Genomic DNA, 256,434 nt, shown 5'->3' with positions numbered 1-256,434 from the left:
TAAGCACTGACATAGTTGTTCGCATATTATTTATAACTATCATAAAAAGCAATAAAGAATGTGGGTTATAGTGAAGATGAGCAAAACTTGAAGATTCCTGACCTTGAGAAGAGTAAGATATTCAAGATTTGCATGTGTTTTTTATCTTACACAGGGAAATAGAAACTGCCACACCACACAAAAGCAGGGGTCTGGCTAGTGCCCTTATGGACACTGACTTCATTTACCTTCTAGTAATTCCTACAAGATAGACAACTACCACTACATTCTTTTTGGAAAGGGGGAAAAAGAATGCAGAGAGGGGAAGAGGCTTTAACAATGATATGCAGGAATTCTGCATGTAGGACTGAACTCTGGTATATCTTGTTTCGTGACTAAATTCTTTGTTATGAGGTCAACCTTTTTTATTTCCATGCTAGTGATCTACACCAAAAGTTCCAAAATAGACAAGCACAGTGTTCTCTATATGAGACTGATTCCTTAATCAGTCTGTAGTTGGCATATGACTTGTGAAATTGCATTTGTTTCTATTTTTTGAAATGTGAATCATTGTCCAGATAAAGGTAAAAACACCTATGTTTTGATATTCTGCATTTCCTTTGACTTCCTTAAAATATTTTGGCAATGGACTTTAAAAGTTAATTAGATTTAATAGAAATAAAATCTTTAACTAGTGTCATATCTTGTGAAACTAAGGATATGGAAATTCTGGTTTTTTTAACATTTCACTTCAATTACATTATAATTTATTCTTTTGTACTTCTCTATCATTATTGTGGCTAGATTCTTTACAGAACAAGACAAATCTTAAAGAGATTTTTAACAATCTTGCTGTGCAAAAGATCAGATACATAAAATATAAATCTGTTTTGTAATTCTAGCTTCTTTCTAGATGATAGATTTGGTTTCCCTGACCTGCTATTATGGTCTGTTTGCACATGGCATAATTCAAGAGATTGACAGTCATGGGTTAAACTGTGATTTACAAACTTCTATGAAAAAAATGGGCACAGTAATACATACATACAGAAAGAACATTTTGGTTTTTTAGCATTTTCTGTTTTATATAAAGAAATTTTAGCACTTAATATGTTTTTTAAACTGAAGTCTTTATTGGAATGCAGTAAATAGTATTGTAAATGCTTACAGTATTATTTATTTTAAAAATACGTTCTTGATTTTTTTTTAATTACTCAGAGTTCATGTACTAAACTTAGTAGAACACATTTTTGTATATTTGAAAAAAAGTAGTTATTTGCAGTCCTATTTGCATCAATTTCATCCTCAGTTCTATTCTTGGTCTTTTAAGGGAAGTGAGAAGCTTTGTTTCTGTTTCTGTTGGATCAAGGAGGTAGACTTCATATTTTGTTGGGGTGTTTAACAGAATTAAATTTCTCCTGAGAGAGAAACAGCAAAAGACACAGAAGAGCTTATAGGCAAAGTGGAGTGGAAGAAGAGATTGACTTTATTTTAACTAAGTTTGCTTTTATGTTCTCTTTTGGCTAATGGCACAGAAATAAAATGGTCTGTAAATGAGGACGTCTTGAATATTCACTAGTCTAACAAGCATATATTTAAAAATTAAACATGTTATTTTAAACACGTGGTTTGTGAAAAAGGGCTTGCTGGGTTACTTAGCTGTAATGTACTTGTCTTCTCTGTGCCACCCCGATACAAATAAATTATATTTGCCCATTTTTCTTTTCAGACAGGTTGAATATGGAGCATTTTGTAATAACAAGTACTGAACAAAGTCAGGGTTTTGTTTGTAAAATACTGTAGAATTTAATCAAATACAGAATTCATTCATATTGCTCTATTCTTGCTGTAGCGAGCTTACACTGGTTAACACTTAGGGCTTTATTTAGTTGCCCATACATACATATCTAGTGCTATTTGAGATGCCCAAGAGTATTTGTCCCTGGTGTCAGCTGCTGCTGCAGAACAGGATCAGTTTACACAAGTGCTCTGTTGTGCCTGGACAGAGCTGACAGATATCTTGAGAGTCTGAAGGCTTCTTAGGCTAACACTTATCCATAAATGTTATTTGAATTTATGTGCCCAGTCACATAAGGAGTTCCTCAAATTTTGTCTGGTCCTGAATCCCATAAAACCTCTTGTCTTTGGAGGAGGTTGTCACAGAGTCGCTGTCCACATCCTACGTTATACCTGAATCTACTGCTGGGTCTGTGGGTCATTGTAGTAGCTGCTTGTGTTTCATTTTGTTTTCCTGTCTTTGAGGGTGATTCTCCAAAAGGACAAACTTATTCAGATGTTATTAATCTTCCTTTTTTCATTTTTTTCCCCCAAACCTCTCAGTGAACTGTGATGAAAATATGACATTTCTTTAGATGCCATGATTTTTTTTTTAGCAATGGTGGGAACTGTCCATCATTTTTCTAGTGTAAATAGGGAGTAGTTCAAAGATTAGAATTACTTCCTATTTTTGGTTAAATTAAACCACAGCTGAGCGGTGCACCACTTGAAGTATTTTGTTCTTATCTAGATTTTTGGCTGTCTTCACCTTTCTTGAGCAAAGACCAAGTGTTCTATTTAAATCACTCCTAAAACAAAATTGGAAATAAACACCTTTTTTTTTTTTTTCAGATGGAAATTATTGGGTAAAACAGCTGAAACATTTTGTAAAAATTAATTTCATAAACTTAGAAACATTGGTGCTCAAGTGCTAAAACTGAGTGTGTATAGTATGTGAGGCCTCTGGAGGTACAAAAATCAGAAAATTAATAGCAGCAGTAGCTGCGAACATGGAAAAAAAAGTCATGAGTGGAAAAACAGTAAACTGAAAGTCCTTTATCCTCCTTTCCAGTCCTCAGTTCTCAGAGTTTTGTCTGGCAAGAAAAGCAGGGAATCTGTCTGACTTTCAAATAATTACTGATGTATTACTCTGTTGTAGGCTAGTAGCAAAGAGCAGCTGTGCCCTGTAGACAGAGCCAACTTCTCCCTTTCCCATCCCCCATTTCTAACTGCCTTCCCTGGAGAAAGCAATCTCACTGTTAAATAAACTAGGGTTGGGTTGCAAGACAAACCAAGAGTTCATTGGGAAAATATTTACTCATGCGTAAAGAAGCCCTTTTAAAAAACTTTGCTGCTTAGGAAACGATGCGATTTCGTCGGTAATAAATAAAACCAGATTTGTTGCACTACAGTTGTAAAGCTGCCATCTTTTATGAGCCTGGGAAGAGTGACCTTTTTCATCATAAGGCTTTGTCAATTCTGCCTCCGTGCAACTCTTCTCCATACATATGAATCTGGGCCATGCTCAGCTGAGAGGTCTAGTCCTTAAAAGATAAGGGAGTTTATTATAGTTGTTGGCTTTTGACAAACTACCTTTTTTTCCCCCACATTCCTTATCAGTTTTAACTGAAAATTAACATTTCTTGAGTGGCAAAATACCAGTATTGTGATTAAAAACAGTACTGTAAGAAATCAATACCAGCCCATTTTCATTTTCCATTTATGTTGAGTCTGAACCACTGTAATGAGAAGGTTCTTCAATGTCCTCATGTTCAAATTGTGTCCTGATTGTAAAAATAAAAATAAAGGAAAAAAACAAAGTTGACATTTAGGGTGAATATAAATCTGACTTGCTGAATACTTTCAGTAAGTAACTCCTATCTCAAACAGGATGGATCAATCATGTAATAATCTAGAAACCTTCACATGGGAAAGTATTTAATAAAGGTGAACATGCCATTTCCACTTACAAAGAGAGGGAACAAAAATCCAGAGGAAGGTGAAGAACGTGAAACATCTGTGTCTGAGCCTAGCAAGTGTTCTTGAAACCTGCACCCTGTTCAGTGAGATCAGATGCTTGTATTTGAGGGTTTTAGTTCTTACTGCTTAAAAAGAGCACGCTCCTCCCCAAACTGTGATTTAATAAAGCAATTGTGGCACCACATTTTCATTGGAAGTTGGACCCTGGTGTTTCAGTTGTTCAGGAAAGGGATTGAAAAAGACTAAACAGCCTGTGTCATCAGTAAAAGGTTTCTATTTCAGCTTGCATCATATGAAAGGAGCCATCTTGTGGTTGTCTCCTTTGCAAATAAAATGTTGCTGTAAGATTGCCTTGAAAAGCTGAAGTGAAGCATGTGTCTACACGTCTACACCTCTGTGATGATTTTTCTTCTGTTGTTAGAAATGTTACCTTCCAAGTAACACTTGACCTTACAAATGTTTTTACTCAGATAATTTTTTTCTATCAGGTTCTAGTTCTACCAAATCTTCAGAATTAAAATAGCATGTCTGTCTGTTCATTCAGGAATAAACTAGATGTGCTCAATCTGCATTTCAGTGCTAGTCAATATTTGCTAGTCCTCTGACCTCTGTTCAGACTTTAATCTGCACTCTAAATTTTGCTTTAAACTACAATCAACCGCATATCCTCTGAAATATGACCCTTAGTAGAAATATTTGTGATGCTAAATTATATATGTACATATATATATATATATATATATATTTATATGTATGTATATTTATATGTATGTATATGTAATCTTCATTGAAATGTGCTCCCTGGGAACTCTCTGCATTCCAGGCATGAGGCATCCTCATCCTTTGCTCCTGGACTTCAAACTTGTCTTAGGGAGCCAACATTTAGATGATACATCAGTCAGATTTCTTTACCTCTTTGCTGATGCACAATGTCACTTACCAGTTTTAGAGTTTGATAAATCCACGCAATCCTGAGTAGATGAGCAAATTTATTTTATGTAGATTAGCTCACTGATGCTTGTATCAATTTATTTAAATATATTTTTAAAAATCCCCACCAATTAACCTTAGTTAAACCATATAAACACAAGCTTCAGTCATAATGTTTAAAGTTAAATTTCCCTAATAACTTTGAATAAGGGTATGTATGATTCAGCTTGGGTAGCCGTCTGCCTACTGCAGTTGTTAGTTCCAGGCCAAGGATCACCATAACTTGCTGAAAGTATAGAAAAATGTTACAGATTTGTATTTGATTGCTTTTTTATATTGATTGGAAGACAAAAATACATGGAATCCATAGTTTTTGGCACATACTGCAAGTAACAGATAAGCAAAGTCTTGCTTTAGAATGTGCCATTTGAGGTTTATTATATTCCTTAGAGTTGAAGAAAAGATTACTCTAGGAAAATGCAAATCCTGAATTGGGGTTTGAAGTGAGTCTAATACTTACTCCTGCTGAAATGGAAGGTAGACTTTGAGAAAAGGAGAGACAGGATTAGTGATAGTTTTTACTGCATATGGATTGGAAAGACATTGTAAAACCGTATTTTGGGAAAGTATTTGAGACATTGGATTAAAATTAGACCTGATAAAATTTTCAATCAGAGAATACCATTTACTTTTTTACTAAAAATATATGTGGGGTCCTTCAGAATATGTTTTCTTTGTTAAGTATAATATTTTTTGATGAAAATCTGATTTTAAAAAAATTAAAATAGTTTAAAACTTTGTACTAAAATTGTTTTTAAATTTTTAAATAAGATACTTAAGTTTCTCTTCATATTTTAAATCTCTTACTGATATCTTTACTTTTTCTCCTCAATTGAAGGGAAGACTTAAAAGATTATATTTTGCTTGAGATGGAAAAATTATTTCCAGTGTCACTCTAAATAAGATCAAACTGTAAAATGACATCTCACTGTTTGAGAAAATGATTTAATTGAATGAAGCACCACAGTTGTAGAGAACATAAGTAGAGAAATCAAAGGTATCATGCCATGTAGGATTTGGACATTATCTATCTGTAAGATTGTGTTTGCTCTGCTGTAAGCAACAATAATTTTCATGTGTAATCATAGATATTTACTTTCTATTTTAATTACTGCTCTCTGTCTTGCATCCAGTAAAGGAGACATAATCTCTGGAATGAAAGAAGTAGGAGGGGATTCTTGCCTAGGAAATAGGTTAAAAGCAAGTGAGTTAAAATATCTTCCCTCCGAAAGTGTTGCTGGTATGACAGTGATGATTATTCTGAGTGCTGGAATAAGAGAGACAACATATATATGAGATTATTTTTCACACAAGTAATCTGCAGCTATATAGGAAAGTAAGTATTTCAATGTACAGGATCCTGGAAGATAACGCATTAGAATAACAAAATATTAATGGTTAACCTGCTTCATTTCAGTAGCTGTTAGGATGCAGAAAGACTCCTTTCAAAAATTGAGTCTGTGCGTCTCTGAAGACAACCATCACAGTTACCCAGAACCACAGCTTCACCTCTGTCTCTACATATTTGAGTGGTACTGGAAGCAAAAACTTATTTTTTATATGTTTCCACAAAAATATGTATTTGGTGAAACTGAAATCACACATTCATAGATCCCAGACAGATGTAGTTGTGGAGCTTTTTTGTGAAAAGACACAAAAAAGTCCAGAAACTTGGCAATTGTAGCATATTCAGAAGAGAATAAACACACATTCTAAGAAATGTGGAATGTAAAGAAGTTAAAAGGGATCAAATGTGAGAATGGACTGCTTGAAAGAGAGTACCTTTTTAAAGTATTGCGTTCCCTCTAATTGCTAAACTCTATGAAAGCTGTTGAAAAGTATCAGCATATACTAATTTAACAGGACTGATCAGAGTTGATTAGAATTACCTAGATTCAGCTTCCAGAAATTTCTTGTTGCTAAGTGAATTTGTAGTCATAGACATGTTTCTGACCTAGGTCAGCACTTCCATATTAATAAACAAGAAGTCAAGTAAGATTTTCCCTAGGAATAAGTCACTGCCATCCACTGTCTATGGAAGCTTTTAGCAGATAAGCCTTAAGGTTACCTTTGTCCAGATTTTTTCATTTCTATTAACTAGGATTACGCTGAGTTGGCAGTCAGAAATTGTGTTATTCAAAACAGTAAGGAAAGCATTTTTAAACTGTTTTGTGCAATAATTAGATGGCAGAATCTGGAAGAAAATGTTGTAATGCCACAATCTGGAAACTCAACCAAAAAAGAAACTAATTGTCTCCCTACATTTCTTTCCACCTTGACATATTGAATGAATGTCTAATTTACTTGGTTGAAATCTTTTGCTTCAATAGTAAACTGATTTGCCAAAAAGAAAATACTTCTGGCACAGAGAGATATTTCAAACATCTGTGGAGGAACACGAGCTTTATTTGTGCTCTGAAAAGTTTACAGATATCATATACATATACAGTGTGAGAGTCTGGTGGAAGTTAATCAGTGATATTTCCAGTGAATTCACCTCCAGATGAGTGTTGTCTCTTTTTGTTGTTTACTTTGGTATTATAACAAGTAAATATTTGTTCCTTTTTATAAGACTTCAGATTTAATCTTGAGAAGTATAGTGTATTTTTACCACATCCAGTAGATGCTAGACATCATTTAAACCAGCTAAATGCTGCTAAAACCCTATTGCACACCCTTGGTTCTTGCAGACACCAGCCTGTCTTTCACCAGTGTCATCTCTTCTACAATATCTAAGTACAGGTTCTGATCTGATTGGAATCACATTAATTTTCACTGAACTCACCAAAATAACAGAACAGCTTTAAACTGTTAGCTTCATTAATTAGATTGGTGATTTTACTGTATAAATCTGTGCCCGTGATAACTATTTGGCTGGACTGAAGAAATGGTTATAGACCAAGTGCAGCTATGTGGAAAGTGACTGCGAAGACCTTGCCTTATGTGCAACTTCAGTACATTTTCCTCAGTCTGCTGGGCGTATCAGGATGTTTTCTGAAATAACACAGTACTCAGCAGGAAGTACCAAGAGTAAATGCTGGCCTGAAAGCAAAAGCTTTAGGCAGAGCAAACCAGCACAGCAGCCTGGAAGCCTCTCCATGTAATATTTTTTATTCTATCAGATGCTGTCTAGCTGGCTGTAGTGGCGACATTCTTGTATCATAATATCCTAAAATGCAGATATTCCTCTTATTGACCAATCTTTCTGACAGATACAGACATTTCAGGGAGAAAAGATCTGTCTCGTTTAGTCATGGTGTTGCCTTTCTGAAGAAGTTGTTTCTGAAATTAGACCTAGCAAGTTTTATGGTGCATCTTACAAGAAAGCTTAAACCACAGCTATTATTTATATCACCATAAAGCAGTGGTGTAACCCCAAAGGAATGGCAATGTGTTATTTTAAGCAATCAGACAGGACATGAGAGACTGTCTGATATCACACGATGGCATAAAAGTTAATGCTGAAGATCTTTAGCCATGCCAGGTTTTGAAATGATGGATAGTACCGTATCTAAAATGTGTTATCTTTTTTAAACACACTTAATTTTCTCCCTGCTTGGGGAATAATTGTCTGCTAATCGCAGTAATGAAATGGATGACTAAACTTGCAAATCTGCCTTGACTTTCAAGCATTTGAGAAGCTGAGGAACATCCAAGCACTTTGGATACCAGCCTCCATTATGGTAAAATGGGTTTGGTTCATCCACTACTTGACGTTTCTTATGTTGTCCCAGGTGAGACATACTGGTCCAGACCTACAAAGACTTCTTGCTCCCATTGGTAACAGCTGAAACCCACTTTAAATAGCAGTTACTTTCTTAAAACCTTCTATGGATCTGCACCTGGGTCCATATTCATTGGGAAAATAGCCTGAGAGAACTGCTGGGACTCCATTTTTCCACGAGGTTTGTGAGGCTAAGTATAATTTATGTAAAGTTCTGAGCTACTACAAAGGACAGGGAAATAGATATACATAAACAAAAGCTTACAATTTTCTCTAATACATCAATGTTGTGGTTTGATGCTGGTTAATTGCCAGCCACCCATGAAAAACTATTCACTTACTTTCCTTTGCTATAGCTGAGAAGAGGAGGGGAAATTAACATGAAAACTTCATGAGTTGAGATAAGGCTTAGGGGAAAAACATTTCAAGGCAAAACAGGTTTAAAACTTAAACAGTATAAAGATTTATTATTAACAGAATTAAAAGTAAAAAGGGTAAATGAGAACCAAAGCAAACTTTCAGAACACCTTTCTTTCCCAGTCCCTCCCTCTTTCCACCGGCTGTGCAAGGAAACAAAACATGGGGTTTTGGTCAGTATTTCACTTCTTAAAAGTCTTTCTTCAGTATGCTTAAGGAAAAGAACTTCTGCTGTGCTGTGGGATCTTTCCTACAGGAGATAATTCTCTGTGAACTTTTCTAGCGTGGTTTTAGCTTCCACAAGCAACAGTCCCGCCTGAACCTGCTGCAATGTGAATCCCTCCCACGGGTCAAGCAGTCTTCCCACAAGTGAGGGTCATTTTAGTTCATGGGGTTTAGTCTTTTAACAATGAGCTATTTTAGATTGGAAGCGACAGCTTTCTTCCTCTATCTCTAAAAACAAAGGTCATCTCTCTCTCTGTCCAAGTTCCTCACTAGATTGCAGCTTTTCAGTGTCCCCACACTTCAACGTGAATACTCTTCTTCATGGGCTGTGCGTGGATCTCTGCACCCCTCCCATGCACCTCATGAATTATAGGGAAACAGTTTCTTGTATTATAGTCCTCACCACGGCTTGCAGCAGAATCTCAGCTCTGGCGTTTGGAGGCCTTCCTTCCTCTCCTTTTTTTCACTGGCCTTCGTGTTGCCATGTTGGTTTTCCTCATGTGTCCTCACTTTTCCTTTTTCTCTGACTTAGAAGAAATTTGGTGGCTGTAAGTTGCAGTTGAGAGGTTGATCTCATCCCGGCTCTGCATTGGGGAATTGCTTGCCATGTCTCTTGCTGCTGGCCGCACGGTCCTCGCCAGCACCACACAGGCAGCTCCAGCCTCAGGAGGGCCCTGGCCATGCGGTCCTGGCCTCTGGAAGGCCCTCACAGGGATGGGCCCCAGCCACCACCCCACCACCCCCCGGGAGAAGAAAGCAAGCTTCCCTCAGTTTTTCCTGTCTTAAATATGGCATCACAGAGGCGTTACCAACTTGTCTAATTGCAGTAGTAACCTGCCCATTGTCAGAGCCTTCAGCAATTGGCTCTGTGCCGGACATAGACATTTGGAGCAGCTTTTCTCCCTCCTCCACTTAGAACTAGACTGTTTTTAAACTAGCACAGTCACCCATGAAAAAATCTTTGATACTAAAGCTGTAATGTCTTCATATCAAAGGACATATTACCACTGGAAAAAAAACCAAACCAAACCAAAATCCCAAAAGTACAAGCTATAAAACTTTTGGGAAATGCTTTGGGTTTTTTTTTCTCAGAGAAATGGTAGGAAAATAAAGCCCTGTGTGTGGATAAGAGCCATTTGGCTCAAATAACCCCAAAATTTGGTGCTATAAGCAAATTAGTATTGAAAGAATTCCAGGCTGTTGTGATACATAGTGATACAGAACCATAGTTCTTTGCTTTCTATATAGCTATCATTACATGATTTTTTTCACACATTTCACACATTTATTAATGTATTTTCTTAGCTTAATATAATATATGATTTGTATTCAAATTTCATAAATCATAACCTAAAAATTATTTGTTCACCTATACGTCAGAATCAAGAAAGTATTTCTGACTTTTAAAAATCATGTTTCTGATTTTTTTTTTTTTAATTTGTGAACTTGAACTTGTGGATTCCTGCTCTCTCACCAGATGATATCTATTGTCCAAAGGACAGGAAGCACTGGCGTGTTTTTGCCTCTTCTGAAAGTATTTCTGCTGCCTGTTGAAGGGAGCAATGTAGGTGACTAATTACTAGCACTCAGCTCACTGGAGCGCAGGTTAAGACCCATCAATTTGAGAGGTACGTATATCATAAGACATCTGTGATGCCCTTTGCCCCAGCATCACCCCATGCATGTTGAGGCAGTCCAAATTCAGCATACTGGATCCATAACCATTCTCAGGGGAAGGCAAGGAGGAAATCTGCTATTTTAAACTGCTCACTCTGACTTGGATTTACCCTCCATTCAAAGATGCACCTATATAGAAGCCAAGACACCTCTTTGGGTATAAAAACATCCAAGGTTCGATGTTGTAGTGCTCCATCTAAATCAGTTTGTAGAACAAGTGTATAAAGTTTTTGATGGTACTAGACTGAGGAATCAAGTTCACCCCTTGTAGAACAATAGAAATGGTAAAGGCAGCAGCAGGACCACAGTGTTGAAAATCACTGCCCTGCCAGTCTGTTTTTGCCTTGACCAAAGACCAAGATCTTTATGATTCGCTGTCAATGTCTGTTTTACCTTCAGTTTTGACTAAAAGAAAAAAAAAAAAAAAGAGGATGCTTGCCACTGTTGCCACTGTTTATGTTTTTAAATATTCCAGACTGTATGTGTTGAGATGTGTGACCTCAGAAGTTAAAGTTATGCATGTAGCATGTACTATATAACACATGTATTTGGAACCTTTTCTGGGTGTCTGCATACTTTCCAAAATGTATAGTGCTTGGGAGGAAAAGAAAGTATATTTAAACCTTTCAGTTTTGGGAAAACGCCTAACTAAAATAGGAATATGAGTTCATAAATTCACTGGGGAATTGTAAGGATGGTTGCTGATCAGGTCTATAGTGAATTTAGGAGCAGAGCTTCTAAAGGCAGATGTAGCTAGCAGACAGTTTGGGAATGGGCACAATGCTGGGGTCTCAAACAGATAGGATGTCTCCTGACAATGAGAATCAGGAAGAAAAATGCTAATGATTTTGTTCAGCCTGACTTTATATTTCTCACCTTTAGCCAGCCCTTTGGACTATTCTGACCAAATGTTAAAGAGATCTGCCAGGGTAGGTCTTATGTAATAAGTTCCATTATTTGAGTTTTATCCAGCAGTCTAGATTTGGGACATACTTAGCTATTTCTTAGAACGATTAGCTCAATTTTATTCAGGTTTTCCATGGTTTTACTGCCAGGCAGTTTAACTGAAAGTAACTCAGTTTTCCCCTGTGTCTTATATTATGGGAAAGAACCCCTAACTGTCAAGAGTTTGTATGATGCTTTATAATTTTTTTTCTAATACTGATGTAATTCTTGCACAATATATGTGTTCTAGTATTACCTAGACTCTACAGTTACTATTATATGGATGACATACTGCTGGGAATGTAAATGGGAAAGCCCATTGTTCAGAACTACATATTTGTAAGAGCAGTATGTTAAGAATAGGAGCAGTGAGAGTGCTGAATCACAAGTAGTGAGGCTCACGTAGTGATGGTTGTGACACTTCCTGCTCCCAGCTGTCCTTTCCATCCCATGACATGTGGTTTTCCACCCTCAGTGAAAAGATCATTCAGCTGTTCAATGTAGCAGCTGCTGAATTTCTTTAATTTGCAGCCAAACGTATTAAGGTAAGCCCAAATAATTTTTGGCTTACCTTTAAACTAACTTAAACTGTTCTGCCAACAGTAGTACATCAGCAGCAGTTTCTCAACTGAGACATGGTTGCAGCAGAACAGAAACCTTGGGGGAATGGGAGAGACAACTTTTATCAATGTCCTCAATGGACTCAAGCTGTCGGATAGTAAAAAGGTTATATTATTATTCTGTGTTGAGAAGCTCAGGAGCATTTCCAGGCTCTTTGGTGTGAGCACATGCCTTAGCCTTAACCCAGCTACATATTCAGATGAAGCACACATCCAGGACAAGTCATCAGTGATCTTGAATGAGAACTCTCAAAGGAGGAGTCAGCTCCAAACTCAGAGCTCAGTTTAAATGTCTACAGTGTAGATTTCTACATGTGATGTATGTGCTTCATGCACAAAAGATTCAGTGAATGCAGTCAATAGGTCTCTGAGATGAGTTTTGTATCTTGTTGCGTTATATCCTCTCCTTTCATTGACCATTCCAGGAACAGTGTATCATACTCATCTCTATAAGTACTAGTGACTCCTTGATGATCTCTCCGTCTTCATCATTTTTTCTCTGCTCTGTTTGTTGGTAATACTTCTCAAGTCTGTTTGGGATGTAACTGCCAGAGACTTTGTGTTCTCTTGCAGAAATCTCATGAATGTTAATAGATTGAATAGTGTTCGCTCTGCATTATGGACTCAACTTCTAGATGTGCTGATAAGTCTACAAGCAGAAGACAGACAACCTGCATCATTTAGTGTTCCTCCTCTCAAACACAAACTGCTGTGTGTCTCACTGAATCAGTAAGATTTGATTAAGGGTACATAATGGCTTGTTCTTTTTTCTGTCTTTCATACACATGAAAAGGCATTATGTTATTAAACATTCAGTTGTGCCTTTTCCTCCAGTGTTCTCTTTTAAGAGTACAGCTGTTGTCTTGGGGTAAATTACAGTGCATCCTTTGTGGTTACTCTTACCCCTTGGTAACTTCATCTGTCATGAGATTGTCCATATAGCCAGAGCACCTGAAATTTTCTTCCAATATTCCCGTCATCTTAATACTAAGAGAATTCTCCATAGATCTATGAAACGTACTCTTATGCTGACCATCGTTATGTTTCCCTTCCCTTTCAATACTTTCCAGGGTTTTTCAGTGTGTCTTTTTAATGCTGTTCTTAACGAGTGTGCCTGAGATTAAAGAGAAACATTGTTCAGGGAGAAAGGGGCTTTCTGGTGAAACAGATGTCACTTGAAGGACTATATATCCCTTTCTTTTGGCAACTGGCACAGATTTTGGCTAACATCAGTGGGCATCCTGCCCTCCAACAGATGGTCAGAAGCGTGGAGAGCCAAAAGCCCATCTATGAATGTGGAATATGTTGAAGAGTTTATGTCTACACACAAATGTTGAACGAGCTTTTTTAATCTGAACTTCTGTGCCCACAGCCAGTCTAGAGAAAAGCAGAGCTTTTTAACAAAAGAACATTCTGCATCAACATATGGCTGCTCCGGTGTTTAGAGCAGCTGATTGTTACAGGAGGGTTTGGGAGAGGGAGATCATGAAGTAATCAGCATATTAGAAGAGTCGCTCCATTTATGGCTTCTTTCTGTTGGGAATATATAGTAAGAGACCAAAACGCAGTGCTTCTGGTTCAGCTGAGTTTCACAGAATTAGTTAGAAGTTGGAAAAATCTGTAGTATAGTTGCTCAAATAAACTTAAGTAGCCTTAGAACAGAATTTCACATCTGTTTTAATAGAAAGTCTAACTTGTTTTCTTACGGCTTTGTCATGTTTGCCAACAATTTTGAGAATCAGGGCTGTTTTTGATGTCACAAAACCGTCTTGCAAAATACAGAAGTTATCACATGGATCAGTTGTGTGGCTTCTTATAGCCATGCTTAGGAACCTGACTGGTTCTCAGTTTTCTAGGGGAAAGGCAGTGACCTATGCTACTGTAGTTGGGCCAGAAAATGTGTATTGCAACAAATACAAATATTCATAATTAGGTCAAGGCTTTTGCCTTACATTTTCCTGTGACTAGAAATGCTAATATACAGACTATACTTTACACATAATTTGTCTTTATTGTGTGTGTGTTTAATCCTTACTCATCTGATCTTAAATATTGAGCAGGTTTAAATCAGTTGCCTGGCATGCTAGATGAAGGCATAGCAAACTGTGATAAACACAAAAAATTTACTGGATAAAATTGAGAAATCAATGGAGATTTACCCGAGTCAAAGCAACTTAGCTGCAGAATTTGTATGTTTCTTGCATGATTGTACAGGAAGAATTGACTTTAGCTTTGAAGGAAAACAGAGGCAAGTATTAAAGAAGTGTGAGTGACACAGATGAGAAACTGAAGGAGCTGGCTTCTTGTCTGCTGTGCCCTGAGAAGAATATTACAGGTGCTTGCATGCCTTGGAGCATGAACCAGAACAAAAAAGAGGCAACAGGCAGTCTGCACTCCTCACCATCAGTGCATCCAGGCTTCTGAAGATTGCCTTTGTTGTGGCAAAAGTGGAAAGTTTGTCTTTAGGGAGTTCATGCAGAAATGAGACCAAATGCAACAGGAATTTGGTAGAGTGTGCATGTTCCCGTGGAGGCTTGTCTAGAGATTGTTGGGATGGTTCACTTAAAAGTCATAATACACAGCTATCAGGTAATAATGATTTTCACTCACTATCAAGGCTGTTTTGGTGACTGAGGGATAACAAGTAATCTATCTCATTGTCATTCACCCATACCTTTTGTGTTCAATTACATCCTGCTTTCACATTGATTCCCCCTTACACCTTTTTGTTATAATTCATGATATTTTAAATTCTTTCATTTTTGGAGTGGCCAAAATCATATGCTTTGGATTTTTTTTAAACTTGATTCCCTATAGATGTGTTATTTGACTTCATACATGTTTCTATAGCTGGTGATTATAAGGTCAATCCCGGAGCGAGCTCACTAGCAGTGTGCATTCAGTAGCACTCCTCATTAGCTGGTTCATAAAAGCATAGGGGTTTTTTCAGTTCTTTGTGCATCGTACTGGAGTGAAGTGTCCCATGAACTCAGTACCAGCTTTCTTGTATTTACCAGCCTGTTTTCTATTCTTTTAGCTCAGCTAAAAATTACTGTGATTAAATACTAGCTGATGCACAATCTCATGAGCAACATGAGATTTGCTTAGTAATAGCATTTTATTTAAATAATGAAATTCACAATGGTGTTGAATTGCAGTGCTTGCTTCAGAAGTGTTTTCATTCTCCTTGTCATTCTAATATTTAAAGCACACTCGGCAGGTGTAAGAAAGGGGAGGACAGAGCCTAACTCGCTGAGAAACGTGCGTCTTTGTGTTAGCACTGTGAAAAAGGCCCAATCAGGGACCTAATCAAGAAACTGCAGAAGCTAAAGAGTCTCTACGATCCACAGGCCTGGCATGGGGCTATTGTGTACTGGTTTATAGCTGAGGCATTGTGTTTGCTATTCTAATGGAGCCCTGGACAGGGTATGAATGGGAAAATGGAAGCCAGTGCCAGTTCCTGTTAATTTTTTTTCTGTACAAGAGTCTGTTAGCGATTTGCCACGCACCCTGAAGTCCTACTGTCACGTGGGTTTGTTTCCTGACTGTGTCTCTGCCAAGATATTTTCACCATCCTTTGTTCATTATTCTCTTCTGGCCTGTATGCTTCACCTGTGTGCTTTTGAACTGCTTTATGCATCTGGAACTGTTTGTCAGACTCTGGACAGTAGTTTTTCTCCCTCAGGAAATCTGTCTCTCCCTACTGCATGAGGATATCTGGCTGTGTTCCAGTCTGCTTGGAAGCGTGGCTTTGCAGAGTGAAGTGTGTACACATGAATACCAGAGTGAGTGCTTAAGTAAATCTCCAGAATAAATCCATGTGTGTGTTACCTGGGTGAGGGCTGAGTGACAAATCAGATTATTATGGAGCCATATTTCACGGTTCAACAGTTATCTGCTACCAGATCTGACTCTATACAGTTTTTAAGGTGTGTTAAATTTTTATTCTTTCTTGTTATGCCAGAAAGGAAGAACTTTTCATCCTCATTTACCAATCTAACATAAATACTGCCATCATTAATAGAGAAATTCATAGGTTTGAGTGACAGAAAAATGAATCTGATAGCTATTCATACTATTGGCAGGTCAATAGAAGGACTATTGATTTTTAGTAGTTACAGCACACACATCACAAGCTGCAGAGAAGTTCGATGTCCATCTTCTGCTCATAGTAGTGCTTTAGCCACTGGGCTATAGGACAAGTTGAGGGCAAAAGAATTCACTGCTCTTGTTGAAGCTTGGCCAATGTGTGACATGGGAAGCTTCAGGAGAATCTCAAGTGCTATATCTTCAACTTGGGGACAGTAGGAAAAATGACCATATTAGATTCAAATTTACATGACTTCTGCACAGAAAATAAACTGGCCATCTGAGTCTGAATATGGAGGAGCAGGGCCCTGCCTTTTTTCTCCACTGAGAAGCTTCTAGCTTATCAAATTATCATGCAAACATTCAGTGAGCAAATGTGTCATGTCAGTGAACAAATATTAATTGAATGTACTTATGCCTGTTACCATGGTTAATTCTACATCCTTATTGCGGAACTGCTGGGAAAATGAGATTATTGGCACAGTTGAGTTGTATTCCACATCTAATGCATAATACAGAATTTTGCTTTCTTATTAGTGAAGAGAACAGTTGGGACTTAGTGTGGAATTGATAGAGCCCAGAGGCATTGCCATCTCATGTCAGTTTGATCTCAAGTAAATGCTTGAGTCAGAGGATACAGGGTTGCTAGCCTTTGTGGTTCTAGTGCAATTTTTGGCATTTTCCTTAAGACTTCAGCATTTTGTGTGATTTCAGCAAAGCATTCAACATGTTTTCCTTCAGTCTTCTCCTGCACAAAGTGGCAAGAGACTGCATGGGTGGTCCGTGAGATAGATATGAAATTGTCTAAGAGGTGGCACTCAGAGGGTACTGATCAATGGTTTGTACTCAGGCTGAAAGCCTGTCACAAGTAGAATTACCCAGGGATGAATACAGGGCCCCTTACTATTCAACATCTTCATAAACAATTTGGATGATGGGGTCGAAAGCAGCCTCACCAAATTTGCTGATGACACCAAACTGGGTGGTTGAGATGGATATGTCAGAAGGGAGAGCCACCTCACACAGGGACCTGGCCCGGCTGGAAGAGTGGCCAAGCAAGAACGGCATGAAGTTTAATGAAGTGTGGCTGGGGAGCAGCCTTGCTGAGAGACCCCTGGGGCTGCTGGTGGACACAAGCTGAATGGGAGTCAGCAGTGTGCCGCTGCAGCAGCCAAGGCATGTTGGATCCCGGGCTGCATCTGCAGGGCTGTGACTGGCAGAGACAGAGACATGATCATTCCACTCCTCTTAGTGCTTGTCCGGCTGCACCTGGAGTGCTGTGCTCAGTTCTCATCCCCACAATTCCAGAAAGAGGCAGATGGACTGGAGAGGGTCCAAAAGAGGATCATGAAGGTGATCAAAGGGCTGGAAAACCTACACAGCAAGGAAAGACTGAAGGAGTCAGGTCTCTTCTCCCTGGAGAAGAGAAGGCTTGGGGGTCACATCATCACAGTATTCAGTAAAAATTGCACCAGGTGAGGTTTCATCTCTGTATAAGAAAGAAATTTTTTACAGTGATAACAATCATTCATGGGAACAACTTCCCCTGTGTTGGAACCCCCATCACTGGAGATTTTCAAGATGCCATCAGACAGGGTGCTAAATAATCTCATTGGGGCTCCCTTTCATCATGAAAGGTTGGACCAGGCAATATTTTGAGGTCACTTCTAACGTGGGCTGTTTTGTGATTCCATTATTGTTTAAAAATCTGTTTTCTTTTAAATGAAAGTAAACTTTTTAGCCTTAAATATTGGAGTGTCTTGAAATGTTAAAAATAATGTGAGAAGAGCCTTGGAGGGCAAATAAAAAGAGCTGAGAATGAATTGTTGTAAAGCAAATCTAAAACTTTTTGCAAGCCAACCCTCTTTATGTTTGAGGAATCAGTTCAGAATTTGTAAAGGCATAGAGTGTTCAATATTGTGAAAAGTGTCTCTTTGGTGCAGTTTGTATTAATGCTTATTGAGAGGATAACTCAACTGGCACCCCAAGTGGCTTGCTAAGTTACCCCCTAAATTCTAGGGTTTATATTCCTTGACACCAGGAAATTCTTCTTCCTTTCTTCAGAAATGCTTATGTGTTTACAGGCTTTCCGCTGTCAGTTTAATTATTTCCACCTCTATCATGTTTCTTATATTCTGCTATATTACTAATTATGTAATCTTATTTAATTTTAAAAATATTTTTCAAATGTTTAGATTTTTTAAAAAATTACATTTCTCTATTCTGAGTTACTACCTTCATGAATGCATCTCAGCTTTCATTGGAAATAAAGTATCTACACATTTCAGTTTCTGAGGAAATGCTTGAAAATATGACTGGAGCACACTCTAGAGGCTCAAAATTTCAATGGCAGATAAATTACCCCAAATTTATTCGTATATCTGATCTCATGATTTTGAAATCAATCTCATTATTTTTTTAAGCTTTTTTTTTTCATTTCTAATGAAGATTTGAAGCAAGATTTGTGAATACTATGGATTTCTTCATCTCCCATTCCTCCAGAGAAATATCTTTCATTACTCTTAATCTGCTGACAGGGAGCTGGGTTTTCTCTGTTCTGCTAAGTCTTATATCTAGGTCAAAGATGGATGACATTCTGCCAGTTTATAGAGGCACTGATATTATTTCTTTAGTGTTTTGCAAACTAGGAAAATTTGTCTTGGTAGGTTTTATAAAAGAATTGTGTCCTGAAAAGGACAAATGCTGCACTTTATAGATTTGTTTGGAGGACCAAGATACAGGCATACATAAACTAAAAAATTCTGAACAGGTCTGTGGATGTAATAAGGTTGTATAGGATTTATTATGCCACTTGAAAAGGGTCTCTACCCTACAGGGGGAACTTTATGTTCTCTGCTATTTTACATCATGTTACATGACTGAAAAGCTTGCATGAAGATTAGGAAGAGCAAGATTGCTAAAAGTCCTGATTTTTATGTTGCTTCAAATAATTCAAGTTTGACCATGTGCCTATGCATCTTCCCAGATATTTTTTTATCTGTATAATATGAAGCTCTTGAAGTGTAGCAAAAGGATTAGTGCATTTTTTGGACTGCGACACTTTAGGATCGTATTTATTAACAGGTTCATGTTACTCTCTTGAAGGATGGTGCTACATGTCCAGTTGAGTGACCTGGACAGCTGAATGCTGTCGCTATATCTGAGCAGCAATTTGTGAAGTCATTCATGATGCTTCTAAACTGTTAAATAGGCAGCTATCAACACTGTCAAATTTTTGCTATTATTTTCAGCTATTTGTTTAACATACATGCTGCCTGCTTGGATTGTGTTGATCATATACTATTTTATGCTGACACCCTAGAGCCTCAATGATGAATCAAACTCAGACATCCCTGTTGTGGAGCCCACATGCAGTAATCACAAGACCTTTCTTTTTTTAAACTGCAGTTGCTGTCTCTGTTCCCACTTCTCTGGCTGGTCATTGCTTCATTACACAGAAATGTGTCCTCCAGTCCTCTGACCTACATTGGCTATGCTGTTTTTTGAAGAATTTGTGGCAGACTGAAGATTTGTAGCAGCCCTCCTGGGTACAGGTTCCAGGGATGTACAGCCTGTCTGCAGAGGAGCTGGCCTGGAATGGAGCCACTTGGCACACTCTTGCTATGAAGACTCTGCAAGTGCTTGAGACCTGGGGATGTGGTCAGGACAGCTGAGGGGTGCTGATTCAGCAGGTCCATGCTGGAGCACAGATTCCCAGTTTGTAACCTGTGAGCTAACATTTATGTTTGGAACAGGTGGCTGGGGGTTATTTTCTCTAGTTGGTAGAGAGCCTTTACACTTTGGAAATTGTCTGAATGACTGTTCAGGCCTGTGGACTGCCGTGATGGTACTTACCAATCGCTGTCAGAAGTCAGCACAGCTGGAAGGACAGGGGTAAACTGGACAATGCATCTGAACAAATCTTTTTCCTAAAAGGTATTGACCACTACATAAATGTAAAATTTTTGATTCAAAATTGTCCTTGGGTTCTGGCTTATAAGTTGACAAAGCCAAAGTATTTTCATCTGAAAACTCAAGGAAAATTTTAAAAGCTTCTAGTATTTTTTGTTAAACAGGAGATTTCAAGGCAAATTTGTACATGGTCAATGTCACGCTTTTCCATCAGAAGATAGGTCTACCAATCTTACTGGATAGTTTTCAAAAGCAGACCAAATAACAAGTTTTTCTGTGAACCAAAACATCCAATTTCTTTTTAAAAAGAAATTTTAAATATTTTTTAAAAGTGTCCAAGGCATTCATTGGCATTTGAGCCTTTTTAGCATTCTGTATCCCTTAAAATCCTGAGTTTGTCTGAACTTTGGTTACAGAAATGGTTTTGGCAGTACAAACTATTGATTTCTATGTGCGTGTGCAGTGAAATTCCTCTGGTCAAAAAAGCTTATGTTTCAACAGTAACTACCAGTAATGACAAAAGTAAAAGAGGAAAAAACCCACAGAGGATAAGTAAAGTGTATGCAAAGGAGGGAGAGAACACCAAGAAAGAGAGTAAGAAATAATGTACCTTGTGACTGGAGTTAGAGGAGGAATGATTGTTGGGGTTTGATCCTCAGTCATGGAATTTGAACTTGAGCCTTCTTTTCAGTTATTGATTTTGGTGCCTAACACTGATGCTGGGTAAGACATCTAAGATAGTTTATATATACCATAAATACCATGCTACTTTCCAATGAAATAAAAGTAATTCATAGCTCTACATAAGACAGGATATTCTTAAGGAAGACATCATCCATACATGTTCTTTCAGTGAGTTTGCTATGACTCTATGGCTTTCATATTTTCAGAAATTGTTCCTGATTGTGCAAATGCAAATAAAGGCATGGATTACTTTCTTCTTGTACTACTTTGTGTGCTTTTTAGTACTGCTATATATATATATAGCGAAAGGCTAGGGAAAAGTCAATGTGGAACAGACTTGTTTCTTATCTGGAACTTTAAAATAATATTTATTCGTATACCACGGGCAGTAAGTCTTGAGAAAGATTATTCTTTTTACCAATCTTATTTTAACAATTACAAAATTAGCAGCTTTATTTGATTGCTAGTTATGCTTGGATATTTTTTAAGATCTTCATATAAATAGGTTTTCTTTAATTACTATTTATTTACTACATGTTAACCTTCAAATACACTTATTTTTAACTGCTTGCTTGCAAAAATGCCTTTGTCCACTGCTAAAATACAGGAGAATTACGCTACAACAGGATTAAGAGAATCATGCAGTGACTGTATTGTTTTGAGCTACTGTTGCACACATGTACGTGTAAAATCAGCGTGGACAAAAATCATACTGCCTGAAAAAAATTTCTATCTATTGAGCAGTCTGAACCCCACAGCTGGGGAGAGCCTTTCACTGCCAGAACGTGACAGGAAGGAGAAGCCGCTTCTGGCAGAGACACATGATGAAATTAATTCCCATTCATTGAGCTCATCTTACTGGTAAGGGGAGGCACTGTGAGAGTAACTATTAAGAGACTCTGCAAAGAACATCAAGGAGCTCAGCATACTATGCTTTTCAGCTTTTGTGATTTTTTTAGACATCTGGATGAGGTAACCTCTTGAAATAGCTGAGAGGAAGAAAAAGGAAAGAAGATGCTGGTTGCCTAACATCATCCTGCCAGAGAAATCCTATAGTCTCTTGCTAACACCAAGAGGTTCATTTTGAGCTTCTGTTTTCTTTATCATGAAGGATATGTTAAAAATTTGGGATTTGTTTTGTTTTGTTTTGTTTTCTTTCCTTGCATATTCTTGAAGAGTAGATCAGAGACATTCTCGTGAGTGCAGCTTCTTGTCTTGGGAAATCATATGCAACGACCATAAATGTTTCAGTCTTTCTGGTCTTTGGTGACCAAGGAGAAATCCTGTTTTATGCCTGCATTTTAAGACCAGAAGTGAGAATGATGATTATTTAGCCTGACATTCTCCACAACACTGGTCACATCTCAAGTCAGAGTCATGGAGGTTCTGTTTGAGAAGGGATGCTGTCTCATCTGCTTATTCAATACTGAGTAATAAAATGCCTTGAGCTTATTCCTATATGGTTTTTTTTTTAATGTCAAGGTGATTACTATGAATTCCCATAAGTGAATACTATCACAGAGAAAGACTGGCTATTTTTCTCTAAAATTCATTGATTACTGATCTTTAATTTATAGCTGTAATTCTAGTTCAGATTGTATTTTAGATTGTAATTTAGATTTAGGGGATTTTTTGTGGGTTTTTTAATCTTTTGATATATAGAAGTTTCTGTATGAAATCATTGGGCTTGAAAGGACATCAAAGTTCATCTAGTACATCTTTCTGTTGGCAGGCAGGAACATGTGTAGATATATCCCTTCTGACAGATACTGGTCTAGTGTTTTTTTAAAAGGTTGCTAAGAATTATAAGGTTATGGCACCTGTCCAGAAAAGCTGTAAGGACATTTCCCCATGTCCAATCTGAATTTGCCTTGCTGCAGTTCTTCTTCACTGCATGCACCACAGACATGAAAAACACATTATTTCCATATGGTTTGCAATAGCCCTTCTATGTATCTGAAGGTATGTTCCATTTTTTGCATAGGTCATATATTTTGTGTACTGTGCTGTTGTTCCTGCCTTGCATTCTCACTTTCCCCTTGCTATTATCAGTAGCTTCATTAGCACATGTATCTATTGTTATTCTTACTGTTCTTTCATTTTTCCCTCAAGTACTAGGAGTTAGAATCTTCACAGTGACTAACTTTGTAGTGGAACATCAAAACTTGCTTTTATATTTTATCTAAATTATTTTATTCACTGGTAAAGGCACAAGATTTCTAAGGTCAGTACAACAAAAAATTTTTGCTAAGTCATTGGAACTTAAATGTTTTATTTTGGTATTTTTTAAAGACTGATTTCCATTTTCAACTCTCCAGAATGAAAAGCAAGTAAGTACAAGTATCCCTTGCATTTGCCTCTGTTTTCAGGGTGTCAGACTGGATGATTTCATGCAGCTGCCATTCCTTCTGTGGAAACAGCTTTGTGCAGCAGGGCTATGTATCTTGCCCCTCAGAAAACTTGAACTTTGAGTTAGCTAAATGGCTTGTGCTACAAGCTGGTGAAGAGTCTGAGTATTCTGATCCTAGAAGACAGCTCTTGTTGTGCAATAGTACTTGTCTTCCATGCCCAGCTTCCCACCATGAGATGTCTGTGCTCCCTTCAAGACGGGCCTGGATCATTTCACCTCATGTAATCCTGGAGGAGCATCATGGAATAACTTAGGTCAGGAGGAACCCCTGGAGGTCTCTAGTCCAGCCTCTAGTCCAGCCAGGCTTATAAAGGACTTTTTCTGGTTGGGTTTTGAGTAAATACAAGCATCTGGTCTGGTCTCCTCTACATGAGATAACACAGAGCCAGCTGTTTCTCAGGTGGAGCAAGCTCAGTTTTCCCAGCCTCTCCTTTTGGATGGTGTGCTTCAGTCCCTGGACCATCTTTGTGGCCCTGTGCTGGGTTGGGTCCAGACTGTCAACAAGTCTCCAGTACTGGGGTGCCCAGAACAGGAGGTATTCCTCCAGAGTAGGCCCTCAAGTGTGAATAATGACCTTACAAGCAAGAGAGGAAAAATACACTTCTCTTGGCCAACTGGCTACTCTCTGAGTGCTCAAGGCAATAGGGGGTTGATGTAGCTAAGATAAAATTTTTGTAGGGATTTAAAAGTTTTATTTTTTTCCCTTTTGCTTCAGGCTGCTTATATGAGTTTTCTTCAAAACAATATTTTTGCTTAGTCCCCATGTGTGTAGCTTGCATTTAGAGTTCAGCATCAATTTGAATGCCTCTCTCAAATGAAGTCTTTTCCACTTCTTCTTGCTACCAGTGCCCACACTTCCTGTGTCTTTAAAAAGATCATGGTACCTAATGACCAGGTGGGACATAGATCCATTTGTAGGCTTGCACTGTCCAAAGCCTTTAAAGGAAAAGCTGTCTGCACATCTCATTTGCTTCTAGAATAAGTTTCAATATTATTAACTGAACATTCAGATTATTTGCAGGATTCCTGCTGTTAGTGTATTTATACCTCCCTGCCTGAGCAGAAAGCTGAGGCTTAATTGCACTGTGGTCAGCAAACACCCTTATTTTGTGAGCTCAATTGGCTGTTATGGAGGGGCAGTTCCCATTTCATCTGAGCACATCCTGTGCAAGTGAGATAACTCAATCATGAACATATGTTACAGGAAGTACAGTTGTAGCACATTGGGTTTTTTAAATTTATTCTTAGACTTATGACTAAAGGGCAGTGTCAAAGTTCATGGTCTAAGAGTGAGTATTTCATGACAGTCATCTTATTTTTAGGTCTCTTAACTTGAGACAGGATTTCTCTTGGCTTGAATGGTAATCAAAAATATATACAGCTGTAATTTGCAGTAAACAATTAAATACCTTTGTGGAAGCTAAATTTGCTTATGTGAGATTTTTGTGTTTACAAACCTACTAAAAGAACAATATTTGACTACAAAAAGTGGAAGTCTTTCAAAGTTTGTTTGCTTAGTTTTTATTTTCATTTTGGAAGAGGAAACTAAATTATATCCAGCTTTGTAGTCCTGCAGGCATGATGTGCCATTATTTCTCATTTCATTAGGTTATTTGGTGGTAAATTATATATATGTATATTTCAGATAACCTATACTGTTTAATAAACACATCCCTAAAATGTGCTTTGAAATAAAGCAAACTATCTGTCTTGTGCTTTGCAAATTAAAAGGTACAAACCAAGTCTTAAATAAAAGTGTCTTGGGCTCAGATTTTGATCTCTTTATATTATGGAACAGTATCTGCTCCTCAAACAGTCCTACTGTGTCTCTTTGAGAGGCAAAGCCCATCTCCACGTGAATAAGACTATCCCAACCTTGTCGCACAATATTTAATTATGTTTCATTACTAGTACAGAATATCTGCTCTTACAGTTGTTTAGGCAAAGATCTCAGTGTGTTTATCAGGGACTGAATAAAAACTGTGGGATCACTTTGAGGCTGCTATTGTTTAAGTCAAATACATTACGCCTGTTTTTATGTAATGTTTAATTAAGTATATGTGATGTTGAACTACTTGATTCATAATTCTCTCCAGTTGGAGTCTTCAAAGGCTTATACCTTTCCTTTGAATCATTTTGTATACTAGCTGAAAGAGCATAGATAAAGACTTCAAGTAGTTGCAGAACTCATCACTTTATTACTTTCACTTCTTATTTTTTACGTATGCAAAATCTTTAGCTATGGTCCAAACACAATGTTGCATTTATTAATTAAAAATTCGTTGCAACTTCTGCATAAAGACCAACCTTTATTTACATCAATATTCAAAATGCAGAGAAATTCAGAACTATTTTCTCTGGACAGGAATTATTTCTTCATGCATTACAAACAGTAGGAGAGAGTAAGGAAGGAAAATCCCTATAAAGGTCCTGTCACAGTTCTCTCCATTGCCTTTTAATTTTGCAAAAATGAAACTTGGTATTCAACATAATGAGCTATGAGGCTTGGGGAATGTACAGTCTTCCTGTATCAGTGTTTCTCTCATTCTTGTGCAGTTCTTCTGCACTGCAGGATAGTGCAATGGTGTTTGGTGATGTATGATCAGTCTTCTGTAGCAACCAAGAGGCATCCTTCCTGGAAGGATGTTAAGTGCAGATTCAGAGGGGAGTGTCCTCACTGGAGATGGCAAACAGTCCAGTTCCTCTTTTCAGGCAATAGCAGCAGTGAATGGTGTCTCTAACTTCTCATTTGCCGTTTCAGAACATTGTGAATGGCAGGAAACAGCAATGCTTGCCTTTTCCTTGGAAATGTTTCATATACATATGAAACTTTTGTTTGAAAGACTATTTTTATGTTCTTTTGAGCAAAAATAGTACAGTTGTACAGACACGATGGTAGCCAGTGGTGTTTTTCTCCCGGCTGGTTCACAAAACAATCCAAGCTTGAAGTTAGCTTGTGAACGGCTTTCTTGTCAGGAACAAAATGTTGAAACTGGCGCAGTGGGGGGAGCCCATTTGTGCAAGACCTGCTTTCTGGTGCCTCAGCCTCATCTGTGCCATATCAGTTGAGTTGTCTGAGCTTGAAATCAAAGGTGGAATAGAGCTGGTGAAAGTGTATCTCCCATGCCTTCTGCTCATTTCGTACAGGTTCATATGTCCAACTCCTCAGCCTGGAGAACTGCACCCAGGAAAATTACTTTTAAAATATTATTCAGCTAGAAATTTTATAGAATGGTGTATTCTTATCCACAGAAGTTCCCACAGATGAAATTCGTCTGCTGTGGTGAGGTTATTTGAATAAACGATAATACGAGATTTTATACTTCGTGTTGAGAACAGTATTTTTCCTTTGTTTCATACTGAAATTTAGGGTAGAAAAAAAGCCAGAAGTAGGCTTTGAATTTTTTTGTTACTTCTTCCTCATGTAAAACCCCTACTTTGTGCAAATTTGCTTGAGAATGAACTTTGGTGTTTTGACTTCTGTGTTAGTTAATTAAATAATCCTATTTTCAAGAAGGACTTGACCAGTAGACACAAATGTTTATGATGTAATGTAGTGGTGTAAAACTAATCATTACTGGTCCAGGCAGCCTTGTGAGTTTGGGTAGAACAGAATGGTGAGAAAACAATGCAGGTTTGAATTGTGAGAACTACACTCTATTTCAGGCACTTTTTTTTTACCCCGACACCAACATTTTTTTTAGGTTTTATCTCATTTCCTAATATATATTTGGAAGGTTAAATAGGTGGATCAAGTTATTTTGGTGGTGCTATTTCTTCCCAGTGGCATTAAGCTGTGACATTCAAGCCACAGTAGCACAGCAAAGCAGCATTTGAGCATCTCTGTGTACATTACTAATGTCAGACATCAAAGCGGAAGACTCACATTTAGGTCTGATCCCACCCATATTATTAAATTTTAAGATTATGTCGATACTGTTGTGAGTTAAACATCAAATATAAATTGGTTACAAAACATTTCTTAATGTTAAACTACCTCAGATTGCCTCAATTGGTGCAATTAGATAGTGAATGTAATTTACATGTTGAGCAGTAGAAAAATTCTTCCTTGGACTAACAAGGATACATTAAACAATCTCTCCAGCAAATTTCCTTCCCTTAACATCCTTTGCTTCTTAAGTTATTGTTTAATACACTTCCTAATCCTAAATTAGTGCAGGTAGTACTGATTTAGTACTATTTGGCATTGATGCAGTGATTGCACATTTTCTTCTGACTGACGTACATGATAAGGAGATTTTCATTTCTGAACTGAACAATTATAGACTTGTTTTGCTGTTGAACTGAATATGCAAATAATTATGAGGAAAACAGGCAATGCTCCCAGGCAAGCCTCTGGTTTCCAAGTCCAGTCCAATTAGTAAAGAAGGAAGCTTTTTTACAAATCTTTTATCATGGTCTGTTTCACTGATCAGGTAGAGATTCTTAACAGAGATGGGACTGAACACCCTTCAGGTTGAAAGACAACTAGGTATAGAGTCAATCCATTTTATCGATTACTGATTAATCTAATACAGGTTTATAAATGTCATCACATCAAGACATCACATGTAACAAGCTGAAAATACAGAGATCTGCAGTGCTTTGAAGGTGCCCTAGAAAACTCAAGGTAAACACTGAAAAACTTACTTTGTTTAATTAAAAATTTTTTTTTCCTTACCTGCTCAATGTTGTTCCTTTCTGTAGCTGTATCCAATAAGCAGATGGAACATGCCTTCTGAAAATTGGCTGAATGGCTCCAGAGCTGTCCTCAAAACAGGCTTTACATGAATATAGATACTCTCCATTGGGAGCAGAAGAAACATGGACAATGAAAAAGGAGACAAAAATTTCAGGCACTATTCACCCCAGGGTTCTTTCAATGTTTCATAGTCCAGTTTCTGTGTTTAAAAGCAGGAATACCCCATTACTTGGTTGGAAACATAAGATTTAACACAAGGCCATCAAGTAAAGAGAGCCTGACGCTCTCCTTATAAGGGACATTTTTATATGGGGTAGTAACTTCAGTGGGATTACACCTAGAATCCTAGAATCATGAAATCATTAAGGTTGGAAAAGACCTTCAAGATCATCAAGTCCAACCTTGGATTGAATACCACCATGCCCACTAAACCATATTGTGAAGTGCCATGACTAGTTCTTTGAACACTTCAGGGATGGTGACTCTACCACTTCCCTGGGTAGCCTGTTCCAATTCAAATAGGAAAGATTGCAAGGAGAATATGGCATGGGAGAATATGGCCTATGAGGGCAGACCCTACGGAGAGTTTGTTTGCTAAATGGCGGTGTCACCTGATCTTGAGAACTCTGGGAAATTCAGCACATCAGTGACACTTATTTTTCCTTTCTAATCAGCTCTGGTGTAACTGTATGTGCACCTTGGCTTTTATAACATTGTAGATCTGTAGGATTCAAGGTCTCTGGAACACTTTGTTTGGTAAGATGCTTGTCAAGTGACTACTAATTTATCAAAGCATACTTATTAGTTTTATTTAGCCATAATTAAGAGCACTGAGAGTTATAATCATTGCCAACAGGACTGTAAAAGCCAAGGAAAAATATACAAGATTAGTGTCCTTAAATACTGGGAGCCTAAAGAGAAAATGGTAGAGAGTTGAGCCAAATAATCATAATCCATATTTGTTGGGTGGCTGTAGTTTTAATCTGCAAAAAAGAAAGTAGCCAGAGGAACCCAGAGATTCTGGGAAAAAGCACAAGATTTCAGCTGTTTTCATCTCTGTATATTCTGTCTGAGCAGCTTCCACAACTGGCCCTCCACCCTCCTCTTGGTACCTGGTGACAGAACCCCTATGTAGGGAGGTGAGGCTCCCATAAGCTGGGTAAGCTTTCATCAGGGCTTATTATTTGGTTTCTTTCAAAAGGAGCACTAGAAGACCATCTTACTACTGACTGAGAGTGTCACAAATAAATCTGAAGTGAACTGGTGATGATACAAAGGCCTACAACCTAAATTAATATAATATAATATAATATAACATAATATAATATAATATAATATAATATGATATAATATATAAATATGGGCTGGAAGAGTGCAGATGCTAACTGTAAGGCAAATGGTGACATTTATTGACTGTAACATTTATTGATGGATCATTAGAATGCTTCTAGTGCCTTGGCCCTTCAGTACCTACTGCATAGGAAGCAGCCACAGTCAACAAATAGTACTGTAGGACTAAAAATAACAGCTCCATCAGCTCACGTCGTCTCTTGCAAAAGCAGTCCAGAGAGCTCTTGAAAGCCTGATGGAGCCATAGATGTTCTGCTGAGCCCTGCTGCGTGCCAGGCTGGGGCTCTGGCCAGGTGCCAAGGGAGCAGGTTCCCAAATCCCTCCCCTGAGCATGCCCTGCTGTCAGTGACAGCAAGTGCAACCCCCACACCCAAAAAAGCGCGAGGGTGACCCAGCAGATGGTGACACTTGCTGTGCTACAGGGAAACAGCAATTTCCCCTGTGAATGGGGACTAATCCAGTTTTACAGTTTTATCAAATGTATCCAGTATGTTGACCACTTATACAACTGTGAATAAGAATCCTCTTGCAAACCTCATCAGGTAACCAATCCCATCAAAATCAGTTCTCTTTCTCTTTACCTGAGCAAAGTGTGGAAATCTTGTCATAAATACACTGATGGAAAAGCTGTATATTTTGATGCTCCGGCTCAATGCGTTGACCAAGAGCTTCTATCACCTGTGTTCTCTTCCTCTCTCTCATTCCCTGTGCTGCCCTTGCATCCTCCCACATTTCAAAAATGTCTTCAAAACTGTCTGCTTATTGCCAAGGATTTCGGAGTAAAGTGGAGGACAGGCAGTGGAGTAGCAGGATGCTACTTCACTCTGGTAATTGCTGTGTGTTTAAAAACAAAAGAGGCATAGATCTGTAGCAAACTTTTATAGGATTGAAAAATTTTAATACAAAAGAGCTCTACAAAATACATCCAAGGGTCACCATGTGTATCTTCCAACTCTGTGAGCCTATATCTCAGAGAAGAGGATTTTCTTCCATTAACCTAGTTTACTAAGTGTATTTTCCAAGCAGCAATGAACGAGTGTCATTAGCATTCACTCAGAGTGAGAGAATGGCTTTGACTGTGGTTCTGCTTATTTGACTTCTCTCACTAAACCTTATCCATCATGATGAATGCTTGGCCCATTTTGATTCTGGTAGGCGTAATGCAAAGTCTGCTGGGGAACGGAGCCTGGGCCATGTCCAGTCCCTGCTGCTGCAGTCAAACCATAGAATCACTTTAACCCGCACATTATACACCCCTCTGAAAACAGCTATTTGCCCCCCTCTTTCTTATCATCAATGAAAATTTTTGTGGCTAGAAGAATAAAATATATTTTTCTGATTTCCAGCATAAATTTATTCAGGACCTGTTTATATTCATTTGCTCCTGTGCTAGCATTGTCCTGGAGCTTAAATAGCTGCATGCCTATCTGTGATATTTACCCACTGGTGTATTTATAGACAGCCCTCCTGTACCCTTTCTCAGGCTTTGTTTCACCAGAGCAAACAAGCCGAGTTCCCATAAGATCACTGTCAGTCTTCTAACAACTCTGTTGCTGTGTGATTTCGTTTTTCCAGAGAACAAGTGTCCAAGTTTCTGTGCTATGCTCCAAACCAGTTTCTACTGATGACTTGGTAACACTCTTTCTTACCTTCACTCTGCCCAAAATTCTTCATCAGATACAATTTAGAATCTAATTTGCCTCTTTTATGGATGGTCATGTCAGTCCCCTGTGATCAGAGCTGTGCAAATTGTTGAGCTCGCTGTTTAAAAATGTCATAGATTCATCAACTTTAAGGGAACTGTGACAGCTTCCACCAGCTGGGGATCTGCATCTGATATTTCAGCCTGCAGGACACTGCTTTCTCTGCGTCTGGCCTGAAATGGTGGAGTTCACTGCCAACTCCCCTCCCCCAAGTCCTTCCACAGGGGAACCGCTGATTTGCTTCTGTCCAGCCTGCAATGTTAAAAAAGCACTTACTCCAACTCATGCTAACAAAATACGGGGCAAAAGTTGGAAAATACTGTTCATTCATTATGCATTTGTTAAAAACGTTTGAGAATCTCAGCTCCTTTTTTTGTTTGTTTAAATTCAAAACATTTTCATTCATTTTATTAATTTTGATTTCTCGCTGGTAAATTCTTGTCCTTCATTTCTTTCTCAGTCCTCATTAAATGTGAATAAAACTTTTGAAATGGCAATTAAAATTGTTTTCTTCCTGTGGAGAGAGCTTAAGTGTGACTGCGCTGCTGCCTATTGTCCTGCTTAATTTCTTCCTTTCTCAGGTCTATCCTTCATCTTTAGTCTAAATCATCTGTGATTTAGACTAAGCCCTTCGTGGCAAGGACCTTCATTTTATATTCATCTCTGCCGAAAGCAGAGACACTTACTGGTTTCTGAAAGTACAAAGAATGTAGTGGATCAATGCTATTATCCTGAACTGCACTTAGAAAGGCAGCTCTTGAATTGATGCTCTCGGGAGCACAGAAGCAGAGCTACATTTTGGGCTACTGCAGACTTGCCAGAGGACTCTGTATATTTCCACCTAAAGATCATAACCAGGGTAAAAGCTATAAAAGCACGAGTGACTGTGATAAAGCTTGTAACACAGGATTGTCTTAGTTGCCTTGCCAAATCGAGCAAATGCTAACAAAAATTTTGGCTGCTAGGATTAAGATAGTCGAGGACTTGGCATCAGCCGGGACTCTGAGCTCAATCAGAGCATGGTGTCAATAGGCTGCATTGATTTAAAGTAAAGACATGGTGACAGTATTTCTGCTTTTGAGTAGACCCTAAAGGCACTTGCACAGGAGGGAGTAGAGCAAATGCACTAGAGGCTTGAGAGATTTGAGATCTGTGATAAGGGGAAATAAATGAGGGACTTGATTTCTGGGGCATCTCTCTCCCAGCTAAAAGCTCTAATGATGCTAAGCATCCCTGTTTCCCCACAAATTCCACAACGGGTGCATGCAGCCTCCATGAAAGAAAGAGGTTCAAAAGCACCTTCTTGCTTTGCTTTTTTTATCTCTTTGGGGATGGCCTGGACATTGGTGTATTCAACACACTGCATACTGTGATCTCTGTTTGAGAGGCCCAAGTCTGCCTGGGCACCCATCATGCTGCCCTGAAGCTGAGCACTGCAGCCCTGAGCATCATGCTGCTGTCACCCTTGGTTGAACACCTGCTCTCAGAGTCCCGCATTTGTGTTTCTGCATCAGCACTTTAGCTGGTCTCTGTATGGTATTAATTTATTTATGCTTGATTGACAGGCCTCTCAAGACCAAAAACTTTGCATCTGCCCATTAAAATACTTAGCAATTTGCAAGATAATGAAATAATTTGCTCTCTGCTGTGTTTTTTTTTTTTTTTTTGATTCATTGACACTTGTGTCAGCACCATGCAGCTCATTGATCTGCCTTCCTGAATTCACCAACACAATCTTTGGTGTATTGGTTTTAACACCTTCAGCTGACAGGTAGTCAATCAACAGCAGAGAGAGCTGGTCATACTGAACGTGTGATAGCTTCTTTCAGGAACTGCGAAAGACTAGCTCCTCTACAAGCCTCAAGATACTTTTGAAAGGTAGGTTTAACTAGACATGGAAATACATCTCTTAGTTTAACACAGAAGTGTGCTTTGTTGGGGTGAAGCTTTTGCTACAGAGAGATGTAAACCTCCCTAGGCTAACACTACAGAGATAATTATGTATAGCATGGGAACCCCAGCACAGCAATTGATCCATTATGACCCCTATATAGCTAATTGCAGACCGTCAAGGCAATTTCTGTTCGAGCTGGACTGATAATTAATTAGTCACCTCCACATTGAAATCCTGACCTTGGTTTGGCACGGGGAAAACAGAAAGTTGTGTATCTGGCCAAAGGATCTCTTTGCTGCCCGGGAGCAGGTATTAACAGCTCAAAATGGAAAATGGCAAATGAAAGTCCAAAATGAAAGAGCAGCTTTCTTTACCTTTACTCCTTCCTTCCTCTCCTGCTCTCCCTCCTCCAAAACCAACTGCTCAGGATAAAAGACTAAATAAAACCCACAGAAGTATAATTGTCCTTTGGAGACTTACAGTTAATTCATAGTGCAGAATAGAGGAAGTATCTCTACTGGTAACTTTTTGGTCAAATTGAAAACTGGCAATTTATTCCTGCTGTTTTGTTTTTCAACCACTCACTAATCCACGGCAGAAATTTTCCTTCTACTTCATGTCTACCTGGTTTCCTTAGTAACTTCTCATAAGAATATGACAAAAGCTTGGAAAAGACCAAATAAATTGTCAACTGCTTAATCTTTATTTATAGAAAATGATATGCTGTTAAATCTACTAGATCTCTGCCAAAACTGCCTGATGTATTTCATAGAATATTGCTTTCTTTCTTGTTCAAAAGAGGTCCAGATATTATTAAACTGAACCCCTTCCCCCCTGCCCCAAAATATAAGAATCTTTTTGCTTGTGTGAAGATATTTGAGGCCTGGAAGCTACCTGAACCTACATACATTCTTCATATCTATCCTTTGTTTATGAGAGTCAGTACCAAAATTACTTTTTCAGCTTTGCACAAATTCAAAATGTTTTGCAGAAAAACGTGGTTAAAATCATCCCTCTCAGATGCCTTCAGAAAGAATTTAGATTATTTAAATACAATCAAAATGGATGCTTGAATAAAGATGTCATGAATTTATGATTTAGAAGCAGCAGTCAAAGTCAGGACATACGAGAATCAGAACATCTTTAACTGCGAAACAAAGAAGAAGAAGGAGTACAGATTTGCAGTAATTATGTGTTTCATTGTTTGTGTAACCTCAAAACTCCCACCATGGCATGGGTTCCACTCATGGGATGGTGTAGATGCAAAGTATTTGTCTGTCCTACAAGTGTGCAGTATAAATGGACAGTACTGGGGCACACAGGAGGAAAGAACAAAACAAAGAGTGCAAAGAGTTCAGGTGCTTTGCAGTAAATACCTTGTAGGGGAAAGTCTGACAAGAAAGGAAGCTAGAAAGGGAGTGGCATGCTCCTAAATCTTTTGGGCACTTCCATTTATTTCCTTTAAAGATCTGGAAATGGTTTCCTGACCTGTGTCAAGCTTCTTTCAAAAGTCTCCAGGCAATCCATCCACATGATTTTCCAATGGCAAAGTATTGCCATGCTTGTGTTCTTCATAGCTAGCCGATTATTGGATAGGAAGCTGTTGCTCAAAATAAATATGGAAGGGTGTACAGTTAAGTGCAGAAGAAAGGTGAGGAGATAGGTGATGGATGTCAGTCGGTGATAACCCAGATATTGCTTATAATGAAACCATTTATGCTTTGTTAAGATCACTATTCTGCATTGTAATGTGTTGTTACTTCCATTGCCTTTGGATGGTTTTCCCACACCATGTCATGCATCATGGTCCCTACTGTAATCAGCCATGCACTTTTCACCTTGTTCATGTACTCATCACATCTCTCACATAAAAAGCTTCATAAACTCATGCTCATTGTTTTCTACCATGGGACAGTGCCAGGGATGGCCCCTATGGCTGCTTACCTTGCTTGGGGAACTACTGGGGTACCCCTGCTGGGGATGCCGAGGCAACGAATGCCTGCTGACCAGTGCTGTGTGCACTGTGCCCACAGCAATGTTTATCCCATCCTGCTTGAGTCCGGGTGGGCATTAATACTGGCAGAGGCCAGTCTGCTGCTCTCACCTCGACCAAACAAGGAGCAAAAGGAAAGACAAATTTTGGAGGAGGTATTGACCTAAAGTGCCAGAATTTAAGAAAATCTGCACCTATTATGGGTCAGAAGGAGATTGAATGTTGAAATTAGATTATCTTGTCTCAAATCGAAATGCACCTCTGTCTTTCTGTGCTGGCCTGTGGTTTGGAAGGAGATTCTGGGTCAGGAAGACCTAACAGAGGTACTGCTCAGGGACTGTGATGGTGCCAGATGCAGTACACCAGGCTGGAAACAAAACAGGAGAGGTGAGTTTGGGTTGGCATTATCCCCTCTACTTCTGCCTTGAAGGCATTTTGCCCCTCGAGGGGGTCAGGTGGGGCTAGAGGGGAAGAGGCGAGAGCAGGGGCTGTGGTGGTATCGCCTCTCCAGGCGCGTGTGCTGCATCAGGGAGGCTGATGGCATCAGGGAGGGACCCTGGGAACCCGCGCCAGCCAGCTCCTAACAAAAAAATACTGATTGCTCATAGTGTCCTGTCCAAACAAAGCCTTGAGGAATGGGTTTTGTCAGAATAAAAGGCACAGGAAGGCTCTGTTTCAGGTTAGCCTTCACAGTCCTTCCGAGTATTTACGTTGGCTTGCCAGGCGGTGCCGCAGACCGTCGGCGTGGAAGCTGGCGGGAGGCGCTCCGGGGATGGAGCATCCCGGCAGGCGCACGGCGGGGATGGCGCGCAGCGGGGCGAGCCCGCGACCCGGCCTCTGGGCCGAGGCTCCCGAAGGGCTTTCCTTGCGCAAGGGAACGACGGGCAAAGGCAGAGATCGCGTTAATGCCGCCGGTCGGGCCGGACCCCGCTGCTGGTGCTCCGAGAGCTAGATGGTCCGACACCAGCCTCCCCGAGCCTGGAGCCCAAGGCTTGTGGGGGGTCGTTCCCTGCGCCGACGGCGCCGTCCGAGGGAGGAAATGAGGGGCCGGGGCATCCCGCAACTTTTCCTCGCTGCCGGCGGTGCCCGCGGCTGCCGCTCCCGCCCCGCTGCGCGCCCGCGGAGGCTCCGGGCGCCCGCTGGGGGGCGCCCGCCGGCCGGCCCGTCGGTGCGCGCAGCGGGCGCGGAGCGGTGCGCGGGTCTCCGCGGGCGCGCGGCCCCCGCCCGCCGCCGCTGCCAGTGATGTCATGGGGCGGCGCGGCGGCGGCGGCGGCGGCGGCGGGGGGGCGGGGAGGAGGCGGCACTGCAGCTGCATGTGTCTGTAGCGGCGGGGCCGGGGCGTCTCATCTGCATTCACATGGGGGCGGCGCCGCCGGCCTCCGCCTGAAGCCCCCGCCGGGGGAGACACAAAACCCACGCGAGGCGCGGGGCGCCGCGACCCCGCCCCGCCGCCGCCATCGCCATGAATTCGGCGGAGCAGACCGTTAGTGGCTGATCGCCCTGGGCGTGCTGGAGTCGCCCAAAAAGACCATCTCCGACCCAGAGGGCTTCCTTCAGTCCTCCCTGAAGGACGGGCGTGGTGCTCTGCCGCCTGCTCGACCGCCTGCTCCCGGGCACCATAACAAAGTAAGTGCGCGGCGCCCCCCGCCCCGCCGCCCTTTGTGCGGCCGGGCCCGCCGCCCCCAGCCCCGCCCGCGCCGCACCCCGTGCCGGAGGGGGGACCCCCGGCCCCGGGGAGGGCGGAGCGGGGATCGGTCCCCGTCGGGGGGCCGGGGAAGAGCGAGGAGCGGCAGCCGGGCTGGAAGGGCTTCCCCCCTGAGGGGCCACTGTTCCGCAAGTGTTTTGCAAACGCTCCGCTCCCCAAAGCGGAGTCCTGACTGTGCACGGGAGATGCATTAATTTTGGGGGGTGGGCTATGGACCCTTTCTTGCGTGCCACGAGCCGGCTGCAAACTTATCTACGCAACTGCTGGAATAGCCGGTGCCTCACCTCGCTTGGGAGGTGATTCAGCTCATCCCTTCCAGCCTCTGAGGGACATTTTAGCGTTTGATGCTTAGTTTTCTTGAAGGCTGTTTTAGCTTTATTTGGGTCCTTTACTGTTCGGTAGCCTGTGGAAAAAATCTCATCCCTTTTTTTTTGGGCTGAAAAAGCGTTACAGCTCTAGTCTGTGTTGTGTTTGAAGAAAATGTACTCTGTCAGGTAACTTTTATGTGTTCTGTGTGCGTACGTAATTCCCGTCGTAGCTCAGCTAGAGGGAGAGGGGTTTGGTTGTGCCTCAAAACTTGGGACAATACCGTTTTCCCACCTGACGTTCAGTATCGTAGTGCACATAGAGATCCACATACTGACAAAAAACTTTCCTTGCGAGCCAGCCCAAGGTGGTGAAGAGAAGATTGATGAAGGTCATCTGCTATGCTGATGGGATAACTCCTTGCTTGAAAATAACAGCGTATTTTTCACTTTTTGCAGTTGGCAGAGCACTCCGCTCATTGGAGCGTGCTGACAGTGGGCTTTTGTTACCTTTTGTGGCTCTGTTTCAAGTTGTCCGCAGACCTGCAAAGTTGAAACCAGTGCCTTGAGCTCGGCAGGACACTGGGCTGGGCTGTCCCCCTTCGGTTCTTCAGTTTGCCACCCACTGGGGTTGTTACTGTTTCGTGTTGTACTGTAGCGTGGAGGTCGTGGCTCTGGACTGGAGTCCCATTCTGCAGATGTAGCATATCATTCCTGCCTCCCAAATTCGCAGGTACGTTAGGAGGTGGCACCGGGGTACAGAAACCCCACGGGAGCCCACAGTGCTATGGGTGGGCATGGAAGTGATGAGAGCGGGCACATTGTGTGGGTGGCTGTGTGAGCGTGGGTAACTCAGGGACCACCATGGTGGCCAGTGGGGCTAGTGGGGACAGCTGAAACCACTGCCGCTGCTGCTGCCAGCTTTCCCTGCCACCATTTCCCCCAAAGTTGGCTGGTCGAGCAACAGAGCTGAAGAGGGTGTCCCTGCTCCCAAGATGCTGTGGCTTTGTGGAGGTGGTACATGAGGTGCAAACTGTTGTCCAGTGCTCTGGGATGTGAACTGGGGCTCCAGAGCAGGTAAATGTCTTCTGCCATCTGGGGTGACACATGTGATGTGGGGCTGGGGGCAGGTGGGGATCCTCCACCTGACTGTCCACTGGCTCTGACAGGCTCTGCCCATGCCTGCTTGTCCCCAGGCTCTTTTGCCTGGTGGCACCAAGCCCAAGGAGGGTTTTGGCAGCCTGTCCTACAGTGCTACTCCAGGCATACTCCCTGAGCACCTCTTGGACTTTGGGTTCTGAGCTTTAGGGCAGAAAAGGTCTTTCCCCTTTGTGTAGATGTCAAGCCTAGTAAAATGGGGTCCTGCACTCAATCTGGGAAAGAGGCTCTACTGAACAACAAAATAAACAAAAAAGCATAACAGAAACAAGTGTTAAAGGAGTTTCCCAACTACATGTGCTTTTCTGTTACAGTATAATTGTGGACAGCTTGGTTAATGAATGAAAGGCTCTCTTTTCATCTCAGAGGAGCAAACACCTCTCATGTTTGGGCAGGGGTCCCTTCACAGCACCCATATGCAGAGGAGGGCTTGCAGAGGTGCCCAGCTCCCCACAGCCCACCCCGACCCCAGCCCGGCGTGCAAAGAGCTGTAGTGGGACTTATTGTGGACCTCGTGGTGCAGCAGCTCGGGGTTTGCAGCGGGTGGTGTGCAGGCTGGGATGGCAGCCAGGGCGGGAGGAACGCTGGCGCCTCACAGCCTCCCACCTCCCCGAGCTCACCCCGCGCTGAGCAGGCTGCTGGGACAGGCGGCCGCTCTGGACGTCCCTGCTGACCCGCTGTGTCTCCTCTGGCTTTGACTCAGTTTTGAGTCTGGGGAGAAGTAGCCCTTTTAAATATTTTTTAAGGGGATATTTGATTTTGTGAGGGTAACTGTACTTATTTCGATGGGCCATTCACAACGCACTTTCTAATTCATAGATGTGTCTAAGAGACTCACAAACTCATTTTTCCATCTAACTTTGTAAATATTCTTTTTCTGTAGACTCAGAATTTATATCCCATACCTCTTTCATGTTCTCATCTATGTTACATCTGAGCTGTTTCTGTGTTACTTTATTCTTTTTCTTTGTTTGTTAGTAAAAAGATTTAAAATGTACATCCCTTCCTGTGCCGTGGTATTTCTTCCAATTATTTTTTGCTACTTCTGTTTGTTATGTTACTTTTTTTATACTGAGTGCATTTAAAATATGAGCCTTTCTATTCCTTATTTGCCCTGAAAGTCTCCAGTTAAAACTGGACATTTTTGAAGTCTAAAAGAGATGAGGTTTGTCCCACGGATGTAGACTGATTCAGTTCTTAAAATCATTTGAGATCATAACTTTCTATAAATATCTGACATTAGCAGACACTTTGAGGACTCACAGAGCTCATTTTTTTTCTGTAAATACAAAATAGTAACTAAAACTAAAGAGAACATTTAAAAAATACAAATTATAAATATGAAGGCATGTTTATCAGTTTGGGGTGCTTTTAGGGATGTTTTCTAGAAAATGCTATAAATGTATTTCTTTCTTTCAAAAACAGATTAGAAAGAGGATTCAATACGTGCAGGAATGTAGTAATACATTTTTTGGCATTTTGTGCTTTTTAAAGCCTCTGGATACCCTGAGAGTAATTAGCAGAATAAAATAAAATGAAGATTGTGTGACCATAAAAGGAATCAAGCACTTGAAGGTCAAAGAACAGAATTTTTGTAAGTCGATAAAACAAATTAATGGGTTTCAAAGCTGTAGTATAGTCTTCCTTTAGGTTGCTGTGTATTTGTATACCAGCATTGCACAGAACAACCTACAGAGCTTCTTGCCAGGAAGTTTTGGCTGAACTTGTTTGCATGACAATCATCTTCTATCTTGAACAACAGGAAAGGACAGATATTAAATTCACTGGGTTTCCAGAAGTCGGAATGAAAATACCTTGGAAAGTAATATTGTTACAGACTGTTTCTTATTTTTGGGCTCCCATTTAATATAATAATCATTCCTTTGCATTTTGAAAGAGACCATGACAGGGTAAAACAAAATAGTTGGGTTAGGCAGTGTGATGGTACTGATGAATAACCTTGTCCTGAACACAGGAAATGAATAAAAATGAGGGCAATTATTAAAAAAAAAACAACACAAAATCAACAAAACCAACAACAGCTTCCCCCACCCTGTCCAAACCCAGCCACGTCTTAGTTTTTTAAAGCACGGAGATCTGTGCTGAAACACCCTGGTTAGTTGATTTGCTCCAAAAGATAGGGAATTGCTGAATTTAAGTAATTTGAATAAAAACCCATAACTTCAAGTTACAGGATTTCCACCTTGTGTGGTAAAACTGAATTACTTTGATGGCAGGGAAAGGATCCCCGTGGAAGCATTGCAGTGCAGTTGTCTGCCACTTAGATGTTTTTCCTCGCAGAGATCATTTTCCAAACAGATTCCTCCATCACAGACCAGTTTGACCCACTTTCAACGCTGTAAACACAGATCAGAATTGGAGCGGGAATTTTTCTTGTCATATGAGGCTTCCCGCTCCATTAAGTTTCGTTTGTACTTTTATTTTTGGTCAGCAGTGCGACAGAAAGCGTCGTTTTGAGGACAGCTTTGTTCTGTTTGGGGAAAATAGGGAAGATGCATCGGGGAATGTGATGCAGCAGCCATTTGACACCCTGTGGTGCCCCCCCTCCCGTCAGGGGCTCCTGGAAGGCATGAGGGCAGCTGGTTCAGTGCTTTGAAGCCAGGGGATGTGGAGAGTGCTGGGTGTGCGGCTGGGTCTCGCACACCCTGGCCCCCCTCCGTCGAATGGACCATCCCCAGCCGTTGCACTGAGTACAGGATTGAACAACCCAGGAGCTGCTCTGCTGCGTGTGGGAGGCTGATCCAAAACACTGCCGCTTCCTCTTGCTGCTCCCGCATCGCTGAGGTGGGAGACGGACAGCATGGGGCTGGCCCCGGGAAAACAGATGCAGCTCTCTCTCTTGCTGGATTAGACTTGGTGCATGGCTGAAAGAAAACGTCATTCCTTTTCCCTGTGGAGGATTGGGTACTGGCATTGACATTAATTTGGTTATTAATTGGGGTAGTACCAGGACTGATGGCAGCAAAGATTAGGATCTTTGTACAAATACCTCATAGATCTGTATGATTCTCTTTTTAATGATTGAGGTCTTTGGCTAAATGAGGGGTTCTGAATTGTAATTTAGAAATAAATTAACTCTTTGCGATTCACAAGGCAAATGAATTGTTGTGTATGAGCACAAGCACTGAGAGTCAGAGTATCCAAAAGCAGGGTTTGGGCTGCCACGTGTGGCAGCCATGTCACCAGCCATGAGCGTGTGTGCCTATGGCTCGGGTAAAGGGAGGTTTATGCTCACTTATCTCAGATTTCACGTGTAAATATTGGGACTAAATACACTTCTCTCTTGTTGTGACAAGGTGTGACCTGAAAATGGTATTTCATGTGTTATAAAGGAAGAAGAAGGGAAAGGTGTTTCGGAGCCAGAGTTAATAACAAGTGATGATTTTCATAGCTCAGTATCTTTGCAGAGGGTGCAACACTGGCTGTGAGCTGAATGTGGAGCCCAGACAGAGCTTGAGAACATCCTATCAGCAGTGCAGACATTACTCCTAAGGTAGAAATTTCCAGGTGCTAGTTGGCACCGAGCAACTTACATTTTGGAAGTTCTTCTGGCAGGATGTTCTCACCCTGAAGCCTTGGTGAGGCTGTTGGGGTCTGCCTGGCTGACCCCAAAGGCTGTCCTGCCTTCGCTCACTGAAATCTGTTGGGAAAGTATTGTGGTTGCTCCTATTGCAGCAGCAGCAGCAGGTCATCACAGGACTAGACCTGGGAGGCAGGAAGCAAAATCTGCATTTTAATGTGCATATACTCTCTTCCCTCAGCAATAGTCTTCCCAAGAAGATTATTGTGCTTCTGGCAGGAATAATCTGTGCTGGACAGCTGTGCCTGCGGTGGCTGCACACTTGGGGAACGCTGGTGTGCGTATGAATGCTGTTGCTCCAGGGTAGAAGCACTGCAAGGACAAGCTGAGAACCTGGGGAAAAGTTATCCCAAAGTCATTAGAGTGCCTTTTTCCTGGATTCATGCTGTTCTCATCAGTGTTACTGTGAGCTTCGTAGGACTGTTTGGTCCTGTTACAGACTTGTCATTTACCATGTGACCCCTACTGCCTTGTGAGAGCAGGGATGCACGAATGCTTTGAAGGAAAACAGCCTTGCTTTTTCTATGTACTGGCTCTGTATTTCTGGTGACTGGGATATTATCCAGAGAAATATACTCTGCTGTGCTCATTGAGGAAGCAGGGGACTTGTATCTGTGTGTGCTGCCTTTTTCCTTGAAAACTGGATCCTGCATAAAGGTCTAGACTGAGTTAAATAAGGGCATGCCAGATCCTAAGAAGAGGGGGAAATTAAGGAAACTGTTGGTAGTTAAATTGTTTTTTTTGAGAAAACACAGAAAAATAATGTAGTTCTGCTGGTCTTACTCTCATTAATGTCTTTTCCACAGTTTTTATATACATTCTTGCTATGCCTTTACATAATATGGACAACAGAAAAAGTGATTCTTTAGCCCTCAGGTACCCTACTGCTACCCTCCAAATGCTGTGTCTGTGTGGAGAAAAGGAAGAACTGTGGGGATGCGACCAGCACGCTCCCCTCTGGTTACGCTGCATGCTAGTGGCTGACAGCACCACATTGTTCAGCTGGAAAAGTTTAAGACTGTAATTCCAGCCTTAGAAAACTGGAAGTCTGGCTTTAAATTTGAAGTTTGCAAACTAGCTATGTATGTAAGTGTATTTATATATACACACACACATATATATTTTTATATATTATATATAATATGCATATATATTATTACAATCTGGCTATGAATCACTGAGGGAAATTCAATATACATCTTCCTTAAATAAGAATTTTAATTAGTTGTTACCCAGTGGCTGTAATTTGAAGAGATGGAACCTTAAGAGATTTCAAGCGTGACAGGGCTTGCAAAAGTACTGTGAGCTGGCAGCATGGAAGCAGTGTCTTGCACCTTGGCTGGCTGAGCTTTACTCCCTGATCCTCAACCAGTGTGACAGTCCTGCTCTCTCCCTAACTTTGCTGCCTAGAACAATGCCATTTTCTCTCCATATCTCTCAGTATGATGTGGTTACTGCCATTACCTGTCACCAGAGTCATAGAATCATAGAATGGTTTGGGTTGGAAGGGACCTTAAAGATCATCTAGTTCCAACACCCATGCCATGGGAGGGGACACCTTTCACTAGACCAGGTTGCTCAAAACCCCATCCAGCCTGGCCTTGAACACTTCCAGGGATGAGGCATCCATGACTTATCTGGGCAACCTGTTCCAGTGCCTCATCACTCCCATCGTGGTGGGGAGTTGAGCAGGGGTGGCCAGCTTCATCTGCAAGAAGTTTCAGTCGTGCCGCTCCTCATCATGGGTCACTGAGACCCTGTGGGCAGAGGCCCCTGTCCCTTCTTGGCCGATGAAACACTGCTTGTGTCTAAGTGCATTTAATACAGGTCTCCATTTTCCTGCTCTGCAGTGAGTGCTATTGGATGATGTTGGCAGCTTGCCCAGAAGAGAATCCATCCCTTCTGTAGGGCTTTGGTAGTCCTATGGAATATTTTCATGGGGTGGGGGGAGGGGGAAAACAGTAAAAATCATGTACCCCCCACTGGTGCAGCTGTGCTGTTGGAGAAGTGCTTTTGTTGGCTTCGTTAATGTTGCTGGGGGAAGTGGTACATTAGACTGGCAGAGGAATTCCCTCTCTGGCATATGTTACATCCACACTGAGGAGTGATGCCAGCATATCTAGCAGCAGAGCTCTCCCAGTGTAAACAAACCCTGAGTGATTGGACTCCTGAAGCCTGAGCTTGCGCTGCATCAAAACAGCAATATTACACAGGAAACACTGCAGGGTTTACGTGAGAAGGGGTGCAAAATCCCTCCCCATCAGCCTTCCTTCACAGGGGAATCTCTTTGGTTCAGCTCCTGCCAAGCCCACACCTGGAGCTGCACTTCGTCAGGCTTTTTTCACGCACTGACTTCAGGGAAATACACATCTTCCTGTGGATGCCTGATGATGGCACCCCTGGAGCTCTGCAGCCTGAGGCCGATGCTGCTGCTTGGGGTTGGGGTCAGTTGCATGCTAGCTGATTTCCTCTTTTTCTTTAAAATTGCAAGAAAATAAGCAAAACCACAGGAATTAGGAGTATTAGTTCTTAGCTTTTAGGAGGGAAAGGAAAGCAGATTGCTGCTGCAGCTGCAACCAGACTCTCTTATGTGTATGTATCACATCCTTCAGGCACACTCCTGTGCGTGTGTTCTGGTAGGACTCCTGCCTAGTTCAGGTCACAGGGTGGGCCTGCATGGATCCTAACAGCAGTTGCAAAGACAGCTGTCAGTCTTGTAAGTTTTATGTGCATGGCATTCTCAGCTTCTTAATGCTGCATCAACCTATGTTTTCTGTATGAAATATAAACATTTGATGGAAACTTGAGAAAACAAAAGTACCATACATTCTGCCCTGGTGCCCTTAGCTTACGGTGTTTATATCTTAGGGCTGGATTAAACACCTGCCCCCTGGGAGTCAGCTGACAGACTTCCACAAAATCACAAAATCAATTAGGTTGGAAAAGACCTCTGAGATGATTGAGTCTTTGAACACCACCTTGTCAACTAGACCTTGGCACTAAGTGCCACATCCAGCCTTTTCTTAAACACCTCCAGGGAGGGTGACTCCACCACCTCCCTGGGCAGCCTATTCCAATGTTTAATCACTCTGTAAAATTCTCCTAATGTCCAACGTGAACCTTCCCTGATGCAACTTGGCTCTATGTACTTTGATGGGAATTTAATCAGGGTCCAAGGGAAGTGGAAAAAGTACCGTACTTCTACTGCAAAGAATGTACTGTTTCCCTGAATATTGTTTAATTCAGGTACATATCTGAAAAGATGAACTCAAACCAGCTGAATCAGTTTTACAGTGTCATTTTTGGAGGGCAGTTTAATGGAAAGAAGTGGCTCTAATTGTTTCATAAGGTCCAGTTTATAAAGGCTGCCACAAGACCCGGCTGGTATTTTAACTAAACTGTACATTTCCTTTGCAAACTTAGCTGAACTTAGGTTTGGAGGGCTATTCCACTAAAGAACTGAAGCAGCAAAAACAGAACATTAGTGTGTTTGAATGTAGGTCACTGTTAATAATGGCTAGTCAGGCAGAGGAGCATTTCTGAACGTGTGCAGGGAAAGAAATCAGAAGAGCTGGAGGAGTCTTCAGCCAACCAAAAGTGCTTCTGGTTTCAGATAGTGTAGCAAGGTGGAGGTTGAGGGAGCACAGAGCGGTGGCTGGTGAGTTGGTGTGGCCAATTGGACAGTAAAGAAAAGGTGGTGGGTCAAGATTGTGTGGCTAAATGTGGGATTGGAGTCGCTGGTTTGGAAGGTGGTGGTGTGTGGTCTGAGGTGGGAGAGATGGAAAGACGGAATACAGGGACTGGTGTGGGGATGTCAGGTGTAAAGCAGAGGAGTGTCATATGTGGGGTTAGTCATGCTGATGGCTTTGGAGTGAGGCAGTGGGATCTAAGAGCTGCTACTGTGGCTGTCGCCAATAGTGGTATCCAAGAGCAAGAGGTTTGGGAACCTTTATGCTCTATTGTTAATAAAAAATGGGCATTTATCACTTTTCAGAGAGTTCTTCCAAAGGACACTCAAAGGACTCTTGTAAGTCCAGGAGATAACTGGAGTTTGGGACACTAAGCAGATACCTGCTTTTACCTTCCGCTGTGTCTTGATTAACTTCATGGCCAGGTATCCTTCTCAGCATATAAGAATTTTAGGGCATGTTGTAAGGAACCTTCCTTCCTCTTTGTATTGTATGCAGAGCCTAGGTGAGTCCTGGAAATGTAAAATTTTGGAACCTTAGTGCATGACCTGTAGGAGCTTCAGTCTTTTACTGATCAAGCTCTTACTATGTGACTACCTATCTGACTGCCTGCTGTGGTGCTTTCAGAGCATGGGTTCCCTCAAGCCAAAATACAGGTGTCTAGCCCATGCTGACTGTTGTGCAGATTATGTGGGTAACAGGTTTTATAGGGTGGGAAAAGTCAGTGCTAAAGAGCTACAGTACTGCAGAAACTGTATTATGGTAAGGTCTGGTGCTCTATCAAGACACCTGATTTAAAAAAAGCCTGCACATTGTTGAGAATCCTGATCTGTGTTTTTAGTTTAGTTACAGCATCCTGCTAATGTGCCATCAGTAGGATGTGCAGTCCTTTGAGTGATTTGGCTCAACTGCAGAGTGCTCCTTACTTAGGGAGTGGAAGATGTGATCCTTTGAAGTGCAGCTGTGCCTCCTGCTGTCCTGGGAGGAGCATGGGCTGCATCTGCAGTCCTCTCAGCCCAGCTGCTCACTGACTGGAGGAAGTGCTGCACCTGCCATTGGTCCCTAGCAGTGGATGCTTCCTCGAGAAGCAGAGGATGTCCTCCTGTGTAGCTATGTAGCCACCCCTTCTTTTCCACCCCTGCTGGCTGCAATTTGTGAGGGCCAATGGTCTGGGACAGAGCAGGAAATCCGAATGCTGAAAGGGATGGGCCCTCCTGGGCATGGGTGCAGGTGCAGGCAGGAGGCAACAGCTGGGAATGATGGGGAGGGAAGGAACCTGCAGGAGTTGTTGGGCAGTTAATCACCTGCAGCTTCACCACCCAGGCTGCTGTGAGAATGGCCAGGCTTCCTCCTCATGATGTTTTTAATCTCATTTTTATCCCTGAACACAAACCCTGGCAACAAATCCCAGCCTGTAATGCTTGTGCAGGAGGTGTTTGCTCCATGGAAAGATCAGTTGCCCTTGACCAGTCAAAGGGTTTGGAAGCAAAACACAGCTGCTGTGGGACTGAATATGATCAATAGAACCTTTTTGATAGCTTTGCTACATTGTGCAATTACGGTATTTTTACTGAATAGATTGCAGTAATGCTCTATGTGTACAAGGTGTTCTGAAACATGGAGAGAAAACTGTTTTGTGCTGCAAGGGGAGTCTGATGTAAAAGGCTCCAGGCAGGACGAATGGGATTTCCCCCTACTTGAGGGCTGCATGTTTCAACTTCAGACTTGAGCAGCCGTACTCGTGAACAGGACGTTTTTAAGTGTCTGCTGCACTTGGCTACTAGTTTGCAGCTAGTATTACATTCTCTATTAGTTTCCGCTTTCTAGTAACTGAGATAGTCTTCCTACATAGTAAACCATGTTGTACTTATTATATGTTGTGCTAGATAAATGATTGATTTAACTTACGTGTAGGAACTGTGTTGTTAGTATCTTCCTATTCTCCATCTAGTAGATTCCAGTTTCTGTATAAAGACCTTGTACACTTCTCGCTCTGTGACCCAGTTTGTCAACTTGTTCAGCAGATGAATGCAAGTAAACAGCTAATTTACCATACATATAGGCGAAGATGTCTCCTACTTTTTATTAATGTCTTGTGTTTCCTTGAGATTGCAACCAAAGAACTGTTGGTTGTTTTGTTTTTGTTTTTGTTTTTGGTTTTGGTTTTTTTTGTGTTTTTTTTTGTCTGGTTGGTTTTTAAAATTAATTATTGTATACATTCCTTGCTTATTTTTCTTCATATAATTTCCCTGTCCAAATGAACTAGTGGTAGCCTTTTTCTTTTTTTCTGAGACCACCCCATCATACCTTTTCCTGATGCAGCCTGTCTCTGCATTGCCCTTTTTTATTCACTTCTTACTGTTGTTTAAAACCATATATTTAAACTGATCAAAAGGGATGTAACATTTAGCTAGGTACCATGTATTTGTATCACAAATTGTTCCCTACCTTTTGTGGATGGTGGGAAATGTACTCTGCTCCTTGAGAGCTGCAGTGCATCGCGTAAGTGTCCTCATTGAACTAGCTGTCATTTCCAGAACTGCTCCCTGAGAGATTAAGCCTTAATCAGAACCTGTCCCTGAACCACAAAGAAGTGGTTTAAATAGTGGCTGCTCTGCATATTACCTTCTACTTGTCTCTTTGGACTCCACCATGGCACCCCGGTCTGTAATTAAGCATCTATCATACCCCTCTGGAATCCTTGTCTTTTCTAATTACCTTTTTTATTTGTATTACTAGAGAACACAGAGGTTCCAGTTGGACACTGAGGCCTCTTTGTACTAAGGGCTGTGTATACATATAAGAGGAAGACAACCCCCATTGATGAACTAATGATGTTGGTCTATGATAGGAAAAGGACGAAGCAAATACTGGAGAGGAAAATACGTAACATCTTTATTTCACTGGCTTTATGTACATGCAACCTACTTCTTATTAAGCTAAGTAATTTTGGAATATGACCCTACTTTTAATTTGTTTATCCTTTGTCTCTGAATGTATTTGCTGTCTTTCAGGTGGACTAGCACTTACCTGCCTGTGGTATGCTTGCATGATGTTCTGTTACATTTTGAATAGCCTGTGAGACTATAAATGTGGTCTGTGTGAGAGAGGTCATGCTCCTGAGCTTCCTGTAACTGTAAAGGATATAATGTGCCATATGTGTGATTTTAACATGGGCTTGGCCCACATAACTGCACTTCAACATTCTGTCGCAGGGCTGAGTTTGTTCTTCAGGTCCCTTACTGTGTTTCTCAGCTGTCTGTAGGAGAAGGTTGCCAGAATCCCATTAAGATTTTCCAGGTAAATAATGGGTTTGCTTCATTTTGCAGGACCATTAATGCTTTACATTTCTAGCAGGATGCAAATGGTAAGATATTTTTAAATTCTTTACCCATATGCTTCTGTTGTATAAAAATGCTGCTGCAGCCACAGAGCTGAGAAAATGTACCCTGCTTCTTTTATCACTCCAAAGTCTTTTCTCTTGTTTTGAGGGAAGAAATGGCATTTCTAAAGATTTACTGTAACTTATTTTATTGTTTTGGGGAAGATGATTTTTAACTGGAAATATGCATTCGAGTGCTGATAGGGCTAAGGTCTCAGTGGTGTATTTGGCATGTATTTTAAGCTTGCAGACCTGACAGGAAGCAATTTTCAAGGTTTGGGTTTTCTCTGCTTGTTGTTTCTTTAATCTTGAATTGAAAGTTTTTGCCTTGCTCTAATCATGTCTCTCCTTAGCCTTCCCCCTTCCCCCCCCAAACCCATTTTTTTCCTCTTTCCAGTTATTGTTCAGTCTTTTATGAGTTATGTGCAGCCTCTTATGAGGTGGTAGTACACGTGTCTGGGTTTCTTAGAATTACTGAGTTTAATGCACTGGAGACTTTGAGACATTTTTTGTTAATGTGGATTACATTATGAAACATTTGTTTCTTTTAAGAGAAACCTGGATTTACTGTGATTTCTTGGGAAAGGTTATTCGTGTTTGAACAGCAGAAGTAATGTTAAGGTTTCTCAGAATGAAAAGAGGCCTTGATGAAAAAAGTAGAAGAAAAAGAAAATGGTGGCTGCAAGAAGAGACAAGGAAGTAACACATATAAAAGGAGATAAACCCCAGTTATTATGCAAATAGTTTAAGATAAAACAGTTATAAATTGCAACTATATCATTATTGTATGAATATAAAGAACATATAGGAGAGAGCATACTAGAAGCATCAACAATGGAAAAATTCCCAGCATCCTATTCTAACAAGGGATGTTGGCATGATAGTTTTAGATTTCTTATTAGAATTAAGGAATAAATTAATAGAGTAATCAAAAAATATAGCAAGCAAGAGACATGAAGGCCGTAGTGTTTTCAAGAGGGCTCTCTCATCTCTTGTGTCTTTCAATCTTTTGGGCTGTTGTACTTCCATAGGGCTTCTTTAGCATTGCCTTTACATTTTAGTATAGTAAAAGGGTTATTCTTAACTCACAGTGGTTTATCATAGCACCAAACAATTTGAGGAGTTTGGAGGGGGTGTGTGTATGTATGCTTTCCTTGAGGAAAGGAAAATTCTTCAACTCATATCGTTACCAAATTCCTTGTATTATGGACTAGTGGCTTTCATTTAAAACTCATCTGAAATCTGTGTTTAGAAAATGGTAGTGACTTGTGTTTTAAATTTCTTTGTGCCAGGTTCACCCTGTCATGCTGCCGCATTTGTTAATTTTTGTGATATCGTGGGGCAGAGGGATCTTTCATATCTTATAATCATACAGGAAGGCACTACCTTGGTTTCAGCTTGATGGAATGTTTGGAGTCAACCTTATGTGAAGTTCCCAGGGCTATGCAGGTGCATTATGCTGTGAGTTTATGTAACCTTGACATACACGTGCATTTAACAAAAGCACCTCTGAGTGGAATGCATGATCAAAGGCCATGACACTGTGTTGCAACACCTCGGTTTCCAGCGACTTGCCAGTGCACTTCTGTGCTAGGCTTTCCCCTTCTGACAGAACGGGGTGTCCAGTTTGGGCAATGATTTGTTTGCTAAACTACTTCATAGAAGTAAATGAATTTATTGTGAAACGATGCTTATGTGCACAGAGAATTCGAGTTAAGCTGTGGTAAGTTAAGCCATGTCCCTGAAGCCCTTGGGGCTGGCTGCTTTTCCATGGAAGGGCTACACTCCGCTTTCAGGGTAGACAGAGGTTGAGCTCAAGGCACCGTGAGTGCAGCTGCAGAGAACAGATGGCTGCGTTGCCAAAAACTGTCTTAGATTCAGTCAAAGCTTTCCTCTTTGTGAAGTTGTTTTTCTTCTGGGGTAGGAAGGGGCTGTTTAATAAACTACAGATAAAGGTCATTAACATCAGACCCTGGAATTGGTAGATGATTAACTCCGGGTGCTGGTATTTTCCGCGGAGGTCTTCAAGCATTTCTGATATATCTCCTTGTAAGAAAACCTATACCTAAGGGTGGACCGGAGTCAGGAGGGCACCGGCAGCCCCGCTGGCGGTACCGGCCACCCGCAGCGTGCGCGTTGTACCCTGTGCGCGGTCACCGCTCGTCCCGAGGACGGGCTGTCCCCGGGCCGCTTCGCCCTGCATTCGAACCCGTCACGGCATTGGGGTCTGTGTGTCAGCGTTTAGACAATCTCAGAAGCACTGCGCGGCGAGTCCCGGGGCCGCTCCCTCGGGCGCTCCCGCCCGCAGCCGGGGCGGGGCTGGGGAGGGCCGAGCGGGGCCGCGCCTCCCTCCCTCCCTGCCTCCCTGCCTGCCTCCCTGCCTGCCTCCCTGCCTGCCTCCCTGTGCCCGCCCCGCCGGGGCAGAGCCGCCCGCGACCGCGCCTAGCCGGGGCACCGCTGCCCGCGCTCCTGCCCGCCGCCCCCCGCCCTCGCACGCCATTTCCTGTGCTCCGTGTTTACTTCCCGGTTCAAACCCTCCAGTGGGAGCGATCGGCGCCGCTGCCTGCGGAGGGAGCGGGAGGTGAGGGGAGCGGCGGGGTGGGGGACGCCGCTCCGGTGCGGTGCGGTCCTATCTCATCCCCGCGCTGAGCCGCCCGCCTCTTCTCTTGCAGGTGTACCCGGAGCCGCGGACGGAGGGCGAGTGCCTGAGCAACATCCGCGAGTTCCTGCGGGGCTGCGGTGCCTCCCTGCGCCTGGAGGTGAGTCGGGGCTGGGGGCGCCCGGCTCGGTCCTGGGGGCGGGGGGTTTCTCGCCCTCCCTTTGTGCCCGGGGACGCCGCTTACAAGATGGTGGCGGCCGCCCCTCCCCTGGCTGCGGGCCCGGGGGGCTGCGGGGAAGCCGCCGCCGTCCTCCCGGGGCTGCCTCGGTGGCCTCGCCGCGGCGCCCGATGCGGCGCGGTGGCAGCCGCGCCCCGGCGGAGCCGCGCTCGCTGGGCACGGGGCGGCTCGGCTCGGCTCGGCTCGGCTCCGGGGCCGGGGTGCGCCGGTACCGCGTGGAAGGGCCGCGCCGCTCCTCGGCTGGCGCTGGGCGGGCAGGGCGCGCCCCGTCCCTCTGTCACTGCAGACACCGAGTGCCGGGCAAGGGGCTTGCCTGGCCCCGGGGCGCCTAAAACCACTGCTGTTCTGCCCGAGTGAATGCTTGGTACGTATAAATTGTGTCTGATTTATTCCGATTTATTGCTTTGGAAGCACAGTGGTCGGCTTGGAGAAATTAAGTTGCCTACAGCCGAGTGAAATGCTAATTGAAGAAAATGGCAGGTGCTGCTTCTATTTAAATTTGTGTTACATAAAAGCCCAGCAAACTGCCATCTTTTCCGAATGTGTGTTCGCAGGGTTGCAGATTAGGTTCTCGAATATTGCTGGTATATTTAGCTATAGCAAGTACATACTGCTGTCGAGTTTACTTGATGTTGGTGTGTGGGAAGGAACTGATGAGATTAAAAACAGGTTTCAGCTTCTCTGCATTGGAAAGTGAGAGGTATTGTAATTTCAGTTCTTGGAGACATTTTTTTGGGTGGAAAAATTGGTTTCTAGGGCTTCTGAACTTAAATTAATGTAGTGTTGCCTTAATTAATTCACAGGGTCTTATGGTACTTCTGGTCTTGCCTGTGATTTTGCCAGCCAGTAACTGAATGTCATTAAAAAAGACTTTGATTGCTTCCTGGAGGCCTCTAAACAGTGAAGTATCATTAGTGAAATAAATGATACTTACAGGACTTGCCCTTAATCTTAGGTTCCCTCATGGATAAAGATGGAAATTAAGACCACTTTTAGCACGTGTCTTGTGAATAAGTCCTTACATTTTTACCTGCCTTCCCTTCTCCCCTCCAAATACATAGAAAATTGCCTAGGATTTCTTGGGAGAAAAACCAGATTAGGTTCTAAAATACTCAGAAACCAGGTTCTGGGGTGAACAGTGCATTATGTCAAGCATTCCTTTTTGCTTTGGAGCAGCTGTCACTCCCATTTGTCTTTTCTAGAGCTGCATTGAGTTTTTCATGTTTTGAACATTTATGTGTGAGTAGACCCAAACTTCAAGTGGTAGGCATTCATGAATTGGAGAGCACTGGGGAAGGAGGTACTTCAATGCAGAAATAAATTGAGTGTTGTAAATGTCAAAGAGGGGGAAAATAGCATTAATATTTCCCCTCCCCTTTACTAATTACCTTCATTAGATCTCTCACAAAGCTTGAAGCTATTGCAATTGTGACAGGCTGGGCATAGTTACAGCATTGCAGTTTGGTCTCTTTTCTAGTTGCAGAAAGCTTTTGTCAGCTCTTTTCCTTGGGGTGACAAGAAAATGAAAATGATTAAAAGAAAAAATAATTTTGGCCTTGTTCTGAGAGCCTGAATATTTTTGGGAATAGTCAAATTGTTAACCTGGCCTCAGGGGCTTCTCAGCAAGACTGCCGGAAACACCTTTCTTACGTGGAGGTAACTGGCAGCAGTAGCTTCCAGCTCAGCATGTTGGAACAGGAATTACTCCCAAGCTACCAGAGAGTTCAGAAGCTGGCAAGAAGGGGCACAAATGCTTGGGCTTATGGAGTTCTTGTGTGTGTATTTATGGTTTGTACATTGTCTGTTCCCTGTTGTTTTCTCATTAATTTTTCCAACCCCCTAACTGTGGCTAAAGATGGCAACCCGGATTCAACCAGGGAGTAGCTGGCAGGGGCCTCTTGGCCATCCGCTGGTCCTGGGCTCTTTCCCCTCCCTTAACAAGGTGTGAGTCAGCCCTGGTGAATCTGTGCCTTCCTCACTGTGGGAAATGGGGAGATGCCACAGCTCCCCTGTGCAGGGTCTGTGTAATGCTTCCTGAGTCACCATGAGGTTTAGAGATTGCATTGAGTGAAGAGCATCTCTGGAACCACTTTAGGGGATATTTTCAGAGAGGGCAAATTAGCTAACAAGGAGTTGGTGGTGAGTACAAATATTTGACAAAGGGGTGGATATGTATGTGGTACCTTAAATAATAGAAACATTTGGACAATGTGGGTATCAGAGAAAGCTCTAGGGTGATGTGGGGAGATGTGACATTATTCTGTGCACTAATGTGGTGCTTTTCCTAATAAATATTCCACAATGTGGAGTTTTCCGTGACTGGTAAGGGTTGCTCTTGAGCCTTACATTGAATCTGAGTTATATATAGTGGGATCAGATGATTTCTCTGTAATTCTGTGAGCCCAGTAAAAGCATGGTAGTGGTTTGATTAGCCTAAGATCAGCATTGCACAAGCACTTTCTGCTCCCAGATCTGAACTGGTCTTTGGAAACAGTGGTATTGTATTTTTATGAAGTCATGTCAGAGCTCCTTGTCTTGCTGGAGCTCTGTGTCTCCAGTTTTGGAGACTTTGTTATGGCATGTTTGAGAATTTGATAATCTGCTGTGGTTAATGGAAAGTTGCACAGCAGTAGATGGCTTCTTAGAGATGCTTTCATCTGTGGATCTTTTTATTAGAGGACATGATAACTTAGGTTGTTTTCCTATGCAGAAAATAACGGGCAGAGATGAGAAAATCTGTTGGTTTGGAAATGTGCTGGTGTCTGAAAGCTGTTCTTATTTTCTTCTTCTTGCTTCCCAGTAAGTTTGGGCTGTTAGAAAGATAATAAAACATTCAGAAAGGGTATTTCAAATTCTAATGAGAAGGATTGCTGTTCCTCAGAGGAAACCAATGGCTCTCTTCCCACACTCCCCAGTATTTTTTTGATACTTAAAGGTTCCAGAGAAAAGAGAATACTTGATTTGGAGCTTGCAGCAATCTTTGTAAAGCAAAGCGTGATTCCAGAAATAACCAGAAGAATGTTCTGCAAGTATTGGGTTTTTAAAATTATTTTTACAGTTTTCTTGTATGCAGATACAAGGAACTGTGACCTATTAATGAAAAAGTCGTCCTAAGACCTCCACCAGGGACTGAATTTCTGAATTTTTTTTTTCCCTTCTGAAAACTGTCAGTGTTTCCTTAGAATAATTGTAGTGTTGAGTAGTTTATTCTACTTTGAGCCTTCAGTGCTGTTGCTGAATGTGTGTATAGATGGAAGAGGCTGTAGAATAGTCACCTTTGTTGTCAGTTCACAACTTACTGTGCACCTTTTCCTTAAGCAAACAGAATATTTGCTATATACTGTTCTTGCCATTTTTGCTTTAAAGGCTGTTTTCCCACCCAGTTTTCTCTTTGGGTGGGAAGACATTTAACTGTACTTCCTTCCGAGGAGCGTGACCTGCTTTTCAAAACAGGGTCATAGGTACTTGTTGTACAAGAGGGACTCTGTTCTGGAAGAATATGGGTGGATATGCATAGGTAAGAAGGAACTCACTGCAGGTATATCTTCCACAGAAGTCTGGCAAAGGAGAGAAAAATGAAAAAGTGGTGGCTTATTTCTACTTGAGCCGTAGCAAGTTTTGCCATTATGATTATCTTGTACCTGTGTCATGTTACTCTAGTTTTGTTCTCTTTCAAAGGAGCTTGAAGGAGCTTCCTGAATATAATGCTGTCTTTTCTTATTCTTTGACCAGAGCTGTTTGACAGCTTGCAGGACCAAAAACAGGCCCTGGAGAAATCACTCTATAGTTCAACAGCAGTGAAGTTTGTTTGAGGAGCAGTTGAATGTAGAATAATAAACAAAAATAGGTTAATGGAAAACCATGTTAGTGTCTGGTGTTTAAAGGGCAGAATGCTTGATATATATCCCGTGAACAACACCATGGTCTGTGTGATCAAATTCCGTAAGTAGCACCTTGCAGGATTTTTTTGCTGGCTTTAATCAAATAAAAGATTAGTGCTTGCTTATCTGCAAATATCTAATGTTAACAGGTTTCTTGAGCTCAAAAATATTTTGTGTTTCTGACTTTTTTACTGATGAGTGAGATAGCAAATGCCTAATGTAAAAAGAAGCCATGGATCTGAGACCCTTTTCTCTACCTGCCAAGAGACCTGTTTGCCTCTAGGATTCAAGGATGGTCAGAGGCAGCAATGCCAAACCCAGGACTTTATAATAAACTAACCAAAGAAGAAATAAAGCAAACCTGTCAGTCATACACAGTCTAAGGAGATCCTGTGTTTGTATATTATAAAACCTCTTGTACAAGAGGGATTTGCCCTTAAGGTTCAGAACACTGTATGCAAATTTGTGAAATATCATTCATAGCTCTCAAGATTTAATCAAGATATACAAATGCTTCTGAATGTCTCTAATGGAGCTCTGGCCATGGGGAAAAGTTTGTAAGGGGTGCCAGTGTCACTCTGTTAGACCAGGTAATCTTTTGGGAGCAAGGGTGCCTGCCTGTCTTCTTCCCTTACACGCACACCTACCGTAGCAGTTCCTCTGTTAGGTGATGCTTCTTTCCTCTGAGCCTTGCCCAGTTCTTTAGATCATTATGGCTACAATCCTTCTAGCAGTGTGGACTTGGAAAGGTATTCTGCCAGTTGGCTTTCAGAGACCTGTTTGTGTAAGGAAGGTGTAGAGCTATGCTGCTAGTGTGGATGGACTTGGCTGACATTCACTTGTCAGTGATTTAGGAATAAATAGGTTTGTAGTACTGAAGACCTTTATGCCGGTCTTATGACGATGATACAGAAATTAAATTATCTATTCCTTTCAGCCCTTGTTCAGACTATCATCTTTATTTTGTCAGGAACAATATTCTTTAGATTTGCTCCTGGGTTTATTCCAACGCAATGTCTTTCTAACACAGAAGGTGTGCTGCCAAATGCCTTCATGATTCTTAAATGTTGTAAACATTTTCCAGAATTTCAATGTTTTAAAGATACCATTCTTTGCTTACAGACTGCGCATTGGGAAGTTTTATTTGGAGGCTGAAATCTTACTGGTATATTTTTTCAAAAGGGATAAGTTGCATCTTTTAATTAAGATATGTCTATTGTATTCCTCCCCCCAACTCTCACCCTAATTTCTACTTGTTCACAAAACTATTCTGAATATATTTCAGATATTGCTTACAGTGAAGTGCAGTGTGTCACTGCAACTTGTCTTGTACATACAGACCTCCAAGATGTGACTACTTCTCTCTCCTTCACACCCTCAATTTATATCGTTTCTCTCATGTGTAAATATGTGTTTTTAGAGACAGGGAGATACTGTTGCTTGACTATTTACATTGTTTTCATAAGAATGGCTTATTGTGATACAAAGTATTTTTATGATGCACAGAGTAGCAGGCCTAGGACTGAGTTAGTGTTTCATGTGTTTTACCAACCCTTTGTATTCCTGTTGAAGAGAAGCCTTTGAATACTACTTTAAGGGTATCTTACAGATAGAATGGTGGAAAAATAGTAATTCTTTTCTGAGATTAAGCCAGTTCCTCATCTTGTATACCATTCATGCATGGTGTCATGGTAGCTGAGAAGGTGACACAGAGAGGCAGGAGCAAGCATTGGACAGGGAGGAATGGTAGTATCAGAAACTGTTGGAGTTTTATTTAGTAAAACACAGTCTAAAACACAAATGTGCATGGCAGCTTTACAGATCCTTACATGGCTCCCTTTTCACTTAAACCTTCCTTCTCTTTCCATGAGAATTTATTGCTTGTGATTCTGCCCAGCTTGTTGCATCAGCAGTACCATGGTATTGTGCTATCACCTCTTGACTAAAGTCACTCCAGTGGCCTTCATTAGAGGCAAAGAATGAATCTCCTGATTGGGTACATGTTCGAAAGCCCCTGATACATGATAATTTTAAAAAGACTAAGTTATCAAGTAACAAAGGTGGATTGCAAGTGTGTCTTTGTAACAAATAGCTGGGGAATGTGGTAGGGTTTTTTTTGGTGTTTTTGGTTGTTGTTTTTTTTTTTTCCACTTGAGGTGTCTGTTCAGTACTTTCCAAGTAAAAAATAATTTTGAAATTTTGAATTGGGCCGTGAATATTTTAATTCCTGCCAGTTCTTTTGTATTGCACAATTTGTGGTACTTTGAACACAAACACATAAGACAGTGTGCATGTAGAGAGTCTGGCACAATGGATTTATCATGGGTGCGCATTCCTTTCTTTGCTGCATGAAGCATATGTGAGGGTGAGGCTAGTGAAACATCCAAAATGTTTCAGTCACGTCTTGGTGGTCAACATGTACAAGGCAAATTGAAGTGACACAGTAAATATTAACTAGTCCTCCTGGTTTTGGCTGGTATTGAGTTAATTTTATTCCTAGAAGCTGGTATAGTGCTGCATTTTGGATTTAGAGTGAGAATAATGTTAGTAACTCACTGTTGCAGTTGTTTCTGAGCAGTGCTTACACTAAGGCAAAGACTATTTAGATTTTTGTGCTGTCCTGCCAGGGAGAAGATTGGGGGACAGGAAGTTGGGAGGGGATCCAGCCAGGTCAGCTGACCCCAGCTGCCCAAAGGGATACCCCACACCATGTGGTGTTAAGCTCAGCACTAAAACTGGGGGGAGGTGGCTGGGGGGTGTCCACCTGCTGTTTGGGGACTGGCTGGGCCCTGGTCAACAGGTGCCTGTGCATCACTTCTTTTCTATAGTCTTTTATCATTGTGGTTATTTCCTCTTCCTTTTCTGTCATATTAAACCGCCTTTATCTCAACCCATGAGTTTAACCTTTCTTTCAAATTCTCTCCCCTATCCCACTTGTGGGAGGAGCAGAGGTTGGGGGATGGGTGAGTGAATGGCTCTGGTGTTTAGCTGCCTGCCAGGTTAAACCACAGCACTGGTACAGATCCGTTCAGAGCAGTTTTGCAAATGAGTTGCTCTGTGGTTTGGGAGAGGCTTCTGTGTAACTGCTTCATTTGTGGTGTTTGTTTGGATCTTGAGAATAAAATGAACCTTCATCTAGCAATTAAAATGTATTGCACTATTAATTGAGAATGCACAGAAGACTTCAGTGTTAAGCTCAAATATAGCAAACTGTTTTCACAAGAGAATTTCAGTGCCTCTTTGATAGGAGTTAATCATGTGAGGGAAAGTGTGAAAACTAGGAAAGTTGGAAGAAGAGGATGGGTAGAGAGAGTTGGAGGGTTTTGAGCAGAACTTCAGAGTCCTTAAGGCATAAAAAGGGAGAAGAGTCTGCTTCCTGATTTACACTGTTCTCCTGACTTGTCAGAGGTGTTCTTGCTCTTTGATTTCTTTAGCCTTCTCCTGCCCTCCTTCGTTGTGAAGTACAGTGAGGAAGGGCTCACCTGCTGCTTTTCTGAAGGGTGGGAGCTGTGGGAAGGGGGGCTCTTCTGATTAGCCCTGAGCAGGGAGCAAGCTCTGCAGAGGTGGTGGGAATGCCAGGTGTGAAGGCAGGTCTTGGGAGGAGAACAGGTGAGCTGCTCTGTCCCTGTCAGCAAGAGAGCAACAGCAGGGATGGAGACAGCTTCAGGACAGTGTTGCACCTGCTATGAGGTCAGTGGTCAGCAGGGAAGTGCATTTCAGAAGTCAGATCTTGTTTGTGTCAGGACCTGCATGCCTTTTTACTACCCAGAGGATGGCTATGGTCTTGTTAGTTGCTGTTGTGATTTTTATGAATACCTCATGAAGCTGGACTTAGGAGGTCTCAGACTCCCTCTCTAGACACACACTTCTCTTTAATAGTTTTGAGATTTTTTTTTTTAGCTGGCAAATATACTAAAAATAGAAATGTAGATAAATCTTGCACTATACAACTACACTTGTGTATACTGAACACAGTTACTTTGTTATTAGGAGTCAGATTGTTTCCCAAGCATGTGTGTGACAGAGGAAAAACAAAAAATATACAAAATAGGTTATAGGTGGTGGTATATTGTGTGAAGAAAACTTGAGTGCTCACAGACCTTAATGACATAACACTGTGTTTTTTTAATGTGTGCTTTTGTACTAAGAAGGTCCTCAGAGCTGAAGTGCATCCTGCAGTATGTGAGATGTCAGTGCTTAATCTCTGCAGGAACCTGGAAAGCTTTCTCCTCTTGTGACAATGACTGTGTTGCATCATTTTGGCAAGGGAGGAATTCTGGCAGAGCAGTTGGCTTTGAAGCTTACCTCAAATGAGGACTACGCAGAAGAGAGTCCAGCCTGGCAAAACAGGCTGATGCTTTTGTTTACTGTCATCTCACCAGAATCTTTTGATTTTACTTTGAAGTTAAGAGTCGACATAAATTACTTCAGTTATCTGTAAATGATGGAGTACCAAATATAGGTCTTTTGTGAGTTGCTCTGATTTCTTAAGTGCTTCCAGCTTTGCAACTGTTCCTGACTTCTGCTTGCATGTAAATATCCTGGCACGTGTGGGAAAGGTGATATGCATTCTGCTGTGGAGAGTAGTTTTCACAGGCTTGATTTTTGAAAGATGGTGTTGATGAGAGTGAAAAGTGCCTTGCTCTAATTAAAAGGAAAAGAAATATTATAATATGGTGATTTCTCCATTTCCTTAAGGGGAGTTATCTTACTGTGCTCAGCTGAATACACAAATGGCTCTAGCACTTGCATGTTTCAGCTTGAGCCCTCTGTTTCACTATAGTTAACTGTGTTCAGGTGTTTCGTCTGATGCTGGGTTGGTTCTGTCAGTATTACTGGGAGCTGGAGTTTGCCTGTGTGAGGAGCAGTATGTTTTTTTGACACTGCTAGCTTTTGTCAGGTCTTTCAGTTTTTCAGGAAATACTGAAAAATTCTGAGTAATGGGGAAAATTGTAGTGCTGAAAACCTCGGACTCTTGTTACTGAAAATAACCTGCCTTCAGCTGTGTGCCTCATACTCTTCCTCTCGGATGAAGCCAGCAGGATCCAGCTGGCTGGGTAACTTGGGGGCAGGTTAGGAGGGAAAATGAGCTATGTGGGAAAATGATGTGGTGTTTCAGTAGGTGGCAGTCCTTCTCTGAATCAGTCCAGGGCCAGTGGTGAGCCTGGTGACAGAGAGAGGCAGAGAGAGAAGAAAAAAGAGGGAGCAAAGTTTTTCTGTCAGTGCCATCTTGTGGGCTAAGTGCAAATACATGAGCCTGAGCACTGGTGCCTTGGAAAGAAGAGGGGTATTCCTTCTCGTGCAGGGCTGTCTGCCTGAGTGGTGTCCCGAGGTGGCTCTGCCCTGCTGGCAGCTTTTGCTGGGAGCCTGTGTATAGGCAGCCCAGCAGCTGCCCTCTTTACCTTGGGGCCAGGAGGGAGAGGGTGAAGCATTCTTGGGGTACCCGTTGCTTTCTGAAGGGCTGGGGCTAGAGGCTCATTTTTAGCAGATGAAATCCTGATTTATTCTTTTCCCCCCAAACTTCAGCTGAAGTTACTGACTTCTTCCAGTTCTTTGACTATTGTTAGCCATGCTTCTTTGAATGGAGTGTTTAGGAACTGTTAAGTAGCAGTTGCTTTTGAGTCTCATTTACAAATAAAACATTAAATACTGAGCCAAGCTCCTTTGATACAAATCCTCGATGCTACTTGCTTCACCAGCCCTATGAAAAGTAGTAGTGCAGCTTGTGCAGTGCAGTAGTGCAGGTTGTAGAACAATACAGGAAAAACTAGCAGTGGGGGAACCCAAAAACAAATACGTGCCATTACTAGCTGACATACTTCTTGTTTATGAAGGGCATCTTCACAGATCCTCTCCTGCTAGCGCTGAGTGATTTTTTTAATTTCTAGATTTTTTAAAAATTATTCCCATGCTCTCCACTCTTATTTTCTACCCCTACCCCTGACATGTTTTCCTTGAGGAGGGCAGAAGACTTCTTATCGGAGAGAGGACTAGTGATGGTTAGTGAGAATGTGGTGAGGATATGCTTGATAGTTTTTGCCAGATATATGCTTGTTAAATAACTTGCAAAGTTCCTGCCTGATCAAGTCTTCTCAATGTGATGTCCATTCTTGCTTCACAGCAGTTCCCTAGGCTGATTTGCATGATGTTTTTAGAAGAGTGTTGGCTGGAGGTGCCAGCAAAAGCAATTCTCCTAAGCAAGTACTGCTGAAAACCAAACCACTGCCCTAGCTTTAATTATCTCTCCTGTTTCCCCCTTCCCCTCCTTCTTTCAGTTCCCCTCTGAAAAATTTCAAGAATAGGTACTCCAGGTATCTGTTTTCCTGTTGCCCACCTGCCTGGCAGTGACTGAGCATGGCAGAGAAGGGCACACTGGTTTAGATCAATGTGAGTTGCAATGGAAGCACCCCTAGCAAGGCATCTGGCCGTTCCATGTTTTACTTTCGTAACAGAGTTGTAAACTCTGGCAGCAAGTGTGTACTGCCTGTATATTACTTTTACATCATCTAGATGAATTTACATTATGCTTCCTGTTTATTTCTAAAGAGATACAAGCAGAAACATCTTGTTTTATTTTTAGATGATCTGACGGACTCCCAATGAACTGTTCATTGCTTCCCTGCCAATCTGTGGGTTAGATTTTTCTTCCAGTAACCAACCCTCAGAGCTGGATTGAGTGACTGGCACAGAGGACACAGTGGAGAAAGGAGGAGTCTGGGACATCCTCCATTGACAGCAGCAACCCAATCTAAAATAAATAAACCTTTACATACTTTTTAACTGGAGCAGTCTATTCTTCCAATGTTTTGAGTTCATTCAGTCAGTACAAAGCAAAGAGACTGGTGGAATTTATCACACCCCCTCCCCACTTGTTCACTTAATTAATGAATAAAAATGAGGTAAGAAAAAGACAGTTCCTGATTCTTAAGTCTCTTAGCAGAAAGTGCTGGAAGGACGTGGTTTTAAATCATCAGGCACAAAGATTCCTACTTGTGAAATTAACTGGTTTTCTGTTCAAACATATTGAAGTGCTTTTTTTTTTTCCATGTTCTATATGTTTATTAGCTTCATAGGGTGCCTTCAAAATGTACACTTTAAGCAATGTTTTGTCTATTTAAGCATGTTTTGTCTAAAAGCAAGCCTCTGCAGAAATCATGACAGTTCATCATATTTTGTTGTTCAATCAAAGTCTTTGTTGTTAAAGCATTTAAGTCATATATGTTAAAGTATTTAAGTGTGTGGAGATAGGATAATCGCTCACTTTTTTTTCCCCTAAAGATTGATGCCAAATGTTTAGGAAAGTGTTTGAATTACAAACATGGAACAGGATGTTAACCTGTACTAATCTAATCATTATTTGAATAGGCCATTTAAATCTATCCACCCTGTGGGCTTGTAGCAGCATAAAATAAATTACAAGAAAATGCATTTTCACACCCTTTGCCTTAGGCTAGTTGTTCACCCTGGTGTCACATGAACATTTTGCAAAAGATAAACTTCATGGATAAATGCAGCTAAAGTTATTTTCTGTACTTGGCAATAAAACTGAAACAGTAATTCTTCATTGTTAGAATACAAAGTTGTAGTAATTACCTGACTTTGATATTGTAAACTGCTGATAGTTAAATTGACCACATCTACGTATTATTTATGGCCTAAGTTAATTAGTTGGCTTGGAGGGCTCAGCAGTTTTGAGGATGCCAGTCAGCTAGCTGGTTTCTTTCCTGCCTGTACTTGCTTATTAAGATGGATTATCTCTTAATTTTTTTGCTAATATTTCTTGCTAGAGATATTTAAAATGTCACTATAGCATTCAAAACTAAGTGAATGAGTGTAATTTTATTTGTAGCTGTTGTCAGCAAATGCAGAAGAATGTATATGTGCCTTTAAAGCACTCAAAAAAATCTCAGGTCTTGGGAAAGTACACTTTGAGATAGAAATGAGAGACTCTTCTAACTTAAAATGCTGCAGTCTGTTGTCCTCAATTGACAAACTCAAAATTTGGGGTTGTTTTGCACAGGTGTAAATAAACCAGCTTTTGTATTAGTTTAGTTTAAAATAGGTAGGTGTAATACTGACCTTTGTATTGTAAAAGCATTGCAAGACTAGAACAACCGTAGGCTTAACTTTTGCACACCACACTTTCCTCAGTTCCATTTTTGATGTGGATGTTACTAAGGTTTTGACCAAGAAATTGCTGTACCAAACCCAAAAAGCGTTATTGGCCCCCCTCTGTATGTGCATTGTGCTAAATAAGTAATTGCTCAGTTTTTTCTAGGAACCTTGCCTAGTTCCAGCTGGAAAGCTGTTCATTGCTCTCCCTTTATTCATTGGCTGGTCTCAGACTTTTCTTGGATTTAAGTATTAGTTCAGAGGCAGAGTTAGTAGCTGTTGTGTGGATGTAGTGCTTTCCACAATACTTTTTTTGATTTGGTTTCTGAAGGAGTGGTATTACCCTTGTTTCACGGTGCTTGAGCTGCAGCCTCCAGTGTGCATGGTTTCACACAGCTCCTCTGGGCCTCAGTTGGAGCTGTGAGTGCAAACCTGAGGCAGAGCAGGCTGAAGCCAGGCTGTTGTCCTAGGGCAGATAAACCATTGTGGCAGTAGAGCAGCGGTGACACGTGCTATCATTTGCCTATTTCTTGCCCATCCATCATCTAGCGTGGATGCTTGGCAGACTCCAAGGTGAGATGGTGCAGGAAGGTCAGCTGGTAGAAGTAACCCTACTAATCTGCTTTCTTTCTTACCAAATTGACCTTTTGGAGGTCAAGAAAGAGCTGGGGCTGGCACAAAGTGGGAGGGTAGATTATTGTACAGTGAATATGTAGATCATCTTTAGGCGATCCTAGACTTCAAAAAAAGTACAGAGGCAGAAAATTCTCTGTGGCAGCTTGGTGATGTGTGGGAGATCTGCTGTGTCTCTGGATCAACCTCTGTACCTGAGCTGTCAGCTTATCTTCCAGTGGCGGTAAGCTCAGGTTTCTGCTGTGTGCTGAGCTGGGAAGAGACAGGCATGTTCTCGACTGCTGTGTTTTCTAAGTGTTGATAGCAGAGGGATAATATGACTTGGCTTCTACACCAAGATCTTAGTAACTTTGTTTCTCCTCTCCCATTCTCTCTTTCTTGTTGGCTCCGTTTTTCCACTTGTATTTTGAGTTCTGATGTTCCTTTCTGCAATGTTTTCCTAGGCGGCTTGCCTCTGTTTCCTCACTCCTGTCATTCCTAGCTTAGCATCAGCTGTCTAACCCTGATTTCTGATGTTTCCAAGGTCAGTGCTGTCTCTGGTTGAAGAGACAAGTATTTTTGTATCTGTTCTAACTGCTTACTGTAGACCAGCTCTGGTGCTGGTCAGGTGCTTGAAATGCAGAGAACTACTCCAGGAAAAAAACCGGATTGACTTAGTTTTCAGCTAGTTCAGTTTGTTACAGCGAAGTGGGTGATGGGCTCAAAAACTAATGGGCCAGGGAGAGTGCAACTTTGTAGCTGACAGTGTAATTAAAGCAAGAGGGTTTTGCAAAGGTTGCAGGTCTCTGCAACACCACCCTTGCCTTCTCTTGGCTTCTGCACTGTCTCATGGATCCCAGCTGAAGTTAGTTATGGAGAAGCTTATTTTATGGTCAACAACAGAAGTCTCTCCAGAGGAAGACCTGTGGTGGGTAGGGTCAAGTCTTTAGGGATACAAAAAAAGACAGCATTGACCCAGACATCTGAAAAATAGTTTCCTAAATTTAAGTGAAACATACTCTGGCTGTGTCATTCTTTGTCTGCCTTGCTCTCCGTCCTCATTTCTGGGCGTAGGTTTTGTTTCACATTGTTTGAATTGGGCAGTTGCTTTCTCTTGGAGGTAAAGCTTGTCAGACCTCTCTACTCGTGCCTCTTAAGAGACTTGAACTGTTGGGGTGGATGTACTGCAGTGTTCAGTCCTTCAAATAGGGCCTTAATTGTTTTACTTCACTACTGAAGTAGTGAAGTGCTGAAGCTGGATTGAATTCTACCTAAGTGCTGCCTGTAATTGCTCTCAAGTTCAATCTGTTCTTGGTAGTAGTTAAGGCAGGTCTCATCAAGGAGTGTCCTCACTACCTGTTGAATACTAATAGTTTCATTAGATAAACTACCCAAGGGAAATAATTATATTTCCATGGCAGTGTCTACCCTCAGGTAACTGGTGATGCTTGAAGTGAGATAAACTGAGGTTTGTTTGAAATAATGCTGTTTTTAATATTAAGGCAACTTTTTCATCTTTGTGCATTTCTTCTTCTGGAGAATAGGGAGGCTTTGTAGTCCAAAAGAGGAAGCCTTGGGTACCCTTCTTGTGAGTTAATGAATGACATGAAATCACAGCATGAAACTCTCTCCTCCTTTGCTTTCCTACCTTTTAAAAAGCCTCTCTGAGGGACTTTATGCAAGCAGATGCAGCCTCCTCACAGGCAGTGAGCTGTGGCTTGTTTGACATTCAGAGAACTTGCTCTCAAGCAACTTGGAGAGAGCACAGCTGCTCACCTGCTCTCTTGGCCTGAAGAGATTTTGACAGAATACCTTGGCCATTAGTTAGGGTGGCAAGGTGGCACTGGGCAGGAGATACTCTTATGTTGGAAGGCCCAGTGGCTTCTAGTACTGTGGAAGTTAAATTGTTCAGAAGCACTCAAATCATGGCCTTTAAGGTGGTGAATTGCCATGAAGCAGGACTTGAATTGCTTTGGTACGATACAGACATTGCATTATGGCTTAACTCCATTTTAAAAGGTGGCTTGAAGTTTGGGATTATGGTTTGAAAGTCTGTCTGAAAAGAATTGCATGTAAAAGGTAGTGTGAAGACCATTGCTTCAAGCTTTGAGCACAGTCTTCATGGGTGGATTTATTGTTGGGGTACCCTAAAACTGATTATGTTGCAGGGCACAAATATGAGGAGTGTGTACTGAATGTGTACATTGTACATGTATTGTTTTATCAGGTGTGTTGTTTTGGGCAACAGTCCAATTGGTGTGAAATAGTGCAGGCTCTTCCAGAAGCCTGGCAAAGGGTTGGGCAAAACAAATTTTGCTTAGCAGATTGATAGTACAGAACAAGAATATTCAGTCAGTTCTTAACAAATGAGAACTGCTCTTTAATAGTTACTTTGTGCCAGATTTTTTAAAACTGTATGTTTCTTTCCAGAGCTACTGTTACTAATTAGAGGTTAAACCGAGTTTTCTCTTGGTATTGTTCACTAGGAGTTGTGATCTGTTGGAAAACTTCAATATTGTCCTAACTTGTGCTTTGTTAGCTTCATATTGTTTCTTGCAGTGTATTTGAAAGTGTTTCTCACCCACAGAAGGTGAAATTTTTTTGTTTTGGTTCTTGGAACACAAGTCACTTTCTTGATGATGTTGTCCATAAAGATAAGATGCTGGCAGTACCATTTTGAGTAGCAGTAACACTTTTAGATAATTTTGCTGAAGATTTTTAAGCAATTCCAGTTTGTTGGAGCCATGTCTTTGCCTTTCTAAATGCTTCTGGAGCATCCAATTGGAGAGATTTGCTTAACTTTTTAACCTGTTTCTAGAATGGCATATTTTACTCCATTTTCCATACAAGATGTGACATTTCCTTTCGCCATGCGCAGAGCACCTTTGAGTGTGCTCCTCTGAGGGTGGATCTTTGTGATCACTGCTGTAGCTACTGCTTTTAATAAACAGCCTTTTGCTTTTCTATTTCATTGCACTGGCATATTCTATGTTAATAAATCAGTATGTTTTGCAGTTTGCATGTCTTGTAGAAGTTAGATTTCCAGTGCTGTATGACTCTGGAAATAACTGGATCTCTGCTTTGGTGTCACAGCTAAAAGGTTGAAGTCTTGAGACTGATGTTAGTCACATTAGTGATCTCAGCAGGAATTTTACATGGGATTTTTGGGGAGGGTAATGGAAATAATAAGCTGAAAATGTGCTCTTTGGCTTGTTCTGAGACTTGAGCTAAATACCAGCGTTACAGCCATTTATGGCTTTACAGTGATGAATTATGTTTCTGAGGATGCTGTAGATCCATGTAGTTTGGTTGGTATCCTTTTATCTGAAAGTATTATGTAAATTATAGTTTCAGTTCTAAATGCTTCCCTGTAGGGGTTTCAGTTATACTTGAGGCCTCATCCTTAACTCAGCAAACTTGACTTTGCATATTAGAAAACTGCGAGCCTCCCACAGAAGTCCCATTAGTATCAACTTCAACTCCACAGTATCAGCTGTGAAGATGGGTCAGTATAATAATCCATAACTTGTTCTTCTAGACTAAGGCTGACTTTTTTGTGGTATTTAAATAGCAAAGGTTAAGTGGGGAGATACATTAACACGTGGGAGCTATCACATGAAATTTTTATAACGAAATGTTACTTCTGTGCCATAACTTTAACATATTGGTATAGTGATATTTCTTCTTGCTAATCTCCTTGCTATCATTTAAGCCTAGGCATAATTGCTAGCTAATTTTGAAGTGGTACAAAGTTATGTCAGTGTTTAGGTGGTGCATTTAGTGGTATTAGCATTATAGTGTTTGCCTTTCTTATGGGTGAACAAGGTCTGTTGCCCATCTTTTGCTGTGACTGTGGACAGCTCATGTGAAATCAGGTAATCCCAATAGGCCACAGTCTTAGACACAGCCATGCCCCTTTCTGTGGCTCACCCTGTGATTCTGTGAACTGTTACCAGATCCCACACTGGAGAGGTGTGGGGGTACACCTGTGGGAGGCATGGAGTCAGCACTGACCATTGGAGTAACATGGTGCAGTTAGACTGAACTAGGTAAAATATTCTTTCAGTCTTCTCAGAGGTAACTCCTGTCATAATATTTCTGTATCTTCCAGTATGACAATTTAACTGCTTAGCTCACATTTTAAATCCCATAATAATTGTGAAACAAAACTTGATGCATGGTTTTGAGAATTTGGGGAATAAATGCTAATTAGTGTTACTCAAGCAGTGTTTTACAGAGGTTTTTTTTGTAGTAACTATGCTAGCATAAGAAGCTTCTTTTGCCTAACTTGGTTTTGGGCATTAAAAATGTAGAAATAGTTTTACTGTCTTCAATGACCTCAGGATAACTATGCAAGTTCAGATCAAAGGTTAGCTTACCATGTCTTGTGAGATGTGGGTCTGTAGTAGTTGCGTGGAAGAAAACGTAAAAAACCCAGACGCCCTGATAAAAATAGACCATGATACCTTCTATTAAGTCTTCCCAGCTTCTGACAGCCCATAGCTGAGGAGCTGCTTGTGGAATCAGGGATGTATTCCTATATATTTAACAGCTCAATGGACCTCCTTCTATGGCTTATTTAAATAGCTTTCTAAAGCTTTCTTTTTTGAGCTCTCTTTATCTTCACAGCATCCTATGGCAGTAAGTTCCATGTCTATTTATGCATTTTATAATAATTTCCTTTTGTTTGCTCAGCTGCTGCAGCTGTTGGCAGTGGGTGCCTTTATGTCAGAGATGTTCTCCATGCTATATGTGAGTTCATATGGCATTAGGGTACTGCACTAAATCCCATTTCTTTCCCAGATGAGCACGTTCAGTTTACTTTTTTCCTCATGTGAATACCATTGCATTAATTCAATTGGTTTAAACAGTTTATATCTCTGTACCCTTTCTTGTTTTGTAGTATCACAGTGGACCACAGCTGTATTTAGGCTACAGAAGTACTATGGAAATAGTAAAAAAGTCTGTTTGTTACCTTTGTCTTTTCTAATTTTCCAATATTCTTTTTCTTGGACTTCACGACTTGGCTGATTGTTGCTCTGAAGTTGTTACCTCACTGTTATCTTTTACTTGCCAGTGTGAATAGCTAATTGAGAACTCATTTCTGCACAAGTGTAATGATGGAGCTTGGGTTTTTTTTTCCTATTATTTTGCCTTGGGGTAGGTTTTGCATTTGTTGGCACTGGATTTCACCCCCACTTTAATGTTTGGCTGTTGAAAACATTGTATGGTGGCTCTTGGCTATGAGTTCAAGTTTTGACTAATTCAAATAATTTCATATCCTCAAAGTTCTCTCTTCATATCTTTTGTGAAATTGTGGGTACATTTTGTTGGGTAATGTGGCTCCCAAGTTGGATCTCTATGGGTCACTTTTGATACTCCCTTCATAGTGAAACCCAGTTGTTTGTATGCAGGCTGTTGTTTGTTTCTTCTGTAGCACTTCTGAATCTTCAAGAGGAGTGTCCTAGCTCAAATTACCTTTGTTTAAAATAAAACCAACCCTTGTTGTGCTGTCTTTTCAAAGGATATTCAGATATGATGTATTAACTGAACTACCCTATGTTTGGCTAATTGCTTCAATTGCTTTGTTCTACCAAAGCAATGTTAATTCTCTTCTATTTCCCTATTTATGGAAACCTCACAAATTCTGGGGTGTTTTTTGTTTTTTTGTTTTTTTGGGTTTTTTTTTGGTTTTTTGGTTTTTTGGGTTTTTTTTTTTGGTTTTTTTTTTGGTTTTTTTTTTTTTTGTTTTTTTTTTTTTTTGTTTTTTTTTTGTTTTTTTTTTGTTTTTTTTTAAATTATTATTAAAGTTTTTATCAGTTTACCAGGCTTAGGCATTTGGTTTAGTGGTCTATAGATCTCTGGATCTCTTCCCTTATTTCCTTCCTTGATCTTTAAAGGCTTGGTTTGTGTTTGCTGCCTTCCATTCCTCTGCTGCTGAGGCTGTGCCAAGTATTATGTTCTTCACTGTGGTTAAAATTTCAATGTAGTGTTTGAGTTCTTTTACTGGCAGGTGTCAGGGAGTCCTGGCAAATCACAAAGGTTCTGTGCTTGGTCACTCAGTATTCTGTGAATTGTAGCATCAAGATGAATTATATTTACAGCAGTGCCTGGGAGAGATGCTATATTTAAAGGAAATGGAGTAGTCTGCCATTTCAAGACTTAACAGAACTTGTTACAAGAAAATGAAGGAATTGAGTCTGTGTGAGGTGCAGATAAATTGACTCTTCTGTCAACAGAAGAGATGAGTATGTGAGGTTGGTATGATCTTGGTAACAGGCAGCATGGAGAAAGTGGAAAGGTTGTTTGCTATTTCTCCTTGCTCAGGAGTTAAGGGTTACTCAGAAAAAAACAAGCAATTGGCAAGATCATAACAAATGAAAGTATGTGATTCTTCACCCTGTAAAGCTGTGCAAATGATTTCTGTGCGTTTTTGTAGAAGTTGAAATTCTGAAGTGAATTAAGAAATATAAAAAATCCATTTGAGACCTTTAGATGCAGATAGTACCTGAGTCAAACTGTTGGAAAAAACCACGGCAAAGTATTACAATGTAATATTTGGCTTTCTCTATTCCTCCTTATTGGCAAATCTGAGACACAGGTTTTGGGCCTGAATAGGCTGTCACTGATTTTTAAGTGCTTGTTCTGGTTCCACAGATGGCACCCCTAGATGCTGCTTGGAGGAGTGTATGGGCCTCTGCAGGAAATCCTTGCTGTTGAGGAGCAGCAGTTACATTAGCAAAAGAGCTCGCACCAAAACCATCTTTACCAGTCACTGAACTGCTGTGACTTGTAAAAGGACAAGGTAGCATACCTGAGTCCTCCACCAGAAGTCCCAAGCTCTTGTGCCTGTGGACAGACATTCCTGACTATACAGGACATCAGCGTACGCGGACGTGGACTCCTCAGCGTTGGGTGCCTGCATTCAGGTGATAGGATCAGGGTGTCCCTGTATGGTTGGCATTGATCTGATGGTGGCTGAGGCTTGCTGTGTTCAGTGGGTGGCTGTAGGAAACCCAGGACCTGCTTTCTGGATCGGGATGCTGGATCAGGACCCAGGCAGCACTGGTGAGGCAGTGTGTGTTGCCAGTGAGAGGCTAGACTGAGGACTCTGTTCTGTGAAGGTTGGAGTGGGAGCAGTTGTGTTTTGGAGAGGGCACTGAAGTTAAGGTGTCTGCAGTGGGGGAGGTGGTGAGGCTAGAAGAACCCTGGACTGTGGAGATGAGGCTGTTAAGAAGGAATTAAGATAAACTGTTGGGCCTGACTGCTCATAGTATCACCTCTAGCTGCCCTTGTCAGCTTGGCTACCCAAGCCCATCATATAGTGTATCAGCTGATAAATCAGAACAATCAAATTCTTGCAATAGCTGGTTTCTTGAAGGAAGTTATCTTTATTTCTTTCAGATTGAATCCCCAGGCATTACTATGACTAAGTAGAATTGGTGTGGATTGAATTTTTGTGGTTGCTTGTAACCTGATAGAGGGCATCTTTTATTAGTTAGGAATGTGGAAATTTTTATAGATATTCCCATAAACGTTAAGTTTGAATTTCTTACAGAAGCTTACTACTGAATGATGCTGAATGATTGGCTGTGGCTGGACTGTAGCTAAGTGTTTGGGCTGTTTGTTTGTTTGTTTTTTGTTCCCCTGACAGATATATCCCTCCCATGCATTGGCTCAAGTGCTGGTCTTGTCTGATGCTGGACTGGTTTAGCTCATGAAATTTGCAGCAAGCTTTCCACTTGCTGGATTAGTTTTCTGTGAGTTCACTTTAATGGCCCCCTGAGTGAAAAGAGTATAGGGTGGTGTGAGAGAAATTTTGGAAGATTTTACTCTTGAAATCTTGCACTGATCTGTGGGCTTGCAAATCCTGAGCAGGAATGGTTTACCTAGACCCATGCTGCATGTCTCTCCCTGAGGTGTCTGTCCTTCAAAGAGATGACTTGTCTGCTGGCCTGGCAGCTGCTGGTTGCCCTCAACTTACAGGCTGTTCCATTTAATTGACTTCAGTTTTCTGTCTTCCTTGGCCAAAGGTACGGGGCCCCCCGGCTGCCCAAGCAGCTCCACCAACCCTGCCAGGGCAGGAGTGGTTGGTCACCACAGCAGGTGGTGGTGAGGCTTGTCCCTGCTTCCTGGATGAAGTTCTCTGCCTGCTCTTGCAAAAGGAGTGTTAAATGGTGGAGGATGCTGCATCACATTGTTGCAGGTACCTGCATGAGAGAGGGAGAGATCCAGCCCTAGGCCCCTTTTTAAAGAGTATTTGTACTGGCAGGAATCAAAATGGTAAACTATGAATCAAAAAGGGTGTGCTTGGGAGGAGCTGTAGCTCAGGGATTTGCATACAGCTTTGTATTCTTTAGTCAATTTTTAAAAGGGAAGTATTGAAATGAATTTACTCTAGTTGAAACCTGAAGTGTTGGTTTTGGGGCTTGTTCATATCTGCTACCTACTTGAGAATTACTTTTTTTCTGTTTTGTGATTCTAAATTAAATGAAAGTTTTAACAAGCTATATGAAAATTGAGTAAGCTTTTATTCTTAATTTTTGGCACTTTCCACAGTGTATTAAGGAAGCAGTTGAGATTTCTGATTAAATTCCTTCTTACTAGAAGGGTGTAACATTTATTTTTTTCCTTTTTTTTTCTTTCATTCTTGCATTTCTGTGTTATCTTTATCCCCCTCTCCCACTTTTTTCCCCACATGTTCAATCACAGTCAAGTCCTGACTGTTGTCAGGATATCAATTCCCCCTCAGTCTTTCTTCTTTGGCTACTTGTACATATTTAATGATACAAGGATTGTCCTGTTTCTTCTGTTAATATTTTTATTTTTACAAGTGTGTGTGCACACAGCAAAATGAGACTCCCAAGCTGATAAGCAGTGGGGGAAATAAGTGCACTTGAGGTCAGTGGGTCTGTGCTTCTGGGTCGTGCTCTGTAGTTCATTCTCCATTGATGCTGAATCTGTGCATCATCTGATCACTTGGCTGCACACATTTGTTCCAGATGAAATGTGAGCATGTGATGGCATTTAAGTTGTGGTTAGAGCACGTGGTAGTGTAGTAAAACAGCCAGCATGCTATTTTAGGAGGCAGATGATAACCTCATGTAGTACAAAATCTTTTGCAATAAGATGCCTCCTTTCAGCCACCTCCAGCTCTTGCTCTCTGACATGCTCTGGGCGTGCGTGTGTCTCTGAACGCTGCTGTTCTGAACAAGTCTGTCTCAGCAGTCCTACTGTGTCTGTGGTACTTAGACTTCATGAAAGTCTCAATTTGTTTTGCAAATGGAGATTTGGATTGCAGGTAACACTCCCTATTTTGGAAGCAGGCTTTCCTAGTTGGTTTTGGTTTTTCCCCTCAAAAATTTTCATTATATAAATTAAGCTTTTTGCTTCATTATATAGGCCTCTCTTCATCTCTCCATACAGCATGGCTTTTGAAACTAAGCTGGTACTTCAGAAATTAGTTGAGAAATATTGGCAGAACATGCATCTAGACAGAAGGCATCTGAAATCAGTTGTGGCAAGCCATCCTTCCTGTGTTTTTTAGGTAAGGGTATGGAGATGTTCACAGTTTAGCTGATGTGTACTTTTTTTTTTATTTTAGAAAATAAATCTAAAATTCAGATATGCCAGAAGCAGACTTCTCCATTCCTAATGTTTGAAACCTTGTTGAAAGTTTCCTGAATATATCAACTTCCTCTTTCTTAGGAACTGATTTAATCTGAGCCTTAAAATATTTATTATGTCACTACTCAGTTCAGCCATTGGGAAAGAGATTATTTCATTCTGAATGCTTATGCTCAGTAACTACTTCCAGACCCTGGCCGGGCCCTTTGGGCACCTTGTTTTGGTAGTCTTAACCACTGTCATTGTTGCTGTCCTGTCATTTTTATTTCTGCTGTGACTGACTGATCTATTTCAGGTCAGTTTTCATTTTCAGTGCTTCCAATACTTTTAGTTAGCATGAACTGTTGGTCAGGAGTTTGTGCCAGAGCCATTTTTTAGATTGTTCTTTCATTAAGGCTTTTCCATAACTTGTTTCTTTTTTATGTGTTATTGGGGAAAAAAAGAAAAGTCAGGAAGAAATTGTAGATGTATGAAAATGATGATGCTATAATGTATGTTTCTACTTAAAAATGGGAACAGTTTGCAGATTCCATTGTAGTAACCTTGCTTGAAAGTTTGACGTTCATCTATGGATTATGGAGGAGAAGGTGGGATACCTACCTGTGAACTAGTACTAGTACTTCAGGGCACGATAGACATGCTCTAGACTGAAACTCAGGAAGGCTTATGTTCCCTGTGCTGGTCTATCATGTCAGTGTTGAATGAGGTTGGTGAAAGGATAGGTGCCCAACAGAATCTGAAGCAGCAGAAGCTGTGGAATGAAGGAGTAGCTTCCCAAAATCATGATCTAATACTGTGATTTAAAAAAAAAAGTGCAGCCACTCAAGGGACCAGCTGCTCCCATTACTTGCAGTTGTTCGTGTCTAAGAGGGATTGGAGTCTTGGGAAGGTACCCAGTTGATAGTGTTATAGACAAGACATGAATTTGGATGACCAGAATCTGACAGATCTTTTTTTTTTTCTTTCTAATTGCAAGTTCTTGACAAACTTAGTCAAACTGATTACCAGCATCTGTCTTGTAGACAGACCTAAAAACTGACTTTGCAGGCTTTCTCCTGCCACATTGATCTTTAATGAAGTATTCATACAAGAAGGCACTGGTTTAGTGAAATAGAAGTGTCTACTCTCAGAATCAGCATCACAGTCCTGGAATAGATGTTAGCTTTGTTCTTGTGATGGGTAGGAGTGGGGGGAGAGTAATGAGACCTAGAAGCTGCTTTCCTTCTCTAGTCTATTTCATTTGGTAAAATCCTTTACCTTACTCTTGTGGTTTTCCCCAAGAAAATGACTATTTAACCATATTCTTGTTTATAAGGCAGTGTCTGCCTTGTGCAGTTAGTAGTGAAAATTAAGTTTTACCTTTTTTCACTGACTGCTTACTCTGCTTGATAGCAGAGCTGTCTGTATTTCCAAACCTATACTTGCTTTTTCTTTTTCTTAGTGCTGTGTGTCTTCTTACTTGGACACAGTATTCCCTTTTCATTTTGGCCTGGATTTCCACAGCTGTGTTTCCTGATTTATTTTAGGAGAGTAGCTTACATAGTTCTTGTCTGTGTATATCAGGAAGAGAGGTGGGTTTTGCTGGGCTGAATCTTTCTTGGGATATGTTTCTGGCCAATTTTCCTGTTGAGGTGCCTCTCTTCATTGGCACTAGAAAGTGCTTATGCAGTTGCTGTGTTTCAGCCAAGCATGTAGGTCTAACCTGTTACATTGGCAAGAACTGAGACATCTCAACTTCAGTGTCCTGATCAAATTTTCTTTGGTAATTTAATTCCAACAACTTTTATTTTTGCCTGTAATTCCAGGAGTGTGAGCTTCCTTAAGCCATAGTACTCAGTTGTGTATTATTGTGGGTCACTGAATGTCTCTCTCTGTGGCAGCTGAGATTATCACTTTGTGGTATCATCTATAATCCAAAACCTACAAAGCAATTTGAAAGTGTTTTAGGATGAAGGTGTGATAAAAGTAGCTTTTGTTCTGCTGTGCAGGTAGAAATTTGGAACAGGGTTATGTTCTTAAGTTTTCTTACTTACACAAGTGTAGGCAGTGCTAACCTTTCTATTCCTGCTTTTAAATTACATCTTGCATTGCTACTACTAGGTGTTTATGCTCAAAAATACTAACTGCTACGACTCCTTACAAAAGAATTCATTTGAGGATACTAACTTGTGCTGTCACATTCTAAACAGAGCTTTGGAAAGCTTGAGAAATTGTACAGTTCATCTCCAAAAGGAAAGGTAGTATTTCTTTGTGTTTCTCTTTTTTAAATGCCATTTTTGCTTGTATTAATGAAAAATAGGTTGTGTGTGTTTAGTTTTGGCAGTGTTTAGAAGTTTACTTTGAAGTAGTTTCTTAGGTGAAATGTTGTTTAGTATTTGAAATTAATTCTCTGTAGAATCCTTAGTGCTTTCATGTGCCTGGTTTGGGAAAAAAATTCTTGGAGCTGGAAATCTTTAGGACTCTAAAAGAGGTTTTTTAACTTTTGTCTTCCTTGGATTTGTGTTTTAAATATGTATCTGGATGCATGCACACACAGATGTGCACACAGACACTACAAACTTCCATATACATTTTTACAGCTGGCTTTGCTTGCTTTTGTAGATAACATGTTATGTCTTAAAAGTATTACTAGTTGCAGGAATTAAAGCTGTCTAGGTGATGTGGTGTTTTTAGTACTGTTAGGTTTTTACTTTTGAGGAACAGTTTTATATGAACAGCAAAATTTATTCCAGACCACCAATAAGTTTTATTTTTTCTTTACCACTGGCATTTCTGTTGTGAAATGTTATCAAATGGCACAGAAATCTTGTACTGCAGGTCTGTTCTTCCAGTTATTTTCAAACCTTTCCTTTTATCTTACTCTTAATTTTTGAAACAGAGCTTAATTTTTTTCTTTTAGCTCTCCCTTGTGCTGTACAGTGCTACATTTGGGCAACAGTATGCTTCACAGAGATTTCCAGAACATTTATAATCATCTCTTTTCCCCTCACCCCTTCCTTTCCTCTCAGTTGTCATAGTTCCCTGCTTTTCTTATCTCTCCTTTTACTGCTGCAGCTTTCAGATGATAATGCACAGCTCAGGAGCAGCTGCTGCATAATAGCTGCAGCACCACTTAGAGCTGACCTAATGTGAGAATAAATGAACAAATCTGTGATTTGCATGTGGGCTTACCTACAGGATCTTTCTTTCAGCGTGGGCCCCTTAAGTGTCATCACTGGAAGGTGAACTGTGGATGGCCTCCGTGGCTTCCTCTTGCCAGCTGCTACCACACTGCGGGTGGTAGCACAACAAAGCAAGGTGTTGGGATTCTTAGTGTTTTTTAAGATCACCTGTTTCTAAACATGAGTTGCTTTTTTTTCCCCTACCACTTCATTGTTCATGCTCCCGTGGCCAAAAGCACTGCAGCGTGTGCAGTAAGAGCAGGTGGGGGGACACGTTGCCGTGTCCTGCTGTGCTTTGTCGAGCCACTCTGCTCGTTTCTTTTCATTTCCTCCGGGTGAGTGAGCCAATGGTCTCGTCATCTTCTGCGCCAGGGGCCCGAGGCTGCAAAACTGAGCTGGAAAGTGTCCTGCTGGTTGGTGTAACAGCCCAGGGGTTACAGCTTATTTTGGGGCTGGCTGGTGAGCTTAGCAGCAGCTGCCCTATCTGTGCTGCACAGATGCCTGGGCTGCTCGTAGGTCAGCTCCTCAGCTGCTGCAGTTGGTGATGCAGTACTGGAAAGAGCTGTCACCTATTTTTGTTGGATGCGTAAAGTATTAATACCCACTGGGAATAGTGTACCTGTGTATATTCAAGGCAGTAGTCTAGCAAGGAAAAACCTTTTTATTTTACTCTTAATCAGTATATGAACTTTTCTTGCTGTGACTGTTAGATACAGCCTTACTGATGCTCTGGTGGTTTAAGGATACAAGTAAGTTAAGGTTCATACAAGACACGTTTGAAGAAAGTGTGTGTCTGAAGAAAGCTTGACTGAACTACCTGATTTTTTTTTTTACTTCAGTTGTACACCTTGCTTTATCAGGTGAAGTACCTTTATTTTAAAAATACTTCCTGCACAACTGGATTCTGACTTTAAGGTCTAGAAGGGGGAAATAAAATAGTATAAATGCTACCTGAGACCTTAAAACTGACTGATTTGAAGAAAAGAATCCTGCTGCAGGCTTACTGCATGCTGTAGTCTGTTCTCACCAGGTTTATTTTCAACTTTATTTTCTCATTTCCTTTTTCTTTCATCACGGTTTCGGGTAATGCTTTTTTCCTTTCAGTAGGTACTGATTATTGCAGGGATATGAGGTATAAGCATTGTTACTTTAGTTCTATTTCCTTACGGCTGTTAGATGAGAAACACTGTTGAAACAGAAGTCTCCATCCACTGAGGTTTAGTGGTTTAGGTGACTTTAAATGGCCCTAATAATACATTCAGGTAATTTTGAATGTTATGGAGTTTAAACAGATCCATGCAGAGTTTAGTCTTGTTTAAAATCAGAGAGTGGATGTGGTAGTTGAACAGCCAGTATGTGGATGAAATTAATCTCTAAGGCATTTTGTTTGGTGTTGAAGAAATGTCAGTGACGGAAAAATGCAAATGGCTCTCATGAAGTGAGTTTAAAAACTGGCTTATTACTAAACTTTATTATAATTCCAAATTCAGAATGACCATCCAGTGTATATCTTGCTGTATGGGTTTTGCTGCCATTTGTACTTGACCACATTATGTAGCATTTCATTAATGACCTGGAAGAGGTCATAAAACTGTTATCAATAAAGTCTGTAGCCAGTTGAAATCTGGGGGCAGAAAATGCATATATAGTTGTGGGAAGCCAGGCTTGTGTGTTTGGAATTAGTGCACGTGTGGAAAGGGAAGCCAGGATGTGTGGGTCAGGGTGGGCAATTGCCAGGCATTGGCAGTCAGTGACCAAAAGTGCCAGAGTGCTCTTGAGCGTTACACTTAGTGTTGTTTGTAGGTCACTTAGCCTGACCTGGTCTGCTTTTAGAACACAGTATCCATCTGGGATATTGTCGTGGTTTAACCCCATCCAGCAGCTTGGCCCCAGGCAGCCGTGCTCCCACTCTTCCCTGGTGGGGTGGGGGAGAGATTCGGAAGGGTAAAAGTGAAAGAGAACTCACCTGTTAAGACAGTGTAATGGATACAGCTGAAGCTGTGCACGCCAGCACGGCAGAACAAGGAATGAATCCATTCCTTCCCATGAGCACGTAGATAGATGGACAGCTATCTCCAGCAGAGCCAGGCTGCATCGCTCCTAGTGGTGATTTGGGAAGACAAACACCATCACTCTGAACACCATCGCCCCATTCTCCTTCTCTCCTCTTAATGCTTATGTAAGGTGTATCTGCGTGAGGGCAGTTCTGGGGTATTGAAAAACAAAGGTATGTTAGTTAAATATTTTTTTCAAAAGATTTGGCTTAGCTGGGTCCTCATCTCATCTATCATGGTTTTATTCCTGTATTTTTACTAATGTTTAATCTGACTGTCTTGGTGGAAGATAAGGATTGAATGAACAAGAGAGGGAACTTCATCACAGGTAGAGTCTCTACAGAGTTATAAATGTTGTTTGCCTGGAAATCAAAGGCATATTGGAAATATTTTTTTCCATGAAGCCTTGTTTAATGTCTATATATGCCTGTTGCATACTGTTCAAAAGACAAATTGTAATATTTGCAAAGTAATACCTTTCTAAGTGTTTGTGTTTTGAGGTTTAAAGAGCTTTAAGGATGTGCAAGTTTGAATTCATGTTGTGCTTCTGCTGTGATTAGAAAAGTGGGTTATACCAGTATTATAGAAAGTAATTTAGCATGCAGACCTTATTATTTGGTAATATATTGTGTTATAAAAATAGTTTTGCTTGATATTTGGATCTCAAAATTCAGCTTTGATTTTTGCAATGCAGAATTGGGAGTGCTGTATGGAGGGGGGTTGTTTGTCATCCAGTGTCACTGAATGACAAGTTACTCTTTTTAACATCAAGATAAAATTTAAGAGTCGGTTCCACAGCTGATTTGTCCATAGTTACCAGAATGAAGATTACAGGCTACATGCAAGTCAGACTTCTCGTGAAAACCTGAAGTAGACTGTTTTCTCTGGCTACTTGATGCTCTTACTCTGTCAGTTTTCAAATGTATTGTGAAATGAGCAAACCTCCACTAAGATGGAAGAAGGGTGTAAGTGGTTGGGAGGAGGTTTTTTTTTGTTTGTTTGGGTTTTTTTTTTTGTTTGTGGTTTTTTGTTTGGTTTTTTTGTTTGTTTTGGTGCTTGTTTTTGTGTATTTCTTTGGTTTTTGGTTTGCTTTTTTTTTTTTTTTTTGAGATAAGGGCTTTATAATCAAGAATTAGCCTCAAAACTTTAGAACACTTAGGTTTTTTCCCTCACTTTTTACCTCTCTAGGTTAGTTTTTTCTTAGGCATCTGTTATGTTAGGAGAAGATCCCTGTGGATGGTGGTGTGTTCCCCTCCCCCTTTTTTGTAGGCTGCTGAACATACTGGCCATGAGCTGCTGAGGGTGGCTTCCTGTCAGAATTGCTTCATGTAAAATCACAAGGAAGCAAATGTTTCTCGCATCCTCCCATTGTGCTGTTTCCTGTGGAGCAGCAGACTGGATGCATGTCCTGGATACAGGTTTTTTTATGGCACTATATGCGTTGGGATGATCCAATCAAATTGTTCTTGGTATCCCCTATAGTCTCAGCGTAGCAGGAAACGAAGCTTCCTCTCAACCTTTTGTTCTCAAGTTAGGCTGACTTTGGAGAGCTCTTGGCTCTATCAGAATCCAGAATGAAGGTGAGCTTAAAATTTTGGGTTGGGTTGTTTTTAAGTTTTTGTAAGTTTAAGCTATAATTTTTAACCTTTTTTTTTAATGTTCCTTTACTCAGTCATTCTCTTTCTCCCTTGTTGTCCCCTTCTGATCTAGTTCTGGTTTCTGCATGAGCACCTGTCTTGTGTATTTAATTTTTTTAGGATCAGGGACAGGCTTTTGTGATTCCGTTCACACTTCAAATTTACTTTTTTAAAAACTACCACAATAAGTGTATAGTAACACTGGAAATTTCACACTCTTAATACTTTTGTTTCATAGCAGCTTAATTTTTTTCCTCAATTTGAGCAGTGGTTAAGCTGATTTCCAGCCTGGTTTTGAGTTTATAAATTATGCTGTTAATAAAATCTATCACATCTTTGTTAAATCAAATTATTTCTTATTTCCTTAATGCCTTTTTTGTGTACATAGTCTTTTAATATTCCTTGTGTTTGAGGAAAAGCCTTACAAAATTCACATCTAGGCAATTCCCTGGTGCCTCTCCTTACTCCTTACAATTTCACATAACTAAGAGAAGTCTTTTTAAAAATTATCTGTAGTTCACAGTGAAAGTTGGAGAAACAGTTATTTGACTTAATTTATGTGAGCAATAACTGCTTGGAGTATACTGGTATGTGGCTCTGACTGCTTGATGCTGTGTGTGTTGTGTGGCATTGCTTTTCTGAGCCATGTAAATGCTACTCAAGCTTGAGAGATGCTGGCACCTCTACAGCCCGGGTGGAACTGCTGCTTTCTGGGACCAGAGATGATCCTCAGTCACGGGTGGGGGGGGAATGAGCATGTTAATGTATGCAAGTACCTCAAATATTGTGGATGCATTGGGAGATTTTTTTCTTACTGACTAATACTGTTGTTAAATGTTTCCTAAATCTGTTCTACCTTTCCTGTGATATTACGTAACCAGTCAGAACTGGTCTGGCAGCCCCTTCTGTGGTTACTTTTGGTAGCTGTTGTTAACATTTTCCCTTCTCTTGGGTTAAACTTTGTTTCTTTCTCCCTTCTCCCCTGGGATTATGAGTTTTCTCTCTCCTGTCTACTAAGGCTGTTCTCTGGGGTAAGGACTCTCTGGTAGTGCCTGTGGGATGGGCCTGCTATCAGGAAAGTGAACAGGTTTTTGTTGACTTTTTAGATAAAAACTGCTACATTGCAGGAAACTAAATGTCTTTCTGTTTCTTAAATCAGTTGGAAGAACTGTAGCAGCTGTCTTTTATTGTCAGCTTTCTGGGCTTGCACAAAGGAGTACTGTGACTCCTTTCAACCTATGCAGAATCTATTGCGAGAGCTATTTTATGAGACTTTGAATGAGTGTTTCCATTACCTCAGGCAAATGTGCGTTTGTGGGTTTTCTTCCTTTTTTTAAAAAAAGTCCCCTTTTCCCCAAAAAATCCAGACATTTAATGTCATCACCCAGTGCTTGAAAGTTGCTGGAGTGTTTTCTGCATGATAGTTCAAGGTTTGGACTTCCTTACCACACTTAAAATAAACATCTCCTGTCATCCGTTCCCTTCCCAAACCTCATCCTCGATCTAAGCTATCCAGAAATTTCATTCTTTTAAAAATTCATTAATGTTCAGGAATGCTGCTCTCTGTGTCTTGTGAAGAGATAGCATGTATGTTGTAGTACTTCTTAAAGTATTTGTAGTAATTTTAAGAGTACATTATGAAAAATCAGGTACAATGCCTGTGTGCTGCTACAGAAGAAGAGTATGACAAGAGTAATGGTACCCAGTAACTTTTTTTGGCCAAAATGTCTTAGGAAAACTACTGCTTCTGATACTTGTTTTATTCAATTTTCTTGTAACTTAAATGGTACTTAATATTTTTACTTTCTCTATTCTTCAGTTTTTTCCAAATGCAGCTCTTGCTATATTTTCTTTCCATTTAAAAATGTCTTCGTTTGTTGGGTTGTTTTTAATATTTTTTTTAAGGAGGAACACCCCCGCCCCCCCCTCCCCAGTTTTACTGGTTCATAACAGCCACTAAAAGACTGATACCTTGATCATGCAATAGCTTCTACAGTCATGGTTTGTATATACAAGCTTAAAGGCTTGTTTCTATAACTTAACTACATGGTTTTTTGGGTTTTTTTTCAGACTTTTGATGCAAATGACCTGTATCAGGGACAGAATTTCAGCAAAGTTCTCAGCTCTCTTGTGGCTTTAAATAAGGTGACTGCAGGTAAGTAGACTGCTGTGTCTTGTGCTGGCTTACAACTGCTTTCAGCTTGCATCAGTGTGCCTGTTGCTGTATCCATGATGAAGTGAACATGTGCAGCATTTTAAAAGAGCTTTTGTTGGTGTTCATGTTTTTAAAACTTTGCAGTGGCTCTGGGTTCTCTAGTCGTGTCTTCTGCAGAAGGAAGTTTTGTGGTAGAGCTAAGGCTAAGCCTTTAAGCTGGCAAGCAATTTAGAAAAAGGGCCTGGTTTTTTGGTTGGTTTTTCTTTTTTTCCTCCAAGTTTGGAATACCAAAGTTGACTTTTGCTCCATTCTGTTATTCTCCTATTTGAACAGCTTTGTCAAAATTTTTGCCCCCCCACCCCGTCTCCATTTCCCTGCACTATCCTTTCTTGCCAGTCACAAAAGGATCTCCAACATCTTTGATCTGTTAAGCCACGTATTTCATTCGTTTAGCAGCTAGAAGTCATGAACCACTTGCCTCAGCTCTTTGGTGGGAGGGGAGAGAGCTGTAGAAATAACACACAGGTGAGAGGTGTCCATCCATCATTGTAGGGTGAGGCTGAGCTAAATTATGCCAGGTGGACCCTGGGACAGTCAAGAAATGTTAACGTTGGCCCTTTTGGTTTCTTCTTGTTCCACCATCAGCAGCAGCTTTCAGTACTGGTCATCAGGTCAGAGTCTGAGAGAGAGTCTAAAATTGAACCATATGTGTCAGTTTTTGTGTGAGGAAGAAAAGGAAGGTGATAGAAAAGTCAGTGATAGATAAATGTTACTTCATTTAATACTAGTAAGTGTCTTGTCATGTTTATAAGACTTCTTTGGTCTGTTTCAAGAGAGGTTTTGTGGTTTCGGTGGCTTATTTTTTTCCTCGCATTAGGAAGCACCCCTTAAGATTAAGTTTTGCAACCAAATTCTTAGTTTTAATGAATGGGCATGGAGTAATACCATTGACTTCTTTGAAGCTGTTTAGACCAGTTGGAGATACTGCCTCTCACCTCAAGTGTAAGTGCAAACACAAACCAGAGCAGTACATCTTTAAAACTGCCGTACACTGGCCATCAGTGCCTTTGCTGTCGTTAAAGTGGAGATAAAGTGTGGCTGTTCTGTCCAGGTGTCTATGGATTAATGCCCACATCAAAAAGCCACAACTGCAGCTGGTTAGAAAGGACTTGGGGCTGATCCCTTTCATGGTGTGGGCATGTGGTGGTGGTGGTATGGAAACCAAAAATTGAAACCACATGCAAGCTGTGGTGTTGTCTCATTCCCAGGAGCAAGCATAAACCTTCTTGTTCCTCCAAACAATTTTCATTAACTGGGCAATTGTGTAGCAGGTGTTTTAGACTCCAGCTCCCTCTGTAGACCTGCAAGAATTTCAGGCATACACAGGTTCTTCTGAAATAGGCCTTCCTACAATATGAAGAATGCGAGTAATGGGCATGATTACTGATGAAAGACTTCTGTGGGTTTTCACTCCATCAAAGTATTAATCTCTGGAGTGGTGGGATCAAGGAAGCAGTTTGCTGTTTGTAGACAGATGAGGGGAGAGGAACTGGTATAGGGAAGTTGAGATAGTGGTACAAGGGAGAAAGGATTTTACAAACACTGGAAATCTTAAAATGGATGGAAGAGTGAAGCTTGTGAAGGAATTACCAAATTAATAGTTGTTAAACATGCACATTCTGTTGCCATTCAAGATTCTTGAGCCTTTAGTAGCAGAGTTGATTTTTTTTTTTTTTACAACAATACCATTGAGGAATTCATTGAATGTGTTTATTAGGTATTTTAATAGAAACTTTAATGGATACAGTGTTTTAAAAGTATCAACATTTCTGATTGATTTGAAAGTATTCAGATACTAACAGTAAAAATTCTTCCATTTGCATGTGGTTTGTTTGTAATAATTATGTTTTCACCTCAGATACATGCAGTTTCTAATTCAAGCCTAAAAAGGTGCTCTTGTGTTGCTGTATTAGCTCTGCTGCTGTGAAATTAGAAAATTTTAGGAATCAGTCTACACTTAAATTCTAGCTAGTGGTTTGGAGTTGCCCAGAAGCTGCAACACACTGTCATAAGCCAACCTGATCCTGTTTTTCTAGGCAAGCTGTATCAAGGTGTAGTTCTGGATTTGGTGGCTGTCTGTCCTTGAACTTGACTGCACTTAGGAAACATAGCAAGCTGGACATGGAGATGTTTCAGGTTACTTTTAATCCTTAAGCTCTATTAAGTAATGATGGTTATGGCAACTTAAAGTTTTCTGGGAGCGTTGGAGTTAGCCATATAGTCAGGATGTACAAACTAAGCCCATAATCCAGTTCCATTTCTTTCCTGGTAGCCTGTGAAAACATGTCATGTATGACCTTTTTGTAATGGACTATAATCACCAGTGTTTTTCTGACTACCACAGCCTTTAAATGCTTTTGGGAAAGCAGTTGCACAAAGTGTCTTTTATTATTTCAATGTGCAAGAATACTATGCATATAAAATACTCAATATGTATAGTTCTAGTATTGCACTATTTAAGTAGGGGGTGTAGATTTATAGGGTTTTTTTTTGAAGGATGATGATATTTGAAGGATATCAGTGAGTCATATAAAAAGATGGAGCTGGGAAAGTGTTTTCCACTCAGTTACTGGCAGACTTGGAGCATCCTTTGTCAACATTTCTGTTGTCAATCTCAAACCCTTTCACTCCTCCTGCATCTCTGCTGCTGTTGGATGCTGTGCTGAAGTTTAAAGATTTTCCAGTTCAGATGAATTGAGTTGTCTCTTCAGGTTTGTTGTGGAACAGGAGATGCACCTTATTTGCTGGTGTCCCTGGATCTCAACCTGTATATGTTATTTCTTTTGGACAAAAAATAATTTGGACTTGCATAATGATGGTCTACTTCAGTCTGGAAGTAACTGTTGGGAGACTACAGTTGTGTGCGTACCTCAGTATGGAGTTCAAGCTTTGGAAGAAAAGCAAACTACTAGGAAAGAGAGTAACAGGTGTAAAAACCAGGAGAGCAGTTGGGAGGCTTGTGTAGTCTAGTGAAGACATCTAGGTTTGGGACAGAAAATACTGTATTGCTTTCAGGGCTTCTTAAGATCTGATGTTCACTGAGTAGTCTCCTTGTATATGGAAAACATGAAGGAAAGGAATGACTTGCCACGCTTGTGCAAAGGAGCAAGGTTTGTCTGCTGCCCTCTGCAAGGGTCCTGGGAGCATCCCACTCCTGGGGCTTTGGCTGTGAGAAAGGGGGACACTGGTGCAGCCAGCAGCAACCCACTGTCCCACTGTAATGTGGGGAGAGGCTCCCAGCAGGGCTGTGGGAGGCTGCAGCCAGCACTGAACCTGGCTCTTGGGAGCTTCTTTTGGTGCAGCCCCTGGCTGGCTGTGGCTTGCTAATCCACAGGACACACCCATCCTGGGGAGGTGCCAGCCCAGTGTCCAGGACTGGGGCTGCCCTGGTGCCCCCCGCTGCCCCACCCCTGGCTGGGATGGTGGGATGAGCCCTGTCCTGCTGCTCCCTCAGCACCTCCCAGCACACAAGGGATCCCAGCAGCCCCTGATGGCACATAACCCTTCAGATGAACATATCTCATGGGTGTGCTTCTCAGAGGAGAGACAAATGGAAGAGGGGAGACGTTTTGGGAGGGTGTTTACTTGTGAGAAGCAGCATTTTCCTTTCTTCTACTCCTAGTCCTCCTTCCAAAGAAGAAAAAAATCGCTTAGTTGGCAAAAAAAAGGGGATGAGACAAAGGAATGTAGGAAAAAAGACAGTGGAAGGAATGTTTTAATTGAGAAGGAGATGGGGGGGCTGTGGGAAGAGCAAAGAAACAGATGTGGCTGGCTTCACTTCAAGCAAGTTTAATGTATTCAAAATTCTTGGCTGCTAGCTAAAATGGTGCTGGTTAATTACCTTTAAATAGACTGGTAGTGAGTAGGAATAGAGAAATACAACCCTAACCCTCCTTTCTCTAAACAGGCCAAGTTGTTTTCTTGTCTGTGTGGGGAAGAAATTGTCAATGTCTCAGGGCTTTAGATTATTTACTGCCTATAATTTTTTAAATCTTGAATTACTGAGTAACTGCAGATATATCAAATCTGCTTTAAGCAGAAGTAAGCAGAAGTTACAGATGCAGATTTTTCAAATTCTAATATTTACCTTTTTTTCCCCCACCCTCATATAGACATAGGGCTGGGCAGCGACTCTGTATGTGCACGTCCCTCATCTCATCGGATAAAATCCTTTGATTCTCTGGGATCCCAGTCTTTACACAGTAGAACTTCAAAACTCTTTCAGGGACAGTATCGGAGTTTGGTAAGTTCTGGAAGAATGAAACATGCTGTGGTGTGATTTTTTTTTTTTCTTTTTTCCCCCCTTTTCTTTTTCCTTTTTTTTTTTTTAAATCAGTTTTGTAAGTAAATTATAGTGTAGCAAAGTAACTGTTTCCTCTCTTTCACTTCTGTATTTTTAGACTGTGAGTTTGTTTTTGCAGCTTTTCATATGAGGTTTCAAAATACATGCAACTTTTTGTGAACTTCTAACTATTTTTTCCTCCTTTAGTGCTCCTTGTTGTCTGTAAAGATAGTGTCTTCCTGGATTTGTGTTTTTCTTTTTAGTATGAGGACTTGCTTTTCTAAAGGCAAAAATCTCATTTTCTCTCTGAGTTTAGGGGTGATGATTGAAGGTTATTCAAACCTCTTTGAAGGTGATACTTTTAATGTTGGCAGTAGTGGTAGTTGTTCCTGTTTTCTGTTATATTTCAAGGTTGATCCTTCAACTGGCCTTTGGGTAACTGAGTGTTATGGGCCATTGTTTTATAGTACAGCTGAAGTCAGGGTTGCATACCTCATGGAAATTGTGATAAAACGTGCTTTTAGTCACTGAAGGTTTTCAAGGAGGGTTCAGATCCCTAACAAAAGCTGTTTTTCTGTGGCTTTCTTAGGTGTGGTGTAATGTGTTTTCTCTGGGAGCAGAGCCTGTGCAAGTTCTTGCCCTAGGCCACTAATTCGAGCTCCTGTTCTGCTGTTCACAGCCCACTCAGTTTTGCAGATGCAGCAGTTGGTGGGACTAGCTGGATCCCTGAAGTAATCAGGGTTTTCAGTATTTCTATCACTTTGGTGATCTGAGTTGCTCTCTGCAAAGTTAGAGCAGAGAAGTGCAAGAAGGAAGGAAAGTGAGCTAGCAGCCAAATCCAGGAAATTCCTAGTTTGGTTTTGTTGCTGTAGATGATCAGTTTGGAACTGTTCTCACCAAGTTTGTACTCATTTCCTCTGCTGGAAAGCCATAGTGGCAGAGCATAGGGATTGTAGTTGATGTCACTGTGCAATGTTTCTGCTTATTTTGTGGCTTTTTTACCGTTTACTAAAACAAAACATTTTTTCTTGTTGAGCAGAGTGGATGAAAGCACATAATGTACAAGCAGAGGACTAAGGCAGAGGCACTTGTTGGAAAATGTGCAGATCTAATTGTCAAACACTGGGACTTACACTATTTTGGGGTTTTCTGCATGTTTTCAAAGTTGTGTTTGCCCTCATTTTCCTGTAGTTTCTCAGCCACTAACTCTGATGAAAGTTATATTGAGTTGTGATACAATAACATGATTACTTGGGTTATAAATTAAGCTGATGTGTTGTAAGATCCTAGTGACAACATGCAGTCTTTTGATAATCTCTATATAGGCAACATATAGGTGAAATTCTTCTACCTGGATACTGACTAGGACTGCTTACACAGCTGTTTTCTCACTAAGTTACTTTGTTAGCTGTACAGGTACTGATCCTTAGTTATGATAGAGACAAACATGATTTGTAGTGCTATTCTCTCAGTTCCAGTCCAATGTATTTAAAGTTGTCCGAGTATTGCACTTTTTTAGCATAAAGATTTGCCCAAACTCTCATGAAAATATTTGAATGGTACAGATACCCAAAATTGACATGCAAGGACAAAATGCTGAATTTGAACATCATTAATTCTAAAGACTTATTAGTTACTTCTAAGAACATTCAGATGTTAGGACAGAGTGATAACCTGCCTTCACATCTGTGGTAGGGGATGAGCATGCATACACAGTGTTATATGGACAGCTGCAAGTCTGACATGCTTCAGGCTTCCAGCTTTGCTAACCTTGAGAGAAATTATTTGGGAGTACTTATTCAAGGTAAGTTGCATGACTCTTTTGTGGGTTTTGTGAAAGAACACTGTCTTTCTTCATTGGCAGGCCATGGAGACTTGCACCTTCAGCTGTGGAAGCCTCCAACCTGATCTGTTACAGGAAAAAAGAAAAGAAAAAGGTTTTGAGCTGCAAACTCTATGTATATCCAGAATTAAATTAAACCCAACTCAGTTTCTCCCTCCTTGCAGCACAGAAAGTTTTAGGAAAAAACTCTAATGTAAAGCCTTTGTTTCTTTGTAGTTGTCAAAGGCAGTTCCAAGTTATGCTAGTTATAGAAAATGTATATGTTTTCTTTATTTTCTTTTTGTGAGAGCAATAATTATTCTCATTTTAGCTCTGTTGACCCCTTCTGATTTGAAGGGCTGTAATAAGTAAAATATATACTCCCATGGCTGAAAAAAATCTATAGACTAAAAATGACAGAAATACTAGAAATGCCAAATCACTCCTTATAAAGGCTTTTGAGTAAGAATGTGTGGGGACTGTTGCGTGTGGAGTAAAGACTATTTCCATTTTATGGATATTTCTGTTTTGCTCGTGGAAATATTGCTTAAGTCTCTAATGATTGTTTTATTCTTTGCTTTCTCTTACTAGGACATGACAGATAACGGCAACCATCAGTTGGTGGTGAGAGCCAAATTTAATTTTCAACAGACAAATGAAGATGAACTTTCTTTTTCAAAAGGCGATATTATTCATGTTACAAGAGTGGAAGAAGGAGGCTGGTGGGAAGGAACTTTAAATGGAAAAACAGGGTGGTTTCCAAGTAACTACGTACGAGAAATAAAATCAAATGGTGAGTTTTGAAGGGGAGAGCATATTGACAGAAATTCTTGCATTGGATAGAGGTTGATGGTTGGTTGATTCATTAAAACTTCTAATGCTTTTTGTTTAGGCTTGACTTTTTTTACTGAATGTCGTTGACAGCAATCACTAATGCTCAGGAACTTGCTCTTCCCCACCCCAGTTCACTATACAGAGTGCTCAGAGGCTTCTGAATTAGCAGTAAGCATGCAGAAATCTCCCCATTCTGTTTGCTTGTCCGTCACGTTTGGGCTGCTCTCACTTCCTTGGTCTGACTTCCTAGAATATAGGATTTGGTTTCAGATGCTGATATACTTTGAATTGGTGCTTTAAGTTTAAATAGTGAGAGATTTCCTTCAAAAACAACAACAAAAAAAAACGAACAAGAAAAAAACCCCCAAACCAACCAAAAAATTACTCAACACATCCCATTACGTAGAACTAAACAACTGCAGGAAAGAAACCCAATTCTATCAAAATCAACTTTTGAAAAATAATGTGTTTGTGATTTTTCTTTTTCTTTCTTGTTCATATGCCTTCAGCTTTTCATCATACAGGCTTCATTCTTCCACTGAAGTTTTATTTTGAGCTTTATACAGTGGAAGTGCCTTCTGTAAATGTTATCTGAATATCGGAAATAACATTCCTTTTTAATCCACTAAGATGTTGCTGTGGGTGACATAATTTCTCTGTCTCCTTTATTTCACTTTTTTACTCTGTGTCTTTCCTTGTCTCAGCTTATTTTCAGAGATTAGGGATAAGCCTGGTAGGATAAAATTACCCAGGGTCTCCAGAAGGCTTTACCACTCTTTCCTTTGTCACAGCTCCAGTGAAAACACACATCTTTTGGGACTGTGCTAAAGTCATCGGCATGGCTTTTAAATTTTTTTTTTCTCCATTATGAGGCAGCTATTCAGATGCTTGATTGCAAAGTGAGGTTGTGGGAGCAAAACTCTGTTTTTAAACTTATCTTTTCTCCTTTGGCCGCATCCTCTTATTTTCTTCCTTGATTTACTATCTTGTCTGTTGCTGCAAAATGCTGGTCTTAGATCTGCAGCTTCATTGTCCTTTTCAACCATATTCTCTCAGGCATAGTCACAATGTAAGACTCGGCTTTAATGTTCTTTAGAGATCTCTCAGATGCAGCTTATCCTGAGAAACAATTCTTGAAGCCTGTTTCTGATTTGTACTGTTGTAGCATCAGCCATGATGACTGTCTTGTCCCATTGTTATTCATTTAAATCATTGCTGCAGAGATCTTGTTTGGATTTCATCAGTTTTGATCTCTTCCAACTCCTGGACCGGAACGTGGGTAGGCAGTTAGGCTCCAGAGTAGAAATGCTTGAAGAGTGAACATGCAAGAACCAGAAGTTGCCAGTAACTGGAGTTAAGTGATTCTTGTTTTATTAAGAACCTTGTACTTTGGTGAAGTAACTCTTCTGAGTAGGAAGAGACAACAAGCTGTAGTGCCAAGGTTAGTACCAAGTGCAGTCTGATGCTTGTGACTCCTTGCAACCCCGTCTGTTCCCTGGGGCTGACATGGTTTTTGCTTCTTACCCTCAGAAGAATTTTCTCCCAAGTCCTTTTCCCTCCACTGTATAGGTGTATTCTCTCTTCCAGAACAGTTTACCCCTTCTGGCTTCTCGCATTCTTGGAGTGCTGTCTCATATGTTCAGTTTCTTCTATGGAAGTTTCTTCTGTATGTGCCGATGCTTTTTTCTTCTCAGGAAGCTTAGTTCATTGAGTATTACAAAGTTGAAATGACTGAGCTGTAGCTCAGTAGCTTTCTCTGTTTTCCTCTTGCATTTTAAAATTACTGTGTTTGGCTTTTCCCAGTACTTTATGGAACTTCATTTGTCCTCTCTGGTTTCAGATATGGATATAGCTAGTTCTCTTACTATCAGATCAGCACAACAGGTACTGTGTAATTTATCAAAATAGTAATTTTAAACTGCTTTTATGCATTCATAGGTATATGTTTTAGTTGTCTGAAGTTGACTTTTTTTATGAGGAGGATGGGGGAGGTAGAGGGAAGGATGACATACCGAGAGCTGCTTAGTGTGTTATTAACTGTGGGGTTGCAGATTAGCTTTACTCCTTCATGTATCTATGCATGCTATGGAATGCTTTGTTGCTACTACCCTTATGACCATGTTAGTTGTATTTCAAATGCTGACCTGACTTCTCCTACTTACTTTTCCTTCTTTTTGTGTTTGTGGTTAGTGTATATATTTGTGATACTTGCTCCATGTCAGTTTGCATCTACTTTTTCTATTCTTTCATTGACATGCTGCTAATTTTTAAAGCACTCTTGATTAAGGTCTCTATAAAAAGATGTTCATCCTGGACATCTCATCTGTTTTCAAAATACTCTTTAAAGTGTTCTAGCATTAAGAGTATGATTCTACCCATCTGTCTTCTCTGAAATGTAGCTGAAAATACTGCAAATAGTTAGAAATTCTGTTCAGGATGATGCATTATATGGAGAGCTCCCAGGACATGCCTAAATAAGCTCCTGGGTTTGACTTAATTAAATCCCCTCAGTCTGCTGAAACCTGACTTCTACAAATTGAGTAAAAGAAGAAATGAGTGAAGTTATTTATGCATGTGTGTTTTTGTTTTAATTCTCACAAACTTTGTAGGCATTAGATGTTTAGATAAATGGATTTTTGCTCTAAATGAAAATCCTCTAGTGTAAAAAAATGGTAGATATGTAATCTTAGCTTGTAGGGTGGCTCTGAAGTTAGATATTCCAGGAAGGAAAGAGAAAGATGTGTAGGAATGGAACTGCCTTTACCCACATTGATTTCTTAAAGATTTTAGAGGAAAAGTAAACTGCATTACATAAATTACACAAGCAGAGGATATCACATGATGGAGGTATTTCACAGTAGTTGTGCCCTGGTTGTAACTTGTTTGTTTAGCTGTGCCAGAGTGATTAGAGTTAGCACACAATGCTAATACATGAGGTGAGATGCGAATGGTTGTAGGACACACACTGAGACTATTGAGCAAAGCACAGCATTTAGTTTTCTTAGGCTGCACAATAACTCTTTTGGGGGAAAATGAATTTGGTTGAGATGAAAAACTGGTTTTGTTTTGCTTTTGAGTGTATGTTTATTCTGTCCCCCTCCCTAATCCAAGGGGAAAAAGCGGATTTGTTTAAAGTTGTGATAGTTATGATCAAACATGTAAATATAAAAAGAAAAGTGTTTTCTATTCAAGTATGTGCCTATACTGTGAGCTTCAAAAAAAAATAGTCCATTTCTCTCTCCCTCCCCCCTGTGCCTATGCTTCCACTTCCATTTTCAAACCCTGTAACATCTTACCTTTGATCGCTAGTCAGGAAGTACTTCGAAATGAAAGGATTTTGTTTTCATCCTGTTCTACTGTTACATGTGACAGAGGGTAAAAGATTAATAATGTGTAAACTTGTTAAAATATTTGACAGCATGGCCTTATTGAGGTTTTTTTTGCTTAAATAAAATGGAGCAGGAGGGGGTGAAGATGTAGGTGGTGTCTTGTCCATTACACTGCTGCTTCTGTCTCACATGGTAGTTAGACAGATTTGGAGACCTACTTTTGAGGGTTCCCTTGCAATGAAGAGTGGTTAGCCAGAATGGGATGCACTTACTTAGCTACTGTCAGATGTTAATCAGATTTTTGAAAAAAAAAAAATCACATGATCAGTTGCTGAGTTTTAGCCAAGCATAATCCCTTTAAATGGCATGAGATTATGCAGGAGGGAATATAGCTTTGTAAAAACTACATTTGATACGTCACAAACTTCATTCTAATTCTTTGCAGAAGTTAACATATCGTTACTGCCCTAGCCTCTGTTATGCTTTCTTGACAGTTGTTAGTATCAGGCCCAGTGCAAATTACAGTGATAGTGTTTCTTTTGGTTTGATGTTAAAAAAACAAAATCAGTGTGGGGAAAAGGTCAGAATATAGTGGAGGAGTAGAGTGTCAGCTGTTTCCATCCTGTGGTGTGTGAGGGAAGGAGAGATTACACTTTTAGCTTTGGAAAAAAAAAAAAAAAGGAAAGGAAAAAATAACTAAAACCCTATTAAGAATGTTAGTTTTTCTCTCTCCAACCACATACACTCAGAGGAGTATTTTGTTCTCTTGTCAAGTGTAACTCTACAGGCGTAAATAAAACAGAGGTTGGGACCAGTGAATGCTCTTGGAGCAGAAGCATTGGTAGTGTCCATATTGCAGTGTGGAGCCCTGCAGCAGTGCCTGAGCCATCTTGAGAACTGGGAATGAGTTCAGGTCTGCCCTCCTGATGCTGGACTTGAACTGATTACTCTAGGAAAATGGAGCTTGCTTGTAGCACTTCACTGATAGGGACCACGTAGCTTTTGGTATCCCCGTTGGCACAGCTTTCCTCCGCTAATGTAGGATGAAATAGCCCAAATCAGATATTTTTATCTTTTTATCTAGATTACGCACCACAGCGTAGTAATCGCAGAAACATGCAAGGTGTTCTTGTAGCAGTAGGGTCAAAGTGCTCTATTAAAGTATGTTCTGAAGGGAATTAATACTTTATGGAGTAGCATGAAGTAGAGTGTTGCCTGAAAATGAATATGGCATAAACTGAAGACATGACAGAGAGAGAATGTGGGAATGTCAAGTAATTTGAAGGCGTGTAAGATAAAATAGAAAGAAACAAAATATTGGGAAGGATTGGGTAAATTGTCTTTTTACAGCCAGTTAGTAGACATTTGTAAAGAATAAGATAACTTCATTTTAGGGAGTTTGTGGCATCTTATGTACACTTAGGGAAAGGTTATAGAAGCAGTTGCTTCCACTGAGGATAATTATTTGCTGGAAGAATAATGTTAAAAAGCCTGTGCTACCCTCATTCTCCACCCAAAGATGATCTGTTTAGTGAACTCTACCTGGTTTATCACTAGCCACTGGACACATCAATGCATTATCAAGTGTAGCTGAGGGCAGTTGAATGCAATGCTTCACTCATGAGAGAAATGGACAGTGGTAACTTAGCTCTTGGTTTCAGTCACCAGCGGGATACCATCTCTTCCCGTACTTGAGCAGATGCCTGTTTGCTTTGGATTTGATCATTTGCTGAGCCATGTTTGTTGTGCTTTCAGTGCTAATATAAGGGATACACATTGTGACTGGGGAGATGGGAAAACCTTCTGTGTGGGAAAAGCTGGTGTCTGGCTCAGGTCGCTCTCTTCCAGTGCTTTGAGAAACAGAGCTTCTATGGAGTGCTAGGGTTCTGGTGATGTTTCAGAAACCTATGGACTTTATAGACATAAAGACATAGTGTGCTGAATGGGGGTGGCACCTCCTTGAAATGTTTAATGAAATATGCTCTGTTTGCAAAAGTACTCTAATGTTCTATTACCAAGGATAATAAATGACACTTAATTTAGCATAAACAAAGAAAGTGATTTCTTATGTGCAAGATCAGGATTTTCTTCTGTGTAATGCATTGTGCAATAAGCTAATTGCAACAAGACTGTTTCTTATTCCTCCTTATGCAGCAAGGCACTGCTTGGAGGCAGAATACCAGACATGATAGACAGCTGGACTAATTTGCTGTGTCTCATTCTGTGTTTCTACAGTAGAGATGGCCTTTACATTTTAAAAGCTAAATGTTGATTATCACTGTTCAGGCAAAATGATATGAATGTGTGATTCTTTTTTTCTGTCCTGTCTTTGAATTTGGACATGTACATGTCTTTGATGGATAACTGAATCAGCTGAGCAGCTGGCAATATAAATGACTCTACATTTCAGCAAAAAAATCTCCCACTTTCTTCAGCAGCTTAAGGGAAGAGAGGTATTTTTGCACCCTTTAAGGTAACAAAGATCCAGAATTCTGTGATCAGCCAACTTAGCAATGATCAGATATCTGTATTACGATAAATTCAGTGACAAGTATTTACTTTTATCCTTAAATGACTCTGGTTTCTCCTTTCATGCTTTTTGGCACATGATAATAAACCTTTAGATATTTAGTGAACCTGAAGGTCACTATAAATTGTATGGTAAGTCCAAGAGCTTCCACAGAGAATGAAAGCAAATTACCAAGTTTGTAAGAATGACATAATTTTCATCATTCAGTACAAAGAAAAAAAATTTAATTGTCCCATAAAGAGTAGTATTAGAGATGAATATATAAATGAGTAGCCATACATACGATATGATTTTAGGTTCTTTCACATTGAGTGTTTGATGGCAAATCTGCTGGAGTTTACAGCTTCGTTCTAAGGGGGTGGGAGGAGTCTTGTCATTTGGAATTACTCTGCTGTATAGCAGAGCACGTATGTACTGCAGGGCTGGTGGCTGAGTGCATTAGTGTTCCCAGCTGGATAACTGCTGGGTCTAATAATTTTTGTGCTGTCTGTCAGCTTAGAGCTGATGTGGGGTGGGTAGGCAGGGGATATTAACCAGAAGGTTTTTACTGTCATCCCTGAATGTGTAAGGAAAATATTTTTTTTTTTTTTGCTCATGTTTGGTAGTTTTAAGACTAGATTTTATTTTTAGATTTGCTTCTTTGAGGGGAGTTTCAGTGCAATACAGAGCAAATCCCCTTAAAGATACTTGCATTTGTGTGCTCCTGGGGCCTGAGCTGCTGTTCAGGGGCTGTTAGCTAAAGCCTCTGTCCCACTGGCCTGCCAGGCTGTCCTGGTACTGGAGGTGAAAGGGTGACCTGCACCTGGAGTCAGCTCGCTTGGGATGGCATCATTCATGGGCTGCAGCTGGGCAGCCTGAGGAAGCACTTAATTGCTCAGGAGAGGCTGGTATCACCGGGAGTGTTCTGCTTATGACCGTGCTTCCCTGGTCAGCTCTGTGGTCCATGGGAATTTTCCATAGCTGGCCCTTAGCTTGGCTTACTGGGCTTCTCCTGGAGAGGTGTTTGAGGGTTGCATAATTTATTCTTAGCCTGGGGTATCAGGTAAACTAGAGTTAAATTATTCATATATCTTTATTAAAATGTGTTTGGGACAGGAGCTTGCTTTTAAAATAAATTAAGAACCTTCAGTAGGTATGTTTTGATGATGCTTTTTTGGTTTTGTTTGGTGCAGTTCAGCTGACAATTTGCTGGTTTGTAGTTTGGATGCAAATTACTCAAATGCTTATTTGACATTTGCATATTAGACAAGCCTGATTATTTAAAAAACAAAGAAAAATAAACCAACTAAAACATAATGTCTTGATAAACATAGACTCACATACATTCTCAGTTGGTTGAGTGCACAGTCAAGTGTGAGAGATCAAGAAGAGATGCTGTAAATCTTGCTGTTTCTTCAGGATGCAGCATGTTGCTTTTGATTTTCTCTCGTGTTTGCTCCTCTGTGATTGACTTAGAGGAGTGGTAGTGGTGGGAGGGAAGACTTTAGGAGTGTGTTTTCCCTGCCTCTCTGTTCTGGGCTGGCACTTGGGTAACTCTCGGGACTGGTGTTTTGATCTTGCAGATTAATGTTGTCCTTCTAGGAAGAGCATGCATTACTGAGGGATAGATTCCCTATGGGATTATAGGAAGGATTTATCATTATGAAGAACCCTGTTCTCAAGTGCATAAGCATTTTTATTCTATACTTCATTAATAGCAAAAGAGAGTTTGTTTTAAAAGATTATTTTCTAGGCATAAGGTAAGTCACTGATAAAGTGTTTTGAATCTCTGTTTCAAGACTGAATGTAATGTCTCATCTCTGGAATGTTCAGCTTTTAATTGGTCACTTGCTTTCACAGAGTTAATTAAATTGATATTGATACTACTTTTGTTTGAAAGTGCATATATAGTTTGGAAATGCCTGCTGATTTTTTTTTTTTCTTTTTTTTTCAATTGCAGTCTATGACAATATTTTATTTTTAAAAAATAATTTTGGAAAAGCAGATTTTATTAACTGACTTTCTGGTCCCAGGAAAAAGAATGGGAGTTTTACTACTTGCCTTCACTGGGGCAGAGTTTCATTTGTTGTGAACATATTGAGTCTTTACCATTAATTTCAAGTACAGTTACGTATGTTTCTCAGTGAAGCACCATTTCCGCGGTATCTTATTAGAAATACTTTAAAGCAGTTTGTTTGACCTCTAGTGTAGAGCTGTGAAATTGCACCCCATTGACCCGAAAATATCTTATATTTCAGAAAAACCAGTCTCCCCCAAATCAGGTACGTTGAAGAGTCCACCTAAAGGCTTTGATACATCTGCAATTAACAAAAGTTATTACAATGTGGTGAGTGATCATTTTTTCCTCCATGTGAGCTGTTATATACAGTAGAATGCCATTTTATTAAATGCTCTTATCTGCATTAAAAAAAGGCAGTCTTGCCAGGAAGTCTCAAAACTAGATAGGGGTATTGGTGGATTCTCATATAAACAAGATCATTATTAGTTTAATAGAATATCACACATGTGGATTCTTAAACATGGTGCAAAATTATTGTCTAAAGTAAGTGAATGATTGGCATTTATGTAATATTATGCTCATTTTACTTGTTTTGCTAGTTGTTAATTTCGCTTTTCTCTCCCATCCCTTACATGTGCCATCAATGTTCCCCAGTCTCTATAAATTACTGAAGTTCTGCTGTGTTAAAATGATTAAGAATATCTTAGTCCTTTTTGTTGAATAAGAGATTGTTTCAAAATGTTCAATTTTCTTCCTTTGTATTTATGCTTGTAAATCAACTCTGTTGCTAACTTAAGGAACCTCTCTCCCTTACACGGGTGGATAGATTTCACAGCAAGGCAGTACAGCCAGAGTGTGCCTTTAACACACCCCCAAGAATTCTTAACCAGGAATTCTAGCACTCAGACCTCTTTAGTAGATGCATGTAAGAAACATGTCCAGCTTTAAGTGTGTTGGAACCACGTTGGGAATCGTTTATTTGAGTAGATCATTGGGAAGCAAAAAAGCTTCTTACTGTTTTTGTTAAGCACTGCTCCCTGCTGGTGTAAAACCAAACCACAACCTTTCTTTCCCTTTTCTTTCAAGCAGCTGTCATGGGTTTTCATTTTATATATCAGTTTTTAAAAAGCATCATAAAGTATAATTTTCTGCTTTCATCTTCTGTGGTTGTGGCATGAATAGCACCTGGAAGAACAGAGGTGTTTTGTCTATAATCCCTAATTGAAAGCTATGAAGCAACCTCCTGCTCCTCCATCAGGCTTGGTTCCTGCCTCTGCCAGTAGTTGCAATTCTGTGGTGAAGGGAGGGCTGCAGTTTTTTGGCTACTGCATCCCACAACTGCTAGCCACAATGGAAAGCACCTGTGCAGGCACACCCTTCTTTCAAACTGCAGGAAGTAATGGTCTCACTGTGGGATACCCAGTGACAAAACAGTGGATTGGTTTCATTTATATTTTTTTCACTGTATCTATTTTATAGTCTTTTATTTTTCTGAAGCTGTTTTAGTGTATAGAAGCAAATTGTTGTTTTGATGTTCAGACATGATTTTCAATGCAAGTAAACTGAAGTGAATGCAGGACAGGACAGGATTTAGTTCCTTCACCTGGTAGGAGACTGGTCTTACTTACGCTTAATCTGTATCTATATTGAGTTTTTAATCAAAATAGATTGGCAGCTATCTTGAACATCAGTCCTTTAGATTTGGGGGTTTGGTTTAATTAATTTATTTATTTACTTATATAAAGTAATTGGTAAATACATGCCTCTTTTACAATTTTATATTAATTTTTTCCTCATAGATCTTAGCACGATGAAAAGTAAAAGTTTCAGCTGTTTAGTTTGGACTTAGCTAAAGCTTCAGTTTGACTCTGACCAAAATGAATTGAATCTTGTGGTGGCATGTTTTACTTTGTAAGAGTAACATCGGCAATTTGAGAGGTGATAGTATACTTCAGTGAAAATTATGGAAAGTAAATGTTGAATTTGTTCAGGCACCTAAGCTATAATATACCCTACAATTTTGAAATATCACCTTTAGTTTGTGATTTTTATAATTGTTCCCTGGATAACCTGTTAAAATCGTGGAGGCTCAAGCTACTATACTTTGGGAAATACAGCTTTAGGTAGCTTTTAAAGTAGTTTAATTAAAAAACAAACAGAAAACCACCAAACCCTAGTGACCATCATATACCTACTCCTAGAATTAGTTTATTGTTCATCTTGCTTAGGTGCAGCTTTCTTGGTGCACTTAACCTGTTATAATGAGATGCCAACTGTTTTGACTGCTAGTTACTTACTAACTGTTGATGACATTGCAGGGGGTGAAAATGACCAGTTCATAATAATATGCAGATATGTTGTAAGACCCTAGAGTGCTGTTCTTAAGTCTGTCTGCAATGAATTGGATAATTGCCTTGTTTTCACATTTTTCAACAGTGTGGCAAATACCCCTACTTTTTTTTTAACTCGCCGTTTCATTCTTCTGGTTTAGAAAATGAGAGGCTGTGCTGTAGCGTGCCCATTGTTTCAGAGAAGTAAGACAGTAATGCTGTGTCTGAAAACTAAATTAGACATGTTGACATTTAGATTTTCTTGGAATACATTGTGTGCTTCTGATGGCAATATGTCTATAAAATATTTTCAATTATTATTAAATATGTATGATTTTTAATGTTTTACATGTAGATAGGACAAACAGCAAACCTGTTCACTGAAGTGAAACCTCAGTTTAACCTCTGAGTTGAGTTTTTGTTTTCTGTCTTAATACATAAGCTGCAGACATGAGACTTCCCTGTGCTATATGACATCAGTCTGTACTGATAATAAAATTGAGGAAAAAGCAGAAGAGCTCCAAAAAAACTTTTGGCAACTGGTAGCTGAAAGGATGTAGCTCGAGCGAAGGAGTAAATGTTAAAAATCTGTGTTAAAGGCTCTCTTGACAAACCAAGCTTGAAATTGTGACTGGTACTCTGGCACCACATAATATTTTTGAGTTGTGGCTGTCCCCACATGGGGATGTGTTGAGACCCTATAACCCTCGTGGGTATTTATTGCTGTTTCCCCTAGGGAGCGTTTTGGGCAGGCAGCACCTCAGGGTACATCTGATGAACTGAGGACAAAATCAAAGGCAGTTCAGAAAGTGGTAGGAGAGGTTCCCTTTCTGGGAGGAGGGCTGGCATAGGCCAAGGGAAGGGTGCTTAATGTGAGGAGGAGACTGCTTTCCCTTCTTTCCTCTGCTCTTTGCCCCCTTATAAACATGTTCTTTGTTACTGTGGATTCACAGCTCCTTCTGGAGTTTGTGAGACATATCACATGCCTTCTAGTCTCAGTGTGCTTAATTAATTGCTCCTTGTACTACGTGTTGCTGAGAAGACAGACATTTGTTATATATGTACATTTGGCCTGGTTCAGGAATTCAGGTTAGTAGAGAATGCAGAGGTTTTGTCCTACATAAAATGGCACAAATCTACAGTAGTGTGTAATATGAACCAGACTCGTGATGAAGCTTTTTAATGTAGAAGTAATTTAGTAGCCTATTACTGAAGAAGTGGGTGTATTGTTGCATGTTATTCCCTGAAGACAGAGCAGGCAATACTCTGAGTTTTATTTTTACTTGAGATCCCTTGAGAATTTATAACTTTGTATCCAAAATAAAATTAGGTTCTCTCCATTTACAGTTGCTTTGAGATTAGGTAGCTGTTCTAAAAGCAGGTGAAGAAATAGGCAAATTTCTCCACAGTTACAAGTACTTGGATGACCTTGTTTCCTTTTAAGTATTTGAGAAGTAGTGGAAAATAAACTCTCCTTTTGAGGCCGTGCTTTTAAAGTTGGATCAAGTTGTCTACTGAAGTTCATGTAAGTTTCTGAGGACCCTCAAGATATGGTATACTTGTGCAGTGCTTTACACTGCCCCCTCAAAGGCTTGTTTTAAGGAGTTCATTGTGCAAATTCTCGTGATCCAGGAAAATTACATACTGATCACCATTTTGCTCAACTGTGTGATATTTTGGTTGACTGCCATACTACTATGATAAAATATGAATGTGCTACAGGATCATACCCAAGTGTATCTCTGAACTCTGCCTTTTCTCCCATTGATTTGGAAGGCGATAATCTTCATGTGGGTCATTTTAAATCCATTTTTGGGTAGTAGTTATGGCCTTAAGGAGATGGCTGAGGTTTTGTGTGACAGAATAGTTAACCATGCTTGAATTTTCCACGCCATGTGATTGAGAGAGCTGGTGCTGTATGAGCTCAGTTGTCTGTGCCTGCCATTCATCAGTGTTACGGACTGCAAAAGCTGCCACTTCAATGCTGCTCTTTTGGTCCTCGGTCGTATCTGTGCAAATGTTGTGGTGGAGTTGTGGAAACAAGGTCTTCGAGGTCTCATGGGGTTGTGCAGCAGCCAGAATGTGCAGAGAGCAGGAAAGGGAAGAAAGGTGATTATTGGATCATGCGGATGAGATGTGGATATGAGGAATGTAAGGGATTTCTGGTGCCAAAATACCGAATTGCAGTACTGACTACTTGTCACTTCAAAGCACAGTCCAAGAGTTTAATCATCATAGCTTCTCAGTGAGGTAGGTAAGTCAAGCTGGAATAATGCAAGATATCACAGAAATTATGTTTTAGAGCTATGTAAGCAAGGTTATTCTTTAAAAAATATATTCAAAGTGGAAAAAAAAAAAGTTGTATGCAGTGGAAACTGTACTTGTAAAAAGAAAGGGTGATAGATTTAATGTGTTCTGGGCACTGTTTAAACTCCATATATCTCGAGTACTGTATAGCACTGTGAACTACTGGAATAGTAGTAAGTAGTAGTAAGTGCATCTGGTACTCTGCACAGGTTTCGTAGCATAGTTTTATTTACAGTGACATTAATTTTCCTCTTTCCACTAATTGTCAGGTTGCTAATTCTAGTTTTTTAAGGTTTCTTCTTATTACCTCCCCCTGCCCTTAAGTCTTTTTCTTCCAATCCCATGCTTTCCATATGGCAAAGAAAATCCTCAAAGAAAAATCCAAACCAGCGCAAGGAAAATAATGAAGTGTGTCCAACATGAAACTAGTTTTATTTCAAGCTTTTCAGACAGCTGTTTATAGCACAGAATGGAAGTAGTCTTTGAGAAAATGGGGCAGTGGTGCAGTCTTTCAAGATCTCTAGCAAATTTGTTGATTTTTATCTTTCAGTATCTTTTAATACTGTTTAGTTCTTCATCAGGACACTGTGGTTTTGTCCCTGACTTTCAGTCTCCTTTTCCCTACTAATTTTTCCTGCCACTGTAATGACTTTGGGCTGGGAGATTTTTGTGGAAAAAACCATATTGAAAAAGATTGGTCTTGCACTTAGTTTTGAACCTCATGGATCCCAAGTACTTTTATATTACCATTTGAACGATTTGCTTTCTCTGTTTTATATATACAAAAGAGAATATGGGGGTTAGTTAATACTATGATTGGCAGAGATATTTTATTTCCCTGGTCTAAACAGTCAGAAAAACCCCTTAGCTTTTTTAAAATGTGTGCTCATATTGTACTTTATGCTGTAATTTCCTAGTTAGTAGCCATAACTTTCCCTGTGACATTCTTCTGTCACAGTGTTTAGCAGAGAATGGAGACATTTTAATCTTCAGTTCAGGATTCAGACTTGCAACAAAAGAATGAACTCAAAAATGGTTTCTCTCTCTCTCTCCCCAAATGAATAGAAGCATTCAAGGAATAAGCAGAATCAATGACACCAATGAAAGGAGCAGTGAATTCTTCATTGACATACTGAACTATTTAAAGTTATTTCATCAGGTTTGCATTTAGGAATGAATGGCTTTTTTTCCTTCCTAAGAAAGAGTATTGACTACAACAGTGAATAATGCACTCAATTACAGTTGTTCCTATAAATGCTGAAATGAGATATTGCTGTAGGCTTGACAAATATGGCATGTAACAAAATGAGGTTTGTGGTGTGGCTTATGACCAGTGAATAGCAATAAGTTTTTGAAGTTCAGCTCTGTTCACTGAACTGCATTTAATTCTGATGATTCTCTTGCTAAATAACTTTTTGGAGGCAAAAAATAATTTGCCTTCTAAGAGCGGAGTAGAACCTGATGTGATTATATTGGAGGATATCCTAAAGCAGGTTCCCAAGAGATGGCCCAGTAAAATATTTTCCTGTACGTACCTGGTGTTATTCTAGTTGTTTGATTTATATTCAACCAAAACCCAAGTGTGTGCTGTATTTTATAAATACCAGGTTTTGCATCAATCTATTGTAATTTTCTTATGGTAGTGTACTCCCAGTGTGAAGTTAGGCAGCACTATTTAAAAAGAATGTAATAGTGCTAATTGTGTTGGTAAATGAAATTGGAAATGACTTGATCTTTGTAAATCTGTTAATATTCAAGTGTTCTAGCAGGTTGTTTAGTGCATCTAAACACTCCACTAGCAGCATTAGTTGTAATGTGTTGTAATTGAGCCTGAGAAAATGATGCTGTTCGTTTCCCTCACAACTTCTATTGTGCTTTACCATCCTCTGATCTGTGACTGTTCTGAACTACATAGGAGGAATAATTACCCCTGGCTTTGGAAGAAAGCTCTGTGTAATTCAAATTTTGCAATAAAATGTGTAGTGACTGTTAGCTTACCTTTTTTTTTTTTGTGTATGGCTAAAGGATGGCTCATCATGTGTGTAGTGTTTATTTTCCCTGTGAATTTCATAGATATATAGTATTCAGTGATTTCTTGCTGGTATTTGCATTTTTAATGTAGGGACTCTCATTTAAGTTTTTCTCATGCTAAATAAATTTTAGTATGCTTTAAAACTGGTATTGATATATCTTAAAAAGTACCAATTAGCAATTGTCATTTATTGTAGGTGCTACAAAATATACTAGAAACAGAAAATGAATATGCTAAGGAGCTACAAACAATGCTTTCAAACTACCTGCGACCATTACAAGCCAGTGAAAAGTATGTGAGTTTTAAATTAAGCTTGAGATTTCTCATATATTGGGGAGGGTTAACATGGTCAAAATGTCAATGTCAGTGTGAATTTACCTCTGTGGACTGTGTGATTCTTGAGGCAGGGTTTACTTTTATTCAGTTTTCTTGCTGACTGAAGGAGTCTGGTCCTTGATCTAAGAGCCAGCAAGCATTTTCTTTTCATGCAATAGATAGTATTAATGCACAGTTAGTCAATAGCTGCAAACCTAAACATGTTTTATTTGCTTTGGCTCCAGGTTAACCTTGACAAATACTTCATACTTAATGGGAAACCTGGAAGAAATAAGTTCTTTCCAGCAAATGCTTGTACAGTCTTTAGAAGAATGCACCAAGTAAGTACCATGCATACTGGATAGAGTAAAATTCTAACATGCAAATATCTTCTATTACTTTACTTGTTGCATCTTTTGTTGGGCATAGATTTTTTTTTTTTCTCTCACTTCAAGAGTTGTTGCCAGAGCAGTACAGTAATAGATGTTTGGGGAATATATTGATTGTTTGTACAGATATATATTGGCCCTAGTATGCAATTGCAAAGGTAGAAATTTTGATACAGTTTAAAAGAAATTATGAATTTTCATGATGCAGTTCCATATGATGCAGTTCCATACCAGTAGGGAAGTGGTGGTTTTGGTTTTGGGGGCATGAATTTTAAGTATTTGCTTCAAAGTAAGAGAATGAAAAAAAGAGTAGAGGAACCTTATGTGATGGTGGAACAGTGGAGAAGGAGATAAGTGACTTGGATGAGGGACACTGTAAGAGAATGCTTGTGCTTGGTATTCTTCTGGCCTGAACAAAGGTGGTTATCAAAGTGTGCTGGAAGAGGTCTGCAGGACAGGCAGAAAGAGCAACCTGAATTAAATAGAACCTCTCAATTCTTGTCCTGTACCATATAGGAAGTGTGGAGCACAGAAAGAAGGGGATGAAGACACTTGTCCTCCTTCCATAATTTAGGCTGAAGTGATAATTTGGTATTTTTCAGCTTGTTACCTCAGCACTTGGGTGTGTAAGAAAGAAGGTGACCATATTGCATTTGGGTTGTCCTAACAATTTCCTGAAATTCCCCTGAAAGTGTAATTTATGTTCCTAACCTCAGCTGTGTAATTTTCCTTGCCTATATTTTAGTTTTGTCTGCTCATATGGTGAGCTAAGGCAACTTCCTAATCCAAATTTTCTTGGTTTCTGCCAAGTTATTAATTTGAATTGCTACTGAGGGCTTAGACAAGTTTCAGTTTGCTGTGAGAACAAATTACTGTCTTGGATGGAGGAGAAAATACCTCTTTTGGCAACAGTGAGCTTTAGATCACCTCAAGTATGTCTTGTTTTGACCTCTCCCTCTTCTCCCCTGAGCTGCTCTGTATGAAGAAGCAGCCTGGTCATGAAAAAGTATAAGCTGCATCTCCACTAGGCAGGAACATATGCCTGTTATGGTTGCTGACTTCAGATCCCATGCCCTCCTACCACCTGCCTTCTGTCCCTCTCTCCTGCCTCTAAACAACTTAGACCAGAGAGAGGGGAAGGGAGGATGGGGTGTAGTTCAGATGGCAATTCAGCAGTGTAATGGAAACATTTTTGAAGTGGTCTGTCTCTCATGCTGTGAGAAAGAATGATATTCATTCTGGCAAGTTTGACTTGATCAGTTAAATGTCTAAATCTCTGTCCATTTGTCAACATACTCAAATGTTTCCTTTTTTTTCTTGTCACTGCTCTTTGTTGTCTTATTTGCTTTTTACCATGATTTTGTTTCTTGGTGTCAGAAGTTAGGGAAATTAAGTACTTTGCGTGGAACAGACTGTCGTCTTTTAAAACTTTTTTTTAAGGTGGCCTTAAAAATGAGAGGAGAAGAGTATATACCTTTAAACAAATATTAATGCAAACTTCTTTTTAACCTGGAGTGTCAGTTAATGTGATATCACTGTGGAGCTTCAAGCTCAGAAAGCTCCATTAATAACTCTGCTTGGCTCTCTTAAAGCACCTTTTCATAGTGTCCTTTATTTCTTCTTTTTGCTAAGTGAAATGTTGCTGTGTAATAAACTAGGAACATACTGGATACTGGTAGGTAGGCAGAGAAAGTGATGCCCTAAAATTACTGAAGCATTATTGCAAACATTTTGTCTTATTTTCATTTCATAAATATGCTCATCATGCCGAGTTGTATTTTCAGTTTAATTTTCATCATAGCACATTAACTTGAGCCTACAGCATCCTTCTGTTTGGAATCTAATCCATCATGTAGAAGAATGCTTGCTCTGCTGTGTTGTGTGGGTTTTTTTTTTTTTTTTTTTTTTTTGGTCATTTTGCCATGGTTTTTTGGCTGGTGAACCTGTTCTGTAAACAGACTAGCTCCAGGGCTGAAAATAGATTTATCACTTTATTTTATTTTTGGCAGAGAGTTTATAGTTCCATTATTGAGGCACTTCATATTGCAGCATCCAGTGTGGTGTTTTATTCTAACTTGACATGTCAGAATGACCAAATGCTGTTGTCCTGCCAATTGTAATGCTGCCAGCCTGCCTTGCTTGACAAATTCCTTTTCTTGGGCATGAAAGTTGAATGCTTTTTGAATTCCACACCCACCTTGAGACAGTTTGTCATTTGAGTTTTCTCTTTAACAGATCCTGGTATGTACTTCAGTGGCAGAAGCTTTCCTATGCTTTCCTCCTTTTTGCCTGCACCACTTTGGCTTATTTAATCCTTGTGGTGTTAAACTTTTTGGGGTTTTTTTTTTCAGAACATATGTCATCGTAGTGGGTTCTTTGTGTGTTTCAGGGGAAAAAGTTGTTTGGATATGGTTTGGGTTTAGTTGTGTGCCACCCTCTCACCCTGCCCACAGCCTTGAAGGTCTTCTGGTTCATTGCTAAAGGTTTGTCCTCTTTGAACTTGTCCAGGTTGGGGTTATTTCCACCTTTGTAACTTCTCTTCTTAGTTTACCAAACGGAAGTGGCACATGGAGTAAATCTAACTAGCACTGAGTGAGAATCTTCTGGCTGATAGGCTTCAAAGGTGCTTTTTTTGGCTGATCAGCTTCCAGTGCATTTGGTTCATGGATGGAAAAGAACTGTAGAACACAAGGCAGAGAGATGCCGTTGGAGTCTTCAGTTGTGAAAGAGCAGATTTCTGACAGTGAAGCGGAGTGAGGGTCCTCCGTGCTCTGGTCTCTTGAAGACAAAAAGTGGTCCAGTGCTCTAGGTCTCATTCCAGGTCTGTGGTCCTGTGCCATAGATCAGTTCTGCAGCAGTTCACACAGCAGAAGAGCTCTGCAAACAAAGTCAGTGTCCATCAGGTGATCTCTGGCCTGATCGAAGTGATCTCTGTTGGAAGTGTTGCTCTGTGGGTATTTTTGTAGCAGGAGGTTGAACCTGATTTGATCGCCTGCTCCAGAAAAGGTTCTTCCATTCACCTGGAAGTAGCAGCTGTCAGTCTATGGCTGCACTTCTCAGTAGGGAGTGGGACACATGATGCACAGGCTGGCTGGTGATGCCAGCCTGCATGGACTGCTACATATAATCTCCTCTGTAGCAAATTGAAGTCTTTTACATAGTATCACAGACTTACCTCCTTGCCCTGTAACAGCCATAGCTGGGGTTTATCCTCTCTTACCCTCATGTCCCTGCTCTTGCAGTCACAGTGACTGTGTTGTCTTGTTTTGTGTATAAATGCGAGCAGATTCTTCGTGTTTGGGGATGATCCTGAAATGGAATGGAATTTAAAAAAAACCCACAAAACAGGCAAGAGGCCAGTGTGTGAGGGGGAGACTATTTAAGTATAATACAAAACTCATTAGTATTTCAGGTTTGGTTTTGGAGTGCAGATACAAACTAAGTCTGTTAAGTCCCAGTATCATCCTTTACATTTGGTCATCATGAGTATCAACAGAAATAAGGCTATGAATACTAAGGGAATTTGAATGCAGTATCTTTAGATATCCTGAAACAAATGTGCATAGTAACTGATGTCTGAGAGCTAAGACAATTAGACAATTAGTGAAAGGTGTGGTAGTGAAGAGGGTGAAAATCAGACTGAAGGATTGGGAATAAGTTGAAGAGTGCCTCAATTTGTGCAAACGGTAGCTCAGAAAGTTGCAAAGTGGCCCCTTATATCCGTAACCTTGTTAACTGTGAAGCCTCAGGAGAAAACCTCTAATCTTATGTTTTTTCACAAACAGCACTCTTTGGAGTCATTAATCACAATTGTCCCATCATAATTTTTACAGACCATTACTTCTCATGGGTCTTCTCTGCTGTCAGCTTTTACGTTCAAGACATTCATTGTACTGACCTCCTGCAAACATGGCAAACTTACCATTGATGCTTCATCTCCTTCAAGAGCTGGAATTCTGCTGTTTGTGTGGGATGAGATGGAGAAGCGGAGAAAATGCCACCCTGATAATTTAGTTTCCAGGTTGTGGCAGGTTCTGCAGGCGGCTGCCTGTATAAATATACATATATTTATGCACACACACATATATATGTATAGCAACATAGATTCCTTCATGAGTGACACCCTTACGGTAACTACACAGTCAAATGAAATTTAGGGAGATCTGCTCTTTTCCTTGCAAAAAGAAAGCATAAATGCTGATTACATTTTGTTACCTACTTTTCTTTTTAAATTGCCTCTGTTAGTCTCTGTTTAAATTTATTTGAATTAATCACAGTTTCCACAGCCTTTCCCAGAACATTTTAACGTCCACTGATCCCAAAAGTAAGGCAGGTTTTTCAGAACACACAGGACATGATTAGACATTCTGAATTGTCACCCTTTTTCTGTCAGCTGCAGGTGTAGCTTTAGTCCAGTTCTGATTGCTGGTTTTGATCAGTCTTAAAATTAACCTTGTTGTTCAATTGCACTTAATTTTTATTTCTTTCTTCAAATTGCCATGCACTGGGCACCAATTGTAAGTCTGGAGAAACAAAACTGATAGCTGTTGGATGCAATTCCAACAAGCAGACAATGTTAGGTAGTTTAGATATTGTCATATGGTGACTCCTCTGGCGTGTGTACAACAGCAGAGGCTTTATGTTTCTTTTACATTTGCAAATAGAATTAAAACAAGTATCTGGCCTTTTTTTAACTGAAGTTGGTATAACATGTGTAAATATTGTATAATATGTGTAAATATTTATATGTGATTCCCTTTTAATTAAAATGCTGAATATGAGAAGAATGTTGGGATGAAAACTTCAGAATAAACTGTAAAATAACTATGCTCTTTATGGAACACATCAGTTACTAAAAGGTTTATATGATGTGGTGATAGGCATTAAATTGATGTTTTTCCAGCAGGTAAAGGAGGTATAGATAGTTTATCTGCTGAAAATAGTAGAACACTTGCACTAATGCATGGATTAGAGAAGTGAAAGGGGATGAGTTACCACCCCATTATAAAGTCTATGAAATATCATAATTCAGCAAAGAATGTGCAATATAAAGTGGCAATGCATGTGCAACATGTGAGAGAGAATAATGTCAGTCTTTGATTCTGCTAAAAGAACAGCAGACTGAGAACACACAGATGTCTGCTTGGTGCAAACAGCCATAATTCACCCTCCACCCCCATCACTACAGTATGAAATGGGAATTTAACCATTTTTAGTAACTGTTTATTGGAGCCTCTTGCTATTTAATACTGAGTTATATGCCTCGAGTATGTCTTCAGAGTTTTAGACTTTGGCTGCATCTATTACTCCAAGAATGTATTATTAGCTCATGCTAGATTTATTAAAGGGGACCAGCTGCTAGGCAGGAAATGCTTTTTGGCAAGGCTGTAAGAAAAGCATTCCCTCAGTATGCTGGGGAATGCCCTTGGTTTTCCCCTAAACACCTGCAAAAGCAGTCACTCTATTGATTTCAGATATTGATTTTAGAATTTAAACTAAAAAAAAAAAAAAAAAAAAAGATGCAGACTTATATATGAACCCTAGCCTTTGATATAAAGAGTGTTGATAATGTGATCAGTGTTTATCTGACATGATGTGTTAGCTGGGGATTCAGCTGTCATTTTCTGGGTGTCTGTAATGAATGTTGCTTTCAAATCAGGGAGTGTGTTTCCCCTGACTCGCATTTGGAACACCTTTACAGTCAATTTTTACTTCATTTTGGATAGTCTTCCCGTACTGTGCAGAGGGACTGAACAGCTTAATAGGAGACCGACTTACTATTTTGGAATTCGGGGGAGAATTTCTTGGGATGAACTTTGCATTTTGACTACTATGAGCAAACCTAAGGACTGGGACAAGATGACTGTGTTTGAGCAGAGTGGGAATGTCCCCTGCCTGGAATAGTGACTGTCCTGGAAAGCTGAATGGTTTATTTCCTCCTGAAGTTCATTGGAGTATCTATCACTTTTTTTTTTAGAGGGAGTATGCTAAATATTGATGTTTAGGAACTTTCTGTACATGTCTGGGACAACTACAGAAAATACTCACTTTAAAAAAAAATCTTTTTCAGGAAAAAAAATATTCTTCCAGAAAGAATTGTTGGAACTAATCTTAGAATGAAGCTCTTTGATTGTGCTAACAGTATGTGTGTGCATTGAGTACTTAGTGAGAGGTCATTTAGCTTTACAGCTAATGTGAAGAGTGAAGTACTGGTTTTAAGAGTAGTTAAAAAGATAACAGCAAAATCCACTGTCATATCTTGCAAAGAAGCAAAAATTTAGCATGTTAGGAGATGCAGCCTTTGTGCAAGGAGAGCAAGTGCATGGAGAAATCGAAACATTTCATCTTGCACATATTGTACAGTGATTTAGACAAGGTGTCAGGAACAAGTTTGTAGTCTAGGACTGATGAAAGCTTAGTGGCCCATCGTCTAGTTAACTTCGGTGTGGGTTATACAATTGACCATACGGCCTTCTGCTGAAGAGGCTTAGTCCTTCAGGTGGGAGCTGCTCTGCCACCCTTATGGTGTTGCACAAATCCAAAACATGGTCCCCTACCAGCCACTGTGAAGAAAATTAACTCTACCCCAGCCAAACCCAGCACACAATATAGACTGCTTTTCTGGGAGTTCATTTATTTCTCTGTCTGGTTGATGTTACACATTTCCATCTTTATTGCTCTGTTTTTAGGTTGCCTGAAGCTCAGCAGAGGGTTGGAGGATGTTTTCTAAATTTGATGCCACAAATGAAAAGCTTGTACCTTACATACTGTGCCAACCACCCATCAGCAGTAAATGTCCTCACAGAACACAGGTATGTTAACTTCGTGGTCTTTTGAGTCTGATACAAAAATGTGTGTAACACACACTTGAGTTGTAAAACTGTGGTGGTTGCTTTTTAACATGTTTGGTGTGGTAGAACTTGTTTGAGAAAAAAAAGATTACACTTTTTAAAAAAAAGACAAAATGCCCCATAAAACAAAGCTGTTTCATGTGATCAGGACAGCTTGTCACTGTTGGCAGTCTATTATCAACTATTTGAGAGATTTTTTTTCATTGAAAGAACACATGCTGGACTCTGCATATGTTAAACTTTACTGATTATCATCTTTGTTTTAAAAATGTTGAGATCAAAACTAGTTTGTGAAATTATGGCATAACTGACATGACTTATGCTTCTTAGACAGTTGGTGCATTGTAACTTAGCCCTGTAAAAGCCTGTGTGTACTTAACTTTATAGTGGTATTATACCCTCAGCTTTACTTCTGAGTGATGTGAAAGAAGTGTGAGTTTTGCAAAATTACTATTTTCTGTAGGAAGTAGGATGCTTAGTTAACACGATGTAGGTTGCTCAGCTTTTGGACAGACCTTAAATTTGCATAGAAGATGCACTGTATCACCTTGAGGGAAAAATACTGAGGTGAGAATTTGATGGAAGAAGTCAGCTTTCACAAGCTTTTGCTATATACTTTTATTCTGATGACCCTTGTGGTGAAGCAGCTGTTATTTTGGGTTATTTATGCTTGCTTGTGGTGCAGGATAGAACCATGACTTCTTGGAGGTTAGATATAGGACAAATTCTAGCAGGATATATGTGTTTTTGCTTCACACACCCCTCTCCTTTTTGTCTTGTTGCATTGGACTAAAGTAAAGATATTTGGAGGAAAGATATTATTTACTCATAATATTATGAAGATGAAAAACCTCCTAGTTACCAAATACGCTGAACTTTCATTTATGTTAGTAATACATGTAACTATATTCCAACCCCAGCTGGAAAAATCAAGCTGCAAATTCACATTACAGTACAGGCAGAAAGAAGGTAAGTTTTTGTAATTAAAATTCAGCAAGACAAAAATATGTTTAAACCCCCCTGATGAAATCCCTGCGTGCTTGCTTTCTTTCAAATGACCCTCTTCTAGTACCATTTTCTGTAAATGGTTTTTAATACTCTTGGGCTTAGGTTTTTTTATTTGAGTCTTTATGCTCTTTCCATACAGAGGTCTGGGATTTAACCTATAAATGAAAGATGGCTGTGATAGCAAAGTGATCAACTACATTTCTTTAGATTCAGGGATATCTGTAAAGGATTATCTAACTTTCAGAACTCAGAGAAGTGGTGGTAGAAATGTGAGGGAGAAAAGCTGTTTGTTCTGCAAATGGAGAGGAGAAGCATTTCTTCTCTTTCATGTTTCTTTTTGTGTAGGTTGTCCTAAGAAAAAAATTCAGCTTCAGGTCTCTTAAGTCAGCTTGACACCAAATCCTGGTGGAGACAATATAAGTATCATAGAAGAGTTAAGTAATTTGGATGTGGAAGTTTGTTCATATGGGATAGCTCAAGGGAAGAGAAGTTGAGATAGACAATTTTCTGTTGAATGCTATTGTGCTACCAGGCATGAGTCAACAGAATTGCATCCTGTTCTTTCTAATTACCCCACTTTTGTTATTCTAATACCTTAATTTTTGTTGTTCAACATTACTGTAGGTAGCAAGTGGCTTGACTAAATATTCCTGTTGAGACAGCTGCCATGAAGAAATCAAAAGTGGCTTTAAGCAGTTCAGAATCTCTTCCTCTCAGAATGCCAAAAACTTTTAATTACATTGTTTCAATATAGGGGGAAAGAGAGAAATAGCAAACTGGTTGAAGCATGAAGAAATTAAAAATACTCAGAACTGTCTCTTTTTTTAGCTGAGATGGTTTAATGTGTAAAAAATCTTCTATAAACCTTTATTTAAAAATTGCTGTGAGGTTTGAGGATAGCCATGATTGTAGTAATGGTGAAACAATTACACTGCTGTTCATTCTGGATAAAATACCAAGGTTTAAGGTTTTTAAGAAAAGGCAATAGTATGTTGGCTGTTTTGTCAGTATAATTTAAGAAGAGAGTCCAAACCTGTGTGTTTTAATACTAGCAAAAATAGGACAAAGAAATAGGTGTATGTGGAATACTTGGATTTTAATATCATATTTGTAGCATCTGTGCTATTCAATAGCATTTTAGAGAAAAAGAAAAGGCAACTGTCTGGAGCAGTTTGATTTGGAACATAAATTCTTACTGTCTGCAGAAGATTATTTCTTGCCATGAGCTCTGTGCAATTAATAAACTGAACACATAAGCAGTACCTGTACCTCTGAAAGCCTTTTTTTAAAAAAAACCCTAGCAAATAATTTTAAGTCAAATTCTTATATCACAAAATTAGTATTTTCTACTCAGTTTATTAGACTACTTCTTTTCCTGGGAGCCCATACCAACAACAAAAATCTTCTAGATAATTTCTCTAGATTAAGATTTATAGAAATTCTGTAAAATATACTATTTTTACCTTTTTTTTTTTTTTTTTTTTTTTACTGTCACTGACTAAAAAAAGTTTTAAGGAAATTGACTGAAGCATTAACTGTATTGTTTCCTTAAGTGATTGGCTCACATTAAGATTGTTAGCAGTTGTCTGGTTTGGTGGAGCATTACATATGGGGGTTTTATATGTCATTGTCTGAGCTATCAAGAGTATCAGTGTTGTAAGACCTGTTAAAATGTTGTTGACACCTTGTAAAGGATCTGTGTGTATGTATAGGTAAAACACGGTATTATCGTGCTCAGAATTACTGTGCACTTCTAGACAAAAACTTCCTTTGAATAGCATTTTTGTGAAGTAGATTCTAAATAGCAGTACTTGGGATGGGGTTGGACATCTAAAAGGGGCATTGAATGTTGACTGTCTTTTTTTTTTCTTTTTTTCCTTTTTAAAATTTTTAAATGCCATCCAGTATGAATGCAAGTCTGTTTCCTCTTTATCTTTTGTCATTTGCTTCTTGATCATATTCAGCAGCAACATGGAGGCTTTTATTCAATTAATACAGAATAAGGGGTTGTGTGTGCATAGATGTTCATGTATGTGCATGTTTATGTAAATACACAGTCTGGGCCAAAGGGGATAAATTATGTTATTTAAAGAATAAGACATTTATCATGTTCAAATCTTCAAAGCCACAAACATCTTTAATTTCATTAAGTTATTAATAGACTATTAAAAGACTATTAAAATCATTGGAGACCTGAGGGTGTGTGAACGTGAAGAAATGGGAGTAAAACCTAATGCAACCCATACATGAGTTCAGGTTCCAGAGCTATGTGGTTCTGAAGTCATATTTGCCTCTGAAAATCACAGCAACAACAAGATCTTTCTATTAAGTTTGAGAACAGATTCTCTTCTTGGTTCCAGTTGTAGTTTTGTAAGTTTTATCCAGGTGTTAAAGTTGGTATGCAACATAATTTCTCCAATTTTATGCTGTCTTGAAATTTGGTAGGTACTTTGTCTCAGGAATTGTTTTGGAGCTATTGCATACTTTTTTCCAGCGTTTAAATTCCTTCTGCTTAAGGAACCAAAAAGGATTGAAGGATTAAGTAATTTTTCCTCAGATCTGTCATTTTATCTTGTAGTTGTTTCTTAAGCCACTGGCTAGAGCTGAAGAGCTGGATTTTGCTAGGTATGGTTGGGTGGTGCTCTGGCAGAGTTTGGCATGTTCCCTTCTCATAGTGGCTGTAGTGCCACTGTACACCATCCTGTTTTGTTTACTTTATTCCACAACAGTCCCAGCTTTTTGGCTCCATTTTATCAGGTTTGATTCTACTATCTTACAGTTTTGCTTGAAGATCCCAGTTCAGGTCTAAGGGTAGGTGTTCCAATTTTGCTTGCTGGTGAGACCAATACTGCCTTGAGGGTGTAGAGTTTAGTTAAACTAGCACTGTTCCTGTGCGTGCTTCTGATCATAGACATATGCTTGCCTTCCAGTAAGAGAAGGAACAGAATGAGCAACCGAAGGTGTGAAAGAGTGAATTTCCTGCAGATTAAAAAACCCAGTTGGATACAAAGTACAGAAATGGGTAATTGCAGGAGAAGGAGTGCCAGGAACATGAAATGTTACCTATGTGGGAAAGATCACAAGCAACAAAGTTCAGCGCAACAAGGAAGTCTAGCAAAAAAAAAAAAAAAAAGCAGGCAGAAGCTAGGACTGGGACTTCCTGTGGATGATATCCAAAAATGACAAGAGGAAAGATATTTGAGTATGGGACTTACTGAAGGTTGAATAACATAATTTAAAAAACCAAATGTAACAGTCCCCACTAACAGTGGACAAAAAATTCTTTTGAGGAAATATGGACAGTACAGACCCAATGTAGCCAGCATCAGGTATGTAATTTTGGAGGGGTAGAGTGGGGTGTTAAACAGTTTTACTTTGTTTAAACAGCAGTATGTTTATTTTAAAACAAAGAGAAGAAAAATCTTCCCAGAAGAAAATTTAATTTGATGAAGAGGCAGTTGAAAATTACTAACACACCTGCTTTTTTTATTTTGAAAAGTGGCAAATATCAAGCCAGTTCTCAGCAGTAAGAAAGCTATTCAGAAATCTTTACTTGTTGAAACATTAATTTTCCTAGATTCTTCTGTTCTCTTAGATAACATGTCCAAAACATATTCTACACTTGCATCACAGACCTAGCAGTCTGGATAAAATTTGTGGAGCTGGAACATCACAATTACTCTGAGTAACTGGAGCATGGAATACAGATCAGCCTGAGTCAGAAAACTCTTTGTGCCTCCCCCACTTTGGTGGATCCCTGAGCCTGCAAGTGTGCAGGCTGATGTCATACGCCAAGCAACAGTCCCCGGGAGAGGAGCTTGACTGGGAAGTTTAGCCCTAGGAAATTAAAAGCTGCAGTTGAGGGGTTGCTGAGCTAAGCTGTGTCACGACGCTCTCAAAATGCGGTGCCTGTGTGCAGTCCTCAGACCCCTCAGCAGTGATAGCTCGTGCTCCATCTATTACAAACAGAGACCTCCTTCAGAAGTGTAAGTTGTGATTTTAAATGTATACATTTTTAGTTCCTGAGTCTGCTTTCCTTAAGGTTCAATGGCCTTTTTTTTTTCCTTCTGTTACTTGCAGGCACATCTGAACTTTGTTTACTTCCCTCTTCCATTTTGATTTGCAGCTTTTGAGGCAGCTGTACTGAGAAAGATTTGAATATATTAATAGGGCTTAAAGACACTTTTCATCGTGACCTTTAAAATATCTCAAGCTGTGAACTAACTCTAGTCTGGAGTGGGGAGAGCTCTTCAGCTTGAGATTTCAGAATAAATGAAGCACAGCATTTTGTATGCTTCTCTGCATTTTATTGTGTAAAGTGACGCAAGTAGTGAATTAAAAGTGTCATCTGCCTCTTTCTGAAAAGCTACTTGCTTAGGCAGTTGTGACTGAGATGATGATTTCACTGTTCAAGAGATTTTCCTGTTCAGCTAAATGATAGCTTTTTAATTAAAACATACTCTTAGCTGTGGACTGGTTTCATTTAGCATATACTGCCTAGGAGACTGTGGTACTTGCAGGCATCAATTGAAATTGTGACATGAAAGAGCCATTGTCTTTGGCAAAGCAGCTGACATAGACTGTTTTTTATGCTGCAATTAATTAAAAAATGGTTGTGAACTGTTGTCATGTTCAAACAGTATTTTAACCGACTCATTTATTTTTGAAAGGAAACCCTTCCATTATGTCCTGTACTGTATTTGTCATTTGTGACTAAATGAAAGACACTCACTTTAAGCTTTGGGCTAAAGTAACATCCATATTTTGATGGATATTTAATGTCCACAAAGCTGCAGAGGTGCCACGTTGGTGTAGCATGAGTAGAATGCTAAGGGAGTCTGCATGATGGAACTTCCCAGACAAAATTTGGGGTATTATTGTATTAAAGGGATGTGTGCCTGTATTCAGACTAGGGCTTGAACAAGCTGGCATGTCAAGACTTGTCAGAGAGAAGCGCAGAAGTGTATGAAAGAAAACATTGTCCTCTTGGGAATGTTGGGAGGAAAACGACGTCATTCAGTTTTAATTACACCTATTAACACTGCTCCCTGGAAAAGGCTTCCTGATGATGCCTTTGCTAAGCCTGTTTTTCAGGACTTTGTGTACCTTTCAAGTGAGCTGAGGTTTAAACTTGCTCCATAGGTTCCTGTATTGTGATTAAGTAAAAAGGGTGATGATCAACACCAAGTACCACTTGAGCAGAGGATGGCTTAACCACAGAGTGTATTTAGTTAAAGGGTTTTCAGAGTAGACAATGAAAACAAGATAATACCAGGTTTTTATTTCAGGTTTCCAAGAAGTTGATTTTAATTCAAGCTATAGTGAATTTTTTCCTGGTTTTTTGCACATCTATTTCATAATGCTGAAGTTGAAGAAATGGAACAACAATAATGAAAATAAGAAATGTGAATATGAGTGAAATGGTAACCAAAGCTCTTCCTACTGTAGAAGCATTAAAATTAAAGAAAAGGGGGAGAGGGAAGTGCAAGCATTGTCTTAGCGGATAGCACAGCAAATCCTATTTATATAATGCATTTATATGCACCCAACAGTATGGAGATGGCTGAAGAAATTAGGAATGGGGGTTTTTGCCCCTTAGCAGTCTAAGGGCAAAAATGAGCATTGTTCAGAACAGTGTTAAATTGAGTGGCCTGTGGTATTTGAGATTGGCACATCCTGTGGAAAATGCAGCTATGTTGGGGTGAAGGAGAATCTCTGTAATACACTTACAGATTATGCTGCCTGAAATGGGGAAGAGTAGTAAATAGTTTTAAAGGGCAGAGTTGGTAGAATTAGGCAGCAGGGGCTGCGTCTGACTGAAGCAAACAAAATGCAAAGAATGAGTTTAAACAGCTACTACTTCTTGATTCTTGTAAAAAATGTCTTTAAGAAGATGAAGTATGATGAAGTATCAAGTACTGTGTGTAACCTGACTTTATGGTGCTGAAATGGGTTGGGGTGATTACAGATGGAATTAATGGATAAAACAAAAAAGCAGTCACTTGCATGTGATTGGTGTCATATACATGGAGAATTGAAATTTAAAACCTATGAGTGCCTTCTGGCAGAAGGGCTTTCACAGGTGAACTTTGGTAAAGCTTTCTGTGTAAACTGGGTGTCATACCTTTATTACTTACTGAAAACAGTTTCTTTCCTTCTAACTGAGTCAGGAGGAGGAGAAGTGCCACCACACCATAGCCATGCAGCCTGATGCTTCAGTGAATTACCCTGAATATTTGACCTCGAAGTAGCTGGTAACACCATAAACCCAAGACATAGTTACAAGTCAAAATCTTTATTCTTGTTTAGGGTACCAGTGCAGTCAGCTGTCAAGTTCTGAAGTGGTGTGATTTTTATGCTAAGTAAGGGCTGTGACTAAGAAAGCATTAGGCAGAGTAGATCTTCAGCCTCCAGGTATTCAGAACTGGCCAGCTTTACTTAATTTTAAATTTAAGCTCAAAAAGTACTTGAGTTTATCTGTGTTGCATTATTATAATTCTTTATGCAAGGCATTGTAGGAGGTTTTTCAATGTGTTTTAGTTTTGGCTAAAACCTGTCTATGTCACAAGCTGATTTAGAAGGCCTGAAGTTGCTGATATATCCTGCTTAAGAGGGATGCAAGGTCTTTCCCAAGTGTGCCCAGCCCTTCTCTTTGCATCAGTAAAATGCACAGCAGGTGTTGAGAAATCCCCTCACCCTCTGTCTCCACTCTGTAGTTAAGTGCACCTGAAATAGCTCAAATACATGCACTGAGGAGTGCCTGGTTCTTGTTAGAATGGGGGCAGAAAGCTCTTGAAAGAGGTGGTGTAAAATTATGATGGGCCTGACAATTCAGAAACAATGCTGGATATACATAAGCAAGGTAGTATAAGTAAATTCCAATTAACTAATCTGAAGACAAGTAAACTTGGAATAAACTATGGAAAAGTACCTTCTTTTCTGTGAACTGGAGGAAACTTTGGTGTCTGGGAGGAGGGATGGTGGGTAAAGCACTTATGTTGGGATGGGAAGGCCACAGTTCACAGAACTGACTCATTTAGGTTGAAAAAGACTTTTAAGATAGCAGTGTTGGGTTAACAGTTGGATTCTAAGTCCACCACTAAACTAAGTCCCTCAGCACCATGTTTGTGTTCTTTTTCTGTTGTCTTCATCTATTTGGACAAATGACATTAATAAGTAGTGTCACTTGTTCTGAAATGGGAAGGAGTGCATGTGTGTCTTGAATGCAATAAGAGGTTACATTTTCAATAAACAACATTCTGTATTATTTTTGTTTAGATTTTTGCCTTTAGAATTCTGTGTTCTTTGGCAACTTGTATTTTATGAAACCTGGCAATCAGCCCAGATGCTGCCATATCTTCCGTTCCCAATGGAGAGGGCTCATTTTGTTCTTGGTAATTTAAACTTGAAAAGCTAGTCCTCCTCCACCATAGTCCTCTAAAATCTCTGCTTCATAAGCAGAAGATGTAGCTATTTTGTTTCCTTGATAGCAAAGGGAGCTGAAATTCTCACATCTGGTGCTTTAAGTGAGTTGCTGTAAAAAGTTGAAGGGCTGGACCAGCTCTGAATTATTCAAATACCAAAAAATATCTGGAGAGGGGAAGTAGCAATTCATGATACATGGAGAGAATGGATTTCTTACAGTGGCTTTGCTGTCAAAAGAAGTGTGTTGTATAAGTCTACACGTAGTGAAACCCTAGCTCATTAGGGAATAGACTGCGTGGTGATTATTCCTACCATTTGTATGGATGTTGGTCATTTTTTTGCAGGAACACCTTGGATGTGAGATGAGGTCATTAAGTGTGGGAGAGAAAAAATTTCTGAAATGTTCTGTCTTCTCATTCTGTCTGTCACCATAAAAATACCTATTTTATTATTATATATAAAGCAATTGACTCTTGCTTGTGTATTACTTGTGTAAACCACCTCTAAGGTGGTATGTAATTTTACCAGCATAAAGAGCTGAGTAATAAAATACAGCTTTATTCTGTAATTGTTGCTTGAATGATGGAGCATTTAGGAATTGTCTTTGAGCACTGGTTGTCTAGAACAGTGGATTTGATCCCATGTATGTTTTTCCCTGGATGGACCCCAAATCTGCAAATGGCTTTTGTTCCTGTGTTTTATTTAATGCACAAACTTGGTCACAGCACTTAGGTTGTACTTGAATTAATTTTTATTAGGCCTCCTGTTTTATTGTCATCTTCATTGCAGGTGAAAGACTGAATCATGAATCCAATGTAATTTATTTGTGTTGATAATTTAATCCTAATTTGCTTAAATATCTTGTGTACACAGTGAGGAACTAGGAGAATTCATGGAGATGAAAGGTGCCAACAGCCCTGGGATCCTTGTACTGACCACGGGCCTCAGCAAACCTTTTATGCGTCTGGATAAATACCCCACGTTACTCAAAGAGCTTGAAAGGCACATGGAGGTATATCTTATCAGCATTTATGTTCCAGCTTAATGATGATTTGACAACAATTATTTTAAAGGTACATGTCAAACATGATGGGACCCAAAATTACATTTGTTTGCTCTTCCGTCAGCCTTCTAAACTACAGGCTGCAGTGGTTTATGTAAAAGTCAGTGCAGTGAAACTTCCTGTAAAAGCTAAACATTTAAAATAAAACTATCCAGAGAAGCTAATCATCATTCCTAGAATAGTCTTATCACAGTCTCACAAGTTGACTTGACATTGAATGTGTCTCCCGCACACTACTTCAGGCCACTTTATCTTGTAGAGGGAGTGCTGCTTCTCACCTCAGCATGTCAAACATATTGGCAAAATAGTCCCTCTGACTTTTAGTGATTGCTGTCCAAAAGTGATGTTTACAGGAAGAGAAGGTGTTTGAGGACCTACTGTTTTCACCTGTTGCATTTTATAGGTTAGATGTTTGGAGTGTGAAAAAAGAGAAAAGTAGAAAGCGTGAGGGTCTTGTCACACAGCTTAGTTTGTCATCCAGTGACAGCAGAACATGTTTGTTAGCCTGTAGGGAATCACCTTTGTGACAAAGCTAACCAGCCAAACAAAACTCTGTAAATACTTTCCTCTTAGGATTTCAAAATCTCTTATGCACTAGGTCTTGTAAAACTTCTGTGGCTCTATTTTAAGTATAACTAGGATTGTGCTAAGGAACTGCAGTTTTGCTGGAAGCCAGACCCAGCAGTGTTAGATATAAGAAGGCCATGAAGAGACCAGATCAGTCTACAACTTCAATTTTGCAAAATTGTTTATTTGTTTTTACTTAAGCCTCTAACATTTTTTAAAATTAATTTTGCTTGAACTTTTAATGTATGTTTTCTCCATTGTTTTTAGGATTATCATCCGGACCGTCCAGATATTCAGAAATCCATGACTGCCTTCAAAAATCTTTCTGTAAGAGTGATAAAAGAATAGATGATGTATTTTAAGTAGAATGTTTTCTAATTTCATCTCCCTCTATTGCTTAAAAAAGTGAAGCTTTTTCATAAATGTGTAATAAATTTTCAGAAGCATGAAAATCAATGCTGTATGTGGGCAGAGCTAGGGATGGTAATTTGTTGGGGAGTTATAGCAAATAGACTACTGGTATAAGCATTGTGCAAAGTATTCTGCACCTTTTTGTCTGCCCACTCATCATACTTCATCTCCCTGTCTACTAGTGCTAGCAGGACTAGTGTTCTGAAGAAGAGCTTCTTTACAACAAATGAGTACATGTTCTGATTTTTTTTTTTTTTTTCTAAGTGCATTCCTTCTAGGGGAATGGTGTTGGATTTTAGAGAGAGAGAGGCTGAAGAGGAAAGTGCTAATAAAGTTCAGAAGATGCAAAACTTCTAGTAATAATTGGAACAGGAAGCCTAATTTGAACAGATAAGCTGCTACTGTCTTTACAAAAAATGAAAAACTATGCCTCAACTGCAACAAGCATATAATTAATGCAGTCTCAGTTACAATAAACTTAATGTGTTGTGCTTTGTGTTAGAAATGTGTGCTGCTGATAACCTGGCACTTTTTATTTTTTAAATCAGAAAATTTAGTATTGCTTGTGTTCAGAAGAGGTTTGTGGATTACATCCTATTGGGTACTATACAAACTAGAGCAGGTTGGAGTTACTTAATAAAAGTAGGAACACCAGGTTATACACATTCATGGTTTGCACAGGTGGCATGTCTCTTTTTACTGAAAGAAGATGCTTTGTTGTATAGACGTGTATTTCTGACAGCTGTGTTACTCTTTTCTGCTGAGCATGTCCATTTCTGGTTAGTCATACCAAAATTTGAAATATAAAAGAAGGAGTAATTTGAGTAACAGCACTATGATTGAATTTGGAATAGTAATTGAAGTCAGTGTATTGAAAAGTCATAATAATTAACTTAGTAAAACTAGTTTATAAAAAATATTGGTAATAGTCATCTAAATGAAAATGCTTCATGTAAGGTGCTGTCTTTTGTGTATTACAAGCACAGCAGTAAATACAACTGTAGTAGTATTTTTACCTGTAACTCATTCCAAATTGGTAGAGTTTATAGAGATGATGTTTTTCCCGATGTTTGTTAGGCACAATGTCAAGAAGTACGGAAACGGAAAGAACTTGAACTGCAAATACTGACAGAAGCTATTCGTTGTTGGGAGGGAGAGGATATCAAAACACTTGGCAATGTGATTTACATGTCCCAAGTCATGATTCAGTGTGCTGGAAGTGAGGTAATGTCCTTCTCATCTTTACTGTCAGTCTTTCAACAATTTTGAATAAAATTAATTATAATCATTATGCAACAGAAATGGAGTGTTTCAGAGATGGTAATCTAAGTTAAAATCTTTCTCTGTTGATTTAAGGCATTTTTTACAAAACCTGAAATGAAATTCCTTGAAGATGGATGGTCTCATTTGTAAAATTTACTGAAAAGTGACTGAACACAGCAGTTATAAATATTGTAAGATAATTTTTGCAGGACTTTTTAAAAAATACATAATTAAACAAGATTTTCCATGTGTTCTTAAGTTACAGGATCATTTTGCATAGCAGTTATTACAGTGTGTTTTAAATAGCAAAAGGTTTAAAGTTTTATATTGTAAGGTGTCTGAGACAAATTTTTTTTTTTTTTTGCTGTTTTGGACACCTTGCTCAAGTAGTAAATTTTGAAATACAAGCTTGAGAACCAAATGATCTTTGAGAAAAAGAATAAGAAGATACATTAGAAAGTTGAAAGTGGCAAAGTCAGGTGATTTTTTTTTAAAAACCAAAGAAGCAAATAAAACGAAGAAAAGCTTGTCTTACCAGAAATAATGTTAAAATAATCTTAAAAGCAAGTGCTAACAGAAAGGCAATGTTATACAGGTTACTGACGTTTTTATGGCTTGTTGTTCCCCTGAAAAATCAATGAGGCTTTGAACCTGATGAGGGCTTTTGAATTGCAACCTCATTCAGTCCATTTCCTCCCTTAGAACAAAGAGGTCCATAAATATAAAAAAAAAAGAAAAATGTTTATGGAACTGAATATTTAAAAGTTAGTCACTTAATATTTTTCTCTCAGATATTTTGCTAGGTGTTAAAGTAAATAATAAATAAGATTCAGTAGAGCTGATAGTGCATCTTCTGCAGTCATGTCTCTTTTTGAAGCCTTCAAAACAAAACAAATCACCATCCCCCATGCTCATCATGAGGTAAAATGTCAAATGTAATGGACTTCTAGAAGTTTCTGTGTAGCATTATGGCTTTTTGGTGAGATACAGAACAGCTTCATTTGTGCAACAGCAACTGGCTTTGGTTTTGTCTTTTTAAAAATGATACAGACATTTGCAGATGTTTACTTAAAAACATTAAAACTTGCTAAGGACTTGTAATTTTGCAAAGATGCTTGAAATTAAGACAGTGGCTCTGTCAATTGATATACTTATTTTGTTATTAAAATATTACACTTTAATGCTTCTCCCTTTTATCTATAGCAGTAGATTCAGAGTAAACTTATTCCTCCTTCCATAAAAATACCCCAAAACAAAACCACAATGGGTAACTTCATACATGAAATCAGCAAATTAAAACCAGAACAAAGTAATGAGTGCTTTTGTTGAGACTATAGTAATTATTGCTTTGCTTTTTCTACTTTGGGGCATTATCCAGTATTTAAAAATCTGATATCTCCAATTTGAGAGACCGCAGTCTTGATACGACCGTAAGAGTATCCATCTAAATTATATGAAGAAATAGATCCAGTGTGTAATTTTGGTTTTACTGAAGTTGGCCAAATGGTTGTTATCGTATTAAACAAGGTCAGCATTTCACCCAGACTGTACAATTCCTGCTTTGAAATACTAGGCTGTACTCACCAGGAAGAAGTATAGGCATGTGTTAGTAGCACTTTTCTAATAGAAAATAAATAATTCTGTCATCTTCTTCCCTTTTTTTTCTTTTTTTTTTTTTTTTATTTTTCTACATTCAATGGAGAGATAGTATTGCAATGAGCAAATATTTGTGGAGTAATCATGCAGTTATAATGCTGATAGCTTTTAATAATATAAAATAAAAAAATGGGAGAGGGGACTTTGTGATGGTGTATTTACTTTTTCATTTTCTTCTTTTAACAAGGAAAAGAATGAAAGGTATCTTCTTCTCTTCCCTAACATTTTGCTAATGTTGTCTGCCAGCCCAAGAATGAGTGGGTTTATCTATCAGGTAAAGTAATACATTTACATATGTGTAAAAATGTGCTGGGGTTTTTGTTCTTTCCAAATGATATTTCATAGGAAACTTGAAAGGATTATTAAACTTTTGCATTTATAAAGATCAAAGGTAATATCTGCAATAAGAAGTGGTCATCTGTCTTACAATATTCTGGCCTAGAAGCCCAGGGTTTGATTTTCTCTGTAGTTGTGACTATCACTGAGGAGACTTTTTTTTTGTACCTTGTTAGTAGTAGCTGATGAGAGGAAGTATTGGTAGCTTTTTACATCTGTGTAGGAAACCAGTGCTGCTGCATGGGTTTGTTAGTGCTCTTTGACTGCTGCTTGAGCATAGCCCCCTTAAGCTTTCATTAATGTGGATTAGGCTGTTACCATAGTTTTAGATCCATCCACATTAGTGCTTTTATCTTTGAATCAGTGGCACACTTTTTAAATTAATCTTTTAGTTTTTTCTGTTTAATGAGTCACAGAGTAGAAGTTGCTTTGGGGCTTGCAGACTAGATTCCCTCTGGATGAAGCTGAAGGCATGCTCCAAAAGTATGCTTGATCTGCTCTAAATGTAGGAAAAGATCAAGTACGTGGACTGACATTCAATCCCTGGCCCCAGCCTTGGGCTCCCCAGTGTACCACCACCTGAAATGCATACAATGTGGCGCTAGGGACCTTAGCACCAGGTGCTTTGCTTCACAAATCCCTGCTCATAGCTGGTAGACACAGCCTTTGAGCTCTCTCCCAAGTTTCCTATCTGAATACTTGTGGCTTTTGCCCCACAGGCCTGTTCCAGAGGTGGAACAACTGCTGTAGTGCAGGAGTGCCATTTGTCTTGGCTCCCTTGTAGCTCTAGGCTGTGTTTCACAGAAGCACTTGCATCTTGGGTATGAAATTAAACTGTCAAGCTTTATTTTGCCTCTCCTATTGTGTATCACTTGCATTTCTTCCTACCTCCCACCTTATCCTCTAAGTGCACAGCATTTTTCAATAACTAACTAAATAAATAAGCCATTTTCTGATTAGTCTTCAGCTTCTACTCAGAATGGCCACAGCCCCTTCTTAGTGTTCACTCTCCAACCATCTCTTGAAAGCAAAACTCTTAATTTCCTCGTAACCTCATGTGTGATAGTCCCATCACTGAGTACGTCTCAAATTTTAATTGCTACCTATTCACAGCAAGATGAATATTACACTTACTTCATCAGTGTTTGTGTCTGAGACAGTTGCTCAGAGCCCATGTCTAGAGTTTGTAATGTGGGCATCCTGGACATTTTTTCTGAGGTTCACATCTCAGAACTGGGATGGATAAGGGCAGAAGATGATGCGGTTTCTTCAGTCATTCTCAGGGAAATTAGGCCACTGAAGGCATCATCCAACAGAACACCTTCTTGCATTTCTGAATAGCCCAATTGTCAGGCTTCAGATTTTCTGTTTGATATCTACCATGTGAGCTAACGGGAAGAACTTTTAGCAGTGGTAAACTGAAGTCACAAGGAGCAGGGACCATACATCTTAGGAGGGGTGCACAATTTTTTGTGAAAAGAAGGGGAATATAAATGATTCACAATTTCAGTTCAATTTTCTCTGATTTGCTGACTTTGTACTTTTTCTTGCCACGTGGTTCAGATCTCTGTCACCAGTCTTGCCTAGTGTACCCCCATATTCCCTTCCCACACATGTCAGCAGTTCTTGCACATCTCTGTTGTTGTGGTTGTATGCTGTGTTACTCATGAAGCAGCAAACATGGAAGAAAGGGAAAAGAGCAAATTTTAGCTGCATTGTGTTGTGCACATGGCCACCATGTTTCCTTCAGTGGGGAAGCCGCTACAAGAAAACTCCTCCTTTCTCTTTGGTATCTTGGGCCTGAGCATGCTCTGCGCCTACAGAATACCAAGTGATTTTTCATTTTCAAGCTTCTAAGAAGCCTTTGTCCATTCTGCTGTCATTAGGAAAGAAGAAAACATAAAGTTGGTTTGTATTCTTTTTGCTCTTTTGGAGCCAAAATTCCACAGTACATAGTATTTGTGTGTTCACCAGCATTTGCTGAATAGTGTTTCTGTGCAGGAGAATACAGGATCTCTCTTAAAGAGCTTTTATTGAAGTTTCATTTTCGGTAAAGCCTTTCATCCCAAAAATACTCAATTTTATTTATTCTTCTGTGTTTCTAAAGGGTCAAAAAGTTATCCTAAACTGACTTTTTTTCCCCTGTTTGACTGGCTTTAAAATGGGATCTTTTGCAAAATTAGCATGTTCTTCTGAAGAAACTTTACAAATGTGAAGGTGTTCATGGCTTCCCCCCCTTCCCCCCCCCCCCGCCAAAGTATTTCCATGAGGGAATTTAGCAGTGGCATTATTAGAGAAATAAATAGTCAGGAAATAATAGATGCATTTATTTAGTGAAATACTCCTTTATAAATTTACTTGTTCTACAGACCTTATTCTGGGAGCTAATCAAACAGTTTGCAAACAAATGTGCTTAAAGAAGAGTCACAATTACCTCCAATCATGTAATATGGATGACCCTGAAGGTCTCAGTTTCAAGAACCTGAGACTGAGCAATGATCACTGTTACATTTGTATGGATTTCATAGCCTGAATAGGTATCAGCTAGACTTACTGATGTCACAGATGTCATTTGCAGAAGTTGGACATATGGAAAAACTCCCATTGTGAGATGTCTGTATGAATTTTTAAATGTTTTTAAACCCTTTGGGGGGTGTGTGTCAATTTACTGTGAAGGTCTTTGAGAGCTTCAAGTTAGTATTTTCTTCAGTTGGTAAGGTTTTTATGTGTTTTGTATTTAATGCCAATGTTACTTTTTTTTTTTCAAGGGAAAACTGCCCATGACGGGAATGACTATTACAAAGCTAGAAGACAGTGAAAACCATAAAAATGCATTTGAAATATCAGGTATTGCCCATTAGTATTTTTATTTACTACTTATTCCAGGATATACGGTTTCAAACATCAAATGGTCGCCCTGGACAGAGGAAGAAATTTTTTCGTTGTGAGGGTGACCAAGCACTGGCACAGGGTGCCTGGGGAGATCACTGTCCTTGGAGGTACTGGAAAGCTCTCTGGCCATGACCCCAGGCAACCAGCTCTAGGTGTCTGTGTTGAGCAGTGGGGGGAGTGGGACTTAGAGGTCCCTTACAGACTCAGCCATCCTGTGATTATACAAACTTTGTAACACAGCTGCCCGGAGCCTCGCTTGAAGACTGCTTTTTACTGCTTTCCTTAAGCAGTTCAGGAGCTCTTTGTGTGGGATTCATCCTGGAATTTCTGTATCTTAATGAATGGAGGCAGTAGCCTTGGAGAAGGTCTTTTATAATAAGCAGTTCAAAGTACACTATTTACTGAAAGAATAAGAATTCAAGAGGCTCTGGAAGAGTTTTCTTCTAGAAATTGTCTGCCTCTTTCCTGAGAGACCTTTAGCATCTCTGATGTTAATGATTGTTGCCATTATGCTTATATTGGGTCATTTCTATCTGTTTAGTCATTCATTTCATCATGTATGTCCTCAGGTAATTTAAAGGACAGTACAGGGTCTGTATGGTGGAGCTTCATACCTTCATTAATTTCCTGCATCAGTTCTACCTCCAAGCAGGTTGCATTTAAATAAGGCAATTTTCACTGTCTCAAGTATGATATCAATGCCATGAGGTACAGAGGAAAAAATTGTTAATGTTGAGAAAAAACCCACTTTTTTTTGAGACAATAGCTATGGAGCTGACCTCAAGGGGAATGTGATGGGTTAAATGGTGTTAAGTGCAGAAATGAAAGTTGTCTTGGGTTGAGATTACATTCCCAAGTGATTTTTGCCTTAGCTTTAATTTTATGCCTTCTTCTGAGAGAAGATTGGTGAAGTCTTATTTTATAACTTTTCCTGTGTTGTAGTGTACAGACTCAAGGATGACATTTTAGGCTATCTGGTGGCTTTACTGGGGAAGATGGAGAAGCATAAGGCTGCTAGATGAGCCTGTCTCCTACTCTTGTCATTTAAGGTTGTGCTTAATTACTAGAGCTGGGAAGAAAAAAGTAGAACTCCTGTGCTTGACTATGAATAAATACATTGAGGCGATGTGTGTCACAACCTGGAAAAGTGGGATGTTGTACTGAAAAAAGGTTTTAAATTTTTGCTTAGTACTGAGAGCGTGTAATGTTTTAGGAAACGTGTCTTTTTTAATCATGTCAGATTGACTAAGTTGTTCTTTTTTCATTTCCTATGTCTTTCTGATATCTATCACCTAGGAAATATGATTGAAAGGATACTAGTATCTTGTAACAACCAACAAGATTTGCATGAATGGGTGGATCACCTGCAGAAGCAAACCAAAGTCACAACTGTTGGGAATCCCACCATTAAACCTCACTCTGTGCCATCTCACACAGTAAGAAAGAGCTTCTGGGTTGAAGTGAATGAGCAGAATTAGCTTATCTGGCAAATATAACACCATGGAAAGCCTTATTTTTTTAAATTGTTCATTAGTAACAAGAACTGAATGTTGTCACTATAGTTTAATAGGTAAAAAGATCATTCTGTTTTTAATTGTGTGAACAAAGAATAAAATGCTTTAAAACTCAGTGTAATAGTTTAATGGGGTAAAAGAAAGTTCATTATCATTATTTTTTCTATTTTGGCCATCGCCGTCTTATAAGTATACTTGGAACATTAGGTTGTAATTGGTGATGTACTTGACAGGCTGTGGAGAAACAGTAATTTCTTTTGGGTTCTGCATTTGAATTGCTGGATATGAATGGATATAAATTTAGCTCTGCCCTTAGTGGTGAGAGAAGTGGGAGCAGGGTTTCTCATAGCTGTTCTTTGTTTAGTTTCTGCTCTGTGGTAGACAATAAAAAAATTTTAAGCCTCTTTTTTATATATACATATAAAATAATTTATATGTAATATATAAATTTATTTATATGTAATATATAAATTTATTTATATGTATATATACATATAAAAAAATTTTTACACTAAAATAATTTAGTGTAAAATTTTTCAAAGGCCAGCTATAATAAACAGAAGTGCTATATAGCAAGTGGGATTATTTCACCAGTCCTTGATGACATTGTCTCTGTTATGATAATATGCTTTCTTTGCTTTCCTGTCATGTTTGACAGCTTCCTTCCCACCCAGTGACTCCCTCCAGCAAGCATTCAGACAGCAAGCCAATACCACTGACTCCTGCCTACCACACTCTCCCTCATCCATCACATCATGGGACTCCACACACCACAATAAACTGGGGACCGCTGGAACCTCCGAAAACGCCCAAGCCTTGGAGTCTGAGCTGCCTGCGGCCTGCACCTCCACTACGGCCTTCAGCAGCTCTTTGTTATAAAGAGGTGAGATGCAGCAGCCAAGAAAAAGGACAGCGTGGCAGGCCTTTGATAGGAAGTTTTAAATTTTTTTGTGGTGGCTGTATGTGACTTTCCTTTAATTTTGTAAATCTCCTAAACAACAGGGAAAAAGTGAGAGTTGATCTGCAGTGCAAGATTTGTACTGAGACTTAGTTGCTACAAGAGGTTCTTCTGTTTGGCCGTACCATGTGCTAATTTTGTAATTTAACTTAAAATCCTTTCAGGCTTTCATGTGTAGGCCACTAAATTCACCAATGTATTTAAATTTCAATCATCTTTATAGTGTTTAGCATACAATAACATTAAAAACGCACCTTGATCATCTTTGGTAGGTCCTGCTGAGTCACCTTTTTACTGTCTTGTTCTGTATTTTCACAGATGATGTGTTGTATCCTTAAGGTAAAGGGTAGACCAGCATTTTCCTTTTGTTTCGAAAACTTAGTATTGTTCCTGTAAATTATCATGACCACATTTTGAGCAGAAATGCTGCTGGGTTTGTTGTTTGTTTGTTTGGGGTTTTTGCTTGTTTGTTGGTTTGTTGTTTTTTTTTTTTTTTTCCCTGTAGAGTTCTGTAAAAACAGACCTAAACTTTTACAAATTTTGGCTTTAAAGAGTATACTACCTGCCAAGCTTCCTTGTTAGGTCCTTTTTTTACCTGCTTCCCAGAAGAGAAGTAAAATGGGTTGTCTCTTCAACCGTTCAGGAAAAAGACCTGTGTTAATATATTCCTGCCTCTTCCCTTCTCTCTAGCTCCCATACAGGCTGAATGCCTTTGCACCAGGTTTTATGTGTATTTCTGTTAATAGAACAGATAAAATACTTGACTTTGTATATAGTTGGAGGAAGGGTAGAGAGGAAATCAGCCAATTCAGGCAAATTGAACATGGCAAAAAATACTAGTAAACTGTATTTTGGTTCTGTTAAAAGGTTTGCAGTTAGTAATTTCGGTATGCATCTTAAAAGTTAAATTTTTGAAGTAATGTGGAGAAGCTCTACTCTTTTTATTTTTCCTGTACAGGATCTCAGTAAAAGCCCTAAAACCATGAAAAAACTGCTTCCCAAACGCAAGCCAGAAAGGAAGCCATCGGATGAAGAGTTTGCACTGAGAAAAAGTAAGAGAGACTTGAACAAGTATCTGCACAATAAAAAGGCTGCAATTAACATCACTTTAAATTCTGTGAGAGTTAGGTGTACAGTGTAAGCAAGTCATCTGGTTTCCTCTCTCATGTCAGGGGAGAGTGGTAGGTATCTCCAGACGCTGGTTTGTTCTATTCATCTTAGATGCTTATGCTACAATGGCATTAGTTGCATTGTAGAGCTTTATTGATTGCTACTGTGGATGTCTGCTTGTGAAGTGCTATTTCTGTTTGTTACAGAGGGAAGGGAGGTTAACTAGAGAGCCAAGTAAAGTTCAGTAAGGTAAACCTGTCTTTTAGTACTGTAAACAACAATGTGAAGATGCTGTGCCACTCTTGCAGAATGCTTTGTAGCTATGTTTTTAGATTGGTCTTGGTAGGAGCTTCTGTTGTCCTGGTGCTGGAAAGCTGGTTATTGCTGCTTATTTGAAGACAAGTTGCTTCCACAATCACTGCTTCTAGGATCCAACAGTCTTCTCTTATTTCCTATAAATAAAGTCATTTGCTCCTGTCTGTATCTAAACTGCAGATATTTAGGCTGCTTGAAGTCTGAAGAAAAACACTGATCTGAGAGAGACTGATTAATGTACAGAAAGAGAGAGGTCAAAATCTGGATATTGGGATAATTTGAAGTGGAGGGAACATTAATGTTATCAAGCAAACACAGTATTCACTTAGTTGTCAGCGTCACTGTAATTCTTCCTTAGAAATTTGTGTGAATGAATAATCTGATTACTTGTATCAGTAAAAGACAGGGTGGGTTTTTTGTAAGATTTTTGCTGTAGCTTTTGTTTCTCTGTGTCTGTCCTTTGCTCATGGGCTTTTTAAGATAGTCTGTGCCATGAGTGTTCAGTGCATGAAGTGTGTTTTTGTGGCAGCTGTCTCTCACAGGCTTATACAGAGTTGGAGAGAAAAAGCTTTTCCTCAGGGTGCTCTTGGCTTGTCTAAGGTGTTAATCCTGCCAAATGTTCTGTGAATTTCGTGTGGCAGAGGTCAAGGTAGTGAGTAGAATGATTCTCTGTCTGTGGATGTGTGGGTGGATGTTGTAGTTCAGGATGTTTTACCCTTTCAGGAAGGTATCTGCTTAGGAAAGCAAAAGTACTGTAATACAGTATCATTTCAGATGTTGGAGAATGGAGATTTGGTAGTAATGATAGTGATAAAGCCGTCAACTTGCAGGTTTAGCAATTTTTAAAGAACACAGTGGGGAGGAGTTAAGGGTTCTTACCTGGGGGAAAGAAGGGGTCTGTAGCTTGCAAATACATTGTTCTACTCCTTAGTAAATAACTTCCAATAAAAGCTATTTTTTGTAGCTTTAAGTCAAAGAGGTAATGTTACTTACAGAAATTCTTACAGATTCTTGGTATTCATCTTCCCTAATCAGTAATTAGAGGCTTCTGTTAGTGTTCCTTCAACTTTCTCAATTTTTTTCTGAAGCTATTAAAATTTCCCACTGAGGAACTTTTATTGAACTTAAAGCATATTGATAGATAGGTCTGGCTTTTGTTCCTTCCCTTCTCAGGAATCCAGAGGGGCTGTGTTTTGAGAACTGCTGTGTCAAATTAACATTTTAACAGCCAAAACTGAGGTGTTCCAACTGAGTGCTCTCAAAATGCTGTTTCAGAAGTGTAGCATTTGTCCTGCTGCTGTAATAATATGGTGCTGCGTTCTAACTATGAAATCCAGTTTTTTTCCTGCTTTGAAAGAGGGATAACTCTTACTTTGGAGTTCCTGCATCTCTTAAACTGTAAGGAAATTATATTTGGTAAAGATAATTTCTGCAATAGCTAGCTTGTCCTGACAAATGTTTGGAAAGTTGGCTTTGTTCTGGTGATAATAAACCACAAAAACCACCACGATGCATTGGCTGGGAGAGAATACAACTAGATTTTGATGTTGAAGGCTGCTCAGATTCGTGTAGCAGGAAATTTTCAAACCTAGTTATTTCACAGGGGGAAAGAGGAAAAATGCTTTTAAAACAGCAAATTATCTTGCCTTGCACATGGACTTCTGGTTCCATCTAAATTAATGGTAGAGGTACCTCTAGATTTCTGGCTGGAATTTCACTCTGTTGCAAGTGAACAGTTTGACAGGATTTTTACTGAGTCACCCAAGGAAAAGATTTGCTGTGGAGCTTTACCTTTTGGAAAATGTTGCCATGTTAAGCTTGAAAAGTTAAATTTTTTCAGTAGTGCTGTTTCTACGTTGAAGTCTGAGTAGTTTAAAGTAGTCACTTTTCACAGATATATGTACATGATAGTGGAAGCTTTCCTACTGCACACTGGACTGAAATAGTACTGAAACTATGCTGTTAATTCTGAGTTTTATTTTCAGTTGTGTGCTGTTGAAAGGGGTAAATCTGATCTTTTTTATATGTATATATGTATACACATACACATGTATAACACACACATATATGTACAAATGACAAAATTTTTCAAGATGTTTTCTGTGAATTAATATTCTGTCTCTTGATTTCTTTGATAAAATAATGAAACAGTATTCATATTGAATTGTTTGTTTATATAATAACTTGAGTATATAGGGGTTTTTCAGTAAAATGACTGCTTTAGAATGAGAGTCCTCACACTTCCAAACACATTCTGCACAACATTAGATGCTCAGAAATTTTTTTGAATGTGGGTGGATACTCTGAATTGAGTTTTTTCTAAGCATTTAAAAATAGTATTTGTCTTATTAAACTGCTACTTTTGTTCATTCAAGTTTGATTTTTCAAATGGTATGATTAAAAGAATTTTAAAGGGTTGATTAGGCTCAACTTTGGACTCAACTGAACTGTACTTATTTACAAAGGCTTTTCTATATTAAGAAACATGCCCATGTTTAAAATTCTGTTTTTCCCATTGATTCTAGGTACAGCTGCTTTAGAAGAAGATGCTCAGATTCTTAAAGTCATTGAAGCATATTGCACAAGTGCCAAAACACGTCAAACACTAAATTCAAGTAAGTTAGAAAGTACTGAAATGGGTAGAAATGGCTAACTAAAACACAAATAAGACAGTTTGCAAAAGAGACTGATGTATATTCTCAGGCCTTTGCAAATAGCAAGTTGGACCTGCAAATAATAATAACCTGTTTCTGGTTTAATATCAATGCCAAGTGTTTATGTATTGGATGCCAAGGGCCATGGTTGGACACTATTATTTTTTCAGTATTTTGAAACAATCCAAAACAACAAAAACCCAAAAGTGACTACTTTTCATGGTTTAAAATTGTACTAGAGCTTCACCAATGAATAAGAGGTGTCTGAACTAAATATAACAGCTAATCAGTATGCTTTTGGATAAATTTCAAGAAGCTGGTAAGTAGGAGGAATGAAGAAGTCATCGTAATTTTGGAGGACTGTATTTTTGTTGTGTTCTGTTCAACAAAGACTTTCTCTATGGAAAAGTAACCTAGACCTATAAAAATGTCTTTAATTTTATTGCCACTAGTTGTTTTTAGTATTAATTAAAAATTTTAACCCCGTCTCATAATTTCAGGAGAAAGTGTTCTCAGTTGTGTGTTGCTTAAAGCCATTTTTAGTTTCTCAGATCAATACCTAGCATATTGAAAACCTGTAACGTGCCTCTGGGGTCCTACTTCATTTAATCCAAATCAAGGTTGCCATGTGGAGTTCCTCTGTATTGTAAGTAAAACGTTGCTCAAAGCAGGGGAGTCCACCAGCATGTGTTCCATTTACACAAGGAAGGAGAAAATGCTGTTGCGTTTGTTCCTTTTTGCACTGTTGAATACAGATTTAATTTGGAGATCCTTGGAACACAGTATAATGATCTTGAAGTACGTGGCTGGTTTTGCTGGAACTAGAAGACTGGACATCATAACTTCTCGTCCACTAAAGCTATTTAAATTTTGCAATATTAATCACTGTTACTGCTGTCTACAGTGCTCTGGGCCTGTTTTGCTTCCAAGCAAAAGCACTTTATGCTGACAGTTGAAGTTTTAAAATGCAATTGCAGACTTAGTTCTTGAATTTTCCTAACATATGTTCACTTGCTGTTGTCACCTTGGAAAAAAACACAGCTACTTTGTGTTCCTGTGTAACTTACAATGGGAATGTGGCAGTTGTATTAATTGTAAAAACTTTTCAAGTAACAGCAAAAGCCTTAATTTTGATTTTTCTGTCTTAATGAACTGCAGATCTCCAAGATCATGAAATTAGCTACTACTATTATTTTTGTACCAGTACTAATCTTTTTTATAGCCCTACAGTCATTACAGTAGTGTGTTTAATTGGCTAAAGGGAATGAATGAGTTCAAAGTTCTGAAGATATATACTGTTGTTCCAAATAAAATCAAATGAGATGATTGCCGTTTAAACACCTCAACTGTGATCTGTTATTTCCAAGGATAATGTGACAAGAAATGGTTGGGAAAACATTTGCACTTGCACAGTAGTGTGTGTGTGCAGATATGAAATGGATATGATTTTTTTTTTTTGCTTGCCTATTTTTTCTTTCTATGTATATTTAAGAAATATACATAGTGCTGTGGGTATCATTGCATACATCAGAAGTCAACAGCTTTTATTTGCCCTTAATTGCAGCAAGAAAATTTTTTTATTGATTCGGCACACAGCTGCTTTGTTTGGAAAGCAGTGTTGTCACCTAAGACTAGGTTCCAGAAGGTCCATTTGAAGACTGGAATTGGAAGTGGGGAAAGAACTGATAAAGCTGGAATTGCTTCTGTTGGAGCAGTAGTCAGTGTAGAATAATAGAATGAGAGAGTCGCCTGTCATCTGGGAAGTGCGTTGGTTTTTTTACATACTCCATTCTTACCTCCCTGTTAATATTCTGCCTGTCCCTCACAGCACTCACTGGGCAATTCCCCTACCTTCACCTTAATCTGCTGCTTTTGGCAGTGTTAGTACAGCAGATCTATGGCACCAGTGCAGACTGGTAAGGTGTGGCATTAGAGGTAGCAGAGCAGCAGTTGTTTGGGTGGGAAAGAAGTGGGATTTAATTTGGGTAGATAGATGGAAATGAAAGGGCAGAGTCTGACTTTCTCATGCTTCTTGAACGCTGATCTTATTTTGCATTTCTGCTTCAAATGAAGACTTAATCTTCTGCACTATCACGGGTATGATGGCTCATAACATGGCCACTTACCTGGCTTCAGTCCTTGGATATTGCCAGGCCTTGAAAAATTAAACAATTGTCCTTACTATGTTTAACCAACTACTCTAGAGATCTGAAAGTATTTAACTGGGAGGAAGGACTCAGGTGTGTAGGAAGAGATGTGTGAGGGGTCAGAATGGGCTAGGCTGTGTCACTGTTAGCCTCTTGGCCCTGTTTTTCTGTGAGTTAATTCACCACATGGTTTAACAAATGACAAGGGGTATGGGCACAGAAAAAAAATGTGCTTTGACAGTCTCCTTCAATGGGTGCAAGATGTTGCTGCTGACTTAGAAATCAGCAGCCCTGCTCTGCATGAGAACCTTTGCATTTTTTTCCCCCTGCATTTTCCTCTTCACGGTGGTGACACAAACACTTCTGTTGGCTGTGTTGTGAGCTGGTAGAAAAATTACCTGCTTGAAAAAACTAACCCTACAAAAGATTTTTTCATCTGAAGCTGTTTCCTGACCTGGCTCATGAAGCAGCTGTACAAAAGACTGTGTCATTGCAAGGGAGGGAAAGGATAAGGTACAGACGTGTGATGGGGAAGGGGCTGTTGCTTTTCACATTGGTGCTGGATCATGCTGGCTTACTGTGTTTGTTTACTGCTCTGTGCCCAGTCAAATCCTCCCCAGACCAGAACTGACTCTGTATTTCAAAAGAACCTGACTTCCTTTTCAAAAAATTCTATTTTCAAACTATATTTTGTTACTCAAAATTCTTAACTGAGACTGCCTAGAAACTTGAAAACCACTTCAAAATTGTATTGTAACCATTCAAACATTATTATATGCTGAGTGTAATTTATACCTAAACCCCAAACAAATTTGAAGAAAAAAAAAAAAAAGAAAAAACCCAACTTTGGTGCCTTTTTAACAATATTTTCTCTTTTCCTTCTCTTCCCATCACCTTTTTGCTTTTATTTCATGTGTTTGGTTGTGGCTATTCCTTACGTTCTCCTCCTCATCCCACCTCTGCCTATCCACATCCACCATTTCATTTCACCTATACATCCTTAGCATGGCAAGGCACTGACCTGATGCATAATCACGTCTTGGCTGATGATGACCAATCAAGTCTAGACTCCTTGGGTCGTCGCAGTAGTCTTTCTCGTTTGGAGCCTTCAGACCTCTCAGAAGACTCTGACTATGACAGTATATGGACAGCCCATAGTTACAGAATGGGGTCTACATCTCGTAAGAGCTGTTGCTCATATATCTCTCACCAGAACTAATGCACTTCTGAGCTTTTTCTTAACAAATGCTTGTTGTATCACAGCCTGCTTTTCTTAGATGTTTTCTTGCTGTTCCTTGTCTCTTTAATGTGATATTTTAACAACTTCTGAGGGAGCTCCTGAAACTTCAGTTATACCTGGTGGAAGGCTCTATTGTCAATTCAATACACATACGAATAAGTCATTCTAAAAAGTGTATATCCTGTTAAGGATGATACTTCTTGAGGGTTTTTTTAACTGACAGATGTTAATTTGTAGTTCTGAATGGTCTTTTTTTTTTTTTTTCTTTTGACTTGGTCAGTGTAGTAGCAGGTCCTTTATTTTCTTTTTTTTTTTTTCATTTTGGATAAGCACATTTTTATATTTTGTACTGAAACCATACTGGTTTGAGAGCTGAGTGCCAGCTATACGGAAATACCTTAGCGGTAGTGGTTGGATTTTCTACATATTATTAACAAAGTACAAAGCTGGTAGAGTAAGTAAAATGCAGCTTAAAAATAAGCAGTACAAGAGCTGTAAAATCATTCAGATATTCATGTATCTGGCCTATTTGTTTGGAAGAGCATTTGCTAATCCATAAAAAATTCTGGTTTTATACTGCTGTCTTTTGCTCATTGCTTAAAATGTTTATATGAAGGACCTCACTGCTCTTTCCCCACCCCAGTCTGGCAATTGTCATGAAAACCTGGCAGTCCATGCTCATTACATGCAGTGTTTTGGTACTCTCATGTTACCTGTGGTCATACTGTCACTTTACTGTATGCAGTAGTGTGGCAGAAAGCAGGGTTTAGATGTTTGCTTGCCTGTTAAAATGCACAACTGTCAACTCTCAATTGACCATTCTTCTTGAAAAGACGAGATGAAAATGGTTCCCCTGATGGAGGCTCCAGTGTTCAGCATCTGAAACTCTAGGTACAACTGTGATCAAATTGGCTTGTTTGAAGTTCTGAATAATAGAATGCTTGGCTTTTGGGTTGAACTGTTTGGAGCATGTCTGTGACAGATTTTATTGTGTCTTGTAACTTCTCTCATAAGTAGGTTTGTTTTCAGCAGCAGCTCTTCACTTACAGTCGTGTTGGCTTTTTCAGAGAACTGTGACATGCTGTGCACAGCTGAAGGTCTCAAACCTGTGCCTGGGGCACTGCTGGGGTGAAGTGTGTGTGTGTGTGTTCTGTCTTGTTGCTAAAGTAATTGGCATCAAAACAAAAATGGCATGTTCTCCAAATCTTTGTAAGCATTAGGGAAAAGTGTGATGAAAGGACAGAAACAGTTCTCAGTTTCTCCAGGGTTCCCAAGTGCAACACCCTTATCCCTTTTCACATAAGCATGTTATCCAGTGTTCAGATACTACTCTGTGAACAAGTTCAGAGTAATCATGATGAAATTTAACTGCAGCCTGAGAACTTGATCACACTGTTTAAAAGATAATCAAAACCTTTCTGCAGGTTACATGATCAGAAAGTTGTAATTGCTAGATGTGCATGATTACAGAAGGTGGTCAGTGTGGAGAAGATGTTTTAAGGCAGTTCACATCTTCAACTTACGTTCAGTCTTGTTTGATCCCCTGCTTTATCCTCTCTCATTGTTGTTGGCATTCTATAATATGACTATCAAAAGCAGTACTGCTTACCAAGGAGAGTTTTCAGGCATACATTTTACTGCTGGTCATATATTAATGTAATGACCAGGAACTTGTGTATGTTGAACCTTTTTCAAATGGAGGAGTCTTGCTTTGAGAAATGAGATAAGTATACGTGCTCCATATCATTTCACAGCACATTTGTAACCCACTTCACTCCCTTCTTCCTTTCAGTCAGTTTTCTTGTTTTGTTTTTTTAACATATATGGAAAGTATGGATTGTTTTTTGCCCTGTTTCTTATGCTGTGGTGTTCTAGTTGAATAATGTTTTCTGCACTGGATAAATGATAATTCCTTTATGTCTGTTTCATGTTATATAGTGTAAATATGAGTTTGTAATACAGTTGTTGCACTTGAACTTTCCTTATCACACAGAAAGTTTTGTTATCCAGATCCGAAGATTTTGACTTTCTATGCACCAAAGCTTTGACAGTTTACCACCATTAATTATTGTAGCATTTAAATCATTAAGTACTATCATAATTAGGATCTCTCATATTGTGTATTCTCATATTAACATCACAGCACATTTAAAATCATTCTATGTCTTCAGTGTTACAGGCTGTAAGCTATTGTGAACTGATCAGGAGTATTAATGCAAAATGCTCTAAACAAACAAACAAAAAAAAGGCAATTGTGGAAATGGTGGTATTCAGTCCAAAGGTTCAGTGTTTCTATTTTTGTGGAACTTTAGTCATGGTAATAACAGTACCTTATGTTTATGCAATTCTGTAAATTGTATGTGTACAGTTACAAATACACTGGAAGGATGGAGAACCTGAACTGGAAGGTAGGTTCAAGCCATTGTCAGGCCCTCTTCTCATGGCTTATGCAGAGTTTCCATAAACTAGTGCTTACCATAAACTGAAGCCAACCAATATTAATTTGGTGTTTTGCGTAATCTTGCCAAAACACAGTAATGTGTATATAGTGAAGTAAAACATAGAAAGAATAATATATATTGTGCACTTCATTGTGAATGGGAGAAGCCATCTTCAGTAGGTGACTGCCTTTGGAAAATGCAAAATGGATGTATATCTGAATGTTTCATTGTACTGTACAGTATGCATATTGTTTGTGGTTGCATATATCAATTAAGTGTTTTGTTTTATATAAAAAGGACATCTGTTATGTACAGTTGAAATAAATTTTGCATTTGCTAGACTGTGACTTTAATATTTAATTATTACACAGGGGGAAAGGACAGCAGAACTTGTAACTTAACACATCCTCTTCTCCCTATGCCTCCTTTCTCTTCCTTCCTTATTCCCAGAGGAATCAAATGCTGACGTGAAAGACCTTTTTTGACATGTGTGTAATCTTTGTTTAATGTAGTTGACATCTACAGGAAATTCAATGTAATGTGACATATGTATTCTTCTATATCCTCCTTTTTTAAAAAATAATTTCAGAGACATTGCCATCTATAAATTGTTCTTCTGTTGCCTCCCTCTCCTGTTAAACTGATTTTATTTTCCTCCTTTTAGTGGTTTTGTGTGTGTGTGTTTTGGTTTTTTTTTTTTTTTTTTTGATTGGTATACTGGGCTGAATTATTGGAACAATCTAAAACCTACTTCTGCAGATCCTGTTGCCAGAGAGAAATTTTATGAATATACTAAAGGTGTATATAACCTTATGTGTTTTCATGATTTAATATTACATTTAATATTTTTCTTTTTAAAGCAAGAGTTATCCATAGTGTTTCTACGTAAAAGATGCTCACATGAGTGAATTTAAATAAATCAATAAGCTAATATATGTGCTAAAATGTTTACATCAGAATAAATTTAATAATCACTCCTCTCTATTAAAAGGTCATAACTTTATTTTGCTATGACTGTAGCAGCTCTAGTCCTGCAGCCGTCTGGTTGGAAGTTTTTGTACTGGTTGGTGAAATACAGAAAGTTTAGTGGGGTAGCTCTTTCCAAATGTTGTCTTAGAAATCTCCCATGTCTTCAGATGGTGTATTTGTATTATCAAATTATTCATTCTGTTCTTATATGACTAACACTTACATATGAAGTTATATTTCGGTCCACTTTGTTTCCATTTTACTCATCTAAGCATATTGCTGAAAAATGCCTAAATCAGTCATCTGAGTCATGTGGATTTTTTTTTCCTGTTTGTGTATCTCTATTCGTTTAAAAAAAAAAAAAGACAAAACAACTTCATGCCCAATCCTTTTTTGTTATTCCCAAGAATTTGCAAATAATGGTGTATCTTATACAGTGAACTAAAGTTTAGCTGATATTTGGATTCTGGTTTGTATTTTCTTTACAAAGACATTAAAGGGTACCCTTTTGATTTTAGCAGATCTGTAGCACAGATTTTTCCGATTTCTAAATCTCAACACAGGCAGAGTCTGGGAGCCACCATTTTTTGGATTCTTTGTATTAGGACCTCATGAAAAATTTATTAAGAAAGAGTAGGTTAATTTGGCAGGTGTGCTCATCCACTTTAGCATCTTTAATATAAAAAATACAGTGAAACACTGAATATTTAAAATGACAAGTAACTTTTTTTTGCCTAACATTTACTTCACTAGGAAATGTACATGTCTGTACATGCCAGTGGTTAATGGCTGATCTAAACAGTTGTGTATATTCACACTTGTTTTTCAGTGGCAAGTCATGCTTCTTTCTTTGAAACTCAAGTAAATTTAATTTCTGAGAGCTTCTTAGCTTGTAAAGTTGGTGAAAAACAGAACTGTATATTTACAAGTACTGTTCCAAATTTTTGACCTTTATCCTTGTCTTGTTCCACTCCTTACCTCTCCTAATCACAGTAAAAGTATGAAGAAGTGAAGAAAACAATAATACTTAAAAGCTGTTCAACAGAGTCTTTGCTCATGGCCTCAGATTATGCTGTGCACTTCTGGAAATTAACCACCATCCCCACACATCTGACTTCCATAGCTTAAATTAGGACACTCATAGTCTTCTATGACTATGAGCCTTCTCCTCCCATTCACCAGCTGGAGGAAGCTGTTCTTGGTTGACTGGGGAGAGCTGGCTTTTAACTTGATGCCCTGAAATTAGCTATTTTAAGCAGGTGACGTGGATACCCACCTCCATTTTACTCTTGGCTTAAATGGTTCCTGGACAGACAAGGTCTTTGAACATAGGCAGAAATTTAATATCCAGTTAAAGTGGAAAGGTTTCTGAATTTCATCCTCCTTTTCTTACTTCCCTCCTGCAAAACTTCTGGATTCTCTTCATATTTGTCTGCTAAGTGATTCAAAACAAAGGACCAACCAGACTGTTTACCAGTACAGCTCTTTCTGAAGCCTGGCTTCTGTCAGGAACCAGGATGGTTCCATATTAAAATAGCATGGTGCCCAGAGAAATTGTGGATGCCTCATCCCTGGAAGTGCTCAAGGCCTGTTTGGATGGGGCTTTGAGCAACCTGGTCTCGTGGAAGGTGTCCCTGCCCAAGGCAGGGGGGTTGACTCGGTGTCAACCATTTTGTAAGATGTCAAGCTCCTTTTGGGGCAGAGTGAATAAAAGGCTGAGGTTGTGAGTTAGGATTACAAACAGACATCAATGAGAACCTCTGTGGTATTCAGCCTCTGCTATAGTATCTTCCTGGTTTGGTGTTAGAACGGGCTAAATTTGCTAAACCTATAATTTAGGGTATAGTATTGTCAAAAAGCGTTGTAATTCTTTATTCTCCACTCTAGGACTGAGAGATACTGATATTGAATAGATCTTTATTTTTTTGGATGGAATTTAATTTATGGAAACTTAGTTGAATCTTGATTGTAGTGGTCAGTTGTTTGCCTTAATTATTCAACAGACTTCTAAACAGTGGGGTCATTCTTCCAAGACCCTAGATTTAACAGTTCCGTGTTGAGAAGTTACAGCAACTTACTTGGCCTTAATATTTGTTTGTTGATCTTGAAGTAATGGTTTGGGTTTGTCAAACATCCTTTCTTGTCCCATCCACCTTCCTTCCCTGAATACCCTCCCCCTGCCAAAAAAAACCCCAAACCAAATGAAACCCTGTTTTGTGTAGCTCGGGGTGTGGAGTGTCCATCTTTAAAAAAATGCAAACCCAAACTAAACCAAAAAACAGCAACAACAACAACAAATCCCTCCACAAAAACTCCCCAACAAACTAACTGACTGGTACCTGTGGTTATGGTGTGTCAAGGTGTATTAGGCAGTTGTTTGAGGTCAATTTAAATATAGTCATTTGGCCTTTTTGACTTGGAATAGTGTCTTGTAATAAAATTTAGTGTGAAACCTGGATGCTTAGGATTGAGGAATAGTAGATATGGCAAATGAAAGTAACTTGATTCTTCCACCCTCTTTCATGAAAATGTGGAGTATGTCTCAAAGGTGTTTAGGATTATCTAAGCTGCTGGAACCTCCTTGACTGTCCTTTCAGTATTGATTCAGTGGGAAGTGCCCACTGTACCGTAACACAACCCCTTTCCGTGTGTCCTAAAGCTGTAGCTTTTGCAGAGGGAAATGGTTACACAGAGGATAAGCATATAGAACCTGATGAAGGCACAAGGTGCAATTTAGGGGATATTGCTGAGTGCCAGTGATGAGATGACTCTGCTTGAAGTTCCTTCCAGATGTATAATTGCAAAAAAAAGCACCTTAAAAAAAAAAGGATAGCTGCTGGCATAAGTGGTGCAGAAAAGCAGTATTTTGAAATAGCTTCCTTTTGCCTTTAGAACTTGACACTTCATCTCTGATGTTACCGTGCATGTACTGATTTGATGACCGGATCCTTTGTGGGAGGGTAGATGTGCTGTGTGTTTGTACCTTTGATACTCAGCAAGTGCTTGTGGGGTTTAGGAAAAAAAAATCTACAATAAAGAAAAACCCACCAAAGCTCAAAAAACCCAAACCACGAGAAAGGAGAAAGTGTGGGGGGTTTTGCCTAAGTACGAACCATAAGAGCAGCGAGAGTTCTGACATACAAGCAAGGGTTTGTATTACCAAAGGTGTTGGAGCAATGAAGGCAAGAGTGAGACTTGTGTTCCGCTGTAGCTGCTGTCCCATGGCACAGGAAGGTCAGTGTTCACAGCAGCAGTTTTGCATTGTGTGTGTTTGTGTAGTGTGAGGTCTCCTTGTATGTATAGTGCTGGTGAACTGCTTTGTGTGTCTCAGCAGTGTTGTGTGCTGTGCTCTGCTGTACATTCATCAGGATACGCTGCTGTAGACATCTGCTTCACATGCATGTGTGTGTATAACTGAACAGCTGGGACATTTGTTGTCAAGCTGTCTCCTCCATGCTATTTGTGCTTTGCAAGGACCCATGTTACCCTGCCCAAGCAGACAGCTGGATGCAGCTCTATAGAAGGAGAAAGATAACGTGTGCTCCATTTGGGTGGAGGGAGTCATGGGTGCGAAACACATGGCAGTTCTCTCCCCCTTGGTCAGTTCTCCCTCCCTTGGCCTGTGCTGGGCTGAGGTGTGCTCCACATCAGTACAGAGACCCAAAATGCAGTGATCTGGTAGCAGCTGCTGCCAACTAATTCCCACAATTCAGTTCTGTTACCTGCAAGGCTAATAAAGCAGAGCAGTAAGCAATTGACTGAAATAAACATAAGAGAGCTTTTAACACTTAGAGTTTGACAGCACAAACAGGGAAGTGTCCTTGACCTCCCTACAGAGTTTGGATATGTTTGTTTTATAGGTTGTTCCTTCTGGAAAATAGGTGGCAGTGGAAGTGTATTAACTCTTAAAAGATCTCTTCATTCTGTAAGAAGAACTTACAGCTTTCAAGGACGTGATTGTTTCTCAAATCTGCTGTTATCTTTATTCCATATAATATGGACAACCATATACTGATACATTAGATCTTTACTGTAAGCTTAAGGAAACTGTTTTCTTCATTAAAAACATTTGTTATTGTTTGCTAAAATAGTTTAAATAGCTAAACATGTACAACTAAGGTTGGGTCCAAACATGTACAGATAAGGTAGGGTCCCTACAAGCTCACTGTTCAGAACTCAAGACTGCAGCTGTTTAGGAAGTTAGTATTTTTTAGTGAGTGTGATTTATTCAACTTTTTAATTTGTTTATATTATGTATTTTACTATGAACCATAAAGAAAAGTGCTGTTATCACAAAGCAGCTGTTCAGCAACTAATTTTTCTGGACAGGCATGTGCTCTGTAGTACCAAGTTATCAGTTTGAACTGTATGAGACTTAAGAAATTCCTGATTAATGAAAGTTCACTACAGTGAATTGGTAGGCAGGTATACTTTGTTTGTTAAAACCAATGTCTTAGTTAAAAAATTTAAGAAATGCTTTATCTGCAGTGTTTGAATTCTGTACAAATGCTTAGACACCAACTTATTTACAGACCTTCTTAAAAAAAAAAAAACCTTGTAATTTGTTGCAGCCTAATTAAATAATCTTTGTAGAATACATACTTTATGTACTTATGGGTGGATGCACATTTCTGGGCTGTAGATTTTTCTAGTCAGAGCTATTGTTTTTATAATCTACATTTTATCTTGATGTCATAAATTGTAATGTGTGGAAAAAGTTCTGAAGATATTGGAATGCTTTGAGTTTTTATCATCAAACCATGCAGTGCTTTTTAAAACATCTATTAAATACAAAGAGTGTATTTCATTTGGTAGGAATGAATTATAGGACTAAAAGGCTATGTGTAAGAGGATTTGCATGTATATGTGTGCGCACACACACAGGTGTGGTGCTTACAGTGTTTTGGCAAAAAGGGTTTTCACTTATTTTTCTTTAATTGCTGTGTCATTTGATACCACTGTTCTGCTCCTTACTGACAGAGTGATGGGTTTAGAGCAGAATAGTTTCTTGGTTTTGTATCAATGTGAGATCAGAATCTGTCCTTGAGGCTTAAATCACTGTTACTTAATCAGAGCTATGTCTTTCTTTCTCAGTCTGCCATGGGGAATTTGCACAGCTTTTACTGATGGTTGAGTAGTGCACTATTCCTTGAACAGTGTAACATCCCCGTCAATGACTTGGGCGTTATATCAGCAGTGGGATACGAGTGTCAGACAACCTTTTGTTGTTGTAAGGCTGTGATTTCAAAAGTAACAAATGTGTCAGTAACTCGTGTGTAGAGGGAAGGGGGAATGGAAAGTGGTATAGCTTGGTCATGGGGGTGTATCATGCAGTGAATGAAAGAATAATCTTTGAAATGTCTCAGTGGCATTTGTGAGTTGCTCATTTTTTAATATATTTTTACAACAGGTTCCCGTAAAGAATCAGCTCCTCAAGTCCTGCTTCCAGAAGAAGAAAAAATTATTGTAGAAGAAACTAAAAGTAATGGTCAGACTGTTATAGAAGAGAAGTAAGAAAACGTTTAATGAATGATGAATTAAAGTAGTAAACTCTGCACTCTTCTTCCTCCTCCTGTCTCCCATTATAGTAGGGTCTGTGTGGTATGTTCGTAGTTGGAGCAGAGTTGTTTGGAGTATGCTGCCAGTCCTCTAAGTGCAGTTGGCCTTCATTTAAATGTCTGGTTTCTTTGTATATGCTGTGCAACTTTTTCCACCCATGCCAAGAAGTGATGTGCTTCACTTACAAATAATTTTTCCAAGTGCTGTCAGATTTCAGTATTAAATTGGTGTCATCCTTCTTGTTAGCGTGTGGCGTCGTTCTACTTTTTGGTAAAGTGTATGTTGGAAATGAAACTACTGTTCTGTTGTAGAAAGCTGTAATACAGAAACCAGCAGAGGTCTCTTAAGTGCTTGAGAGGTGTTTCTTTTCACAGAAGCTGGTAACAAGTCCTTGCCTTAGTGGATATAAATCAGGATTAGACAATGTATTTTTTTAACACAGGTTCGAAATTAGCTGTGGGGTATGGGGTGTTTTCTATTTAATTGCATTTCATTTTACAGTTTTGTCTAATAATAGATTTAGATGTGTATTTCTGAAAACTGTTGTTACAGATGATCTTCTTTTTTCATTTTAGAAGCCTTGTTGACACAGTATATGCATTAAAGGATGAAGTACAGGAGTTAAGACAGGTTGGTAACTTGCTACATATATAGCAACATGGAGAAGGAAAAGATGGAAGACTTGTTTTAAAACTAAATATGGCTTGCAAGTTCACTTTGACAGTCATGAACTTGAATTTTGGACTAGATCTACTTTCAGAAGTAAAATACCATTTGCCGAAAAGCACTCCCTGTTCTTATCAGTCTTTTGAGAATAGCATTGAGTATTGTTTCTCTGAGGTGAATTACTAAGCTGGTTTTGGATGTTGCAGCTTCTAAAATGGTGGAAGTGTTAAACAAATTCAGTTGTGCTGTATCACCAGCAAAGTAAGCTTACAGTGACTGAGAAATCGTAGTTGCTTGAGAATGCTAATAAAGGCCTAAATAGAACCAGATATTTATAGTTCTAAAATGATACAATCTTACAGTAACCTGAACACCTCTTATCAATCAGTTCTTAAAACCGCTCATTTCCAGACAGGAGTCCTTTTCAGTGCCTATCACATGGCTTTTTTAAAATGAGGGCTTCACGTTAGCTCTGGGTGCTTCTTTGTCACTTGTTCTAAATATTCACCATGAATAAATAAAAATATCTTCTTATCAGGTCATAGCTTGTTTTAACCATGCTAGTGGTGCTGCATGTAGTCTTTGCTTAATGTGTAGGTGAAAAAAAGCATTGGGTTTTCCTCACTCTGCAAGGTGTGAATTTGCTTACCAGTCTGACTCCAGAAGTTGGATAAAATTTCCTGTGTTAATGTAAAAAGGATTTGTATTCAAATTTCTTAAGGTCTAGGGCTATTAATGTGAATTCTTTGCCATCTGTAAGCATGCCCAGTGTTTCTAAGGATGTAATGCATATTCCTTGAAATAGGACAGTTGATGCGTTGCATACTTAAGTTCTGCTGTGTTCAGCATATAAAGAATGAGTATCCCAGGTTAGATGTAAATGTGACAGTCTTTTTAAAAACACAATTCACATAATAAAAGCAGCAATAATAGCCCACTAATACTCCTGTGGCTTCCTGCTTTTGTACAGAGAGTAAATGTGCAGCCTCACTGAGGCTCTGCTCAGCTCCATGACACTTAAACAGAAAGTCACCTTTTCCTGAGCTTCATGCAACAGCTCTCTTTTCTGGAGCCTTTCCAAATAGATGTTCTTCACAATCTTACATCTTCCAAAGCTAAGACATATTAAAGCCTGATTTCATTCTCTTTTATATCAAGAATTCAGGAATCTCATCTTAAAAGCATTCATTGGTTCACTGCTGTGATGCTACTAACCAGAGAAGTGGCAGAAATAATGTCTGAGCTGGCAAGGGCTTTATGGATAAAGGCTCTCTGGGAGTACATAGCATCCTGGTTGATGTAGACACCAGACTGCAAATAGCAGCTTCCATAGGTTATTCGTAGCTGTTGTTCCACAGGCAATGTACTTGAATAGTATGGTCCTGAATTGGCTGACTTAATAACTTAAATCTACGTGAAATAATGAACTTTGCGAGTTTCTCAACAGGCTTGAGGAGGGAATGGAGTTAATGAGGTGACAGACCTCATTAACTTGGTTGTGTGTATAGACAAGAAAACAAGGAGCTGGAGAGCAGTGCCATGGAAAGGGACCTGGGGATCCTGGTGGATGACAAGCTGAACATGAGTCAGCAGTGCCCTGGCAGCCAGGAGGGCCAACCCTGTCCTGGGGGGCATCAGGCACAGCATTGCCAGCCGGGCAAGGGAGGGGATTGTCCCACTCTGCTCTGCACTGGGACGGCCTCACCTCGAGTGCTGGGGGCAGCTTTGGGTGCCACAATATAAAAAAGGTATTGAACGAGTAGAGAGTGTCCAAAGAGGGGCCATGAGGATGGTGAATGGCCTTGAGGGGAAGCTGGCTGAGGTCACTTGGTCTGTTCAGCCTGGAGAAGAGGAGGCTCAGGGGAGACCTCATTGAGATCTTCAACTTCTTGTGACAGGAAGCAGAGGAGCAGGTACCGATCTCTTCTGGTGACCAATGACAGGACTTGAGGAAACAGCATGAAGCTGAGTCAGGGTAGGTTTAGGTGGGATATCAGGAAAAAGGTTTTCACCCAGAGGGTGGTTGGGCACTGGAACAGACTCCCCAGGGAAGTGGTCACAGCACCAAGCCTGTCTGAATTCAGGAAGCATTTGGACAATGCTCTCAGGCACATGGTGTGATTCTTGGAGTGTCCTGTGCAGGGCCAGGAGTTGGACTTAATGATCTTGATGAGTCCCTTCCAATTCAACTCATATTCTATGATTTTATGATCCTATCCTGTTTCTAGAAATGTCTGTAAATGACAGCTAATGGGAGTTCAGTTGGACCCTTGGATTGCAGGCCTGTGTTTGTTAAACACTGTTAGACTTATCTTGGGGCCTTCTTTAAATGTTTTCTTTATCTTCTGGTTCCTTCCCTGCTGTTCCCAGCATCACCTTGACCTGTACAGGATTAAATAGTGTAAGCATTCCTGTGGATTGGTCTGTCACCCTTACAGTCCTGTTGTTCATTTATTTCAGTACTGCCTGATGGCACTAAACAGTGAGAACTCACTTTTGAATATACATGTGGAGAGATGGTGTTCCTTGAAATTCAGACTTCTCGTAGACTGCTGGTAGTCATCAGTCTAGTTTAAAATTTAGTCACAGAACGCTTTTCAGAGAACGTAATGGTTTTCAGGATATTCCTCTCAACTATTTACATTCCTAATGAAGCAAGTTAATTTGCATTAAGTTTTAAGAAGCTTTTGGGATATTGAAACCAGTTAAAATCACAGGAGGTTCTTACAGGGAATATTTAGTCTGCTTATTGCTCCATTTCCCTTCTCCATTAGCAACAAATATATTCTACTCCTCATTGATCAGATTTGAGCAGAAGAATTCAAGATTAGTGGCCATCTGTTACTAGCACTTTCTGTATAAAGGGCCCCCAAGTACAAATAGGAAGTAGCTCAGTTTCCATTTGGTGGCTTTTGTTGCATTGTGTGAAATAACTGTGTAACTTGTGAAGATTTAATAGAAGCTTTGCCTTTGAACAGCTGCTATCGGTTTTACTGAGAAGAGCCTTCAGAATTTGTAATTGACAGTGTATGTGTGTCAGATCTGTTAAAAGCTCCCAAAACAAACGTAATATCTCTGTCTCTGTTAAACAGGATAACAAAAAGATGAAGAAATCATTAGAAGAGGAACAAAGAGCTCGCAAGGACTTGGAGAAGCTTGTTAGAAAAGTTCTAAAGAATATGAATGATCCGTCTTGGGATGAAACCAACTTATAACCACTTCTTTTTTTTTTTTCCCCTTCTTCTTTCTATTGAAAGACCAGTTGTAAAACTGAGCTGGGAAGCCTTCTGACATTAGTCAGTGTTGCATCAAGAGCACTATAAAACAGGATTTAACTGGATCTAGTGATTTCTTGCTCTGAACATACAGAAAGAGTCAAGCTATTTACTGAAGCAATCTGTACTTTAAACCTGGAGACCGTGGATCCTGAACTCTACTAAACTTAATTTGTTTGCATCCAAATTACCTCATTTTGCAGAAAGTGCAGCACCTGACTAAAAATCCATGTTTTTCAGTGGCTTTTTAATTAAATATATATTTTTCATGTAAATAGCTGTAATTTAGAATGCATATGTGATTGATGTATCAGAGCTGATATGTTGGGGTTTTTTTCTTGTGTTATTATAATGGTCACAAGTGTTAGAAATGATGGCAGTACTGTCTTACCTAAGAAAGGTCAGAGTTCTTTGTGGATAATTATGAATTAGTTCCAAATTACCCACTTACCACACATGCAAATTTAAACCCCTATTTTTCCTATTTACCACTATATTTAAATCCTTTACTGTTACCTGTTACTTTAAACAGTTTACAGTTCCTTAAGAACAGTATTAAAATACAGGAGATTGTTTATTGACAGTATAAACAATTTTTAACAAATCTAATGTCCACAATTTACATTCACATACACTTGTTTGGCAGACTAATCTATTGTGCTTTGGCCACCAAAAGACTGATGTACTTGCCTGCTTTTTATGACTGTGATTTTTAGGTGTTTATGTACTACATTTTCTATTGTTGTGCTTAAACATACAGCTGGCTGATAACAGATCATACAGTTTGTTAAAGGAAAAAATCAATCTAATCCAGAATTTTGTGAATAAATTGTTGCTATTTATATTTTATGGTCACAGCAATTAAATTTTAGCTAACCTTTGTGCATAAGACACATGGGCTAGGCCAAACTTCATTCAGAGCTTTGTTTCTATACCACTATATAAGATTCTCTGTTTGGAGTTCCCATCTGTGGAAGCAGTCATTCCTTTCCCACCCTGTTTTCTTTGCATGTTGCTGATTTCTGTCCTATTGGGATTTAAATGGAAAGAAATGTGGAAGTAAGATTTTTTAAATTGTACTGTAATTCATAATTTGCACTGCTGACAGATTTTAAAATACATAAAGGAACATTAATTCCCTAGTCTGATAGGTGCAATTACTGCAGTTTCTTGTATTTAAAATAGGAGATGATACGTCCCTGCAAACAATGAGCTTCAGATGGAGCACTTAAAATACTAATCCCATTAAAACTCATCGTTTTCATGGATTTCATCAAACTTTGGATTCGACTCCAGACAGTGCAGCTTTCTGAAGGGTTTGTGTTCAACTGAGTCAGAAGTGCAGGTATAGCACAGACTTGAGTCACACCTTTTGTCATTCTGATTTTCTACTGCTCTTTAACTCCAGCTAAATGTAATGCTCAGACTTGAGCAAAGGTTTGTACAAACTAGTGAGTTGGAGTCAGGATGATTTGGGTTGTAAAAATTGTCATGCACATTTTGAATCTAATGACAAATCTATTTTTAAAGCTATCCACTTTTTTCAGTCAAGAACAGCTTTTTTAAAATAGGAAATTCTGTCAATGATTACATACTTGAGAAACAATTCTGTGGGAATGGATGCTTCGTAATCTGAGTAGACAAGTTGTTTTAGAAAGCTGAATTTGTAGGTGTCTTGTGTTTCCGCAATTTAAAAATGTTTTCCTTTAATTCTAAGGGAGGAGAAAATGAAAAAGCCTACATTACCAGAGTTATATATATTCACAAAACTTTGAATTTGTTAATTCTTGATACCAAAATCTTTCCTTGATGTTTGCGGTTGCCCAGAAATGTGGACTGACACTATATTTATCTTCGCATTTAGAAAATATTCTTGCTAAAGGCTAAGTGATACCAACCCCTGCAAATGCATACTATCCTGGCCAAGTTTAGACTTGGGAATGCCAATATAATTAGAATTTTGCTAACATTTTCACTTTCTGACATCCAGGGTATTTTCAGAGTGGTTTTTAATTTTCAATTGAGCATATGCGAAAGGACATTCCAGAGGAAGAAGTATGAAAGGAAAACATTAACCTTTGCAGTATTTAGCAAATTTTAACTCAGGAACAACTTCCATCACAACAACTTGTTTTACATTATATTGTAAAGAGTGGTGTTGCTATGTAAATCTGCTGACTCTTAGTAACTGTGATATTATAATTTCTGACAGTACCCCTATACTGACATCTTATGAACATGCCTTAAACACTGAATGATGAAGCAGTTGTTAAATATGACCAGGACTTAGGGACTGATTTTATTCAAGGTGGATTGGAAGGACTAATTCTTACACAAACACACACACACACACACACACACACACACACACAAAAAAGGAGGCAAAAAAGAAATCTGACCTAATGTTATAGATAGCTTTTGTCTCTAGTGCAGAGAGCAGCTTTCGGCTTTTGGGAACCAAGGAGTACCTAAACTTTTCTTCATTGACAATTTGTTATAGTGTATATAGATTGTAAATGTCACCATGGACCTTCTGAATTGTTGGAAACTTTATATAAGCATGGATAAATGGGGCACTGTTTATTTAACCTATTAAAGGGTTGTTTGTTTGCTCTCATCATTTAGGGATGAGGAGATGAAGCCATTTCTTATCCTATAGATGTGAAGCACTTTCAGTTCTGACCTGTCCAAAATGTAGCATAACATTTCTCTGTACTTACTGATGTATGTGTGTTTGTCTCACCCTGTCATGACATCTTAAAGATTGAGTAACTGACTGCTTTTGTATAAACCTTCTTAATGCAAATCATTTAGGGAATTTAGAGTATCCTGTTCACAGTGTCTGTGGAGAACTCTAGTTTAGATGTCACAATAATATCCTGGTATCCACTACTAAAGCGTTTATGCTACATTGTAATTAAACCATGAATTTTTCCCCCACTCTATGAAGTGTTACATTTCATCTAATATGTGGGCTATGAGATAAAGAAGGGAAATTGCTTTAATTTTTTTGCCTTTCATACAAATAACCACGTCTCCAATATGGTAGCTGCTATACTATCTTGAAAGAGCTTTTTCATGGTCTTTTATAAATAGTAAATTGATGCCTGGAAAACAAAACAATGCAAGGGTTGTTTAGAGGGATGAGAAGGAGGATCTTAACTGTCTTGCATTGAGAAATGCTCACTTTCATTGGCAACCTGACCTGCTCAGGTAATGTAAGAAATGGAGGAGATCAAAGACAGAAAATAGTGAAAGGAAAAAAAGCAAGAAACTATTACAGCTGGTGATGGGGTCGGTGGCTCTGACCCAGGAAGAGGTGATCAGTCCAGGGAGATGGTCAGGGCAGGCGCTGGGCATACCCCACAAGAAACACTAGAAACTGCATCAATTGAGTAAAATATGTCTACATGCATGATTTATCTGAATAGACAGAAATTTGTGATGTGTGTCATAGAGACTTTTTGTGGTTGGTGCTGCCGCCTGAGATAGGGGAGAGGGATGATTCTTATGGTAGCAGAATTGTCTGGCTTTATGCCAGATGGTGGGATGGGTTAAGGAAAAGTGCAGGGAGTCATTTGTTTGAAAAGATGGTTTCAGCCTTTGGACAAGGCATTTGAAGGGATTAGTAACATCTTGGGTGTGTGAAATGATACATTTATTCCAGCTTAGTTTAGCAAGGAGATATACTTAGAACAGAGGACTTTAATTGTAGAGGTTTATAACTATTCTCGGAAGTCTCACTTTCCAACTTTTCTCTGGGTTCATCACTGTAAAGATGGGTATGTTACACAATTTGAAAATGTCATTTGCTCATCACCTGAAGTGGTTTTGGGGATTTTTCTCTTTGAATGTTTTTTATTGTGGGGGGTTGACCATGGCTGGCTGCCAGACCCTCACCCAGCCACTCTCTTACTCCTCCTCCCTCAGCAGGACACAGGAGAAGGAACAAGATGGAAAACTTGTGCATTGAGATAAAAACCACTGATTTCTTATCATTAACAAACAGAAAAACTAAGTCACCTTTCCCTTATCCCACTTCTTAGGCTGAACTTGACTCTTCCATTTCAGTTGCCCCATCTTCCCCTCTCCCCCCACCAAGCAGTGCAGGGGTGTGGAAGTGGGGGTTTTGGTCTGTCTATAACAATTCCTTTCCTGCTCTTACTTCATGCTTTTCCCTGCTCCAGTGTTGGTTTTCTCCATGGCTGGCAGTCCTTCAAGCATAGATATGCTCCAAGGTGGGTTCATACTGGGCTCAGTTCCTGCCAATGAGCCTGTCCCAGTGTGGGCTCACTATGGACTGCAGATTTATTCAGTGCATCTGCTGCAGTGTGGAGCCCTCCATGGGCTGTAGGGGAAAACCTGCTTCACTGTGGTGGTCTCCACAGGCTTCAGGGGAGCTTTCTCCAGCACCTGTGGCACCTTGTTCCCCTTCGTCTCCAACCCAGGTGTTCACACAACTTTTTGTTGTGCTTTTCCCTCACTGCTGTACTCTAAAATGTGTGTTCCTCAAGGCACTACCATTTCGTCTGAGGCTTAGCTGTGGCCTGCTTGTTCAAGGGGTGTCTCAGTTACATCCTGCTGGAGCTGCTACACCTACCAGGCTCAGGAATTCAGGTGCAGAACTTGCTGTTACCCACTTTCAGTGGACACCTTCACTTGCTGTGATAGGTCATGAGAAAAGGAGTATGTAACACTTGATGATGGGAGTGAGAGGCCTGCAATAGTCAGGGGCAGTATGGGTTAATGTGTGTGTGTATCTGTAGATGCTCCGTAAGTCCCACAGTGCTGATGCTGAAGGGTCCCAGAAAAGGGGACTTTGCCCTTTGGAGAAATGCTGAGATGAAATCTGAGATGAATCTGCTCTGCAAGGCATGCTTCATCATCTGGAAAACGGATGTAGACTTGCCATATTTTACCTCGTGTGCTCAGCACTTGAGCTTTCTCTTTAATACACACGAATCAAATACTATCTTGGAAGGGGAGCTGAGCCTGGATTTGGAACTCAATTAACCTCCTGAGCTCTCCATTGGTTTGAGTGGCTGCCTTAAAACCACTGTCCAGGCCTAAATATAATTCTTGTGTCCTTAGGAGGAAATGAGAGCTACAGTTCAGCAAGTTACAATGAATAGTTACAACCATGGTGCCAATTACTTAATGCAGGTCTTCACAGTCCAAAATTTGCTCAGGTGCTCCCATTAGTTCCTGCAGATTCTCACTGATCTCATTCCCTTTCTTTGTTGAACATGCACAGGCTCTCCTCTGTGCATGGCAGAGCTCACTTCTGTGATATTCTTTTCCCCAGGCACTGTCTTGAATGGCCATGAATCCATCCGATCCCCCATTTGTGTGAGTGTGCCATGTACACTTGCAGGCCTACCTGCTGGCTTTGCAATAACATGGCAGTGCTAACCAACCTGGGCAAGGAAGGCCCCATGCACATTTCACTGAATCCAAAACTTAGCACTGTACCAGCTGCTAAGAAGAAAATGAACTCTGTCCCAGTTGAAACCAGGACAAACCTTTCCCTAATGTCCATTCTGCTGTCATATGTAGGCCTGGTAAGATTCCCCAAACAATTTATTTTTTTCTTAGTGTATTGCTCAGGCTTTGCTAGCCATCTCTTGTCAGTCAAGCAGCCTATGATAGCTGTGTGTTTGCAGTAGACATAGATGAACAATACAGAAATAGCATGCTTTTGCAATATTTTTCCAGCAGGGGACTGTGTTAGCTTCTGCTTTGTCAGAAACTACTTGGTTTCCCTGCATTTGTTAATATCTGTAATTTTATATGCTTTTATAACCAAATGGAGTTGGCTTTTTGTATATTTTGGAGCAGCTTTTCAAGCTCCAGGAAGTACAGTCTATTAGATACCTTTTGGCCTGTAGTACAAAGTTGTAGACAGCCACAGTTGAAAGCGTTCATGTAGCATTTGACCTAGCTGTGCCCATGGGATTTGTGTGGGGGTTTTAGCACTTCCCGGTGGCACACGTGACTTATTGTAGCATCTATACATTCAGCATCACAAGGGCTCTTTCAGCATAATGCAGTGTGGAGGTAACACAGGATCAGGTTTATTGTCAGACAGAATTTCAGAGGAACTGAGAAAAATCTATTGCTACGAGACTGATTTTATCAGTTCTAACACATGAAAACTCCATTCTGACACTGAATTGAGAAAACACTGGGATGATGCAATGCATGCTTCATCCACTGCACATGATTTCATCAGTGCTGGGAATTTATGATATAGGGCTATTAACAGTGCTGGGAAGGGGAAAGAGCAGTGCATTGAGGGAGCATGGTGACTACCTTGGGCTTGATTACAAGCATTTGTAAATACAGGATAAAGAAAGTGCCCCTGCCCTGGCGTGGCCACCACATTTTCAGCAGGATTTCTGCTGCAGCATCTAGACCTGGCTCCATGTTCCTCTGTCTCATCTTTACTTGTCAGGCCCCACTGAGCCTTCTTTCTCCAGGCTAAGCAGTTCCAGCTCCCTCAGCCACTCCTCATATGATTCACTCTCCAGACCCTTCACCAGCTCTGTTGCCCTTCTCTGGACACTCTCCAGGCCCTCAATGTCCTTGTTGGAACTGAGCACAGGATTTGAGGTGTGGCCTCACCAGTGCTGAGTACAGGGGGACAATCACTGCCCTGGTCCTGCTGGCCACACTCTTGCTGACCCAGGCCAGGATGGCCTTGGCCTTCTTGGCCACCTGGGCACTGCTGGCTCATGTTCAGCTGCTGTTAAGCAGCCCCTCCTGGATCTTTTCTGCCAGGCAGCTTTCCAGCCTCTCTGCCCCAGCCTGTAGCACTGCCTGGAATTGTTGGGACCCAAGTGCAGGACCTGACACTTGGCCTTGTTGAACCTCATACCCCTGGCCTTGACCCATCAATCCAACCTGTCCAGATCCCTCTGCAGAGCCTTCCTGCCCTGCAGCAGCTCAACATCCTGCCCAATTTGTGTTGTCTGCACATTGACCGAGGGTGCACCTGATCCTCTCATCCAGGTTGTTGAAGATATTAAACGTATTAAACTCCCCTGGGGAGCACCACTTGTGACCATCCAGCAGCTGGATGTAACTCCATTCACCACCCTTCACTGGGCCTGGCCATCCAAGCAGTTTTTTACCCCTTGAGCAGTGTACCTATCCATGCCATGAGCAGCCAGTTTCTCCAGGAAAATGCTGCAGGAGACAGTTTCAAAGGCTTTACTAAAGTCCAGGTAAATAACACCCACAGCAGGGATGTTGGACTAGACGGCCCACTGGTGGTACTTTTAAACCTTGACCAGTCTGTGACTCTGAAACGGTGGAAAGTGTCTCAATGAGGACCTCCACCAGCTCCCCTGTACCCTTGGGTGAATTGCATTCAGCCCCATAGCTTGTGTGACTAAGTGGTGTAGCAGGTCTCCTTGGATTATGGGAGCTTCCTTCTGCTCCCCATCTCCCTCTTCCCATTTAGGGTGCTGGGTTTTTGGAATCTGTTTAGATGTGGCTTTAAAATAATTCAGACGAACTGGGTTCTATTAGGAAGTGAAATAACACTTCAAGGTAAGAAATAATGTAACATTTCAATGCGTTTCAACAGATTTACCACTAGTAGGGAAGAACTTGATTAAAGAAAAAGAGTATAATTCTCTGGCTATTCTGAATGACTTCCTGCTCATTAAGAGCATCAGATTTTATCAATATCCACCACGAAATACTGAACATGAAGAGTTCTGTGTTCTGCAAGTCGGTAGATAAAGAGCTTAGATGCATCTGTGTAAGTTGAGAGGCACTTGTGTATGGCAGGAGGAAAAGTAATTCCTACCTTAATCATTATACATGTCTGTAAGGCTGGATTCATGTGCATGGTCTGATGCAGTGTGTGCCAGGAGGATTCTTCTTGGCAGAGACTTTTAAAGGCTAGTTCAACCACTCTGTGGAAACAACAGTCCTGCTTTGTGCTGCACTCCAAACCAAAAGCATGGCAGCAGTGGGTTTGCACACGTGAAGTACAGGGGGGAGGGACCCCGACAGGTGGCCTTGTGCAAAGGTGCACTGTGGGGGGGACATGACAAAGGAAACAGGGAGCTGTGACATGGGGCTGACCTCTGACATAAGAAAACCACAGTGAAAATGCCCTTGTCTCGTGAACCTGATAGGAGAAGTACTGATGTGGTCCTTCAGCAAGGCAGCATGTCCTGTGTGCTGTGCACACTGTGAAGAACAGGAGTGTGAAAGCTTGAGTGGGAGGTGGCAGACAAATTGTAGCTTGGCATTACTGAAAACCCTGGCTATGGGAAGAGGTTGGAGTGACAAGCTTTCTTTGATGGGGAAGCAGGACTGAAAACACTGTGTTACCCACAGGTATTGTCCCAGATGAGGTGGAAATTTTGGGGTGTTTTTTGTCCACAGAACATGAATTGCTCATTCTGCTCTTTTCTGCTAGTTTTCTCCTCTATATTATGCCTCCCACGTCCATGTGCTGATGACTATGATGCTGTGGGGAACACTGTGACCTCACGGAGCATCAGCCCACATTGTGAGGAAAGAAGGATGGGATGCAGGTCCTGAGCAGCTGGAAAAGCTTCTACCCCTAAACTTCAAGCTACTGATCTTGGCTACATTGAACTCTGGTTTTTCTCAACCACGTTAGAATCCCTTGTCTCTTTTTTCTGCTTCATTTCCAACCAAACCCATGGCTTCGCAGAAGCTCCTCTTCATAGCAAAGTCTGCAGACTTGTACCATGAAGAAGCATTTTTTGTCAGTGCAATTTCTCACAGCTTCCCTTCAGCTTCCAGGCATGGCCTTTCCCTCTAAATACCACATCATTGTTTACTGTACACTCACTGTCTGTGTTCAGGCAAGATCTCCAAACTGTCTACATGGAAGCTTTTCCAGTAAGATTAGAAAGCAGAGATGTAGTTTACACTGTGCATTCGTGCATTGTGCAGGCAGTGCACATTTTAATATGTTAAACTACTCAGTGAGCTATTACTTGGTTCCTAGGCAAACATGTGCTGCTGTGAGGCTGTTCTGCCTCTTGCCTTGAGTGTGTCTTGCAGCATTGGAAGTGCTCTGTGATCAGCCTTAATAAGGTAGAATCTTTTTTTTGTCTTGATTTAAGGAGAATAATTTACAGTGATTTTGGGTCTAATGAGTGCTGGTTTATGGAAAATAAAAGAACCCATTCCCTTTGTCAAATGTGGTTGAAGTCTGAACCTCCATCACGAGGTTCAGAAATGGTTCAGATTTGGAGGGAGTATGGAAAGCAGAGGAGTTGGCCAAGTGATTTTGTGGCTTTTGCAGGTACCTTAGGAAAGTGAAGTAAAAACTGTGTACAGATTTGTAATGAATCAAATAATTACTTGTCAGTCTTGAAACAACTGAAAATAACACTATGGAGCTGGGCTCCATCAGACACCCCTGTGAGACACTGAAGCAGGTTACCCAGAGAAGCTGTGGATACCACATCCCTGGAAGTGCTCAAGGCCAGGTTGGATGGGGCTCTGAGCAACCTGGTCTAGCACAAAGTGTCCCAGTCCATGTTAAGGGCTTGGAACTAGATGATCCCTAGGATCTCTTCTAACCTAAGACTCTCTATGATTTTATGGAGCACTGGGATGTGGGTGCCTGTGTTGCAGTGGCTGCTGCCCAGCACAGCTGAGGTCTGCCAGCTGCTGGAGGTTGTGCCTGTGGACAGCCATAAGGTTATGTGGATGTTTGCAGTTTTGCTAAAATCCTCCTTATAAAGCCATTAATGCTTTGCTTCTTTATTTGTCAAGTTCTGTTTTAAGAACAGCTGCAATAATTTTGGAATGTTTTTAATTCCAAAACAATGATTTTGGAATGTTGTTGCTGGACTTTTGTCCCCCTATTCAGAATGAAGTAATGCCATGGATATTTGAAGGAAAAAAATATATATAAACAGTTGAGGAATATTGATTGAGGGGAATCCACTGACTTAGAGAAACCATCTGCAACTTGAACAAAAGCAACTAGAGCAAAACTAAAGTTTAAACCCCACTGTGTGAACTTGTCACAGACTTGCACCCTCTTACCTCTTTGATGCATTGTCCCTTCTGCACATGGCTCAGGGTCTGTCGCTTTAATCAAGCTCTTTCTCCCTTTGATTGCTGTCTCTTGACTGGACAGAGTCCATGCATTTTGTGCTAGCTGATGTGGTTCTGGACAAACTTTTTTATCCAGCTCAATGCCTCTGCAAGGGCTGTTCTTCAGGCAGCCCTGATCACATCTCTTTTTGAACCTGCCTCTTTTTCACCTCTCCATGAAAGCCCCTGGTCTGAACCAAACCCTCACAACTGGCTGCTTAGATGCTGTCCTGGATCAGAAACTGAAGGGCATTGTTTGGATATGTTCTACAGTTGTTCAAAGAAAAGTATTTTAAATTAATTTGATTAAATGGATATGAAACCAACATGACTGTCTGCATTAAACTGAGAAGTAAATGAAAAGTTGTGTAAAACAAAAAATAAAAACCCTCCTAGGTGACAGATCTCTTCCTCAGCCCCTGTTTTGTGAGGTACTATTTTATGGAAGTGATACATGTACAGGTGAAAACTGCAAAAAGGGAATATTTGAGGGACTGCACACAGCCATTTTCTGTAGCTGATACTGTTGGGCAGGTATTTGCCTCTCCTCTGCCAAATTTGGGGTATTAAAACATGCCTGGAATATAATGACTGACGATCCTGTGACTTTTACTTCCTGCCAGGCTTTGGAAATAACTCAAAGTAAGTTATTTCAGAGCATTTGGCTTTGAAATAGTGATAGATGGGACAAGTCGTTACTTCATAAGTTGTGGTATAGGAAGCAAACTGCTTTGGATGAAAATATTTACTTTGGGTTTACATGCGAAAAGCAAATGCTGTACTTTCATTATGTGGTCCCAGGGGAATACACAACCTGTCTTCAGGGCTAGGAAAAACCGCACTGGATGAGAGGCAATTCTGAAAGTAAACAGTCAATATTACAGCACTTCACCACAAAATGGTACTTATTGTAAATGAGTCATGCCACTACTTTAAACTGTGGTAAAACAGTAAACAGGATCCAGAAGTGCAATGGCGCAGTTCAGCCCTGTACTCATCAGAAAAACAGCTAAGAGGGAGAGTTTTGGCAGAAGCTGAGTGCTTCTGAAATCTGGTGCAATTGACAAGATTTTGAAACATGATGGATAGGTAAGGTTCACAGAACACTTCAGCAAAGTCTAATTTATCTTTGTTCAGTACATGGGATGTTGCCTTGTGAGGAGATTGTGTGTTTTGGTGAATAATCCTATATAATACATTTTCAGTGTGGACAAATTTGTAGAAAAAGAAAACCAGATCCAGAGGAGCTTGTTGTAAATAGTGTATTATGTTTGGAACAAGCACGATCTTAACAAAAGCCATGATGTAGGGATACACGCTGGAGGAGTTGGACGTCTGCTAACCCCTCTTCTCTCATATGTATTTATCCTGATATTGTGCTATTTGTGTCTGAAGTAGACAATGAAATTTGTGTTTTATTCTGATGCTTGGGAGCACTGAGCCTGGATGAACTCCCTAGAACTCCTGAATAATGCTCTTGGCTACCTGCATCCTCTAAAGTGCAATATACCTACGGATCTGTGAATGCCTGCAGTGAAGGCGTTCCAAGTGCGACTGTTCACCAACCAGTGTAGGAGTTACTTTGTTTCACTACACAACTTTTGGGAGCAGTGGCGCATAGGAGCAGTGGTGGAAGAGAAGAAGCCCACGAAGAAGGTGTAAATTAAGGACAGCTTGCAGACTACAAGTAGAACAAAGAAATATTTTGGGAACTCAAAATGAGCCCCCAAGGGATGGAGAACAAGCTGCTGTTAGCAAGGTTTTCTGTGCTCCGAGTGCGGGGAGTAGGACCTGGAGGAATCACATCAGTCAGGAGCAGCAAAGCAGCATCACGTGCTGTAATCTACTAGTGCCTTCAAATTAAATGCAGCACTCCGAATTCCAGGGAGACCCCTTCCCATGCATCGTCTTCCTGCAATCTGGCAAAATCCCACCTGCTGTGCTACAATGGAGTGTCTTTAACACGCTGGGCTGAGGAAACAACGCGCTCAGATTTTGTCACGGGGGTTTCCTATGCGTATATTTTTGCCCCTCCTTGAAAGGAGAGGACAGCCTGCCCTATGCTGAGGGACTTGCCCCGGGCGGGCTTTCCCCGGCCGGGAAGGACGCGCCGGGAGCCGCGGGGCCGCATCCGCGGTGGAGGGGCTCCTCCTGCTGGCAGCGCCGGGCCGGGCGGCGCGGCACCCTCGGGGTCGGGCTCCGGAATGCAGCCGCAGTCAGGGGAAAGGAGGGGTTTGAACAGGGCCGTGCCTAAAATCCTCCCAAATAATCCTTTTTCTCAGGACCTCTTCCTGTTGCTCTGGCATTCTCTTCATTGCTCTCTGTCTGCCTTCCTGCGGCTGAACCCCAGCCGGCAGCTTACCCCAGGCAGCTGCTCACTCACTCTCCCTCATTGGGACTGGGGAGAGAATCAGAAGGGTAAAAGTGAGAAAACCCATGGGTTGAGATGAAGACAGTTTAATAAGTAAAGCAAAAGCTGCACACACCAGCAAAGCAGAACAAAGAATTCATCCACCACTTCTTGTGAGCACGCAGATGTTCAGCCATCTCCAGGAAAGCCGGACTACACAACCCCTAATGGTGACTTCAGAAGACAAACACCATCCCTCCGAATGTCCTCCTGACCCTTCCTCCTTCTTCCCCCACCTTTATATGCTGGTCATGACACCATATGGTGTGGAATATGCCTCTGGTCACTTGGGGTCAGCTGTCTGGGCTATGTGCTCTCCCAACTCCTTGTGCAGTCTCAGCCCCTTTGCTGGGGGGGTGGGATGAGAGGCAGAAAAGGCCCTAACACTGTGCAAGCCCTGCTCAGCAATAACAGTGTATTAACACTGTTTTCATCACAAATCTAAACATAGCACCACCACACGAACTACTCTGAAGAAAATGAACTAGATTCTGGTCAAACCAAGTACAGCTTTCAGATGCTTCACAGGCTTCTAGAGACCACATCTGGCTGGATCCAGCCTTCTGCATGTTCACTGTCCATTTTCAGTGGAAAATTCTTTTGTTGGTCCTCATCACTTGGCAGATCCATGGTATTGTGTGGTAGTTTCTATCACCATAGCTGTCATTTTCCCAAAAAAGACGACCCTAATTACTTCCTGCAGCTGTCATCAAGGATAGCTGCAGCACAACAAGTGGTATTGAAAACTACTGGGAAGTTTTATTCCTAGCTGGAGCTGGGATTTGGAACCACTATCTAATGTTAGTAGTGAGGGGCAGAAAACCTGAACCCCTATTGAAAATGAAAGATATCCTTCCAGACTATGGCTCCTGTTTCTGCTCAAGGATATTTAAGTATCTAAATCCTGTTAGTCCTTCAGAAAATTTTCCAATTGGCCAAGAGAAGGACTGAGCAAGCTGGTCTTTTAATCCTTTTTTTTTTTTTTTTCTCCTTCGATTAACTTTCTTTCTTAATCAGTATTTGACTCTGGGAAGACAAGCATTAAACCCATACCAAATATGCTCCATAGCTAGGCTGGGTTCCCAGGTGCTTGCTTTAAAAAAATAAAAAGATAGGTAGGCCTTGGCTCACATTTGCCATAGTTACTACATTTCAGAGCTCATAGGCCTATATTGGAATTAGAAATTTGACTGTAGCAGAGAGGAACAAGCCTGAACTTGACTACATCATCATCTCCACCTGAGCACTGATGGTAGGATCAGCTAAAGCTGTACAGGCCTTGTTATGGGCTAGGTACATTCCTAAAAACATTCAGGCTGGAAGGGACCTTGGAAGGTCTTTAGTCCAGCCTCCTGCTCAGAGCAGGGACAACTCTGAGGTCAGACCTTATTGCTCAAAGCTTTGTCCAGTTAGGTCTCAAAAACTCTCAAGGACAGAAAACTCAGCAGAGAACCCAGTGGGCTTGAACTGCTCATGCTGCTGAAGGAACTTTACTCAAAACATCTGGATTACAGATAGACTGGGCTCACCTCTAAGGCTGCATTGTAGCTGGCATTGGTCCTAGCTCAAATAACAATGTGGTACTCTCTTCCCTGCTTCATGTTGAGTGTCAGGGTATGCACCCCTCCACCACAGCCACGTTGTGTACTGCAGCATAAAACACCCCGAGCTGGTGCACTACAATGCCTCTACTTCCATAACATATATAGATATAATTTTTAAAATGGGACAGAACTAATTTGGAATGGGTTTTCCCCTTCTTCTTGGTTACGGGGAGGCAGGTTTGCAGGCCATGCCTATGGTTCTGGACCAGACACCTCCAAAGGTGCAGCTCCAAAGGGCTTCTGTTGAAACAAAATCCTTTTAAAATTTCGATTTCTTAATGTTTGTGTTCCATTAATATTAGCTCTGCTTCTGGGAGGTGTCCCCTGATGTGGGTTCAGTGTGTTCTTTCCTGTTGGAGGCAATGCCCTGTGTGAGTCCCTCAATGTGCCAGCATATAGCTTTCCCCCAGTTTTAGCTTTTTTCCTAGTCATTTCCTAGTCATTTTCCAATTCCATTTCAACCTTATTTTATAAAAAGATTTCTTGATTAAAATGTTGACATGCTTGTAAATATATTGAAATTGGTCAGTCACAGAGTTGTACTTTTCTTTAACCTTCTCCTGCAGTACGTATTCATTATCTTCTCCCTTTCCTGTCAGAATGGGACTAAAAACTCTATTCTATTAAACAGACTTGAAATACTAAAACCTCTGATGTGGATAATTTAAACTTATAATACAGTAAAATATGGAATAATTATATATTACAAATTGAATCTCAACATTTCTATTGTATTCAGTCTGTCTTGTGTTCTGCTGGACTATTCAGACTGGCATCAGCAAGAGTCTCCCACTGAAGTGCATTATGACTTGAAGACTGTATTGTTATGAATAGTCAATTCTACCTTTATTTTGTTTGCTTCAAACTTTAATTTATTCTACATATGCATTACAGATTTCACTTTCAGTGTTTATGAAGATAATGCAGCCACTTGCAGTGAAGTTAAATGAAAAGCTAATGTTAAATTCACTGCCTTTTTTTCCTCTCTTTTTTTTTTCTACTTCATACTTTTTGAACTTCATGCTTATGAAATACATCACAAAAAAGTTCCAGGCGAGGTGTGTGTAACCACAGACTGCTCCTTCTGCAGGTGAGATAGTTATCTGTAAACTAGCATTGTTCAGACTTCGCTTCTAATTTTGGGATTAAAATCTTTTCATGGACCAACCTTGTGGTGCTCATGTCTCAAGCAGAAAGAGATGGACCATGAAGCTCGCCACAGTCTTTCTGTTCTCATTTTGAGTTATTGATGCCCTTGTGCCCCTGCATCCTCCTCTGGTGACTGGCATTGCATTGTTCATACTAAATGAACCAAGAGGACTTCATCAACCATGTGGCTAATGTGGGAGGAGAATTTGCAGGAATAATACCCAGATTTCAATTAAAATTTATTTAAAGGTTCATTATAAAAATGTCCAGGGCAGGCTACATATGTTAATCATTGAGAAACCAGCCTGTTTGGAGACATCTAAGGACAGATTAGTGTTTCAGTTCTTTCCAAAATGTAAGCTGGTTTTCCTAAGTTGACTTTTACTTGCATTTCAGAGGGCTGGTTTCAGCTTCCTCTCACAGAGCCACAGGACAAGAAGGAGACATGCTAGAGAAGACAATAAAACCTTTATGAGTAAAGGGGCAGAAATAAATTTACTCAGAAAAATTACTGAAGATGCCTGGAAACATGTAGAGCAGGCACGTTTTCTCCATAAGGAAGAGAGAAACCTGCAAAAAAACACCTTCAGAGAGAAGTGGGATAGAAAATTTTCCTCTACCTTTTCCTATATGGGTTATGCACATATAAGTTAGGTCTGCATTTCTGCAATTCTGTTATTCTTTAAATACTGTGTTGTTAAAAATCTTGTTGCTGCAAATGTCTGGTTTTCATGCAAAAATTCTACCTGGAGTGACTGAACAGGAGAAAGTTAACTAGAGCAGTGCAAGAATTGGACAGAGGACTTCCAGGGATACTAAGCAAGTTCACAGATGATAAAAACCAGAGAGGAACTGTTGACTCCCTTGAAGGCAGGGAGGCCTTGCAGAGAGACCTTGACAAATTAGAGGTCTAGGCAATCACCAACTGTAGGAAGTTCATCCTGCACCTGGGATGAGGCAACCCTGGATGTACGGACGGACTGGGGAGTGAGAGGCTGGAGAGCAGTGCCACAGAAAGGGACCTGGGGGTCCTGGTCAATGGCAAGTTGAACCTGAGTCAGCAGTGCCCTGGCAGCCAGGAGGGCCAACTCTGTCCTGGGGGCATCAGGCACAGCATCGCCAGCTGGGCAAGAGTGTGACTCTTGGGGATGGTTCTGTGCAGGGCTGGGAGTTGGGCTTAATGATCCTGATGTGTCCCTTCCAACTCAGCATATTCTGTGAGAAGTTTGGACAAATAATAATGAAGAATAAAAATACAAAAGGTGTAAAGCCATAGATAGGAAAGGAATTTTTTTTTTTTTTAAATTACATTAAAATGAAGACAGTATCTGTGTGAAAGTGGGTAATGGGATAAAATGAGACTCAAAAAGGGGAAAATTACTGACCTATAACACTTCAGCCTGGAGAGTCTTGCAAGTGAGGAACTCATCTTTGCTCAACAGATTTTAATTTCCGAGTGAAGAGAAAGGTTTCTGACACAAAATTTAGGGTATTCAAGGAACACCAAAATGAGCTGCACAGCTATGTTTTCATCTTCAGAAAGATGTTCCTGCCCACAGCAGAGGGACTGGGACTAAATGATCTTTATGTTGCCTTCTAACAGAGGCAGTTCTAAGATTACAGTATTACGAGCTTACCAGACCCAATGTGCCCCTCATTTTATTTTTTCTTCTCCTCCTAATTCCTTTCTCTTTGTGAAACAAGTGTGAAATACACACATAAGAGTATGCATGTCCCGCGTCACTCTTTTCTGAGATCTGGGTTATTTCACGTGTTATAACATTTACTTCTCTGCATTTGCCCGTTTATTTTAATTTACTGTCAAAGTAGCAGGTTCATGCTGAGTGCAGGGAAGATGGTGTGTGGTATTGTTTCTTCTGGCATGGGGCACCTTTAACTCAGACTCAGTATGAGGCTTTGCTGAAAGAACTGTTGTGCGGAGAAAAGGGTATTGTTTTTCATACAAAACGCTTTGCCAAAAAGTGCTGCTTCATTGAGGCTGCTCAGAGTTTCACATCCTGATTGAATTGGATGAATAGTTTCAGCCAAAAGAGGGGAAAATACATGACATTTTGGAATGCTTAATTCAAATGACCCATTAAAAAATCACAGAGCTTCAGGGTGGGTTTGTAGAGAAGCGCAGGTCTGTGCAGGGAGGATGCAGTGCTGCTTTTCTCTCTTACTGAGTGGGAACCCCAGTAGGGGTCTGCTGGCTCGTGGGGACGCAGGGTTCAAGCCTTCCGTGTCCTGATGCCAGCGACTCTGTAAAGCAGGGATAGAAAGCCCTTGACCCTTTGCCTTGGCTGGGTAAATAGAACACTGAAATGCTTCCTATTTTATGTAATTTTATTTATGTGCCAGTACAAAGATAGTCAGGGACTTGATTTCTTCATGGTAAAGGAAATGTGTCTTAAGGCGCCTTTGTGACCTTGCCAGTGTTTCAGCAGTCAAACTCCAGCCTTTTAAAAACTGGGTTTTTTGAAATGTTGTGGCAGTGAAGACAACAATATTAACAGTACTTCTAATGATACATTTGGGGGCTCTTTTATTAGGCATAAACGTGTTATTTTTTTCCTCAATGAGCAAGGCTAAAAATTATGATTTTGTGGAGGGTTCCAAAGGTAGAATTACCTTTCAGATTGCAGGAAAAAAGTGAAAATATCTTGTAAGATCCTAAATCATTATTTTTCTGCACATATTTTTCTGTGTCTATCTCAAAGGAATCAGCCACTTAATTTTCTAATTAAGATAATTCCCTTGTTGTAAGTCAAAGGTGGAGACCAGACTCTTCCTTTAAGGAAAATTGAAAGGAAGTCTCAGTTAAGGGTCTAAACCACCTATATCTGTTCCAATAGTACCCTACGATTGTCTCAAACTTGTGAACAAGTGTCACAAGTTGGAAGAGAAAAACTGTTCCAGTGATACCTTATATTAATCATACCACAAAGTGTGTGCTGTCCATGCCACTCCTGTATGTAATCTGCAGGCTGCTGCCATCATTATTTAAAGGAGGAGGAAGAAATAATTTTGAGGAGTTGTAGATGACAAAGTGTAATTGTTTTTCAGCCTAAGTGAAAGTGCTCGCCAGCTTGATAATACTTGTCCTGGGCATCTTCATCGTATTTATGTATACAGCAGGTGAGTGTTTTTACTCCATAAAGAAAATGTAATTCTATTGACTTTGCCAAAATTGAATTAGTACCATATATAACCTGATTTCAAGCTTATAGGGGCTTTCACAGATATTGAATTTTTTTTTCTGTTTTTTTTTTCTCCAGAAATATCTGTGCTGCTGGCCCAGGGAATACAGTATGAAGAAAGTGTATGTGCATAAGCTGTGTGGTGAGGCACAACCAGGCTGTTTTGAGTATCCTGTCCTATAAGTGATGCAACTTACTCCCTTCAGCCATGGAAAAATGACGATGGATTCATTATGACTTTATCCCTCTGTAGGGAGAGTTTGAGAAAAATGATTTGTGCCCTTTTGGACAGGCCTGAGCTGCTTAAGCAGCTGGATCCTGCCCTGACCATGCAGTTCAGCTGTAATTAAGACATCTAAATGTGGGCACCTTTCTGTGTGCTAGGTGTCTAAACTCTCCTGACAGCAAGTCCCTATAGTCTGTGGAGCCTAGAGAACTGTGATGTTTGCTTTAGCATGTGAGTTGAACCTCTGGGATCCCATTACTCTGCTGATTAGTGGAACTCATTCCAGTTACCTAAATATAAGCATATTTATAACAAATAAACATAACAAATAAACATAAAACAAATCTGGTGTGCCAGGGTAGTAAGGTATCTTCAGCCTCGTGCAGACGTTTTACAGGACCTATCGGAAATCTCTGCCCTGCTGGAGGCCACTCAGATAACCCAGCTCATCTCAGTGATAGTAGATACCCACATTTAAGCAACTGAAGCCAGCCCTCTCTCTCTGTTGCCCATCATGGGAGCTTAGGCACCCAGCTCATGTCAGCACATGGATTCAGGTCATTGAATCTCAAACAGAACCCCCCTGGACTCCCTTTCTTAGTGCCTCCCTCTTGCTCCCTGGTGATGTAGCAATGCAGTGGCTTGCTTTGCTGCTATTTGTGCAGGCTAAACTTGTTCATACTTACATAAGTGGTGAGTTGGATTTCAGAGTTACGGCAGACAAGGGCAGTCCAGTAGGCCCTTGAAGGACCACAGGTGGGCACAGTGTCATTGCCAACCTTGCATGGTAAAAGATCTATTTCGTCCCATGTGGATGTGGAGACAATTTCTCTCTCTAGACCTGGCCTTTGCTTGTTTTTTTGGTGCAGGGTTGGCTTCAAATAGTCTTCAGCCCATATTCTTGCCTGAGGACAGCCATCCTAGTCCACTTTGGTCTCCTTATACACAAAACTATTAGAAGCAAAGAGGAGGTTCTTCCTCCTCTAAGAATGCTGCCATTATTTTGAAGAAGGCCAAAAGATGGTGTGGGAAGAATAAAAAATATATTAAGAATTCCACTGGTGATTAAATCATGCTTCTCCATATAGCACAAATGTATCATCATTTTTAAACATCAGTATTTTATACCATCTTTTGACTGTCACACTGACTGCCATCAGCATAGCTCCTAAAATATTCCTGACACTAATAAAACCTACTGAAAAGATTCTAGTTTTCCTTATACATTCATAAAAGTCATTTGTCTATAAGGTACTGGTCACCACTTCAAAGTGATCCTATTTCAGTATGTTCTCTGGGATTTGTGAGGGACTTGTGTTAGTGATTTTTGTCCTGTGGTAAGACATAACTTCTTTATGGACCTTTAGTACTCATAAATGCAGAGACTTTTTTTTATTATTATTTATGAAAATTTGGAGCCAGAAGGATACTTATTTCAGCAAAGGTTTTTGAGAATTCCTAGATGGAGAAAGAGGTTGTGAACTTGGTTATAGTATCTTCTATTGGTCTTAGAAATAGTGGGGGTTGTGAGGTTGTGGAAAGGCTGAGTGTTGTTTGCTTGTGGCTCAACAGTGGCTGAAGTAATTCTTCCTGTTACACAGCTCAAACAAATGGCAACAACACTGGGCTTCTCCACACTGTAATTTTTGCTACATTGTACGGTGATTAAGGTCTCCACCTTCCACAGGCAGTATTTGCTACTGTTTTCCCCCTACGCCTTAGGCTTCCACTCGGTGGTAACAGCCTCCCTGTGCTTCATGGGTAGTAACAATTGCTTTTAGGATGACTGGAAGAATTGAGGGTCACTGTGGGATCAGTGCAAGGTAAGAATGTTGCAAATGTTTTAAGTTCCAGCATTTCTAGAGAGGGTTTCTTGGCCCTCCAGTAGGAGTCTAAAGAAGTTACTTCCCCTGGATTGATTGATTGATTGAATGCAACTTTGTTCTTCCTGACAGAGGTTTTAGTTTTTAAAGTCATCTTCCTTTTCAGTTTCTGCCCAAAGATGCCTATAAAGTATTGCTTGCCATCAGGTATGAAGATCTCCTATGAAAAAACCCCCGTGGCATTTTAGTTAAAATACTTTCTCCAGGAATTTAAAAAAAACCACCTGGGACTTGTTTAGTGGCTCATCATAAATCCATAATCAATATTCATTTAAGAGACGTAGACTTTAGCAATCATTCCAATGATACACCAACATCAAACATATTTTGATGTTGAAATAATCAAATTATCCAGAGAAATTTAGAACAGTATCAGATCGAAGTCAAACTAACATGGGACCATTGGCAGAATGATATACTCTCATTATAAACCAGTCATTAATGCCTGGTTAAATTATATATAGAGACTTAGAACATTTATCCAAGTAAATTGTTGTTTTTAAAGTCAATTAAATGATAACTGGAAAAGAAAACAATGTGTTAAAACACTGGCTTGTATTCACAAGATAATGGCCATGTCACTCACACTGCCTGCCTGCCTGGTGAATTTCAGGGGTTTTTTGTTTTATATATTTAGAAAACTCACATGCCTTAAGGAGGTGATGAAATATCAACATAGAAACTCTTGTTGGTAGGTCCAAAGGCACAAATATTTATTATCACTAGAAATCAGAAAGGGTTTTCAATTTCTTATGTTCCTAAACTAGATGTTGCCCAGTATTTGCACAGAATGCTTATCTGTAGAGTCACATCACAGCTGAATGATGTAATTTGTTACCTAGATTAATAAGCCTAAGCAGACAGCTTCAAGATTGTAAGCATGGAATCAGCAGTAGTAAGCTAAGAAAGAGCATGTATTTAATTTCCCTAATATAGAGAGAGGGGCTTTGCTAGTTACAGGTTTGAAATAAAGATTAGGAGTTGCCTGGTTGTCCTTGTTTCTGTAAAGGCAGGGACCAGCTCAGATCTAGCCATTTTGAAACTCTGGTTCTACAGCTGGTACCTGAACAGAGATTTGGCTTTTATGACAAATTGGGACCTATTTAAAGATCAAGAACTTCCAAGAAGAGAGAAGATTCACCTGAGGGTGAGGGAAAATGCATCATAGCCAACAAGTTGGCTAATCTGGTACGAAGAGCTTCATGAAGGAATAACAGGAGTGGGAGGTGATGACCACATTCAAGTGAGGAAGTGGTAGACTGCGTTGGCAAGCAAAATGTGCAGGGTGATACTGTCAAGACAGACCCTGCAAACAGCAAAACAGGACTGAAAGGACCTCCGAGTATATACACAAATGAAGAAATGCCTACAGGACAGCATGGTGGGCAAAGCTCTTACCTTTTCTGGGCTGTCAGTGCACTTGGGTGCCTCTCTGAAGTGCCTGTACAGTCATGCATGCAGCACAGGAACAAACTGAAGGGTTTAGAGGTCTGTGTGCACTTGCACAGAGATGTGGTGTGTTAGCTCATGTTCCTGGGAGTGCTGCAATGGATGGATGTGGGCTCTGTAGAGGGACAGGCTAGGAAAACTAGGAGAGAGACTTAGCATTTGTGAGAGAGGACAGTGGGACTGCATGGAGCTCTGCCTAGGAAAGGATGATGAGGCAGCTTATATAAGCTTAGTGCTTATAGGATCAGGGTTAGTGGGTGGTGTTGCAGGGGGTGTCTGCTGTACACTGCCTGATCAGGAAGAAGTAGATGAAGCAGCTTTTTCTACGAACTGAAAGAAGTGGACTGCAGGATCCCTAGAAGAGGGAATAAGTCAAAAAGCCAGACAATAAGCCCAGACTTCAGAAGGGCAGAATTTGGCTTCTTCAGAGATATGCTTAGAATAATCCTATGGAAGATGGCCCTGGAGATAAAAGGGCATCAGGAGACTTAGTTGGTAGTGGGGGATTGCTTCCTTCTAGTTCAGGAATGGTCTTTTCCATTGGTACTGAGTGCATACTTTTTAACAGTAAGATCCTCCTTTAAAAATCTGGGAACCCAGAGAATAGTGGGAAAGTTTGGAGCAAGAAAGACTGACCTTTGGTAGTAAAAAAAAAACAGGTTAGAGAACACTTAAGTAAACCAAACCTACATAAATCCATGGGGCCTGATAGGATGCATCCGTGAGTGCTGGGGAAGCTGCCGATGCCATTGGGAGACCACTGTCTATTATCTTTAAATGATAGTGGTGACTGGGAGAGGTGCCCGAGGACTGGAGGAAAGCAAATGTCTCCCCCATCTTCAAGAAGGACAAGGAGTAGGGTGCAGGAAATGATAAGCTTGTCAGCCTCACCTTGATCTATGTGAAGGTAATGGAAAGATCCTGGAAGCCCTTTCCAGGTGCTTGTAGGACCAGAAAACTGGAGTCATTAGCATGGATTCGCCAACCTGATAAATGGCGAAATGACTGCCTTGGTAACTGAATGGAAAGCAGCAAATATTGTCTACCTGGACTTCAGTAAGGCTTTTGACACTGTCTTCATTGAAATGCTGATGAGGTGTGGGCTGGATGTGCAGACAGTAAAGCAGATTGACAACCAAGTGAGTGTCTGGGCTGAGAGGGTGGTGGTCAGTGGCATGAAGTCTACTTGAACACCAGTAGCCAGTAGTGTATCCCAGGAATCAGTCCTGGGTCTGACCCTGTTTGACATCATAACGATGGGACAGAGTGCAACCCCCGCAAATTTGCAGATGACGTTCAACGGAGAAGAGCGTCTGATAGGCAAGAGGGACCTTGACAGGCTGAAGAAATGAGTTGACCTCATGAAACCTCACAAAATTCAACAAAGAGAAGTGCAAAGTCCTGCTCCTGGGGAGGAGGAACCCTGGTAGCAGTGCCGGGGCTGCCCAGCTGGAGAGCAGCTCTGCAGCAAAAAACCTGGGGCCTTGAGCTGGGAATATGCCCTCGCCTCAAGGAGGCTCAATGGCATCTTGGACTGCTTTAGGAGGAATGTACCCCCACCAGTTGAGCAGAGATGATCCTTCCCTTCTACTCAGCATTGGTGAAGCCTCACCTGGAGTGCTGTGTCCAGTCCAGCCTCCAAATGCTGTTGTTTCTCTGTGCTTTGCTCCTTTGTGGGTGCATAGGGAAGCTTTATAACCTAACTGACTGTATTTCTGTATATCTGACTAATTTTAGTCGGAGAAGAGTGCTCTGTGCACATTCCTGTCTGTCTTGGTTATAGAGAAAGCTGGAGGTGGCCAACAGAGATTTGGGCCTGGTACTTGCAGATGTTCTGGACCGAGTTAGAAGAGCCTGCCTCTAGGCAGATGGTGGAGAAGTTTTCAGACTGAAGAGTATCCCAAGAAATGCCTACAACCTCAAAGGAAAGAGCTGAATTCACTCCCCAAGGTGAGACCTGGCCCTACCTCCTTGCTTTGGGACATCCCAGCTGAGAGCTAGCCAACTTCTGTCCATGAAGGTGAACTGCTATGCTGCGCCACACTGCGTGTATTATTCTGTGCTGTATTGTTAACTATTTAAAGAGGATTGCTCTTCTGTTTTTATAATTGGGTTTAAAATGCCTTAAAACAAAGGAAAAAATCACTTGATATTTGGCACTGCTGTGCTGGGGTTTGTTAGATGTGTTCCAAACCTTGAAGGTTACAAAGGGAGGGATTGTTCTGGGCATTACATGATTTCAGGCTGCAGAATCTTGCCATGGCAAGGTCTTCTCTGAGTAAGGGCAGGCTTGTCACATTAGGCTTCTAGAGAACTTTAGCATGGAAAGGACATGTTCATGGTCTGTGCCCAGTGTCAAGAAGAAGTGAATAGAATTAGAAAGATGGTTGAAGTTTTAAAACTCTCATTTAATACTCTGAATGTCAAGTTATATGTTTTTTAATGGGCGATCTGAAGTTCCTGTCCTTAAATATACCAACATTACCAGGACAGGTAGGCTGAAAATGTTTGTGGTGTTAGTTTGTAAGTCTAGTTGCAGAAAAGTTTAAAACCATAGCACTTCTTTTAACTGCTTATTTTCCAGGTATGCTCCAGGAAAGGCAAGAGACAGAGTGAAGGAGGCAGAGGTCCCTATTTACCATCCCCAGTTGCTTGCTGAGCTTTTATACTGAATGACTCAATATGGTACAGATGATGAAGTAGTTTCTAAGAAAAAAATTATCTATTGTGCACTAATGTAGTTTTCAAGGAAAATCCCTTCTGAATCATCACAAATGTTCTGTAATAGTTATTAGAGGACCTATTTTGCATCCATAAATAGTTTCTTTTATACTTAACTTCAAACCAAGTATCTTTCCGGCTGGAATTAAAGTGTTGCTTTGTCAGACCATTTGTTGTTGCAGTAGCTGGTTGATTACAGATGTACATCTTTTTTTTTCTGGTCTTTTTAGAGGGCAAATCACTATGGTAACCACATTACAGAAAATTGCTTGTTCTCCTTGAAATACCCTTCAGAAAAAGGTCATTTGTTATTAACATTTTCTGACTAAATCCAAAATGTTAACAACATCAAGAATATTGTCAGTGTTTCTATACTTACACGGGTTTTTTTTCTTTACCATGCACCTATCAGTTGACTATCAAAACAGGACAAAATATTGAGACTCCAAAACAATTGCAAAGCTGCAGACTTTTAGGTGTGTTTTGAAATATCAAGATTCACACACGTTGCTGTGTTTCAGCTGCTGGTGTGCATGGCTTTGTTCAATTGTTTTCAGTTCTCTGATTCTGAGAAAAATCCAGGCTGAAGTTACTCTTTCAACCTCTACGATTGAAAGGAAGGGCAGGCAGGCATATGACTATTATGGGCAGCCGTCTGTTGTTGAATTATGAAATAGCTGTTCTGGATAGTCATTTAAAAGCCTGGAAATGGCTGGTTAAAGGTTTCTACTCTCAGGGAAAAATGCATCCAAGGGGAGTTAGATGGGAAAAATCAGGTCTGATTGTAATAATAAGGTCCTAGCCTGTGAAGTGAGAACACACAAAGTTGTTCTTTCTGGCGTATGCCACTTGTGTTCTGCCTGATTGGACATGTTGTTTCTTTGCCATTTTACATTATCTACATTGCCTGCAAAGGATCTTCACATTTGTATAGTTCTTTTGGTTTGCAGATAGCTGTTTGCAGCTTTTATCCAAGCTCAGTAAACAGCAACAACAAAAAAATCCCCTTTCTTGGAGTTCCATCATTTTGGAATTGACAAACAAGTTAAAAAGGCTGCCAAAAGAAAGCAGGAGTTGGAGGAAGTTAATTCACATTGATGTGTGCATGCCACTGATAGCAAGTTATGCCTATGACATTCTGACATTGCCTCTCAAAAAAGAGAAAGAGTGGAGTGGAGTGAAAGACTAAGAGGATGTTCATTTAATTGGAAAGCCTACTGAGATCTGAGACAGCTGAGGCAAAGGATGCACCCTTTTTCTGCACAATGGCATTGGCTGAAGGTTGTATATAAGGTGGCCTTATTAAAGTGACAAGGCAATTTAATTCTTTTGTGCACAATGATTCTACTTCATTGATTTACAATGGGAAGGATATAATTTTGCTAGTGTTGGCAAAAAGCTCAAATGTCAGGCTTTTCAAATTGCCATACTTGCCTTGTTCAGGATGAATAATGAATAAGTCACCTTTTGTCTACAGTTAAATATTCTTGAATAAATACAAAGAACATAAAAGACATAAATGATTGCCTGATTTATATTTAAAATAAAGATCAACATTGTGATAAATGGTTGGAAATGCTTAGCGTGAAGTAATATGACTATGCTGATAATTACATTATCAATTAAGGGGCAGCCCAGGTGTGGAGTCTTATAGAATGGATGCCAGAGAGAAACCCCCAGTGTGGAACATGCCAAACTTGTCTATCTGGAAAATGTGGGTGAGGGAGTGAAGAGACCCTTAGCTATGCAGAGGATCACATGTTTAAAATTGGACCATTTCATATACTGAAACATCCATTTTCTTAGGGATCTGTGGCTGTTGCTTCTTGCTTTTTCATTCGCAGGATGCACTGGTCTCATTTCTGGAAACAGATATTGCTTCATTTATTCATGATGGTTTGAGTGGTCAGAGAAGGCTACTCATCATTTCTCAGGACCTGTCTTTAGTCAGAGAGGAGCAGATATTAAAAACCCTCTGAGTCAAATGTTTATAGCTGGCAAAGTTGTCAACACCTCAGTAAAGGAGCTGAAACAACTTTGAAGAAAAAAGATGCAAAAATATACTGAATATTCTTCATCATGTGATTCCTAGATCATGAGCAGCAAAGCTTGCCTCCATCTGCACAAATATACAGGTTTCAGTTTATCTAAAGTAATTGTGTTAACATTGTGCCTACTCCTGATCTGTTGTTCTTTTTCTTTTAGAAAGCTTTCTGTGTCTTTATTTAATTTCTCAATGTCTTAAGATGATGAGAAAGATGGTGCTGACCACAAGAGTGTGGTAAGATTCCTCAGCCTCGTGCAGGGGCAACAGGTGCTCTTCTCTTACTCTCTTCTGTGGCAACTTTGATCGTACCTTGTCCATCCCTCTTCAGGCTCTCCTGATCTCATATTCCCATTCTACCACACTTTTCCTTGTTCAGTGGTACAAATATTCTCCTTTTTATTGCTTGTCCCAAATCAATAATCTTTGGAACTATCCTTGCTTTCTATGTGTATATGCTCCCATTTCTGTTTTCCTGTTGCATTTCTAACTTTCATAGGACATGTTGCAATGCAAAGTGGGAAGGAGCTATTTCACCCTCTTTCCTGCCCACTTGTTCTAAAAGCCCAACAAAAACCAGTAGCTCAAAGAAAGGTGCTCCTGTCTTATCCACTAGCAGTGTGCTGCTTGTTTATCTCCCCATGGGATGATGGCAATGGCCAGCACTAGCCCAGGAGGAGAGTTCTTCAACTCCATCCTGGAGTTTCAAGACAGGTGTTGAGAGGGACAGTTTTTTTCCCTTGCTGTTACGAGTTCCTGTGGATGTCCTTCAGCCTCTCTATCACAGGTTTCTCAGTACTTGAATGTTTTCTGAAGAAGTTTGTGTTTTGGCAGTTGGCCTGTAAAAGCTTCAGGTGTTCCCTGTTTTTCTAGTGTTTCCTGCTTTTTCTAAAATATTGTTGGCTGGTGATTCCTGTAGCACTTGTTTCTGACCTGGCTTTTAATTCCTAGGGCTGAGTAGTTTTAAAGTTCTGTTAAAAGACTCTTTTGCAGAGGATCACTGTTAGAAAAGAAAATCTAATTTCTTACGATATAATCTGAAAATATATATTGATAGGGATTTATCATTCTGAAGCTGCCAGGTGTGTTTCTTTCTTTGGTTTCCCTCACCTACCATTGAATAGGATGAAGTTATGCAATAGAGAAAGAAGCACATGAGAAGAACCTGAACATTGCATGCTACTTTTAGAGATTCTGAATGATTTTAAGCTACACAAGGCTTAAAAACCTTTATTGGGCAAAAATGCACCCAGTGTGTGCTTCCATTTAACCGTGCTGTATGGAATATCATCGCCTTGGCTGTACATTTTTGTTCTAAGTTACTGCTACAGATTTAAATGACAGAGAAGCTGCTGTACCTCTGGGTCTGTGGAAACAAACTGCTTTATGATTTCTTTAGGTCCTGTGATAACAGTACAGTTACAGGGGCTATGCTTGCAAAAGGAGGCTGTTGTATGAATAAGTGTGGTGAGCTACAAGGGGCAATGAAGGTAGATAGGAAAGTACAGTGTGCAATAACATTCCTCTCAGACCCTGGGCACAGTCAATCAATGCATTGTCTACAGCAGTTCCTACATCATTCTCTCAACAAGGCTGCATGTGCTGCATGGGCCAGCTTCTGCTCAAACCTTGCTTCCTCTGGTTGTGTTCCAGGTCCATCTGATATCTTATGTTCTTCCTGAATGAAGAGATCATGATAAATCTTTTTCACTGTTATTTTTGGGTAACTCCAGCTTCACAGTGTGACCATGAGACAGGGGAGTGAGGTGTGTTTTCTGTATAATAAAAGCATCGGACTCTTCATAGAAAACTAGTAATAGACTGAAATAATGTGTCCATGTTCATCCCCCATGGGACTGGTCTTCACTCTTTCTTTTTTGGCCACTTGCTATCATGAAAAGCAAATGTAAAATATTATCCTGGACTAAACTGATAGCATAAACAAAGTAATACACATAGTTTGAAAACTACTCCTCTGCAGAGGGAGAATGGGCAGATGAGGCATACACCAGCTACTCCAGTGAGGACCAAATGGGCACCAAATTTTCATTTTCACCCAAAAGGAGACTTACAGAGCAAAACTATTTCCAAATCAATATCCATTAAGCAAGAGAAATCAATATACAATGGTCATTTCACAGAATCATGGACTAGCTTATGTTGGAATGGACCTCAGAAGATCACCTGGTCCAACCTTTTGGTCCAGTGCAAAGTCTGATAGGAAAAATAGCATAATTAGAATTCTTTCTTAACTCCTTATACTTGGCATGTATCCAGAAAATGTTGAAAGAATGGACTATTTAAAAGATTCACATACCTAGCAATGCATTTCAGGACTTCTTTGCTAGGTTTGTTTTTACAAGAATATACACAAAAGTATCTCTTTTAGTACTGGGGACTATTTGTGCTAAGAGCCCAAATCTGAGCAATGGAGTTTTGCCAATTGCATCAGTTTCTGCCATCCTCACCTCTCCCAGCTCCATTCCTTCACCATAAGATATGTCCTGTAAGGTGCTTGTCAATAAAAAATCCAAACATTGGATCAGGTGGTTTATATTTCAAAAACAAAGACGAGGAAACTGGAAATATAAAGATGAATATTGGTTTTTACTCACCTCTGTAATTCTGGGATCTCTTTTTGTTTTGATGTTAAACCAAGTCTTCTGAGTAGGAACTGATGTTATACTTGCAAGATGCCATTTTTAGGAAGGATCTATAAAGCACTGTTCAGGTAAATGGCTCTCCAAACCTCCTTTGTGTGAGCATTGTGTGAGAAACCACTGGAGTATCAAGCAGAAGGTAGAGTAAATTTTCTCCATCCTTCTTTAAGAAAAATTCTGAGAACCGTGCAAACTCCTGGACTTTTGTGAACTGCATTTTTCAGGTTATTCAATTACTCTGACCTGTCAGCATAGTTTAGGTATAATTTGTGGTCTGGGAAGAGATCAGTGATTGCTGTTCAGAAACTGTCTTGTATATGTAAGATTTCTTTATAATTGGAAAACTCAGGTTAAAAATAAAATTTAATTCAGTTCAAAATAAGAATTCAATGTATTTTTTTTCCTAGATGGAAGTGGGTTGTTTTCTTTGTGCTTTAAGGACATGCTGAAGTAAAGCAGTGTGTGATGAATGCTACACAGAGATATTTCTCAGCAACTGAGCTAGGTCTCTTCCTTGGTGCATGATGGAACACCACACACTTGTGGCCCAAACCTTTTATTTCCTTATCCTCAACTTTTACTAGAGTGTTTTTAAAGCCAATACGATGCTTTGTCTCTTCTATTTATCCCTGTGGCTGACTTGTGATAAATATTTAATTCTTTTCTTTTTTTTTTTTAAAGCAAGAGAGGTAATGTATAATATGACAGGACAGCAGGCCCCCAGGAAGAGGCTCCTGCAATGCCATTGCAGAACCCAGCTTTGGCTGTTGTGAAACAGCACTGTGAGGAGACTGGCTAGCAAAGAGTGGCTGTGAGGGCACTTCTTTGCTTACAGTCTTGTCCCCTCCTTGTCTTGTGTGCTTTACTTCCGGGCCTCACAGGGGCATGGGCAGGAGGACAGGTAGAAGCTGAAGAGGGGAGATGGGTCTTTGCAGGGGCTTGAATTTCAGCACTTGGGTTGCTGCTGAAATTGTGGGAAAGGAGGAATTGATGGGAAAGGTGATTGCAAAGGGCTTCAACTCAATTTCTGGGAGAAAGAGAATGGCTGGGACTGTCAGGCCCTTCTTGTGTGAACACCAGGTGACATGAAGGTCCAGTCTGGGTGAGGGACAGTTTATCTCCCTACAGGCTTTGTGAATCATCAGGACCAGCAATGAGCAATCCTTCTCTGAGGCTGCTGAAGGAGCACAGCTCAAATTCTGGATTCAACCTGTTAAGTGAGACAGAACTTTGCATGTGGAGAAAAGTGGTTTTAAGGCTCTGCTTAAAGGTTGCCTTTGGCTGATGTGATACAAATACTAATGCACATGCTGGCTCCCTATAAGACCAACATTTGTTCTAATTCAATTTGCTTTTAGGAAGCCCATGCAAGACTTAATCAACAAAGACATATCTTGCCAGTAAGTAAAGACCAATGGGAGCAGATATGCAATAAGCAGAAAGAAAAATAATGAGCAGTTCCCCTTTTTACAGAGACATCTGTAAATTCTGTCCCAGGCACAGTTTTCCATGTTTTCTGAGCCTGGCTGCTGGAGTAGACTGTCAATAGGGTAGCCTAAAAGATGATCACTTAGCAATGAATTCTCTTCCCTCCTTTTCAGTACTTGCTTTGCCTTCTGCCTTTTTTTGGATTTAAATGTTTGTGATTTTCACCTCTTTATCCATCATAGCATACCATTGACTGAATAATACACTTTTATTAAGCTGCCCTCTTTCTGTGAAATAAATGCCAGTAATAATCAGTCAATCATTCAATTCATATGAATGTGGAATTTAGATGTGGCTGTTTGAATTTGGTTTATAATATACCATTTCTTGGTACAGCATGTTCTTTGATAGTATTCTTTTAAATGACTGTTTCCAACTGCACTGGAAAGTACCTATGAAAGAAATTGTTTGCGATGCTATACTTAGTTTAAATCTCCTTTTTTCTTCAGCATTTCTGTCTGTATTTCATTTCTATGCAAATTATATCTTTGTGAGTTAGTAAAATTTTACAAACCAGTTAAAATGCAGCTATGGAATGAATTATCAGAGAAAATTTGGAAAATGTGCTCATGAAAGGAAAATTGAGGAAAACATTTAAATCTAATTGTGTATTATTCAAAGAGAATTCCAGAGCAACTCTTGAGCAAATATTACATAAATGTATACCTACATTAAATGATTAATTTACTGCAGGTAATATACTTGAAGGCCCAGGGACTATTTTCCCATTAGCCTGTGCACGTAGCATTTCTCAGCTGAAATAACACCTAGGTACACAAATGCACTTCACTTGCTCACGGGGAATTGCAGAGAAGGAGCTGTGAATGTAATGTTGTCAGCAGCTACAGAGCTGTGGCACTGTTCCCAACTATCCCAGTGCTTTGTCTCCATTAGAGCAAGAGTGACTGAGTTTAACCTTGAGGGAAGTCAACCCTTGATGACCAAGAATCATTTCATCTCCTCCCAAATATAAAGTATCCAGCCCCCCTAAATTCATTAACAGCTGGCAGATCAACTGTGAATACTCTGAATAACTACCAGACTCTCAGCAATCGATCTCCAAAATGGGAGACTTGATAGCTGCGTGTTTGTCAGCCAAGAATAATCTCTGTGATTTGTGTTTCCATGAGATATATGCTTCCCCTCATGAGACAGACTGGCTTTGTGAGTGGTTTCACCCCTCATTTCACCATTTGCCTAGGAAGACTGTGGGCTGAAGTGCAGAGGCAAAGGTACTAAAGGGCCTTCAGTACTTTCAGAGTTACCAGGGGAGAAAGCAACTAAAGTCCAAAGCTGGTGTCTCCAGAATACAGGAGATACCATAGCAAAGCTCAACAGGAACCTTTTTTTTTAATATGTATTTTTAAAATAGCTAATTCTACTCATGCCTCCCTATTCACAAGTCCTGAGCTGCATGTCTGGAGGGCCTGGCTAGAGCAGGATGATGAGTGCAGTTATCTTCCACTCCCTGGATCTCCTGGGCTCTTCAGCATGTGGTCAACAAGTTGAGGTCACCAATATGTGCCTTTAAGGAACTGAAAGCAATTGTGGTCTTTTGAGACATCCTGACCCATTTGTGTAAGTCATTAATATTTGTTCCCTTTTAGCTCATTTTGTTTGTGTCTTAACATTCCAGTGCTGTCCATTATCTGTCCGTCATCTCTGTTTAAGTCTAGGTGCTTCCTCTGCCTGGGTGTTCTGTGAGGGTGTGTGTCTGGATGCTGGGAACTTGCATATCTGGGTACTATTGACACCTGCCACTCTTAACAGCCATGCTTCTGGTTTTCCTTTCTTTTCCTTCCTTTCCTTCCACACCCAGACATGCCCACTCACTCTCCATTCCTACCAATTTTAATACTTTTATTACAAATCTTGGTTTTCACAGATGAGTTTATTCAGTTTGGGTTTCTGCACCCAGCAGAATGTCTCCTCATTCCTTATAGACTGTTAGTGATGGCCTATTTCTTCTGTGAAGCAAATATACCCCAAAATCCTGACTTTTCTGGGGTACCCATGTAGCTAAGGGTCAGATTAAGAAGAGCACATAGGGACAAACTGAAGTGCAGAAAGCTGTAAGGCACTGAAGGACAATATTTCACTCCCAGTTACCTCCTTCTAGTAGCCCATTCAGCCTGGAGGCTTATATGGTGCTGCCAGCTTGAGTTCCAAGTTTCTTTGAAGGTTCCTGGTTTGAGCAGATGGGTGATTACATGACACCTAATATGGCTGAAGGTCTGTCAGCACCCGTACCTGCCCCTGAAGAACTTGGTCTTCAAGGAACTGTGCAACACATGCTTGGACAACTCAGCCCCCTGTGAAAACCCACAGGAATTCTGCCTCAAGGGGCTGTTTTGGAGCTGTTTAGGTCACTGCTTGGGGGCTCCCAGCTCAGCCTGTGGCTCTGGAAGGAACTGTGGCACTGAACAAGGCATTCTGTCTGACACTTCAGGGGCCAGGTACCCTACACTGGGCATTCTAATGAAGCAGAAATGACATGTACAAAGCTTCCACTAAAACCATGTGCTACTGCTCTGCAGTAGTTGACTGTAGGAACACTTATACTGAACAGAGATGACACAACGCTTACACATTCCTCTTATTTAAATAGTCACAGTAGTCCCCATCTGCAGCAGCCTTAGCATGGCATTTTCTGTATTTTTAAATGTGCGACAAAGGAAATTTAATCTTTAATTTGAGTTTCCATCAGGATAACTTACCTTGTAAGCTAGCAGTGAGGTTTCAATGTCTGTAAGTATCTGAAGGGAGGATGGACCAGGCTCTGCTCAGGGGTGCCAAGGAATAGGACAAGAGGCAATGGGCAGAAACTGATGCACAGGAAGTTCTACCTGAACACAGGGAACAACTTCTTTACTGGTTCTAGACTGTCCAGAGAGGCTGTGGAATCTCCCTCACTGGAGATATTCAAGAACCATCTGGACACCATCCTGTGCAATGTGCTCCTGGATGACCCTGCTTGAGCAGGGAGGTTGGACCAGATGACCAACTGTGGTCCCTTCCAACCTGACCCATTCCACGATTCTGTTTCCATAATGCAGAATAGAGGGTTGTGTCTGTGTGTGTTAGTTTTTTTCTACAGTGTTTTCTGCTATTATAGGTATGAAAAAAGGTCATATTTTTAAAAAAGCTCATAATTCTGTACTGAATGCATAAGTTTTTCCATCCAGTATATTATGTGGTGAACACAATGCATAGCAGCTCATAGGTATTAGACTTCATGTTAATTTCCAATGCTCTCAAAAAACCAAGGGGATTCATTGGTTGGATGCAATTCAACAAAACCATAAAAATTAATCAGTGTTCAAATAGTAGCCATATTCAGACAATATTTTTCAGGACAGTAAAAGATAGGATTCATCCTCCTTAATTTTAGTAATTTTAAATTAGATGTCCAAGTCCAACTTCAAGTCTTCTCCAAGTCTTCTAGGTTTTCTGTGGGAAGTGTTTAGAGAGTCATCTCCAACTGAATTGGAATGGAAGACCATAAATTTGCAGATGATCTAGAAAGATGACAAGGCAATTATTACTCATTATTTTTCACAAGAGAAGGGCTGTGGAACACATAGCTAAATCAATATCCTGTCTTTACAATGAACATGGTGTGTAATTAAATAATCTATTATGTCACAGGATGCAGTAAAATAATTTAAAAAATATTTAAAAAGATGTAGAGAAATTCAAGAATAGGTCCATTCTGGGATTATTGCATGTACTTATTTGACTGAGACACTTGCCTTGGAAAACCCCTGTGCTACTCAATGAGATGGGGAGGATATATTGGGGACAAATATTTCCAGTTGCTGGCTAGCATCAGAAACAGGATGTTATTCTGAATTGATTTTTGCCTTGATCAGTTTTGGGGTTTTATGTTCCTTTGTCTCCTTAGGTCTAAAGGGCATCACTGAAATAACACTGCAGTAACACTGAGTACTCTCAGCACTGTCAAAATTTTTGTAAGCATTATGTTGAAAGAACAATTTATTGTAATATTTCTAAAGACAGTTCTGAGTTTGTTTTTCTAAGGGAGCTCATGACAGCAAGAGCAAAAGCTGACTTCCTCAAACACAGTGACCCTGGACTTAAAAAGTGAGAGTATATGGTGGGTTTTGATGCTGATTTCCCACCAAAGCCTCTCTATCACTCCTTCCCACACTGGACATGGAGAAGAAAGTAAAATGAAAGGTTCATGGGTTGCAGTAAGGACAGGGAGAGATCACTTACCAGTCACTGTCATGGGCAAAACAGACAAGACTTGGATAAAAAATTAATTTAATTTATTACCAATCAAATCATAGTAGGATAATGAAAGTAAACCTAAACCTTAAAAAAAACCACAACTTACCCCATCCCTTCCTCCTTCTTGGACTTAAATTTACTCCTGATTCTCTACCTCCTACTCCTTCAGCAGTGCAGGTAGATGGGAAATGGGGGCTGCAGTCACTTCATTACAGGGTATCCTGCCCCACTGGCCCTCCATGGGCTGCAGGGCACAGCTGCCTCACCATGGTCTGCACTGCAGGCTGCAGGGGAACCTCTGCTCTGCCTGGAGCACCTCCACCCCCTCCTTCACTGACCTGGGTGTCTGCAGGGATGTTGTTCTCACATATTCTCACTCCTTGCTCTGTCTGCAGCTGCTATTGTGCGGTGACTTTTTTACGTCCTTAAATCTGTTACTCCCAAGGTGCTACCACCATCACTGATGGACTCAGCCTTAGTCAGTGGCAGGTCTGTCTTGGAGCCAGTTGGCACTGCCTGCATTGGACATGGGGGAAGCTTTTGGCACCTTCTCAGAGAAACCACCCCTGTTGCCCTCTGCTACCAAAACCTGGCCACACAAACCCAACACAGAGAAATATGTAATTCTACATTGGCCATCTGATTGTAACTTCAGTTTGCCTGACTGAGAGATGACAATATTTCCACTCAGAGTGCTGATTCTTGAACAAGAAATGGAGGTGAGTTGGGAAAAGTGTTGCAGAGTTTACAAGAAGAGCCTTCAAGAGGGATATCTTCTGTGCACAGTCCTTGGTTTCTCACCTTGGAATAGGAGATGTTGAAAGGGAGCAAAGTCACCCACATCTTGTTCTGGATGTTCCAAGGTATGAACTGAAGACTTTTGGCTCTTTTTCTTTCTTGCTCCTAAATATCTGCACAGGCTCTAGGTACCATAGGCCATGCTTTGTATGCGTAGTGGGACAGGACCCAGACATTTTTTCCAGAAATATGATTATGCAGAACATCGACACCAGAATATGTGAACATCTCAGAATAGAAATGGAAATTTTTGCTCCAGGCCCCCAGGAGAGTGCTATTCATCCAAACAGCTGCTCTCTTCCCCAAATATAGATAAGGAGCTTGATAACTTGTTTTAATAATTTTAGAAAAATATTCAAACTTTATTTTTCTTAAGAGCATCATGGTCAGTTTAGAGTTCTTGGAATTTGGACATGTAGGATTTCTTAAATCGCTCCACAGAAGAGGATTAACAAGCTGGCCAAGGTTGCAAAGGGAATCCTTTCCTGTGTAGTTTTCATGGAGGCAGCTTTGCAAAAGTGAAAATTCCAGTTACCTCTTTGCAACCTCTTTGCCGATACCCCACCACATTTTTACCAGACTGCTTGAGGCCTACATCTGGCCAGCTGCCAGTGGGCTGGGAGGACAAGTGACTTATTAAAGTGTGCTGGGGATGTGTGTAGTACAGAGAAGAGTGAGCAGCACTGCTAGTTCAGATGCATTTGTCCTCAGAATAAGAACAAAATCAGGACATGTTCTTGCTGCAGAGGCTTGAATAGAGTCTTTCTCTTTACAGTGGCTGAAAGACAAATTCAGCCTAAAGTAAGAGTATGATGAAGGAAACTCTAACAGTATAGAAAATTAACCATTGTTATAATTTATCAAGGGCAGCAACGCCCTTCACTGAACAAATTTTAGCTCAAGATCTATTCAGGCACACATTCCAGTGCAAGGAAGGCTTTTGAGCCTGAAATAACACATAGAAAATCTTATAGCGCCATAATGCACAAGGTTGGACTAGAGGATTTCTTTTTGTCCTTCAGGTCTGTGAGTTTCATGTAGTTCCTGTCTGCAAGAAAGAGAAGCCTTGTTAGTACATGCTAAAGGCGTAATGTTTTTAAAATGAGCAAATGTGCAAACAGGATCACTGTGATGGGAAATGAGGAGACTGGTTTTAGGGTGGTGAAAGAGAAGCTGGAGTTTCTGTGCCCTAGCACATTAAGACACATTAAAAATACACCTTCCTCCATTATTAAAGATAAAACCACACAATTTGCATAAAGAGGAAGCTAATGCAATGTGGCAATGTCCAAATGCCGAGTGAAAGAGAGAAACACAATAGAAGAGAAGTCAACAGACCAGAAAGGGATTTAGGATAGTGAAAAGCAGTAGAAAGGAAGAAGAAGTGATTGTGTTTGCCAAAGATGCTGCTGTGATACCTGTGTGTTAAGAGTCCCATTCAATGAGAAGAACTGGATCACCATCCTTTGAAATGTCTTTCTTTCCGTTTTTTTTTTTGTGCTTCAGAGCATCACTTAAGATTCACATGTCTGGTACATCACACATACCTACTTGAATGCCTTTCTACATGAGAAAAATTGTATCTTTCATCAAGGTAATGTATTTTTTTTAAACTGTCAGAATCATTCCAATGAAATGCATGAAGAAATCAATAGCAGAATTGTATTAAAGAAAAGCCACAGCTTTGCTCACAGTTAAAGGTTTCAAGTTCAATAATGTTGGACTTTAAAGAGAAGGAAAGAAATTTCCTTCATTTTTACTATAATGCACTTAATGCACCATACAGAGAAGAATAGAAGCGCTGTCCAATAGATCCTTTGTGTTTTCCTCAACCTTTGCTATCAGCCTCCTTCTCTATTTCTTTTTAATTTTCCTTCATTTTCAAAAAAGACCCCTCCACTGCAAACAAATTTAATTCCTTCCAGTGGCACTGCACCAGATATCACTGCATCCTGTCACAAACCATATCTGTGATCTTTAGAGAACTATCTTTTATTTTGAAATATTGGTAGAAAATATATTCCTGGTTCTGTGGTTTCTGAAAGAAAAAAGAAAGATTAAAGGGTGGGCTACTGCCACAATGAGTACATTTTTTTTCAAACAAACCTGTTCTCAGTATGTTTATACACAGTGAAGAGAACTAGATAAGCAAGATGTAATTTCCTTCTGTCACAAATAAGACTATTTATTGAGGATTATTTTCTTTGGCAGTCCTTTTCTGTCAGAAATGCAGGACTGCCCCAGAACAACTGCTTCTGTTTGGAACTATTCTCAGCTACCTAGTTGTGATTCCTGGCTATACCTTAGGGATTGTTGTCTGCGGAGCTGAGCTGGAATCACGAGCTGATAGTCACTAAAGAGCTGACAGCCTCTGCAGGGGCCCTCCTGCCAGCAGCTGAGAGGAAGACACCGGGCCTCAGGAAGGCGATTCCTTTCGGGACCATCTCCCCGGACCGGTCACCTCTTCCTGGGTCAGAGCCACTGCCCCCCCCCCCCCTCCCCCCACCAGCTGTAATAGTTTGTCCTCAGTGTTTGTCTCTTTGGTGTCTCTAAGTTGTCTTCTTCCATTTAAATGTACTCCAGGCAGTCATTTATCACAACCTCCCTTTGAACTGAACTCGCTTTTTTCCCTTGCTGTCTTTGAATATTCCTCCCACCGACAGCTACTCTTTCTTTACATTCTTTTTGCATTACTTTGCGTGGGTTTTTCTGCCAGCTACCTCTTAAAAGAGAATTTTGCTTTCTGATTTTAAATAGCATTTCTAATAAATACTATTTACTTTTCTAAAGTAAATACTTTTCTAGTGAGGGAGAAAGGATTTCTGCCACAGAGCAAACAAATGCCTGTATCCTTACAAATACTTAAATGGGGTTTAAGTTTGCATGGTCTGACCATCTCTGTGTTAATAAATTGCATAGTGGCTCAACACTTCTCTGTCCCACTCTAATTGAAAAACTGGTTATCTTCCACCAGGAACAAACTCTGATCTGGTTTCCACCTGAAAATTAGAGTCTCTGGGAATGCTTATGAAAACATGAATGTGATTAAAGATCTGATGTCCAGGGAGAGCACAATATAGCCTCATCTTCACTTGCTGCCACATCCATGGTATTGTTTTGGGCTGTTCACTCCCTGCACCAGAGAGCAGATTCTGTTTGATATTATGGGCTCTGAGTCCATCAGCAATTTTCCCACCTGCTGCAATAATGTAAACAGCAATGACAAGGTACCTCTTGGCTCTTTCTTCAAAGATCCCATCAAAATGCCCCTCCTTTTGGGAGATGGGAAAAAAAAAGGTGCTGGTGAACTCTTATTTGCCTCCTCACATGCACAATAGTAATGCTGTCAGCAAGTTTGTACCAACTTCTTCTCTCCTTCATGGACTTAGACTGGATAGAGGCATGATCTCTGCTTTAGATTCCCTAACTGGTGAAAAGGGGAGCAGCTGTGCTGGCTAAAAGGCTGCTGGAAGGTTTGCCTATGGTAGGATTAAGAAAATTGAGAGGATGTTTACTTTTAATTTAATAGTAAATGTAAGGCATCTTCTAGAGAGCAGACAAAAAGAAAAAGGTGTGAATAATACAAATTCAATAAATTAATTAATCTCACATTTATCTGATCCTAGCTGAATTGGAGATAATATCAAAAGAGTAAATTTTTAGTTTGAAGTTCTGCAGTGCCTATCCCTCCCCCTTTACCTGTAGAAAGCCTCTGTGGTCTCCTGTGTATAACTTATCATCCATTTGTTGAAGTGCAGGGCGAACTGGGATCTGGGAGAGCAGATGGATGACTGGCAGTGCTTTGACCCACACTTGTAAGGCAATGATGAAACAGTGAGCCTGTCTCTAGAATGTCAGGGATTGCCTAGTACTAGCTGGTTCCACCAGTTTAAAATGGACTGTGTCACCTCCTTTTGCAAAGCAACAGTTTCTCAGTATTGGCCAAGTAGTGAATTTACTACTCAGGTTCTGACAGGTCAGACCCTTTAGCTTTCTTATTTCAAGGTAAGGGCAGATTTTACATCTTAGCTTTGCAGCCAGAGACACTTATTCCCTGTCTCTCCTGTGCCAGCACACTCCACTCTCACTGCAGTCACTTAAACCAGTGAAGATGAAGGGAACAGGAGGGTCAAGATCTGCAGGGAGAGTCAAAGCACAGCCTTTACTTGCAGGGGAGGACATGATGGCACAAAGTTTAAGGCTGCTGCTGAAGCTAGATCTGATGAGGAACACACTGGTCTGGTGGAAGGTGTCCCTGACCATGGCAGGGGGGTTGAAACTAGATTACCTTTAAGGTCCTTTCCAGCACAATCAGTTCTGTGATTCTATGAAACACTGAAAGGGTCTATGGCAAAGGCTTGTGGAAAGATTAAAGAAGAGCAGGAAGACACCTGGAGCAGGGTACTGTCTGTGAGAAACCTGTGCTGGTATTGCTCTGCTGTGTGCCCAAGGGCATCCTGATCATATTTTGTCCAAGATGAAGGCATGGGAGGGATAACTCTGTATTATCATTCCTGGGGAAAGATTAATGATGAAGACCTGGTACAGGCAAGTCCATTTGCTTTAAATAAACTCTTGTACTTAACTGGTAACTTGGCAGCTTCCCTTGTTTTCCTGTGCAATGCTCTAATGAAATAGTGTGGACAAATCCTGTGACTATTTCCCTAGTTACTGTTGTCCTGGCAGAGTGCTTAATGCATGTTCCTGACTGTAGCATTCAAAGACATCTCCCAGCTCCACAACTTTGACCTCTTGTGTGTACTGAGGGATTGAAAACCATCATGGGTTTCCACCCCGAGTCTCTTACACACGGGAGCTGTCCACTGGTGCAGCACCGTGCCAGCCATTCCTGCATTCCTGCAGTGGGGGTTTACCAAGGAGACAGCAGGCTGTTTGCTGCTGGTTTGTGTGGTGCCTTGTGTGAAGGACTTTTTACACGTGCCCTGAACACTACCTGTCCCAAAGTAAGTGTTAATGAGTGGGAAAACGGACAGGGCACAGCCACTGATTATCAGAAGGGTCCACACCCACTGTCAGCTCAGCCTTTCAGGGAGCAGCAATATATTAAAATACTGTCTATTTGTAAGACTTCCCTAATCTGTCAGATCCTCTATGTTTAAAAAACGTAGGGTACGGGACAATAGGTATTTTCAGAAAGCGTCTTCTGTAAACAAAAATGTGTGTGTGACTGCATATAATGGATACACATGATTTATGAGAGCGCTGCAAAACCAGCTAGATTTTGTGTGCAGATATATATGGAGACCAATTTTATAGTCTTCATGTGTGTGCACACACGTTTAAATACACAACAGTATGAGATCTCTTTTGGTGCTCAGTACTCTTCTGACATTCTGTAGTTTTTTCACTCAGAAATGATGCCAAGAATAACTGAATTTGTGGTTAAAAATTGTGTGCCTGGCCAGTGGTATTGTACCAGGTGCTCTTACTGCCTTGATGTGCCAACAAGCCTCGTGCGTAGGAACTGGAATTGCTCTATGTGGACAAATATTTTTTACTAGTTACAGTATACTTCCCTAAAAAAACCCTATTTTTCAGAATGTAAGTGGTTGTAGCCATCCTGTCTCTACTCAGACATACCTACACAAGTATATAACATTCTCAATGTTTTATGAGTATTAAATTACTATAGAATTAGAACTTCTTGAATTTGAAAACTGTTTGAGTAATCGTTCATGGTCTATGGTCTATGCCATTCTCTTTTTTCTTTCCTTTTTTTTTTTTTTTTTTTTTTTTTTTTGTTTTTTCTTTCCTTAGTTTGGATGCAAAATTTTCCAGTTTCTGCACCAGTTTGCCAGAGTTTGGTTGTGTCTCAAGGGAATGCATAGCCAGTGCCACCAACTCTTTAGAAAAGTTTCAAACACAGTAAAAAATAAAATGAAATAATAAAAACACTTGAAGATGTGAGTAAGACGAGACTGTGTAGCAAGCTGTATGTTGGAATTTTGAAGCACTTCTTTGTACTCAGCTCCTGTGAGCTGACAGTGGTCTGTGTGTACACTGAATTTCGTAGGGAGCTACCCAACTGTCAGAAATAGCTGTGAAGAACCAAACTGCGGTACTTCACTAAAAATCAGTTCTTTTTATGTACATGCTCTTTCTTTCTGGCACTGAAGGAGGGGTTTTCAGGCTTCTTTTGCTTTTATAAACTCTCCAGATATTTTTCAGTGAGAATACTGCATACCAAAAATGTACAAGAACAGGTTCTTTTTTCATCTTAATTGCAATCACAAAGGACTTTTGCAGTCAGACCATCCCAGTACAGAAACTCTGACTCACTGAAGTGAGCATCAAGAACCAAGGCCCTTTTGGACCTAGAGATGAACCTCACAAGTAGCATGTGCCTTTAACAAGAGCTTAACCCTTTCAGCTTTTTGGTGTGAGCTGTGTCCATTCTGAAAGAGAACCAGAAAGGAAGTTCAGATTATTCTGAAATTCCAGGTTTGGGCTCCACCAAACCTCAAAGATAATCTGTTTTTTTTCCCCTAAAATCTATATGAGATTAAGAGGAATGCCTGAAATGTGAACCTTTGCTTAGGACAGGTAATGTTAAAAAATGCACAATGAAGTAGAAGTTATAAACACAGCATAAGCCAAGACTTGTTGGTTTATTTGTAAAACTAATATGGGTTCAAAGTTTCTGTGTTAGACAAAGAGCTCTAAATGAGACTTACGGTAGCAACTACAGTTTATTTTCCCCTTCAGCTTTTCAAAAGTTGATGTCAAACCCTCAAAAGATGAAAATTAATTATTGCATTTTTACTGTAGCTATGAAAAGAGAGAAATTGTCTCAGAATTAGTAGCCTTAAATTTGCTGCATTTGAGTCGTTCCAATCTGCTGTATGCGAATTTTTGTGGAGACTTCTTAATTTAGTGACTGAGCCAATTCAAATTGTAGTAATACAGAGACTGCTTTCATAATGCAGTATCCAGGTGTCTTTGGCAAAGTCCATGCACTAGCAGTTCAATTCTACTCTTCCATCATATATGTTCTACAAAACATTTTAAAAATAAATAATTTAAAAATCTTTGTCTGACACAGCAAAACCAATTAGCGCCCTTTATGGTCTGACAGCTTAATTTTTATTTCTTGAAGAAAAAAATTATTCAATTCCTAAACCAAATTTGGACTTATGCAATTTGTTAAAAAGCCTCAGAAATTAGCAAGCAGCTTTTACAAATGTTTAACTTAAAAACAGCCAGGAAGGTTTGGGTTTTTTTACATTTGTTTAAAAAAATTATATTCCCTCAAAATGAGACCTTTGTGCCAAGTTTTATTCTGGAGCACAGCTTTACAGCTGAGCTAAAACCCCCTATAATAGGAGAAAAGTGACAGACCCTTAACTGTAGTAGCATGAACAGCACTGCTATAATTCCTGGGTGAACTTTGTCCCTGGATGTGTGTTTTTGGAGTGTGCCGGGGTGACATTCAGCCTCTACATTCATTTTTATGATAATTCAGAGTAAATTGTGGTGCAATAAACTCTTCAAGCCTGTCTTTCTTGTGAAAGCCATGAATCAATCAGCTGCAGGCTTTTTTGGGTCTTTTCAATGTATAGTGATCATTTAGATTTGACATGCATTGTGAGACCTTGGCTTAGCTCCTCTCTATGGTCTGTCATTAATTCCAGCCTTTACTGTTCTGAAGTACAGTGAAGGATGACTGAGAAATCATTGCCCCTCTTCAGCTCTGTTATTGCACAAAATAGCAGCGCAATAATTTTTTGTCAATGTTTTACTCTAAAAGCTTTCTACATCAGTTTTGAAAAGGAAGCAATAAAGCCCATTCAATGGTATGAATAAAAATCCTTTGAGGTTTAGGCGCAGGGCTGCTTTTCTTCAGCTGGTAATCAAATTGGAGCTAAAATGAAATTGAGTTTTCTTATGAAAATAGCCTTTGTTGCTGGGAAGGCTGGTAATTCATAAACAATAACCTGCTCTTTTGTGTGGATAATAATATATTCATGTTCTTTCAATAGGGTAAAAGCCAGACCTAGTGCATTATGGTACAGTAAAAATAGCAGAAGGAGCTTGCTGGAATAATCTTGAAGAAGAGATGTAGCATTCGGTGACTTAAGCTTTCAGCTACCATCTGAAATTGTACTTTGCTTTTATTTGCGAGCCGGGTTTTAGTTGTTGATTTGTTGCCGCTATACAATATTTGGTTAATTGTGGAAGATCTCAAGCTGTGCTCATCACTGCTCCTGCGAAAGCTGCTGCCAGCTGCTAGAAACAGAGCCTGCTGCTACAGGATGTACACTATTCACAGGAGCAGCCTCTCAGCGCTGATTATGACTGAAGAGTTCCCTGCTCTCCATCACTGCGCGCCCTGCACGCAGCCGGACTGCGGAGCGCGGGGAGGCAGCCTGCCTGCCCTCTCCTCAAGGTAAGGCAAAGGCGTGCGCCGGGGCTGCCGACGGCGCGGCGGGCGAACTTGGCTGGGAATTTTCCAAGCGCTGGTGGGGAAACAGGCTCCCAGCCCCGGGGAGGATAGCGTGGGCTTAGTCACTTTGCAGCCGAGCGGGGGCTGGAGGAGGACATGAGGGGCAAAGAGTGAGGGTTTCCAAGTGCTCTGTGAGGTGCTCTTGGAAATGTTGCTTTGCGGTTCGGTGTTTTTTTCTAATCAGCCGGGCGAGACTTTGGAGGTTTGATTCAGCACTGGTTCTTGTTGAATTGGCATACCTCGTTGTCACGTCTGTGTTTTGTGACTCGATGCTAAAGGTCTTGGTATGGATGGAGGTTGCTCCCCAGATAGGTTGTGTGAGCAAAGGCAAGAGGCTGGCAGAAACTCTGGGAGCATGTCCTGTCTGTAGTGACTCTTTTTCTTTTCCTCAGCTCGGGGGGAGTGGAGGGTAAACTTCAGTCTGAGTACCTGAAATTACCTCCTTCCTTCTCCTCTCCATGAGTTTATGCTTTTAAATTGTTGATAGCTTTGATAGAGTTGAGCTCTGAGTGGTGACAAATTTGCATGCAGACAGAGACGTGCAAAAATGCTGATTCGGAGTCTGTTTAAGTGTAAGATGCAGATTTGATCAGCCTCACCAACGCTGAGGTGAGAGATTGCTTAAAGATTTAGCTAATTTTTGACTAGTCCTCCTGCCTGGCTTACAGAACTAGTACTAAAGCCACTCGTCAGAGTGCCCAGGGAGATGCAGGGTGAGACACGATGGCTGTGCCATTACTTGTGGATTTCAGTGGCAGGGAGGACTGGAGGACTGAGCGTGTCTTGGTGGCAAGTTGGAAGCAGCTTTGCAAAGGGTTTTCTTACAGTGGAAAGGTTTGTAAGCCAGACTCTGCAAGCCACACTTTTTAACTGAAGTAAAGAATGGATTAATATCATGTGTATTGTTCTCCTTATAAACTTATCCAAGGCTTTAGAAAAGTTTAACACCCCCCCCCCACCAAACCAGAACGTATCCAAGGCAGATAAAAGTAAATGAGAATGTAAAGTGGAAAGTCTTACAATGGGGATTATTTTCAAAGTAACATTGACATAGATCTGTACCGTATGCAAGGCTGTCTTGAAGGAGTTGCAGAGGTTTTTATTCATTTTTAACAGTGAAATTACATGCCTAACAAAAGGAACTTTTACAGGCACAGTGGTAACTGACAGTCAAAGCAATATATGTCATTATCCAATTAGTACACACAAATGTGTTTTTATTATTCACTTAACATACCTCTGTGTTTGGCTCCCAGTGTTTTATTTCTCAAAGTGTTTTAAGACTGGTATATGTTTTACTGCTGCAGTTGGAATAATATCTGTGCACATTACAAGTATTTATATTGTTGTTGCTCATTGGGTTAACTCTGTCTTGAGAAAAATCTTTAAAATCAAAAATTATAGGTAAATGCTGGTTAGACAAAATGTAGCATGCACTCAATTCCAGTTTTCTTCACAATGGGAAAATTTGCTTTATATTACATTTGAAGTTGAATTGAGATAAATAATATTGCTTGTGTTTAAAAGAATGATAATATAACTAAATTTTCAAGTGCATTTGAATGTTAGCATATAAAAGAGCATCTGTTGGTACTTACTAATGTGAGAACAGAGAGTCTATTCAACAGAACCAACCTTTTTGTTTTGGTGAAAAATAAACTATCTAGCAATGTGTTTTTGGCATTTGTTTCATTGGGAAACTAGTGAACTGACATGTGGTGCTGATATTAGCTTTTTAATTACAAGCTTAGCAGAGTTCTGGTGCATTGCATCATCAGAGTTCTTTAGGAGGAAATATTTCAGTTGTAGTTGGACAGTGCTGTTGTCCTAGTACCAAATACATACAATAGGTATAACAAGTTTGCCAAGGAATCCACTTTGTCCACAGCTTCAGAAAGAATTTTCCTTTTCTTGCCATATTTGAATAAGATTTAGTGAATGTGTTTGAAGTGGAGCATGTTTCCTAATGTTTCCGATGTTGGATTCACCTTTGTCATGGAAATGCATGCTTTGTTCTGGGTTTCATGCAGAAAGGATGCTTCATTTAGGTATGAGGTGCTCTAATGAAGCTCTGGTATGTGCACAAACGTCCATGAAAACAAACGATGTCTTTAAATTTCACTAGCATTAGACATTTCCCACACTGATAGCCCCAGAGTGGGACAGCTGTGCACTAAAGAAAGTACAAGCTTCCAATGAGAGAACTGCTAATGCATCTCATGTCCAAGTATTATTCTGTTGTTTAGCAGTATTATGAATTAGGAGCAACTACCTAACAGTGAAACACTGTAAGACCCTCAAACTAATTTCATGATGCCTATTTTAGACAATAACATAAAAAAAAAGGTGTTTATTAATGTTAACTTTATGTACTACTGTAACTCACAGAAGCAGATATTTTCTATTGCAATTAGCATTTCTAAGTTTATAAAGTAACACATTTGATGTCTATGCAGCCGTAAGTTACAGGCTCCTTATTACAACATACAAAGTTGCCCCCTGTTGACATAGTTGGTTGGATGATGCTCTATACATTTGCCTTGAAATTTTAAGTTTCTGCTGATGCTGGAACATAAATTCTTATACTGAGTATGGTTTCCCCTTGCAGATACAAGGCAAATGATAGTAATTATTTTGTAATAAAAAGCAAGTTCCAACCATTGCAGACAATAGTGTAATTGAAGGCCATCAAACCCTGTAGTGGAACAAAAATTAATATATTCAGGTTAGGCATATCTTACCTAATGAATACATCCTACCACTTGGAAAAAAAGCCCTGACCTTTTACATAAGAAGGTAAACTAAGTGAATTAAGTTATAAACGTATTTTTACACATTTGGTGCCTCTGTATTAACGGTATTTAAATTCTTCAGCCTTGTTTTTCAAGTAGTTGGTGGTCACCTTGGCTGGATTTGCACGTAGTTGTTTTTTAAAAAAGAATACTCAGTAAAGGCATATCTGGATAATTTATTCATATTAGAAATCTGGTGCTAGAATAGCTCTGACACCAGGCTTGTCTGATAGGCTTTAAAATGTGTGAAAATAATACTTAAGACAAAAAAATCTGTTAAAGGATTTTTATCAATAATTATGATAATGAAGGTCACAAAGTGTGACCCATATTGTGTGGATGAATGTCTGTAGACTGCTGTTTCATAGACCTTCCTGCTTTTGCTCTTCTGGTTGTTATGTTTGCTTAAACTTTGTAGATTTTAGTAAAATGCTGTACTTCTGTATGCAAATCACAGAGATAAAAGTTGAGAGCAGCCTGAAGCTTCAATACTTTCATGTCTGTCTATTTCAATCCTTGAAAACTGAGAGCTTGTTTACTGGTGTCTTTTTATTTTCAAGTTGGATGTAAGGTTAGCAGACTTCAATGTTGATTGTTAGCTTTCAATGCACTCTGCCTTATCGATGTACTTGAATCCACGTGGTGCATGTAAAATGAAAAGCTTCAAGTATTTTTATTAAGACATCCAGGAAGAGGTCTGTAAACAAGGCTTTGCCTTCTAGTGCTCAGGCTTTGCACTGTCACCTGTTGTAAACACACTCTTGATTCCTTGTTACGTGGCCAGAAAAAAAAGACCAGATCTCTAATGTGTGTGGTGCCTTTTTAATGCTATTTGAATACCAGTGTTCTTCTGTAAAATAGGAATTTTATGCTTTATGAGGAGAGCTGGTTCCTCGACTTTTCTCAGTGTGATGGCCCTAGGGTAATGTTATTTTAGAGTGTAATTCAGCTCATTTTATCTAAACTGTTCCTAAAGATGGTTGGAGCAGAATATTTCTGCTTTAAAGCTCTCAAACACAGTAGAAATAAGTCAATAAATGCAAAACATGTTGCTGGCAGTTGGGCTACTTAAGTGGCTTCAGCAGTTGAAAGAAAGGAGGGATTCCACTTTAATAGTTTTTAGTGGTTCAAAACGGGCTGGAAATAAGCAGAGGAAAGTCAGCTGAAGCAAAAGTCCTCCAACTTGCTGTTACAAATGGGAAACCAGGATCCTAACTCTCTACTGTCTAGTACTTTGCTGTTTCTCTGGTGATTTCAGAAAGTAGGTAAAAAATGGAGGCTGGCATGGCAGCTGTGTTACAATTCAAAGGCCTGGGCATCCTCCAGGTTAGATTATGAAATTGGAGGAGGAGGAAATGGTGGCTGGGAGCCACAAGTTTCTGGGACCACAGGCTACCCCACAATAATAGCGGTATAAATGTACAAAAAGCACCTGCTGCAACTGTAGGGAGTTTTAAGTCACTCTGCACAGCTGTGAAGAATCAGATGTTTAAGGAAGCAAATTCTTGATGAAACGATCTCTCAGAATATTTCCAGCATCATCTCTGATGCCACTGGCCAGAGAGAATACGTTGCCAAATCAGACCAATGCATATTGGGTATATTGAGTACATACATAGAGGAGAAAATATAAATTGGCAGTTCTTAGGAATCTGGAGAAGACTACTGCAAAGCATGAAACAGTCAAAAAAAAAAAAAAAAAAAATTTACTTGTGCCTTTGTGATGACCGTATTTTTTTCTTTATCCATATATGGATTTTTTTCCCCTGGTTTTCTTATCTCTCTGCAAAACAATTTAATTTTCTCTTAATTTTAGTTTACCATTGCTCAAAGCACTGGTCCTGATTTCCCCAGAGCATTCCATCACTTAAATATCTGTAACTAATTTGAAATCAGATGTGAAAGGGATGGGAAACACTGGGAAATCAGGTGTGCACTCAGAGTAAAATGCTAGCTTTGCAAAACTTTTTCAGATCTCTTTTTTTGTCAAATGTAAAAGCATTGAAGTTGAAGCCTTTTTCTTTTGCTCCTTAAGCCATTCATGTTTGCTAGTGTTAAGGTCATCTATAAAAAATCATGTTCCCACTGCCACACTGAAGCCAAAAAGATAACAGCCATTTCAGAATAACTGGAGCAAAAAGTAATTGCTGTGTCCACTACACAGTGCCATAGAAAAAGGAAAAATTTAAGGGTAATCATAATTATAACTGTTATGGGGACTCATTTTCATGGTCTAGGCTTGTAGCACATCTGAAGCATGAAACAGCCATCCTCAGACACTTATACAGCCTTTTCCCAAACACTGCTTACACTGAAGAAAGAGCACAGTTTATACTTCTACCAATCAGCAAAGATACAAAACTTACAGAGAGTTACAAAAATGTCATTACAGTCTCCCTAGGAAATGGAACATCCAGCTGCAAAGCATTTATAAAGTACATCAAATACTTCATATCTCATAGCAGCTAGCAAAATGTGTCTTGATTTATCTGTTTGAGAGCTCATCTCCAGTGTCTCTTTGGAGCTGGTCTTAATCTTTCATCAAGGTCTTTCATGAAAGTTTTTAACCATATTGGAATTGTGAAAATGTTGCATTTAAACCATACTGGAAATGTGGCATTATGTTGCTTTAAATGACAATTTTTAACAAAATCAATGCAAATATGCCCATAAATGTTAAAGGATAAAATGACATTGGAATCTCCAGTTGTTTTATTAGGCCTGCTGCAAATATGTAAGATGAATAATGGACTACTGATTAACACTTGACTTCATAAGCTGACATAACTGTACTGAAATCATTAAAATAATTTGTCAGTTCATAAGATGATTTACTGTGATGAGTTTTTAAAGCAAATTGAATAGTTTCAATAGGTCTGCAAACCAGAATAGCATTTTGAATGAGACTCTACTGCCTGTTAATTTAATAAAGCATTTCAGCACTTAAAATCAGGTAATACTCTGGTTAGTCTAATGGGATAAGAGTTTGGGAGTTGGGTTACTCAAGTTTGAGAAGTGTATCAGAGACTTTGACATTGATGGCCAGCATCCTCATCAGTCTTGAAGCTGGAGTATAAAAGTACTGTGTTGAATGGATATAGAAAAAGGTCCAGTTGATACAGATCTCTAATCTAGGGGGAACCTTTCTTTTAAGGTTCAATTCTGGGCGACCAATTTTTGTCTCCTACTGACAGTGAAAGCACATTTTGCTGAAGATGCTTCCTTGATGTCTCAACACTAATCTAATCCAGAACAGACCAGAATTTTTGTGGTACAAAGTAGATAAACATTCAACATAGTATGTGTCTGAATTTTTATCCTCCTGAAAAACTGTTTGGGATTCCACTTTTTGATGTCAACCCACACCAAAATAACACCAGTACATCATCTTATATGAATTCTGTCCAGTTAGGTATTTGTACCTCAAATTTGTACCTCACTTTGTGTGACTGGGGGAAAGAGGGCATTTCAGTATTCCTCTCAGCATTGAATGACAGCTTAGAAAAATGAACATTTAGTTATTTATAAAGATAAGACCAAAGTTTTTAATGTAATAAGGGAGCTCATTTTTTGGAACAGTGAATTCCTGTTGTCCCTACAGATCAAGCTTTTGTGCGTGTGAATGCTGCCTTGGATGGCAGCACAGCAAAAAGAAAAAATCCTGTTCAAAGGAGCAAAAACTCTTTAAGCTGTAAGAGTCTATGTTTTCAAAATAATGGCCTGTCTGGAAGTAGGGGTGTAGCTGTGTGCAGAGAACCTGAACCAAAGGACACATGTGGTGATGAAGGCTGTTGACAGTCCCATCCAAAAGCCCCTGTAGAAACTGGCAAAGCTATATGCTCTGTGAACTTTTGTAAACTTCCTGTCACATTTCTGGGGAGGTGTCTTTTCATGGGCATTGCACACATTCTGTGGATGTGCTGTGTGTTTTTAAAGGCTGTCTCTACCTGATCTGATGTTTTCAAGCAGAGTATTCTTTGTTATTTAATTCATCATACGAACTAGACGTGGTGGGTAGTGCAGGCTTGAGCAGGTAGTCAGTAACATCACTGCTCAGTTTGTGGCATGGATCCAGCACTGAAAGGGATAAGGAACTTTCAAAATACCGCTGAATAGAGCATGAGAGACTGTTTGGGCCTTATAGCACAGGAAGGGGATGTGTCCACTCTGTGATCGAGTAATTGTATTCATTTTCCATGTAGCTGGGAGAGGGTGGCTGTTGCTGTGCAAAACTGACACAGTATAAAATCCTCTGAAGAGAACATTAGACTTGTTTGGAAAGGTGGATCCAACTCTATCTTTTGCGTTATAAAAATACGTGTGAATCTAAAGCCTATGAACTCTTTTCCTTTTTCAACTGGAGAAAGTCACAAGTGACTATTTTCCTAGGTAATGATGACAAACAGAACTGATTGAGACTAACTGTTCTTAAGGGATAGCCCATGGCACAATCGTAGTTGGCAATAACCTACAGCTGCTCTCATTCCAGACTGGATATGACATAGAAACCTAAAGCTAGAGTGATATTTGGTCAGTTACTAAGCTCTAGCAGCAGTCACATGCTGTAGTGATTCTGTTATCTGACAACTACATTTCTGTTCTGAATGTCCAGGGGACATAATGTTTCCCATGATTTTCATTCTGCAAGAGAGTGAAATATCACCAGCTTTATACAATACTGCTTTTCTCAGTAGAAGATGGGCTAATGTCTTATGCTCCATTCAAGCTGATTGTGCAAAGCAACAATGAGGGCTTGCCAGTTCTTTTCGATAGCTTGTCACGTGGATGCTGACCTTGTGCAGCAGTGGCATTGCATCATCTGGGTACAGGACACCGGCAGGCTGCACAGGAATTAACAGCCCCTGGGAGGCTGATGCAAACATAGCCATGCAGAACACTATGGTGGGCTCCCCTTCTCACTGGCACCCTCCTCACTCAGGGCTTTCCATGTTTTAGTTTGTACTGGATCCTTAAATGAAGAGAAGAAAACGCTATCAGGGCTTACCTCTAATATTGAGGAAGAAGAGGGGAAAGCAACGAGTGCCTCTGTTTTCTGACTGACTTCCACTGTGAGGAAAGGGAAAGCCAGCAAGCATACAGGACTTGGTCGAAAAGGAAACAATCATCTCTCTTAATCAGGACAATCTTCTCCTTTTTCCTTGCTCTCTCTTCTGTTCCAGACTTTATGTTTTCTGCTGGCAAGGAAGAGTTGGGATCCTTTAAGCTCCACAGAGATTATCTTTCTTTTGATCTTCTACCATCTCTTCTTTTAACAGAGAAAGAGACAAATCCCTGCATTGTTTTAATTTCCTTTAAATCCTGCTAGGTCTTACTTGGCTCTTAAGCTGTTGACAATCTAGTGCCAGTCTAAATTCATGCTGGCATCTCTAACCTGCTAGGAAGATGCCGTGATCTGGGGCTCTGCAGTCACACTGGCAGAGTATCTCGAGCTTCTTTGATATATTTGTGGGCATGAGTTTCTGGAGTGCCTTCAGCTGTTCATTGATAGCAAGAAGAGAGCTTTTCCATGCTACTGACTCATACTCTGATGAAGGATGGAGCTCTGCAAAAGCTGGCTCCTGACTTTTACAGAGCTGTGAGTCTGAGGTACCAGGTGCAGGATGTTTTGCTTGCTGACCTGATAGAAAGGCCCTTGTTTCATTGCAATTACAGTTAAAGTGGGCTGCTTTGGGTTCACATTGAGACACTGTTAGGGCTGAAGTTCAATTTAGTATTTTAAGTAAGCTTTAAGCATGTTTCAGCAGAAGCATCTGCTAGTTCTGCTGGCATGCAGAAGTGAGTTCAGATAAGGAACATGATATTTAAATCAGCTTTCAGTGAACAAAGCAACTGAATGGATTATCTGTAGAAAGTTTGTAATGTGATGTCTATCAGAAATTGACCATTTGGGGAAAATCTCTAAATTGCTAGCCTTCAAAACTTTCTTTAATCATTTTTTTCAAAAAACATGTGTCTAAGCATCAGAAACATCTTTGGGTTTCTGTCAAGCCACCCAGCAGGCACAATACATGGCCTATAAAAGCATGGGAAAGTTATGTTTTCCCTATATGCTTATTTTCACTTTTTACTACTTTTATTCCCTAAACACTGTGAAGAATTAAATACAGATGAGGATGAACTCACATTGTTGGAAGATGCTTCATGTTATGCCAGTAACTTCATTTTGCTTCCTTGACAAATAAAACCTGCTCATTTCCCTTAACTGATTAATGTGCATTTGTCAATAAAAAATGTCCTTTTCAATGACCTTGTATATTTCTGTAATCAAAAATACTTGACACAAACAGCTAAAGGGCATAAACATATGTATCTCCTTGCTTGCTCTTGATTGAGACTGAATGTTGTGCTGACCCTCTACTCAGGAGAAAAGTAGATTTGGGCAAATGTCTTGCATCATCTTTATTCTGAGGATACCTTAACAAGGTGTAGCTATCTGTTGTTTTCCTCTGTACATTGAAGCTAAGTAGTATTGCCATGTTTTCACATATATTAGTCTGAGGGGGCTAACTTTTCAAGAATTTTTTTCAATGAAATATGCATGATGGAACCCAGCAGCAATTAGAAAATAATACTTGTGGCATGTGACTGAAGGTGTGTTACAAGTGACAATAGGAATATTCCTGAAATAGACTGATTTTCATCAAATCAGCGTAAAATAAAACAACATAAGCCACGTGATCCAACAATGATAGTCTAATAATGTCATTATTGTTATAATCTAATTAATGGTAGCCAATATATTAAAATATTTAGTAATTGCAATTCATTAGCTACAAAGATACTGCTGTGGCAAATATTGGTATCCCATACTATGTTGTAACTCTTGGAGAAAGATAAAATCCACACTATCTGAAAGATGACACTATGAAAAAAAAAAGAAATATGGGAAACTCTTAGTTTCTTTTTATCTACCTTTATAAATTCCTCCATTTGATTACAGCAGGACCCATAATTTCAAAATAAAATCTGACATGGAATTTCATTTCTTACACCTGAGTGTTTCAGCAGGTATTTTCATGAATGCAATATGACCACATTCTGGAAATGGATATTGGGCAGTAATATCTCAACAATTTCAAACGTTGAAAATTGGGACTAAAACTGATGAATGTAATTTATCATAAGTATTTCCGTGAAATACGGTAGATGTTAATTGAAATACTTTAAATACTCTAATAAAAATCACAATTTTATTCAAGACTTCTCATTTTATGAATTATGACCATATTCTTACATTCTTCGTTTTATGTTTAACAGATCAAGTTTGAAAGTTGATGAATAGCAACTTATGCATCCAGTATAGAACTTTTGTGCAACATTATGAATTAATGTTTTAATAGCATTCATGTAAGAATTGGTAAAACCAGTACCATTGTACTACTGAGGCTGTCCAGTCAGATGCTGATGTGTCTGAGAAGACAGAGCTCTGCATGTCCCTCTGCTGTCTCCAACTGCTTGTGCCAAGGCAGGTACTGTATTTGTCTATGGTTAGACAACTGGTTTTAGGGCTCGTGAAGGGTCATATGGGATGGTTTCAGTAAGAAAAGAAGTTTGAAACCCCTGTGTAGTGATGAAGAATGAGGTTTGATGGACTGTATTTTAAGTAAAGGTGTTCCCCTGGTGTTAATCTCCATTAAATTCCACTCCTTTTAGCTTTTCACAGCTTTTTATAGTGTTGGAAGAATGTTTCACTTGCTTTTAGGTTGAAGTAAGGGTCTGCTGTATTGTCTGCCCTACTCTTTCAAGAAGTGTGAAAAGTCATCTCCACTCCCAAGTTTTCAAGCTTAACTTTTTTAGAGGCATCTATGAGCTCACTTTTTATTGTCTGCTTTTTTGTCTGCTTCCCTGGTAGACTTGTCAGAGAGAGAGTGATAGACTAGAATTCAGTTTTGGAGGTTATTGATCACACAGAAGTGGAATGTATGGAAAGACGGGAAAAAGTAAAATGCAAGTAGTTTTATTCTGTTTCTGAGGCATCAAATATAAAGCTAAAGATGGAGGGTTATGCTGAGATCCTATCCATGTTCCCAGAACTGGAAGAGCTTGGATGCCATGTCCTATATGCTTCGAAGGCTTGACATGAGACCCTCTCTGTGTGCTTCAGTAACTTTTGAGTTGAACGTTTGCTGTTGAGGACTGCCTGAAAGCCAGTCAGGTTATCAGCTCACTGTGCAGGGTCCTCAGACAGATGGCAGGCAGGTGGCACAGTGGGGATCCAGGATGTGAGAAGGCCAGCACAGTAACTCTGTGTAGCTACTTAAAAATTCTGTACATGAGAGAGTGTTGGACTGATCTGTTATGAGCATGAGGCCAACAGACCTATTTTTGAGATAGGCTAGGAGAGCCCATCAAACTAGGAATAGAGTTCAACCTCATGGAGAACCAGTAGAAAGGCAACTTGGTATTGTAACACTTAAACATTTATGGCTCATATCTGTCCCATGCCCAGCTTCACAGTGCAAAAAATTAAGTTTGCAAGGATTTTTTAGATGTGGAGAGCTTCGCAAGGTCCTATCTCCTTCCATTTCTGGTGTTTGTTTTTTCTGAGAGGAGTTGGTTTAGCAATGCATTACCAAGGTTGGTCTGAGATAAGAAAACTTAGAAATCTTTCTGTAGCTGAAATGTTGTGACTTGTATCTGAGGAAATGGCTGATATGGTGCTGTGCTCAGCCTCTCCTCAGGTAATAGATGATTCAAGCCCTTCATCATTTTCTGGCCCTTTTCTGCACTCACCTGAGTAAGTCTATTTCATCCTTGCACCAAGGAGCCCAGCACTGGACCCAGCACATCACGTGTATCTCACCAGTGTGAGCTGGAGAGGAAGGATCCCCTTCTGTTACCTACATACAACATGCAGCCCCTAATGCAGGCCAGGATGGGAGTATTTTCTTATTTCTAGAAAAAACAGTGATCCTAAACCTCTGGTCCACTATCTCTGAGTGTCTGAATTATTTTCAGAAAATAATGCTTTAAAAGCTCTTGTGCTCTACTGCTGCTGCAGGTGCATAGGCCATGCAAGCTTGTGTACAGATGCTTATTAGTTTTAGGTGGAAGTATTGCAGTGAAGAGAATGTAGTGAGTTTGTAATGGAAAGTGTGCTAAAAGTAGAAAGCTGGTTATCTTTCTCTGTTTATATATAGTAAGGCATGAATACAGGCCATGTCAATGTGTAGCAGTTGCATCTTCTGTGTTATCTCAGACTCCTTTGTGTGATAGAGAAGCCAGTGATTTTGATTTTTGCTTTCCTGTGCTGATTTTATATTAGTGAACCTTCCAGGAAATTGATGGAGTTACACAGATACATATCACTGTATAGCAGAATGCTCACTTGGCCCCTTAAACCCCACTGAAAGCATCCTCCAAGACCTAGTGTTGTCAGCATCACAGAACTAGGGGGCTATAGTCAAAATTTCTTAAATTAGGTCTAAGGGCTTGTAATTAAGTATAAGCCTATCTCAAACAGAGGTGCATAAAACCCAGTTTTGGATTCACCAGAAGATACATAGCAGTCTAGCTGAGGGCAGATGTCTGGAAGAAATTGACCTCCAAGTAGGTGTTCTCTAGGACTACCCTGCTGGGAAACTGTGAAACAACTCCAGTATTTATATGGGAAACAGGTCTTCACTCTATCGATGGTGTATTGCCACTTCTGGTGCAAAACTGGAATATGCAGCTACATAGTTTACAGTCATATGGTGAAAAGCAGTATTTTGAAAACAGGTCATCATTAGAATGTGTTTGAATCAGTTTCAGCCTTGTGTCTCGAACATGACAGGCTTTTACATATTGTTATAGATCTGAAGGTTTTTGAAAAGCTTCGTGTTTTATCAAAATAAAATGTACACAGCAGCCACGTACACAAAACAATGTTCTAAAGACACCAAGGAATAACCTGCTGATACTCCTCAGTGTGTGCAAAATATTGAACCATGAGGTGAAGGGACAGTAGCGAAGCACGGCATGGGTAGCTGCTGGTTTCTTGGGAGTGCCCAATGGAAGATGTGCCCTTGGGAAAGAACAGAAAGGATGAGTATGTGATTTGAACTCAACATATTGTGGTTGACTTTTCACAGGCTTTTAGGAAGGCTCATTGGAGATATGGCTGTTTGGCTGTATGTTGTGGGTGTTGCTGTAGGTATGAGCAAGCAAGAAGACAGGTCTTACCTCAATAAACAAGTAAACTGCATGTAAGGGAAAGACAAGAAGAAGCAGGAAAATTAAGTTGGAGTGCAGGAGAGCATAGGATAATGAACTTTACCGAAAAGCAAAGATCTCAGCTCATATTTTGCCTTGTTGATGTCAGAAAGGAGAAGATGGTTTTTGAGAGAATGTCAGAGGTACTGAGAGACTAAAAGCCAATAAGCACATTTAGGACAGCTTGGAAAAGTGGGGAAATACTCTGGAAAAAAGCAAGAAAACTATGTTGAGTGTGGCATTACTGTCAGGGGTAAGGCAATGACCAGAGGTGTGCTAGGGTACTCCGTGTGGTGCTGGTCTTATTGTAGGAGCCTGTTACTGAGGTGATCCATCACTCCAGCAAGGGAGCTGGAGGAGTGGATCACAGGGATGATGAAGATGAAGGTTGGTCCTAGTAGCACGGATGTGAATAGGTTTAAAAAGGCCTGAGGTGACTGATATCAAGTGCAGGAAGGAGGAAATTCCTGGAACCAGAAAAAAACTAGTGCAAAGCAGGAGATTGAGACTTGAAGGTGCAGATAGTCACCAAATACAAAGCTGTAGAGACACAGTGAAGACAAGCTTGGTCCAAATTTAAAATGATGCTGTATCTTCATAGACAGGCAACCCTCAAACAAAACCTGAGGAGGAGGGCAGCAGTGATGTGTACAAAGCAGCAGAAGGACTATAGCAGAGTTCAGCTGAGTTCACCAAAGACTGGTAGGCTGCCAGGGAAATTCATTGGTACTCTTGTACTAATAAAAAGAGAGGTGCTTAGCACTGCTTAAAATCAGGAGGCAGTATCTTAGTAAAATGGAATTTATGTTTCAGAAAATAAACATATTAAAGACCTCAAAACATTGGTGTTCCATGGTATTAGGGCTGCATCAGTTCATCAGAAATACAGATGAGGGACCTCACAGCAACACTGTGCCATAGTTGAGCATGTCTCCCATTACAGGTGAAAAAAAATGGCAGAAAGGAGCTTAGCACCTCAGCTGAGTACTTGGAAAATGCATGAATGGTGAAATAGGCTCATTGACTGCAACTACACTGCTTTTTCTCAAAGTTACACAGGGACATAAGTACCTTGCTGAATTGAGAGCCTGAGGGTAGGGATTAGAACTTGTGTTTTCTTGGCTCTCTGCCTGAGCAAAATTGGTTATGCCACACAGATCCTGAAACAAAACTTCTGTTTGTATTATTTGCAGAGTGCTGTGGGGAAATGAAAGCTGGTAAGGCATAATTTTATTTGTGTGCTTTGAAATTTTATATTATCATGTATTTCTTTTTGCACTGTAATGAAGCTCTGATTTCCATATTAAAATTAATAAAATGAAAATAACATGAATGCAATATTCCTGCTGAATGCACATTGACTAGAGAAGGTTTTCATATTATTCCACAGGCATATTTATGACAGCCTATTTCTCTGTGTCTGGAGAAGGATGCAAGTCCAAAAGAACTTCAGTCATTCACATTTTGTTTACTTAGTTACAACAGAATTCAGACACAATCCACACTTGAATATCACTTTTAAACCACGAAGTAAGAGGATAAGTTCCATTGTAATGATGTATAAGCATTTTTTTGGCTGTTGCTCGTCTGTAATGGGTGTATTTAAAAAAGCAATAGCACTTAACTGGAAAGAAATAATCTGCTAAAGTAGAGCTTATATTTCATAATGACAGTCCTTTGCTTTATCATGGATATTGGGCAGAGAACAAGAGTGTCACAGCTTTGCTTTGGGTTCACCAAGTATATCAAGTTCATTCAGCTATGAATTTGTTATTTGGGCCTCTCAACTTAGCAAAGACCGAATAGTTTGCAATAAATAATATCAGTACTCTGTAGGACCTGGCAAACGTGTTGTGCATTCAGAAGGGATGGTGGTTTGAAAGTTATGGTTGTCTATCATCACTGGTTATTCCTGATGAAAGCAGGGATCATGGGCTGCTCCTTACATCCCTGCAAAGCTATCATAACCCACATTGCACTGCAGTATATTAGGCAGTCCTCTGCTCAGTATCCAGTTACATAGGAAGCAGACCAGCAGGAAGAACATGAGCATCTCTACAGCACGTGGAGGTTTCAATTAGATAATAGGAAAAATTTCTTCATTGAAAGGATAGTTGGACATTGAAACAGGATGCCAAGCCAAGGGGTGTAATGTTTGTAAACGTGTGGATGTGGTTTGGCGGTAAACGTGGTGGTGCTGGGTTAACAGTTGGCCTCTATGATGTTAGAGGGCTTTTCAAACCTAAACAATCCCATGACTCTATTCCATGCCTGCACCTTCCATACACCCAGCCTTTGTGCAGTCTCCACTTGTTCCTCTCCTGACACCTCAAAACGTTTGTGGAGTTGCAAGTACATCCCTCTAGGGGGGGGAGAGAGAGACAGAGAGAGAGAGAGATTGGATGAGATTTTTCTAGAGCTCCTTGCAGCCAGCCCACTCTCTTAGGACATGCACCTTATGCCTCCCAAGATAACTTTTTGAGGATGGAGAAGTGATCTGAGAGACCCACAAATAAAAGACATTTCTCAAGTCATCATCATAACAATTCTCCCTGTCATCTTGGTGAAACTTCTACCTGTTGGATGGGGAAATAGGCAAAAGCTCTTTGGTAAAAGCATTTTTCCTTGTCACTCTTGCCCAGCTACGTTTTGTGAGATTTATGACTTCAGAAACATTATGATAAATGAATCCTTTTTTCACTAAAATTAATTTCAGGGTGCTAGAAGGCTGCCATTTTTGTCAACATTTGGTTTTGTTTGGTGGCTCTCTGCTACTGTACTTGAGGAAAAGTAAGCATCACTGGCAACAATTTGAATATCTTGTTAGACAACACAGCAGTCTTTATGGAAAGCTGCTATCACTGACATTCACAGCATGGGCAGTGTGCGATGACACGTGGACGTGTCATTTCCTGCCCAACCTGTTGTGTGGGCTCTGAATGCAGAAATGCTGTTGGGAGATTTTATTCCTGCTCTGGTTCCACAAATCTAGAAAACATTAGATAAACAGAAGAATTGTATGTTCTCTGTGTTATCAAATAAAAGTTTCTTCATTTTTCTTCAACTTGTCTGTAGTCTTTATTCTTGTCTTTCACATCAGAGAAATGAATTTTCTAGCAGATTTTCTGGAAAGGAAACTCTTTCCTTGGAGTATATTACCTACAATGGGATGCCATATACTCTTACAGAAATTCATGTATATAATTTATAATGCTAAACCAATATCATGCTGTAATACTGCAATATAAGATCATTGCATGATTTTCAGTGTTTTAGTAGTAGGACAACTTTCTGATGAAGCTACTTCTGTACCTGGTCCAGAATACTTCCAAAAAGATAAAAATAAGTGCAGTTCTAAACTCTGTCCCCCAGGTAATTTTACTATCAGAAAACACGGTGCCTCTGTTTGTGCTCCTTGATCTTTTAGTTGATTATGCTTTGTGGTCAAGAGTATTTTTGTAATGGAGCCTTTGCACCCAAAATGAACTTCAGTTTTGATTATATGAACTCAAGACGGACTCAGTTATTTGCTAAGAATAACTAAAGACCATTAAAAAAATTGAGATTTTAATCTTCTTTTCAGAAGAAGTGGTTTAATGTTGACTGAGAAGTCAGCACCACATACTACATTTTAACTAATCAATTCTACCAAGCTGTACATTCCTCATGTTGCTTTCATTTATGGTAGTAAAGAAATGAACACCACAGCTGCTTTTCTGAACCACCTTTCCAGTATAACAGTCTGTTATTTACTACTGATTTATGGCAGAGAGAAAAAGATTCATCCTAATGGCACTGCCAGAAGTTACCCCATCTGCTTTTACGGTCAAACTTTGTCTTTCAGTGCAGTGCCAGTAAAAGGTGTGTATCTGACAGATCTCTTATCCACACCACAGAATAAAATTCCATTTTCACTTGCCTGTGAAACATGTATTTTGATATTGTAGCAGTAATAAGTATTTGGAGGCATGCTGAGGCCTTTGACGCCACTGTCCCTTTCTGTGAAGACTGTTCTGGGTATAGGCGATTTTTTTTTCTTTTACTTTCTGCATGTAGAAAATGAGGCAGGTTGGATTTCCTTTTATTACCTGCTATTTGGAAGGGGAAATTAGTTCAAGTGCACTGTACTCTCAATTCGATAGCTACTTGAAATGGAAAACAGAGGACTGACCCTGAGGTGATGCAGGACCAGATATGTTCTTCTTGCTTCTCTGCACAGCTCTCTAAAGCTCTGTCAGTCACCATGGGGAACTATAAAAGGCCACAGCAACATGATGAGAAAATGCTTTTTCCTGGAGCTTTGGTGGGAGCTTTTTGTTCCTCTTCCTTTGGCTTTTGAATTTTTTGGGAAGAGGGGTGAGGTCAGTGGTTTCTGTTGGCATTGTATGACACAGATTAATGTTTTCCTCTTTTTCTGTATTTGTTTTGTGGCAAATACAGCATCAGAGAAATGTGTGAACATCAGAGGCTGAATTAAATACCTGTTTTTGGGGAAGACCTGCTGATTTAAATGCTGTTGCCTTTTGGCAACAAAACTGAGTTGCCTTTTGGGCTTTAAATACATCACATTTCTTTTTAGAAAAACCAAAAAAAAGCAAGATAATTATGATTTGTAATGATAGATTATTGGTAATTATAGGCAGGATTGCTTTTGTAGATAATTATGTGTGGAGTTTATCTCACCCCACTTTCGAGATCTACCTCTGAGCTAATTGCCCAGAGTTTCTTGCATCTATTGTGGAGAAAACGGCATATTAAGAAAGCAGTTTACTTCACCTCTTACTTTTGGGAAGAAAGTAATAATTTTCTAGAGATGCCTGTGTCTGTCCATCACCTGTAGAAGGAGCTAAGGGGATCACCAACAGAGTGCTCATCTTCTGTATGCCTCCTAAATTTTAGGGCATAGTAACTCCATGCAGTAGCAGTGCTCGCCAAATCAATTATCTCGTGAATCATCCTTCATGCAGCTATCCTTTTAGTGGTAGATCTTGTGTCCAACCAATTTGGACAAGCAAAGCAGGGCAGTATATTTATCTTCGTACCCTCCTTTAGACACTTCCTCTCTCAGGGAGCATGGTTCCCCAGCACTGCCAGGATACCTCTCAGCATGATGTTTCTGCTGTCGGCTTTTCCCAAAATAACTGGGACCTCCCTTCCTGAGCCGTCACATAGTGCCTTTGCCAGCTGACTACAAACTCTGCTGTTTTTCAGTCTTCTCCCACCTATGTGTTGTTAGTGCTTTTTTATCAGTGGAGCAGCCCACCTGCCATCATCATGGCCCCTTCAGGAGGCCGGGGTGAGCGACAGGCAGGTACCCACCTCAGGCGAGTGCTCTGGACCAGAAAACCACTACACAAAAGTGTGCAGGTTTCTCACGGCAGCTGATGACGTGCCTTGCCCAGCCCCCTTACACATGCGTTTCCTTCTGGAGGTGGAGTTTTAGGCAGCTGTGACTCTTCCTGTCTGAGAAATGAGCCTTTTCCAGAGAGCTGGTATTCCAAACAGGGAAGTAGGTCTTGGGTGGACAAATCTAATGATCTATTTAACTCCAGCTTTATGCACTCAGGCTCCTTTTTGCATATGCTTTCCACTGAGTGCTTTTCTTCATTTGAAAATACAGTGGGATCAAATAGATTCCAAAACATAGGGCAAGTTACTTGATGTTCAAAACTTTGTCTTTAAAATCCCTGGTTACAGGTGGTCTTTTAAACATTGCAGAGGCTGGTAGGCATAAATGAAACTGGACAGCTGTGCATATATACTTAAATACCAACCTGCTTGAAATGCAAGTGCAAAATATCTTGCACTGAATTTGCATTTTATGAATACTCTCAAACAGGTCGCTAAACATGACTATGCACTGTGGTTATTTCACCAGTCAGTGGAATGTGCCTCAGTGTTAACCTGAAAAAATATCTTGAGCCACATATAACATTTACAAAGATTCTTAAGTCACTCTAGAATCAAAACCTCATTTATGTTGTGATGCTTTTATCCTAAGTCTTGAAGTACTTAAAATTTAGTGATGCTGCTGTGTGCTTTTCCCCACGGACTGCATTGTGAGAAAAAGTCCAGGATGCCTGTTTCTGCTCCCATCTCTACTTCTAGGTCACTGTGGAACTTCACATCACTACTTTTTCATGGTGTTCATTTTCTGTATTTTCATATTACAATTACACTGAGCTGGATTGCTTTAGGTAGGCTATCTAGCATGTATATATCTTGCTAAAGTAGAATTTTTTTGTCCTTTGAAACTTGTGAGGTATGCAAAAATTCCTCACTGCTATAAAACAATAACTTGCATGAATTTTTGCTTTTGCTCAAAATGGAAAACCACTGTATTTAATACTCTGCTAGAAATGCTTTAAAACAATATTCTTAAAGAGAGCTGGGTAAAGCTATTTGCTATGCTACATCTGAAGTGTATCTGTTTTAAAATTTGCTTCTTTAGAACGAACTGCCCAGGTGCAAATCAGTCACCTGTTTTGACAACTGTTGAGGCTTAGGTTTGACACTTTCATTCACAACTCCATCACAAACTGCAGATGTTTATCTTATCTGCAAATAAAAAGCTATAGGGAAAAATATAATTTTGCATTTAAGAGCCTCATACTTTGTTATTTTTCCTCAAAAGGGAGATGGATGTGAAGATAGCTGCAGTAGTGTTTCAAAATCCTTGCTCTCTCACTCTCTGGGATTTTTTTGGATGATTTTTTTAGACTTCATTGAAATTATGTTTCCTGACTCATACAGGATTTTTTTTGGTTAGCATGTATTAAAATGAACTGGGGAAAATAAAACCCCGTGCAAATAAGCAGCCGGAAAATCTTGAAAGTATGAAACTACTGACTGAGATTTTGTGACCGTAACTAATAATTGAAACATCTGATTGCCAAATAACATGTACCTTACTTTCCTCTCTGAAAATCCATCCCTTTCAAGATTACTCTACAAGCTTGATCCATATGGTTTTATTTTGTCGTTAGTTTTCTGCAGTTTCTGCAAAGAGTACTTCTACTGGCTTTGTGTAAAAGTGTGTCCTTCTGGAGGAGGAAATTCCCATTTAAACTGTTCCCTGTATCATACCATAACATCCTTCAATTTCTATGACTGTGCCCCATAATGATGCTGGAATATTGTGTACAGGGAACACCAGTTATGATGGCTCTGAGGAATGTATCTCAAACAGCAGAGATGACACGACATATCAATAAGTGTCACAAAACAGTAAATTTGTTAGGAAAAGCAAGATATCCTGTCTCTGTATGTAGGGGGGTGGTATATTTATTACTATTATTATTATTATTATTACATTATTATTACATTATTTGCGTTGAAGGAAGATGCTTTCAGAATCAAAACCATATAGGACTTCTTGAATGCAAAAGAAGCTCCAACATAATAGGCATCTTTGGCATGGTCTAGAGTGCCATTAATGCCATTGGCAGCATTTAAATCAGCTTCAGCAATCTGCAGGAGAAAGAACTTGGGACTGCAGTGTGCGCTTCTGTGCCGGAGCAGATAGTAATGGTAATATGAATGCTTGGTAGAGGAACAGTTAGGAAACAAGAAGAGACTTTACCGGTAAAATAAGTTCTAGTAGCAGTGGCATTATCTCAGTCCTGCCAGCTCCTGCTGTTCTTGAGGACAAGGAAGTTGTTAAGCAGTGACAGAGTTGGACAGGCAGATTCAGAAGATGATAGCACTGCTTGACATGGGAAGCTCACAACTGAGGCTGTGTGTCCACTCCAAGGCAAGGATAAGCAGATAAATGAATCCAGCAGTGAACCACCCAGTGCTGTATCTGGTCAACATCTGAAGAAACCTTTGAATGTCTGAGTTTCCTGAGTGGCACATCCTTTCCAGGTAATGACAATCCAGAAACATCTGTTTGCACTTAATTTCTCAAGGTATGGTACAGAGCAGGTCTTTTTTGGACCACATTAGTGTCTCTCTGTGTGCTCTCAGTATTGTCCAGCAGATGCAGGCTCCTCTAGGAAGCACTTCTTCCAAACAGAAGGCAGAAGGCTGTATGACTTGCATGATTCATAAAAAATGCCATATGTGAACCCTCTGACCTTAGCACCCCACCAGGGGTGCACATTTACAGCTCTTGCACGAAAAACATCAAGAAACAAGGTAAGCCCTTAAAGAACTGACAGTCTGTGTGGTATTTTGTCCAGCAATGGTAAGTAATGCACTCACCATTTAGAAATATCTAAGTACCTATGTCTGGAATAATAGCTTTTGAAGCACAGTTTGTCACAGTAGTGTGAACTAAGATGCAAGCTGGGGGGAAAAAGAATTCCTTCCTAGCGGTAAAGCAAATGAACAGTCCAGGTTTTGTCATGAGCTCAGTAAAGGGAAAGAAAAAAAAAAGCCTCCTTAAAATCCCAGTGCACTTAGATGATTAAAAGATTACCTCAAAGAAAAAAACAAGTTTGCTCCAAATATTTTTTGAGTATACCAGTGTAAAACAAGTAAGATGAAAGAAACGTGTTAGAGGGGAAGCTGGAGTAAAAGGGAAGCAGTTAGAACATGGTGGCAGAGTCAGGATTTCTAGAAAACACAAAACTTAATAGCTCTACACAAAAGAGTAAAAAACTTAATAGCTCTACACAAAAGAGTAAAAAAATGGAAATGGTTTTGATGGACAGAGATGGAGAGACAAAAATGATGGAGATTCATTGAAAAACTCAGACAATGAAAACTCTGCTCTGACATACAGAAGGGAACACACAATTCAGGCTGAGTCTCATTTTAGAGGAGGTTATAAAAGGATAGCATAAGCAAGTGAAGATAGCATCAGAAATGCCAAAGGAACAAAATGAGATATAACTAGCTAGAGACATCCGAAATGTACTGGGAGAGACAGAGAGACACCAAGAGAAGAATTGGTCTGCTGCAAAGCAGCAAGAGAAAACTATTGATCAACAAAGTGTGAGAAGAGTTATATAGCTGTTTTGTTTATCCTTACTGAAAGTGTCAGCTCTGGCCAGACCAAAACAAACAATGGGAACTCAGAGCTCTTAGCCTGGCTACAGTCAGCATGCAGTTGCAGGCACAATGGTGACACTTCCTGCCACTCACGAAAATCTGAATGATGTGATAACTTTCTAGTGCTATAGAAAGTTGACATCTAGTATACAACACACACAGTGAAATGTTTAGAAGAACTTGCATGCCCTAAATTTGTCAATATTTTATTTTAAGAAGAGCTTCAGAAAGCTGAAAAAGAAGTCTTTGTTTTGCTCAGGTTAAGTTGGTTTCTTATTTCATATATTGGAAAGATAATGAGTCTCTCTGAAAACAAAGTTCACCTGTGCTTGCCTGGATGGGCCATATAATTGCCATGCAGCCTATTGTCTACTTGGCTGGACTGCAGAAGGTTTTAGTGCTAGCAATCTGGTACCTATTTGATATGCAAAATATTGTACTAAGCCCAGGCACTCAAGGTTTTCCCTGTTGAAGAACAGAAAAAAAATCTCTACAGCAATCTAATTCCACCAGCTTTCCCAATCACTTCAAGCAATTAGTTCTGAGGATTTTTCCCTGAATTTACATAAAACACATAATTTTCTCTAATCTATTTTACATGTGACAGATTATTTCTTGCCTAGCACTGCCAGAGGTGAGGAGCAGGAAGGGACAATGTGCTTGGGCTGCAGCAGGTGCTAAGAATGACTCCAAGAAGAGCAAGCTCTGAGCTTCTCTCATGGCTCTCAGTAGGGTTGGTATGATGGGAATGAGAGATTAGTGGATCCTTGTTAGTTAAAGGAGGTCATCCATAAATGCTGAGAAAATGGATGGTGGCTACATTTTTAGGTCTGGAATTGGCAGACAATGAGAAAATAATTGTCAGTAAGTAGAGGTAGACCAGGCACTCTGGGAGTGTTTAGATGGGCAAAGTAGTTGAGATGATGAGAATACAGCTTGTTTACATTTGCTCAGTTTCTGTGTCTGAAATTTGCATGAATGTAGGCTAAACAGTCAGTCAGGATGCTCACTGACTGGTTCTACCAGTGCTTGGAGTACTAGAGGCTATCCTGTATGGGAAAATACAGGTTCCAAATCCAGGACTTCAAATAATCTATGTTGGTTTGGTTTTTTTCATGGTGTGGACCAAGGACATGTTAGAGATCACTTATTGGAGTTTACAGTCAGAGTAGTAAATATTGCAATGGTATTATCCTAGAATCATACATAGAACTGGGGTTTTTTTAATTTTGTGCTGTTCTAGGAATAAAGGAATCATACTGTAAGGTAGACTGTATTGCTTCTCTGGTTTTCAAAATGTTTAAGAAAATGGTACCGTGAGAAGGATTGGTTAGGCTGAAAGTTCTCTTATATGTGTCTTTAATGAACATACTTGCTTTTATTTTGAACTCCTGTACAGATTACTTATGTTACAGATTTACAAAATAATTATTTTATGATGTGTCAGTGCATTTAGAGTAGTTAAAACTGTTCTAAAATAAATCAATAGTCTCTGATGTTCCACTTAAATTCTTAATGTATGATAGCACAGTTATTTTCAGTTGTTTTTCTCACTGCTTACCTAATTAGGATTAGAATTTTTGAACATAATTTGGAAAATATAGGGTAATTCTCAGTATCAGCTGAGTTTAGGTTTGTTCTTATTTTCCTCAATGACGCGGTTTTTAAATTTGCACTGTTGCCTTGATGTTGCAGTATCCCTGTACACCTAAATGTGGATGTATGCAGAGTAGTAACAAGGAAAGAGGAGAGAGGGAAATACAGTCATGCTCTGAATGGGAGATTCAGGGAGCTGTATGTGCTACACTGAATGGCAGAGTCATGAAACCCTAAATGTGATATGAAATCTGGGAGTGCATGTGAAGCTATGCCACCCGGTGTTGAGAGAGGGAGTAAGATCTCCTTTATTCTTCCCAGGAACTTCATACTAGACAGCTGCTGATGCAAGAGCAGTTATCCTGCTTCATGCTGGAGCAGACTCAAATTCAGGCCTTACACTGTAGCACTCAGAGAAGGGAGATCCTGTGGTTAGGCCTCAGAGTTCTGTTCTTCCCAGCATCCAGTGTGATCTTGTTAGAATTCTTAATGCCAGATTCCCAGATGCTATTTAGGCAAAGTCTCCTGGGTTTCAGTTTTGTTGGAAAGGGGAAGAAGATATCCATAGCTTTTGTGCTAGAGGTTTGCAAAAATGGGGATAACCAGCTCCCATTCAAGGGCACATGGATGAAAGTGATGCAGTCCAGTACTGCAGAAATAGTAAATAATGGAGATAGGTTTGAAATGTGCCTTCAAACATACCAAGCTAGAACCCACTGCCTTTCTGTTAAATGACTTGTGTTCTGTAGAAAGGCCTTGGTATGACTAAGTATATTTTAAGGAATTTTGGATATGTTCCCGAAGAACCATGATAGAGGCATTGTGGAAAGTTTTTCTGACTCACCTTCTGTTTTCTTCCATGACCTAACAATCTGAAGGAACTCAGTGCCCTGCATCATGCATGTGCTTTATTACTTGTTAACCTGCATTTGCTTGTCTAACACTTCAATATAGGTATTTTTAGAGGATAGATATGTCTTGATATGCCAATGTAGGCATTCATGGAGTGATGTGAACACTCATGACATTTGTATTGTTCAGTTTTATAATTTCATACTTGCAGAAGTTTTGAGTGCTCCAATGTGACAGAATTAAAATTTCATCTGAGGCAAATTTGTGTGGTTTTAATTTCTGCTGCATTTGGCCAGCAATACATTTTAAAAGTAAGAAAAAAGTACATGGTAAAAGCTGTATGCATAGTCACAACTTTAAAAAACCCAGGAAAAAAAAAGAAGAGATAGAATTTACTATAAGGTCTTTGAACTTCTTTCCTGTCTTTGTTTTAAAGTTGAATATTAAATTAGTAACTGGAGGGGGAAATAGGGAATATAGTGTCACTTTTGCTATTATGTTTCTAGAACCTTTCTCTCTGCATATATTAAAAAACGATATCAAGTGTTTCCATATAAATGAAAAGTTGAAAGTTCTGGTGACTGCCTCATTTTATTATATGTTTTTTTACTTGTAGATTTAACAATGGATTCTTCCCAATTTCCCCTTTCCCCCCCCTCCTTATTTTACATTTTATTTTGCCAAAGAAACGAACTAAAATCTCATATTACTGTCCAAAGCAGCTTTTCGGCACAGGTCCCATTTGCTTTTAAAGTAACAGGATTTTCCCATTCACATCATGTACCTAGTAAAATTTTGAGTAAGTCATTGTCAGTTACAAGGTATGGGATGTCAGCATCTATTTGAGCAAAACAAGTAACTATATGGAGGGATTTAAAGCTTGCAGACTGGGATTTGATATAGTAGGAATAGATTATCTGGTTTTATTTTAACTTCATCATGCAAACTGGGTATTCTTGGTGACTTCAAGTGTTATGACGACAACAGATGAAAATAAACATCTTGAATTTGCAGTGGCACCAAAACAGTTTAGTCAAAGCAAATAGGAGTTCATGTCCCAGTGATTTTTTTGTCTCAAGTTTATGTCCCAGTTATTTTTTATCTTAAGTTCCCACTGTGATGGCTTATTTTATGGCGAGTTCCTTCTGTTGGCCTTGGCAGTGTTTGAGGCAATTGTGATCTTTAAGTCTCTCACAGCAGCAATGAAGGTAGCAAGAGGATATCTTCTTTCAGAAGAGTTAGAATTCAATGCTGAAAAATTTGTGTTGAAAAATCCTGTACTATGCTTCACAGAATTGTAGCTCCAGTATATCCTGCTTCCATTATTTCCTGCTGTCATTATTTCCCATAGGCTGAGTTCCCAATTAAGAGATAATATTCTGATACATCATGGAGTTTCTTTCTCAAGACCAGAGCCATAAATCATGACAGATTGTAACATACATTAAGTTTCAGTTACAGATGGGAGACTAAAACCTCACAGGTACTTTCACTAGACAGTGAATAATCCATACAAAGATTAATATTTCAGTTTTCCACAAAAAATGTAGAAAGGAAATTCATTTAATCAAGCTTTTCTCAATGTTTTGCTTTCCTAGTTACCTTAGTTTAGGTAGAAATTTTTTCAACAGTTCCTAGTCCAGTCTTGAAAGTACTGATGTTCGCTTGTGAAACCATATTGCTGAAAGCAAATGCAAATTTCCTACAAAATAGAACTGAGTATTATTGCTAATACTGTAACTTAAACTCAGGAAAATTGAGTTTTAAGTATATTAAAGTATTTGGAATCTGAGACATTGGGACTAACCCAGGGAAAATAAAGTTCTGTGAGAGAAACTCAAGGAAGAAGCTCTTACAAAAAGATTACCGAATGTTTTGGGTTTTACAATCTTGCTTGAAATCCAAACATTTGGTTTGCTTCATTTTTCCAGGGAATGTTGTGGGACATTGTATATGTAAAGAAAGGGGGAAATTGAACTGATTTAAGTCTGCTTCATCAGAAGGTCACTTGACAGCTGATTTGAAAAGCAACGGGAGTTGATTCTTGCAGAAGAATTTTCCATCTCCCACATTGCCATCTGTTTCTGATTTGACTGGAGAATTTCCTTTTCTTAAAAACCTTAGAGGTACTGTGTATTTGACTCAGTCTTTGAGTCATCAATTTTATCACTGTGGGCATGGCATCCATTTATTATTTATGAAACAGCACTAGGAATCGGAACATTGTCATCCTTGGCTGAGGCTGATACTGCAATCAGACCTTGGTAAACCTGTGGGCTGTGCTTTGCAGTGCTTTTGACTGGGTTATGTCAGTATCTTTTTCAGAATGGAGCTTTTGGAATTTAACTGTGTGAGGAAATCAGAGAAACTTTGAAGCCTGTACTCTGATCCAAAAAGAGAATAGTTTTATCTTTTGGGTGTATAATAATTTCACAGAATCAGAGAATTACTAGGTTGGAAACGAGCTCTAAGATCATCAGGTCCAACCACCTTGGGCAATCACCACCTTGTCAAGTAGACCATGGCACTAAGTGCCATCTCCAGTTGTTTCCTAAACACCTTCAGGGATGGCAACTTCACCACCTCCCTGGACAGTCCATTCCAATGTTTAACAACCCTTTCTGTGAATAAATTCTTCCTGATGTCCAACCTGAACCACCCCTGGCCCAGTTTGAGACTATGTCCACTTATCATATCACTGGTTGCCTAGGAGGAGAGGCCAATCCCCACCTGGCTACAACTTCCTTTCAGGTAGAAAATATTCTGATATTCTGCTAATATTCGCTGTATTGCTCCAGTTTTAGTATATGTGCTTGATAATATCATAAGGTTAAGATTATAATGTTAATTTTAAAAGTACTCAGGTTATGCTTAGATATAGGCTCTGTTGAAGTGCATATTCAGCATGGCAGTGCTTCTTTCTGGTTGTGTTTGGGAGCAGAATTTTACAGTCAAACTAGAGATGCTGACCCTCCAAAGTGGCAGATTTTGCTAGTGTTTGGGTACCAAATGAAGTGAAAGTGGGCCATGGAGATCCATTTGTGGGTTAAGTCTAGACTTCTGAGTCAGTCCTTAGTGACTCATATTTTCAAAGGTCTGTTGGTGGTACACCAGGACTCTGATCTGATCTATACCTTACTGGATGATCAAACAGTTGTGTCGCAAAAACATGTCTTCTGCACCAGGTTGAATGACGGCTTTTCATCTCACCTTCTCCTGAACATCTCCAACATACTCTTTATAAATATAGACTCAAGTCTTGAGTCAAGCTATTCACTCTGAAGAGAATAAAATATAGATGCTGAAATTTTTGTTTAAACAGAGCAAAATAGAGCAATATTAGGTTTTTAGGATGGAAAATTTTCTTTGCACTTTAAAATACAAATCAGTAGATTTTTTTCAATTATAAAAGTGTGTTTTAAGTCATTCTTCAGTCTGAAGTACTACATGGGTTAGATCAAGCTGCAAGGACAAGTGCCTCTTAATTTCTGACCATCACAACTTGTTGCATTTTGGTTTTGAGACAAGGGACTCTTTGCCATTGGGGTCAGTTCGTAAGTGTTGGGACCAAACCTTGGACTTCCAATTGTCTGATAAGGTTTGGTCTGATTTAATGATAGCTTGAGCAACTGAAATACTTCTGATAATCTCAAATCTATTTATTTTGGGCTGCTCCTAATAAATATATCTTGTACATTGCTGCAGGCCTTGGAAGAGCAATGTCATATCTTGCAGGAAGCTTGCAGATATCATTCCCATCTTTTTTCTCTGCTCAGTGTAAGCAAATATTTTCCCTTGAAATTCATTAGGTTTTTCTTTAAAGTACAAGAGAATACATAATTTTTACCTGCTTATTCGCAGAGATTGAAGGCAAAATGCACTATTAAAAAAGACTTAAGCAAGCTCTTCCAAATTCAGGTTCTCCAGAGAGGTACCCATATAAAGAGTCTCTGTAGTCAATAAGAAGACGAAAAGGGGGTTCTCTGAAGGAGATTTATTCCACCAACAAACAAGGAGACTGTGTTCCCAGGCTAGGCAGTCTCTTAGATGCTTACAGTGAAGTGGACACAGAGGAAAGCCTCATGAATTATGAAATATCATATCATTACACTACATCGTAAACTTCCAGAAACTGAAATGTTAGGAATACAATGGTTATCTTTCCCTGTGACTGAATGTGAGCTGTGTCCATGGCCTGTCAGTTGCCCACATCTGTGTTACATCAGCTGATGGACACTAGGGAAGAAGGATCACGTCATACTTCCCTTTTTTTGTGCTCTTTACTCCATGTGTTCCTGAGCTAGCTCACCAGCTATCCATGGTTGAGCCTGTCTCTGATGTGCAAAGGTCGCTCATATAGAAACCTTTGCAACTGATGTTATAGAGACATTCAAGTTGAGGAGGCTTCTTAGGTGACAAACTTTGAGGAAAAGTCTCAAAAGTCTCAGTCTTCAGCTTCAAATTTGGTTTTGACACAAATACCAACAAAAGTAATCTATCCTTAAACTACAAAGTACAATAGTAAGCTGGTTTTATTGGATCAACTTAATAGTGAACTTGGATTAGAGAAATTTTTTACTATAATTTAATTAAACATTATAAGACTGTATATATATAGTCAAAAATTACTTATTAAAAGCTTAATCTTTAGTTTTGTTATGTATACTTTGCAAAATTATGTGCTAAAAAAAATCTCAGAAATAGAACAGGTATTTTTTTTAACAAACGCCATGATTTCTTTCAGTTTATTAGTCTTACATTTATGTCTTACCATACATTTCCAATGTGTGCCTTCTGCTCAGCACTGTGAGATCTGTTCTGAACTGACATGCAGAGTTAGGTGGGGTCTCTTCTAAACAGGTTTTTTTCTTCTCTGAGCTTCAGGACCAGAGTAAAGTACCTCTGCACCCTGGCTGATGTCATTAAGATGGTACCCAGGACTAAACTTTGAATTAGCTCCAGATGTGATGTGATCTCAATACTGCGGTTAAAGCTGGGGGGTCTGCTCAGTCCCTTTGTCACTTGAGGAGATTTGTTCTGTGTCAGTGTGCCCCAGCTTTAGCACAGCAATGAAAAAGACAAAGTGGCCAGTATTTGTTACTCAGTTCCTGAGGCTCATGACAGCTTCCCCATGAGGTGGATGTGCCTTTTCCATGCCAGGTCAGGTGATGGGATGGAGGACTTGTGGTACAAGCCTGCAACTGGAATGCATACATCTTCCAGGTAGATACTTCAGACCATGTGAGCTGAGGAGCATCAAATTCTGGGCTTCTGCAGTACTAGAGCTGCTTCTCATCCCTGGGTTCCCATATGTGACATACCTCTGACTGACAGATCAGTGAAATGCCAGTGGCAATGCAGGCTTTTGCTGCAGGAGATAAATGACAATACTCCCATGAGTTGCAAGAGAGGGCAGGAGGGAATTTGAAGCTGGGCCAAGGGAGTGAATATCAAAAGTGTGGCACTTGGCAGGTTTGCTAGACAGGGCCGTAGGACTTCCTAAGGAGATGTGGAAGACCTGTTACATAGGGGTGCTTTCTTTGTGTTTTGTGTTCTTTTTTCCCCTATACATTGAGTGAAATGACTTTTGTAAACATCTAGAAAAATTAATGGTAACTTGAATGGAAAGGGATGACTTCACAGAATTTTCTCTGATGGGATAGTCCCATGAAAATAACATAGGTGAAATGCATAAGGGATCCATCTGTATGAAAACTACAAGCATTCTCTCCATACAGACTTGATAAAAGTATAAAACCAGAAATTGGGTGTAAGCTCAGAACTGGATGTTTGTTCTCTATTCAGCCAGATCAGGTTTATTTCAAAGGCGTAATGCAGCTTTAGTGAAACGTACCTTTATTTTTCAGAATACCTGTACTGAGAAATAGATCTACTTGGTTGTTTGCAAAGGCATTCTGCAGAAAACTATAATGTAGAAGAGAAAGTGGTGATAGTGGTTTTGAAAGAGAGAAAGCGAGGGTTTGGCAAGCACTTTTGAGAATAAAGTGCTCATTGATTAGAAATTTGTGAAGGTCGCCGCCATCTAGTGATGAGATGTTGAAGATGTTGCTTAGAGCGAAGCAGTACCCAAACATGAGGCGCCTTTTCTAGCTGTGGCTGCATTCACTCATCACACTGGCTGCACCCTGAGCCAGTGGGTCTTTTCATTGTGTGCCCTGTGGCACATGCGTTACCTGTACCACAGGGCACACAGTTCACTGTGACGCCCGTGGGTGCCGAGGCTGGGAGAGGCTGCAGAGCTGTGCTGCTTCAGCTGGCAGTGGCTCAGAGGAGCTGCACAAACGGGTGGCAGCACCTTCTCACCGTGACCCTCCTGAACTAAGTGCATGTACTTCTGTCACATAACCCAGCCGCCTGTATACTCACATCCTGGGTCCCAGTATATGTGTTGGATCCTGGAGAAGTAACAGAGGAAAATGTGGGAGCTGCTTTCTATCGTAGGATTTTGTTTCCCAAACTCTGCTGCTGGGAAGTGACTGGGGAGCAGCTCCATTGACTGAGGTGAAAGTATTGCCTTCGGAAATAATAGTTCTGAGTAAGGTTGCAATGGTTGCTCCAGTGCACATACATGTTTCAGAAGAACCCCCTGCAAGCTGCAGGCACTGGAAAGGTCCTGCGAGGACAGAATTACAATAATCAAGCCTTCTGGCGCCCCAAGTGTGTATGTTACTGTTGTTAGACCACTGCATTACAAAAAAGGGACAGCTTGTGTCTCTGAAATTTGCTGCCTTTCCAAAGCTGATTGCCAACCACCAGCCAAAATCTGATGACCTTTCTGAGGAAGGAGCATAATCATAAGTGTCATCAAGATACTTAATCTGATTCATTATCTCAGCACGCATCCCTTAAACAGCAGGGGCATGAAGGAAGGGAGCATCATCACAGCAGTGACCTTGACCAATCCACCAGACCTCTGATGTCCCTGAATGTAATTATGCCAACAGCATGCATTGCAGCAGTCAAACTCAATTTGTTTTGTATCACTAGTCTAAGTTTATTACAGTTGACTTGCAGTTCTAAAGGGTCTGTTGCCCAGTCATCTAGTTTAAATATGCCAGGGACAAAGCTAAGTGGTACTAAATCAATGAGAGGCCTGAGTATGATGTAGTGTCTTAGAGCTGCTTTTATGGAAACAGACCTCTGTTTTTGTTTTCTGCTGGAGGTCAGCTAAGGAGACTTTATTTTTAATAATACTGAAAAATAGTCAACTGTTTGGGTGAATCAGTGAAAAAGGATCCAATCCATCCAGCATAAGGACTAGTTCTGCAGTTCTTACAAGAATAACTGAAATATGATAAGCTGAACAAATATCAAATTGCAAATGGAAACATTGTTGAACTTTGCGGGTTGACGAATCATGATTGTGACCTTGGATGACCAAAGCAAAAGTCCCTCCCTTTCTTAATGTCTGTGGGAAAGCAAAAGGACATTTTAATTGTCCAGCTACTGTGTAGCTGGCAACCTTTTTACTCACAATGTCTCCTGGGCTGGCACCACTCAGTATTTTAAATATGATGGAAGTGGTGTTGTAGTGTTTGCAGGCAATATTAAGCTGGAAAGGATGCTCAGAATAAAGAAAGACAGAGGGTCAATTCAAAATTATTTTAATGGATTGGAAAAGTGCTCTGGACAAAAAAAAAAAACAAAAACCAAAAGGAAACCACGAACAGGATGAAATTTGGTGTCACAAAATACAGGATACCAGAGGAAGGCAGGGATAGAATGTGATAAAACCCCACATTTGGAAACAACAGGCTAAGTAAGGATGAGAAGCAGGTTAAAAAAGGACTAGAAGATAATACCGATTCTCCTGAACCACAGCATAGAGATCTAGTGGAAAGAGAAAGTGATGGGAATTATTTGCATACTGTGAAGTAGTTATTGGCTCTGCTTGGTGTGAGGAAGGCTCTGCTGAAATGCTTGATAAAGTGCTAGGGGGGCATCACAACTTAAGTTCATTGAAAAACCAGGAGCCTGGTAATGACAGAACAAACTTTTATGAGTAAATATCGAAGAATTTTGAATGATTTAATCTACAAAAAAAGGAAAGGGGAACTGGTCTTCAAATAGATGAAAAAGTTGCAAAACCAGGTGAAACTATTTTCTACATGCTGTACTTACAGGATAAGAAATTGTGAATTTAAACAGCATCCAACTTCAAGTTAGACAAACTGCAATATTTTCTTGTAGTAAATATAAGCACATACTAGCACATGTGACCGTTCTGTGAGAAGACAATGCAGTATAGGGTTTTGAAAACAGACAGAACAAAAATCTGTCATGAATGCTTTAGGGATATCTGATTTAAAAAAAAAGGATCATAGAAATGGAAAAAACCATCTACTTCTTTAAATTTTCCCATTCTAATTTTCCATCATGAAAATGTGACATTCTCAGGTAAGAGCATATATTTCACCTTCCCTGTAAATTCAGCAGCTCATTGAGAGACCAGACCATTGTTTCAATATTTTAAACTCAAGGAGAATACAAAGACTGACAATCAATTCTTTACATATATATATAGCCTCCAAAATGACTCACACTTGCCAAATTTAGCAGCTTTCACTGATGATCGTAATCAGTGAAGATGAGTCATGTTAGGGCATTCCTGTCATGTTCAGATGATAACATGCCTTTCAGGAGTATAATACAGCACATATTCCTGGCCGTCATTACTTTGAGTGAAACTTTAGGCTATAGTTCATAGCAGTCATAACTGAAACTCTTAGAAAGTAGCTTTTATATGTTAAACCCAGAGCTTTAAAGAAAAATCTACAGCTACAGAGTCTTTAATATAAGTGTTTCTTCATATCAAACACTCAAAATCTGATGTTTGAGCTACTGTTGTGGATGACCCACCCCTGGAGATGTTCAAGGCTGTGTTGAATGGGGCTTTGAGTAACCTGGCCTAGGGGAAGGTAGGGGGGTTGGAACTCAATGACTTCTAAGATCCCTTCCAACCCAAGCCTTTCTAGGATTTTATGGGGCACTGGGATGTGGGTGCCTGTGTGGCAGTGACTGCATTTAAGGCTTTGAAATTTGTAATGCTCCTCTACTGATTGAGCAACAACCCGTCTTCTGTAACACATTACCCTACAAAATAAAACAAGACAGCAAAGCAACTGCTATGTTAGCTTTGTTAGTGAAGTGGACTTAGATAGTGAGAAGAGTCTCCTGTTCCAGGCCTATCTCCAGCCAGGAACTTCTCTTGAGGTGTGATGCACTGAGCTCCCTCTGCCTGAGGGAGCAACTGAACTGAGATATTCTGCTTCTGACAGCCAAACCAGGAGGTCCAGGTAGGCAGAAATGCCTTGTGGTCTTGTCTTTAAAAGCAGAGTAGACCAGGAGGCAATTTTTGGCTGTGAAGATCAGCTTCATGCTGGCAGAAATGCACTTTGAAGTGCTGCTGTCTGGCATCCTGCTGCTCAGCCTCCTGGCTGCTGGGACATCCACAACTGTACTTGGCCAACTGTATGGAGACCAGGGGCCTCAGGTGGTTGTTACAGCATTTTCTGCCTACAGTCAGTGTCATCCCCAAGTCCTTGTCTTTAGAAAAACTTTGAAATAAAGTCTGCATATGCTTTAAGTGTCTGACCTAAACATATGTGCTGCTACCTTGGGCACTGTCTATTTTCAGCTTTGCTTCAAAGAAAAATATTTGCTGCTGACTGGGTTTCTGCTGCTTCTGTGACTTTAGGTGGATCAGGTTCAAGGGTTCCTCTGACTTCTCTTTTAGCACTGCATGTAGTTTTTTGAAGTTTCCAACGGGGCAAAGACAGCAACCGAGTGGTTTTCTGTACAGTTCACAAGAGTAAGGGCTGTACCCTGCTTTAAGCAATCCCATTTCTGTTTTGCCATGGAAATACAAGAATTATGGAATTTAGGAGAACCAGATAATGAACTGGGGAATTAAGCCTTTTTTCTTTGTGATTAAAACCAGTCTTAAGCCATAACTCTTAGTCAGTAATCTTTTGTGGTGAATTTAGGTTTTCTGGAATTAAAAGGGGAGCTAATGCAATTCTTAGCCTTAGCAATCACTAGATGATGCTAATTCACTCTTAAAGTGCACAACAATTTCTCTAAGATATAGCTATAGTGTATTTTTGATGTTTTGTGTAGCAGGTGTAGTCAAACCACAAACAGCAATGATTTTATGAAAATATGTACCCTGAAATGCCTGCTGCAAAGGTTAGGTTTTACCTCTGTGTTGGCATGCATTTCTACGAGACATCACAGATACTGCATGCAAGAGATTTAGAATGCATTTGCCACCTGGTTTGCATATGAATCCAGGCTTTTTTCTTTTTTGTTTCCTCATTCCCTTCTGACAGATTGAAAGCAAGTTCATGATTTTGTGCACTCACTGTCACTGTCATTAAATTTTGTCACTTTTTATTGGATTCATTTTGTGTAGTGTAGAGCCAAATGTTTGTGCCCTCATCTCTTTCCTTTTCAGATAGCAAGTGCTTTTAATGTGTTTTCAGGGCTAGGCATGCCAGAACCTACCACTTAACAGATTGTCTTTTACATTCAAGGCATTCAATCATTTAATTAGGCAATAACACATTAAGCCATTAACGTGTGTCTTGGGTGTGCTGGGAGACACAAGACTAAAGGCAGAGTGACTTCAGTCACCTCAGCAGTGCTTTCATGCTTTGGTAATGTGCGTTCTGGAGTGGCTAGTTGCTGTCATAATATGGACTTTCTGTATTTAGAAAATCTTTTAAATTTTTAAAATGCTTTTCTTTTATGTTTTATTGACTACATTTCTCTTTTGGAAAAGTCAGTTACTGATATTGGTCTGTTGAGATGCCTGCATGACTCTGCTGACCCTGTCTCTTTCCTCAGTTATTAGAATACAATCCAAACAACCTTTTTGTCAGCTTTATGTAACTACAGTGGACTAAAAGATGCCAGACTGAAAAATTTCTGATGAAAGCAGAGTCACAGTTTGGGGCCTCATTTTTCTCATTTTTTATTGGTTCTGTTAATAATATATAAAAAACACTATTAAACATACACTGAGATATGCTATTAATAAATATACACAATATCATTATGTATTAATAAAATTATGCTATTCACACTTGCACTTTTCAAATAGCTTAGCAGGTGTTTGAGTAGGTTTCACAACAACTGTGTGAAGTAGATAGGAATGCTGTAAACTGAGGTATACAGAAAATAAGGTACTGGTAAACATTGGTCTTGTTAGCAGTATTTTGACTGTATATATTACTTTTCCAAGGCAGTATAGAAAAAAGCACATGGAATAGTTAAGAATAAAATATTGAGATTATGTTTAAGCAGTGCAATGATTCATGTCCAACTAAAACCAGAAAGTTTAACTGCTCTGTACCCCAAGGAAAATGTAGTGTACCCTTGACTCAGTTTAAATCTGTTACTGCTTTTCCTACCCCAAAGGATGTATTCTCTATTTGCAGTAACTGCTCGCATTTTTGAAGACAGTTCATGGACTGTCTTTTCTGTTTTCTCTTTTCTAGAGAAAGTTGTTACCTTGGGTTGTGTTTTCTACACTTCTCTTCATTCTTATTGCCTCTCTGGACTCTCTCCATTTGGCTCCCATCTTTGTTGAAGTGCTGTGAACCAAAATTAGACATCACACTCTTGCTGCTGCCTTACTGGCACTGAGTAGAGCTGAAGTCCCCGTCAGGCAAGACGGAGTGGCTCACAAAGTACTTCAATCTGTATCAGCTGCCAGCAGTGTCAATAGGCCACTCCAACAGTCAAGACTCACTGAGATGCAAGAGAGTCCTTGTCATGTTCTCTCCTTCGCCCCCACTCTTAGCAATGCACCTACCACTATAGAGAAAAGCATTCCGTACTCCTTGATTTCTAACTGTGGATTATTCACAGCACTCTGGAGTCAAGGCTTCAGTGATTATCTAAGGCTGACTCATTGTTGCCTTCTTTGAAAAGTGGAAACGCATCAACTCTGTCATTCCCAAGTTTCCAACTGTACTTCCCTCTCTTTGTAATGTCTGTCATTCCTGGAAAGCAATACACATTTGGTACATTGATATATGTAGGAAACTTAAACAAAACAATTCTCTGGGAATACCTATTTCAAGTAAGTCCTAAACTGCCCTGAACAAGAACCCCCCCTCCTACAGTTCAGAGAAGCAAAGGGCCCAAACTTCTTTTTTTCCAGCTTAGAAGGCCTTTACACCATTCAGGCAAAGAATTTATCCTTGAGCCAGACCATGCTTACAGTCCATTCCTCAGGGCATTTCTCAAGCCAAATTCAAACTCCACTTATATAATAATTGTACTTTCTCTTCTCTGTACTTGCGTGTGATGGTTCCAGTTTCAAGTGGAGGTGCTGAGTGTACCAGGAAGGGTAACCTTAAAATGCCTCTGATTTTCAGCTGTCTTATGGATGAGATTCAGTTACAGCATCCAGATGGCTAGAGGTCTAGTTGAATATTTATGATCGCATCTAAGAAATGCATGGATATGACTGATTATTCAGTAATTACAGCTCTTCTGAAAGTTCCTCTAAGGTCTCTAAGGTAGAAAGGCTCCTAACTGTTGCTGCGTGGGGATTCTGGCAGTACTTCTAACAGGAGGCAGAACTGAGAAACTTGTGTGCCTAAAATTTCCATTTTCCTCAACATGACCTTGGAAGATCAGTTGGCCCATGTTATGAATCTGGACAAGGAAGGATTCGCCAGACCTAGTTCATGTTTGAAAGATGTGTGCACAGGTGTTCTTAGTGACCTCCAATGGCTATCAGTTTTGGGGAGAAAGTATTTATGATTCCATACCAGTTGATGTACTGATATCATAGAATCATAAAATGGCTTGGGTTGAAAATACCTTAAAGATCATCTTGTTCCAACACCCCTGCCATGGACAGGGACACCTTTCACTAGACCGGATTGGTCAGTCTTATCCAACCTGGCTTTGAACACTTCCAGAGATGGGGCATCCACAACTTCTCTGGGGCAACTAGATGTAATCTAGAGCCTGGCACAAGAATCCTATGAATTTCATTGGTTAAAATGGTAAAACTCTGCAGTTTTGGCTGGGGTTTCCTTTGCAGCATGAAGATCAATCAGACATGGCATTTAAATTGTAAAAAAGTATGCTGAAAAACTCCAACTGGGAAATCGACTAATAGCTGTTCCTTCAGGACACCTACAGATTGTTTATTCTTTCACTTTGTTTTGGAAGCTGAATGATGTTTCTGTGAAAGTCTTAAACTCTTATAAACTTGATATGTTTGAAACATGCTTAAACACCGAGTTTGTATGTGATTTACATTTCCAGTAAAATCATGAATATTTTTTTAGATACATTCTTTCTACATTGAAAGATGTTCTGTATCTTGACATGATGAGACACAGCCTGTTAGAGAGTTTGGAGCTCACACTCGGGTTCAGACCTCTTACTTGCTGTGGCTGCATGACAAGAACAGCACAAATACTGCAAAGGGGTAGTTACTGAGTCATAGAATGGTTTGGGGTGGAATAACCTTAAAGATCATCTAGTTCCAATCACGCTGATAGTAAGTTACCTGACCTTTAGAGTTCCCTATGATGCTGAACTTGCTTGGAGCCACCTAGTACTATTTAGGCCAAGGATGTTTTTTCATCTCATCATCTGTCATGGTTTTGGCTGGCATACTGTGAATAATTTTTTTCTCAGTAGCTGGTACAGTGCTGTGTTTTGGTTTCAGTATGAGGGTAATGTTGATAACACACTGATGTTTTGGTTGTTGCTGAGAAGTGCTTGCCCTCAGTCAGTGTCTCATTCTCTGCCAAGAAGCAGGTGCACAAGAAGCTGTGAGGGAGCATGGCCAGGGAGGTGACCTGAACTGACCAAAGGGATATTCCATACTAGAGAATTTAATGCTCCGTGTTAAATGGAGTGGGGGGCAGGTTGAGAGCCGCTGATTGCTGCTCAGGGATGGGCTGGACATCAGTCAGTGGGTGGCGAGCAATTGTATTGTGCATCACTTGTCTGTCTTGGGTATTATTCCTCTCTCTCCTTTCCATTACGATTATTATTTTTGGTTTTATAATATCTGACTCTGTTTCAATTATTCAAGTTCCTCTCTCAGCCCACGAGGTTTACTTTCTCCCCCTCGATTCACTGCGGGGTGAGCGGGCGGCTGGGGTGGGGCTGAGGCACCACCTCCTGCCCCGTCTCCGCGCCTCCCCGGCCATCCCGCGCCTGCTCCTGCCGGCCCGGGTGTCCCTCCCGCCGCCACCAGATGTCGCCAGCACCCCTCTGGAAAAGCAGCCGGGCGCCGGGATGCGGGCAGCGGAGCGCCGGGATGCGGGCCGCGGAGCGCCGGGATGCGGGATGCGGAGCGAGCCGCGGGGCCGGCAGCCGCGCTGGGCGGCGCGGGGCAGGCTCGGGGCTGCTCCAGCGCTGCCGCCCCTCGCAGAACGGGAGGCGCACAAGGAAGTTCCAGGAAATTTGGAAGCCCCCCCTGCCCCGGCTGGGACCTGGAGCCGGCGGGATGGGGAGCGCAGGGGCCGCTGGCTCCAGAGAGTGTCGCTCGTGCAAATCCACACCTGTAGGTTTTGCTGAGGACACGAGTCCAAAAATGGCAGATTTTGAGTAAAACAGTAATAATTTTGCTTACCATGACCCTGACGACTCTGTGCTCAGCCAGGGACTCTGCTCCAGAGAGCGTGACACAGCGACGGAAGGTGAGAACAGAGAGCTCGGAAGGTCTTGACCCCAAGGCACTTTGTCCCTCAGGAGCCCCCGAGCACAGGTCCTTTGTTAAATTGCTCCATCCTCCACTGAGGATCAAAATGCTCCCTGAGCATCAAAATGCATTTTTAAAGGATGTTCTTTTGCTTTCTCTGTTTTTCTTCTGAAAGAAGGTGGTCATGGACATTAAAGACCCACAGTCATGTGGCTAAATCAGTGTTGTTCATCTCCTGAATCCCTGTAATTGCTCATTTCTTATTCTGGAATCAAATTCTGTATCCTCAAACTCCAACTTATGGCTTTTTCTTCTTTAGTGCCTATTTCTCAGCTAGCTTTTCATCCTACTTGAGCCCTTCATCCTGCTTTTATCACCATGTCTTAACTTTTTAAAATTTTCCTTATCAGGGTTAGTCTGGAATTCTAGATAGGAGCTTTGCCTAATTTTTGTTTTCTTCTGATCTAAAGTTTGGCACAGAGCTAGTGTCAGATCATTTTACTTTAGCAGAGGGAGGGGTTTTCTGTGTTTAATTTCAGATGCTCTTGTTCCAGTACTTTTTGTGTCAACTTTTTCTCTTTAGAAAAATCAAGTTGAGGTAACGAGATGTAGAATGCATATCAGAAGCAGTATATTGTTTTAAATTGTGTAATAGCAAAGAACAGCACTATACTCAACATTTTTAGTTGCTATAATATGCATTTTTCCCCCTATGAACTCTTACTAAGAGATAATATTTAAAAGTGTAAATGGGAGAAAAAAATAGATTATGTTTGTTACTTATCTTTTTCAATATGCAAAACTGGATGGGAACAGAGACAAATACATATAATTAGATAAATGATTTGTTCTTGATGCATTAGGATATGATTTCTGCTTAAATAATTCCAGCTGGAATGATGACCATCTCAGTCACATTGAAAGCAGGAAAAAATGCAGGGGATAAATATCTCACAGTTCTAATGTTCAGCTGATATAAACCAGCATCCCAAAGTGCATGTCGCTTGAACTTGCTCCTCCTTTTCCCTCAAAAGCAGGTGTTCACTGTCTTTTTTCTTAACATGATTTCCTTGACATAAAAAGTTAACTCCAGAAAAAAGAAATAGAAAAGAAACAAAGGAAAAAAAAAGTCAGTTGGGGCTCAAAGACATTGTGTTCTGTCATGTGAGAAGACTGTGTCTAATTCTATTTTAGGGACCTCAGCTGTAACCTTTCATCACACCTGGATGCAGCACAACCATGAACTGCCCTTCTGCAGCTGCCTCCAGCTGACAGCGGGTCTGTGCTGGGCTCACTGTGTGCAAAGGTATTGGGGTGCCTGGCCACACAGCACCACCCGTGCTGGAGGACATCTCAGTGGTGTCCTTCTGCACCCGTCAGTCCTGGCAGGAGAGGTGTTTGGGGAAACCTATGGAGTTTCAGCTGTAGCTGCTGAATTTCTGGACAGCACCTTCTGCTGACTGTATAAACAGCCCTATAGTGTGTATTTTCTGATCTCTGAATGCTTGAGTAGGCTGTTCGAACATTATTTTAACATGGGCTTTTTTTTGTTTTTTCTCCTTAATGGAGTATTTATTATACACTCCTGCATCTGTTGTGCCTTTAGTTCCACTGTGCTCTGGTGTACAGTGCATGTTTACTTGTCTTTCTTTGAAATAAGATATAAATAAATTAGGCAATGTGCACTGTCAAACAGCAGTGCTCTGTGGTTTGCAATTCTTGCAAAGTGTGCCAAATCCCATTATTGAGCTAGAAACCAGTTTGATAGCTTCTCCTTTTATCTCCTTTCTGTTGCACAACCAGGAACCTGTTCAGGATATCTGAGATGTGGAAGATGCTCAAGGCCAGAGGGGGCTGAGCATAATATTCACTCTTGAGTGTTGCAGAGACAACATGTCAAAAAGTGTTTCTGTGGGGAAAAGATTGCCTTATTGTTTGAAACCAGAACGTTTGACAGGACTGGTTGGTTTGAGTGAAGTTACTTAGAAGAGAAACTGGTGTGAAAAGCACCTGCAGAGCTTGGGGTTTCAGTGTTCAAAGCTTTTCCTATGGTGCAGAGCTCCAGTAGATGAGGGTTACAAGATTTTTGGTCACTCCTCTGTGGTGCTGGAAGTCCTTTGGGCTCAGCTGAGCCCACTCTTAGGGGGCAGCAGGGAAACAATGAGACTCACCATCACTCCTTGGACATTCTCAGACCACCTGAGCCTCCTGGGAGTGGTTACCTCTCGGGTGGCTAAATCAGCACAAATTGGCTGTGTAGCTGGGCTGGATTTCTTAGATGTCATTTCAGGTTGACAAAACAAAGTCAAGTCAATAAGGAGGCTTGAGGCTAGAACTAAAATGTTACTTTATGGTCCTGACCTGAAAATGCCCTTATTGCAATACAGACTTGAAGCAATGATGGTCTTCAAAGCACCTTATCATCTCTCCATGCTAGGTTCCCTTCCCTCCTCCAGCAGTATCTCTGGAGAGGAGGTGCCCATGCTCTGCAAACAAAACTGTTTTTAGCAGGTTCATTCAGCCCTGCTGAGTTGAGTTGGATTTATTCTGTGGTTAAGGAGACTTTAATCCCAGAAAGGTTGCTGTAGTTGTCCCTAAAGGTCTCCTATTCAATGACACCACTGAAAAGATACCTTCCTACAACAAGCTGAAATAAACTATAATGAGCCAAGAGCTACTTTCATGTTATATATCTTTCTGAAGAAATCTCAGACAAAATATGTCATCAACCAACTTTGTAATAGGGCATCACATAGTCATTATATGTAAACGTGTTGCTATAATAAATCATCAGTGGAAAGCAAACAGCAGTGCACTGTCCACCTTTGTTTTCTATCTTCTGGAGCTCTAAAAGCATTAAATAAACATTTGTTAAATGCTCCTATAAGAAAATTGTGCTAAAAAGTTGGGTGGCTTGTCCCACAGAAACAGGATGGATGTTATAGGGCAAAAAATAGCCTCATGTCCTGCACTGTCTTAAAACCAGAATTAATTGTACCAGCTATTTCAAAACCTTGAAATAATTTAAACTCTCTTCAGTGTATTTATGTTTTTTGTCCATTGTATTCTCCAAAGGAGCAGCTTAGTTTCAAATGTATTTTCAGATAGTAAATAGTGACATGAGGTGGTGAAAATGCGGGTTTTCCCCCTAAATAAGTTGTTCAATAAAATATGCTCTAAGGACACTGGGTTGCTTGCAAAGTTACTGAGCTGTGCCTTGATCTGCAGCAGCTGCTGTAGTTAGACATGCTGTATCATGATTTCTGAGATGTTAGCAGTGGGGATAAAGCCAGGGAAGTGATAATAGAAGTATCTGTAAATAAAAACAGACTGGTGGAGGTAGGATCACTGCAAACAGAAGCAATACACGCTGTTCAGCTGAGCAAATATCTGTCACACAATGCAGCTGACATGAGAATAGCCATAATTAATGGGATTAATAAGGTAATCCAACTGTTAAAATGTAAAATGGTTAATTCCTGTGATATCTGAATTTGGTTTAACCTGTGAATAGCAGTTAATTTTAGAAAAAAACTTCTATAACAGTGCAGAATATTTAGGGTAACTCTCACCAAAACAAGCGTTTACTAGTAAATAAAAATAAACAAAAGCAATATTAATTTTCTTTATGCTTCCCCAGTGTCAATATTTAACATGTTCTATTGTTCTGACATCTGGGCCATTAAATAGATAAAGATAATAGGGACTGGAAAAATGGCCAGCCAAGCTACCCACTAAGTTGGGGTATTATGAAATACTGATTGCAACTATGATGCCTGAATTTGAATTTGTAATCAAGCTGCTGGAGGTAAAAAAGAAAAAAAAAAAAACAATCCAACAGTGACAAAAAACCATTCCCCTCAAAAAAACCCCAACCTCTCCAGAAACTCAGTCAAAAAACCTATGTAACTGCATAAGCAAAGAGGAATTTATGCATGCAGTTCTGTATTCCTCAATTTCAGCTTTTGGAGCATGGCAAGTGTATGTGTTTATTTAGTAAACTAAGCCAGACATTTGACTTGGTTGTCACATGAGGTCAGTTCGCTTTTGCTGCCCTGTGAAGTGTGTGGGATAAACAGGGCAGCAGTAAGCAATGGAGGGGAGAGCTGTGCACGTGCCTTTCCCACAGAGGACAGAATGGATGGCTCCAGGATGTAAATGCTCTTCTGACAATGAGGCTGCTTGGTTTCTCTCTCTTTCTTTACTTTGAGGTCTCTGAAGAATGCACTAATTTATCCTTATGACCTGTTTTATGATTTTACCACCTATCTTTTCTTTCATTTCTATACACATATATGTATGAACATTTCCTTAACACAATGTTCCAAGTGCTTTTAATTCTCTTTGTATGGAGTCCTCCAAAAATCACAACACTAATGCTCAAGGGCACAAGCTCGATAACAGCAAAAAGTTACATCACTTTTGATTTTTTTTTTCTGGTCATTTACATCAGTTTCCCAGATAACTTATCTTCTCTGGATGTACCTGAAGTCAAAGTAATAAAGACTATTTTTATAAAACATACAAAGTCTTTTTGCTTCCATGCATGGGGTTTTCTAAAATGTGAATCCCTTCTTTATTGTGTGGGTGACGATGCAGGGAGGTTGGACCAGATAATCCCCTATGGTCCCTTCCAATCTGACCCGTTCTGATTCTGTGAAAGATTGGAAGTGTTCCAAGAGAGCTTCTGAGTCATATACCTACAAATAGTATCTTTTGCAGATACTTGGAGATGTAGGTAAATGATCTCACACAGAATACCCTATCTGAATGACTGTCATTTTTGCTTTTCCCAAGTGTAAAATCTAAGCATTCAGTCTCAGTGCACTGATTTCTCACTGTCAGTGTTGTGTCCGCAATAAACACCTTGGTGAAGTAATAAGGGTGACATTTAAACACTTATTTACATGGGAGAGATTGTATGTTGTATGCAAAAGCATGAGTTTACAGTGAATCAGCTGCTCTGTACTAACTCCCATGGATGTTGCTGATGAGGGCTACAGGTTCCTACTCCACTTGCAGAAGTAGGGCCTTTGAGGGGAGAGCAAGAGAAACAAACCCTAAAAAGGACTGGAAAAAGGAATGCACCTTCAAAAGGAATGCACCTTCACAGTCCATTGGTCATGCTAGGATGCCTCTTACGTCTGTCAGAGCTGTCAGAGTGGAGGCTCCCTGCTTGCATGGCACTCACTGCTAATCCTCAGTTCTCACCACTGGGCTGGGGCTGGGGCTGCTGTACAGGGATCCCTGGTTCCCACTGGTGGAGCTGTAACAGGCACCATGCAGCCTGCAGAGCGTCAGGAAGGGGTTTTCGGATGAAGATGCAGTTGATTCAAACCTGTTTTGACAAAGTAAGTTGTGTTTGTTGTGAAAGCACTTACAAACTATAATGACAGAGCAGTTAGGTTAATAGTGGAGCCAGTGCAACAGACTTGCTTGATTTGACTTGATCCACCAGCCGAATCTACCCACTGAACAAACCAGATGAGAGCATTCCCCCAACCTTCCCATTTTATCATTTTGGGACTTAGTACATTCTGCTGCCTTATCTCTTCTAAAACCAGTAAGTACCAGTTTAGCTTGAAATAGACCTTTCATCCCTACGTGTCTATAATGGTATTACCTGTGACAAAGTCTAATTGTCTGCTTGTTTGTAAGTTGAGGGATATAGATTATTGTCTGAGTTCCCTGCATTTTCAATATATGCATTGGATTTAATGTGTAAAATAATTACTTAATTAGCTCTTACTTGTTCTTATTTTTTATTTTGCTGGCTTCTCAGAACTTCAGCACTGTTTTTCCATGAACTGTTAATAATTCAATTCTGCCTTTATAAGCTAGTCTTACAATACAGACAAAAATATTTTCTCAGATGCCACAGGTATGGCTCATTTTGTGCAAAATGTCTGTTGTGCTTACTGTATGCCCCTCCTTGCACAACCTGGTGCTGCCTTCACTGTGAGGAAAGGAGAGCTGGGCACCTCCTTGTTGTGACTCTTCACTGTCAGGACTTGGGCTGGCAGCAGGGGATGACTGCTTGTCACTGGGAAGGTGTGGTGCTCTTGAAAACAAGCAGTTAGCTCGTGGTGCATGCATGGCACTATTTGGGAAATGGTGGGATCAATTCACAACTAAATGAGAGACTTTGAGTTGTCTGGAGGAGAGGGCTGAATAATCTGCTTTTATCAGAGAAAGGGAGCCTTGTCTAGGGACTGGTGGAACTTGTGAACCAGGTCTGAGAGCCTCAAGCTGGGTAATTAGGTGCTGAAAGCACTCTGTGATTGTATGTTGAGCAGTGTGCGAACCCACCTGGTGTTACACTGATGTGAGCTGCCACCTCACTGAGGGATGAACATGTGCATATTATCATTCTGTTTTGAAAGGATGTTGACATGGCTGTACCTGTTTTGATTTCTTCTATTTTCTTGAGTGTAACAAAATTAGGAATGTTCTACCTTTTGGATCAGTTGTTTAATGGATATTTGCTCCTTGGTTGAATGACAGGACCTTTTGTTTGCTTATTTCTGTTGTTAATGGTCAGCTTTGCACCTATGACAATATATGGCTAACAGGTAGAAGAGAAACTGGAATGCAGGCAGCTGGAAAAATTGTCTTCCTCACCAAGTACCTGGGCCTTGAATGACTGCAAAGACTTACTCATGGTGAATACTCTCTCTCTACAGCAGCTGTTCAGTAGTGTCAGCACAAGTTAGCACTTCTGTCAGTAACACTGATCTAACCATTGGTGATAAGATAATGCTCTACTGGCTTTCTCTTCAGGGAGAGGTGTAATGGTACTTCGGGGCGCAAAACACAGAGGATATAATTGTGAGGTAATTGGACAGAAGTTTACCCCTCCATGTCATAGTGTTATGGATTCTTATTTGTAACAAACATGAATTCAGACTGACCTGATGGCTGAAAGCTATCAAAAGAAGATAATGACATCTTTGTATAAAGCTGTGCTTGTGAAAGTTCTCCTGCCTGGAAATTTTCAAGGAGAGAGGAAGAAATGTCTAAGTAAAAATTGTGACTGATGTGGAAGAGGACACTTCAAGAAATAGGTGGACCTCGGGTATGTAAGCTTATCTACTATAGTCTGAAGAAGCACGAATGCCAGGTTATGAAATTTAATGAGAGAGCTGGCCAAACAAAGGCAGGGCCAGAGTAGTTTGCATGTGGCTGGCACCACCCTGAGGACCTGTTTGAGTATGTTCTGTTCAGTACTTTATGTAAAAAAAATCAGTAGGCTTGTGCCATCATTTTTTTGCAATTGTTTTTTCATTAAATCTTTAAAAAATACTTTAGGAATGTTTTCCAGGATTGTCATTGGAAGCCTTTTACTGATGTGTCTACTGTAAGTCTCTATTAAAGCATGGTTGTTCATCTTTTAAAGACAAGGCAAACAAAGAAGTGGAGGAGAGAGAGTCAGACAGAGACTAAAATAGGATGATAAATTCATTCCTGTTTTACTTATCATTCTTAATTTTTCATTCAAGTTTGATATTGACAGAATGTACTTTCCCTATACTTTGCTCTTTCTTGTGATTAACCTGTCAGCATAATGGTGCTCTTCATTAGACATAAGCATACATAAATATTTAATTTCATAGAAAAGACCAATGCAGTTGCCTGCATCGTCCCACACTGAAACAAGTCAAAAGATACAAAAGATATCTATGGGAAAACTTAGAGAGAGTGGAAGCAACACTGCTGATAGCAGTGTCCTTACACCTTCTTCTGGCATAAAAGAACTTCTTCCATGTAGTGAATACAGGGTCTAGTAAACAGTTTGTTCCTGGATGTCTTCTGAAATGTTGAAAGTCTTTGCTGGTTTCCTGAACTTCTTTTACATAGCTGAAGCTCTGTCTCTTTCTCGTCTGTACCTGAGATGCCTTGGTGACACAGTCAGCACATGCTTATTAAGTGATACGTGTGTGTATGGAGAGAGATGTGCCACTGTGCCTGACAGAGAAAATATGCAGGTGGCATTTTTTTCTTCCATGTTTGCTCTTGGTGTCTGCTCTTGCTTATTCTTCCGTCAGCCACTGTTTTCCAGCCTTTGTTCAGCCTCCAAGAGCACTATCTGCCCTGAAACAGTGAACTAATTGTAAACTAATTGCAAACTCCATATTCCCTCCTCCCTCCTTCATTAAATCTGTTTACATCAGACAGGAAAATAAGGAGGTAGTTTTTCTGTAGCTTTGAACTTCTGAAGCTACTGCTGGACATTTGGATGTTTGGGCACTCAGTGCCTCAGAAAATCCTATTTCAGGTGTTTAAAGTAATGTTTTATTGCTGAGTTGCTTCAAGCTGTGTGTAAGCAGATAAACTGAGTGCATATTTTTCAGTGACACTAGGAATTAGTAGATTTAAATACAAACCATTTCCACAGCACGGAAGTAAAATTCAAATGTTTTAGATTGTATGTGTATGAGCTTTGAAAAACTGTAAATGTAAGACATAGATAAGTAAAACAAATCTGTCAGGAAAAGAGTCTGTACTATACCTTAGTGGTCTGTGAAACACATCAAACAGTTTCTTGCACTGGGACTAAACATCAGGACCTTAACCCTAGTACATACTCTGCTTTACTAGAAATCAACTGTTGATTTAATAATTTTGTGGTGGCCTGCTGCCTGCAGCTATGCCATTTCCCTTGGCACCAAGAAATGCTGACAGCCCATTGCTTTTGAATCCTCCTTCCTGTGATGTCTGTGCCAGACTACCTGAGGATCCCCAACTGCCACACAGCCATTAATGCAGCTGTGGAGTAGCCAGTGAGTAAGTCATGTTATCTCTGTTTTAGGGATGAGGTGGGATGGGAGACAAAGGTGTGTTAAAGAACATGGTGAAGGACACAGGAAAAAATTTTTGTGCAGCCAACTGTTCCTTTGGCTCCAGGCCCAACATTTCACTTTGAGACTCTCCAAGGCGAACAGGAAAATGGGCTAGGCACAGGGAATCTTAAGCTGGCTTGTAATAGTACAAATCCTTAGCCTGTTGTTTCATAGTTGAAAAGGGCTCAAAGTAGCAAAATAACTGACATGTTTTAGTTTAGAACATCTGTCCTCTTCCTGGCACTTTCCCAGACGTAGGGATAGGTGAATGTCAGCAGTGGTTACCCACACCCTGCTTCCCAGCTTCCAGTACCAACCTGGGGTGAACAGACAAAGGTTACATTTCTGTCCCTCGTTTCATACATGGGCTTCCTTGAAACAGCAGGAGGAAGAACACAAAGTGTGACTCCAAGATAGCAGATTCAGTGTTTTGGCGTAAGTATGACAGGAGTGTTTTATTTTATTTTTCAGTGAGGTTCCACTTAGGTTGTTTGAACATTTTCTTCCCCTCTGAATTTCTTTAATATGGTTATTTTTAAGTATTCTTTGATCATGCTGCCTTAATGTTGTTTATCTCACAGAGTGAAGCCCTTTGTCTCACAAGAGCAGGTTCACTCCCTCCCTGCCTTGACACATGCTGCCAAACCCAGCTGATTTCTTGCTGTGCAGCAGATCTCTTCCTGGTTTTATGAGTGGAAAGGGCTGTTTGCCATGTGGAGTCCAGCAGGGCTAATAGCATATTTTTTTCCCTGAGCTATTATCCCATTGGATTACTACCTGCCTTTTTTACTATTTTACAGGCTATTTACATGGTCAGCTGATAAGTGATAGGTAAGCTTACTACTAATTGAATTCCTTTTTAGGAGTGCAATTTGGGATGGACAGACCCCACATAAGGCAACAAAAATAATTTCCCAGAAATATGTAGGTTCTGACTCACATCAGTTATCAGGTTGAACAGCAAACTCCATGTGCTGTGTAACCTCATACAAAATATTCCCCTCCAAGAAGCAGTGCTGTGCTTTATGGCAGAAGGTTCTGGAAAGATGATACAGCCTTGAATAGGGAAGGTACAGCTGAGGTTGTATATTCACTCAGCTACTCCTCTGTGTCAAAGCACTCTGTTTCCAGGAGCAGACAGCTATAATTCTTACTCTTGACACTTACAATCAAAACCTCTTTACACATTTTTTCCAAGTTCACAATCAGCTATGTTTGGTCCCCATTGCTTCCATAGAAAATTTGGGGTAGGAGAGGTACTAATGATAGGCTTTCAAAAAAAAAAAGGTGAAAAAAAGGTTAACCACTATCCAGCCACTAACAATAGAGGCAAACTTTAGGAGTTTCTGCTAAAGGTCCTACACTCCCACTGCTGAGTAGCTTGTTCCATGCCTTCAGAGCATGGTCAGCAGTGCTTCAGTGATTAATATTGTTTGATAAATTGTTTGGGTTTTCCTTAATAAAATTACTCACTTTGGACATGGCAATTGTCAAAGGTTTATACACCTTGTTTTTATGTTTATACTGTATTTTCAGGGTGCCCATTCAGATCTCTAACTGTCCCAATCCTTGTATTCAAAGCTGAAACTTGAACACATCCTGGGTTACTTCCAGTGCTTTCTCATAAACCTTTCATCAATGAGGATAATAACACTGAAGAGTTCCTTAGAGCATATAATAAACATCATGAATGTAGGACTTTTGCTGTAGGAGTCTGACCAATGTTTGTTTGGTCCATGTCCTGTCATCTTACCTTCTGCATAGAGCTGTTGACTAGCAAAAAATAGAAGAAATGTACTTTAATAATTGAAGAAGGTCATGGGAAGAAAAGAGTAAAAGGGATAGAAAGAAAAATAATAGAAGGAAAACAAAAAGAGAAAGAAAAGAGAGAAAAATTCTGATGGGAGAAGCTCAGGATTGGGCAAAATTCATTTCATTTCATTTCGTTTCATTTCATTTCATTTCATTTCATTTCATTTCATTTCATTCTTTTTCCCATCAGAAACAGCTCTGATAATATAATATGAAATTAAGAAGCTCAACTCCTTCTTTAGTTTGAAAGTTTTTACTGTATGTCTAAGCAGCAAATAACTTCTAGATGCTATTTTCATTGTCTTGGTATTAGTAATGTTTTTAATCTAATTAACAAAATAAATATATCATAAAATGAGAAGGAGAATATAGAGTTGCCATGTACCAGCTCCTTTTTAGATTGAGAGTTATTCTTTCCAACATGTCCCATGTGTAACTACTTTGGCCAAGAGAAGAGAATAGTTTGAAGCACTGGTTCTGTTCACATCAATGTTTTGCCATGAACTCTAATGGTAGATTTCCCTTCCCAGTCCCAGGGAATTCACTGCCTCTCCCAAAATATCTTATTTGTGTCATGTTCTAGTATGAGATGTTGTCTTCTGAGGCAATTCCCCATAATTCTATGCTTTATGGTCTCCAAATCTTATTCCTCTGAACTTTACATCTGTTTCTACTTGGTTAGGTTCTTGTGGCCCTGAGAATTGTGCACCAGTGCTGACAAGGCTTCTGTTTTTAAGCCTTGATTAGTGGTGATGTAATTAACAACAGTGACAAACACCGCTCTGTGATTAGTCACAAAGTTATCAATCCTTGCAGTGAATGAGGTAACCTACATCTCAGAACTGGTGTTTCAGGTTCTCTTCAGATGCAGGAAGACATCTTCAGAAATGCATTATTCAAGTAATATTTCAAAAATCGTTCTTGCAATCTAACCACTTGCTTAGCAAAACAAATGAAAAAAGGGTGTTAAAAGCCAATCCAACCATCATAATTTTGTCTTTTGAAAAAGGAGGGACATAAAGTGAAAGTTTTAGTGATCAAATCAGGTTCTTGCTGTAAATGCACATTTTGTGAAAGTATAATTTATGAGCTATAAGTATGAATGAAATAAAGATAGAACATAGCTACATAATGACCTAATCCAGTATCCCTGAGACCAAGAGGAAACAATTAAGCATTGTTGCATTAATATGAGTTGAAAAGAAGTACTGTTAGTAGTAGAATTGAAAAGGCTACCTTAAAACCAGCTGCAATTAGCTGTTGCAATGAACTTGCTGGACAATTTTCTGTCCTTATCTTTTAATTGTTCTTTCAACCCTTGCATCCTTTTCTTTTTGCATTGAGAGAAACAATGCAAAACATTTATTTTCAGGATTTTGAAGGGAGTTATTATTCATTTATCCTTAAAGAAGGTGTCAGTACTTTGCACAATGAGCTCTTGCTCATTTGCAGAAAAATTCTAGTCCTGTTGAACTATGAAACTTATCACTGCTTTATGTATTAAAAAAAATAGAGCTTGTTTTAGTCCTCAAATGTCCTTGCTAAAACATAAATAGCACTGAAAAATATTGACATTGGAGAGGTGGTCCTCTTATTAGTATTCAAATAAATCATCTAGCCCTTGGGAGTTCCAGCATGCATAGTCTTTATGCATTCTGTTTGGGGAATCTCTTTTGTAAATCAGAACTCATTTTTGGGTCTTGCTGAGGCTGAATCTTGTGTTGTGATCATCAGGGAATCTATCTCCATGGGACCAAGGTATGGCTGAGAATTACATAAAAGCTCTGCCTTGTCTGCAAATAAATACTTAATGGGAGTTTAAAACCATGGTAAATATTTTTTCACCTTGGCCTTGCTTCTTCGGCTCAGATTTCTCCTAGTCACTACCCCAGCTGCCTCATGCCTTGCTATCTTGTACTCCCCTTACAGTTCTTTTGCACAATGGTGGCAAAAGGTTTCAGAGTGAATTCATCTTGTTTGAGGTCTCCAGGCCTTACTGCCGATGCTCTGCATACTTGTTTCTCTTCAGATAGTGTTAATCTAGGACTGCAGCATTTTCCTTCTGAGTGAGAGAAGGAAAACACAAATTGATGGTCAATTCTCTCTTGTATTTTTAAGAATAACTGCATTATTATTCTCTGCCCCTTGAAACCTGGCTGCTTTTTCAGTATGATGGCAGGTCTAGGATTCAATTTTAGCGTGCTTGTTTTAAAAATTGAGCAATTCTCAGGGTAGTTTTTTTACCAGAGAGCTGCTGCAAGTTGCTGCAGAGCTTCTGTTCCCGAAAGAGGCAGCTTTGACTGTGCCAGACCATGAAGATGCAAGAGATAGCAGGAGATGGGTAGGCTCCAGAGAAAGACCACATTGTCCAAATTAGGCAGTGATTACCTTTGATCCTGGTATGAATTCTCCATTATTGGAATTCAGTAAAAAGTTTTCACCTGTCCTGATTTTCTAGCTAGAAAAAAGGGGGATGAATGTTTGTTAGACATCTCTTTTAAAGACTCTCAGAAAGGTATAATTCAAGGAACTTTCCTCCAGTTAATGAAGTATTTTGAAATGGAAATCCCCAGCCCTCCAAGCCAGCTCATCAGTTTTGAAATGAGCCATTATGAAAGGTCCTAGAATAACTTCGAATGAACAAATTTTAAATTCCCCCTCATTTTTCTCCTAGGTAAAACACAAGAGGTGTTATATGCATGGAGAATACATGAAGAGAACATAAAAGCAAGGATGGTATTTTGGACATATTTTACATCTGTACCCATAGGCCACTGGCAGTCTATTTTTGGATGAGCGTTTTGAGGAAAAACGTGAAAAAGGTCATTGGGGTTGCTTTGTAGTCATTCATGCAGGTGTCAACCTAACCATAAAAAAATTGTAAAAAGCACATAAGAAAAATTACTTGAAAAAATCACACATTTAGGGCAATTGCCTGTTAGAGTGAACAGACTTCCTCTTCCTGCTATCAAATAAAAAATAGTGGATATAGTAGACGGACTTATGGGTTTCCTGAAAAGCACTAGATCAAGGTAAGAGAGAAGCTGACAGCAGCAGAAGGTTTCACTTAGAAGTGCCCTGAGCAAAGGGAAAGCTGGGGACATGATGGATGGTAAGAGCAGGGAAAGAGCAGTCATGAGAGAGGGGGCATCAAAACTGGGGCTAAGGAAGGCTTTGCTGTATATTTAGCCATCAAGCAACTGGTGTTACTGGAATGTGCTTGCTAGAAAGTACAAGCAGGAGGAAGCAAAGCTGCACTGCACAGGCTGTTCTTGCACAGTTATTTATAAGTGGGTTATGGGCAGTCACATCACCCTTGCAAAATAGGCTGCATATGAGATGCATTTTTTGTTTCCTCTAGAGTGCAGACCTGAAATAAGTAGTTTGATTGCCTTCTGATTAAAGAAGCTTCTGAGGCTTGAGCACTGGAGTGTTACCACTCCCTCCCTTTCATTTCCCTGGGATGTGAACATGGAGCTCCAAGCATACATGCTATTTTCCAGGAAACTAATTTTGGAAAGGGAAAGGAGAGGATGATGTGTGGGTCTGTGATTAAAGGTGCCCCCAAATGTTTTATTATTAAATAAAATCATATTCAAGTAACTTAAAGATACATAGCAAATAGGTGAAGCAACAGTAAGTTTGGTCACACAGATCTTTGCAGCCACTTCCCCGTCCTTTTAGTTTGGGTGCAGCCCACTGAGTCTGGATTGTGCACTCCTCTCATGGAAGAAGTGACTGCACTGTGTTTTCCTGTTTGTGTCCTTTGACCATCAGTCCTCCTGCAATATCCATTGCCCATACAAAAACTGAAAAAGGATTATAGGCATGTAATGCCACGTAGGTAGACAGAAGCAGGTAAATTAAGGTATGTATGACACATTAGGTCTCCCTTGTTTACCAGTATTTTATCACCCAGTGTTCATCTAACACTGCTATGACTGAAACTTCCAAGAGTATTTTGAAAGACAGAGGTGTCTCTATTTCACAATTGCATAATGAAAAGAGCCTCACTTCTCAGAATTTAGAAGTACTTCTTACTGATCTGCTGTCCAGCACCAGACATCAACTGCAAATGCTTTTTATCAGACTGCAAACTTTTTGGAAAGACATTTTGTACTGAGTTAGTTTACACAGTGTGCTCAGTTGTCACTGAAGCTCATAGGTACTATGCTGCTATCCCTAAAGAACAACACTTATTTGTGTATTTCTTACATTGAAGTGAGTAAAGGTGCACCTATACACATCTACAAAAAGAAGTGAGCACTGGAGACATCTCTTAATCCTTGGCTTTGTGTGCTTATCATTTTCTAATCCTTTCTTCAAATAGTACATTAGTTTAATACCAGCTAGTTACTCTATCCAAAAAGTTTTTTTTCTTTCTTATGAAAAAATTGGTTTGTTTGGTTTTGGTTCTGATTTGTGTTGGTATTTTGTTTTTTTTTTTTGTTGTTTTTTTTTTAATATAGCAAAGAAAACTGTGCAGAACAAAAGGGCACACTTCATTGCATCAAAGCAGTCTCCATTTTTGCCACCAGCATGGTGGCTCCAAGTATGCTGAAGCACTCACATGCCATAAGAAAAAGAAAAGGAAAATCTCATCAGTGACAGCTGTACAGGGATGATTTTTCACTCATTGGAGAGACTGTCATAACTCACAGTCCTAAGAGAGTGCCTGTTTCTCACTGTCACTGGTGAGATAAGCTATATTTAATGCTGCAACATCAAAGCTGCCAATTTTACATTTGCATTTAGTGGTACAGTTATGAATTAAATACACTGCCTGCCTGGTTTTGGTTTGCAGAGAGTGAAGTGATGTAATTACATTAGAAGGAAAAAAGGGTTCACTCAAAAAAAGTTTCAAAGTATGGAGTTTGGCATTTTAGGAACACTAGACAGTTACAGATTTAAATTATGTGAATTTATATTTTATAAGCAATGCTATATTAAAATATATGCATGAGTGTATTGAGGTCAGGCTTCTTAGTCTGCAAATTACTACAGAGTATCCTTGGATAGCTCAGTGCTAAATATAAAAGAAAATCAACAACCAGTCTGCTATAACTAGTATTGAATAAAAGGAATTTTCATTATTGGCGATGGAGATGAAATATATATTTGTGACTGTAAGCAGTGGTGGGGTATGATTAGAATAAGAATATCCTGGTTGATTATCTGTTTGTTTAAATGAGGAAAAATGCATCAAGTTCCTTTCAGGTGGTGGACTATATAACAAAGTACCGATCAGGATTAAGCATCACTTCTTATTTTCTTTAGAGGGCTAGTGAAGTAATTGAAAAACACTGGATAGAGTCTGTTATACTAAGACAGAATAAATCTAAAGTACGGGAGACAAACATACAATGGTTACACTTCTTCACTATCCGTGTGTCCTATGTCTGAACTATCTATTAACCGAAATGTGAATGGGCAATGAAGGGCCAATTTATATGTTACACCAAGAGATGTATTATAACTGCCTAAAGCATTGATTTCCTTCCTTTGCCTATTCTTGATTGGGATATACACACACAGAACAGCAATAATGTGGGGTTTCCTTATCAGATCTTGGATATTTCCCCAGACTGTCTGCAACCATTAACCTTGCATATTATCTGACTTTAGTGATTAGTACAAGCCACATAAAACCGTATTGATGGCCTGCCCTGGGTTAGAATGGTGAGCTGAATTATTGGAGGTTAGATTTTGCTGACTTTGTGATACAAATGATAGTATTATGCTAGTCCTGTGAAATTGCTAATTTGTCATTTCTTTCATGGTGTAGTCAATGATGTGGTACTAATGAATGAGCCACATAATTGTGTGATACCGAACTGCAGCTTCTCGCCTTCTGCGTCTGTGTTAAGAGGAAGCGAATATCAAGTCTCTCTTTGTTCACTCACTAGTTCCTCTTGCATTTCTGTGCCCTGCTGCTAGATGATCAGAAACTGTGTTTGTATTTAAAGTTAACGATATTTGCAGTTCTGTTTATAAGCCTGGCTTTGTTCGGTTGTGCCTTTACTTTTATGAGATTCTTTTGGTAGGATTCTGTCGCTTCCTTATTCATGCAGTTCTGCAGTGAGCGGTGTGCGCTGCATCTGCAGTGAACTTCAGCCAATGAAATCCTCCAGGATCTTACGGTTGCTGCCATTCTGAGATCCCCTGAAGAAGTGGTTTTTCAGTGTACATCTCAGAGGCTATCCAGCAAAGTGTGCCTCCAAAAGGATTTGGAAGATAAACTGAAGTGGGTGAATTGGGTCAGTGTTTGAAACATTTTGTCTACTGCTCTATTTTTCATTAAGTGCAAGGAGACCTAACTGGACCAGATTAACACATTGCAGTGCTGAAGGAAAATCCTTCTCATCCTTATGATTTATTTGGTGTTTCCTGTCTTTTTGTTTGTTTGTTTGTTTGTTTAATTCAATTCCCTTCTTCTTATTCTCTAAAAATTTTATTACAAAGACAAGTGAGGATGAGGGGAGACGGGTAAAAAGAACAAAAGCCCCACAAACAAAAGTGGACTAAGTATTTTCTTTTAATTGATAAAACAGAGTTTATAAGTACAATTCCAGCTTGTATTATAAAATGATTTTTAATGCTTATAAAATCATATAATGTTTTGTGCTGGAAGGGACATTAAAAATTATCTAGGTCCAAGGCATTGATGAAATAAGCATAGAGATATCTCTTTTCATTCCAACTGGTGTTGAAAAGCAGTTGGGTCAGACCTTTGATTTACTTGTGCAATGGTGGACCTCCCTAGGAGCCTGAAGTGGGGCACGTTCTCCTGCAGTGAAGGCTGTGGGGCAGCACCAGCTCTGGCACTGCTGCCCTCAGGAGCATTATGACAGTCCCATGCCATCTGGTATTGTACCTAAAGTTCTAGCTTCAGAAAATAAAGTAAATATTGGAGAGTCTCAGCCTGCATTAAAATAAGACAGAAAGATGGATACAGAATAAGAAATAGCATTTATTATGAGAAAAACAAAAGAAAACTAATCATGTTTGTTTGAGGAATTTGAAAAACAAACCCAACTGGATTTTGAAGGCTTGAAACCCAAAAAGTATGTGTAGTGGGAAGAGATCCTAGGGTTTACATTATTATAATTTTTTTTTTTTAATCTGGTTTATGCTATTTAGATGCTTGTTGTAGGCTGTGTTGATGAATTTTACGGATTTGAAGTCCTAGAATCTAATTTAGTGCTGCATGGTTTGGTCTGATATTAGTGTGATATCACTGAGTTGGGAATAATGGATCCCTTCCCTAACTGGTCAGAGAAATTTAATCTTTAGAAAATAACTTTGGAAATCAGCTTTTTAGCCTTCTTAATGTGAAATAGAAATACCAACATTTGTTAATGTCTGAAAAGTGTTTTTCAGTTTTATATAAGAATGACTCCATGTCCAGCCGTTAGTGAATAGTGCAACAAAAGTATTCTGCTTTCCCCACCAAATTTACAGTGGCAGAAATACACACTGCCAAATGAAAGTGTCGAGATCCCAATTAATTTGATATGCTTAGATTTAATTATAAGCCCCTGGAGTCTTTTTAGGCTCATAATTCTGTTCCCTGGTTCTTTACCATGTGAAGCTCAGAGTGCTGTAATGAACTTTCACTGATGCCATAGTTACATTTCTTAAAATTACACCAGTATAAATAGTCTTCTTTGGTAACAAACTGTGTATTTATTGCATTGGCTTTCAAGACAGTACTCATGCTATTCTAAAATATGTTATTAACTTGTGTCTGATGTCCTCCTCCTGTTGCCTCCTCTCCCTTGCCTTTCCATGGATCAAGAGGAGTAGGAGCTGGACTCTTGAAGACTTGCAGTTGTTCTTTCAAGACTAATTCCCATGTCGCTGGGCCCGACTGAGGCCAAGCTGAGTCTCATGCTAGCATGAATCATCAGCTGTAGTCTGGCAAACACATAATCTGTACACTATGTCCTTGCCCTTGGGCATAAGCTGCAAAAATTTATCTCTGAAAGTTGCTGGGAAGGTATCTGGGTCTTTCACCAAATCTGCTCATTCAGACTATACATAGTGCTGATGGGTCTTGCTTGTGTGATGGCAGAGGATTCAAAGAAAACTGGCTTGTTAATGGTTTATTTGAATTGAGAAAGGATATTTTGACCCGAAATACTGTGCATTACTTGTTCAACTGATAAAAGAGGTGCCATTGTAGCTACAAATTATGTATTTTGTCCACAGTAAAATATAAAACATCCCTGTTGAAGGAAAATACAGCACCATAAATAATTAAAACTATTCCAATTGACTTTTTTGGTCAATTTTAATCTGAGCTTAAATCGCAATGGTCAGCCGTTTTATTTATTTTTTTAATTACTGATTATTTAGAGAGATTACTCTAAGCAATTACTAGTTAATATCCTTAATAGCCAATTTTACATGTAGTCCACTGCTATGTTGCTACTGGCCCTGCTTGAGAAATATAATACACTCAATATCAGATCACGTCCTGTATGTCCCCAGTATTAAAGAGAACAAAATGAAAGTAATATGAATTTCACTGATAAGGACCACTTTTCCTGTGATTATAGTTCTATCAAAATGTACCAGTCTAATATTAAACACAGCTTTACATACCTTTGAAATAATGCAATTATATATGAGAAACCTTGCTTCTGCGATTAAGACAATGAGATCTGCCCCATGATGTTATAGGGAGAAGTCCACTTTTTTTTTGATCCAAACAGGAGATTTTTTTCTTCTCGATATTATTGAAACTATATGAGGCAACAGCCTTTTTTTTTTCCTCGAGGGTTGCAGTTGTTCTGCCAGTGATACTTGGGTTACATATTAAATGACCTTGTGGAGGTTCCTGTTTTACTCTAATCAACCATTTAGCTGCAACTGGATGGTATATTTATGCCTCACAATTGTTTCACTGACATTAAGGAACTATAGACAATCTAGATGCGTTATTGTTTATTGAACCGTGTTTGAAGAAATTCGTCTACTGCTTTTTATTGATGGGAGTTTCTGGCTAACAGCACTTTAAATAAGTGGAAAATGCTCAGTTATCACCCAATGTGAACAGGATCAATAATAGTTTAGTAGTGTCTGATAATTGCAGTGGCTGTTATATACAAGAGCTTGCATCTTCTTGAGTGACTCTTATCAATCTATTGTCTGTCATCATCTGATAATCAGACCAAAAATATAGTAGAGAATTATCCTTTTTTGAATCAAGCTTGTGAAAAACATTTGAAATAATGGTAAAAAAATTCTCATTGTTCCACTCAGCAGGGAGAAAAATTTAGTATCTGGGTGACTAGAGTGAGAAAGGGACAAAAAAAAAAGAAAAATCCAGTGTGCACTTGCTAAGTACAGAAATGTGTGTAGCACAATTATATGAAGGCAAAATATTTCTGCAATATTTGGAGATTGTCTTAAAATATTTGCAGTTATATTCTGAAGGAGTTACGACCCTGTGTAGCTCTCAGGACTATGCTGGTAATTTGAAAGGAAACCATAGGACACCGATGGCAAGAAAAGTATGCTAGAGTGCAGCAGAGTGCAGCTCTTGTTGCATTGTTCCCAGGGGCAGTAGCATCTTCCCTTCACAGCGCAAGCAACCCAATACTGTGACAGTGTGCAGCTTTTTCTGTTCCCTCCTGCTCTTGGAAGTAATGTTGCTCTTGGACACAGAGTTAACTTGCAAAGCCAGGAATATTCACCTCCCCACCTCCTCTTCCCATGGCTTTATTTTTATACTCTAATCATCTTTCTGGTTATGCTTCTCTCTTAATTTTCCTTTTCCTTTTAAAATTTATATTTTACCTTGTTACTTGCAGAAGCACATAGAGCCTGGCCATCTTAGGTTTCATGGCCTTTCTTCTCTGCTGACAACAGGGAGAATTGCAGTCTGTCTGGGAACAGGTTTTCATATTGCTCTGCCCAGTTAGCTAAGAGAATGCTTTGTCTCTTTTTGTGTATTTGTTCTAGGAATTAAGAAAATAAATAAAAAAGCAGTTAAATTTTATGTGTTTCTGTAGACCTGTGGCTCTACAAGTGTGTTCTGTTATTAAAAAACCTTGATGGTTTGTGTGTTGTCTACCAGCATCAACATCATGTTTTCTTTGGTATAAGTTTACAGCTTTGGTGTCTGTTTATCAGGCCACCTCTTTGGCAGACACATAAGCTGGGGGCAGAAGCACAACCTTACACTCTTGCCCCTTACTGTTGTACTTTTAATTGCTGAATAGTAAAAAATAAAATTTCCTAATTCACAGGAAATCAGAAAGTCTCATATTTCAACTTGTATTCCCTCTTGATTTACCACTGTACATCTCTGAGAACAGTCTAGCTCCATCTGCTCTATAACCTCCCACTAGGGAGGTATAGATAGAAATACGGCTTCCCCTTACCTTTGTCATCTCAAAGTCAAGGCGAGCTGGCTCCTTTAGTGTCCCTTGTACATTGAGTGCTCCAGCCAACTGACCATCTTGGTGTCTCTGTGCTGGAACTGCTCCAGTTATGTCAATGTCATTCTTCTGCCACAGATGTGGTCTCACCTGTGCTGAGTAGAAGGGACAGACCACCTCCCTTGGCCTGTGGGTTGTCCTCTTGCTCACGCAGCCCAGTATTTAGTTGTTCTTCACTGCAAAGACTAACAC

The 256,434-nt window shown here is 40.0% G+C and overlaps 1 protein-coding gene across 8 annotated transcripts; it reads left to right on the top strand.

Annotated features, from left to right (window-relative positions):
- The first annotated feature begins 36,575 nt into the window (after positions 1-36,575).
- Positions 36,576-154,475, top strand: ARHGEF7 (Rho guanine nucleotide exchange factor 7). Of its 8 annotated transcripts, none has more exons than XM_039549900.1 (22): positions 36,576-36,696; positions 51,583-51,669; positions 82,902-82,986; positions 87,159-87,289; positions 89,742-89,943; positions 98,081-98,169; positions 104,708-104,802; positions 105,072-105,167; positions 111,905-112,027; positions 121,373-121,511; positions 122,397-122,456; positions 123,618-123,764; positions 125,647-125,733; positions 128,564-128,642; positions 129,984-130,123; positions 130,860-131,084; positions 132,118-132,211; positions 135,110-135,199; positions 138,390-138,566; positions 147,446-147,545; positions 148,170-148,224; positions 151,353-154,475. In XM_039549900.1, exons 5-22 carry the CDS (start codon positions 89,745-89,747, stop codon positions 151,473-151,475), a joined length of 2,118 nt encoding a protein of 705 aa, XP_039405834.1. In that variant the 5' UTR covers positions 36,576-36,696; positions 51,583-51,669; positions 82,902-82,986; positions 87,159-87,289; positions 89,742-89,744; the 3' UTR covers positions 151,476-154,475. The 8 variants fall into 8 exon arrangements, with proteins under 8 accessions (XP_039405834.1, XP_039405828.1, XP_039405848.1 ...); XM_039549894.1 differs by lacking the exon at positions 36,576-36,696 and adding an exon at positions 51,366-51,491; XM_039549909.1 differs by lacking the exons at positions 36,576-36,696; positions 138,390-138,566 and adding an exon at positions 51,368-51,491.
- The last annotated feature ends 101,959 nt before the right edge of the window (positions 154,476-256,434 follow it).

This window comes from Corvus cornix, chromosome 1 (assembly GCF_000738735.6).
Source record: "Corvus cornix cornix isolate S_Up_H32 chromosome 1, ASM73873v5, whole genome shotgun sequence".
In the NCBI taxonomy this organism is placed as follows: Eukaryota; Metazoa; Chordata; class Aves; order Passeriformes; family Corvidae; genus Corvus; species Corvus cornix.
Note: the sequence above shows the minus strand (reverse complement) of the source record. Positions and strands in the feature narration are given on the sequence as shown.

Excerpts from the sequence above, each read along its gene's own strand:
- ARHGEF7 (XM_010394333.4), top strand. Across the intron at positions 132,212-135,109 it reads AGAGTTTGCACTGAGAAAAA|GTACAGCTGCTTTAGAAGAA; the intron begins GTAAGAGAGACT and ends CATTGATTCTAG. Across the intron at positions 147,546-148,169 it reads CAGACTGTTATAGAAGAGAA|AAGCCTTGTTGACACAGTAT; the intron begins GTAAGAAAACGT and ends TTTTCATTTTAG.